Source organism: Solea solea, chromosome 16 (genome assembly GCF_958295425.1).
Source record: "Solea solea chromosome 16, fSolSol10.1, whole genome shotgun sequence".
Classification (NCBI taxonomy): Eukaryota; Metazoa; Chordata; class Actinopteri; order Pleuronectiformes; family Soleidae; genus Solea; species Solea solea.
The window spans coordinates 10,569,028-10,857,385 of record NC_081149.1 but is presented as its reverse complement, the minus strand read 5'-3'; the positions used below and the strand labels follow the sequence as shown (position 1 = coordinate 10,857,385).

The 288,358-nt window shown below is 41.1% G+C and overlaps 11 protein-coding genes and 1 long non-coding RNA gene across 28 annotated transcripts in view; 3 read left to right on the top strand and 9 right to left on the bottom strand.

The window, feature by feature from the left end:
- Positions 1-10,995, bottom strand: part of si:ch211-198m17.1 (mucin-2) — a 16,461-nt gene extending 5,466 nt beyond the window's left edge. For both annotated transcript variants that reach the window (XM_058654379.1, XM_058654380.1), the window contains exons 1-2: positions 10,816-10,995; positions 1-1,497 (exon numbers count right to left, since the gene is read on the bottom strand). The exon at positions 1-1,497 is cut by the window's left edge and continues 198 nt beyond it. In XM_058654379.1, the coding sequence (XP_058510362.1) occupies positions 1-1,497; positions 10,816-10,864 (1,546 nt within the window). In that variant the 5' untranslated portion in view covers positions 10,865-10,995. The remainder of the gene's footprint in view (positions 1,498-10,815) is intronic.
- An 8,034-nt stretch (positions 10,996-19,029) lies between these two features.
- Positions 19,030-30,825, bottom strand: znf281a (zinc finger protein 281a). 2 transcript variants are annotated; one of them, XM_058654146.1, is made up of 7 exons: positions 30,688-30,825; positions 27,921-28,368; positions 25,162-25,263; positions 24,620-24,746; positions 23,580-23,663; positions 23,348-23,466; positions 19,030-22,972 (listed from the first exon to the last, which is right to left on the bottom strand). In XM_058654146.1, the coding sequence occupies exons 2-7, from the start codon at positions 28,317-28,319 to the stop codon at positions 21,404-21,406; spliced, it is 2,400 nt and encodes a 799-aa protein (XP_058510129.1). In that variant the 5' UTR covers positions 28,320-28,368; positions 30,688-30,825; the 3' UTR covers positions 19,030-21,403. The 2 variants fall into 2 exon arrangements, with proteins under 2 accessions (XP_058510129.1, XP_058510130.1); XM_058654147.1 differs by lacking the exon at positions 30,688-30,825 and adding an exon at positions 30,419-30,624.
- Positions 30,826-35,576: 4,751 nt separating this feature from the next.
- kcnj19a (potassium inwardly rectifying channel subfamily J member 19a) lies at positions 35,577-49,958 on the top strand. The gene is made up of 3 exons (XM_058652564.1): positions 35,577-36,591; positions 46,190-46,409; positions 49,152-49,958. Exons 1-3 carry the CDS (start codon positions 35,926-35,928, stop codon positions 49,808-49,810), a joined length of 1,545 nt encoding a protein of 514 aa, XP_058508547.1. The 5' UTR covers positions 35,577-35,925; the 3' UTR covers positions 49,811-49,958.
- A 33,169-nt stretch (positions 49,959-83,127) lies between these two features.
- On the bottom strand, positions 83,128-131,021 carry LOC131475210 (uncharacterized). Its single transcript, XR_009242495.1, has 4 exons — positions 130,886-131,021; positions 129,523-129,649; positions 127,963-128,050; positions 83,128-83,484 (listed from the first exon to the last, which is right to left on the bottom strand). It is a non-coding gene; the product is annotated as an uncharacterized LOC131475210 (long non-coding RNA).
- A 36-nt stretch (positions 131,022-131,057) lies between these two features.
- On the top strand, positions 131,058-138,382 carry tmem98 (transmembrane protein 98). Of its 2 annotated transcripts, none has more exons than XM_058653150.1 (7): positions 131,058-131,264; positions 133,546-133,787; positions 134,871-135,002; positions 135,097-135,130; positions 135,228-135,343; positions 135,478-135,537; positions 135,979-138,382. In XM_058653150.1, exons 2-7 carry the CDS (start codon positions 133,657-133,659, stop codon positions 136,178-136,180), a joined length of 675 nt encoding a protein of 224 aa, XP_058509133.1. In that variant the 5' UTR covers positions 131,058-131,264; positions 133,546-133,656; the 3' UTR covers positions 136,181-138,382. The 2 variants fall into 2 exon arrangements, with proteins under 2 accessions (XP_058509133.1, XP_058509134.1); XM_058653151.1 differs by lacking the exon at positions 131,058-131,264 and adding an exon at positions 132,915-133,296.
- On the bottom strand, positions 138,060-163,181 carry svilc (supervillin c). Of its 6 annotated transcripts, XM_058653143.1 has the most exons (36): positions 163,044-163,181; positions 160,533-160,733; positions 159,966-160,390; positions 159,009-159,164; positions 158,671-158,847; positions 156,922-156,956; positions 155,608-155,669; positions 154,069-154,214; positions 153,121-153,147; positions 152,797-153,025; positions 152,189-152,709; positions 151,277-151,358; positions 150,282-150,329; positions 150,101-150,163; positions 149,011-149,085; positions 148,829-148,901; positions 148,641-148,724; positions 148,517-148,549; positions 148,246-148,429; positions 147,310-147,467; positions 146,903-147,010; positions 146,662-146,798; positions 145,739-145,886; positions 145,033-145,178; positions 144,776-144,951; positions 144,074-144,218; positions 143,187-143,502; positions 142,908-143,059; positions 142,222-142,324; positions 141,917-142,121; positions 141,242-141,375; positions 140,981-141,136; positions 139,807-139,950; positions 139,602-139,714; positions 138,832-138,987; positions 138,060-138,604 (listed from the first exon to the last, which is right to left on the bottom strand). In XM_058653143.1, exons 3-36 carry the CDS (start codon positions 160,232-160,234, stop codon positions 138,560-138,562), a joined length of 4,806 nt encoding a protein of 1,601 aa, XP_058509126.1. In that variant the 5' UTR covers positions 160,235-160,390; positions 160,533-160,733; positions 163,044-163,181; the 3' UTR covers positions 138,060-138,559. The 6 variants fall into 6 exon arrangements, with proteins under 6 accessions (XP_058509126.1, XP_058509125.1, XP_058509128.1 ...); XM_058653142.1 differs by lacking the exon at positions 160,533-160,733 and having other exon boundaries at positions 163,044-163,174; XM_058653145.1 differs by lacking the exons at positions 150,101-150,163; positions 160,533-160,733 and having other exon boundaries at positions 163,044-163,174.
- Positions 163,182-163,580: 399 nt separating this feature from the next.
- Positions 163,581-168,417, bottom strand: cdk21 (cyclin-dependent kinase 21). The gene is made up of 8 exons (XM_058653149.1): positions 168,292-168,417; positions 167,943-168,175; positions 167,080-167,212; positions 166,797-166,964; positions 166,539-166,648; positions 166,389-166,439; positions 165,302-165,434; positions 163,581-164,385 (listed from the first exon to the last, which is right to left on the bottom strand). The coding sequence occupies exons 1-8, from the start codon at positions 168,352-168,354 to the stop codon at positions 164,308-164,310; spliced, it is 969 nt and encodes a 322-aa protein (XP_058509132.1). The 5' UTR covers positions 168,355-168,417; the 3' UTR covers positions 163,581-164,307.
- A 689-nt stretch (positions 168,418-169,106) lies between these two features.
- On the bottom strand, positions 169,107-175,831 carry retsat.2 (retinol saturase, tandem duplicate 2). The gene is made up of 11 exons (XM_058653530.1): positions 175,586-175,831; positions 173,203-173,385; positions 172,809-173,050; positions 172,193-172,394; positions 171,502-171,699; positions 171,291-171,410; positions 170,999-171,137; positions 170,726-170,835; positions 170,446-170,615; positions 169,652-169,811; positions 169,107-169,553 (listed from the first exon to the last, which is right to left on the bottom strand). The coding sequence occupies exons 1-11, from the start codon at positions 175,743-175,745 to the stop codon at positions 169,405-169,407; spliced, it is 1,833 nt and encodes a 610-aa protein (XP_058509513.1). The 5' UTR covers positions 175,746-175,831; the 3' UTR covers positions 169,107-169,404.
- Positions 175,832-176,323: 492 nt separating this feature from the next.
- nmt1a (N-myristoyltransferase 1a) lies at positions 176,324-184,605 on the bottom strand. Its single transcript, XM_058654413.1, has 12 exons — positions 184,427-184,605; positions 181,231-181,336; positions 180,945-181,089; positions 180,738-180,856; positions 180,439-180,530; positions 180,147-180,263; positions 179,869-180,039; positions 179,676-179,784; positions 179,429-179,599; positions 179,166-179,330; positions 178,754-178,891; positions 176,324-177,946 (listed from the first exon to the last, which is right to left on the bottom strand). The coding sequence occupies exons 1-12, from the start codon at positions 184,603-184,605 to the stop codon at positions 177,926-177,928; spliced, it is 1,533 nt and encodes a 510-aa protein (XP_058510396.1). The 3' UTR covers positions 176,324-177,925.
- Positions 184,606-185,807: 1,202 nt separating this feature from the next.
- Positions 185,808-209,759, bottom strand: plcd3a (phospholipase C, delta 3a). Its single transcript, XM_058654317.1, has 17 exons — positions 209,643-209,759; positions 207,217-207,307; positions 206,516-206,946; positions 197,505-197,672; positions 193,680-193,908; positions 192,475-192,604; positions 191,696-191,921; positions 190,053-190,254; positions 189,780-189,924; positions 189,333-189,485; positions 189,080-189,232; positions 188,545-188,695; positions 188,277-188,393; positions 187,887-188,065; positions 187,549-187,684; positions 187,118-187,267; positions 185,808-187,030 (listed from the first exon to the last, which is right to left on the bottom strand). The coding sequence occupies exons 3-17, from the start codon at positions 206,604-206,606 to the stop codon at positions 186,888-186,890; spliced, it is 2,373 nt and encodes a 790-aa protein (XP_058510300.1). The 5' UTR covers positions 206,607-206,946; positions 207,217-207,307; positions 209,643-209,759; the 3' UTR covers positions 185,808-186,887.
- A 725-nt stretch (positions 209,760-210,484) lies between these two features.
- Positions 210,485-212,393, top strand: LOC131474811 (protein HEXIM1-like). Its single transcript, XM_058652494.1, has one exon. The coding sequence runs from the start codon at positions 210,842-210,844 to the stop codon at positions 211,919-211,921; it is 1,080 nt and encodes a 359-aa protein (XP_058508477.1). The 5' UTR covers positions 210,485-210,841; the 3' UTR covers positions 211,922-212,393.
- Positions 212,394-213,133: 740 nt separating this feature from the next.
- On the bottom strand, positions 213,134-286,142 carry arhgap23a (Rho GTPase activating protein 23a). 9 transcript variants are annotated; one of them, XM_058654733.1, is made up of 24 exons: positions 285,643-286,142; positions 239,429-239,632; positions 236,518-236,542; positions 236,086-236,178; positions 234,439-234,517; positions 233,453-233,513; positions 230,263-231,895; positions 226,073-226,228; positions 224,414-224,525; positions 224,273-224,312; positions 223,433-223,570; positions 223,031-223,339; positions 222,872-222,933; positions 222,635-222,744; positions 222,112-222,230; positions 221,875-222,027; positions 221,685-221,763; positions 221,511-221,584; positions 221,338-221,427; positions 221,104-221,229; positions 220,953-220,994; positions 219,713-219,806; positions 217,272-217,303; positions 213,134-217,155 (listed from the first exon to the last, which is right to left on the bottom strand). In XM_058654733.1, exons 1-24 carry the CDS (start codon positions 285,649-285,651, stop codon positions 215,701-215,703), a joined length of 5,295 nt encoding a protein of 1,764 aa, XP_058510716.1. In that variant the 5' UTR covers positions 285,652-286,142; the 3' UTR covers positions 213,134-215,700. The 9 variants fall into 9 exon arrangements, with proteins under 9 accessions (XP_058510716.1, XP_058510713.1, XP_058510708.1 ...); XM_058654730.1 differs by lacking the exon at positions 285,643-286,142 and adding an exon at positions 271,286-271,552; XM_058654725.1 differs by lacking the exon at positions 285,643-286,142 and adding an exon at positions 247,794-248,528.
- Positions 286,143-288,358: the final 2,216 nt, after the last annotated feature.

The window sequence follows — 288,358 nt, the reverse complement described above, 5'->3', positions numbered from 1 at the left end:
AGGTCTGAGTTGAGTTTGTCGAGCTTCCTGGTGTAACTGTGCTTTGTTGTGTCGTGCTGTTGCTGGTTTGTGTGGTTGCTTGTGTTGGACCTGCTGTGATGTTTGGTTGTGTCGAGGGAATAATTGGGGTTGTCATGGCTGTGTTGTTTGTGTCAGTAATTGGTGTAGTCATAGTTACATTGTTGCTTGTGTTAGTAATTGGTGTAGTCATAGTTACATTGTTGCTTGTGTGAGTAATTGGTGTAGTCATGGTTGTGTCATTGCTTGTGTGAGTAATTGGTGTAGTCATAGTTGTGTCATTGCTTGTGTGAGTAATTGGTGTAGTCATGGTTGTGTCGTTGCTTGTTGGAGTAATTGGTGTAGTCATTGTTGTGTCGTTGTTAGTGTGAGTAATTGGTGTAGTCATGGTTGTGTCGTTGCTTGTTGGAGTAATTGGTGTAGTCATAGTTGTGTCATTGCTTGTGTGAGTAATTGGTGTAGTCATGGTTGTGTCGTTGCTTGTTGGAGTAATTGGTGTAGTCATTGTTGTGTCGTTGTTAGTGTGAGTAATTGGTGTAGTCATAGTTGTGTCATTGCTTGTGTGAGTAATTGGTGTAGTCATTGTTGTGTCATTGTAAGTGTGAGTAATTGGTGTAGTCATAGTTGTGTCATTGCTTGTGTGAGTAATTTGTGTAGTCATTGTTGTGTTGTTGGTAGTGTGAGTAATTGGTGTAGTCATAGTTGTGTCGTTGCTTGTGTCAGTAATTGGTGTAGTCATAGTTACGTTGTTGCTTGTGTGAGTAATTGGTGGAGTCATGGTTGTGTCATTGCTTGTGTCAGTAATTGGTGTAGTCATAGTTACGTTGTTGCTTGTGTGAGTAATTGGTGGAGTCATGGTTGTGTCATTGCTTGTGTGGGTAATTGGTGTAGTCATAGTTGTGTCGTTGCTTGTGTCAGTAATTGGTGTAGTCATAGTTACGTTGTTGCTTGTGTGAGTAATTGGTGGAGTCATGGTTGTGTCATTGCTTGTGTGAGTAATTGGTGTAGTCATAGTTGTGTCATTGCTTGTGTGAGTAATTGGTGTAGTCATTGTTGTGTCGTTGGTAGTGTGAGTAATTGGTGTAGTCATAGTTGTGTCATTGCTTGTGTGAGTAATTGGTGTAGTCATTGGTGTGTCGTTGCTTGTGTGGGTGATAGGTGCACTCGTAGTTGTGCCATTACCTGTTGTGGTAATCGTAGTGGTGTTGTTGCTGGTGTGTGTGCCTTGTGAACTTGTAGTTGCAGTGTGATTGTTGCTCTGTGTGTGATCTGCAGCTGGTGTGATAGTCGCAGTGGGGTTGGTGGAGCCTGTATCTGTGCTTGTATTGGACAGTGATGTAACACTGTATGTAGTTGATGGAGAAGTGTATGGTGGTGGTGTTGACTGGTTGTCGCTTGAATTTGAGCTTGGTGTACTGGCCACAAAAGTGGTTCCAGGTGTGGTAGATGTCTCATTGGTGGTGATATCCTCTGTCATTCCTTCGGTGAAAGAAAAGAACAAAAATGATGAGCTCATCACTGTTCACATCAAACATTAAACAAATTAAACATAAAGACGCAAATGGACATAAATCCTTTAATTTAAGTAAATTATTTTACTCATGAAAGTTGAGATATTTGAACTCCAGTGAAAGATTCACTGGTCAACAAATAGCATTGAGACTAGGACATAAATGGCAGGAAAAAAACTATCAGCTAAAGCACTAAAGGATGCTAAAAGACTTGAGTGAAGGGCAAACGGAAGGTGATTATTCTTTAGCTAAATCTTTTACATACAGTTATTTCTATTTGATTCATTGCATAGAAATATTGATTAAAGCAGTTATAGATTAATGTCCACTACACATCTTTTCACTGTAATTAGCAAGGCTACAGAGGTATGAATGTTAAACATTCTCGGGGATAAAATTGTGACAATTTTGTGACAATTTTGGATCGATAACATTTTAATAAAATAAAAAGTAAACTGACATTCTATTTGGTATTGCATCAGGACAGTACTAAGTTAAAGGAGTAAAAGCGCTAATGGTTCAGTTAATTCTTTCAAGACACATTTATGGCTTTATCGCACAGGGTAAGTTTTTGTCTAAGATAAACACTGTGCCTTAAGTGCATAAAAAGTTGACTCAAGCTGTGACTCAGCAGATAAGAGTCAGCGTAAGTGACTGCTGTTTACAAGATGTGTCGTCTCAAGTGCGTCCAACTTAATTCGATCATCTTAAAGGAAAGGGTTGTGTCCTATTTGTTCAGTGTGCTGCCTTGACGCCTGCTCCTTCTCTCTGCTTTGTGATTATAGATGAACAGATAAAACCAGAGGGCAGCTGCATAACAGTGGGAGGTCTTTAATAATGGACCAGCTTGTTTACCTCATATGTATGCATTGATTAGAAAGTCCCTTTCTCTGCAGCCACAGAGAGAGAGAACATATACTGCTTCGAGCCAAATAGATTGACGCCTTACACAAACCTTTCTCCCAGTAAATCATCTCAAGTGGACAAGGAAATGGAGAGAAATCCACGACTAATATCAGATCCTGAACATGATTCAATTACTGACTGTGTGACCATAAGACCTTAGTCACTTTGTGATCAGAACTCATTTTAGAGGAAGAAATAGACTCCACACCCTGTGACAACTGACTTTATAGGTACACACCTTGCACTATGACAATAGAATCACACACTTAAGCAACCAATGATTATAAATGAGGAAGTGACAAAACATGGGGAAAAAAATATACAGGCTCAGATAACATTCTCAATGATCGTAAATGAGTTAGACATGTGAGACAGCAAAGCATGAGATCATTGCTGTAAATTACATGTATCATTTTGCAACTGGCTCATCTAGTTTATGTCTGAAGGGCAATGGACTAATCTTACTGAATAACTATTCTAAGTTATATTATAAGTATTATTTGCAATGACTTGTGTGTTCCCATACATTACTATTGAAGGTAAGGTATTTTTGTCTCTGCATAATTACCATTTTACGAAACTCTGACAGGCATACATGTGTTGGGGGGGTTTACCTAAGATGGCCACATCTAAACATCTAAGCAGTTTCACATTCCTATTGCTTCACCGAAACTGGGTAGCATTTCATTTGTTGTGAAAGCTAAGCTTTTGGTGTCGGCTGGTGAAATAAACATTCTTAACAAAGCCTGTGTTTTAAATACACGGAACATACTAGCAACCCATTGGCAATAGAAAGTAAAAGAGTAAAAGAGTAAAAGCGTGAAATTAGTGACACTGAACATCATTCATCTTCACATAAGTGTGTGAGCTGAAAGTGCAGTGTACCATACTATCTCTGTGTCTTGACAAACCAAACACTCAAACTAATTAAGTATAAAATAAGTTGATAAATAAATAGAATTGATGCAGACACTAAATGCAGAACTATTGCCACTAAATGTGATATGTTACTAGTCACTGTCAATCATGCTGACATTTAAAGCTAATTAGCAAATGTTAGCATGCTAATTAACCTAGTTAGTCAACACTGAATATCGTAGTTGCTACATGTTAGCATTGTAATTGTGAGCATGTACATACAGTATGTTTCCATGAGCATTTCATATACTGGCTCTAAACTATACTTTATGTAGGAAAATGTAGATAACACCAAGTGATTCATTCTGAATTCTGAATATTAATTTCTGTTAATTTAAAATGAAACATCTCTGTCCAAAGCTAGTGTAAGTAAAAACAACCTTGCTTACTTTCCTAATAGGCTACGATTTATAAGATATCTCCTTTAAAATGAAAAATAATAACTGGGAATTGACACCTATGGGTGTTAAATTGGTTTATAAGTGGAAAGACCTGATGGGCAATTTCGTCAAAGTTTTTACTGTTTGAATATTGGAAAACATAGAGATAATAAATTGATGACAATGATAGATATACAAACTATGTTACCTATTTTGGCTCAGATATAATCAACTGGTGGACAACAAATATGACTTTTGGGGTGTGATACAATTTCTATAGTTTCTAATATTGTTGTAATTTTACATGCAAACTATTCGATTAGCATTACAGCTTTCATTACAATTATTATCTATTACAGTGTCCTTGTTGCCTTCACAACCAGTGATTATGGTCTAATACAGCTGACAGAATGACGCTATGAAGCCGAGACTTTGAAAATGTAATTTTGTACAAAGCCTGCTGATATGCTGAGGCATTTCCGATACCTACTAGCAATAAATGACTCAGATATGAAATTATGATCTCTGAGGACTGACTCAATTTATGGACACGTGGAGAAGTGATAGACAGCAACTGTAAGAGAAAACAATCTCCGTGTATGTGGCATATTGTAAACACACTGTGGTTTGCCTTTTGCTTCCACATTTAAAGTTCAGTACTGCTTCTCTATTTCTGCACACGGAATTACACAGAAATGTCAGCGACAAATGAAGCACTCAGAATCGACGGTTTCATTCAGTATATATATAATGCATGGGATAAAAAAAGTTACAACAATAGCTGCAACAACATGTGTTTAAACTCCACCACAGCATTTCTTAAAATACACACCAGCAACGTTTGGTTTTCCAATTTGACAGAACTGACAGCTTATTCTTGGTCCTCTGTGATTGTGACATTATTACTGTGAGACTCGTCAAGTCTATATAAAACCCATATCAAACAACATAACCAGACAGAGAGTTACTGTAATACAGTTAGCACTGTGTAATATCTAAAGGAACACACAGTGTTGCACATCTAACAGGGAGCCTTGTCTCTAAGGATTTAACTCACAGCCAGATAATCCCCTGTAGACACAAAAGAGATGATTGGGTCAGCCTGGGTGACAAGTGGGTCTAAGGTCAGCCCGTGAAACACACTCAGGAGGATCTAGATAAGAAGGTCCGGCTTTGCCTGCTGGGGGCGACTCCTCTGGTCCAAGTCAAGTAAGAACACCTGCTACTTGGTTTGACAAACTACTGCCATAATGAACCCACTTAAAAGCTACCATGCCTCACTACTTCTGCCTTCCCTATTCTCTTTTGACATAAAAATCAAATGAGTACATTGTGGGAGTGTTCTGTTGCCATGGAGATGTCTGCTTCCAGCTGTCAAAGCTTTGCCTCACTTCAGATCACTAACTTCAACAGAAACTCACAGAGACAAAGCTGGAATATTGGTCGATGACTGTGTTTCATCTTAGTGCCGCACTTGAGTGGATTTCTGTTCAAGCAACACAATAGCACTGCTGTAAAGCTCCTGTACATGGAATGACTCTCTGATACAATGAGTTCCTCAACACAAAACATTCTATTATTATTATAATTAGCAGTAATATGATTGTCATCATTAAAATTTGGCGTGTATAAATGACATTGTAGTGAACATGTCAGAAACAATTCAGGACAGTCCTGTCTAAAACTATAACTTTATGCAACTGTTATAATCTGCTCCTGGTCTCTCATTTCTGTCTCTAACTCACCTCCTTCTTTCCCTTCCTCTCCCCCATTTTTCCTTTCAATGGAAAAATGGTTGAAATTTTTCCTTTCAACCAGTCAAGACAGATGCTGCACATCTTTGAGTCTGGTTCTGAGATTTCGTCGAGTTAAAAGTTTTTTGCTAACTGTGGGAACTGTTGGGTTTCTGTTCTCTCTATAATATTGCAAAGATTTCTGTGTACTTCTATGTACAGTGCCTTGAGATAATATATGTTGTGATTTGGTGCGATACAAATAAAATGTTATTGAATTGAACTCTGTCCAAGGGGCAATAACTCCCAAAAAGAATTACTGTCTCCTCCTTTCTCAGTGCTATTACAATTTTCCACTTTATGAGCACATTCCTGTAATATTTCATGATCACACACACACACACACAGCAAACATTAACTGGCCTCTATTTCCTTGTTTGAATTTCTGCATCGCAAATTTTATATCGTTCAAACTAATCTGTCTTTGGTAACCAAAACATGGCCTATGCTGTTTTTCTTTGTTATTTATTTATTTTGTTTTATTCATTCAAATGGCAACTGGTCGTGACGTCACCCAAAAGATTATGAACTCCCGTTTTCCTGTTTCCAATGACAAGTTCAGAGCTACAACCAGTCACTGGATTTTAGTAAATAAATAAATAAATAAATGAATAAATAAATACATAGTGTGAGAGGGACAAACACTGACAGGTTGTGACCCAGCAGTCAGGAAGAGCTTGAGGCACATGGCAGGATCTCATTAGGAGACAGAGGAGTCATGTGGAGGACTGACCCTATAGTAAAGTGTGTGTTTGCGTGTGTGTGTGTGTGTCAGAAAACATGCAGTATTGCACTGAAACGAAATGATCAAAGAAAAGAATGTTGGTGGCACGCTGGACTGCAGCTGTCGGTTAATTACTGGTCACACTTTCGTGTCTCCTGGACGGTTAATGAGAGTGAACATTTCTAACATGCTGTTTTTATGGGCTCCTGGTAGTTAAAGGTGCCCATCCCTGCATTACAAACCTCATGGTACACACACAAACACACATAGATAAAGACAGGTCAGTTTCAAAACCAGACCTGAACATATTAAAGGGACACAGCTCGAGGAAACCTCACAGGCCAGAGAAGCAGTGTCTCATGCGATCAGACGAGCCGGTAGCGTTACTACATTACATTATATTATATGTTTTTTATTCATAATCATCCAATCGCTCAAAAAGTTCTCACTCTGCTGAAGCAGTATTGTAAAACTGTGACCATTGTCATGAATATTTCTGTATTATTTCAGCTATCAGCAATATCCATGATTGTACTAGATCTTTATTCTTCATTGGCAATGTTGCATACAACTGAGCAGAAATAATTAGTTTTAGCTTCTGCCTGGTGATACATACTAAAGAGCATTCATGACTAATGATTAATAAAGGTGATTCAGCAAAGTTAATCACTCAACTCTTTGTCCAGTTTGGACTTTGCTATCTTTATTGTGCACAATCACATAAATTTCATCTTGGTCAGGACTATGATTTTTACTGCTGCTGACAGAGACAGACTCTTAGGACACTGCTCATAACCACAACTCAAGGAGACGAGTACTATAACACAAGGATACACAGGGTAGCAGTCGTTCATCTTTCATAAGATGGTCTCCAGTGGCTTAGGACTGCCAAACATGTTGTTTTACTACTATGCTTTTAATTTAAGGCACCTGGCCCATTGGTCTCTCCCTCCCGAAAGAGCCCCCCCGTGGTACTGCATGGAACAAGCTGTGATGGCCCCTCTATCACCTGTGCAAGTCTTGTATACAAACTTAAGTAAAAAAGCAAAAACACATCCAATAATCTCTCATCTTAAATTAATTCGGACTAAGGTTAATTCTAATTTACAGATTGGTAAATTTCCCATTTATTGGAAGGTATGGTGGAAGAATGGTGTGATCACATTGGGGGATCTGTATTGTGATGGTTCCCTAAAGTCTTTTTGGGATCTGGTGCGGAAGTTCAGTATTCCTACATCTCACTTTTACTCGCCATATGTTTGTTAAAGTAGTCTCAAGGGATGGAAGAGTACATCTTATCCAATTCAAAATTATACATCGTTTTTATTTATCGACATCAAACTGTTGGCAATGCAAATCTGAGGAAGGTGTTTTATGGTCATGTGATAAACATGACCATAAAACAATACTGGATCAATATCTATGATAATCTGTGTGATATTACAGATGCCATTCAGCCCTAGATTATTTATTTTGGGTGATCGTTCAGTTCTGACAGGACAGGATACACATATCAAAAGTTATATCCAAACCAGTATTATTGATTGGTAGACAAATACTTGTCAGGAGATAGAAGACGGACGCAGTCCCTTCCCTTCAAGAGTGGGCTGTGGAGATGGCTTGAGTTGCAGCATTTAAAAAAATGTCATATAAACAACTGGGTAGACTGGACCTATATGAAGCAAAGTGGGGCAAATACTTAACATTTTTAAAGGGCTCCTGAAAGGGGTCATATGGTGGAGAGATGCAAGTTTTCAGTTATTGTGGACAGATACAAAACAGTACTGCATACCTTGGTTTGTATTTTCTTGTTATCCTGGATTTTTTTCTATTATTATTGCTGCTATTGTTGTTGTTATTATTATTTACTACTATTATTGTCACTACCTCTATTTATTTATTTATTAATCATATATATTTATTATTATTATTATTATTATTATTTTTAATTTTTTTTAGATTATTATTTGATTTTTTGGGGGTGAATTTTCTCTTTAATGGAGCCCTTACTTTATTTATTTGTTGTATTGACTTGGTTTGTAGTCATATTTTGTGTCTAATCTTGTTATAGTTATTTTATGTTTTGTATACACTGCAGTGAATGTAGCGTTAATAGATGTACAGGAAGGAGCACAGTGGTTGTGTTGATAACCAGGAAGGAATTAGCATGGTGGTGGCTTGGTGGGGGTGGGGGGGTTGTTACTGTATTATTGTATTGCTGAAATAATGAAAATAAAAAAATGTTAATCACAAGATGGTCTCCAGTCTACTGGCCGTCCTCCACAGGAGAAGACACACAGAAATGACTTCTCTGTACCCGAGCAAACAGAGCTATTATACAGTAACTCGGATGTAACAGATGGCTCCCTGGAGCAAGACCTCACTCACAGGCCTTCTGCACATATCATATCCAATTAAAGCTCCGCCAGCATATGCTTTCCAATTACAGAGCGAGATTTACTCCCCTTTAGCAGGCCTAATCCAAATAGATGAAGCGACGGACCAGGGGAAGAGAACCGGGGAAGAGAACAGCAACAAGGGTGAATGGAGACCATGTAAAAACGTTAAATGCCAGCAGATGGGGGGGGGGGGGTGTCACATGAGGAATAATGTTATGTATCACCTACCAACATTACAGGGAAACATAAAGAGGAGGAACTCATTAGCACAAACAACACTGATATTCCAGTGAAATTAACTATTCATGAGTTTATTCCTCTGATAACAGAATAATCGCTAAAAATAAATGGGTGTATTAGGTGCAGTCCTACATGAGTCACCTGAGTCCTTTCTAAGGCTTCATCCGTGTCTCAAGGACTCAGCAGATCCCACATTCTCTGGTCATGACCTAATGATGACTAGCCAGCAAAACATGACACGTGTGGAGCAGATATGACAACTGTTTACGGTGTCAGGGGAAGCAGTAGCAGAAGGGAAGCAAATCTGTTAAAAGTATTCTGCTTCTTTCTCTTTTGAAGATTATCCGTGGGAGGCACAAGAAAATGTGGCGCCAGACTCATGGGAGGAGGCTCTGGACCCTCAGGAGGTCTTTTTTACCTGCACCTCTTTACAGCCACTTTAGACACACTCAGTCATACCCCAAACTGGAGCCTTCCTCCCTGTTTCCCCCCTCTAACTGTGTCTTTATATAAGTGGGACACATGACAGGAGGGGGAATGTGCAGACAGCCTGCAGGCTTCCACTGAGGATCCAGCACATGACAGTGACTAACTCTCAGCATTCATATGGAAACATATAAAAAACAGAGATGTGCTTCAGAACGGTCCAAAAGAAAACGAAGGGTGACCAATGGATTTAACTGTGGCTAAGTACAGTGGAGAGTTCATCAGACAGCCTCACCACACTCTCAATGGGGTCTGCTCATGCAAACAGGGTCAACTCTGTGTGTGGAGTGTGTTGCACATGAGGGAGCAGGCTATTGTGTGACCGGTGCCACTGTCCAGGCCCACAGAGAACTTTGAGTCACACTGTCAGAGCAGTGAGTCAGGCTTAGAGACGCTCCCATTAATCAGTAAAATCCTGACATGGGTCTTATGATTTATAAACAAATGGACATTTTTGGATGTCTACAAAACGTAACATGATAAATATCAAGTGTAAATATAAGTGATTGGTTGGTTAGTTCGACTCTGATAATCTATACACATTATTTATGTTAATATGCCTGCTCGTTTCCTGATAAAGGTTGGTAGATACACTGAGGCTCTTCTTAAAATGGCACGATTCCACTTTTTGTGTTTGATAATCATAAAACAGTCCTGACTGATATCATTATCAGTCTCCTGCTGTCTTTTACCTCTTTTAGCTGTTAATAAAACATTAATGTCCAAGCTGTTGCTTAGCAAAGCATTTAAGTGATATTCGGAATCTAAGGACTGTAACAGGACTTTACTTTTTCTTTTTCCAATATGTAATTTTGTGATTTGGACAAGTATAGGACAGATACTGAGCATCGGATCAGCTCATCCCTATTATTAACGTGTCTTATTTATTTTTGCATTTATTTATTCGGCTTTGCCTTGAGTTGCTTAAAGTCATTGTTCACGCTCTGAATCTAAGTAAACCTATCTTGATTGATTTCCATGTGTTAGATAACAGTTAAATAAATAAAATAAAAACATTTATTGGAATATTATTTGCAAGAAACAATACTGTGAAAGAAAAATGTGTCCCTGACCCTGAAATGTCTTTTATTTTACCATTTGTTTAATTTGATATAAGTTACAGAGAGCAAGTGATGATGTTGTGAACATTTTTGCGAATTTAAATATTATATGAATTTTATATAATAATATTATATAATAATATTAATAACAATAATGTAACTGAGTCCACTTTTACTTTCAACGGTTCCTATTCCAACTAAACGTGTTATTTCAGAGCAGTGATAATTTAGTAAGGGGGAAAAAAGGAGCTGATGAAGTGGAATTTTAATTGAATCAGTGCTGACTCCAGTTAAAAAGTGCGTGTTATCTCGACACAAACACACAGATAAGAACAGTTTGAGTAAACACTGGACTAACAACAAAGTAAACTTCACTCACCTTTGGCGACAGATGTCAGGAGAAGGAGAAGGAGAAGAGACAGAAACATGTCTGAAGACTGAGCAGCAGCAGCAGCAGCAGTAGTGATGAACTCCTGTAACAAAGTAACGGTGGATATAACGGTGTCTTGAGCGCGTGCCTCCTACAGGCTGCTACAGGTGGATCAGACTGGGATCTGCCTACAGCCACTGACAGTATTAAAAGCTTTACTCTCTCCTCTGATTGGACGAGCTCTCCTGTCAGTCATCAGTGCTTCCCGGTCCTGCCTCCGCCCAGACTGTGCTCTGACCGTAAACCTGTCATCAGCAGCACAGAAAAGAAGAAAGAAAGCTACCGTACAATAAAAGGCTATGTTTAGCAGAGTGTTTGCCTTAAATTCAAAGCGTGTGCAAATGAATGCCTTGCACAAGGACTTTGGGCAGGAGGAGCTCAAACATGCTGGGCGTTGTGCCAAGGACAGTTTATGCCTCATGGCTTAACACAAACAGAGAAGCCATTTTCTAAAAAGAATGAGGTAAATTACCTCCTGAATTTTTGAACATTAGAAAAAGAAATAAATGATACATGTTCCCAAGTTATGTGAAAGTTGGTGCAACTTTCTCCATCAGCGTTTAACCTTAGGGGGTGCTACGGAGCCATTTTGCACCACTTTTCCACATTTTCTTTATTGTATCAAATTTTTTAGCCAGTTCTAATTTGCGTGACAATTTCGTCAAAATGTTTGAGGCCTTAAAAATGCGATCATTGCGGAAGAAAAAAGTAATAAATAGTAGAAGAACAACAGGTCCTCGCTGGCCTTAAATAGGAAAATATAAATAGAATAACATGTTCCCGTTATCGTACGTTTTAGCTTTAGGGGCTCAAAAATGCAATCATTTGAAGAATTTGAAGAATCCTAAAAGAACAATAGCTCCTCACACCACTGTGAGTGCTAGCTTGGGCCCTATATCTTTTTTTCCAAACTCATAATATTTATTGTAGCGTTATCGACTAAAATGTTGAAAATCCTCTCACTAGGTCACATTATGCTTCAACCCTAATGTTTTATTGGAGGATATAACAATACTTTTTACATTTTATAAAATTTTAAATATGTTTCTTTGCCTGTCTGTCATTAAAAAAAAAAGTATAATTGTATATAAAAGAGCATATAAGAATATACAAGAAAAACACAAATACAGTGAAAGGAACATTATTATAGAGCATTTTGGTGTTTTCCCAATAAATAGTTCCTTGCTCCATCCCACCTGATCTCGTGGTAACACACGGTAGTGTGGTTTTGGATGTTAGCAGCACTTACCAAATATAGATCTTTGCCCAGTGAAAGGGTTAAAAAGAGAATCCTGAAAATGTATTTCAAATTGGTTTTTAACTCTTTTTAGTTGCTGCTGGCAAAATAATACTATAAAACCCTGGCGTATAACTAGTAACAAAGCCACAAACATAACCACAATGAAAACCTAAAATGGCTCCACCTCAGTTACAGTCAGTTGCCAGCTTTAGAGATGCTAATGTGAAGGTCTAGGTCACATTTTTCACATTCTGTAATTCCACAAACGAGGTTTTCAATGTCGCTAGCACAAGTGTCTCTGGAACAGTAAATATCAGCACAAAAGTGTAATATCACAGTGACAATGCTAACATGCTGATGCTAAGCAAGTAAAAGTCATTTCTGTTTTACCACAGGAATATTTGTCCCTGGTTTTTAATAATCCATTTTGAATATTTCCAGTAAACTGTCAGCCAGTGATGCAGAGATGTTCTTTAGCAGATGTTGGATTAAAATATCTGCCGTTTTAAACACTAGCGTTAGCTTAAAAAGTTTCCCCTTAATGACAACTGACAGAAAGTTAAGGAGCAGGTTTATAGTTAAGTGGAAGTTGTAATTAGACGCACGTTACCAGGGTCACCTTAGTAAAGGGGCTATTTAATTACTAACCCTGTCTACTATCTTGGTGTCCTCTACACACCTCAAAGTGTATAAAACCAAAGAAAGTGGCCAGTATTAGCTGTAAGAATTGTTTCTCTGTGATAGATAGATAATGTCCAGACAAAATATATAGCGTTATCCAACCTATCAGGTTATGTAATACGTAGAGTGCTGCATTCACGGTCAGTCTTGGAGAGACAGTCAAGTCGTATCTTCTGTGGTATGAAGTGGTATGACTTTCCTTGTCAGTTTTCTGTAATTATTGACCAAAATGAGAACAAGAGTTCTTAGGCATTCAGAGAATAATCAGGCCTCCTCAGTCATTCCTCTCTCCTTGTGTTATTGTTTTTGTGGATTATAGGCTCAATCCTTACAGGCTAAACTGGCTCAGCTGGGATACAAGCAGACGGGATCCTCATACGTTTCATTTTATTACATTTTCGGGGGTTATGTGAGATATGAAGGTAACAAACACAACGTATACTTGTTATTTGTGTCACATGAGTAAAGTACTTAAATGCTGGATTCACTCGTGTTTTGATGGTTAATAATTGAGTGCTCTGTTCTTGACACTCACTTTAATGAAGGCTTACTTTCCAAAATATCATTGTTGTAGTGGCGAAAGTACACTCAATTAATTAATTCCAGACTCGTAGGTACTGTTGTAATTCATCAATCACGACGGCGAGGGAGAGTTGTGTGAAGGGTTTGCACAATTATTTCCACTTGCCGTACATCCAAGTTACATTTCCATCTATATGTATCTGTATAAGCTACTCGAGGATCAGCGTCACATAGAAATATTTCCTTGATGTTCAGGTTGTGAATGACGATCTATAGATTCCAACAGTAAGACAACGTAACCTAAAGTCATGCAAAAATTCAGCTTCTAAACGGACACATCCATCCAACTGCTAGATCATTTTCAGTACATAGCTTCCGATTCCTTTATCTATCATAGCTGTCAAAGATATCAAAGTGTCAATGGTAGCTTTCATCTAAAGATAAAACTGTTAATAAATTACATTGTAACAAGTGTCAAATCTTGCATCAGCCACCCGGCCTAACTCTGAACTAAACTAACTTAACTCTGGCTCCTACAGTTGTTGTTTTTTAAAAATAAGTGAAAGACAAGGTACCAATCTGTGTAGAATATGGTTTCATTCAATTCAGTAAAAACTACCATGATTTGAACTATTTTACTTCTTACAAATCACTTTTGCTGTTAGTTTTTTAAGTAAAACACTGGTTTTGATGCAGGTTAAGATTATATTTCAGCTCAAAAATGTACTGTTAATATTTTTATTGCGAATCATCAATACTGACAAAGAGCTCATGGTCTATGATTATTAAGTCCAATTATTGATCTGTTCTCATATCCAGATAATAACTCCAGACTCATTTGTCCCGTACGACGACACACAGAACAGTAAAAGGTAAAAACCATGGCGTGGCCACACTGTAACGACAGATGTTATAGTAAATATCATTCACTAATCTGGCCGAGCTGAAACGCAAGCACACGAATCCATGCTGACTTTTAATAATTCAAACGGTGTGGTCAACAATCCTGGCATAACGACTTCATGATGTGACAGAAAAATAGACTGTATCAATAAAACTAAGCTACTATTCCCCAGGTAGTATCTTTTCTTTGAACCAGGGTTGCATGTATGCTCCGTCACTGTTACAGAACTGTTTTTAACATTTGTTCAATTGTAGATTAGGCAGCGGGCAGCAGGCGCCCATAAACAAATGAGACGGGCAGTAAAGATGTAAATCAAATGGGGCCCAAACCTCTGTGGCATTATGAATCTTCAGTGGTCATACAGTATCTTCTGAAGCTATAAATGACTCATGGTACTTTTCCAACTGAAAGAATTTGGTCAGCGTGCACAGTGTTTACAACTTCCACTTCAGACTGGCACCTTTTAAATTGCAATCATTTCGGGAACTGATTTAATAAAGTCATTAAACATGTTGAAACGCAAAGTTACAGCAATTCATTTGGACATATTGTTCTCCTGGAGCCTCCACGTATGATTGCATTATTGTTTGCCTAAGGAGTGAACTTTATCTGAGCACATGTTCTCTTTCTCACAGCAACCTTTTAACTTTTTAATACATGTACAGTATATATATATATATATATATATATATATATATATATATATATATATATGTTACAGGTAAATTTGCTCTCTATCGTTCTAAAGGTTGCGGCTGAACAGATACAATACATCAGTTATGCAGACTGTTTAAGCGGCGGTGGATTAACACGTACACGTAAGATGACCTCACTCTTATCTAATGCAAATACTCAAAAGATATTGCAACATTATGTGTTGCTCTCCAGCGTAGCAATCACGTGGATTCATTCCAGTGACTCTTTCTCTTGTTGATACAGTGTGTCTTATTTCAGGAGTGGGTTCTGGGAAAAGGGTTTGTTGATAAAACAGGAACACTTTTTGGATGACTTTCTATTCTCAGCGGTTCCTTTATTATAAAGAAGAAGAAAAAAACCCATTAAAGTCCGTTTTGAATTGTTTCTGTATGAGTTGACAATGTCTTTGTTCTCTGTTGTAATAAGAGTTGACGTTGAATGTTCAATTACAAGCTCAAATTCTGTATTTATTTCCTCTTTAGCTGTGACCCATTTTACAGCATCATTAAATGTCTCTCGTCTCTTTTATTGCCCTTGGTCTCCATTCACTATCTCTCTGTGTACACAACCTCTTCCCAGCTTTGAACATTATAACATGATGCACGTCACTCTCACACTGGCTGTCAACAACACAGGTGGGACGTGATGAAGCACAAATACTCAGTTACTTAAGTAGTTTAGACTTAAGTAGTTTACTTGAGTTTTTCGTCCTGACAGTGTATAACTTTTACTCCCGACATTTCAACACAAGAATCTGTACTTTAGACTACTTTTATTCACGTTATTTTAGTTGTAATGCTGTTGTAGTGAGGTGAATTATCAATCATTTTCATTTTGGTCTCTACTCGTTTTAAAAACACACGGACAAGAAGGCGTCACGAGCAGCAAAGATGTTTCTCACTGCAGTGAATAACAAAGAAAAGGTGTCCTATTTTTTTTTTTAAATTCTGGCAAGTTATCAAAAGAGGTATCATTTTTACTTTTGTAATTTTATACTCATGCACATTTTGAGAGTGTGTGCTTTCTTACTTTGACTTCAGTTAGGAGTTTGAATCAGTGCTGTACGTCCACTTAAAGCTGCATTAAATAACTAACAGCTGATGGTTTCTGTTATTATTTTGCCTCCGTTTGGTCTTTGTGAACAGAAATGATCTAACATTATTCATGTGCTGCGTCCTGCATGTGTTTGTCCTGTCAAACCTGACCCTGAATGACCAGGTTTTCTGAGCAGTAGAATCACTTCTGAAAGATTTTGAGGGTGCTTCGTTGTGTTTGTCTGTTTTACTGTTGTCTCACTTTACTAGCGCGCCGTTTCTCCTGCCTCTGTCTGCGCTGTTGCCAGTCAGATGCTGATAGACTTAATCGGAAAGAAGAAGAATTAGGAATGTGTCATTTTACACACACAGCAATTAGTGATAGTGAATTTGCATTTACTCACTTACTCATCTTCTAACACTTCATCCTCCACATGAGGGTCACAGGGGGCGCTGGTGCCAATCCCAGCTGACATAGGGTGAAAGGCAGGGTGCACCCTGGACAGGTGACCAGTCCATCACAGGGTTACATGGAGACAAACAACCATTCACTCTCACACTCCCCAAAACTGCATGTTTTTGGACAGTGGGCTTGGCTTCCCCAGCATTGTGTGAACTCATTTCACAATGGGGTCAAACTTTTATATTTAAAAGAAATGTACGTTGTTCTTTTACTCAAGTATCCCTTTAAGGTACTTTATACAAGACTTAAGTCAAGAATGTGGCTACTTTTGCCGCCCAAACGACCAACTAACATCCTTTGTGGCGAGTTGAGGCAAATCTACCTGTTTGACATTCATTTCGGGGAAAATGACGCCCTCTTTTACTGGCTGTGTCTGAATAACAATTGTGGGTTACTTCATTAAATCATGTCACATTCCTTCCTGCTCACACCCTGACTATTCATCAACTTTCATGGTCAGTATTCATGTGACATCCAACAATGAGCACAAAGGTCTTATCAATACAAAAAAAAAAAGAAATAGAAACTTTGTTACCGTCACCGTCACAACGCAGTTATTTATTATCAGGGAGAGATGGGAGTGGTGCTGGATTACGCAGGTTTTGGGGTGTGGACAATGTGAAGTACATGAAGTGCGTTACGGTTTGCAGTTCTTCATCTACGTCACCAAACTCACACCCGGAATGCGTGCTGTAATTTGTGGTGATGGGGAACATGGACAGCTTCTCTTTTGTGATTAGAGGAAGTAGTTTATTTCCCCTGGCAGATATTGGAGAGGAAATGAATACATCATATCACAGACATTAGAGAAGAAATCAAAGGTTAAATTAAAGTGGATGTGCAGCGGCTTAGGTCGGGGAATGGGGATATTTTGTACTTTATATGTATGCATACACATACATATACACACACATATATATATATACATACACATATATATATACATATACACATATATATACATATATACACATACATATACATATATACATATTTACACATACATACATATACATATATATATATATATATATATAACAATGTATAATGATGTGTGGCTGTTAAACATAAACATAATGTTGAAGCCATTTTAATTATGATGATAAATGGATGACATCATTTCTTATATTGAATCAGATTAACTTAATCCCAGAAGCACATGTTTTTTATATGCGCATGTGTGTGTGTGTGTGTGTGTGTTAACTTGCATTTGTTACCTCTTTAGGACCTTTTCTGTCATAAGCACTGGACTTGTCAGGACCAGTAGTCCTCATGTCTCCATGAGGGTGAACCACTTCTGAGGATCTGGTTAATTCTAAGGCTAAGATTTTAATTATGGTTAATAGGTAACTGTTCAGATCTGTGTGTTTCCTCACTGGCCGTTCACCTTGACTGAAAACAAACAATTTGTGATTTAGAAATCTGACTAAAGCAAAGGACAAATTAAAATCACTTGGTGCCAAACATTAGGAGAGTTTCACATCTCTAAGAAAGTGTTGAGAAAAGAAAGTTGTGTTAATGATATATAAAGTATTTACAGTGGTCCTGGAATACTCCCTGCTGCTGGGGTGTGAGCCGAGAACAGTTAATGACGGTTGAAATGAAATGATGACGCGTGACACCGAGTAAATACAGAACGATTAATGCATGCCAACCCTTGTATTACGCGTTGCTTACGTCGTTTTCATTTTCCGCTGAAGAAAGGACGGGTAAGAATCTGCTTTTAAAGGCCGAGGATCAGCTTGTTTCTGAAGCAGCAGCACTCGGATCAGTTCCGTGTGTTATATAACATATACACAGCAGGGTGTGAACCATCCAGTCCATTCATGCCTTAAAAAGAAAGAACAATTGTTAAAAAGCTGTTTTACTTACTATGTTTATATACACGTGTGTAAGCTTCTTCTTATTTGCTTTCAGATATAAATGTGATACGTAATATCGACTGTGTTGTTTATCTGTGGTTTATTATTATTCTTTATTGCTGTGTTGTGTAAGTGTCTGAAATAAAGTGAAATCCAGGGTGAGATATTAGTGTAATATATATATATATATATATATATATATATATATATACACATTTGTAAAATTATTTTATATCAGTATAAAAATGTTAAATTATATGCAATAATCCAGCACATTGCAGTTTTCTCATGCTAACATCCATCATGAAAGTTGTGTCACATTGTACAATAACTCAGTCTATCGCATTTTAATATTTTCTATTTTTACCCTTTTTATTTTATTTTGTATTTAATTTCCATTCAGTATACTACTCTTATTGCATATCTTATTTAAATGCTGATCCTATTCCTGTTTTGTATCACTTGTACTTCTGACTCTTTTGTTGCTGTAACACATGAATTTCCTCTTTGTGGGATTAATTAAATTCTAACTTCATTTTATGTGAAAAAAATGGATACATTGTAAAGACAAAGTATTGTATATCACTGCAGGCAACAAGGAGGACAACATCACCACCTAGGGGTGAAAGTAAACACAGCACACAGTATGCAAAGGAGAGGAGCTGTAAAGCCAATTACAATATCACCATCAAACCCACTGATGACTGATTTCATATATTAAGGTATTTCAGCAGACAGGCAGCAGACCACCACTAACCACATAAAGATTTGTCAACATTTTTTTTATTGTTTCTCCCTAACCAGTTTTAAATTCATTGGACAAATACAGTCTCGTGACAATTGTCACAAGAACCTGAAACATAAGAATGGAAGATATCATCGGCTACAAAATTTGGCTGTGATAAAAAAAAGGGGGGTGGGAATAAAAGACAGTAAAATAAAAATGTATACAGGGGTCAGAATTAAGTAAAATAAAGACGTAGTGTTTTGTACAATTTTTTTGTAAACAAAAGCATAATGAAACATAAATGGCCAATACCATGTGGAGAGAGGAGGTCCAACTGAAGAGACTGAACACTGGTTGGCATGAGACATTCACAGAAAACCCTTGAGCAATGTCGTCTGAATGGGTCACATAAATGCCATGTTCACAAAAATAGACTCTCAGAAATGTGACTTTCTTTTACACATACAACAGCATCTCTGCTGCAGACACCAAGCCTTCGTTCCTCTGTCCCTGGTTTAACTGTGATATGAGGTATATGTGAGGCAAATTCTCATCGAAGCCTCGACGGTTCGACATAGCAACGCACTATTTTTTATGATATTACAGCATCGCATTCACTCTGCCACGTTCAGTGATTGCTTAAAACAACAGGCCATTGGGGTGTAAAGGGATCTAAAGGGTCATTCAGCAGAGTGATATCGGCACTCGAGGCCAGTCGCAGCGATGGAAGACAGCGCAATTATTGCTGTCGTTTACGAAACAACGTACAGCATTAAATACATTTTTTTTTTTTTTTTATCAGCAAGACGTTACATCTAACAATTACTAGACAGTATCTTGCATCTGTTCTTCTCAGATATAGGCACCCAATTTCTAATGGGACACGAATGCACGGTATAGCCAGCACATGTTGAAAAGACTAAATGCATAAGAAATTTTTTGGCCAACCATATTTTCTTGCTCATAATGTATGGCTGCCATGGTAACAGCTGAAGAAGTCACTAACACATTTTTTTTTTTATCATCAAATTCAATAAAAAAAGGCAAAGCCGCTAAGTTGGGTAACATGTCAAAAAACTAAAACTAGGGGTTTGAATTACATTTACATTATCCCAATTAAATGTCATATTTTAAAATTCCCCATCCCTTCCCCCATCCCTCCCTCGCAAATCCCTCCCAAAAGGTTAGGAGAAAGAGAAAATGTAATGAAAAATCCCACTTTTCACATAAGGCCCCCCCTCCCCTCCCCCCCACATATCTGCATAAACAGAGTCTCAGTCAAAAAGCCAGTCCATTCCTGACATTTGAGCTTCCTTAATCCAACAGGGCAATGTACTCGATGTACAAAATGGCTCAAAGTGCTAATTGGATTCTTTCTTCTTTTTTTTTTTGAAGAAATAAGAGAACTGAGGAAGAAGAGGAGGGCGGGGCAAAAAGGGGAAGGCCATTTTATCGCTGTCCAACAGCAACCTCTATTGACCAAAGAAAAGCCCTAACATCTGACTTTTGTTCTCCAAAAATATACCAAGGACAACATTTACCCCCCGGAACCAGCCCTCGTTCTCCCTGTACTTCAAACTGGCAGTTCCCCAGACTGATTAAATCTGTTATCTTACATTAATATATATATATATTCTTATAAATATAGATATATAGATATATATATGGCCCTTATTGAAGAAAACTTGAGTTTCACATTGACATGAAAGTACCATAATCTCTATATAGCCAAGTAGAAAGTGTTTCAGTGTTCACGTGAGCTGGCAGCAGTCTGTTTATGTCACACTCATTCAACGGGTAACAAAACAGAAGAAACAAAAAAAAAAAATCCTCTACGAAGTCACAAGCTTGTGAACACCGTGCTCACTGCACCTCGTAGGCTTATCCTTTCTCACTTTTTTCCTGAGTAATACTTTAACCTTGTAACAGACAATAACTTCCATGTTTGTTTTTGCTAGTTCAATTCTGGGCTATTCCCTGCCATTATTCCCATTATTATTATCATTATTATTATTTTTTTTTTTACAGGTGTTCAGTTGATTGCTCAAACACTTCAGCTCATTTGAAAAGAAATACGACCGGCGCTACTCTACGCTTTACTTTAAAGAAGTACTTTCAGTTCATGATTCATGACTAGACCTAATGACACTAATATGACGAGAATAAACAGTCAATACATATTTAACTTAAAAATAACATACTTTAAAAAAATGCATTTGCAAGATGCCTTGCAGGCTTATTGTGGGGGAGAGGAGAGGGCACAGAAACGGATCATCGGCATTATTAAAATAAAGATGTCACTTAGAAAAATAATAATAATAACAACAATAATAATAAAATAGGAGCACTAAAATTTTAAAACAAGAACATCAACTTTAACGACAGTGTGTTCTCTCCCTCTCAGGCGCTCATCTGTAGCTTTGGCTTGTTGGAGTTTTGGAACCTGTGCTAACTGGCTCATTGACATCGGATAACAAACTAGTAAACCCTGAGAATTCAGACACAGACGTACGTATCCTGTGATCCCCCTCCACGCTAGAGTCAGTGCCATAAGACAAGCTGCGGCCATCTGACTTGAACTGGGAGCCAAAGGCCTGGGCAAAGTTTTCTATCTGGTAGGAAGGCTTGGACGAGTCCAGAGGGGCCAGATCCTGAGAGGGGGCCAAAGGGAAGACGACTGTGCCATTTTTGACCGGTGCTTGGTCCTTCTGGCTGCTCAGGTCAGATGGGCTGATCTGGTAAGAGGAAGGGGGAGTGGAGGAGTGCTGCTTCTCCATCTGCTCAGTGAGCTCCTGAGAAGGGGTGAGCTGCTGGTGTGTGGCGGGCTCCAGGCTGCTCAGGTGGAAGCTGTGCTGTGGTGAGGTGCCCGTTAGCATTGCAAAGTGAGATTTTGGCACAGATGAGGGCAACGAAGGCGAGGCCACTGACTGGCCGAACCCACACTCAAGTGGGGACGTAGTGTAGATGTTTTTGTCAGCGTAGAGAGGGTTCCCTGGGTGGGAACTGGTGAACGGTCCTGGGGCAGGAGACGCAGGGCCCAGGGGGAAGCTGGTGGTGTGACTTGTGCGCTCCAAAGCCTGCAGCAGGAAGCGGGAGTACTCATGCATCATCACAGTTTTGTCTCCAGACGGGCTGGAGGGGTCTGTGCCGTGGCCAATGTCAGGACCATTGGCAGGGTTCAGATCCACATGGTGGTCACTGATGTCAAAGTGAATATCGTGGTGAGAGCCATCAGGTTTGTGGGTGTAGTGGTCAAGGAGGCTCTGCAACACCTCATCAGGAATCCCTGACTTGTCGAGACACAGAGGAGCGTCACTGTCCATCACACTGGAAATGACACCTTGTACGACAGACGGCTGGGACGACAAGTGAGCAACACTGACGTCATACTCACCGCCGACTCCTCCAGCTATCACAGGCCCCGATGGGTTTGCATTGTTTGCTGCATGAAGGTAGCGTCTCTTCTTCAGAAACTGCATGGCGTCATCGTAGTTGCTGCTGGTGCCAACTTTGACTCCGTTACTCTGCATGAGGCCAAGTCCGTCCATGCCCACACTCTGCTCCATCGGTACCGATTTGGCCTGGTTTTTGCGATTGGCCTTCTTGAATGCCATTTTTGGAGCCCGGCCCTGATGGCTCTGCTGCATGCTGGGTCCTGGCTCAGTAGTGGAAGACACAGTTTGGTTCTCCATGGAGTAATCATGGATGCTGTAACCTCCTGATGCAGAACCATGAATGTGAGGTACCCTCTCCCCTTCTGCGTCCCCCTTCTTCTTTTTGCGCTCTCCTCCCTCTCCACAATTTTTGGACTTGCCCCTCTTTCTGCCAGTACCACCAACATTTCCCTGAGTGATTCCATAGCTGCCATGCCCCATGTCAACACAACCCAGATCCATCATCCCGGGAACCAGCCCCTTCCTTATGGCTTCTCCACAGGTTCGCTTGTGCTTGAGCAGTCGGTCTGTCCTAGAAAAATACTGAAGGGAAGAAACAACAAATATTTAACAGGAAATCATATTTTCAATATGATCAAAAAACTGTTCTCTTTGAAATAAAAATGTTTTGTTTTTTTTGCAGAAATAAAACAAGGGCCTTGTTTTATAGAGGCCATTTTTGATGCAATCTTTCTGTATCCATGACAAATTCAGGTGTCTGTTCGTAACAACATCCTTTCTAGGAAACCTGACACATCAAGAGGATTTGGGAGCAGACTAGTCCTATTTATTGCAATCAGCAGCCTCACCATTAGATGTCACCAACACTGGATAATTTAAGCCTTTAACTTTACTTAGTTTCGTTGTTTACTGTATAATATCCCCTTAAATGCCCATCCAAAAAGGAGGTTCACTCACCTGTTGGCAGGTCTCACACCTGTACGGCTTCTCTCCGCTGTGCGTCCTCTTGTGCCTCTCCATGTGGTACTTCTGAATGAACCGCATGTTACACTGGTCACAGCTAAATGGCTTCTCTCCTGTCACACACACAAGAACAGCACAGCTTCCCGTCAGTCATTTTCCAGCTTAGAGCAAATGTACAAATGACTTGCAGGTTTGGGGATACAAACGTTTGTCATGAATCACTTACCACTGTGAATTTTCTCATGTCGCTGGAGAAGATACTTCTGAATGAAACTCATGTTGCACTGACTGCACCTGAAGGGTCTTTCACCTAAAATAGGACCACAGAGGTTTATACAAACACAATGGTGACTTGCTTTAAAAAGTCATTCAGAGAAAATAGAGTAAGTGCAGAAAAAAACAACTGCAAATCATACTGCAATTCAATGTAATAATTACTACTTTTAATTATCATCATTATTATTTTGTTTCTCACAGATGTTAAACCACTGCTGTGGAATATCTTTGAGCCATATTTTAACTGCGTATAAACACACACTTCATCAAAAGCAGGCTGTTGCCACGCTTATGCAATGGATTGCATTGTATTTCAGAGGTGTTAATAACACTACTTTCATCTTGGTTAAATCTTTCATTTTTACAGATGCCTTCAGGAACAACCCAGGCTGAACATCATAGTCTGAATTTAGAGACATTGTTTTTCACTGAATTTAACAAAAATAGAACTTTTGTGATACATTATTTAGTTTTTAAGTCCACGTAACACTAGAATGAGGCAAGTGCATCGACTAACCTGCATATAATTTTCATTTTATTTAACAATCAACATTTCTACTTCACCTTTAAGAAGTTATTCAACTCTCTTGCCAATTAAACAGCAACCACACACTCCCCTGCTATAGTTTTAGCACAGGATAGGAGGAGGAGTAGATTGTTTGTGCGTCTAGTTCAAGAGTCTTGCCAACTTTTTGAACATTTGCTTAGAGCTCAGAACGACAATGCAGAAAAACAAACACACCATGCTTGTTTAACATCACGCTGACCCCAGTTTTCATCACATTTAATTAATTTGGCTGCAAGTGCTTTTCTCTTGTGTGTCTCATTATTTTACGTTGTTGTCTTACTGGGTTTACACACAACTACTGACTACCCTTAACCCATGGTGTTGGCAGTATTAGTACTTAGTATTTACTATTTACACTGCAAATATCAAAATAAATGACAAACCAAACATGAGAAAAAGTGGAAATAAGCAGCAAACCCCACCTGTGTGAATGAGGACATGTCTGCGTAGGTGGTAGGAACTTCTGAACGATGCAGCGCAGTGCTCACAGATGTGAGGTTTGGTTCCCGGCGACAGGCTGCCTCCATCTGCATCCAGCATCATTGATTGCTGTGGTAGAACACAGGAAATAGATAGGGATAGGTCTCAATAACTGTAGTCTTTTTTTGTTGTGTAATGAAACACTTAAGTGGTTTTCTTGTCAAACATGACATAATAAACATTATTTTACATACTGTATAAAACAAGGTAATAACTGTACACCAATTGATATTCATGTTGTTTTAAAATCCTGTAAATGTGAAGACATTTTTCATAAGACAAAGGGACATTTATACTGAAATAGAAATAAATGTATATGCATTCAGTAGATATAAAGAAATGTGTTTTGCTGTGACAACAAAAGAATAATTCATGAGTTTATTTTCAAAGCCAACTGTAACTACTGATGCAGATATGTGGAGGGGAAGAATTATATAGTCTAACTGCATTCACGGATATCAATATATATTTATATGTGACAAACCTTTGCCTCGCTTCTTTTCTTTCTTGGTTTACCCTCCTGTCCTTCGCCATTTGACCTTCGACCTTTTCTCCCAGAGGGCTCCTTTCCTAACTGAGTCGGCAGCTGTTTGGATGACAAAGAGAAACGGAGAGAGAAAGCAGGGCGTGAGAGCCGGCCATGACAAGGAAATCACTCGACTGAAGGTTAAGGCCCTTCAGTCTAGATCAGCAAGTCCATGTTTACTGCTCATGTAAACAAACAAATAAGAAATCCATTCATAGACAACATCCAGTGATTATAAATTGGACGTTTGTTGTGTAAAGATGTGGCGAACGAGGCGGAATAACAATGCATGTAATGTATGGCTGTTCTATATGTAAACAGCCTGTAATTCACAGAGAGCCTGTCAAGAAATACACAAACGGTTCCACTGCTCATAACGAAAGAATTAAAACAATTATTCTTCACAAACACTTTGAGTGGGGCACTACACAAAGGAGTTGATCCCCCTTTTCTTCCTTCAGTTTATCCTCATGCTCTGCCATTTTTGCCTCAGCTCACACCCGGCAACTAATTTCCATCTGCAGACAGACGGGAGTAAATGTGGATGCACCTGCTGTTCCTAAAGTCAGCCCCATTTTTAGGTAAAAAAAAAAAATCAAGCAAGAAATAACCAGTGGTATGAATGGTTTGATCTGATAGATGAAAACAGCAACACAATCACAAGTAATATAATTTTTTACACTTTTACTCACAGCAAAGTGTAAAAGATTTAGACCAGAACAAATCAATACTGACACTGTCGGGCTTAGATGGGCAACATGGCTCTTCTAAGTAAAGCAAATGATTCTAAAACTATTCAATTCATAATCTTAACAGTAAATGTGTGAGAAAATATGCACACCATTAATTAATTCCAGCTTTTCTGTTTTATATGCATGTAATCTAAACTACAGATCTCTAATCTTAGTCTGACGCAATACAATTTAAGACTTCATGAAACAGCGAGGGACATTTTGCTGTGGTCTAGTTTGAGACAAAACAAACGTATACGGAAAACACTAAGCACATAAACTACGACAAAATAGTTGGTGATTGCAGTTCCTGTTGTACGACTATCTATTTATGTTGTCTTTTTCTATTCCCCATCTAGTTTTACTGATTTTAGCATTTATTTGTTTTATATTTGTATTTACATTTTAATGTGTCCTTTTGCATGTGTAAATATCTTTTTGTATGCTTTTGTGTGATCCTGCCCAGGCTTATTATTATGGCATGTGTTAGTTAATGTCTATTGTCCTATCTAAATAAAATAAATATACAATGAACATCTTTTGGTTTTAGATTGTTGGTTGGACAGACTTTTTCAATATTTGCTGATATTGTATTGACCACTATTTATTATTATAATGGGGTTAATTAATAGTGATAAGAATTGAAAAAAAATGTAAGGGTGTGTGACTGAACATTTGAAATATGTGCTTTCTAAAAGCTTGTTGTGTAGTATTAGAATATTCTAAAAGTGTAATTAAGAGGACATTTTTAAAACATGGCACATACTAATATTACCATATTAGTATCTACAGCTCTGATGACCTGTGATGACTGGCTATTGTTAGGAGAGTGTGGACGTGTGTATTTCTGTTAGAATGAGCACAAAAGACATTTGAAATGAATTGCAAATGTGAGCTTAAACAAGACAGCTGTGTCCTTGCCAAGACGTTTTTCATTCATGCTAAGGCTGGATGACATCACCCCTCTTCTCGGAGAGAGAAACAGAAGGAGGGAGGGCAGACAGGAAGAGGGGGGGTGATGTTTTCTTTTCTTTTTTCATTTCAAGCCGTCAGTAAAAAAACATGTAAACAAATAGTTTCTCACAAACTCCAAAATATTGTATATATAACACAAGTTAGATTTGGGACTAACGAACCTAAAATAATGTCAGATTACCTCTTCATAGATTGGAAAAGATGCATGTGATTGAATATTCATGATGTTTGATCCCTGACTGACAAGAATGATGACACACAAAAGCACAAGGCAGCAAAAGATTGCATTTGTGTGGTTTTTTTTAACTTTCAGAGTTGCTATAAGCACTGTAACTATGAAAAACTAAAATTGCTTTTTAATTTAAGGTTTTATTGTGTTTTCTTTTCATTATCCCTCAGGCGACGGAGAAATAGAAAGAATTAAAAAAAACACTAAAGGGACTAAAAGGGTGCATCTAATCATCATTTTCATAGTCAATTAATTTTCTTGATTAATAGACTCCCATCAGAAAACACAATTGATAATTGCGTTATTTGCGATGACTAAAACCATAATTTTTACTTGCAATAAAGTCCATCATTCCCACTATCAATTAATCTGCCGTCTTAAATCAAGGAAAATATCTAATTTTCCTAATTCAGGCAAATAAAACTTTACTTTAATGATAAAGTAAAGTTTTATTATTATTTTTATTTTTTGCAGTTTCCCGTTTTGATGGTGAATGTATTATCTTCTAGTTAAGGGCACTGTGATTGGTATTTTTCTCTATTCCTTGATTTCATGTAAACCAAGCCATTAATTATCTGGATGATAATAAGCATGAATGATGTGGCAGCCAAGTCTACAACCCAAATATTCAATATTCCATATGGTAAAACAAAAGGCTGCATATTCTTACATTGTTGGGCATGAAAATCATGAAAATGTTGAGCATTTTTGATTATTATAATACATTTAATCAATTACCAACTGCAAATTAATCATCCTGATTGCACATCAGTGGTACTTACATTGCCCATGTTGAGGTCATGCACCTGCAGGTTCTGGTTGTTGCTGACATCCAGCAGCTCTGTGCTCTTCCCCAGGCCTCCAGGGTAGAGGGGCAGACGATAATCATGCTCTGACAGCTTCTCCTGCTTGATACCCATAGAGTGAACATAGTCACCCAACCCTGCACAGGCATGGCCGCCACCCTGGGTGCCTGTGCTGCAGTCAGGTGAGTCACGCTCCTTCTTCAGGATCATTTCATGTGGTGGAAGGTCCTGCATGACGGAGTGGGCAGCCAGCCGGGTGAAGCTGGTCACCGGCGGGAGGTGGCTGAACATAATCATGCCCGAGCCAAAATTGGAGTCCATACCCCCATTGGAGCGTAGGAATTCATTGCCTATTTTGTCTTGAATGATGTTCATGGTGAAAGATGGCAGGCAGGAAAACTATGAGGTGGTAATAAGTGTCATCCTGTGAAGAAAATAGATAACAGTTTATTGTATGGCTTTTTAACGGAAGCCTGAGTAAGTGATAACAAACACCGGAAAACGATAAGAGCCAGTTAAGCTTGGCATTCTGGAATCAGGGCCACAGCCTCTGATCTCACAACTGTGTGCTTAGACGGATTAACATCGATGGTTTGTGGGTCAGTTAAGAGCTAAAGTCTGGCACAACATCAAGATGAAACAACTGTACACATTTCTCCATTTGCTTTCAGTGTGTATACCGAGTATCTTACTGGGCAAAAAGGTCATGGCGACTGCTGAGCTAGACACAACATAAAACGAGGATTGAAGTTGTGTGTTAATCTGTTTGATGGGCCTGTCAATGGCCCAGTCATCCTATTTGCATGGGCTTATCTGCCAATGAGAGGGTGCACGCACACTAAAAAACACACACAGGGCATTAGAAAGACTGGTGATGAAACTGTGTGACCGCTAAGTGCATGACTACAATAGTGCCAAGTGATGTAACTAGAGAAGAGAGGATTATGTATTATGATACATTATTATATTAGCTCTAACAATAAGTTCACCTTGGCCAATATCCATGATCTAGATAATTACAAATGGGAAAAATGTGTTAAAAGACTCGCTGCTGTCATGCTGTCGAGTTCACTAATTACAGTCTGAGTGATTAAATCTGCCACAAGGGGAGCCAGTATAATTTGAGTCAATCAAGTGACAATTCATAACTTTAGCGTGGTCACAAAAAATATATGTATCTTTGGTAATGTTAAAATATTGTGAATAATTTTTGGGTTATGCAAGTTATGTGTAACATGAGAAATATTGATTAATTAGTTTTCTCTGCTTTCACAAACATGAAATTGAAACAAATGTCTAAATAGAATAATTGTTTTATGCACATTTATAAAAACCTTCCAGATACAAATAAAGAGGCAGCATATGGACAGGAAGTCCTGTTTGTTAATGTTTAAATATCCTTTTGAAAAAAGTACACTATTTAAAAGTGAGTGTAACATTTAGGAGGTACTGTACACACAACCGCCTTAGAATGAGCCTTTTACGTGGGCTTTAAGCAGGGGCAATCTTAATGGGGGACATTTTGTGCCAAAATATTTCTACAGCAGCATAAACAAACAACCTAAGCAGAGGATGAATTTCTTTTTTTTAAAGCAGAAGACTGTGTAAACAACAAAGAACAAATTAAGTTTTGTGGAACGTAAACTCCACTGTAGTTCACTGAAGCTCCAGGGAAAGAGAGGTTAGCAAAGGTTGCACTCTTACATTAGGTGTCACTCATTCGTACACACTGAATCTTGAAAACATATTTCGTATTGCAGTATTATAATAATTCACATTATTTTGGTCAGAATAATCTTAACAGGAAATGATCATAGAGTCCCATGCTTAGATATAACATTATCTATAACATTACAATTAACATTCTAGTTAAATGTGGGTGATTTTCAATTATTTCAAATCACTGCATCCTCCAGCTAATGTCTGCCAAATGCCTTCAGCTCTGGTGTGCTAGCACCAACGACCCAGTCAGCAAACACAAAGCAAACTTAAAATAAATCACAAAACAAAGACTAGTGTTACTTTATCTTTCTCACACGTGTTTCAGTTGACGAATATTGTGTTATTTAAACCCTGCGCTATCAGACCTTTGTGAATAAAGTACCAATCTTATTCGCAAATTATGCAATTAGCCACCAAAGCTAACCATCTGGCTAACCACTCTTGAGGGGCCCTTCTTCTTTGTGATGCAGGATCAGGCAATAATTAATATGGCCATGAAATAACAGCCACACATCCGCGCTGATGGGCACAAAAACAAGAAAAGTCCTGAACAGAAAGCTGCCTTAAGCCGGACAAAGTCTGCGCCTTCGCAAGCATGTGAACAAAGTTAGTTTCCCATTTACCTGAGATTAAAGATTAGGGATTTAGACACAGATAACGCCACACAGTAGACAAGACAAACTAAAAACGCGAGCGAAAGAATAAAAGCACGAACGCTGGTTTGAACAACAAAAGAGACACGACCATCTTACTTCGCCTGTGCTCGTTTAAAGCTCCGTTTACTGGCGTCGTTTCCCCGGACAGTTACCGACTGTAAGTGATGGAACGACCACACGGACGTGACCCATAACAAACGGCCCGGACAACTCCAGCGAACAATGATGCTCGTCCGACTAGCCGACACAAGCTAACTTAGGAGCTAACTAGCGCTGCGCTTTGTTGTCTGTCCCGCACCAGGAGTGTGAGCGGCCACCGCGGCCGACCCCGTAACCAAACTTTGGTTTATTTTAGCGTCTCTTACCGGAGTAGGAGCATGGCCTGGTGTTTTTGGCTCGCGTAGTTCGCCCTCAGCGGTCCGTTTTTCAACATCTAGAGCCAAAACATTGTTTTCCCGCAGCTGCTGGGCTCTTCCATCTTGCCTCGGCGCAGAGGATTCTGGGTCTCGCAGCAGGCGGACCCGTCCTGAACAGAGACGCGTTAATAAATAATCAAACACGATGATCAGTGTGTAGAACAAAAGAAGTACAAGAAAAGCAAATGTATTAAAAAAAAAAAAAATCATACTTTATTATATTTTGTTTAGCATATTTCCTTCAAAGTAAATGTAAAAAAATAAAAAAAAAAAAAAAAAAAAAAAATGGGCTTACACCACACAAACACAGTTGTTTTACATTTCATAATCCAAAAATGTGTGAATTTTCCTGAGGCAAAACACACTGCCTCTGTTATTCCTAATAGATTAAGAAATTTCAGTATAATTGAAAAATGGCTCATAATAAGATAAGATAAATTTGCAGTGTTACAGCAGCATGTAATCACAACAATGTAGAAAAGTAGAACTAAGATAAGGATAACGTTTATCTTATGAATGGCCACATACAATACTAGACACTACTAGATACAATACGCCAGGAAGCCAAATATTTGTTTGTTTGTCAAGTTTATTTAATTCATTGAAGAAGTTAAATATATAAAACAAATCTTTCTAACGCAAATAACAAAACCATGAATGAAAGGGGGCAAGAAAGAAGAGAAATCTTTCACAGTATGTCAGTGCACAATACACAAAGTATACATTTTTATACAAAAAATAGAAACAATACATAGAAATATAACCAAAGTTACATGATTTTCTTTCAAAATGTGAATCTGAATGACCTTTTTTTAAATATTGTAATTGATTGTAATTCATTTGTTCCTAATCTCCCTTCACTACTACATTCCATCCAACTGGTTTTGATTCTTGTTTTTTAAAAGACCTCTGTTCTCTTCAGACCGTTAACACTTTCTCTTTCTCAAACATACCATGAAGTGGGATTAAAAACAAAAATCTCATCGGTATATTTCATTACTACATTTTTTTAATCTGACAAATCAAGGGCAGTAGATGACTTTCCACTGACTTGCTTTTGTTTCTTAAATATTATGAATGAGTAGACATAACATTCAAATCCTTTAGAATACCAGCAGGAGATTCAGACCAAGCATTTGGATGATTATGACAGATGTATCTGGAAGGGAAGCTCTTAGATTTGCCATATGAATGAATATGTATACATCTAAGAGCACATCAGAGTCAGGCTTCGTGCCTCCAGTCCTAATTGCCTTTGCAAATGAGCCAATTAATTCAGAGAACAGAACATTATTAAAATGCAGGCTGTAGAGAAATGCAAAAAAAAAGAAGGATCAGGGAGTGCATTTGTGATGTGCTCGCTTCTTTTATATATGACGATGATGATGATGATGAGAACCCACACAGATGACAGTGATTTCTTTGAAAAGGCTCTCGTCTTGTTTAAATATACATGACGGCGTGATGATGGCTGATGATGAACTGAATATACTTGGATAATAATTATTGCAAATAAGGAGTTAAGTTCAAGTCAAGTAAAAAAACAACATCACAACCTAATTGAAAACAAGAAACTAGATATTAATCATGTCACAGATTTGCTGAAATGAAATTACAAAACTATAGCTGATTAGTTTACTTGCCTAAAGCGTAATGTAAAGACTGTGAAGAAGAAAAAACCCCAGCTAGAATGAGCTGTACATGTTTGTTGTTAAAAAAAAGTAGGTGGAAAAAGAGAAGATATTTATATATAATGGTGTGGAAGTATCCAGCAACTTACACATAGTTAAATAAAGTCAAAATGGTAAATAGTTGGTATTTATATTGGGCTTTTCTAGTCTTGATGACCACTCAAAGCTGCTTTACACTACAGTTTTGCCATTCACTCACACTTTCATGATACGGCAGCACATTCCTATCCCTCCTCTTTCACAAGGTGGTGTGGTAATAAAGTGTCTTGCCCAAGGACACATCGGCATGGAGAGTAGCAGAGCCCAAAATCAAACCCACAACCTCTGAGTTGAAAGACGACTCGCTCTACCACTGAGCTCCCATCGCCCCAAGATGAGAATTCTGTGGAGCCTTTTAGAGATTTCTGTGTGGTAAAACCCTCTCAAGTTTGAGGAAATTCAAACAAACACATCCATAAACTAACAAAGAGAGGACATCCTGGACGTGTGATGTTATTTCTGCATCGCCCTCAGTTTAAGTTGAGAGTCAGAAATGCGTCTAAATGGCTTAACGTTCCATCAGTCCCCACTGAGTGTTTGGGACATAAAGGTCACAGACACGGTGACTTCTGCAGTGTAAGTTATGTCACCTGACACCGGCTCCACTCTGACCGGAGTCATGTGATATCAATGTGGAGGAGATGTAAGAGTGAGCATGTGTGTACCTGCACCAAGATCATGGCTATATATATTTTCACGTCTGTGGCACTATGTGTATCACATGACTGAGATGATTAAACTGCTCATCAATAATTCAGTCTGTGCAGTGGGTCTTTGTTCCTCCCCTCTCCCCTCCTTCCCTGAATCAATTCCAACCTCACACACCAGAAAATTGGATATAAGTCGAGAGTCTTTCCTCATCTAATAATGGAACCCAAGAAAACTGTGAGCGCTGCAGAGCCAAGGCTCAGTGATTGTGTTGTGATGATTTTGGATGCCTCTCTGTGGGAAAGCCTGATGCTTACACATAACAGATGGCGCTCCTTCCCGGCAGCTCTGTAATCCTGGGTTGTCAGGAGAATCACAGCGGTGTACAGTAGGAGTTCCCTCTGTCGAGACAGACGTCCCATGTCTGCAGCTTCAGCAACCTGAGCAGTGGTGTGACATGTTGTGGAGACAAAACAAAATTTGGTTAGATATTGCCTTTTGGCTATAACGAGAGTAAATGAAAAATGGCCCCAAATAAAATTAAAAAGAACAAAAAAAGAGACATAAATAATCAATAGAGAGAGGACATATCGATGTTCTAATAATGTTGATGCTCATAATGTCATATTTATATATTTATAAGATTGTGTGAAGGTGTGTGTGCATGCATAGTTTGTGTATTTTTGCGCTGTTCTGTTGTATTAGTTGGTGAAATGACAAAGAAATGCAAAAATAACAACAGGCACAAAGAGGACACAGACGTAAATGCCACAAAGAAGACACAAAGACGAGCAAAACAGATGCTGTTGTTTGTGTGATGTAGTTTGTTAGAACCTACAACCAGAATATACAGTTTGACATGATCATTTTGTTCATTATTTTGCAGGTTCTTTTGTTTGTTTCTTCCTGGTTTATTTAATTAGCTTTAATAAGCTTTATTACCACAGTGCACGTAAGACTGCTACATTAGTTTTATCCAATAAACTGACAACTGAATGCAGATTATTGTCAGTGAAGTTGCTCACTTGAGAGGTGTTTACAAAAAAGACACTAAACCATTCAAGAGGAACACAAGGTCAAGCCATGTGATGTTTACTGTTAATAAGAATGGATGACTGGGTTCAACACCAGCTTTGTTCAAGTCTCTGACTACCTACCCATGCATAATGTTGTTGCTAATTTACAAGAGAATAAATGTGCTTCATGAATAAACTTAACAACTTGACTTAATTAAACCTTCTCAAAAACACCAAGTAAAAGTGTAAACCTATAGGGCCCACATTTGAATAACAAAGATCCTAAATCTGTTTATTACATAGTTTATTCATGAGGCGCTTTAAATACCTTGACAGAGTATATTAGGGGCATATCATCAATAAATAATGTGATGAACTGATTCTGGATCTCCTCTGGGGTGCAGGCCTATTTCCTATCAGACGCTCTCCTACAAAATTAAAAGACTCAACCAATAAACACTTGAGATGAGGGTCAGCTGTAAAATGAGACCAGTCACGGGGCAAGGGGTCATTTGTTTGTGGCTGAAACTACATTAGCTAATAATAGCAGTACTTATATATCATAGATATATATATATATCTATGATATATAAGTACTGCTATTGTTATATATAATGTAGTTTCATCTGTCCGATTAAATTGAGGGAAAAAGCAATCCAAGGGCAAACCGTCCATTTTATGATCGTCCTATGGGAGAGAACTGGTGCAGGAAATCCTCCACTGTAAGAGCCATTCAGTGTGTAAATCAATAAGACAGCTTCATGGGGAAAAGGAGACGCAAAGGTTTGAACGACTGACTGAACATGGACAAAGCCTCACAACAGCTAGTAGTAAATGTAACCTATATAAAGCAATGAGTCCAGGAAACAATATCATTTGTAATTCTGATGAGTATGTACATACTACTGTGTGATTTCCTGTTATTGTTCATTTACTGGACGTGATTATGTCAATTGAAAAGGCTTACAATTTAGCACAGATTTGAGCAGAGGCACAAAGAGTCTGGTAATTCATCTGCAAATCAATTAGCCTGTGTCTCCCCATCATGTTGCCCCTAAACTGGAGTCTTTATTAGATCAAATGTGCACATGGCTCGTTCAACCAGTAGATGGCACAATCTCACTTAACAGCACAAAGACCCTCAAACCTCATCACTTACAGGATCTTTGTTAATCACATAGGAGAGCCAGTGACAGTCTGAAGGCAATGTTAATCCCTATGAAAAATTAATGATTGTATTCATCAAGAAATTAATGAATTAATATATCAGTTAACTGACTGACTAAACTCTAGACTAAGAGTTTCTCACATCATCCGTCCCTCTCCTCTCTCTCCACTCAAGCGCAGGTTTAACTCTCCCCTCCTCTCTCTCTCACTCTGCCCCCTTTCCTCCCTCTCCTCACTACTCTCCCTCCTCTTACAAACACTCACACACTTACCCCCTTCATCTGTAACAGGCCACCAGACGCTGCGAGTAGAAGAGAGCGGCGCGTATTTGGCTCCACTTCCGAGCATCATCGAGAGCAGAGCGCACGGCCACAGCTACTTTCCAATGTCATGTAAGACAAACTGGAAGAACAGTGGATCTTTTTTGAATTAAAGGGATAATAACTGTGGCTCACAAGCAAATAACAGCGCCTGTTTTTGATTTTATCCCTTCGATTTTGTGCGCGCTAAGGTGGCCATGGCGCATTTTACGCACTGCAGATAACCAGCGTTTTGGAGCAAAAACAAACGAGAGAAAATATGGACTGAAAAGCCAGTAAGTTTGCATTTACTTCAGGAGAGCTCAAATGGCGGCACTTCGGAGAAAATTTGGCGAGGACTACCAGGTAGTCAACACAAACAGGGCGAGCACTTTCTCTGCTCCGGTCAAGAAGAAACGCCAGCGCTTTGTGGACAAGAACGGTCGCTGCAACGTGCAACACGGGAACCTCGGCGGAGAGACGAGCAGGTACTTGTCTGACCTCTTCACCACTTTGGTGGACTTGAAGTGGCGATGGAACCTGCTCATCTTCATCCTGACCTACACCATCGCCTGGCTCGTCATGGCATCGATGTGGTGGGTCATCGCCTACATCAGGGGAGACTTAAACCACGGCCACGACTCGTCCTACACCCCCTGCGTGGCCAATGTTTACAACTTCCCCTCAGCTTTTCTGTTCTTCATCGAGACTGAGGCCACCATCGGCTACGGCTACCGGTACATCACAGAGAAGTGCCCCGAGGGCATCATCCTCTTCCTGTTCCAGTCGCTGCTCGGCTCCATCGTGGACGCTTTTCTCATCGGCTGCATGTTCATCAAAATGTCTCAACCTAAGAAACGCGCAGAGACGCTCATGTTCAGTCAGGACGCGGTGATTTCTCAGCGAGACGGGAAACTGTGCCTCATGTTCCGCGTGGGGAACCTGAGAAACAGCCACATGGTGTCCGCGCAGATCAGGTGCAAACTCATCAAGGTAAAATCACTGTTGTTATAATAATAACACTCTGAAAACTGACTTTAAAGTCAGCTGCCTTTAAATCACTGCAGAAAGGAATACAAATAAGAGTGAAAAACGTCCAATAACACATTTAAACAGAGCTGCTGCACTGGTTGGAAAACTTTAATTGTAGCTTGAGTAAAGTAAAAGTCAAGCTTTTAATTATTGTACACGGTGACTGACCTCTTGACTGACAGTTTGCATCTCCTTAAAATTATTTTTAACTTCCCACTCATCTCAGCCCACGTGGAAAAGGTAACTGGAAAGCACTTTTTTTATTAAATCAATCATCTTTTTTTAAATGAAAGTGTAACTGTAAGCAGCTCCCACTCTATATGCTTTGTGAAACAGAACAGGCTTAAGGCAGTATTACCATAATCCTCCAGCTGCAGGATGGTGAGGCTAGTGGTGGTGGTGGTGAAGTGGCAGCCAGGTGCATCCCAAACCTCTGAGATAACAGAACAAAGGCAGAGGGTTGGTTCTTTGTGGGGAGCGCTGCAGCGGGGATAGCTGACACTCACGTGTCCCAGTTCAGCTCTCTCCTCTTCAGAAGATGACACCTGGACAGACGTCTGTGTGTATCTGAGAGTGGATGTGACAGGGTGAGATGAAAAGTTAGGCTCAGTGAATCCGTGAGTGGCAGCTTCACACACAAGATCACTGAAGTTAGTGAAACAGCACCCATGGATGAGAGAAAGGGTATTGAAGACAAACTTGATGTAGTTGTATTTGTAGTTGTATTTTATGACAGAAAAAGGTTTCTGAAGGCAGTGCCTTTTTAGGGCTTAATACATACAAACCACAACACACTTCTTTCTTAGCATAAAATGTCCATTTCTATTGATAGTTCCCACCTCCAAGAGCACCCGTGGTTTAAGGAACATCAGCAGAGCTCCTTCCAACTTTCACTTCTTTATTTAATTTGTCTTTACCAGGATATAAAATGTGCAAAAACATGTTTTAACGTGGGTGCATCGGGACTGGCTCAAATAATACCCACTGGATATAATGGTGTGGGTTCCTCACTGACTGTGCCACACTGGTTTACCCACTGAACAAGAACCTCAGCAGATTTGTGGGCGAATATAGTCAATGAAGCTCACTCTCTAAAAAACAAGCAGCAAAACAAGCAGAAAATCACCACAAATAGTAGCAAGATTGACTGGCTCCCCCTTTAATGATCATAATAGAGATCCTTTCAGCCACATCCGTGTTTAATGTGCAAAATGGGTCATAAATAAGACAAACAGCGTTGGTGAGGTGCTTGGAGCTTGTTTATGTCTGTGTTTTCCTGCACGCAGCCATATCGAGCACAGCGTTGGTCAGCTTAATGATGCATGCAGTCAGAGAGGCAGGCAGAGGAGGACCGAGCTGTTCCACAGTTGTAGCCCAATAGGCATAAAATCACACACACGCGGATTTTCCAAAGTCTCTCCTCCTCTCACTCTCTGTTACACACCTATGGCACTGTGACATTGCAGTGGATGACCAAACCAGAACAAGATGCTTTTAAAAAGGAGATAAGATAAGTGACGTCACAAAATAATACATTCTTTTTTTAACTGCGTCCTTTTGGACGCCAAGAAGTGCAATCATTATAAAGTCTAAGACCTCTGTGTAAGCCCTCCTCTCAGTGGACTACAATAAGCACAGCATCCACTGTGTGCTGCTTAGTATTTATATATTTATTTAGTTTTGCTTCAGGGTTTCTGGTCTAACCTTATTCTTTCACTTCAAAGCCTCTCTCACCGTAGCAGAATATTTGCGGCAGCATTGCCAGAACACAGGACACACAAACAACTCTGTCGGGGGAAAACAACAGTGACTCACTTTTGAATACATGCACCGTCTTAGTTAAACTTACACCTTAATATAGTGTATTTAATGAGCCCTAAAAAAAAGTTGCAATATCTTTTGACTTTCCGTGCAGTTCCTGTGTAGAAATGTTGGTGGTGCTGTTGAACTGTATGCTCTCACAAGTCATGCCTCGTGTGAAACAATCAGACATGACTGGAATCATTTCATCTCGCACTGATGCAGCGAGCGAGTGAGTGCGAGTGAGAGAGAGAGAGTTGTAGGAAAAGATTTCTGTGATGACGTTGTCAACAAACTATCACAGTCTGTACACACTGTGTTTGAGTGAAGACTGGTTTAGTCAGTAATCTGAGATCTGTGCCTAAATGTACTTAACTCTAATACCTCAATTAAACAGTTATCAACTGCAGTGTTGCTCCTGTTCACACATAAACTACAGTCTGTAGCCACTGAAGCAGGCACGTCATTTACAATACACTTTCTCTGTTTCCACTAAATTGGCTAAAGTAGTTCATTTAGTGAGAGAACTGCTTCCATGTGACACTTTTCTCATTCAAAAGAGGTTGAAGTAAAAAACACCTTGTAATTGGTTGTTAAGAAACATCTCCATAAAGGTATTTCAGCATTTGAATCATGCTGAGTGACACCAGAATGTTTCTCAATCACGACATCTTCTTCTAATCCAGTGTTTGTAAGTGTGAAAGTGTTTAGGGACGCTTGACTCACTCCACCTGCAAAGGCTGAAAAATGTAACCCGGATAACATTTTCTGATTTTTAAACCTAGGCACGGCTTTAGAATGAGTTAATTTGCACCCACATCAATTTTGATCTTAACCCATCCTTTTTACACACACAGTAGTGAACACACACAAGCAGTGGGCAACACTTTTCTGCACCTGGGGAGCAATTTGAGCAACCTGTCCTGGGATTTGAACTGGCCACCCTCTGGCTACAAACCCAATTCCTTTCCTCTCGGCCATGGGCCCAAACTCAGTGAGAGCGGGTGGGTGTCAGAGTTACAGTTCTGTAACTCTGTATAATGGAAATGTCAAAATCCAATAGTTTTCTTTGTTTTTGTTGTTTCTGCTGGTGAATTACAGAAACTAAGTAGAAAGCATGATGTAATATTGTGTTTCAAATCATGTGAGATCATGTGCTGACGGGTAGAGACAAGACAAGACGGTCTTGAAAGACTCCCAGGCGTGTCTCAAGAACAGGCTGGAGACAGTATGTCATTCAGCATAAGCTCATCATTAGATAATGTTCCAACTGGGACAAATAAATAAAACACTGATGTTTTCCTGTGGGCCTGACTGTGCCGAGTCCATCTGTAGTTACAAGGGGCTTTGAGACAGTTGGGTCCGTTTTTCTGTTCGCTGTTTACAGAGGACACGCAGTGGGAGACTGTTTGGGGATGAAGCATTCACAAGAGTTGGTGTTGGGTCTTTTTCAGCTACATCCTCACGTGGGCTCTATCAGACATTTTCTGCGTATTTGACCACGGAGTAGGCAGACGTTATTGTTTGGAGCCACGTTGGCAGACACATCAGTGCATCTCTGAAAGCTCCACAAATCAAATGGCTATGTTGTAATTGCAATAGAAGTACTGACACAAAAAGGTTGTGGACGTAGAGGTCATACTGGTCACTTCAGTCTGAACTATTCTTGTGGCAGGGGACGATGCAGACACGAAACTGCTCTTAGTCCAGTGTGGTGTGCGATAAATTTGCTATAAACAAACAAACCCACTGACACTTTGGTTCGTCTTGGGCCTCGGGGGCATCTGCACATGCCCAGATACAGAATTCTAGTCTTCTGTCTGTCTCTGGTGATGCCAAAGAAGTGTTTGTGCTTGTGTTTGTTACACCCACACAAGTGACTCCAGTTCTAAGTCAGAAACAAAGATAAACTGAAGTGACGGCTGCCGGATGACGGAGGAAAAAAGGTGGGAGGGACGGACCAGTGGGAGCTGTCATGCAGAGACCCACCATAAGTAGTTAAAACGCAGCGTCCATGACAGCCTGGCTGAGCATCCTGGTGGAACATCTTAGCAGGAAATATGAAGAAATGTATTAAAAGGGACGGGAAGTGGTGACAGAGCTGGAGGGAAGCTCATCACAAAGATATAAAAACTATTTTAGTTTTTTAATTACGGGAAGCTTCCTACTGTAGATATACTGTATACAAGGAGAAACCCCCCAACGCTGTTTATATCTCTGTGAATGACTGAACGATAGGCTGAAAAGTAGTAGCTAGATCTAGAATTGATTTTTTTGAATTTTGAGAATAGAGATAGAATGACACCATTATGTTGTAAACGTCTGGAGAAAAGACCACCATCATCGATTGCCAAGCCTCATATAGCCAGAGAGACACATGATCCTTTCTTCTTTGTATCCCATTCTTGAATAATTCAGTCTACACAGGTGCATCGTTGGGGTTTTTTCTTAAAGAATTCAACACAGCTTGGTTTATTTTTCCTTCTGGTAAATTTAAAGGGAAAGCTTTGTTGTTTATACAGTGAGCTGCAATAGGAACATACAACACAACACAAAGAGAAAAAACATTTTCATCCATCCATCCATCCATCTTCTACTGGTTTATTCTCCTAGTGAGGGGTCACAGGGGTTGCTGGTGCCAATCCCAGTTGACACAGGGCGTAAGGTGGAGTGCATCCTGGTCAGATCACAGGACCACATAGAGACAAACAACCATTCACTTTTTCTTCAAAATAAATAAAACAATTAGGTAAACAATTGCTAAAATGCAGCATTATCATTCTTAGATGAGCCAGACATGTTGAGACTCAAGACAACAACAATAATAATAATGTATGTGCCGTGTTCCACTATTTTCCTTAGACCAAGTAGAACTCAGAGTCAACACAGTCACAACAAAACACATATTTTGACAAGAACATTATGACACATGTCACACATTGACAATTAAAACACTTTCCAAAGGGAAACAAACAAACAAACCCAGAGCAACAACATACTAGGGCTACTATTTAAATCCTGCTTTTCCTTTGCCAACCACTTCATTTTGTTTCATTTTATATTTTATTTACGCCTCCACACTGACCTAACAGTGTAATTTCACATGTCTCTTGATCATAACTCTAACAAACAAGCCAAACTCTGGCAGCTTTTCCACTACTGACACACCACTGAGAGCAAGGCAGCCCAGCACCCAAAGACATTATCCTCATATTATGACTCAGCAGGCCAGTCGATCCTTTATTACACAGAGTAAAGATTGAGAATTCAGACGCGATTGTTGTTTTGTTTACTTCACCTGGCCTTTAATAGTAAAATATTTTTGCCAACACTGTTAGTTGTATTCAAAAATGCATCGTCGAAAAAGTAATCTTTGACTTTGCAGAAAGGTCCATCAACCAAAATGTGTTATTCCCCCCCCCCCCACGCAACAATCTATTCGCCTTCACCTTTGTGAGTTTTGTGAGTGGAAACTATTAACTGGAATAGGTCACGCCAAATTGGTACGGGCCCTGACGGGTATAGAAGGTGTGCCATTAGTGCACGTACACTATGAAAACATTTTTAATGTGCTTTCTTTCACGTCCTTCTTTCACTGTTGTGTTAAAAGTGTTAAAAGTACCAAGACATGGCAACAAACACAGTGTCCACCCTGGGTCTTAAGTGTGTTTCTTTTGTGTGCCAGGCTTTTAATTTTGCACGTTCTCCCCACAAATCTGAAATGCTGTGCAGAGCAGATACATGTTACAGTGGAACTGTCACATTGGGGGAAGAGAAGAAAACATTTTGATCGTGGTCAGTCTGCAGCCTTGAGCTGTGAGGAGGAAACTCAGTCAACAAGGAACAGGAGAAAACTTTCACGTCAACTCATTTTATAACTGATAGAACGACAAAGCTGTTTTCATTTGGCTGTGTTCTTTTAATATAAAGAGTTAATTGTGTTTAAGCAATTTAAAAATCAAAGGTATCTTTATTATCCCCACGGGAACAACAGTGACAAAGAGGCCTTGACGCATAAAGGTTTTAGTTGACAAAAAATGCCACTGGCAGCTGGAATCAATGAGTTCCTCAGTCTCTTTTTTTTACTGCATCTGTGAGTCAAATGTGACCAAATCACTGTTTTACACTTGTTTGACAACATTTGCAGCATTAAAACGCAGGGGTGTGAATCGCAGGGTACTTCACGATATGTGATGCATGGTCCACGATACCAATAATAAACATAAAAAAACGATAAAAAACGATAAAAAAATGCAGGATTTCTCTATTTATTCACGTGACCAAGGTCTACCCCGCCTTTCACCCTATGTTAGCTGGGATTGGCTCCAGCCCTCAGCGACCCTCATGTGGAGAAAAAAGTGGTAGAAGATGGATGGATGTTTCTGAAAAAAACATTTATCTTACATTTCTGACAGTTTCTGCCAAGATTTTATTGTTTTGTGATAATGTTTTTGGACAAAAAAATTATTCAACTCAGCGCGGAACGTCTTCAACACACGTTGACGTTTGTCGCCAGTTCATTTTATTATCAGTTTGATTGAAACAATGCATCTCACTCACTGGAGGCTGGTTTGGGTGAAATGTTAGATTCTCCCAACCTTTCTAAACGCACAGTGAGGAGAAGGCGGACTCTGTCAAGCAGTGCGAAAGCTCCAAGACGCAGCCGACTTGTCAGTGGACAAACCTCCTTTCAAGCCACTGATTGATGACGGCCTGGCGGAGCATGGAGGGGGAGTGGAGTGGGAAGATCAGTTCACATTAGGTCTGTTCAAGTGAATTAGTCACCTGTCTTCATCCATGAGCATCATTCAAAGCGCAGAAACATGCCTTGTGCCTTTTTAATGATAACGAGGTGCTGACACTGTGACTGTGCTGGAGAGTTTTGTATTAGGTTGAGATAAATATCCCTCATCCAGTGATTCTGCAGTAACGTCTCACTACAGGAATCAGTGAGAATGAATAATGGATTTGTCAGTGCTCGGGGAGTAAAGTCTTTGTTTGTTTGCTGGCGCAGAATGTTAGATTTACAGGAAAGACAGTAGACGAGCTCAGTTATCTGTGGATCTTTGAGCGAGCAGAAGCGTAGGAGGGTGCCAACAGGGTCCATGTAAGGAGCTTTGCCTGCCAATGTTTGCATACAGTCATCCATCTTTTTAATCTTAAGTGACAAAGACAGAGAGAGAAAAGAGGAATTTCCCTAAGCAAGTATGACATAACCCACGTGGAAGAGCGATGCCGAACAGCATTCAGTGGCCCTGTAAGCAGGCGAGAAATAAACCATGCCCCCTCCCGTCACGAAAGTCGTTCACCAACACAAATCCGCAAAAACATCTCATTGGTATTCACAGGAGATGATAATAATAGCATGCGATGTTTTCTGGCAATGCAAAAAAGCCTGTTTACTTACACTTCATTCGCCGTGTGTGTGTTTGAGGGATCAACTAGCAAACAATGTCACCGAGAGGTCGGGATGAAATAGGCTCCGACTGTCAGCTGCTGAACAGGAGTGACCCGGACGAGAGATTAAAGTAAATCGACTGAAACCCAATTGATTTTGAATGAAAACAATTTTCTCTTGCAGTGCCTGGATTCTTTAATGGAACATCCAGTTGAGTTCCTCTGTAAATACTGCATGTTTTGCACTGATCATCACTGGGGAGGATATGATATGATAATCCTTTATTGCCATAAATACGCACATTATACGACGAGCAGAAGTTGGTGTTTAAGGCTCGTTAAGATTTTGAGATTGACCGGTGTACAAAGGCGTTTTTCAGTCTAACCCTATCAAACCGTGGAAACCCGAACCTCCGGCCGGATGATAATTATTCTAGTTTTATAAGTATTCATGGTTCAGGACATGGTTGGGGTCAGAGGTGATGTTCTTAGCCAGTCTCAACATGTTATTATGGTAGGATGACTCATAAAGTCTTTCAACTGGTTTACCTACAATCTTTGAGCTGATTTTCATTTGATGAAGCAGTTTTGATTTCACCGTAATGGGCAGACTTTTGTACTTATGTGGTATTAGAGTGCTGTAATACACTCATTATCACAGAGGTGTAAAACAAAACAACTTGTTTACTTGCCCCAAAAGACCTAAGGCGTCTTTTGGATGACGAGCGTTTGTTTGGAAAATAAAGGTTTTGATTATATTTCTTTTGCACACAGTGGCCATCCAGTGCATTTTGTTTTCTTGTTAAAGGATTCGGACTCGGACACAGAAGTTAGTTAGAACATAGTGAATGTGCCACGTGGAAACAGAAAGGCAAGAGAGAGGAGTTCAGAAAACAGACGACTGCAAGTGAAAACAGAAATAATTAACCACTGCAAGTTAAACTCACTGTGTCAAAGTCAAACATGATCCATTTGTCTATCATGTGTCTTTAACTTACCTTATTATTTTTGGACCAGAACAAACACCTAATATGACACTGACTCTGTGAGGAAAATGTTAAGGAATAATGTGTTTTTGTATTCTTTAGTTTACAAAAAGAACACAAGATCCAGAAATAGACGAATGGTTACAGCAGAGGAACAGCAGGAACTGCATGTGTAGGAGATCATTATGAGTGAGTGAGTGAGTGAGTGAGTGAGTGAGTGGCTGGTGGTTGACACATTCCAATTATTGACTGGGGCTAAAATGATGTAGTCAAAGATAAAAGGGAATAAAAGGGTAGAAGATGCTATTATAGATTATAAGAGAGAGTCAACATTGTTTTTCAAACATGCTAATTGAATAAAACACTATTTTGTTCCACTTGTGTAAGATGAAAAACACTGTGTACAAGGTGGAGTGTCACAAAGGAACCCAAAGGTGATCATTTGTAAAGATATTAATCTGATTACATTTAAATTACACACATGGCAATTTTGAACTATTTTATAGACTATTATTATTATTATTATTATTGTTGTTATTATAATAATAATATTTAAGGTGTTGAAAAAGCCACAAGCCGTTTTATCTGGAGGGCGAATGTATGTATGTAACAAAAACAGGCTGCTAAGAGTGGACAGACTGATTAGTCAGACTAAGACAGCAAAGGAGAAAATGCATGCAAGACCTTGTTGCTGTGCTCCAACATCATCTGGGCAATTAAATGCTTCCGCACCAGTTAACACTGTGTGGGCAAGTCCTGTCCAAACACGGCTGTCTCATGCATCTATTAAATGAAAACAGATTTGGTTTTTTTTATTCTTCTCTCTTCTCCACTTAGGACGGGAACTTAAGTCAAATCTAACTTCACCGCAAAGAGTCAAAAAAGTAAAGGTTGCGTCACTACTAATAATCTAGAGGTGTCATATGTAGAAAATTATTTTACACTACATTGCTGACATTCACAAATTTAATGTAATTTAGATTTGGTTTCAGCAGGATTATGTAGTTGTACTGGGGATTTTTTACGGCAGAAATGAGAAAATCTACCAAACCAAAACAGTAAAATTGTGGCCCTGCTTTCAAAATGTATTATTACATTCTGTAGAATCGAGGAGAGCTGCAGAGCTGAAAACAGTATGAGCAACACCTTTTACCTAAATTTTTCATGTTGTCACGTGACATTATCATTAAAATCTCATAGTTTAAGTGACTGTAATATATATATTTTAATAGAGAGTTTATAACTGGAGACAAGGACAAACAACATGTATTTAATCCTTATTTCTTTCTGACTTTCTCCTGTTTTCATGTCACCTCCTCCACTGTTCCTTCCATCTCTGTTCTCACCTTTCTCTCCGGTTGTCGTTTGTCTTTTAGTCTCGTCAGACACCCGAGGGCGAGTTCCTGCCTCTGGACCAGTGCGAGTTGGATGTGGGTTTTGGGACCGGCGCTGACCAGCTCTTTCTCGTGTCCCCTCTCACCATCTGCCATGAAATCAACCCCAAGAGCCCATTTTTTGACCTTTCCCAGCGCTCTCTTATGAACGACGAACAGTTTGAGATCGTGGTTATCCTTGAGGGCATCGTGGAGACGACTGGTGAGGGCAACTTTCTCTCAACACTCCTCCTTTCAGCTCTTTGTATCTCGTCCACTTCCATCCCAGTGTTGCTGCCTCTTTCTTCCCACTCCCAATCTAAATGTAAATTCCTACATATCAACCCGTATAAAGTTCCTTTTCTAACAGATACTAGTAATCTAGAGAGTGAGATCTAATTTCCCCTCCTTCTCAGTTCAGTATATGCGGAAAACACAGGGAAAAAAGTGAGGACGAGAAAAACACGTTAGAGTGACGCCCTGATTGAATTATGAGGGATATTTTATTACTGGAGAAACAGTTTATGCCCACTCGATGCATAATCAAAGCCTGTGGTCACGGATGCGTGTGTCACTTTGATAGATGAGTTGGTGTTGTTGTAAAAGTTACACTCACATTTTTCAAACTGCAGAGCAGAGGTAATTCTGAGCCTGTGACGTACAGCCACCACTGTAAACTACAGGCAGCCATGCGGGAGCGTTCACAGTGACAACAAAGCCCTCTCAGTTGCATATTTAACAAAATAATTTTCCAATACAAAGAAATCCCTCTTTTCTTTTCAAAATCCACCCCCACCCCCCCCATAACAGTCACTTTGCCATCGCTGCAGACGAAACCACGGAGCTGAATAGGCTTAGAGCAGAGGGTAGGGATCAGCGGGGACGCGCAGAGGCAGGCAGGCAACGTGGTCTGTGCTCTGTTGATAATGCCATTAAATCAGGGTACAGCCAGGAGTTTAGAGTCGCAGCGCTGTGGCACTCAGAGCTGAGGGCTGGAGGAGGGAAGCTGTGGCAGTGTCACCTTCAATTGGCCACGATGTGCCGTCATAGTCGCGCTAACACACATCCCATTAACTGCTGACACAGCTGTTCAGCTCTTTCCCATTATGCCTCAACCAGATTGGAAAGATTACCACTCAGCATACATTCAATAAATCTGTCTTAGTTGTAAACATTTTAGGTCAGCTGATGCCCCCGAGTAGGTTTCTAGCAGCAAAGAATGGACCAATGGGGTTTGTTTAATTCTTAACGACTCAATATCACAGACTTGACTAAACAATAGGATGTCCTGACGTCTATCTTATTCATCATCTTCTACCGCTTTATCCTCCACATGAGGGTTGCAGGGGGCACTCGTGCCAGTCCTAGCTGACATAGGGCAAAAGGTGAAAAAAGGTGGGCTACACTCTGGACAAGTCATCAGTCCATCACAGGACCACATAGGGACAAACAACAATCCACTCACACAATTTGCCTTATCCCCAAATCTGTATGTTTTTGGACTTGGACTTGGACTTAGACCCACGCACGCACACACACAGGGAGAGAACATGCAAACTCCCTGCAGAAAGGTCCTTGTTCCAACCAGGTCGCAAACCCAGGTGTTCTTGCTGCAAAGGCAAGAGTGCTGACCACTACATCAGAGGAGAAAGTCAACAATGAATCTCAATCCCCAGGAAACATCAGCACACTACACTTTCACTCATATGCAGATGACACACACGTCTATGTGCTCTAATTAAGATTGTTCTTCAGTAATTATGGTCAGATTACTCTGAGAGTAAAGGCAGAAAAAGCCAGTGATTTTTTTTTTATTCCATAAAGTCACCTTCTCTGCCAAGTGCTTGCATAGCTGGGCTGCTGAGGGTTTTAAATCTTTATCCAAGATCCACCAAACATTAAGCAGCTCCATAAATGCCCACATGATGAAATGAAACTGGCTTGCACGTCAACTGGTATTACTGCTGTCTTGCATGTATTACAGTCAGCAGAACTCCTGGTAACTAGTATAAGAGAATACAACTGGAACATTAATGCTGAACTCATCCTCATGATTAAAGCCTCTGGGTTCATTAAGAAATATAATGACCTTTGTTTGGACATTGGACCGTTGAAGGTTCTCCGTGGATGAAGATGAGTCGTGAGGCTGGAATAGCATCAGGCTATGACATAACACTGCACATATCATCCCCCAGAGAAAGCAGACTCCTACATTAAAGACAACATGCGGTGTTTAGTGTGTGGTGTTTAACAGAAAAGCTCAGGCTGAGGCGAAGCCACTGGATCAGAAGGAAATACGGACTAAGTGCTTATCGATTGCAAAGGAGCGAGTATTTAAATGTCAAGAAAATATTGTTTACTGGAGCTGAGGTCAAATGGGGGGGGGGGGGGGAGTGAATTTATGAAGCAAAATGTAATTATACTGTATACAGTGCCTTTGCTTGGGCCACAACTAATGATTATTTCATTATTAATTAATAAAAATGTCAGACAATAAAAAGATCAGTGTTTCCCAAACTTTAAAATGTCAAGTTCCTCCAATGTACTGTTTTATCCACACACAAAAGATATTCAGTTTATTTCCATAGAGGAGCATCATTTAGGAAGAATAAAATACACTCAGGGTATATATCATGAACATAGCCTGTAACTATAGAAATCCATGTGGAAGACTAGACTAGACAATGTCAATATAGACACACGCAGATCACATCTGATCACTAGCAACATAAATATAATGTGAACAGTTGGTCAGGAAGATCAGATTCAGCATATCAGAATCAGATTCTGATAAGCTCACAAATCCGATTTGGGCTCTAGTCTAAAGCCAAAGTGGCACAGAGCAGAAAGAGAGAGATAACTGGAGGAAAACTTACCATTTGGCATATATTTTTTCTAGACATAATTTAAGAAGAAATTCAGAATCATGAAAAGTACTAACTCGTCACTTGTCGTTCTTTTATAGGTATGACTTGTCAGGCACGGACATCATATACAGAGGATGAGGTTTTATGGGGCCATCGCTTCCTGCCAGTGATGTCCCTTGAGGAGGGATTTTTCAGGGTAGACTACTCTCAGTTCCACAGCACCTTTGAGGTACCAACACCACCATACAGCGTCAAGGAACATGAGGAAAAGAATTCTCTGCCCTCGCCAATGTCTACCCCCATTCCTGCAATCACTGAAAGCCACAGCGCCCGGCGTGGCCGGGTGTTTTCTGTAGATTGCATTAACAGTTCAGACGAAAGGGCAGGGATCGGAGGGCGACTGCCCAGCAAGCTGCAGAGGATGAGTTCTTCTGGGAAGGAGGACCTGCAGAGGAAGGTGCTTCTGCTCAGTTCTCAGCACTCTGAGAAGGCCTGCAGCACAGGAGACTTGCCCCTGAAGCTGCAGCGTCTCAGCTCCTCCTCACCGGTGCCCGAGGCGGAAAATCGGCTGCAACTCAAGTCCCTCAAGGTGGGCTTTGAACCCATGACCCAGTCTACCGGAGACCTGTACCAGCACAGCCTTCAACCCACACTGTCCCCCGCTCCAGTCCTCGCACACAGACCCCAGCCCTCCAGTGGAGGGAGGCCGGAGGACAACCTGCCAGCGAAGCTGCGGAAGATGAATGCTGACCGCTGAAACCCAAGCTGACACAGCAGACTTTCAATGACCTCAGACACAAAGAGATACGCATGGAACCAGTTTCAGAGATTTACTTTGAGTGCCACTGATGAGAAAAAAACAAATGGTTTACTGACAATTTATTGATTTGCTTTTTTCTTGAGACACTACCTTTACTGAAATTACTGTGATTTTTGTGTTCCATAGCAGAGGCATTCATGCAGACGTTGTCACACAACAACAAGAAAACACAAACTTCATGCTTAATGCAAACTTGATCATTCTGCCAGAGTTGTGCATGTATACACTAAATTAGTTGTTTAATGTATGCACCACTACAATAAATAGTTTATCTTAGTTTTATTTAAATATAAATTATATTACGATGAAAATAAATTATGTTTGATCAGTCCCTCTTCTTTGTGTTTTTATTGATGTTATAGCAAATAATCAATACTTGGTTTATGAACTCATTAAAATGGTTTGTGCAACAGCTTGTCCAGATGTCAATAAGAAGCACAAAGCAGTTTTATTAAGCAACGGTTAACGCCATCATTTTTACCGTATTGCCAAATGAAGCCTAATGAAGGAACAATTCCAAAAGTCATCAGTTTATAAGAGACAGGATAATGAGCTACACTGCCATTGACAGAGAGAATATGAAGGGCATTTATTGGAGAATGGAAGCTGATTAGAGTCAAACCATTGTTCCAGACAGAAGAGTAATCACTGAGGTATAAAGACTCAGTGATCACATAATACAATAGGTTTTCTTTTAAATGCATGTCTGAGAACATGACCACAATATTTGTTCAGTAGACAGAGAGGATGTCTGTCTACTGACTGGATAACAATGTTGTCTTGGACATTTTCTGGAAAGATATCTTGTAGATTTACATGTCAGACAGAGACTGAGAGAACTGTGTCACTGACCAAACACTAGTTCTTTGATAGATGTCAGAATCCTAGACATTTATGTTCTAGGATCAATTATCATATTAAAATATCGATATTTTTGTCATAGATAGATAGATAGATACTTTATTCATCTCACAGAGAAATTCACAGAATATGTGTAGTTAAAGTAATTACAGTATTAGGATCTAGTCTAAATGATACCCAGTTGGTAGGAACTACTTCTTCTGCCTGTTATATTATATATATATAAACTATGACTGTATAAACCCAGCTGCAGTGCTCAGCTCAGTCTATAGTTGGTAACATTAACAAACTATTTATAATCAAGGAGCAAGAAATAGTAGTCTTGAAATACTCATATAATAAATAATAAAGTATCAGATCAGTATCGTCGATACCAGCCTGAATTTCACTGGGTATCGGAAAGGAAATCAGTGATAAAGCACCTCACCATTAAACATATTTCACCACCAGCAGCTTTAATTTAGTTTGTGTATAAAGTAATATATGTCAACGTAAAATAAATGTCAAAGAAAACCAGGAAACACAGGGCTAAATTCAATCCAGCCACAGGAACAGCACAAAGTAAAAAGCACACATAACCCTTCCTCTGCAACACATGGGTCAGTGTGTGTATCTTAATTCAGCACTACAGCAGCACAAAGACGACTAAATCAATGGAAGCAGGAGGTTTTCCCCGCTTCAGCTGCACACTCGCAGAGACCTTCCCCCGTTACATTTCTGCAGCATCGACCACCCACTCAGTTTACACACTCATGTTCACTCTCTTCTCTTCTTCTAATTTAGCCTCACACTGAGGGCCATGTGTGTTACACTTACTCACCAGTCACTACAGACATGTCCTCAGTGTCATTCTGTGCCAGTGAAAAGAGGAAATGTGCTCAGTGCAACACATGGACAGAACTCAAGCAAAAACAAATTCATGAGAGAATTTACCTGAAGGTAATCGTTGCAGTTCTCAGTCATCAATAACAATGAAGTGGTGAGGTTCATTTTCTGATTTCATCTCTCTCCCGCTCATGCTCTCTTCCTCAGTTGGCGTCACGTTATTTCTCCACCGTCGACGACACACTGTGCCATAGTTAAAAGCGCTGGATCAAAGAACAGTCAGATTGACGTGAACTGTCAGTTTAAGGTCTGAAAATGTCTTCAACCATAGGCTTGAACCACCTTCTCACTGACTCTAGGGAAAGCAGGTTATCTTAGAAGACACATACATATTTACACCAAAGTTAAGAGAAAAATAAACTTTCCCTCTGGTTCAACTGACTGCAGATACAAATGGATGTTTTCTCTGGGTCCACAACATCAGCGGGCAAGTCAAGTCACAAGCATAGCAGAACCACAGCACAGCATCCATCTCGCCACTCACTGTTTGTTTCTTATGTGACGTAAAGGTCAATAGGAAATATACATCTTATAGAGAGATACAGCACCATCCATGGAGGCAGAGTCAGACATAGAAATCGGCCAATAAATCGATTTTCTCCTCCGCATGTATACTCAGACTCCGCAAGTTGTCCGACTGTCTGTCATAGTCGGACTACGGCCTTAGCTGGATTAAACTGTGCATGTAAACGTGACACCTTTTGTAGTAATGCCATATTTCTCAGTCTGGGAACACAGTCAGTTCCCAGTTTTGGCTTCGTGCAAAATGTGACAGTCTGATAGGGACAAGTAACGTGATGTTAAAAGACAGATACGCAATACGTAACAAAAAATAGGAGCTACCCATTTGTGTGTGTGTGTGTGTGTGAGAGACAGAGAGAGAGAAAAAGAGAGAGTGAGGGTGGGTGGGGCGTGGGGCACATTGTTTTGGTGAAAGAAGCTCAATGCTGTAGCTTTAAATTACCTGGAATAAGAAAACGTGTTGAAAGGGTTCAATTATGACCCATTTGACTGTGTCCTCCATCAAATCAGACTGTGTTAATAACAGCATACAAATGGGGTTGAAAAGGTCTTAATGAAACAAATAAAATCTTTGTCAAAAACAAACTCCCATTCATTCCCGTCAGATAGATTTAGGGATATTTTATGAATAGAAGTTAATTTATAGCCCACAGTTACTCAGATGGTCTTTTCTCTGTGCTATGATGCATTAACTGTGAGTGGGACTAATAGGCCACTTAAGGTGTCTTAAAAGAACAAGTGTCTGATTGAAACACCTTATTGAGATACTGCACACACACACACACGCCACAAATGTATACTTATCCCCAATGCTGAAAGGCATAGAGGTTTGTATGTTGCCGTGGTGATTGTGGTGGAAAGAAGTGGCTTGCGTTTGATTGACAGCTGCTTTATTGTGTGTAAGCGTGTGCGTGTGTGCGCGCATATATGCGTTTGGGACCATCATTGTATTACTCCATTCTCTCTCCTTCCCACTCTCATTTAGCAAATTCAAAAACAGCATTTAAAAATGTGTGTGTGTGTGTGTGTGTGTGTACTGTAGGTAGTGGTGTGCATTGATCTAATCTGCAGATATGGACCGTTTCATCTGCAACACTGTTTCTTACCCATGGAGAGAGTAACCCTGTGGGAAATGAGAAAAGAAAGACAGCAAATAACATCAGAAGCACTCATCCTCATGCTCATGCTCTGTCTAGCATTTTAATTTCAACTTGTCTGCTTTACAATGGAGGTAACCACGACTGACATGCTATGAAAATAATGAATGGCTGGCTGCATTGATTTTTCCGTGCATACATTACCATAATACTCGCCCATGGCCGTTTGTGGGGAACGTGTAAATATTGGCTCTTTACAGCTAGTGTCTGGGTGTGGACTGAAGTGCTGGAATGAATAGTTCATCTTGTGGGAACAAGCGAAGTCCGCTCCTCCTTAAAGGAACGCCTCTCTCTTTGCTTGGCCTAACCCCAACCAGGCTAAAGATCGAAAGGACAGATCGATACTTGTCTCACTGCTGCCACCAGAGCCCTGACTGGCAACGCAGTCTGATGCTCAGAGGTCTGCATAATCACTCATCTCTGTGGGGACAGCTCCTTCTTCAGCTCAGAGAGGTTTGGTCCATACCAAGTGCAATGACCCCATGTCCCCTCACACGAAATCAATGGCTGTGATCTCCATTCATCACAGCGGCACACACAACAGACACTCAGTCACACAGAAATGTACAATTACCTCCAAAAAACATTCATGAAGCATGAGAAGGACTTGAATAATGTCCACCTTCTGGAGCGTACATGTTTTTTTAGAGGTACAGGCCTTTTGTTGTGGAGTCATTACTGTGAGGGAATTCAGCATCTGTCAGTTTATCTACCTACAAGGCATCACAGCTTTGAAAATTGAATTATTTGGACTCATTTGTTTTCAGCTTCTTCTTGTTTCAGCCAACATCTTCTTGCGCAACCTCAGGCACCGTCTGTATAATCTTTATATAAATGGGGAGCAGAGCTATAGGCAACATAGCAGAAATGAATATCGTGCCATCAATAAGTATTTTCCAGTATTCAGGTGGATCCAGCTGCAGCAGATAATGTCCAACAGAAATATAAGTGGCCGTCTTCTGTTCAGCTTATCACTCGTCCTCTAGTTCCCTTTGGTCCACACAAACTACAAACCTTGTTTGTAGTTTTCTTTCCTCTCAGTGTCTGAATGGACTTTACATGTCAATGACCAACTGCACTCCCCTCCTTGGGATTTTGACCACATCTGGAGTAAGATGTGGTCAAACCCAAAAAACTGTTTTTGGACCTGTCCATGACAAGAGAAGAAGCTGGAAAACATTTTCTGCTACTGGGATTTTTACATTTAAATCCTTCTTTTGAATGAATGGACATGACATCAACGGCCTTCCACAAAACCACACCCAAGGGACTAATGCTTGGTATGTCTGTTTGTCAATCCTTGCGCTGCCATGTCATTAGATTACGCTGAAGGTTACCTCCTCTCTCCTAAATGAAAACCTGTGTTCAACCGTTAAACATGAGTAATGTTGTCCTCCATGCTCCATTTATCTATTGAATTCTTTCTTTCCTCTCTTTGAGGTGACATTCTGCTCTTGGGTGGCTGCATTGTCCTGACTACATGCCCGATAAGCACTTTTTTTCCTCACTGGACATATCATTTGTCTTAAGCCTGTCCGACACTGGAGGATAGCTGGCCAGATTTCGGTCCTGATCTGGCTCTTCCGACAGTCGTGGGTGTCTTCAGATTTTAGGCTGGTTTGAACTGATTATCTGAGGGGTTAAAAAAAATGGACACAGTCTTCCCAATTTCAAATTGGGGCGTGAGCAGAACCCCGCAATAACCAGTGACAGCGAGTTGACCGTAACTTCTTCAAGCCAAGCGGATTTCATCTTCTCAGCCACGACTTCATCCACAGTGTTTCAAACAGCAGCTATTAACTCACAATGCCGACAGTCCGCCTCCATGTCTGTTTATATTCAGAAGTCACGTTAAATCACACAATTTCTGTGAGATCCCAAATCGATTTTGAAGTTTGTGGTCCTGCGTCTTGACCGGATCGTCTAAGCTGTGCTTTCTCAGGATTGAAACGTTGAAAATCTATGACAAAGTTTGTTGCGTCTGTGGTCTTCCACAAGTCAGTCACGTTTCACCTCTTCTGTGAAAGTTGTGCAGCTGTGCAGTTTAACGAAATATGATCATACAAATACAAAGGTACACACAATGTGGCCTCAGTGGCTTTGAGTGCAACGGGAGCGAACGCCCACTCTTCCCTTGAGTCCCACAATTCCTCACTTCGCAGAGTTCCGCCAAAAGCAAGTTAACTTTTTCTCTGAAACACTGTCCATCTTTAGATCCTGAAGAGTCTTTTACATTTTAATCACACTCCTTCATGGGACTTTTAATCATAATTCTCCTGCAGAAGTGTGACAGTGATGTGGTCAGTGAGTGAAAGGCAAGAGAATAAAGAGACCCCATCATTACACGCATCCGTTCTGTCATTCCATTAGAAGGCACCAAATGACCCTATCACCCTGTCTTCCCCACAGAGACATAATTGGTTTTCAGGGGAAAATTTCTTAGGACCTAAATTGCATTTGCTCTGTCTCCACCCAGCGCTGGCCAGCTCAGCCCACCCCTGCAGCGAACACTCAGCGAGGTCTCCGCAGGAAATAATAATTCCTGTTGTCACACACTAATGGTCATTGCAGCATAACCACATCGCTGTACGGCGAATAATGCCATTAATTCTGTGGTGATGGGTGCAGTCGACGTATATATGAGGCCAATTTCTTGGGATGTTTGTAGTATGAGGTACTGAAATTATTAACAAAAACACTGGCCAGCCCATCCATCATTCGGATCGTCTAATTGCTTCTTGTCCTCTGGTAACACTTGGACACATAGGTGTGGTTAATCACTTTAATTAAAATAACAGAAAGATTTATTCACATAATGAGGATGGTGAATTTGAGCATGGCTACATTAAACTGGGCCTGAGGCAAAATGAACAACACATTGATAGATTAGTTGTGAATTATTTATTGATAGCATATCATTTTATGTTGGCATATATAGTGATTTTGTTTCATTTCTTTACTGGGAACTTAATTGGAAAGACATTGTACATATAACTAGGTAAGAATGTCCATTTTTGTCACCACATTTAAGCAGAAGCCTGTAAATCTGAGAGTCTCTGGCCTCAGGAGAGCTGCATCAGGTGTGCTTTCATCTGCTGTTGGTCACATTCAAAGGTCTGGACGGGTGATTTGTTCACTGAGATTTGATTTAAGTAAGTGAACTGGTACACCACCTGCCCAAATGACAGACAGACACATATGGAGGCAAGCTGTTTGAATACAATGGAGCAGAGGGAGTTTGAGCTCCTGACTTCAGGCTGTTGATACACAGTTCCTGCTTGGTGGACACAGTGATGTCTGCACAGGGACAATCACAGTCTGGATTTCCATATGGCGTCTCAGCAGTATGAAGAATATGGTTCAGCTGGTTATGTACATAGACTGTAGAGTTTTCCAGTTGGAGAACGAACAATGAAGAACAATGAAGAACAATGAAGCCATGATTTAAGAGGATGTTTACAGTCATCACCTGCAACCAGGCACCTACTGGACGGTACCAGCTATCAGTTACCCTGGTGAGATGTTCCAACACAATTTACTAAACTGACATGGTGCTGCAGTGAAGAAGACCTCAAACTAGTGACGGTGACCGTTAACTCCAGAGGAAAATGTTTACTGACATTATAAATCATGTGAAAAGTAGCTCATTCTCCCATTCAGGTGGAGTCGCCCCCTACTGGCCAGCTAACTGTCATGATTTTATGTGATGTTGCTATTTTATACAAATTGTATTGTCAGTAGTCAGAAGTTTCCTCTGACTTCCTATATCAAATTTCCCTGTGTATAAAATCGAATAAAGAGTGAAATACTGCCATCATTCAGAAGTTGGTCCAAATCCAAAACCAAATAAAAGACATAATTAAAACCTAAAATGAGCAACTGTCAGACAAGTTCATTGTAATTATCTTCACAGGTGAAAATAATTTTGTACACTCCATCAAAACATCTCAGTATTTCTGTGTGTTTGCTTGGGGGAAACAGCAGTCGTGACTTATAAAGGCACGTCAGGCAAACATAATGACACCTGCTGAACCTGGAGAGAATATAAATACAATATTTCCACTGGTGACTTCAGAATAGGTATCCTAATAACAAGTGCTCCCAAGGTGTATGATACAATTAGGTAAAAACTGCAATTAAGCCAAAAAATGGTCAACAAGGTGTTTAAAGCAAGATAACGACCAAATCTATATAAGTCAACTGATGATAAAGAGGGTCACTTTGCTCCTGTTCAACAAACCCGTTCGGGCTGTTCGTGAATTGATAATCATCCTAATAGAACCTCTTTCCCATGGTTTTGATATGTAAAATGTAGTCTGCCCGCCTGGTTGACCCACTAATCTCTGGGCGCACGACGTGCTCCTAATCTGCATCACATAGTGTCTGTTCTAAAAGCAGCCAAAAACAGCAGCCCCCCGCCTCACCACAGGAGAACGCACACTGTGTCTGAACATCTGGCTTTCTGTCAGCCTGCCAACTTACTTGCTTGTTAAAGGATCCCCAGAAACGTTCAGACATCACACAGGCGGATCAACTAAATCACACCCGTGGACCACAGGTTCTCCACCTGATGTTTGGATTTGCAGGGTGAAACTGCAGGGAGCAGATGTGCTGTTCCATGGTCAACACAGCTGTGACATCCATATGTATAAGATTCACTACATTGGGACTACAAAGATTCAAGGAGCATGGATGCGTTCAGATACCTAGTTCCATTTTGGATAGGGGGTTGTGCACATACAGCATCTAAAAAGACTTGCACAGACGCCTGGAGGAAGCTGGAGGTGTTTTTATCCGAGGTGCTTGTGAAGTTTGAGTGTCTGCCTTGTCTGACGTTATTAAACTTTCAGTTTATCCTTCACCAGGAAGTTCAAAGCTTATTTCAGGTTGGACACATACCAGTTTGACCTACAGTACTGTGTAGATATGTGGTTTTAGCAATGGCATAATGAACATATATTATAGTTATTTCGCAATCACTTTATTGGAACACTGCCAGGAAATATGGGAAAAATGTAGCTAGTTTTAAAATACTAATTTTTTCAGAAAAAAACCAAAAACTTCTATAGTCAAGGGCCAACACTTAAACAATAGCACAATAGCAGAATCCTGGCTCTCTTAAAACTGGAGTGGAACCCTAATTGGTTTTGTTTTGTTCTGCTATTTCATGTCCAAAAATATCCGCTGTGAAAAAGGTATTTTCAAGACATGAGCATTACATACACACGTATGAGTTAAACTCAATGAAAGCTTGCCAACTTTCAGTCACATCATTTCAGTCCAAGTGACTAAGATTACAAAATTTGACAAACATAAACTGGTGGCACCCTAAGACTTTTGCGCAGTACTGTACGTCTGTGGCCCGAGAATGAAACGATGTCCAAAGCATGTGCATCGCAACCGCACAGACGTCATTGATCTGACGAGTGTCTCCACTGAAAATAGTGTATATCAAAATGCTGCCTGCCCTGAAAGATACAGTATAGACTACAAATGAATGGAAGGAAGAAACACAAAATAAAAACAACTGCTAGAAAAGAAACAGCCTCTGTTTAATCTGTATGTACTAAGTTATCAAAGTCAACATACAGCGTCAGGTAACTCGGCGACACAATGTGTGATGTCAATTATCTTCATCATCCATACACAATCTGTGTTGTGATACAGTAGAGAGACATGAAGAACGCCACACATACAGTGCATTAGTATTTGTTCTCTCTACGTGAGCAGCTTTTTTTATGTTTGCCTCTTAACTCTGCTTTCATCTGAGCAGCATGTTTGACACAGGTTGGGGGTGTAGCACAGCACAGATCCCTGGAGGGGGATTTGCCCTCTTGTTTCTCTCATTATGTATGAGATGTCGAGATTGTATAAAATTCAACAGTGCAAAACGGGGTCTGATGGTAATGAGATTTTTTGTACAGACAGTTTATGAGTTATGGCGACCCAACCTGTGTGTATTTTATAACATTATTCGCCAATATTAACTTTATAACCAGCATTAAAGATGCATTATGCAGGATATCTTTGGCATTCTTGATCAATACTTTCATAATAACCTTTCAGTATGATGCAAATGTAATCATCTGAGAGAAGAACTGCAGTTCTGCACTCTCTCCTAGTTTCCAGTGCTGGGAAAATCTACCCTTAACAGAAAGAAGTCACTCCAATAGTAGCTGCTCTACTGAACTCCTTTTGCATAAAGGTCCCTTAACCCCTAATCCCTAATCAGGCTGCCTGGACTTATTAAGATTTTACGTCACAAACGTGTGACATGCTGGTGAATCTAGTCTGTGATTAAGTCCTAAGGGCTACCGTAATGACAAGTATATGTCAGCTGACATGGAGCAAAAGGCAGGATCACACCATGGACAGATCACCAGTCTAATTTTCGAGATATCACAAACGGTCTAGGAGTTACGGTATTGAGAAGTATGCATGCCAAATCCTGTTGGCGACAACAGGATTGGTAACAAAAGGGTTAAGCTGAAAAATTGCGATTCTAACAACAACACTGACTACCTACTGTATGCTGCAAAGGAAAATTCAAAAAATCAGTATCAAACTGAGTCCAACAATAAACGCAATAGAAGCTGACAATATAAGTGTTTCCAAGATGGAGAGGTAGCCTTGGGTCCTCTGTCGGTGAGTAAAACAAGTGTGTCTGATGAGACGAGCTCAGGGCAGACAGCATCGATCCCAAAATGTTTTTTTTACCAACCTGCAGATGAAAATCTTTACTCAGTTATCAGTTTTTCTGGTGATTCTGCTTTAAAAGAACAATCTTTGCAGAGTTTGATGAAAACAACAGCACTCTTGTTCCGGAATGAATCTAGAAGAATGTGGAAGAAGGCAGTAACTACCCACAAACCATGTCAGCACACTAAAAATTAAGAAGCTAGTTAGCTTAGCTTAGTTAAGTTTGGCTTAGACAACCTTTATTAGCAGTTGCTTATTTTTTTATTTTTTATTTTTTATTTTATTATTTTATTTTTTTTTATTTATTTTTTTTATTTTATTTATTTATTTTGGTCATGACATTTAAATCACTCATCACATAACATTGCAGTTCACACAATATACATAACCGAAAGGGAAAGCGGGAGAAGCAAAGCTTAACTAGTCCCGCCCCCATTATCATCATACATTTCATTTCCTTTTTTAATTTTTTTTTTGCTTTTTTTTTGCTTTTTTTATATGACATTTTGACAAAATTGTTCATACGTTGAGTAAAACATTATGAAAACACCTTCACAACTGGGGTGTTTTTGAATACATGGGTGCTAACTATCGCACGACACAACTCCAGCTCTTAAGGCCCATTTATACTCTACACAAAAGGAGCCTTTCATCAATATTGTGTGTTAATTTCGTCCGTCATTGTGCACCAAGCAGGGAAGCAATACCACCGGAAATTGTGAGGGCAGCATAGAGTCAATAGTCCAATCAGTCAGGAAAACGACCAAGAAGCAACCCCCTGGTCGCTAAGTTTGTTGATACCTGCAACTTGGTACTCGGCACTGCCCTCTAGAGGATGCATTGTGTAAACGCAAAAGATGTACAGGGGTATAAAGGGTAGTGATAACGTTTGGGACAGCGGGGTAAAATGGGGTAGAATGGAGTATAAACGGGTCTTTAGAATAAGCAGAGAAGCCGCATTCTTCAGACATCTTTAATGACTGTGACCAAACAATAATACACCTGGATCCGCTAGGGACAGAAAATGTGAAAGTTGCCAATTTCAACACCTGTTCTCTTTACTCTGTGTGGCACAGAAAGCAACACAGATTAAAACAAAAGCTGTGCTTAAGGACAAACAACGTTTGAAGACGAAGATGCCAAGGTTCGCTTTGATGTCCACGCTTTATTGTCTTCTAAGCTGAATGACAAAACAAAAGCTGTTAGTGGACAGAGCACTTCCTGATTAAATCCTCACACCGCCCCCAGCAAAACAAGCAAACACAGCGAAAGGCAAGTCACTTTAATCTTTCCTAAGCTATTTTTTCTTCCTCTTTGTTCCACATAGATTCCTTCCCATTTAAAGGGGAAAAAAACAAGTAAACCCTTTAGAAGCAGGATGGCGGAGTTCGACCTCCTGAACACAGACATGCAGGACTCTGATTATTCTGGGGTGTCACACAGACGAGAAAACATTTGCTGTCTGGTCGACGGGCAGATGGCTCTCCAGGTGATTTGTTTTTTCCCTGCCAGACATGGCCGATGTTCACCAGTGGAGAAATAAACACACATTTACACAAATACAAGCTCACACAGACACACACACACACACACACACTTTCCAAAACATAATGAGCCCCTGGGAGAATATAGATACTGTGCTGATATAGTGTGTAACACGAGCCGCAGTTTCTCAAAAGTGATGATTATAGACACAGGATGGAGTAGAGTTTCTGTGCTTGTGTCCAAAAAGATGATTTTCTCTCCCTCCCAAGTAAACTGAGTGTTCCTGTCAAAATAATAGAAGCAGCACAAAAAGTGACGTGACAGAAAATGTGGTGAGATTGAGAGTGAGAATGTAGAGGTTCTGTAATGGTCTGCCTGGGGATATTGTGTTGATACTGATGACTGAATTTATCTCAAGGTGCTTTTTCAACATGTACTCTGAGACGAGTGTCAGAACAGGCTGTTTGTTAAAATGTGGGAATTGAATCAAGACTGAATCTCTCCCCCTTTTTTTTTGTTCTGACACTAGCAGCGTTTGACTAGGCGTTGTGCAAATGGAGCTTCTATAAAAAGCTTGAGAGCAGTCAGAGAATGGAATTACGTTCTCTTTTTTTAATGTTAATCATTACTTCTGATGAGTTGACAGACTCTAATTCGTTATAAATCATTTAATAATGAGTAAATATGGAAAGTGTCAGCTTATGTTTGTGGAGCTTAATTGTTGCTGGTGCTCTCGAGTTATATAGAGATAACTATAAGTTGGAATGCAAACCCATGGGGCCAAAAGGAAAACAGGACATTTGAATGTATCAGTCATGATCTGGCAGGTTGACAGGGGCTCATACAAACCAGTAATGATGATATAGATTGTAAAGAATATGAAGTCAAATTAGAGGCTGAACCAACACATCTGTCACGTTATAATAAATAGTACATTTTGGAATTCCCTAGATACAAACATGTTTATTTACAGAAATCTCATTATCATCATCGCTTTATTTATTTATCATAACATGATTTTATGATATGTTATTGTAAAAATGAAATTGCCACTGCCACTCACTCATATCGCTAACGTCTCACATCATTCAGCCAAACCCAGTGTCAAAAAGACTCCATTTAACCATTCCAGTGTACAATTCATTGACAGTGAGCAAACTTTAGTTTCTAGATTGTTGTTCAGTTGATAAAAAGAATGATATGATAACATACAATAAAACACCAACCTCCAGGGAAAAGCAGCAACTGAGCATAATGTTATTTACTTCATTTATAAGTCTTACTTTAGTCCATCATGTGATAATTTAATAAAACATTTCAAAAAGGGCCAGATTTGAGTTATTTATACCACTGGTTGGTTTTGTTTCCAGCATTTTTATGTAGGTTACTTACACATACACACATTATATAATGTTGATGTTTTAGTTTATCAACATATGCATCAACCTGTAATTAAAGCTTCTTTAAATTGGGGTGAGCAGAATCAGGTGTAAAGAAACATCACTGGTATACTGATACCAAATGTTGCTAGTTTTCTTTTTGATTGTTTTTTTTGGCTCTGAGCAGGTAACATTTATTATTTTCTTCAGATTTCTTTTTAATAAAAAACAGCTGTCAGCTTCTTCTCCTATTTGATTAAATGTGATGGAACCAAAACACACCAATAAGATCATAAAGATGTTGTATCAGACCAGAACACATTACCAAACCACAGTTTTATATTGTGCTGAAAAAACATGTATAAATCCTTTATATTGCATGAATTAGGGACCTTTTGCACTACCGCCATTTGGACAGGTCATGAGGGGAAAATCACATGTGCAAATAATCAAATGAATGACGTCTGACTTCCATGTTGCTGACTTCCATGTTACCACTAAGGGTATATCATTAATTCAAGTGATCCACATTTTTACACTTAACATTTAGTTTTAAACCTAATGCTCAAGTTTAGTGACTTCAGCTCAAAATAACATGGAGATCATTTTGCAGACATGACCAACAGCGACAGAAAACAGATATGACACAGACACACTCTGTTCTGCTCTGTTTGCTCCCACTGGGTCTGGTGAGTGTGCACTGGAGGATACCATTAAGTGAATGGAGAGCACGTTTCTAGTGGTCCGAGGGTCTCGACATGAGACCAGAGTCGATGCACTTTCTATTCCATCTCAGAAAGCGAGCTCTGTGAATACCTCAGCCTCATCAGTGAAGCCCACTTTTCATTCCCTCTACACGGGTAAATGTGTGCTACTAGAGAGGAAAAATATGCATCGGCTCAACTTGTCTCCATCAGCTAGATTTGCAGCATCAGAACAAGGGCAGCTTTAATCAGATTTACTGAGACCCAAACTCTGTCTCAGATAATAAGCTCTGCCTGTCTTTGTGCTCCTCTCTCTAGTGTAGATGCCTGATTAAAGCACACTATTCATTTATTGCTTAATATTAAAGCATTTAATTTGGCAGGATCCTTCCTCTGGGATTATGAAGCAAATGCAGCGTTTGAGGCGCTGACAGTGTGTCTCACTGCAAAGCACAAACAGGCTCCAAACGATGCTGACAGGTCTGCGTGTAGAGATGCAAAACCGCAGGTCTCCGGCATTTAGCTCTGTCAAACACAGTTGGTACACTGCGTAAACACAACTTCCCCTGGTGCTAACTGCATCGCCAATCATTTGTTTATCACTTCAGAAGTGGAAGCTGCTTGGGCACAGCAGTGTTTAGACTAATTAAGTTGACACACTATCATGAGTTTTATATTTCTCTGTGTTCTCTCTCTCGTCTCTTGTTTGTGGTTGAGTTTTGTGCAGCGCTCTGCTCACTGAAGAACAACCGGATGTAGCAAATATATGTGACGCGATGAAAAATAGTTTATCATGTTTCTCTCAGTGCGTATGCACTAACTTCAACTCTTTAAGTGATGCAATGTTCATGGCCCAAGCATTCGTTAAAGTTGGACAAATACAAATGAGGGCAGATAAGACACAGAGAGAGACCTCTTACAATTTGAACCACATAAAGAGACATTCATGGTCATTAGTGGGGGTGGGTCAAAATATCAATTTGGTGATATATCGTCTTCCTTCCTTGTGCAATATGATAAACGATACACCAGGGCAATTATCGATATTTTAATTAATGGTGGTCTGAAGTAAACAGTCCCTGTCTGTTTCACTCGCTGGGCATCGCTATTTCATGTCTCCTCAGGGTGGCGCTGCTCAAATGAATAAGGAAAACAGAAGTTAAGAGATGCCCCATCCATGTTCAATACATAGATTTTATTAACTTTGTTCTCTATGTTGTGAATAAATAGAGAAATCACGCACTTTTAACTTTTCACGGACATAGATCATGTATTGTGTATCATGTTGTACCGTGAGGTACCCTGAGATTCCTACACATAATGTTAAAAGTCAGACTTTAGTCCGACTAAAATCTAGCTCGGCTACGTCGGACTAATATACCTGGATAATGTGATTCATAGTCTGATTACTGCCTGTATTAACTTAGTCGGACTAGAGTTGGACTTCGTGTTGTCCTCTCTGTCCTCCTTTGCCCCCGAAGTATAAGGGGACTACGGTGCTCTCCCGGATTATGCCGCTGAGTCTTTCTTCCGACAACACAGCAACCACAAGGGTCATGCTAGATGTAATTTGTATCACGACTAACATGTACAGCAGGGACGAAACATACAGAACCACAGCGCGATCCATCTCCTCGTTCTCCGTTTGGTTTGCTGTGACATAAAGGTCAACAGGAAACTGATTCACTAGCTTATAGAGAGATACAGCGCCACCTACGGAGGCGGAGGCGGAGTCAGACGTACATAGCCAATACATCTATTTTCTCCTCCACATGTATACTCAGACTACGGCCTTAGTTTGAATAACTGTGCACGTAAACATACTGACTGATAGGGGGATGGCAAAGATGTAAGAGCTGCTATTTATCAAACACAGCTTATTACTTCAAGCTTATGTGAAATACAAAGTATACAATATGTCGTAATAGTTTGCTGCTTTTTCATAGAGAAGTTCAATAGAAGGAGAGAGGAAAAAGACTGGTCGCTAATGAAAGCCATGTACTGAATACACCTCGGTGTCCCTGTCGCACATTTATGTTGAACCGTACATTACCACACCTTTAACAAGCACACCAATCCTAGTGCATATCCAAACACCGGACAAAATGGAGGATCAACCACCTCCAGTCTGCACAACATGAAGCAGGAAGAGAAGGATGAAGAGAAGGGACATGTAATCACAGCCTTTGACAGTGAGTAGAGAAAATGATACCGAGGATGTTTTTAAAAACCAAAAACAGACACTTGAAAGCAGTGGAAGACATGCAGCTTTTAGGAGATCAAAGGAGTTGACCCTGAAATGTGCACACACCTCAAAGTGGAGGACCACTTTTCTGCAAAACAATCTCACTATACTCTACTCGATCAAAGGTTCAGTTTACACTGCTTTCCTGGCAGGGGTTGTTGTTTTTCACACACACCTTTGGGAGCAACAGTGACATATGGCTAATAGGACCATATAGATGAAATACAGCGTTTTATTGAAGCTTATTACACAATCAAATCAGGCATTTCATTTTGTCCAGAGGCAATACATCTGTCAGCAAGAAAAAACAGGAAAAAGTGCCTCTGATACTAAATATTGCATGGACAAATAAAAACACTCATTGCCAAATGAAACATGTGGGCTGTGTTTTTTTGTTTCATAACAATTTTGTTTTATTATTACTTTTTCAGGCTGCAGAACTATAGCTGGTGAACATAGTGCATAATTTAGCATCATAAGAGCCGAGTTATTCCAACAAGAGATGGCGAAGACCAAAAAGTCAAAAGAGAAGAGACTCTCAAATGTCTAATAATCATTGTTGTGTTTCCTGTTGAGAGGAACACGGGCAAACATTTTTACACAACTGTAATGGCATTGTTTGACTAGTTTATCCTCCACATGAAGGTCGCTGGTGCCAATCACAGCTGACATAGGGCAAAAGGCTGGTACACCCTGGACAGGTCATCCGTCCAACACAGGGACACATGGAGACAAACAACCATCCATTCTCACACTCATACCGACGGTCAATTTAGAGTGTCCAATTTGCCTAATACCCAAATCCCTATGTTTTTGGACTGTGGGAGGAAACTGGAGAACCTGGAGAAGACCCACACATGTAAACTCCATGCAGAAAGACCCTTGTTATGACGGTATGGCTTGTGGACTGGGACAACGCAGCGGTTGATGAGTTTAACTGACACGTCAACACAAAAACAGTAAAATACACTGTAGAATTTTGTGAAATTTAACTCTTTTATTGTAAGTATAATACTACAAGAGTTGAATTTAAGACAGTTCTAGAGAGTGTTTGGTCTTAATCGAAACTGATGTTAAGTTGTATATTACAAATATACAGTAATAAGAAAAGGACATGCTGAGTATGAAATTATCTGAATATATATTTAGGGGTGGGACAAAATGTCGATTCGGTGAAATATTGTCGTCCTTTCTCGTGCGATACAATAATCGATATGCCAGGACAAATATCGATATTTTAATGAACAAATTAAGACTCTAAAGGACCAATAATGGTGTTGAAAGCTCCGTTAAGAGATGCTCCATCCACGTTCAATACATAGACTTTATGCACTTTGTTCTCTATGTTGTGAATAAATAGAGAAATCCTGTACTTTCAACTTTTCACAGATGTTTTGTTTATCGTGACGCATCGCCATGTAATTGTCTTGCAATATATTCATTATCACAGAATTGCTATATTGTGATATTACTGGTATTGTGGATCATGTATATAGTATAGTGAGGTACCCTGTGATTCCTACCCCTAGTATATTTTTTTGTAAAATGTACAAAGACACACATAAAACAGCGGATAAACTTTGAAAAGTATCAAAAGAGAGCGCCACCAATGAACTCGCACAAGAGACTCTTGTTTCGTGATTCGTTTGGCATTCATCTTTCACTGGTAATAATTTATACACGCCTGAGCACACGACAAAGTCACTCACACCTCTGCTGTCAGTGTCGCTCTCAGAAAGACACCGAGAGAAAGGCAGAGATGGAGAGACCCTCAGGCAGAGAGCAGGGAAATAGCTGTAATTTAATGAAAAGCTTGTCATATTCACACACGTTCTTCCTCCCTCCCTCCCTCCCTCGGCAAAAAGTTTTCAGTGTCACCGACGGTTGTCATTACAGAGAGAGCCAGAGTGGAAGCGGAGGAGACGACGAGTAAGAAACGGATCCCGACAGTGAGCTGTGTTTGTACATCATGCGGTCTGCGACTGTAGCATTCTCTATTAATACCAAAAAAAAACATGCTCACAGAACGATGTCACAATGATATCGACATTCACCAACAACGCGTCAAGTTTATTTCATCAGGATGAGTTTCTACTCAAGTTAAAATACCACAGTTCATTAGATTCACAGTCAGTGAAACATGTCAAACCATGCAGTTTGTCTTACGTTCCTCTCTCTCTGACACCAGCGGAGAAGACGGACAATCTCTGAGGTGAGTGTTTGGTTTATTATTAGGTTTAACCTCCAAATATAGTAGAAATTGTTGGACAGTGCTATCACCTCTTCACACACACACACACTCTGCTTTTAAAAACACCAAGCTCGTTTCACCAAACCTAAATCGAGTGCATGCTGATAGATGTAAGCCTGTATTTAGGTCAGTGGGAGGCAGGTCTGATCTGGGTCTGGGTTTATCAATGTGTGTGTGTACCTGGCATTCCTCATGTTGTGGGGACCTGTTGACACAGTCACATTATGGGGACGTGTCTTCCAACTTGTCAAGTTCCCAAAACTTAACATTTTAAGGTGAAGACGTGTTTTAAAGTTAGGCTTAGTTAAGGATAGTGTCAGGGTTAGGATTAGGCCAGTAGTAATTATGGTTAAGGCTAGAGTAAGTCTCCAGGAAATGAATGTAAGTCAATGCAATGTCCTCTGAAGTCATGGGAACCAGTGTGCGTGTGTGTGTGTGTGTGTGTGTGTGTGTGAAACTTGAGTCGTTTCACATTTCCTGTCCCAGAACAACTGTGAAGCATCACATTCACACACACACAGTGTTTCGTGGACCACCCATCACTCCAGGGCTCTTTCCCGAATAATTTTTCAAAAATGTATTTCTTCACAATTTCTTGGCACCTGTTTACATAATGACGCCTATGCAAAGGTGCATGTGATGAATTAGTGATGGATGGTGATGTTTTAAAGGCAAAGCTGTGCTTAACGGGGGCATCGACGCCAGGTTTCGACTTCAGGCTGTTCAGGGAAAACACACAGAATGGATCATCGCACAAATGTATGCCTCATTATCACGAAGCCTTGAAAAGCTGTTGAAAATATGTGTGCATATTTCTGTCTGTGTCTGTTTCATGTGGCCAATGGTTTTCTCACTCTATTTAGAGGAGAAGAGGCAGTAACATGTACTTATACTGTGATGGTGAGTTATTAAATGCTAAATAAAGAACTTTATTCAATGGTCTGACAGTTTTTGTTTGTTTGTTCCAGCTTTGATTACACTAAAGTGGTTTTAACCATGTGTTTCAGTCGGTATTTCAGTATTTGTGTACTTTGCTAGGAAGTAGGACAAGAAGTCAAAAATAACTGTTTGAATGTAAGACTACGGGGAAAAGCCTACTTCTCACTTGATTTAAAAGGCTAGTAAACACTTTCCTGGGGGTTAATGATATCAATCATTTGTTTCGGGTCTTCTTTAAATATAACATGGTTTCATTTTTGTTCCCATTTATAAGGAAAATAGAATGTGAGTGGTCACGAGTGTGACCAACAGTGGTCAGCAACAGCTGCTTGAAAAATGAGAGTTTGTTATGCAACATGAAGACTTCATCCATTCTTATATTATATACCCTTGTTGTAGATTATTAAAAAAAAGGAAAGCAGGAAAAGAAAAGTGTCACAATCATATATTATTAACACACACACACACACACACACACTCCTCACTTGCGCCTGCTTTTTTGTTATTGCCTGAAAAAGCAAGAAGCGACCAAAGCAGCTAAATAACCTGGGACATAAATAACTCCCACACATCTGCCAAAGTCAGTCACTTCCTGTCTGTGAGAGACAGCCGCTAATGGACAGAGTTAATGTAGCCAGTGATCCTTGATGTGTCTGTGTAGGAGTCACTGATGCCCCCGTCCTCTGCTTAGTGTCTACTTCGCTCTTCCTGTCAGACTCTTGAGCCTCCTCACAACCCTGAAACACGGCGTCCTCGCCTGCCATTGGCTGAAACAGAGCGACACAGTCTGACCTTACAGCTAAGAATAACAGAAAGGCCACGCACCCTTATAAACTCTGGAACTCTGGAAACAATGTTGACTGATCTGAGGGTGAGAAAACAGACAGCAACACTGCAAAAGACCAGTGTGCGTGTGAGTACCACTGATTATAAACTGCAGAGCTCCATCTGCTTTTGAAACTTCTTAAATATCTGATTCTATGCAGCAAAACTATCAGGGGAAAAAATTATTATTGTTATTGTCCCTTCAGGCAGAAAAAATGTGTGTTCAAGATTCAAGGGGCAGCTTTAATAAGAAAAGTCTCATTTGAATATCTGGCTTCTAATGATAATAATAACACTTGTTAGTGTGATGGTGAAAAATGTTAAACTGCAGCAAAACCTTTTATTTCCTTAAGTTTGTTTTTTGTTTTTTTCAAACCTGTTATTTCCATCCATCTTCTACCGCTTTATCCTCCACATGCGGGGGATGTTGGTGCCAAGCTGAAAGGCGGGGTACACAAGTATGAAATTCATGTATCTGTACTTTATTTTTATGTCTAGCAACTTTTACTCCACTACATTTCCACTCACTATCTTTGTTACTCAATAAAATCAATCGAAGAAGAGTTGGTAATGGTCTGTATTTATACAGAGCTTTTCTAGTCTTGATGAGCTGCTTTACACTACAGTTTTGCCATTCACCCATTCACACGCTGCAACATGGGGTTAAGTGTCTTCGCTCAAGGACGCATATAGACATATAGCAGAGCCAGGACCTTCAACCTTCCCACAACCTTCAAGTTGAAGGACAACTCGCCCTACCACTGAGCTACCATGAGCTACCATGAGCTACCATTTTTTTTTAATACTTTTACTTCTAAAACTTAAGTACATTTTATATCAGAAAATGACTTTTGATAATTAAGTACAGTAAATGTCATATACTTTAAGAATTTGACTTAAATAATATTATAAAAAGTGACTTCAACTTCTACCAAAGTCATTTTCTGGTGACATACTTTTATGTACAGTACATACCCTTTTAGGTACTTTATAATAAGACTGCACATATCCACATGCACTCACACCTATGGTCAATTTAGAGTGTCCAATTTGCCTTATCCCCAAACCTGCATGTTTTTGGACTATAGGAAGAAACCTGAGAACCCACAGAAAGCCCACGCACACACGGTGAGAACATGAACATCTAATTAAATTTCTTTCTGTACATATCACCAAGTCTTTTCAGGCTACAAATATGAAATCATGAATAAAGAAGGAGGCGGGGACATGAAGGGCCAGCAGGAGGGTCAATAGACCAAAAGAAAACAAAAAAAACAAACAGCTTTGTCTTTCTGAAGGACACTTACAAACTACAATTCGACATTTAATTAGGATGCCTTGCTGCGTAGTAAAGATATGATATCAACATTCTGGCTCGTGCTTTGAAGAATAATGTGGTTATGTGACTCCACAGGACTGTGTTTGTATAACAGGGAATCCTGCACACAAGATTGAAAATGTCTCCACAAACGCAACTGTTAAAGGTGAGAAATCATCCCCATAACATCGAGATCTCAGATGTGACAATTTCGGATGTAAACATATTACATTTACCATATTAAATATGACATATAATATACTATAAAACTTTGACCCTGACAAAAAGAACGATTCCTATTGTTTTGACTTTGGGACATCACTGTATAAACACATGGAAATGAAGACTCGTTTTGCTGCATTTAGAAAAATGATTTTGTTTTTCATGGTTCTCCAGTGCACACCTATCACTGAGATTAGTGGCGAGGAGGAGGCATCATTTCACCACACATCATTACTGGGTGACACAAAACTGCTTGTTGAGAATAACCACAGTGTCAAAACGCCACATTATGGAAAACAGCCCTTTTTTCTCTCAGATGAGAAGATTATGCATCGTCATGTCCGAGCAGTAAATATGTAGCTGGAGTCTGCAACGGGTGGAAAGAGTGGGCAACCGTTTCCTGCTGTCTGAGGCAATATGAAATCTACTCTCTATTCTCTAATGAATTAGCTTGAGCAGTTTGTATATCATGAAGGACCAGTGGTGAATATGATGATGAGGCATACACATTCTCTCTGCCTCCGTGTGCCCACTAGAGTCTGTATGACATCAATTTCTCTGCGGTGATCCATGCAGAACATGGAAAGGGTCATGGAGCCGTATAATCCAGGTCAGAGGTGTCAAACTGGCGGCCCATCACTTAATATCATGTTAGAATCACCTCCTCTTCTTTCAAACACAGCATGTGTGGCTCAGGTGCAGCTGCCAGCGAGGTGACAGAATATAGACAGAAAAATGCTTGTTAGATTTTTTTCATTACATTAATAATGAGACACTCGGTTGCACTTATCGCATTATTAAATGTATTATCTTCAACATTAAATCATGTATATGGGCTTGTTAAGTGTTATATTTACAGGCGTCAACATTATTTACTTCATTTTAGACTTCATTTGTCTGTTTTTGATGATTTTGCATCACATATGTTTTTATTGTGAAGTATACGTCATATCAAAACACTTTTACTTTGAAGTTCTGTGAAATATCATGATGAATATTAGAGCTGAAACAATTACTCGATTAATCGATTATTAATCTATTACTAAATGAATCGTCAACTATTTTGATAATCGAGTAATCGGTTTGAAGCTTTTTTCATTATTAAAACAAGATTTCTGACTGTTTAAGCTTCTTCAATGTGAAGTTTCTTTTTCTGTTTTCATTGCTCCACAAAACAAATCATTAAAACTGAATCATTTTGCTTTGTGGACAAAGCAAGACATTTGAGAACCTCATTATTTCCAGGTTTGGCAAACACTGATCAACATTTTTTAACGTTTTCTGACATTTTATGGACCAAGCGATTACTGAGTTGAGTTTGACAGCCCTGGTCTATGCCGATGGTGGATGGAAACCTTCAAATGAACACTCTTGGACATCATGGAATTTGTGGTGGCGATGTGAAGGTAAGAGGTAAATTGTGCATAAACTGTATGTTTCACAGAAAGACGTGAGACAAGGATGATAAAAGCTGCAGTGCAGAGTCATTTGACCCTGAAGTGAATGCTGCTTCTAGTGTCAAACCCCCTCTGCTGAAGCTAACAACGCCCAATGCCTGATAATGAAAAATGCAGAGAAATGGGCTGAGAGCTGAGTGAGGGAGAGTGGACAAGGACTAATTAGGTTTAACCAGAGAGGCAGTAGGTGTGCTGAGTTTTAATCACGAAACATATCATTTCCATACTTTACACCAAACTGTGAATATTTGCACCTGGATCAAAAACATTACTACATTACTAGATACATATATATACTGTTTACACCTGAAAAAAATTGTTTAGGAGTTTATTTACACTTCAAACACGTTGCCATCAGTTAACCCCAGGATTAAACACTTTGGGTTTTTTTTACCTGTAGAGTTAGGGTGTTGTTGAGTGGTTGACCTTCAGATGCTGTGGAGGATTTGTGTGATTACAATCTGATTATTCACGGTGGATATTAAAGCCCGGTGAAGACACAGTAGATTGAGCTTCGTCTGAAGCTGCAGGTGGAGAAAAGCCTGGTGGGCTCATTATAATCACACGGTGGGAAAGTCTGTGCACCTTAACCTCTCTGACAACTGCTATCATAGCACCCTCTGCTTCTCTGGACGTCACACCCCCACAGAGCCATCAGCTGTCAACACTCCTGAAAGTGATGCCTCTCCCCCCCGCCACCCCAAAGATCTGGCTAATAACACAACTACTGTGAGAAGCATGAGATATTTCCCCTCACAGAGCGCTGACCACAGCCTTTTACTCTGTCCTGCAACCGAGACGATAAGCTGGTTTTACTAATCGCACACACACACACACACATGCAGGGAAAAATGATTTCACCAGATGTCTTTTCAACGTTGTGTTTGCAAGGCGGAGTATTTAGCTTATTAAAAAAAAAAGAAAAGAAAAAGAAAACTGCAGTCAGATTTCAATCCAACTGAAAAACAGGCTTGATGAATAAAACATCACATGTTTTTTAAAACTGTTAACTGCCAATTTTGTCTCATTGTCAGGTGAATTTATGACAGGTCTTTTTTTCAGTCTTTTACACACACACACACACACACACATTTTCATTCACTCAAATACATTTTAATGTTGGCAGGTGGTGACGCATTTGTATTGTTCAATATGTTAATGAGAATAATGACAGTTTGTTTACCACAGTGAGCCGCTATTCTCATCCTGCGATCAAGTCAAATTGTGAAATATGTGAAAGCCAATTATTGCATTTTACACTCGTGGCAGACATTTATTTTTTTAGTGGAGCAGTGATACAAATGAGTTCAGTTTAGTGAGAATATCAAAGCCTTTTTGTGCTTGTTTTCCAGGGATGGCCGATTTGGTAAAAAAAAACCCAAACATTAGCATAATCACATTCTGGAAATCAGTCATTATTTATAATCAATGACAGCTCATTAAAGATAGATTTTTGCTTGAGAATGACTGTTGTAGAAACCAGTTAGTTATCGTTTCCAGCTTCTTTATGGGCAGAAAAAAATTGTCGAACTGAGACTTTTCACAAATCTGAGGTAAAAGAGTTTGTACGAAGAATAAAGAGTATATATATAGTACATATATATATATATCTGTATCTATATATGTACACATATATATGTATATACAGATATATATTTTCTTCTATTAGATTGTTATTGAAGAAAATTATGTATATTTACATAATACTATTATTGAACTTTCCCACCCTGCCTCTTCCCAGATTCACAGATGCATATGCAATCATGAGATTCTACTACTTTGGTAGAAAAAGTCAATTCACATTAGTTCTAATGCCCTATTTTGATCTGTAGGGTTTCCCTAGTGACCTAAAAGGATCTGCTGTATTTTCAGGAGTCAGATAAAGACAACTGGAGTTGTTTCACTTCTCATCCAAGAGGCTTCTTCACTTCTCGTTGTCGTTATGTTAAACAGTGCAGGTCGTCCACCTCCTGACCCAGTTTCAGTACGTTTCCATGCACACTTAAGTCCAGAAATCAACTTTTTGAATGTGTTCACCTCTGCTCCACTTGTGAGAGAACCTTAAGTAATGAGTTACTGCATTAGTTTGTCGACACTATATGGACAAGTATTGAATTCAGGTGTTTTAATCTCTTATCTCCAGTGAAGGAAAACTTTAACACTTTAAACACTTTTGGAAAATGCTATGCTTCCAACAGTTTGAGGAAGGCCCTTTTCTATACCGACATGACTGTGCCACATTGCACAAAGCAAGGACGTGGTTTGATGAGTTTGGTGTGGAAGAACAGAGCCCTGACCTCAACCCCCATCCAGCACCTTTGGGATGAACTGGAACAGAGATTGTGAGCTAGACCTTCTCGTCAGTGCCTGACCTCATCAATGCTCTACAGAATGAATGGACACAAATTCACATAGAAACACTTCAAAATATTGAGTAAAGTCTTCAAGGTGGAAGCTGCTATAGCTGCAAAAGCAAAACCAACCAATCCATATTACAGTACTGTTACTATAGTTCCTGTTGGTGTAATGGTCAGACGTCCAAATACTTTTGTCCATAATCTATTTGACAGAAGCTTTTTCTATTATTTTAAAAGGGAAGTCGCTATATTCTTCCACAAATTTGACTGTAAATTCTGTCGCCAAGTGCAGCAGTTCTCCAAACCTGGCTGACCATTCTCAAAGCACAAAACTACTTTGTAGGTGTGACTCTAGTGAGAAACAGTCCGCCTTTCCAATTCACAGCTGCCAGTGATGTGAAGAAAAGTAAATGGGAAGAAAAGTGGAGCATCAGCACGGTGAACCGAGAGTGCCAGTCTGTGAGTATAAAGATATGTAGTGTACGCGTGTGCGTGTGTGCATATGCACCCTATGGGAACAGTTGTCCACACGTCTCCACGTTGGACGACATGATGGATCGTTGTTATTGTTGCACTTAACATTCCTCCCGGACAGCGGCCCATGCAGCACTCAGTGAGGCGTCGGGACTTGACACATTTGTTAAGTATCAAACACATTTTGAAGGAGGTGACAGTGAAGAAGATGAGCTATGGTGATGGTGCTGTCACAGGAGCATTAGTTTCAGGACCTCAGCACTGAAGTGAGGCTGTTTGCCACATTTGGCCCACATGAAATGCACTTAAAACTGAAACTAAAGGTCAATGTAGCACATTTTAGCCCTTCAGCAACGCCCCAGGTGACTGCTGGTCATGATATTACAAGCATGCCAAGTTGCCCAGAGGTGTCCACTGGTGTCCATTGTTCCCTGAGGCTTAATGGGTGTAAAAGAGTTTCCACAGAGAAATGGCATTGTTAAAATTCACAGCCAGTCCTTTGGCCATCTGAACACAGCCCGTGATGCAGAGCTCTGATGATGATGGTGCTTAGTTGTGCAGCATATTAAGTGTGACCGAGGTCTTTAAATGCCAATCTCTAACAAAGTGTTAACTACACAAAACTCATCTGCACTGTGTTTTTTGTCACACTCTGTAACTGGAGAAATACTGTAGGAAGAGAAGTGCAAGTACACAGGGTTCATAAAAAGCTGTTAAGTGGCTTCATTGTGCTAAAGTCATTTATATAATATACAAAATAAGACAGTTATAATACACATAAAATGTCAGTGCTGAGTGAAAATGTATGCATAGTATTCTTTTATGTATCTGCTTCTTTGCTTATTCGTTTACAGAACTTCAACTAGTAAGTAGTATGATCTGGAAACTTGCATAATTGTAGATTTGTCAATCTTTACTACAACTTTAATATTGTTCAAGTAAACTAAAATGACCAGATTTCAACACATGAGAAGTACAGGTTAAAATGCTGGAGGTTATGTTTCTAAATTTTATGGAGAAAGAAGGCAAACGGTATATTTACTCTCAAGAACTCTTCCCTACATGCGCCACTATATTTAAGGTCTCTAAACACCATGGCAGCAAAGCCACAGATAAGGAAACATAGAAGATTCTGTGACATCCGGGCCCGTCCCAACATGGCTCTGTGCTGTGCCTTCTGAACGTAAGCCAGGAGCTGCAGGAAAGGATGTGGGGCACGTAATCAATTTCCTTAGGTGCCTCACCAGGACCAGCTGCTCCCCTGGACCAAACAAAATCTAATCCCGCCATGACTCTTCAATTAACTACCACTCTTTTTTAAAAAAAAGAGTAAATTACTCCTGTGTGACTTGCAGTCTATTTTTTCGAAAATAGATTAGCTGCGGAAATGACTTCTTGTCAATAAGAGAAATATATTTATTTTGGTCTTTCTTTTGTTGCCAGTGGATGAGCTTCTTGTCAATCACAGACAGAATGTGGAAGTCGACTGCCTTTCTGAGGTTTCAGATTTAACGTCATTACTTATTAATAATAGATTGTCTTATGTCAACCAGGTAAAAAAAACAACAACAACAACCATGGTAAAGTTAAAAAGCCACAGAAAAACACAGTTTACCCTTAAATTAACAAAATTAATGAAAAGACCAACTTGCATGTCTGTCAGAAGCAAGTGCAGGCTGTTCTCCTAAGAGTGACAGCAGAGATGAAAAAAGAAGCTGAGTGAGTGACAGGAGGAGAGAAGGTGTAAATTAAAACTCGTCTATCGTGTATAGGCCCCACAAGCTCCTCTGGGTTCTGCTGTAGCTATAGATGACTGCACTCGACCCCCGACCCTCTTCAGAGACTCAAATGTGACTGAGGACCATGGGATAATGGGAGTGTGAAAATGGATGTAACAATATCATGTAACAGGCTGCAGAGGGCGGGAATTGTAGTAGCATTTATAACATGTGTATGGTGGGCACAAATGATCATTGCAGCATACAGTATAACTGATATAACCTACATTGTATAGATTATATGAAATAGGTTGTTTGAAATACTTACCTAAGTAAAGTGAAACGTATTGAAGTAAAAACACACAATTACAGATTATTTCTCTTGTTTGGAGAACAAGAGAGTACTTGTTTGGTTCGTAAAATGTCCGAAAATCTCGTACGGTGTTTACCAGTTTTAATGGTAAAGCAAAGTAGGAATTTGCAGAAATGTATTGATTATTAAAATAATTCAAACGGATCTCATTTTTTATATTATCAATACAATAATCTTATGTGTGCATGTACAGTAATGTAATCAAGTGTTTAATGATTCCAAAGTCAAAACAAACTCATCAATAACTTACCTACACCCTTTATTTTCAGTATCATTTTCTAAGCAATGACAATGATTGAGAGGTCTTTGTGGAAATTCACCAAATGTTCAAATCTTTGTGTTCAGGCTACAGTGTAATCGATTTTTAATCATAACCCTGCTCGATGTAAGTTTCAGTGGTGGTTGATTGTCTTTGAAACAGGGGAAGCTCATTTCAGGCCCAGTTATTTATACATCAATTCTAACATAGATTCTGCAAACGAAAAAGGAAACGCTTTAATTATGCTAAACTGAAATGCTATAATAGTGTTTTTATTTACAGCGTATATGTACAAATGAAAATGATCTATATCACAGAACGAATGGCACAACGGCCAGCTGTTTGCCTACAGACGTCTCTCACAGAATCCACACAGGACTGAGGCAGAAAAGGCTCCGCTTCTGCAACGCTGTCAATCAAAAACTGGTTCCGCCTTTCAGACAGTTCCTCCAATCATCATGTAGAAGCCCAGCATCCGTGCCCACCCACCGCTCCATTGAATCCCAGCTGAGCTTCCGAAAGTGAAAAAAAAACTATTCTGTGCCATCCCATAGAGAACAGTTGAAGCTGAGCTTCGAGTGGTTTAATGCGGAGGCTGCTGCGGGAATACGAACATAAACAGCTGATTCTGAACAAACTGGTGACACATTCTAATCGCGTTCTAGCGCACGTGTAATATTCAACAGAGAACATATTTGACCACATTTTAGAGGAAGCTGAGCTACACTCGCTGTCTTAGAGCCGGGTGACACTCGGATGTTCATGCTCGTCCACGCTGCTGTCAGGAACAATGGGGCGGATTTTTGTGTGGACCTCTGAGGTTTATTGTGAATTAGTAATCCTCTTCTTGACCTTACACACCACCCACTGTTTGAACAGCCCCACCTCACTGCCTGTGGTAAATGTTGGCATTAGCATTTTGGCATTTCCACAATTTGTGCTTTTTTTTCCCACGCTTCATTCGTGTTGTGCTTCAGCTCACGTGTATAGCCAGGTTCTGCACTACTATAGCATTTTAGTCACAGTTTCATTCCAAAAATTATAATAATACTAATAATGATCAGAGGAGAAAGCATGCAGGCAGAGAGACCTGGTACTGAACAGGAGGAGAGGAGCAACCTATGACATTATCCTCAACATGCTGCCCACCCTTTTCAGGGGGTCAAAAAGCTCACTTTTCACTGATCTCATTATAGACAGTGGCATTTCATTAACCAGGATCTATCATAAAGCACCATTATCTCCCCATCTGATGGAGTCTGCTCTTCACAGCCTCCCAGGCCTGCTATAAATGATAGCTAATCTAATCCTCGAGCTCTGTGACTCCCAAGTGAGGAGAGGAGAGGGAGGAAAAAAAGTGGGCATGGAAGACGAGTTGAAAGCAAGAACTGTGGGAGAAAAAAAAAGTGGAAAAAAATGCAAAACAGTGGAGAGAAAGGAGGGTTTAACTTATTCCTTTCCATCTGTTTTAATTGCCGTATCATGATCAAACTTGAGATAAATCTCCAAACATGAAATTCAATATTTCTGCGTCCTGTCTCAACAGATCAACTCTGCTAATCTGCTGCTTTTGTTGTAATTATATTACACATGCAATCTGATTTATAAACGTGAGACTATCTGGTACATTAGCGACCTAAATGACTAAGATGTACTCAATACCATCAGACCAAGTGACATCCTGTGCTTCCTAAGCAGCCGTCTCTAGGGAGTGCTTCATCACAGCAGTGTAGGTGTTTGACCTCTGAGCCTGTGTGTGTGTGGGGGGGGGGGGGGAGGGGCAAGCATGTGAAGAGTCAGGCTACCAGCAATATTTAACTCAATTACAGTGAACTGTGCTCTGCCATTATGTTATCTGCTTTAATTAACAGTTGAAAATTGACCCAGCCCTCCCAGCTTCATAAGTCCTCTGTGCATTGATATCACAGATGTATGAGCTCTCTGCCAGGAAGTCAGATACATTATTTTGGGGGGTAATTTGTGTGAAATCCTGCCAAAAACAGCAGTCTATTGTGGTGTATCAGAGACAGACTGAAGTGGTTCTCAGCTGACTGACGGAACAGTCCATGAAAGTCTTTGAAGTGCAAAGCACCAGAGCTCTGTTATGTTCAATTACGCTCCAGTGTTTCTGTTGATATGGATGCTGCCGAGTGTTACCAACTCAATATTGACTAAATTGGAGGAGAAGAAAGGCTCGAAGGCTGCACAGTCAATAATGGATTAATCGGGAGTTCCTATAGAGAACGATAAAACACAGCAAGCTCAAACAGCAGCCTTAGAGGAATCAATTTCTTGATATACTGGACCAGTATTGTCTATTGTTTAAAGCTGGATCTATATCAACCAAGATATGACCTCATTTACTATTTAAGACCATTACTAGCTATAGCCATAGATCAGCAAGGCTGTAATGCTCTTTTATCAACTCCATCCTGTTTTTTTAGTCTATTGTATCAAGTCTAGGTTTAAGCCGCTCTCAGTGAAATACTTGAAGATGTGTTAAATAGCTCTATTCAGGGAGAAAAAAAGCTCCATGAGTCATTGCTCTTAATTTTCACCATACTTTCTGAACTAAGCAAACAATTGCAAAGGATGCCAACACATGCATGCCCAGTTTAAACTGAGTGGTCATGTAATATACATTTTCATATGCACCTAAGATTTCTCAGACACGGAGCTGAAATACTTATCTGGACATGGATCGTTGTTTATCTGACAATCTTATTTCCAAATAAGGGTTAGGGTTAGATATAAATCCAAAGTTTGAATGTCCCACAAAACGTGAAGTAATAGGAAGAATGCAACAAAGAGACACAGAACAAAAGGATACATTGCACATCTATTTTCACAGACAAGCGCAAAGGACTGTGACAATTGCACTCTGTCCAACTTACATCCACAAATAAAAAAAAATTAATACAAAAATCATTCATAATTTGTACCATTTTTTTTTTTTTTTTATATACCAATTTTCATCCTAAATTCATCCAATACAGTCAACACAATCTGCGGTCCAAATAAAAATCTGATGGGAACACAAGAGAAAAGTAGAATAAAAAATCCATTCATCATCTGTGCAACACAAATTTCTACTAAATTAAATGGGAAATTACACAAGATACAAAAGATAGTTATGTCTGGAAGTAAAGTGGTGGACGAAGCATTCCTGTCTATCCCTGTTAGTGTCAGTGGAGGACAAACAATCTTGTCTGAGCACCTTTGTCATTATTTCTTGTTTACTTTTTCGATTTTTGTTCAAAATGCCATGTCGTAGGAGCTTATCAAGACTTTAAATGCAACTAACGGACTCTAATAAAACATGGGTAGGAGTAAGTGTTTTTGTGTTTACGGGTGTAAATAGGAGTAGAAGGTGGAGAGGAAAGAGCACTTTGTACATCTCTCTGCTTAATAGAAAAGATAATGAGGCCATAATAGGATTTTCCATGTCGTACGTGGATATCCATAACCTTGCTAATCCCAGGGCCCAATAAGACTAAACACAGTTAACCATCAAAGTTTCACGATCTCCCTCCACCCACTCGCCACCACCCGCACCTTTTCTTGTTTAATAGGAGACCTGGATATTAATCCCTCACGGATATTAGCTTCATCTAGAGTATCACGAAGGGAACACAATGTGATTAACAGAGCGGAGGTGGCTCACATGAATAAGCCCCGTTGAATCCCCCGTCACTACTCTTTCTAATCTTCTTGTTCCTATAATGACATCTTTTCATACCATTTCCAGGCAACATGATCACTCCAATATCATGTTAATGTCATGATCAGAACTGGGGTTAAACTGGTGCTTTTCTTTTTATATCAGAGAAGAACATTTTTGTAGGAAATTGGTCTTAGCTGACAATGAACGATCACTACAGCTTACTAAGCTTATTGTACAGCTCGCCTTTGGTTTTCCATCCCTGTCTGTTTTTAGTTAAGGAAACCAGACAGTAAGTGAATTAAAAAATAAAACTAAACAATTTTCTTTGGACAGCAGGCTCATTAATCTCTGCTTGGAGATATTTGTGAGATCATTTAAATCTGTTGTAAAATCTTTCTCTCTCTCAGTCCCAAAGCAATGAGGCTGTGTACACTATATTCTACTTATTGGCAACAAATCCAATGTTGAGCTGGATCCCACTAATAAGCATTGCCATGGTAGTCAAAGTATCATACAGGTCGCATTTCTTTTAAAGGGGAACTCAGGCAATTTTACACATCAAAGTCTGTTTGCAGGTCTTTTAAGAAAAGTAGTGGATATGGGATGGATGGATGGATAGGAAGGAAGGAGGGAAAGTCAGAGCTCTGATCACAGATCTCAATTCTGAACACAAAATCAAAACCCCAAAAAATGATCCACGCTATCAAAGAATAGCATATAGAATATAGAATTCTGAATGACTAAAGCTACTTTTCTGATCCCAGGACACAGATACAGAGACCATTGAAGCCACACATTTGATCCAAAGGTGAACATAAAGTCAGGTAAATGTTGCTGATAATATGATGATATTTGATCTATGGTGTTAAAGTTTAACCAGCAACTACTAAATCAAAATGTATTGCTAGCTTACTGGTAAACCAGATATGCTAAATATAAGCTAGCTACAGCAAATGTGATGCTGTTTCGACTGCATTCTTTTCACTTTAAAGGGGGAACTGTAAGAAATATTCCAGTCAACATTCATGTTTTGGTTGTTCAGTGAAATAATTGGTTGTTCGATGAAAGACTTAAGCATTCATAAAGTTCTACTTTTAAATAAATCTGCTTATGAAAAAAAAATGGTTCCATGGAAAGTTTCCAATTTGGAATATTTCCAATGGAAAGTTTCTGGAAAGTTTCCGTGAATTTTCCACCCCTTTGCAGCCCTAATTAGAAACTATGAATGAAGATTAATCCCCGACAGTCCACTAAAACCCCCTGACCACCCCAGATGAAGGATATGTCATGGTCACTCAAAGCAGCGACCTCGGTTTTTGCCAAAACCAGGTCCCACTTGAAATTAATGAAACAAAATTATTGTCATTTCGAGGTCAGATGGAGTTGATTGATCCATAACCTTGATCAAAGCTGCTGCGACTGAGCGCACCGTCACAAAAAGGGACCAACCTGACATTAATGACAATTAAGCTACACATCTACTGTTTTCTGCAAATTTAACACTAAAACATACTTACATCTTTGTAATGTTTTACATTCACGAGTCGTCACTGTCAGTATGTGTGATAATGTAAAAAACAAACAAACCTGATATTCCATTCTCATCAGTAAATCAGCCTGAGTTCCTGCACTTGTGTTAGATCTGTTCCAGTCTCTTTGATAGTGTTTCCCTTGTCTTACATTCAACGAGCCTTCGCCACAGCACTCTACTTGTCCCTGACTGGCAATTATACAGGCACTTGATGCTTCCCCCGCCTTCAGCGTAAGCAGAGAGAAGACAGCAGGCGTGATGTGGTGATTAGGTCTTCTCCTTCAACCTGCGGTTACAGAAGGAGACAGGATTGTTGTGTGTGTGTAACCTCATCACTGCTTTATTAGCTTCTGCAGCTGACGAGAGCTTAGACAGAGTTGAAGCTAATGATGGGGGGGGGATTCTCTGCACTGGGATCATGATTAGTTGACGGTCTAGGTGGTGTTGTTATTTATCCAGGAGATGATGAATAAAACATTCAACCAATGATAATGAGAGATGGGACTTAACTTTTAATAGAAACACGCGAAGAGAAACGCAGAAACGCAGTGAAGGAGGAGTTTGTGTACATAAAACAGTACACAAACTGTACTTAACTGTATTGCGATTTTAATCAAAATTGCGATTAATTGTTCAGCCCCACTGCAGGATCAGATGATTATATTAGACAGTGAAGCAAAATAAAAAAATTTTTAGAAGTTTTTCAAATTCTGGGGCTGTAAAAGTTTGTTTCCAAGCCTCTAACAATTATAAAAAACAAAACAAACAAAAAATAAACAGTGTTGCTGACAGTCAAGAAGATGTTGCTTAATCTTAATGTGTCACAAGAGAAAAAAAAATGGTGACAGACACAGTACTGTGGCACATTAATGAGCTGCCTTAGGGCAATAATAGATTTATAAGATATTTTTGTCAGTTATTCAATCCTAGTTTCTACAATAAAAAAAAAACCCAATACAAGTGGAACCCTTTGTTACAGTATAGAGTATGTGACTTCATACTGAGATAATACTGTATCTACAAAAGTTATTTTGGGGGTCAAGGGCTGAGATGTATGGAAACCCTGGTCTAGAGAAAACATAATAGAAAAACCTTGTAGCAAGTTACACCATCAGGTTGTGTTCTGCTACTGCAACATAACAAAGCACAACATCGACCGTGATAGCAGATTATACTTCACCTCCAGCAATAACAAACACTCCCTTCGAGTGAACAAGGCTGCCCACTCTGCCCCTGTCTATTTACTGGCATGTCAGCGTACAGTAGCAGTGATTCATGCAGAATGATTCACAGCGAGCCGTGTAATTTATCACCGGATATGATGGGCAGAACAGAAGAGGCCCCGCTGATGAATGGACGTGAGGGGAAACACGGCGCAATGAAGATAAGAGATATGAAAAGAAAAAAGAAGCCACTCACTGTCCTTGACCCTGAGGAAATACAAACGTCCAGCGCTAACTCACCTTGTTGTTTTGGTGGGAAATGTGAGCCACAGGCTGCTTCTACACCATATACTACTCTTAAAAGTGCACAGTTGTGATTTATCATGCTTTGCCAGTCTACTAATTTGACCTCATTAAGTAAGTCCATTCTGTTCAGTGCCATATGGAGCTTTGGCAAAACACTGGAGAGGAACAGAGAGGAGAACATCCCTGAGGACAGAACAGCACAACTCGCTGGGCAATGAGCCTTGAGAGCAATGTTTTCCAACTGCGTCACAGAGTCTCGCCAGTGTTTTTAAAAGAAGCTCTGATAGACTTAGAGACATTAAATGGTAAAAAGAAAAGGGAGGACGTGTCCCCACATACTGTATCAGTTGTCTTTCTTTCTTTGATCTATTGGGCTTTAGCAATAATGTTATCGTATCTGACACAAAGAAGAAGTCACAGAAGTCACGGAACTATAAGCTATAAGTATAAACTTGATCACATCACACCAATGTTGGCCTCACTCCACTGGCTACCCGTTTGTTTTGGGATTGGTTTTAAAATTCTCTTATTTGCTATGGAATGCCCTGCCTGGCACATTATATCCGCTCAGACTGTTGAGCATTTTAAATCATCTTTAAAATCCTACTATTACCCCATGGCGTTTAACACAGGTTGAGCTTGACTCCTATTGTTTTTGTTTGTTTGTTTGTTTTGCTTTTGTGCGTTGTTACTATGTTACTACTATTTTTTTGTTTTATGCTTTCCTTTTTTTACCAATTTTATTTTTTTATTGACATCATTCCGTTATTGGTCAACCTCGGTTGTTTTTTTTAAATGTTCTCTATAAATAAATTTGAGTTGAGAGCATAAAAAAGTATTCATTTTCTCATAAACCTGGATTATCCTTCATGTATACAATGGTATTGGTTTTGATCACATCAACACTGAATCACCGGTGAAAGACCAGCATCTCAAACACACAGGGAGCAGCAGTCATTCAGAGATATAGTTAATGTGGAGCAGACATGAAAAGTGATGCCGAGATTGAAATTGAAATTGAAATAAGTGCGAGTGGCACCGGAGAAGAACAGGAGCGTGGAAAAGTGGGTGCGAATGAAAGACATGGATGTTGTCAGGAGGTGAGAATGAACAGGGGCCAGACAAAGGACATCACAAGGCGACCGGATCCCCAGACTGAAGGGACGGATGTGTGAACAGACATTGGACAGATGATTAATAAATATCACTGTGGGGCTTTAGTTTTTGCAATGACATGTTATCTAAAGATGACAATTAAAAAGGCCCATGATATCGTTTGAGAGGGAGAAATGGTTTGCACTGTCCAGAGGTGGAGAGAGAGGATATCTATGGTGACCTGGAAGTGCAAATAATGTGAGAATTAGAATAATAATTAGAATAATTAGAGAATAAAGTTGTAATATCATGAGAATAAAGTTGTAATATTACAAGAATAAAGTCATAATATTACAAGAATAAAGTAGTACTGTTATGACTAATTACTTTTTTTCTGGTAATATTATGACTTTTTTAATATTACAACTTTAATCTCATAATTTTACGACTTTATTCTTGTAATATTATGACTTTATTCTTGAAAAACTTTCAATTTTCTCAATAGTTTGGCCCCAATAACCAATAACAACGCATTTCATAAAGCTTGAGCCAAATTCACATTTTCACAAATTTACAAAAGCCATAGTCTTTAAGGAAAGGGAACGTCCCAAGCCACAATTCTGACAGAAAGGGATTGTACCAAGACACAGTTCTGATGGAGCTGAAGAATTGATTGCTCACTTGTTTTGGGATTGTTTTGCGTAAAAGTGCCTCATGTTTTGTAATAATAGTTCTCACTTCCAGGCCATATCTGAATCACTCTGCTAAATTCAATAGTAGATGGATAGTGGTCAAATTGCAGGGTAGCATGTGGGCGAGGTTCTCAGTTTGGTGTGGATTTAACATGTTCTCTTTGAATGTGCAATTTTTCTGAGACCTTAAACTTCCTCCCACAGTCCATACACATACAGGCTAGAGTTGGTTTCATTTGAGAGTCTAACTTGAATGTGAGAGTGAAATTATTATATGTTTCTGTATTACCACATTCCTACCAGTTAAAAAAAAACGGTTTAATCCCATATTTAACATCTTTTTGACCAGTGGAAATGTATTTAACTGGCATTTAATACAGATTTGTATGTGTTTAGGCTCCAATCAGCATCGATGAACATGTTAATTAAATTTTTGACAGTGATGCAAATTGCATGTCATAGCGATCCATATTTCTTGCAATCCTTATTTTTTACAACTTGGGTTGGTGCTCAATATTCCTTAATTTCATCATTCAAATCATGTAAAATTCTCTGCCAATCCGTCTTGAACAGCAGCAGCAGTCATTACAACACAATCATGTAGTGCTTCACTAATTAATTCAAAGAAATCTGATCGTAGACACATCATTTCCAAAAGACACAACAGGTTTCCAGGCCGTTTGTGTGGAGGAAGAGGAAATATAGAGCATTGGCTTTAACATAGGGTATCTGTAGTCATCTACTAGATATTATAATGATAATCACATTATGAGCTACACTGAAAATATTACATTAAAAAACAAACACAGCACTGGTCCATTTTGATTACAGCTTAGAGAACAAATTAAATGAGGTTATTAGAGCTTGAACCGAATAGAAACAACACTCAATTTTCTAAATCCTCCTTAACACACACACACACACCCGCACACAGTAATGATATACAAGGTGGTGATGACAAGGTAGATCCCCATGCGAGTTACAGTACAAGGGAAAAGAGGCAATAGGGGTCATGAGGGGGGCAACACGTAAACACACACACACATACACAGAAACACTGGTAAATAAATCACACAAATATGTAATGGGAAACACAGCAAGTAAACAGAATGCACAGTGTCAGCATAAACACAAACAAATGTGAGACGCTAATTCTGCACAACCCATAATTTCATAAAGAAAGGTTAAAGTGGCTCCACATGGAACATACATTAAGTAAGGTGGTAATCAGGAGGCATGTATGGGAACAGACCATTACCCAGTGGTTATTTACATTTTGACTGAGCAGGCTATTAAAGTGCCTCCGTAAACAGAGACACTCATGCATTAATAAACAACAACGACACAAGTGATGGAAATTCACATGCTTAACGTTGCTATGTTTTCTTAAAAGATCCACTTCTACTGGATCTTTTCCTTTAATGAAGACAGGGAAAAAACAGAAATGAGTTCTTCAGAGAGAAGGAGTGATTGTTCATATTTACAATCTGCAAGCGCGTGCTCAGCAGTGCACATGCGGGCCTGCTTTCATGCACAGTTCACCGGTTAACACGGGCAAAAGGAGTGACTAATTGAATGGCTGTGTTGTGTCCTGTAACAGATCTTAATCAGACAAGAGCTTCGGCACACGGACAGTCCATACATCTCTAGGCCTGACATCTGATCACTGGAAGAACAATTAGAAAGCGATGCACTCGGCTGTGTGCCACTTTAGATGATAAAAAAAAAACACTGATGGTAATTCATAGCACCTTTCCCCCCCGTCCCTCTCTTAGCTTTTAAGATTCCTTGTTTCCTGCTCATTTGCATCCTCAATGTACCAATCAGGGTAGGAGCGAATTGGCAAATCACACAAAGTGTCGTGCTAAGTGCCAATGCTTGAGTGTATGTGTGTTTATACGTGTGTGTATATCCACGTGTGCATACAGGGAGTTTTGATAATTGAATGGGTGGATGCAAGCCAGTGTTCAGAATAAATATACAGCAGTAACCATAGCGATACCACTATGAATAAAAAACACAGAGTGGCTTTTATTTAAACCAGACTCGCAGTATATAAGACAGGCCTTTATATCAGTTTTTATCAGTTTTAAAAGCACATCTTATCAAGTGTTTGTACTAATTCTCCCTATTTTTTCCTGATCTGCTGCTGTTACAGTTTCCGCAACCTTACACCAGCTTACATCAGCACAACACAGTCATGTATGTACTGCTCTCAGCTTCTCTGCAACACACTCATACTTCGCTGCCGAGCTGAGCTCAACTGTCAGAGGAAAATCAGCACCTCCTGCAGATATGAAACAAGGCGGAGTAAAAGTAAATGCAATTGAATTGCAGTCAGAGAGCAAATGACCTTTCTAAAAAAACTAATTGGATAAATAATTATCTTGTAAATTGCTGGTGATGCTGTAAGTGCAGTTTGACAACATGAATTTAAGCCAGTGGGCATTTTCATGATCAGGTATCATTATTTGATAATGTACTGTACATATTCCAAGTATTATTTCTAGTATTTACAGCGTAGAAGTGTTTTAATATTCATTTGTTGGCATAATAGCAGGTCCATGGTTTTTTTTGCAGTAGAATCCAATTCTGAAACTTTTCATGGGACATTTTCAGCCATATCCGAACCATTTGCCGCTGCCAACGTTGCTGTTTTTCTTCCATTTTGTCTCCATCAGTGGAAACGCTTCCTGTGTGCTCTGATGGAATGTCGAGCTGCTCGACTCAGAAAGGATAATTTGAAGTTTCTACATCTTCACCTTTGCTGCTATAGCAAAAACTGGAGGGTAATATAAATACATATGTATAAAAGTGTTTCTAGGAACTATGGCAAGACTAACCAAGGCAAAAACATGTTACACTGCTGAAGTTCAAAATGTGCATCAGAATGGAGAAGAAAGATAATTTAAAGGCGACATAGAATGCTTGTATCACACATATATGTTAGTTATGGAGGTCTACTTACATATATTAACTTGTTTTCATGGTTAAAATCCTCCTAATCGCTGCAAACGAGCCGATCAAAATATCTCCTCACTGATGCTCTCGTCAGCAGCGCTGTTTCAGACCAAAACCACACCCCCAGAACGTGGACTGTGTTGTGATTGGCCAGCCAACGAGAGCTTTCCTACTGTCCTGTGATTGGCCAGGTACCTGGAAGTGACGTAATAGATAGGCCAGCTTTCAGATACACAGCTCCCCCTCTGGCACGGTGGATGCTCTGCATCTCAGCAGCTACAACGAGAGTAGTTCTTCTTCTTCTGCGGTTGAATGTACGCAACCGGATGTGCCCGGACTAGTGCCCGCACTGGGAGGCGCTACGGTGGTGAGAGGAGTGGTGAGGATTTCTGATGATAACATCAAACTACGGAAGTGCCGATCCGCTTCACAGAGCCCAGGAAAACAATACAACACTATTTTCTCAGCAGTGGCTGAACTGTTGTTCTGAAACTTTAGGGTTTCATAAACGAGGTAATGACTCAGATACACACACACAAACGCAGCGTTAATTGGAGCTTCCGGTCTATGTGGCCTTTAAGTGACTTTGAACGTGACATGGTGGGATTGGCCTGGGATTTCCACGCATAACAATCTCTTATGTTTCCAGAAAATGGTTGGAAAGAGAAAATATCCAGTGAGCAGCAAGTCTTTCTAGGAGAACATGCCTTGTTGAATCCCAGTCAAAAGAGCAGAACCTCAGTGGAGTTAAAGTATAAAGAATGACGCTGGAAGAATACAATTATCTTAATAATACTATTTAGTGTTCAATACCTCAGCGAATGAGTTATTGTGTGAGAAATGCAGCAGCATGCACAGAATTCTTCTCATTTCTCTCAGGAAGGAGTGCATTTGCCTGATGTTGATGGATTTCATTCAATCTTGAACTCCCTGCTGCTGATCCGGAGGAGGCCCAGCAGCTGGAAAACCATTACTCTGCTTTTATCACCAAACTCTTCACTCACTCCAGTCTCAGTCTGCTCTGAAAACAAGCCTCCGCTATCTTTCCATCTCCGGCTAGATTTAAAATTGCCTGGGCTATCTATCTTAGACTTGGGTGCAAATAGTATACACTGTGCGACTTCAGTGAGAGAGGAAAATGGTGCTCACTTGCCCATTGGAAAATTAAAAAAAAAAAATCCCTGACAATAACAAAATGCCCTCTGCATTTGAGAGAGAGGGGATGAGCTGATGAGAGGACGGGAAACATCGCTACAGCTCTGTCTGAGGCCTTTTGATTGTGACCATCAAAACACATCCTTTGTCCTGCTGAATCTCCATGTGAAATGTGAGATGTATTTGTTAAGGCATTGGTGTCCGTGGTGATGGAAGGCTCCATATGTTCCACATTTGTTTACCCAGTGATTACTGGCCTCTTCACCTTGTGTGTCTACACACCAGCTCCCCGCCCCCTTCTTCTTCATCTCCATCGTCACGGGAACAGCAGCCACAGGGGAGAACCGGTCCACAGGATATTAGGAGTGTGACAAGATAAGACCCAGCGTTCATCTGATACTGTTCCCTGGCAACCACTGAGAACAGTGGAGAATGCCAAAAAAACTGCGTAGGAAAAGGTACGTGGTGATATGAGTGTAATGGCCACACGGACACATCAGCTTTGCTCCATTAAATTCACTCACAGATTGAATACAGCAAGACAAACCAGACGCTTCTTTTTCCATAACTCAAATGTGAGAAACACTATCTAGTCGCCTGCAGAGTAGATTGTCTGGCTGGCAAGTCAATATTTCACTATCGTTCTTTGAAACACTGCCAGGAAGATGTGTGACAGTGCAACTATCTCAGATTGTGCTTTACACATTAGCTGTAGTGTTTATGAAGAGTCCCCACAAAAACTCATTAAACCTTCCACTCAACACTTACAAGAAATCCTTCAAGTCTAAGCACACACAAGTTCCTCATGATGCATCATAAACAGGACGGTGTTTAAAGAGCGCTCCGTGTGTGTGCGCGCGCTGGGTTATTCACTCGACATCGTTCTGCTGTGATGAAGCCTATACTCATTCAAGCATCTGTGCAAAAAAAAAAGCAATTTGAGTGTGGACTGTTCACCAGTGGAAAAGTGGGACAATGTTCTCTTTATGATTTGGCTGCTCGTATGAACTCCTGTGTTTGTTCACCGTTGGCCAGAATACATCCTCTCATCAAAAAGCCTTTTCAAAGCCATGCAGTGAACACGCCGCCACTAACAGTTACACACACACACACACACAAAGCCTGGGGAGGTGAAATGTGAGCAACAAAGGCAGCAGTTAAATATGTCGAAATCTCACTTTATATCAGTGAATACAAAATATAATACATCAGGGCATTTGGCAATGTTGTCTTTTAACCCAGGGGTGTCGAAGTGAAATGACCTGGAGGCCAATGAGTGTCTAGTCTGGTCAAGACTGGGCCAGACTAGAAAAAGAAAAAAAGGTGTACCATTATCATTTATTCCATGATATCACAATGAAGACATTTCACAGAAGTGAAAGTGCTTGTTGTGGTATGGCATGATTAAAATGTCGCAATAAAATCCTATTTATGATGTAAAATGAATCTATTCATATCAAAAGTAGAGAAATAAATCTAAAACTAAGTAGACAACACTGTGGACAACTGCTTCTGTACGTAATGTTATGTTGAATGTAATGCATCTAATAATGCGAAAATCACAACTGAATGTTTTATTATTACTATTCTAAAAATGATGCTAACAAACATATTTAGTATTATATTGTGTCTATATACTTCTCAGACACACACGCTGTGCTTAAAGGAAGAGGAGGTCGTGGGCTCATGTTTTCACATTTAAGAGGTGGGCCGTGTGTAATCGATTGGGTGGCCGCATGTGGCCCGCGGGCCGCCTGTTTGGCACCTCTGTTTTAACCCCACAACGACATTAAACCAACAAATATCTCACACTGTGTTTAAATTAACTGCATTTCTGTTGGTTTAAAGTGTTTAAAGTGTTTGGGATTAGACACAGAATTCAAAACTTTATTTGAGTGTTGATTTTCATAGAGGTTGTTTTGATGCGTCCACTAGGGGGCAGTTTAGAGTCAGCTGTTGGCGACAAGAGGAACTTGTGGTAATGTACCTATTCAGGTGTGTCTCCTCAAAAAGTTCCATCATGGTTAAGATGTTTTTCTGTCGTCTCATGTCTTCTGAACTATTGGATAAACTACTCCAACATGATTTAGAAATCCTGACTTCTACCTTAACAGCGGGGATAAATGAGCCTTAGGTGGTCTAAGGCTCTTGAAAGAAAATGTGATTCTTTGCGAAAGCATCCACACCTCCCTCCCTCCCTCCCTCCCTCCCTCAACACCTCTCCACCATCTTATCTGTTTACAACCTTCAGAAAGAATACTTTTTCAGGAGAGACACTCTTGAGACATGCACCACCATCATAAGAATTATATAAATAAACTCCACCACTGATATCAAGAAAAGATAAGTGGAGGGTGAAGACGAAGCTTAACCAAAAGCAATCAAAGCAGACTGGGGGTGAGCGTTAGAACGACTCATAAATAAGATGAAAACATGTGGAGTATGTTCTCGAGAAGCAGCTTCTGATGGGATCTGGGAACTCCTCCATCAAGAGCATTTCATTTGCATAAAACTGGAAAGGGTTTCAAACTAATCTCAAAGAGTTTACTCGTCAGTTCTCAGTTGGTGATGATTTAGTGCTGTGGATACTCTGGAAGTTGTCACTCAGCTGAGGTGACTTCAAAAGAACTCGGTAAATTAAAAAAAAAAAAAAAAAAAAAGAAGCTACTGCTTTAAAGGAGACACAGAAGAAACTGCTGTTCAGCATCAAAAACACTCAGCACAGGTTTGAAGTTCAAAAACAGCGGCTTATTAACTCCTCACTATACTTGACATGTGTAATTGCACTGAAGGCTGCAAATAAAGTTTAGTTTCAAAAAAGAGAAGAGAATGGAAAAAGAAGGAGGAAGAGATTTCTCCTGTTGATGGAGTAAGGACGCGAGAGAGTTACAGCCTCATCTACGAGCTCAGGTCGATAAAGTCAAGCGCTCTTTAAGTCTGACGCAGTAGTTTATAGCTTTGTAAATCATAAGCAGCATTGACTACGCTGTGGTAATAAGAACAAATAAAACATGTGTTGTTGATGGTTTACATGTGTTGGGTAAGTACCAATCAGGTCGCCATATTGGCAGCAAGTTCAGTGTCCAACGTTAATGACGTCTGCTGGGCTGAACAATTAATCGAAATGTTATAGAAATCGCAATAAGGCCTTCTGCCATTTTCAAATCACAGGAGGTGCAAAATGTGCACAGATTTACATATAACAGACTGCAGTGATAACCATTCAAGAGAATAGAGACAGGTTCAGGCACTTACAGGCACTGGCTTCACTTTCAGGACCCAGTGATTACGTCCATTATTTATAAACAGTCCATGAGTGGAATGTAGGTTTGAGGTCATCAAAAACCTTTCACCCTCTGATCCCCCCCTCCATCGTGCAGCTGAGCCATCAATCAGCGATCCATCACAGCTCCAGTGCTCGTGATCCACCGCAGTACAACTGAGGAGGTCAGATCTCATCTCCACGGCTTCGCTGACATCATTACACACAACGCACTCTCACAAATCGTAGATTGATTGATTTACTGCCTCGCCGTCGGAGGAGCCGAACCTCTGAGTACATTTTCACACTGTGTTTTGTTAAAACAGAGTCTGTTCACCCGATGTTCAGTCATGTGGAACTTTTTTTGGCCACTAAAAGGAACGTGGAAGCCAATGTGAATGACACTTTTCTCAGCCATGCAGGCCAAGGCTCTCTGTTTACTCTGTGTTATGGCTGCTGCAGCTCCCTCTACTACACAGACTAGAATTGCTGCAGCTTCTATTGCCCAGGTAAGCAATCAGCCAACCTACACCTGACGCCTGCCAGCTTTGCAGCATAAAGACGCCTGGGGGAATTTCAGTTACGCTTTGGCTTTAGATGATGGCAACTGCGCTCTGTCCGTCTTTTAAAACCTGTGTAGTGTTGATTCACTTACTTTCTTATTTTTCAACAATATCTTTATGGTTTCTTTTGGTTTTATTCAACCCTAGGGCTGAATAAAAGGACAATGTACACAAATATATCAAAATAGATACCAGATGAGCCCATCCCATGAACTTAGACAAGGGCAAGTGTGAGTGAATGGGTGTGAATGGCAAAACTGTAGTGTAAAGCAACTTTGAGTGGTCATCAAGACTAGAAAAGCTCTATATAAATACAGACCATTTACCATATTGTGTTGTCCTGCATTGTTGTAACAGATCCAGGCTCCTTAACTCAAGGCTAGAGTCTATACAAGATCTCTTCTTCTGGGAAGTCCTGGTCAAGATAGCAGCACAGAGACAAAACAATTGCAGATCTAAAACTCACAACAGAATATGAAAGCTAAAAGGAAGTACTTAAAGGTGAGAGTGACATAGTAAAAGTAAAGTGCAGAGGTAGAATGTTCATTATAGGAACGTTGATCCAGGACCTTTTATCCCTGCATGTTTTGTTAACCTTACTTTACCTTTTCCAAAAAAAGACACCTGGTTTTTATGCTGCTTCCCTTCCCATTCACTAACACTTTGTCTTTGTATTAAGGGGATGTGAGTGACAAGCGACCAAAAGCAGATCATCAGCATGTGAAAAAAAAAAAATCTGTGCCAGGTGTCGTTTTTAATTATGACATGAAAACAACAAGCCGTCGGGCTGAAAGGCAGCGATATAAATTGCTCTGACGGGCAATTTTTCAGTGTCAGTGGACATGCAGAGAAAGTGAGCATCTGTTCACATACATGCCTTTCTCTAAATGAGTCTATTTCTGGATGTATGTTTTTACATGTGCAGGTTGGCGAAAGTAGGACACCACAATGATTACGATGCATACGCTACGATTAATATTAGTGGGAAAATCACGCAGCCACTTATTCTCAGTTGGAACCTGGATGATAAGCAACTTTTTTTTCCTCGTGTGACCTTTTAACAGTAATTTTAAAATGTTTTTGACAATTGATCATCACAGCGGGGGATCCTCTTAGTGAAAAGACAGAGGTGCACTTAAGAAAAAAGGACAGGCATGACTGAAAATAGATCATAAACACACTCCAACTAAACAGGAACACTGACCTTTAGCATTCCTCTGAGACAGCAGAGCCTCATCGCTGGGTACCAATGAGGTTCATGTGCCAAACAATCTGACAGAGCCTCAATTTTAGACATTTAGATTTTAGAGCAATTAGACGAGTCACTGCCAGGTTCTGCCGTCTTCCCAATTCTAACCGCTTTCACATGCAATTTCAGCTTGCAACTAACACCAGCTATCATCCTTAATGTCATCATCACAACAAAACAAATGTATGTGGAAAAGGTCAGGGAGCAACTCATTCAGATTCTGTCAGCCAAACATGCCGTCACAAAATATCACAAAAAGGCCACACAATTCAGGGACAACAGAAACTGTCAAACAACTGATGGTAATAAGATCATTTCAAGACGGATTCATCGCTGATGAATTAAATTAGTTAACATAAGAAATATTAGTAAGTTAGAAAATACAGAATATAGAAAATACACTTCTACTTCATGTCACAGTTTACCACAATAGTTACATAATCTGCAGTGAGTCGTTCCACTGACATGGATGTGTAAGATTAGGACATGCTATCTCAAGGATGTAGGCAGGACAGGAGATATGGACAGAAGTATTCAGACACCTGACCATTACTCCGATAGGGACTATAATGACGTATTCAAATACATATACACTAGTTTAATATGGAGTTGGTTCCACTTTTGCAGCTATAGCAGCTTCCACACTTCTTGGAAGACTTTCCTCAAGATGTTGAAGTGTTTCTATGGTGCATTTGTGTCCATTCATTCTGTAGAGCATTTATGAGGTCAGGTACTGATCAGGTCTAGCTCACAATCTATGTTCTAGTTCACCCCATAGGTTTGCTCACACCAGCTTGAGAGCAAATAAACAAATGATTAAATGTATAAATAATTACATTTTTCATAAAAAGTTAAGTGAAAATAAATTGTCAGCTCTTAAATTAGTGAAGAAATACAGAAGGCAATAATAATAATAATACTCTATGTGTAACAATATTACATAGTATCTGTGTTATGCTTTTAAAACAACAAAACACTATGTGGGAAACACGGGGAAAGAGATAAATCCATGTTTTGGACGTGATTGATGACTATGATGAAGGCGACTGCCAGCCCAGTTTCCGTTTCTCATACTGCTGTTCAGCGGGGCGTCTGGCTCACTGCTGGGCACTGTCACTATAGCACCACCACATAAAAGATCTGTGTCACTCCACATCACGTATTAGACCTCCTTCCCCGTATAAAGCCTCTCTCTGCCCGTCATGGACTGTTTTTTTCTTTCTACCTCTCCTTCCATTCCTTTGGTGTTTTAACATCCAGGTGGTTTTACTGTAATGTCTTCAAGCAAAGCTGCAGGGTTAAAAAGGTACCAACTGTTTTTACATAAAATTAGCAAAAGTGGTGAAATCAAGACCACTAATGGACATGCTCATTTACATGATATTCATATTTTTCAAAATTACCATGGTTAAGGTATGGTTAGAGATGGTTAAATAAACAGTTTGTGCACAATATTATCGCATCAACACACCTGCCGATATGACTACAATAGTAGGCTAAAAAGGCCCCTACCTACTTGACATCGATGCTGGCGCCCTCTTTTTAACGTTTATTTATTTTACTCAATGAATTTTGTTGTATCTACATTTGTATCAGCTCTAGCACCCCCGATACATCGGCATATCAGATTTCGGCAAAAACTCCAATATTGTGCATCCCTAAAATAAACAGCCAAATTACGTCAATACATGTGCAAATTAGTGTGCTAATTTTTTAACGTTAATTCCTACGATTAAAACAGAGGTGGTGTAGAGTCTTATGGGAAGGTACATTTTATAATGATTTTTGGTCATAAACTAAAGTATATGTAGCTGTTGTATTTTTTCTTTATGAATATTTGTTTTTAAGAATACAGAATACGTCAAGACAATCAGAGTAAGGTTTTTTTAGGAACATACATCCAGAATAATGTTTCATATCAATATTTATATTTGAATGCATTTTGTATTTTGTACATGTTTGTATCAAAGTTTGACTAAACTTAAATTGTAATTAAAGTGTTACATTTTAAATTAATTTAAACATTGTCAACTTTGTCAAAACCACTGACTTGTACATCAGCACAAGATGAAATTAGTGGGCAACATAATAAACATTCAAAAGGATGATAAGCTGCAGTGTGTAAATACAGGGAGAGTACACTGTATACACCAGCGGTTATATATTGCATGTTTTCATATGACCCCTGACCTTAACATTAATAAATGACAGCCAGTACATTTAGCATATCCACAGGCATCTGTCAGCTCCCATCAGCTGCTGGTCATCTGTGATTCAGCGGCTGGATGTGGATGCAGTGGGGGGTGAAGAACAGAGGGAGACGGAGGAAGACGAGCTGGATGATGGGTACGTGCTGGGGTTGACCCTCAGTCAGTGCCACTCATCCAGACACCTGTCTGCCCGTCTGGGCATCCCACTGGCTCTGAGGTTGCACAGCACGTCATGGTGGCAGTTATGAGATCACAAAGAGTCACAGGTTAATAAAGGCCCAGATTTAGCAGGAGAGGCCCTGTCCTGACCCTGCTCTGCTGTCATCTATGGGAGAATCTGTCTATTTCGTACTTGCTTTATAATGCCAGAAAACATTTTTCTGTGGCGTTAATTGTCTCAATCTCTAGGTTTGGGTCATCTTAAATAGCATATGATGTCAATTTTGTAAATAATGTTCCCAGTTAGAGGATAATAGATACATAAAGTATGGAACAGTGTGACAGACAGCTGGCATTGTCAAAAACAGGTTTTTAAGGGTGACATCATGAACGGTTCATGATCGCAGCTATTAACCAATTCCACTATTTATAGTCTTTAAAAATGCAGTGGTTATATCGCCATAAAGCTCAGTTTCTGGTCACACACTCAGTATTTTTCTATGAACAGTAGCAACAGTGAGGAAAATTCCATAAATGACAAGTGAATAAAAGGTGAAACCAACAGACTGGTGCAACAGATTCAAGAACAGTGACAAACAACTATGAACCACACTCCAGCACATGAGGGGGGGGGGGGTCACAGAAAAAAACAGCTGAGGTCGTTGGTATAGGATGAGTTTGGACACTCAAAGAATGACCAAGACAGATGAAGACATTCATGCACTCTGTAAGATTATCAAACAAAATAATGTCACTGCTAAAACTCAACTTTACTGCAACATCTTGATATCACCATCCAGCTGCACATGATCAAGAGAACACTACACTAAGTTAGGGCTGCTCGATTATGGGGAAAAATAATAATCACGATTATTTGAGTCAAAGTCAGTCAGTCAGTCATCATCTACCGCTTTATCCTCTGCCAGAGGGTCGCGGGGGGTGCTGTGCCAATCTCAGCTACATCGGGCGATAGGCGGGGTACACCCTGGACAGTTCGCCAGTCCATCGCAGGGAGAGAGTGCAAGGCGAGAGTGCTAACCACTACACCACCGTGTGGCCCTTATTTGAGTCAAAGTGAGAGTGAAAATTTAAATTAACCTTTCGAATTGAACTTAAAATAACTATAATTTATTGTATATTATAGCCTTACACAACCAAAGATTCCACTGAATGCCTATGTTGTATTTTTGCCGGATGACAAGCAGTACTGGAAGTCAAAAGCTATTAAAAGCTTTATTTTCAGAATAAAAGCCCCAGTTTTGTAATAATCGTTTTGTTTTGATTATTTTGATTTTGTAGTCGTTTGGGGCCCATAATCGTCAAGTCAAGTCAACTTTAATTCCAGAGCACATTTAAAAAACAACCAAAAATAGAGGTAAAACAGTGAAATCTACATAGAAGTGTCCTAGATGACTATTCTTATCCTGAAGTGAAGGCCAAGGAGAAGAGGTGGGTCCTTAAAAGCGATAATCCTAACACAAGTTTCGATTAATTGGACAGCCCTTCACTAAGTAATTACTGGCAATGTGCTTAATGAAACATGAAGCTGGTATGGTCAATAATAAAAGATAAATGTCAACGTAGTTAAAGTCAAGTGTTGGCTTTTCTTCAGCGACAGAGCAGGAAATAGGAGCTCGTATTCCACTACAGGGACAGTGTAATAAAACCTTTATTTAAAGAAGTGATTTTGTCTGGTGTGTAAAAACAATGAGGCACTAAAAATTGTAAAATCGTTGCAATCTAGGTTTTTCCCCGAGACAGTAATCGTACGGACACAATCTGTAATCGTTGCATCCCTATAGTTATAACTTCAGGCTGTGTGATTAAAACCTTTATCCTCTCTTCCGTCTGTTTGACAGGGTTCGACTCTGACATCTGTGGTTCTGTTAGTCACACCAGAGTCTGCCGTTTGATTGACGGCAAAATGGTGGAAATGCAAGCTACGACTCAGAGAATAAACTGCACGTTTACGGCCCTCCGAGAAAAAGCAGACATACACAGCAGTAAATGCTTGTGTCCTCATTAAAGATACATTTATGTTTCCCAAAAAAAGCATTTTCTTGTTTCGATAAATCTCATTTCTGTGATTTACTCATGAAGGTGTTGAAGGTGTTAAATCATTTTGAAGTGAAAGCGACACGACTGCCTTTATCTTTATCCTTCTCTCCTTCGTGTTTCGTCTGCCAATCAGTGAGTCTTGTTAGTTTCCTGCCTGTCAGTCACATAAGCCTCAGAAACACACTGCAGGTTTGACGTGTACATGGTTGACAGATCCATTCTTTTACTTTAAAACGGTGGGTGTGGGAGACGCAAAAAGCAACCTTTTCATTTAATAATTTCAAAAATCAAAGCAGCTCTCAAAATGCAAGTGTGTCTTGTAAAATTAGGAAATAATTAAGATTACTCAGATCACCAATCAAATTAAGGCTCATTTTTTTCCTCACACCTCAGGGGTAAATTTACAAACCGCAGTTTTTAATTATTCTAAATGTCAATACAAGCAAACAGGCGGACCAATAAATATGCTTATACGTACAGTAGATGTGGTGAAGAAGTACATTTTAAAATCGGTATGCAGCAGTGAGAGCATGAACATGAAGTGTGTATTTAAGGATCCTGTGAATATGGTGCAACACACGGTAAACAGATTCATACTAAAAAGCAGAAAGCCTGCGGGATCATCTCTGAGCTCACAGTCGAGGAGGAAAAAGCAAACCCTTATAAGAACCTCACTGAAACGCAGTGAGAAGAGCTTAATGTCATCATAGCGGCGCTCATCAGCAATGTTCAGCTGCAGCGGGTTCCACTTCCACTTCCTCATCTGAGCCACGAGATATTTTCTCTTTGTGCAAGATGTAGGAAAATAATAAATAATAATAATAGATTCTTTTTACTAAATGTTTTCAATGCTCAAAGCTCTCGTCACATTATTTTTAGCTTAAAAATGATTCTATTTACAATTCACGATCATCCGTTCACACACTTTAGTCGTCAAGGAGCAATCTGGGGTTTTGGGTCTAGCCAGAGAACACTTAGCACAGAGAACCACGTACTTGGACTGGAGGAGCCAGGGCTGCATTCAGTGACCTTCTGAGTAGTGAACAGCACGTTCTACCTCTCGAGTCACAGCCACCCACTCTGTCCATCGTGGAAAAGCTGAAAGACAAAGTTAGAAACCAACTCGTGAACAATGAGAGACGTTAGCCACTTAAGAGCCATTTCAAGTCTATAGAAGCCAAAGCAAAGCAAAACTGGTGGAACTATACGTTTTCAAACCCATTGAAAGCAAATTATAAAGAAAGTGTGACAGTTTGCACTACAGTAAAGTGCAGTCTTGGTACAAGGGTGACCAGGTGTCCCTGAACCAAACTAACTTGCCTCCCTCTTGTCGTCAGTTTGAGTCAGTCGCGAATGGGACATATTTTTTAAAAGACTTTTGAGGAGCAAAGAAAAGAAGATGCTACAACAACAACAACATTAGGGAAACTACCTGGAACTGGGTCAAGACAGCTGAAGGTTTCTGAAAGTTTCTCATTGTGTCATGTGGTCGTACAGAAGCTGCAGTCATAATTACAAAGATTTATTTCGTTATTTATCTCTTATACATTGTTTTACTTGAAAATGATGAAAAGAGTAAGTATGTGTTTTTTGTTCTTTGAAAAATTGCCTTCAGCTGATATTTTAAAATCCATAGGTTTTACAAAGCACCAGTACCAGCACCTGTGTTTGTTTATTTTTTAAGGTAAATAGACAATCTATCAACATTTTACACGACTTCTCACTGACCAATGCATGTGAAACTCTGTTAATGTTAGGTGCACCAGTGCGACCAAAGAAAACATTAACTTTAAACAAAACACTTGAACCATAGAAATGTTAACTGGAAAGATGAATGTGGTACAATTATAACGAGAATAGTGTTAAATGAAGAGTTTCTATTAATCTCACCAGACAGTCTGAGAGGAAAGAGGACTCTTCTCCTGCCACATGAGTAAAAGTCATTCTCAGTGGCTGTGGTCTCAATAATCTGCCCTCTCCTTCCTGCTGGTTTAATTATTGCAACCCACAGGATTATCTTTGTGGTTGTAGAGAAAAAAAATTAAAACTCTCAGCACGGAGTTCAACCTGGATGAAACCCTAACAGAGAACGTCCGGAAGAATCAGTCTGTGAAGAGTCCGTGTTATGAACATTTCCCATCACTTTGCACCTTATGACTCCACCATCTTAAAAGCATATTATTTCATTTCTATAATTACAAAATACCTATCTTTTCTCCCAAGTCATTTTGTATTCCATGTATTCCAAGTGCAACACTGACCCACTGACTCCTCCTCCTCCCTTACTCACTTTCTCTCAGGGTGCTAATGAAGAGCATGATGAGACACCTCCAGTGGCGTGCACAGACATCTGGAAGGCCAGGGGCAACAATGAAAAGGGCATCGACTGTGTTTACCTATAAAGGGACATCCTTTACAGCACAACATCACTTCCTATCACCGAGATGGGCATTTTCTATACAGCACTGAATACAATTTCCTCTAAGGACACCGTTTGGGACACTGTCATGTGGGGGCAGTAGGCAAGTTCCTAACAGCTCCCTCCTTGATTGGAAGGGCACCCATAGGACATCTTATAGTGCATTGCATCACTTTTCTACTCTAGAAAGGCACTCCTTTAGAAACAATGCCACTGTACAGTAGCTGGTACTTTAGGGGCAGTCCACATGGAAATGGGTGTAGGTGAAAATGCATATTTATAAAAAAAAAATTATCGGATAGGCGTTTAGGGAGACCTGACACGGTCATTTTTGAAAACGGCTCCCAAAGTGAGAAAATGTTGGCCTTGCGTTTCTGTGAAGAGAGCGAATACACTACTCATTCACTGTCTTCGGGAGAGAGTGTTACCGACTACTGTCTATGAAAAGTAACTAAAGTGAGCCTGAAAAGACACTAGACATCACTAGAACACGTCCTGTCCTCAGCGACTTCACACATGGTTTATATAAGAGGGTCGCTCGACTTGTCACTAATCCATCCATCCATCCATCCATCTTCTACCGCCTTGTGCTCCACATGAGGGTCGTGGCTGACATAGGGTTTTGGCGGGGTTCCATGTGGAAGAAGATATTTCCTGAAACGATTCTGTCTTTACGGGATTTTTGTTTCAAAGCGGCACGTTTTGCTCCATTTCTGTGTGGATGTGGCCTTAGTCTTGGGACTTGGGACTCAAGAGGGCACTTTTTCGTTCATTAGTGCACTGGAAGGGTCCCCCCCCACCCCTGCACACCACTGGATATTTTCTCACTACAGCTGGTGACTGAACAGCAGGTCACTGATTTTATCTACCTGTGTCACTAACACAACACATCTTCTACCCTATTATTTATAGGCTTTTATTGTGAAATATCTGCAGCTGATGTGTTCACACTGAAGAATCCCGAGTACAGGAAGAGGAAGATTTAAAGTGTTTAGAAGTGTATTATCCATGGTGATTTTCAAATAGGCAAATCCTGTGTAAAACTCTTAGTGCTGTTACTTTTGAAAAAAAATCAATGCTACACTGGTGTATATGGTAAATACAATGTGAGGGCACAGTACAGCAACATCTGTTCAGCTTAGCACATGTGTTTAAACAAGGGAGAAACAACATGACACAAAACAAAAATCCATCTACCAGCATCGAATCCAACAGAGAGATCACAGAAGAGAGAAGAGAGAGAAAACCTTTTAGTCACTGCCACAGTCAGACTATTATTATGAGTCCCAAATTAGAGGGTTTTACAGCATCTCTCTTAAATCTGTGGTAGAATCCTTACTGCTTTGGTGACAAATCATAAAAAGCCGTTCAATTAATATCTGGTATAAAAAAATGTAAAAGGGAGAACAATATTCAAAATGAATGCCACTCTAATACTTTAGGGTAGAATCAGTAGAAGTCATGTCATACTTTTTTTAAAGATTAATCAATTATGGAAATTATCATTAGTTGCAGCCCTAATTGTGCATACAATCCGTTTGAGCACACGCACTTAAACAGATACGCACAAAAATCAAGAAAATTTAATTCATGCAATACAGCAACAAAACAACAAAGTGGCGGCTAAGCTTTTAAGTCTCGTCTTTATTTGTTAATATCAACTCTATGCTGAGAACCTGAAATTAATTAATTCCTTCATTCTCTCTCTCTCGCTATTGTTTCATCTTTTTTTTTTCTGAGCATAAGATCAGACTTGGCGTTGCTTTCAAGTTTCCATTTCAATGAGGAAACATTATTGTTATTCAGTGTAGCAGTCAACACTTTATTTTTGTCTTTTGAAAAAAAGCTCAGAGTAAAATATGTTTCCTGTGAAGCACAAGATTAGTGATTAAAAGAAAAGAAAAAAAGCTTTCATCTATTTGTTTTGAATTCTGAAAGCTGATCAATGAGTCACCAGGAAATCAAACCCTAAAAAAAAAGAGGGTCTGCTCAGAGGGATTGAAACCTTTCCCAGCATGCACTAGGACAATATAACCAACACAATGCACGATCAAAGATATAAAGTAAATCTAATATAATCATCCATGAATAATTATCTAATAATTTAAGTATTTATCTTAGTGTAAATTATTTATGAACTTTGTTTATTTAATTCAACAAGTATGAGAGACAAGACGTTTGTTTTAGGAAAATAACGTGTTTTTTGTGAGTTGGATGAAAATGTAATGATTTCTTTTGTGGAAATGGAAGGTATGTGGTGTACATAAGATTTTAACTTATATTTAAAATTTAAATTTAAATCACAGAAAATGAAATAATAATAACACAGTGAGACTCTAATGATACCAAGAATTGTACCTAGTATGAAATATGGTAAATGGTCTGTGCTTATATAGCACTTTTCTAGTCTTGATGACCACTCAAAGAACTACACTACATTCACTCACTCACACTTTCATACAGCACATTTTCTATCACTCATCTTTCATACTAATTCATACACACATGGGTATGTAGACTAGCTGAGCCTGGAATCTTACTCATAACCTTTGAGTTGAAAGACACCTCGCTCTGCCACTGATCCACCGCCGCCCCATATTCAATGTAAAGTATAAAAACTAGTCTGATATTGGAGTACAGAGCAAGATAAATGCAACACATGGTGTATTCCACTATACGGTGACAAAAGATGAATATGAATAAGGATAAGTCCTTTTCAGTGTAAAACACAGTGATGTGTGAAATGAAAAAGGTCACATTCCATAACTTTCTGACACTCACGTCATGTAGTGACAGGCCTGATATGCAAACGTGTGAGGGGAACAGCCAAATGAAACACGATGAATGAAGGGTTTGTCTGAGAATTTGCAAAGTACAAACATCGAGGAGACGCAGAGGCAGATGAAGCACATGTGGACATAGACTGGATTGGCGGTGTCAAAGTCGACTACATTCGGCCCACCACTTAATATCATGGCCCGCGACCTCCTCCTCCTTTAAACACAGGCACAGCCTCCAGTGAGGTGATAGAATATAATAATAAATATATTAGACATTCAGATTTAACTATCACATTATTGTCTGTTTTTGATGTTAATGGATTTATTTTGCATCATGAATATGTTTTTATTGTGAAGTATACATCATTCCACATCAAAACAAGTTCTGTTAATTGTGATATGGCAGAATAGTGTGTATTCTAAGCTTATATCACCCATCCACAACTGAACAAATGTTTTTTTCACCACTTTTTTTCTCTAGACCCTCTTGACCAGACTCATTGCCCCACAGGTCATTTGAATTTGACACCCCTTGACTTGATGTTTAGCCTAATAGTCTTATCAAATAAGCTGGAACCAACAAAGTTATGATACTATTTGACAAAAATAAATCCTACTGACAGCTGTTTTCCCTTTAAAGAGCGGGTCAGTTACCTGTCTTGGCACACAAGCACCCAAACGCACTTCATTACTACAGAATATGCATTGAATTTATAAACTAATTAGACAGCAGACTCCATGGGGTCACCCAACTGTACAAAACTAGCGAGCAATAGTTGATTATAGCACAGAGCTGTATAGAGTTTCTGGAGGCAGTGAACCCAAGAAGACAAATCCATAGCACTGCGTCGGAAGCAGGGCAACAGGAAGACATGAAACGTCAAGAGATCCAGGACGAACTAACCCGACCCCATCACAGACAGTTTTGGACCACAGGCTGCCACGTCTGGCCCCATGTATCCTGACAACAGCCTGCGTGGAGATTAACCACGCACAGCATGATGGAACTAGGAAAGGTCAGCAACTATGATTAGTTTCTCACACTTCGTCAACGCACCTGCCACTGATGAGCCTGGACACATATGGTATTAGCGCTGCACGCAGGAGAATACAGTCAGCGGGTTTAATGTTTTTGTTCTCATTTTCAAACAAACAGAGGAAGTTTGCAGGAAATATTCTTTGCAAAAAGATTAGCAAATGGATGTTAAGGGGCTTCCAGAAGTACATCTGTATGTTTTTATTTCTACAATGCTTTTGTAAGTCATGTGTTCTATATCTGTCTTTTAACAAGTGTTACACATCCAGACTGCATCCTGCACACTTGAGCTGAACGAGTGGAACGGTAGGGTACGTATTTTTTTGCATTTCCATTAGAAAAGTACCAAAATAACCGCCCCCAACCGTTTCATTCTTCAGTACCTTTCCTTTGCGGTACCGATGTAAAATGGTGCGGTCCATGAGGACCGAGACCAGCTCCACCCACAAAAGTCAACTGATTGGGGGACAGAAAAACATAACTCCCTTACGGCTGATGTTTCTTCAATGCCTACAGTCTATACTCAAACGAAGCTTGACGTCTTGTTGAGACAAACAGCCATAAACCCAGCAGTCCTTCATTGTTGCCTGTCTCGCTGTTCCTTATCGTCACACTAAGCACAGCCCACGTCCCACCTACCAAGTAAAGGTACTGTTCTCAGTTGAAACGCAAGCCTGACCCAGGGTTTAACCTTACCGTTGCATGGTGCAGGAACAGCAGCATTTGTGAATGGCTCATGGTCAAAAAGTTATTTAGGGAGTGCTAGATTAGCTTTGCTTTTTCATGTATTTTCAAAACTGGAAGATCATGTTCATTTAATCATGAGAAGACAAAATCTATTGTGCATTCAGGTTTATTTTCAGCCTAAAAACTTCAAAAGGTGTTTTCAGCCAGGATTCAACTCTATGTGGCCATCTGTGTAGCTGCAGTGCTTCAGCCTTGACATCACTTGTGACATAAAGTCAGATAAAGTTTCTCTTTGAAGTATCTCAAGACAGTGCAATTAGCTCTGCAGTTTTTCTCCCTTTGAAAGCACCGTGCTTTCTGAAGTTCCTCTTTACATCTTTGTCTCATAGAGCTCTCCTTAGTGAGTCGGCCAGCAAGAAAAGCCAGACATCGCTAGTTGATCGGGAGCCAATGCAGCCTGCAGCTACCGAGCTCCACCAGCTGGTCAGGGTAGCCTCACCATGAACCAGGAAAACAGATAGCAGGATGTAAAGACCAGAGTGGGCACCACTCGCACGCTTCTGCAGACTCACTGTGTCCAAAGGGCCAGCAAGAAACACTCTGTGCTGCATAATCTGCCTCAGGTGGCACAAGGAGGACGCCACAGGAATCAAGCTTAAAATATAACGGGGGGAAAAAAGGAGCCAGTCTTGGTGCTGCGGGATGTAGTTTGTGTGTGTAGAGAACATGTTGTTTATTTGTCAAGTCCCAGGGGATCCTAAATGTGTTACATCCCATGTGAGGCAACGCGAGACAGCCGGGCATCTGCCACAGAAACTTGCTTCCTCCGTTTTCCTCCATTTCTCCACAGAACAAAGCCAAGGTTGATCTCTGAGAGGCATTCAGACCCGTCACACTGTGACACCCTCCAAGAGGAGCTGAACACTGACAAGAGTTTCTTATTGTCATGCAAATAATTACAAAGAATATAGGAATATGATTTATATTATTACATCATTAATAGCTTTCATCGTCATCCGATCCGTCAATGACAAGATAAAGCGTTCAAACCCCCCGAGATAAGACACAGGCCGAGTATGTTGGCTGAGCAACTCTGCAGCAGAACAATGAGAAGCTGCAAATTGAAATGATTTATTGGAATCAGTGAAGGAGGAAGCATTCAATCACTTCAGTAAAGTAAAAAAAAGAAACACAACGGAAAATGCATTTGACAAAGTCTTCATAGTGGACGTTTAAGCACACAACTTAAAAACCAGGCATGTTACTGTCGTGTTGTTGCAGTGTTTATTTTCTAACCAGGCATGTTGATGCCGTGTCGGTGCTGTTTTATTTTCTAAACATGCAGGCATGTTCACCCCGTGTTTAAATTACTTTGTTTTAATAAAAACAACAACGAAAAACGTCCGTGTAGTGTCTTTCTATGTAAATATCTCATGTTACAACCATACGCGGCATTACAGGTGGGCCCACTTTTGTCCGTGGCCCACTCTGATGCATCCGTGATCGCGACGCATTATTCAGTGCTAGTCACTCGCACTCACTCGCCATTCATAAAGTTGATGCATTCATTAACAAACTCCTTTGATAAGAGATTGAATCCTGGCGCCGCTACTGGTTACAACATGAAAACCTGCGGCTTATATTCAAGTGCGGCCTATATATGTACAAAATGTATTTTCTTTTAAAATTTAGCTGGTGCGGCTTGTAGTCAGGTGCGCTCAATAGGCCGAAATTTACGGTAAACATATTTAAAACATATGGTATGCATAATGACAAAAATTAGGTATGGTTGAAAGAGATAAAAACATTTGTGTGGGTACACACAGCAGTGAAGCATAATGCTGAGCGGACTCCAAATCAAGTTACTGCTGTAAAAACAAGAACTGTAAACAGCTGCTTGTTTGTGCTCACAGCTAACTTGCGGTTCTCTGATTGGGACGAGCGCTTTCTCTGAAACATCTGCAAACATAACTGGAGTCATCTGTGTCACAGTTGGGTGAGTAGAATCCTCTGTCCACGTCCCCGCCGGCATAAGGAATCAGGACAGCAAATAGCAGAAGTGGCTGTTTAGAGGGTTTCAACTCATTGTTCACCACACAGCAAAGCTGTGCAGCAGTGCACATGTCCAAGTGTTGCTGGTCCCAGTGTGAACTGCCTGATAATCACTAAACAGTGTCCCAATTTAAATGTCGTGACATTTTTGGCAGAGCTTTGTGCAGCAAACATCTGAATGTCCTATCATCTAAGGATTTATAGGGAGCAGAGATCTGAGACTTGGAGCCACACTTTAAACTACAGTGAGCAAAAACTGTGTGTCTGTCTGTGTGTGTGCGTGTGTGTTAAACTTTGATGCGCAAAAAAAAAGGATTGGGCCAGCAATGTACTGATAACCTTTGGTAACGCTGCAGCCTGATTCGTTCATCTGCCCAACCCGAATAAACGGTTTATGTGAAACAGAAAAGGCTAAAACTACTAAAACTGGAACTCCTGCAAAGTGCAAACACTGTGACATTTCTGAAGTAGACGTTTTCACTTCTTAAGATTATATAAATCTCAATCAAATAAATCTAAGTCAGTTTCATAAAGTAACTTTTGTGCATCTTGATCAGGGATGGGACAATACCACTTTCTTGTGTCCGATACTGATATCCCAAACTCGATATTACCCGATACAGTCATTTAAAAAATAATAATACACTGGAAACCCTCCATGACCCGGTACCATATGATCTGTCTACTTTACTACTCCACACGATGGACCCTTGGGAGACCCTTGGGTATCCTATGAGTCTCTGGGCTCGGCTTGAACGAAACAAAACACTGACAGTGTTGGAGTCCCGTTGGAATCAAAATCCTTCTCTCTTGGATTGGACTATAGAGAGCCAAACACAACAACCACAACACTTCTTCTGACAAACAGTAAGTGGCACAGGTGCAGTCGTTTAAAAACCTTTCCAAGCCTCACAGCTCTGCCTCAAAGAGTACAGTGGTGGAAATAACGCACACACATTCATGCCATAGGTAGTAAATTCCCGTCAAACAGACAGAGCCCCTCTCTGCTTCACTGGACTCAATGCACCTGAGTCTCTGGCCTCTCACCCTTGACGCACCAGTGGAGAGATGGCTCTTCCAGGAAAAAGCTGCAGCTAAATCAGATCGCTCGTCCCTCTGCAAGGAAGGCAGGTCTGATCAAACCTCTTATCTCTAACACAGCCCACCTACAGTCAATGGCACATACAATAGAGAGGCCGCGTTCGCTAAAACTCAAAGCTGAAAAACACACTGCTCTCCAGCAGGCTTCCTCTCAACCAGCAACGACCGACAAGCTGCTGCTGCAGAATCTCACTGAGAGACATCACCGATGATCTGAGGAGATCAAAGGGACAGGAGAGGGACACAAACTATTCAGAATCGGACAAACAATTTCTGCCGCGACATGTAAAATGACTGCTAATGTGTATCTTCAGGTGTGTGTCACAACCACTTAGTTCCCGCCAAAAAAATGCATTAAGTTGGAGAGCTGAGGCATTCGTGTTGAGCAGAATGTGGAGCAGAGGTGTGGATCAGCCTGAGGAAGGCTGAGAGGCCTGCACACATTTCTCTTCCTGTTTATGTGGCATCTCATTACTCTGGCGAGCATGAGTCACCATGAATGGCTTGAATCACTGTGGGAACAAACACTACATTATGTATTTGTCTATCGAGTGTCTGTGTCTGTGAGTGTGTGTATGTGGCTGTATTTTGTGACGATAAATTGCCATTATATGAAAAGTGGAAGGCTGCTGGTGTGTGTTGATTTTTTTTCAGAGCTGAATCATAGAAGAGGAATAAACTGGAAAAGTCATTATGGAAAAAGAAAAACATTTTGTAAACATCAATATGTGTATTTGCTTCTTCAGTCCAGTCATCCCTGGCACCTGCAGAGAATACATAATAAACAAAAACAAACAGTGTGTCATGGTCTAACTCGTCTTATTGCCCAAACTGTGTTTAACCCAATCACTCAGCAGAGAGCTGATGTTCCTCACATGGTTTAAAGGGACAGATCTCATGAGGTACTGACACACTATACAGTTCTAGCATGACTGGACGATTTGGTATCAGGCAGGTTGTTTTCTATATATATAGATAGATAGATAGATATATCTATCCATATAAATATATAGATATATCTATATATATCCTCAACGTGGGCAGGGTCAACCCAGCACGACTGCACGAAGCTGCCGTGGCGTTGTTTTATACTACACACGTAAACTAGTGAGGAGCAAAGCAGTTGTTTTCGGTGTACTGAATCATTAGAATCCCTTAATTAAAAAGATTAGTTCAGTACTTCCTGCATGACCGGAGCACAGACTCCGTCTGACATGGTCACTGAACTGAAAAACAGCTGAACTGGTTGTGATTCGCCTCACGATCGCTGACTTTCAGCAGTGCTGTAGCTAAATACACCAGACTCCTCTGTTAAATAATGAGATTTTAGAAATTTCCTTGCTAAATGTTGGAGATTAACACATGTTTTCAGGATTTTCCGGACACTCTCTGCCCAGTCAGTGGCCGGCAGTCTGTTGACGTCCCATTTTAATATCTGCTCAACTCACTTGGAACCTCGCCAGAGCAGGTACTAAAAAAAGCACCAGGTACCAGGTACTACTGGAAAAGCAAACAACAAAACGAGTAGAGTGCTAGAACTGAATAATGGAAAAGCGCCATTAGTCAACTTTGCTGTGGAGGCCCCACTGTGCCAGGAATTAGCCAGAGACACGGACACATGCTGTCCCTGAAAACATGGCTGGCAAAAAAAAAAATCTTTAGCCACTTAACAAATGGCTCATCTAAAATCTATGCCTGCATATGTGTACAATATATCTGACAAATACATTAGCTGCTGTTTCTCAACTGGAAACTGAGGAAAGTTTGTGTTGATTTTTAAACCTCTCACTACCCCCATGGAGAAAAACAGAGAAAATCCATAGAGAATATCTGTGATTTTACATCACAGCGCCTCCATCAGTTCAAATGCTTTGTTTAGTGACTTAGATGTTTGAAATCCTTAAGAATAACAAACTTAACAAACAAAGCAACAGAAGACCAGCAGCTCCTTTGTCCCTGTGAGCTAAAAATATTTAAGCTTGAAAGAAATTAGATTTTCAGCATGATAGGTTTGTTTTTGCTTTTGTTATTTGCTTATTTTCCCCAGAAATTCTACTCTGCAACTTTTGTTTAAATTTAAATTTAAAACATGTGTAAGATGTTTTTGTTAGAAATTGCGACTGGCAACACAAACCTTAGAAACCTGAAGGTTTTCTCCATCAAGACTGTGAGATACATTTCAAATCTCCAGAGAAAAAAATGCAAGAGCTGTATGAATTGTTTGACGCCCGGAGCTCTGGAGCTCCTAACCACAAACATTTCATAAACTATTTAATGTTTTTTTATATTCAGAATCAACAGACAAATTAATTGAAAAATCTTAAATATTCAGTATATATATTATTTAATATTATAACAACGTCTGCATTAGGGCAAAAATAATCCCTGAATGATTTCATGAGGGTAAAATTGATGTGGACCATAAGCTGTGGTTTTTCACAGTCACCTGTGAAACTGGGAGTTTTTGGACCAATTTGTTAGACAACACTCTACACCAACACCTGGTGGGAGAATATTATTTGGAAGTGTTTTTCTCTCTTTCCAGTCAAGTCCCAAAGATTGGCATCAATGCCATGGTGCACTGACGCTGTTCTTGCCCGAAGCTTTATTAGGATCCTTATGTTGTTTTGGGGGTTTTGCTTCTTTGAATTGTCACCTGGCGATATAACGATACAGTTCTGAAAAGAGTTTTTTTGCCTTTTGCTGTTGAAACTGTAAATCCCAGCACTCCGGGAGAGTTGAATACCATCATTTTCAACATTTGCTTACTCATAAAAAGAAAGTTAGGAAATGAAATGGCAGCAGCACACTGTAAATAAAATGTTGACGTTTGTCTCTGCATAAGACATGTTTCTTCATGTGTGTTGGTAAACTTCCTGAATTGAATTGTTTATTTTAACAAAATGTAACTGTAAATGATTTGCTAAATGTATTGGATGTGAACTGATTGTTCTGGGTGAGATGGAAAAAAAAATACTTTTTTTTATATTATTTGATATCGATATATAACCACATCAATATTTCTCTCAAGCTTAAAGTTTACACTATTACTCTGAAGTGAAATGTAAAGATGGGAAAAGGTTATTATGGTTTAAATATTGTGTATTTTTTTACAAGTTCACATGAATTTAGACAAATAAAACGGAAATGAACTAAGATTCAAGTTTTATGGAAAACAAAATAAATTTGATCAGTTCTAAATAAAGATAAATATCAGAAACTCCCTTCATGCTGTATATTTTTCTTTGTAGAGCTCAAAATATGTTAAATAGCATAACAAACACACATGTGACTTGACCAATCGCAGCTCTTCTTCAATTATCTCTCTGCAGCAGGGGAAGAACTGTCTGAGAGAAATATTCACAGCCAGGGAGTTGGTAATGAGGGTCAATTACTTTTATCATCCACTTCAATCGTACTTATTACTCCCTGTCTTTGGCAATAAAGTCGGCGATTGTGTGTGTGTGATATCAGCGTTTTCATCGTAGACAGAGAAGACACTATGGTTTGCTGTTGTGGTGCAGACATCACGTTACCTTTAAAGGGAGAGCCACAGGCACATATGACTCACTACGTCTTCTTCTTCTGTCACTCGAGGTTTCGTTAGGATTTTTTGTCATCATTTTCTCTTTTGCCTAGCTCTGACTAATGGCTGGTCATGAAAACATTACCACACGTGCCTCCCCGCGCTTGTCTTGCTCTGGGGCCCGTCAACCTAACATGACGTGGTTGCAGCTAGTCCAGCCACATGACTGGTTCACAGCACAGTTTCTCTCATTGGCTGATCTGGTTGTCTGTGAAAAAGGTGGATGAAATGAGTTCTGTCGAAGTAAGATCGAGTGAATCTTGTTTTTATATCAAGGTTAAATATATCAAGGTTAAAAACAAAAGTTATATATATATATATCGTGATCGTATAATCGCCCAGCCCTGTTCTCACAGTTGACAAGTGTAGATTTGTTGTGAAGATCTGGTAACTGACATGAGAACATGCAGACGACATCAGATGGGTAAAGTTGTCTGTAGGTAAATGTCCAGATCGTTGCCGTCCTTCAGGAGAAAAAGCTGCAGTCATGTTTTGTTCCCTCGTCTTCCTCTTTCCATCACAAACACTTCCTTTCGGTGTCTGTCGCAAAACTCGCATCGTAAACATCCTCATTTCGGCTGAGATTAAAATGAATTCTACTAGATTTCATTTCCCCAAAGACTCTTTTCCACTTAAACGAGCAGCAGCCACATTCCCATATCAGCACACAGACTTGCTGAATACATATGGCTACTAACTAATTCAATGCACTGTAAACGGGAGCTCACAGTAACAGGCATGAAACCTAACATTCAACTTCCACTCACTTCCAAGGTCACAAGATACAAGATACTTAATCCAATGTAATCTGTTGTTCCCAGGGGGAATGTATAAATTCATTCTTATTTGGAAACAGCCCCAGTCGAGGCCCCACATGAGGAAAACAGACACGGACGTGAGCTCGAGTGAGGAAAAAACATCATGTAACATCATGTGTTCTTTTTTAAAATGTTAGAACATACAGGAACATAAACATTATTTCAGCCATCAACGTGACAAACAGAGAAGAGAAAAATTAGGACGCACGTGGCTTTTTTGGTTCCAAAAAAGTTTGCATATGAGGATGCTCCAGTGTTAGATTAGTTGTCTGTTGTCTGAAAACTGCACAGCCAAATATTAAAAACAGGCAGCTTGACATTATTTGTTTTGCAACAGCAAAAGTTTCTTTCATTTCAAATTATGTTGGAGGGAGAGTAATAAGCTAGACAGGGTTTTTTTTCTCTGTAATAACAAAGAAAATCTCACTTTAATAAAAGCTCAGTGAGTTTTTCCTTCTGCTCAGGAGTTTACAAAACGTCCAGTGACCAAAGGAGTTGACCCTGCACAGAAGACATGGGTGTATTATAATAATAATAATAATAATAATAATAATAATAACAGTTGTCCAGTTTTTAATTAAAGTGCATTTTACTGATTTGCAGAACTGTTTTGCAGAGCTCACTGTGTCTGAGTCTGGATGTTGGGTAATGCAGAGTTGTTCTTTTAGTTGTGAAGGAAACAGCGAGCACTCTGGGGGACGAGGGAGGGTGAGTATTTTTAATTATCACGGCTGAGCGCGCAGCACAAACTATAGCACTACACAGTCACCATGAAGGATGCAACACACTCCATATTACATGGACCATCTCTGCTCCCCCTATGGGTATACGGTATCCCGCTGCTGTCACAAAGCGCTTCACACATCTGGAACAAACTAATTCTCGAGTGTAAAATCTGATATTTCAAAACACAATTGTTCTCTACCTGTTTTGTAGGATATTGGTGTCAGCTTTATATCTACTTTTACTACATCAGATTTCAGAATTCAAATTGTTCCCAGAGCTGAAATGATTGGCCGATTAATCAAGTACCCTCTAAAAATAAAAGTTGATCTGTGAATATCAATAAGGGTTGGGCGTTCTCTGCAAAAGTCACCATTCGAAAGTCGTATCTAATTAGTCAAATAATCTGTGAAAAATCAGTTCCTGAGCCAGCGGTTACTTTTAGTAGGAAAGGCTGAGGTAACTAGAGCTGAAACAATTACTCTATTAATCGATTACTAAATTAATCATCAACTATTTTAATAATTGATTAATCGGTTTGATGCTTTTTTCATTATTAAAACAAGATTGCTGATTGTTTCAGCTTCTTAAATGTGAATATTTTCTTTGCTACTTTGCTCCATATTACAAAGAAATCTTATAAATATGAATCATTTTGGTTTGTGGACAAAACAAGATATTTGAGAAAATCATCATTTCCAGGTTTGACGAACACCGACGTTTTTTTTTACGTTTTCTGACATTTTATGGACCAAACGATTACTCGATTAATCGTGAAATTAATAGACAGATTAATCGATTATGGAAATAATCGTTAGATGCGGCTCTAGAGGTAACGCATAAGCGGAGCTCTCACCTCAAATTATCTTAAAACTAAATTCTGTGACAAAACTAAATTCTACTGCAATTGTGTCTCAATACATTACGTAGACGCCTCATGATCACATATATACAGTCTGAGTCCCGCCTCTGAGATCCACCTCTGTCTTACGTCTTGCAGATGGACCCTTCTCGTCTGATCTGATGCTGAACACAATAAAGTGGTTAAAAATAAAACAACTAATTGATTATCTGATAGTCATGACCCATTCCTACTATCAATATCTAGATAAATGACAGATCATTTATCAAGACAATTGCTTTATTGCAAAAAGGAAATTAACAAAACAAAACCGTTAAAAAAAAAGGTGGGATTTGCACATCTACAGAGGGACATTCAGGACAATTCAATCTCCTAAATTGATTTAACATTTTATTACATCACCGTGATTGTTTTTATAATGGGAAGTTCAGCATCACAAAGACAACACACGATGTTGACGCTCACGATCAACATGTTTTGTCCCTGAGCTAAATGTCTAAATGCAGGAGAGAAAACAGGAAGTTCACCTGTTAGCACAAATAGACTGGGCTCTTTGTCGTTGGCAACCTGATTAGAAATTCACAGCACGGCGGCGCCATTAGAGTTCAGAACACTTAACTCTGGTGGGTATATACGTATATAAAAGCCTTAGAGACAGTCCCCCTCTTTTACATCTACACTCCCACTCTCTTTATGTTTCAAAAAGGTTCTGTTTTTTATTATCTTTCAGAATGACAAGTGTTTGCTGCACAATTAATGTGACACCACAGGCAGGTTTAATTCTGGTAATTTAAGCGTTCTAGCCCAGGGAGCCCTGTCGTATGGTAATTAAGCTGTGGATTCAACGCCAGCCAAAAGCAGTGACAGAGTGAATGGAGTAAACGCGACATCCCAGGAAACATTACCTGTACCTCTGGTGGCATCTTCATAGACAATATTAAAGGGTTTCCCCTATGGAGCCGTGAGCCAGCATCATTAAAGAGGTGTTAAAATTGAACATGAAAATAACATGCCGCTGCTGTGAATGAATTAGTGAGGTGTATAATGCACTTTTTTTGTTTTTTTTAGTTCACACCATGTGTCTAAAAGTGAACAGAAATCTGGAATGATGGTCAATCATTATATAACCCTCTCTGATGCTCCATCTGTTCACCTCAGCTACCACTCTGTATGAAGAGATGAAATTACTCATGCATGCACCATAAAAGTAGCCCGAGTCACTTCCTATCTGTAAAGAGACAAAAAGGACACAAAACGACCAGAGTGAAGTGGAGGAAGAGTGTGAGGATGAGGAGCTACGAGGCTAAATTTCAATTTTCCGCCTCCCTTCTCTTCTCCTTTGATCAGCTCTTCTTCCCTCAATACTTGGTCACGCTTCAGTTCAAGCATCAGTGCTCACGTCTCCAGAACAGATGTGATTTATCAGGGCACTTCTTTACGGCAGCCACCCACCTCTGCCCATCACTTCTGTGTGAAGCACATGCAGGTTTGATATTTCACAACATCCGCAATTAATCTCAAATCACATCCAGAAACAACTACACAATGATCTGCACAGAAATGTATACAAATTAATGTTGGACACAAATTGCTATTCAAATATTTAATGTTATTATTCATCTTATATTTAAAAATTTGAACTCCAGCACATGAGACTGAGTAAAAGTGATGCAAAGTTCAAGACGTTTTGCGCAACGACCGATTACAAGATGCATTCACAGACCCTGGTCATTTTTATCACTTCTGCAGGATTTACAGCATGATTTACATGATATTATTTGTAATATCATTTTATTTTGTTTGTTTATTTTTGATAATAAATGCACCAAACATTTGTTATGCGTCTTTTTAATAAATTGTGAATAGTCACAGTAACTGAGTGACTTATCAAATAATCAAATACTAATGCCCATCCATAAAACAGATGTGAACATGTTCTATTATCAAGCTAAAGTGTTAATCTGACTAACTCAGAATGAGAGAACTGGAGGCAGATTACCAAAGATGCCACTGGTTTTGAACTACAGTAGTCATTAACCTAAAAGTCTTCAAATGTTTGATTGTTTTTGTTGTCTCTTGTCTTTTATGTCTACAACTTGGCGCTTTTATCTGTGCTTGCTTCCCCGTCTTGGCCAAGTATTCTTTTAAAAATAAAAAATAAAAATGTCAAATATATTCCCATGTGCATGAGCTAAACAACAAATTAATAAAAAAAAAGAAAAAAAACTTTAAAAACAGCTCAATTGCAGCACCAGTGGAAACAACTCGGCAAGTGAAGAATCTCTGTTTTTGTTTAATATCAGTATTCAAAACAGAGTGGTGTTCACATTATTTCAAACTTTGGGATTATCTAATCTTTCTGATGGTGATCTGTCAAAAGACAGATATGATGGTAAAGCATGTCTCAAGCCTGCAAAACCCCTGCAGGAAAATAAATTGATGCACACAGGAAACGTAAAGTTAGATTATAGTCAAGACTGGAATTATTCTCAAATGTCATTATCCCGATCTAGTCCCACGTGGGACGCCACTGCCTCAGATCCTGGCCTCTCCACAAACAACAGAATCAGTGATAATACATATGCACCATATTTTCCCTCGAGGATGCCTGTGTTGTCTTTTGAGGGTATGATATGCACGTTCCTATTTACAGAAAATAGAAGTCATTACTGTCTTGAAGTTGAACTGAACCCAGAGGTGCTGTTTTATTCAACTGAGTCATGAGGATGAACACAGTGTTATGCTGATGTTAACCACAGGCGACTTCTCACACATAACGCATGCAGGAATATTCATCACCTGAGCATGTGTGGTACACTACAGTATATCAGCGGAGCAAAAAATAAATATCTACACATCGACTGTGCTGTAACTCCACGTTAAAAATGATGACCAGTCCTACATCCACGCACAATTGGAGAACAAAGCGTGGGCTTTGCTGGACTTTGCTGGTCTTTGCTGACAAAGCCTGAGTGGAACGATGTGTCTGAACTGTTCCCCGCTCTAGCGTGGGAGTGGGTGAGGAGCAGGGGTGATGCAAGCTCCAGCAGAGACAAATTCTAATTTCCCTGCTTCAAAAAGCCGACAAGCTCTGTAGTGTTTTCGTTTTTTGTTTTTTTCCTTTTTGTCCTGGCAGCCGAGGCTTTCCCTCTACTCTGCTGGTGAATACAACCTGACCCAGAGTCCAGTGTGGGAGAGCGGCGAGCACAGACACTGCAGGAATCGCCTTCTGTTCAGTCTCTGCTTTTCTGTGGAAGTGAGAGTGTTGAGGGCATCAGTGTGTGCCAGTACAACCCAAGTGGGTGTAGGGTTTCAGTGTGATACTACAAGTGCAATTACAGTAACAGGATGATTAGGTTTGACGAAAGAATTTCCTTTCCAGTCTCCATTGCTCTGTCCTTTCATCATCTGTTGGCATTACGTCTTTATCCCCGGCAGCTAATATAGGCTCTCGTGTCATTCACCCTTCTCCTCCTCACTTGTCATCATGACAAGCGCTCCAATCCTGCTGACCCATTGTTCCCCATTAGGCATTGACTGAACCTGCCACCAATCAGCACTAATTGAAGAACACAGCTATAATTAACCAGCCTTAATTGACACATCTTAATAGCCCTGTTTATCAAGGCTGGTATTTTCCACAGCATGTGATTGACTCACCATTTGATGGAAGACCTCAGTGCTCCACACAAGCAGACACACACACACACACACACACATATGTGTAGACACACACACACACACACACACACACACACACACACACACACACACACACACTCGCCCAGAGAGCAATTCATTGATTTAGGTAAACGTCCTATAGTCCCTCCATGATGTATCGTCATGATTTCACGCAGCAGAGTCATGAAGGACACAAGGAATTAATACTGAGACGTCATCCCACAGACTTTACATAAGATCAGATAGATCTGATGTGTACAGAGTCCCAAAAAAATGAAACAAATAAATAAATTTGGCAGATGGCAGGTTTTGTAGATGGTGTATAGAAAAGTTAATTTCAAATCTGACTTGATTTGAAAGGTGTGAGAGACCACAGGCACGACAAACTTGGTAACTGTTTTCAATGGTTTTATCCTGAGAAAGCAGAGACTAGAGTGAAGACTCAGGACCACATACTTGGCGTTTCAAACGAATTCAGGGTGGAGAGTCCAGGGATTCAGGATCTTAGAGAAATTTGCGTGATTTAACGCAACTTCAGAAATGGAGACAGACTGTCTCCATTCAATTGTGATACGTCTTGCAGGACACATGAATCTAGCAATAATACTGTTGCCATTAATCCACAAGTTTGGGCTCATTCTCTACCATCCACCAGGCTTGGGAGACGGTCTTCATTCATCCTCATTGCAGTGTGGCCAACTCGGTCAACTCACTCTCACTGGTTATTGTGGGGTTCTGCTCATGCCCCAATCACTGCTCAGCTGTAAACATGTTTAATACTTGTGTGCCTGTTAATCCCTTACACTACGGGAGTCAGGCCAGATAAGACAGATCGGAAGACACCCACAATTGTTTGAAGGGCCATATCGGGACCATAATCTGGCCAATTATCCTCTAGTTCTAGTGTGGGGCAAGTTTCTTCCATTCTCTTTTACACCCACCTCTCCTTCACCTCCACCAAGTGGGGTGAAAAGGTGTAGTGGCAACTCACACCATCATTCTCCAATTGTTTTTTCTTAGTTTCTTTCACAAACACTTTTGAAAATATGCAGGCTTCTACACATCCAAGCTCCCAACAAGATATTCACCTCAATGAAATTAAGATAAATGAAATATAATATCATGTTTTTCATGGTTTGTGGTTGGCATGCATGTGATTACTGTCGAGTTTCCCTATTTTAACTTGATCCTGTGGTTATTTTCATGTTTAAAAAAACATTTAAATAAAATCAGTGGCATTTGAGGCAAGATACATTATTAATAATATCCCATTCAATCCCATTATAGCTGATTTATGACTCAACTCTGTGGGAGATAATTGAACAACCACTGCCTCTAAATAAAATGTGTGTATTTTACATCTGTTAGGATGACGGATTTGCGGCGCTGCAGAACAAGGGCGTCACAGCCGCACGAAGTCAACCAGCAATAAGCACAGAGGAAAGGATCACAGCGAGCAATCAATAACAACCACAGACGGATATGTATGTGCATAAGAATGTGCAGAACATTAGCTTCTTGTCTAACCTTGTGGGGCAGTGTGTGCATGTGTTTGTGTGTGTGGTACAGAGTGACAGTGTGACTCACTGGGCCCTGGGTGGCCCTGTCAGGACTCCTCTCTTGCTGCTAAATGTTCCCGGTTCTGTAAACATAGACAAATGTGCCCTACAGGAGAACCTGCCGCTCTGTGGCTCCCCCATGCCTCAACCTAATGAATTTTTAAAGACAGCATCTATCAAACCACAGGCCAGATCAATAGGCCACAAAGTGGATTTCATCAGCGCTGTGGAGCGAGGTTGCGTACACACATCATCACTTCCACCTGGGTATCTTGTCAAGCAGCTCAATAAGACCGAGCTTCGTGTTTGGTCTCGGTTGAAAGCAGGGCAGTCGACCAAAAACAGAGTGATATAATGAAAGCGGCTCCAGCAATAGAATCAGATGATCAGGGAGAATCGCAACACCTCCTCTCTACCCGGGACTCACTGAATCATGGTTGATTAGCGAGTCTGACGACTCACAGCGTCACCACATGAGTCATGGTCAATCACTGATTTCAATCTTTTAACCAAACACTAAGGTAATTGTGGATACAGATTCTTGTCAGGAACACAGCTGAGGAGATATGACACGCCAAAACTTGATTTTTCCAAGAAGGCCACATGGACAACAGAACAACAGATAACAATAGAACACACACATACAAACTCAAAATCAGTGTTTGGAATCACTTTGATAAGCTTATTCAATGTCACAACATTTATTTAACTCTACAGATGTATCAATTCAATTTTCAACAAGATCTTGTATTGGTGATGAGAGTTGGACCACTCTGGATCACACTAGACCAGACCAACTGAATCAACCCCAAACCTGAAACACTGCTTGTACACAGGCTTGTACAGTGAGCACTGAGCAAAAATATTAGAGATAGATTTTTTTCCTTTCCTTTTTTTTGGCCAGTTTGTGTATTTGTCTTTGTGTGACCATTGATTGGAGGGAGGAGACAGCAGGGGACAGAGAAGTAAAGTGTCCTTGCAACAAAAGGCTCCAGGCCAGTTTGGTTACCCGGTGCCAACTAAGCCACCGGGACAGACACAGACACATTTTCAGCACTTTCTTTTCAGACTTGACAGATGGTGGCTGCAACTATAGCTTCACAACATTCACAGAGGAAGAGAGAAAAAGGGGGCGATCTTTCCATTGATGACAGAGCCACATAAACTTATTTTCTTGGTATATAAATACAGTTTTTAAACAAATAAAAATATAATATACTGTATATATAATATATTTATTGACTTATGACATCCTTTAGCATCCTAAAATGTCAACAGACTCTCTTAACTACCTTAAACACTGAGCATGAGGTAATCCTGTGTAACCTGAGTATCTGAATTTTTCCCTTTTCCACAGTTAATGTCTTTTTAGCCCCCGTGCCTTCAAAAATCAAAACAAAACAAAACACAAAGTTTGCCACAGATTTGTCCGACCGCCTAGTGTGAAACTGAAAGCATCTACAAGCACCTTCATGCTTGAAAATCTGCAGAAAAATACTTGAAACAGGATGTGACGGAATATTTACACACATATTTACTCCCGGTCTATTTGCATGGGATTAGTATTACTTGGGGTAATTTTTCTGGACCTTTTTACCCCGCCTGTAAATATAATCCTGTCCAAACAGGGCTTAAGTTATTATCTATAGTCTTATCCACTTCATTCCTATGGCCCATGATACATTTGAGCAAATTATGGCCACGAATTCCATCGCTGCACCCTGTCGCTGGTAACTGGGCGCTAATCATCGAGAGCGACTGTAAAATATAACATCTAGGAACATCACATGTAAAAACCTGAAAAGGGAAAGCTCGATCATTCAATTCCTTGTTCAGCACAGTCCATTCTGCAGTGTAAAAGGAACACTTAAAGTGTTGATATAGGCTAACACCAATTCTGATTAGAAAACGATACAATCGGGATTTGTGTTAAATTTAACTCAGTTAGTGTTAACACAACACTACTATTAGACTGCTTCACTGTGTATAAATATCCCTTTAAATGGAACAGTGTCAGTATTTCCCACAGAGTAATAAAAGTGAAGATTTAAATTGCTGTAAGTTGAGCTTCAGCTCTGAAAGTTTCACCCGTAATAATTTCTCCAGTAGCGCCTCCAGGAGAAGGGTGGATAATGACAAGGCACCATATGAAAATGTCAAAAATAATGTAAGAGGGTCACTTGGAGCGATAAACTGACAGAGAATCAGAACCTTAATCTGCAGCTCATAGTTAAGCGGCCTGTCCACAGCTCTATCATTTACCTGACTGCTTTCACACAGTAATTTCCAGCCACAGCGGGCAGCTGTTTTCACAAAAAAAGCACCGCTAGTGACCGTTATTTATTTAGAAGTGCTCGTTATGTTTTTTTTCAGGACAACAAATGAATGCGACTCATCAGTGACCGTTTTTAACGTTCAGTTTGACAACTGTATATTTCAGCTTGTTCATTGTAGACAGTGAGAAGAGCAGACACAGATGACGCACGGTAATCATTACAATTATTCACGCTCCGTAGAATATGCAACAATCTTTAAAGCATCGCAGCAAATTAAACGCATGTATGCAATTTAATTGTAAAAACCAGTGAATGAGGCTTGTACCAAGCAGTTGGTACAATTACAGTGCAGTGCCATTTCTGTTTATGTTTTAGATCAGGGGTTCACAAACTTTTTATACCACCTGAGAAAATATTGAGCTATGGAAGTAAAAACCATTATCCCCAACGTTAAAATACAGTGGTGTAAATAGGTCGAGGAAAGTCAGCAACAGACTTTCGAGAAATTTGCTTTCTCATCATCCTCCTGTGAGGATGTGTAGATTAAGATGGAGCAAGAGATAAGGTGACTCTAATTCTTATTATTTACTTATTTATTCATTTTCATTATTTGTGTCATTTTCTACGCATTCAAAATCCCCCAGTTCCACTCCAAACACATACTCTGGTATATACAGTATTTCGAATTTTCCCTGCAAGTACCACCAGAGGAAGCTTGCGTATCCCTGGTGGTACACGTAGCACAGTTTGAGAACCATGGTTTTAGACTTAAAGGCTACAAAAAGAGAACAGACAATGGCCAAGAGAAAGGTTATTACACTGTTACTACAGAGTCACTGGACAGGCCTGGGATGATGTGACCCTGAGGCTGACCTGATCAATCAATCAATCAATCAATCAATCAATCAATCAATCAATCAATCAAAATTGATGTGTGTTCAATAATAAAAAATAATAAAAAGAAGAGTGCAGAAGATGATGGGTAAATCTCATCATAATAAAATAACACTGCAGAATATATAGTCATCACACAGTCACTACAATAAACTAACTACTAACCTGAATATCTATATAATGATCCATCAATAGTGGCTGCTACCATCAAATGTATGAATAATAGACAAATACTTGCACACATGCTGAAAGCCGAACTGGCCTCCACCATCCTGTAATCTTCAGCAAAAGGAACAAAAGAAAAATGTTTGTTGTTTTTTCCCTCTGTTTGCTTGCCAAGCAAGAGGATTTCAGCAGCACCAAGGAGATGAGGACAAGGAAAATAAAGAAACACGGCCTTTTGGCTGAATGCCTTGGGAATTCTTTGATTCTCAAGGACGTTTTCTATGTCCTATACTCATCCGAGTCTCCACCCTTTATCTGAGCCCACCCCACCCAGTCCCATTGTATCGCGCTCAGTCACAGAGGGCTTCCCACAATTTTAGCTCAGCTGCTTATAAATTAGGAAGCCATGTAAGCCTTGGGAGCGGCAGGGATTGTTGATCCCTGGGGTAAAACTGAGAGGATTCAGAAAAACTCTCTCTCTTGTTTTGATTTTTTAAAAACTTTATTTTAGAGTTCAAGCTGCTCTTCGCTGAAAATTGCCTGAGTAAAATGTTTTGAAGGCTTCAGACCCTTACAAACAGTACAGGTCTGATAAAACAAGGTCCTGAAAGTAGAATAGATCATACTGGGCACTTGTGGAAAGTGGAAAGTTCCATACAGGGTTTCATAAATCTTTTCAGACACATCCAATTATGAAATACAATGAATATGGTTTAGTCCTTCATAGTTAGCATCATGAGCACCAAGGTTCTTAAAGATATCGTCAAACAAAAGAATCCCGTTTGCTGTGCTGTTGTTCCATATAGCAAAGCCAACAATAAACAGACTAATGAATATATTTTTCATTAGGGAAATGTTCAACCAAGGCCATTAGATACAATGTGCATGTATTTACACTTTCCAATTTGTCCTCCACTTCCACATAAAGCTTTACAATGAAATGTCTTGTCAGGCAATACCTGGACCGGCTGATTACAACAGATGTCTCCATCCTCTTGTTCCCTCCTCGAACACTGCCTCTGCTCCTCTAATTTTTTTGGTCACCTCATGCCAAAACATTCTTGGATACACGGTGTACCCAGACGGAATTTGTTCTGCTCAAGTCTTTCACGGCTACATATTTGATCAAAAAAAAAAATCACATGCCAAAAACTTGATTTTCAAAAGTTAGGTCCATTTGTATATAGACTCAGCAAAATATTCTTTACCTATTTTCAAAAATTATCTTCTTTTTTTTTCAGACACCATTTTACAAGAGGCAAAGCCTTCTGAAAACCAGAGTTCTCAAATTAGAGGGAATATTTAAAGGAATATTTAAACGATTTGCATGTGGCCTTGTATTGCTACAATAGTAGTAGTATTTTTTATTTTTTTTTAAATTGTGCTCCCCTCCCTCAGTTTTCCACTGAGTTGTAAAAAATCAGTTTTTCTCTTTCCAATTTTCAAACCTCAATAACGTTGCTAACCCAGCGAGCACCGGCCGTGGGTGGCGGTGAGCACTGGTCCCCAGCCACGGGTGGCGAGTTTTTTGTTTTGTATTTTTATATTTATTATATATTTAATTCCTCACGGGGATCTGTGTGTTTACAAAACTAGTGCTGTCTGCTTCGGGCAGCGAGCACAGTGCATTCTGGGAGTTGTTGTCGTTCATCTACATGAGCCAAAATTAAATTTTTCTGCCTTTTTCGACCAAGAAGGCACTTGCTTCAAATATTATTTCACATTTCCATCAACCTCAATGTGACAGTGGTCACTTATTGTGCAACAACAAAATATCACTTAAATCTGCATTATAGATGTTTATAGTTTAGGTTTTTCCAGATGCAGCAGGCAGCCATTTAGAGAATGAAAAAATATATTTGAAAAACTACCCTTCAGCGCCAGACAGCAGAAAGAACAAATGTGGTGGTCATAAGTAAGACTTTAGCAGCTTAAAAGTTAGACTGGAGTTAGTAGAGACTAAAAACAGAGACTAAAGAGTGAAATTTAGCCTTAGAGTGAACATAAACAACATTAGATACATGCTAATGTTGCTAAAATTAGTAGTGTGATATCAATCATGTTACACCATATTGGTTTATTGAAACCCAAAGAGGCAATATGTGAATGAGAAGATGGAGCTGGGGAGAAAATGTGAGGTAGATCAATATCAGACTATAGGAATGACCTAAAGCACATACTGCTTTATCGTATACAGTATATTTTAGTCTAAATCGGACCACAGTTTATAAAATGGACATCATGCTGTATTGAAAAGAACCTGCAAATAGCAATTGAGACGATAAAGTCTTCAGGAAAATTTTAATCAGGGTAGTTTTCTTATCGGATTATATACAAATAGATTTCTTTTTGAAACCAACATAGAATACAGGTTACAGACACTTTCACTTAGGCTTCCATTGCCAGACCTGGGGAATAACGTATGTCTTGTTATTTCTATACAGTTTCTGGTCAACAGTACATGATACACGGTCCATGATACCAATAATATCATTATACAACACTTCTGTGATAATCAATATGTTGCAAGACAATCATATAGCGATACCTCACAATATCTGTCTAACTGATTTCTCTATTTATTCAAAACAAAATGCATAAAGTCTATGTATTGAATGTGGATGGAGCATCTCTTAATTAATTGAAATGTTGATATTTGCCCTGATGTATCGATTATCGTATTGCATGAGGAAGGACCACGATACATCACCAAATATTTTGACCCACCCATGTTTCTACTGCCCCCAAGTGGGCAAAAAAACTTCTACTGCAGGAATAAGTCAGTTTAGTGCAAAAACTACTAACTGTGCAACAAAAAGATGCACTAGTGTAAAGGAAAGGAAACAAAATTCTGCAACATATGTCCAAAATTACATGAAGGTCATGACCATTACTACAGGTTAGGCCAAGAATCATTTAAATGTTGAAGCTGTTATAATCACTTACCTTTTTGTGTTATCCTAACTTGTAAATGCTATTTTTATGACCAAATTCAGCAATGACTCAGTCCTGTACACCACACACAACACCATCACTTGAATCATAGGGCGCTGGATAATTAAGAAATCAATTAATAAAAACAAAACCATCTCTGATGTAGTTTCTAACCACACGTGTTTATTCAAGCTCAAAGCAGATGAACAAAATCGATACGTCAAACCTCAAGGTTTAACAGTGCCCATGTAAGACAGGTGATGCTGAACAAATCAGTCCCATGTTACAACGCAAAAAATATTTTAAACTTGTTCTTACCTTTTCCTTGAACCAATTATTTTTATCTAGTTGTCCAATTTTCTGCTGCTGATGCATGTTGTTGTGGTTCACCTCCAGCTTCACAGTGCTGATAAACACAGAGAAAACAAACACCTTTTTTCTTTATTCTGGGAAGCTTTACCACCCCCATACCACATAAGATGACCACAGAGAGAGCAATATGGGAGCTTCAACAACACTTCTGCCAGCAGACAGGTCAGTAATATTTTTCAGTATACAGTTGAATGACTTTGCAAGTATTTCTCTTTCAAGCGAGCATATTCTCATTTTCCTGTCTCGACTGAAGGCAGCAGAAGATGATGGAGAGAATGAAACCAACCAAAGTATGAGAATAGGTTGAAAATGTTGCTTTCATATTGAAGTATTCACGACAGCATCAAATTTAATCATCAAAATAATAAGACATAACACAGCAAGAAATTGCTAAAGTTGATTGATTTTCCGCTTAAATAACCACACCTGCCAGGAAGGCTGAGGGAAATATGTTTGTGTAGCCTGCCACCCTGTCAGCAACAAGCATCAAACACAAAGAGTGTTGTCAAGAAGTGACAGTGAAGAATGTCTCCCACTGTCTCTGATTAAGGCACAACAAGCAATAGATCAATCATCAGAGAGCTGCTCCAGATCCACAGCTTCCGCAAAGGCCACCCACAGCCCATCTGTTACAGGAAGACCCTCTTTCCTATGTACACAAAATGAATGCCCTTCTTCCCCGTGGCCTGCACAGAGCATGCAGATGTCACGAAACACCACAGGGGCCATAAACCAAACCACTTCCACCCTGAACATCAATCAGCCAAAAACAGACAGTCTGAAACACCACAGATGAGCATCTATTCCCATCTCTGTTGAGTGTTTAAGGCTAACTTCAGATAAGCAGAACTACGGATGAGTATCAGTATCAGTCCGATACAGGTCAAAGTCACTGGATCAAATATCGAAAAGATAAAAATGTAGTCCGGTACAATACAAAAAATCTCTATATCTCATTACTGTAAACATGTAAATAAACACCAGCAAAAGCATTGTAGCTGAGTCATGTTTGGGGCTGTTTATTTTCTTCTTCTTGGGAGAACAAAATTTGTCACAGGCCACGCGATTGGTGTAGTAGTTAAAACTACACCAATCACCACAAACACCACAAAAGGTGAAATTCTGAGACCACACAGTATTGAAGTGGGTAACAGGTCAGAAATGATCGCATTGAACTTTGCCATGTTTTTGCTGCACGTGGAAGACGTCAACATTCAGCACAAAGACACATGGATTCTGATACAACTGTTCTCACTGGCCACATACTGGATACATATCTGATCTAGGACCACAATTTAACATGACACAAATCTGATTTGAAAATCCGAATTAATTATTGCATTTCCCTGACAAAATAAACGGCGTTATACAAAATATCTGGGTCATGTCAGCCCGGTAATCTGAATGAACTAGCTTAGTCTTTCTCCTTCATCGAGGATATTTCCATCCTTTGACAAGCACACTTGAGTGAGGAGACTTGTAAGGAAACCATGCATCATGTCCTACCTCCTGTCGACTGCAGGCCTCAGCAGCTGGTAGACAGGTTCACCAGAACCTAACAACAGATGGAGATTTCTCTTATGATCCAATCCATTGGATGCGATTAAGGATGCAAGACAAACCTGCCAAAACACTAATGACAGAGTGATGGCTGCTTAATATACGTCCTCACAGTGGAGCAACATCAAACAGTCAGGTGGAAACTTTGGAAAATGTGTTGCCCATTTGGAGAGAAAAAAACCAAAACACTGTTTCTTCCTCATGTCCAAATAAAGTGTTGCCAAGAATGCTGTAGCTTACACATTACTGCCACCCAGTGGTAAAACTAAATTAAACCAATCCAACTAAGGCTGCAACGAAAATATCCTGTGAGTCAATCTGCAGTTTCATTTACTACAGTGGCCTGCCCATTAGTACAAAATGTGAAACGATTTTTACAAATTCCAGAACATATTAACAAATGTTGAGGCAAATTGACCGTTTCACTTCCATGTCACCACAATTTAAATAAACAAAATGTTAGAAAACAGCCAAAAACAAAGCAGACATCTACAAGAGCATTGTCAGAATCAAAAAATATTCAGTTAAATGACACGTAAGGTAAAGAAATGCACATTTGTACCATTAGGAAGTTATAACTAGTGTTTTTAATACTAGCATGATTATATTCATTTGCATATTTTCTATTAGTTTTGTTTTTATTTTCTTGTATGTATATGGCCAATGTGTTTTTCACTCGTTCTAGTTGTTTTGTTGGATTTTCAGCTATTTGTTTGTTATTTGGTATCCCTTTGTGTTAAGTTTCATATTTGTTGTGTTTTATTTTTATCCGTGTATCATCATTTAGTATGTCTGGTCATTTTTGTCATCCTAGTCTTTTTGTATGATTTTCATGTAGTTAGTATTTTCGTCTTTGCTGGTTATGTGTTTGTTTGGTCTTTTCTATCCTGTGTAAAGGTATAATTTCCTTTCCTGGTCATTTTATTTGACTTACTTTATTTGACTTACTCATACTCTCCAGTGGTTTTCTATCTGTTTATATCTGTGTTATTCCTAATCTCTTTCTAGTTGTTTCTTTTTTGTTCTTTTAATCTGTCTTTTATCTGCTGATAAGTACGATAGTTTTGTTGGTCTATATTTCTATATAGAAAAACCTCTGTGACTTTAAAACAAGATGAGTATAAAACACAAAATGTTCCAAGAACGTTAGCCCATGTTCTCCTAAGGTTAGCTAAAACCAAACCAAAAAACGAACGTTTCGAGAACGTTCCCTCAGGGCTAAACTTCGCTTTAAGGTTTGAATTCATTTATTGGTAAATTAGTAAATGAACCATTGGCTTTAAACGTGTGTTTACATGAAATAACCTACCTACGTTAATGACCACATCCTGGGTTATTTTACGCCACCACGTGTTCTTAACACTGAACGTTAGCTTAAGTGGCAGCGCGGGCGCGCTTTGCGCCCATTAATTCTCCAGTGGTAGAGAGGAGGAGAAGCGCGTGCCCGTGCGCAGACATAGCAAGCAGCGGCGAGGCGCGCGGCCGAGTGTCTGCTGGGAAAGTTTGTTGATAATGAGTTTTTTTTTTTTTTTCACAGACAGCTAATGGACTGCTTCTGTGCGCGTTCACGGCGCGTTCTCCAGGTTTTGGAGATGTCGGCGCCGTCTCCGCGCTCCGCGTTTCCGAGGCAGAGGAAACTTCTTTGGCTCCTGAGAGGAATTCAGACAAAAAAGAACAAAAATGTCCAGGTAAGTCACCTAAAACACATTCACAGTGCTCTAGGTTTGACATGTGAACGTTTAAAGTGTGAATTGCATGTATGTAGAGTCCGTGTTTTCAGGTTTTCAAGTTATTTTCTGAAGAGGGAAGCGTTAACTGTTATTAGTGAGCATTTCTCTCTGTGTGTGTTCTTATTCATATTTCATCACCGGAAGAAGACACTCTTTCATTTGTCTGATTAACACACAACACAGAGTTTTCTTCACGTGTCTTTACAACGACCACTGTTTAACTTTTCAGTCTGTATCAATTATTTTAATTATTTTACACACATTTGCTCCTCAGCAGACACACTTTTGTATAAAATATGTTGTTATTACTTTACTCCAGTGTTGGTCCAGTGGTTCTGTCATTTATCATCTCGCTCTTTTCATTTAGTTTGACCGTGTTTTTATTTTGTAATAACGCTTCAAGTCTCAAAACTGCAACACAAGTCTACCTTCATGTGCAAATAAAGTGACTTGGTTTTTTTTATCACTTGTTCCACTTTTATATTTTTACACCTAGAGCTAATAAACATTTGTAGTTATAGTTATATTTAATTATATTTCCTTTTACCTTCTCTACAGTATTTATTTCATTTATTTGATCTGGTTGCTGAGCTGCTGTAAGTTGCTCTCACACATATAAAGTTTATTTTATACATATATATAGATATAGATATATCTATATATATATAATGTATTGTCTGTATAGTATGTCTCCAATCCTATCCAACTTTTTTTATAAAGCACTGTTAACAACCACACTTGGACCAAAGTGCTGCACAGAATAATAAATCAACACAGAATAAATAAAAAGCTCACACAAGACAATATAAGACACATAAAAACCAACAAAAATAAGTTAAAATGTCTAATTAACAATGGTTGTGTACAGCAGCTAATGATTATTTTTGCATATTATTAATCGAGAAAATTTTCACATTTAGGAGGCTAAAAATTCAGTAAGATTGTTTTAATTATAAAAACAGAACAATCATTTATCAAAAATAGTTGACGACTACTTTAGTATTTCTATCTTTAGCCAATAGAAAACAGGAGTTTGACATTTTACATAAAAAATGTTGCAGGGTAAGGAAAAGGTCATTGTATTTCTTTGATTGTGAGTATCATACGGTTTTTCAATAAAAACATTTGGAAAAAAAAAAAAGTTGCAGGGTGTTAAGAGTTAGAGGCAACTTGTGTTTAGTTTTTCCTTAAATTTTGATATATTTTTTTTCATAATCATGAGCTCACACTTACAGACACACACTAAAGGATGTTTGGATGAACAGTGAGTGGCCTTGTGGACTTTCTCTGCACCCTAATATCACATTGTTTACTTTTATGTGTTTCCTATTAGCCGTGAGGTTTTTACAGCTTTGAGGAAACCAACAGCCCGTGAAAAGACGCCGAGTTACAAAAGCTCCCAGGCATGAGAGAGAGAGCGAGAGAGAAACAGGAGAAATCCCTGTATGATACGAGGCGAGTGTAACACACATTAATCTGATTACAGAATTACAGCATTCCACGGCTGAATCTCACATAATCGCCCGGGCAAAAATACAGGTTTGCAGTGATGTACAGCTCCTCTGTGTGTAATTTGTGCCTTTAATGGCACAGAGATATTCCTCCCCTGCTTTGAAAATGTCACGTCTAATTACAAATCAATTATACTCCGTTCCAAGAGCTGTCACAGTATCCGATAACAGCTTTCCTTTACACACAAGCAGTCAGATGGGGCAGGGCAGGTTAATGAGTGACTAGAGTGAGCAGGGAGCTTGTATTCTTGACACTCACACACACAAGAGAGGCAGATTTATCCAAAAGTGGCTCAGCCATGGACTAAACAGCAGGTGTAAGAGGTCAGAGTTCACACAGGGTTTTTGTTCTTGAGATTTGCTCGTGGCAGAGGTCGAGATTGTGTGTTTAAACGCAGTTATAACACAAAGTTATATGTATGTTGTTGAGCGAGGTTATCTGAGTGTAGGAAAGAGTGTGTCTCTAGAGCAGACCGAGGGTAAGTGCACTTTAGAGTTTTATGTCCTCCGATAAAGATTACGTGTGTAGTGTAGGTGTGTCGTTCTGTATTTAAAGACGGACCAAACACTGCTCATAGCATTTCTCCTCCACGCAGACCCTAAAAAATGCAAATTTGGGAAATTTCTCCCAAAGTGATGTCTTCAAGTGCGGCGATATCTTCACTCCTCTCCAGTTCGATGTCACCCAATCAGACTGAAACCACCCGTTTTTACTCTCTCCTCTGCAGATGAGGACCCGTCCATAATCGAGCTCGGACAATCATCCGCCCCTGATTGGTACTCTTCTCCCTTTTCGAGGAGTTTCGCCGCCTGCAGCCGATGTGAGAGCTGTGGTCGCCATGGAGACAGTGGTGATCGTAGCCATTGGGGTGTTGGCCACCATTTTCCTGGCCTCCTTCGTCGCCCTGGTGGTGGTGTGTAGACACCGCTACTGCCACCCTCATCATCTGCTGTACCACTTTGACTCAAGGTCAGTAAGTCAAGACAAAGACTGGAAATTTGAGTCGGAGAGAGGAGTTTTCATTTATTGACCTCATCAAAGTTATTGAGCTGCTGCTAATAATCAATAGTAGGACTGGAACAGTTACTCAATGAATCAATTATTAATCAGTTACTAAATTAATCGTCAACTATTTTGATAATCGATTAATAGAGTGTTTTTTTTAATGTTTTTTTGATTTTTCAGCTGAATTTTCTGGTTTATTTGCTCAATTTAACAAAGAAATCATTAAAACACAATCATTTTAGTTTGTGGACAAAACAAGACATTTGAGAATGTCGTCATTTCCAGGTTTGAGAAACACTGATCAACATTTTCTGGCATTTTATGGACCAAGCAATTACTCGAAGAATCGACAGATTAATCGATGATGAAAATAATAATAATAGCTAGTTGTAGGCCTTGTAACCAGGCAGTAATCAATGAAGTTCATTTTCTCTGTTTCGAAAGGAAACATTAAAGATAAGGTCATGGCAGTAAACAAAAACAATGAAGTCATGTAGGTTTCTCTTATTGTCACATGAGTTTATCCATTCAGTATCAGGCATTTTTGAATCTCTGTAAACAGATGAAGTTTTTACCAAATTATATAACATTATAGGGTGAAACTTAACTTAAAAATCGTATTATTAGTCTGTTAGGGGTGAGTCAAATATCGTTTTGGGTAATTTATCGTCTTCCTTCCTCATGCAATACAATAATCAGTACGTGGGGACAAATATTGATATTTAAATGAACAAATTAAGGTGCTCTAAAGTACAGTCCTTGCCAGTTTCACTCACTGGATAATGGCAGAGAAAGCTACGTTAAGAGATGCTCCATGGACTTTATTAACTTTGTGCCACACTGTCTGTTTTCTTCAGATTGACAGACAGCGTGATGTATCATTATAAGCAATATATTGATTATGACATTATTGGCAGCGTGGACCATGTATGGTATCGCGAGGTAACCTGGAATTCCCAGTCTGTGTATAATAAGTAAACGTGTTACATACAGTCGGACACAGGAGTTAATTTTCCTTCCTCTGCTCTGACTCGTGGTGTGTCACAGACCCACTGTGGATCTGATCGGAGCCATGGAGACTCAGAGTGAACCGTCGGAGCTGGAGCTGGAAGACGTCGTCATCACAAACCCGCACATCGAAGCCATCCTGGAGAACGAGGACTGGATAGAAGACGCCTCGTACGTCTTGGCACCAGTTGATGTTACTTCTATCTGTGAGACTATTGTATGTCATACATTGTAATTGTTTGATTCTCTTATGTTTCTCCAACAGTGGTCTGGTCTCTCACTGCATCTCCATCCTAAAGGTACAGTTCAGGCATTTCCAACTTACAAGTATATTATTTTGTCATCGTGATGGATTAACTTCATTGCAGGACCGAAACACTGTTTGTCCACATGCAGATTTGCCACACTTTGACGGAGAAGCTAGTTGCCATGACGATGGGCTCTGGGGCGAAGGTTAAAGCGCCGGCCAGCCTCAGTGACATTATCACTGTGGCAAAACGCATCAGCCCGAGGTGATGCTCACACTTTAACACATGTCTCTGTCACGGTGTCAACGACATGAGCTAACCTGCTTCCTCCTCCTCCTCCTCCTCCTCCTCCTCCTCCTCCTCCTCCTCCCTCACACCTCCACTGTCCTGTCACACAGGGTGGATGATGTGGTCAGATCCATGTACCCTCCTCTGGACCCGATCCTCCTTGATGCCAGGTAATCACATCTGTTCCTCCACCATTAGAGAGGATTAATAGCGAAGACTCGCTGCTGCATTTATTGATCTGGAATCAGGAGGAAGCTGGAAATGATTAATCCTTAATCTCTAAAAGATAAACAAACTACGTAATACAGGGTTGTTAAATTCCTCTGCTAGGAAAACAATGAGGTTTGTCAATCGCTCATATATTTAAAGCTGCAGTATGTGTCTTTTAGTCGTTTTTGTTGTCGATGTGAGGGACTGACTGAGGGAGCGTTTGTTTGTATACAGCAGCAGAGCAGGGGCAGGCGGGGACAAGCACTACTGAAACCTATCATGGGCGCCTCTATCTACGAGTGTGTGTGGAGCTTAATTAGGATACAGGACATTTGTTTATATTTAAAATCTACAGCACTACCCGTTCTATGCCTTAAATCAAACCCGTCCCTTCTCTCCAGGGCCAACGCTCTGCTCCTCTCAGTCAGCCACCTGGTGCTGGTCACCCGCAACGCCTGTCACATGACGGGCAGCATGGACTGGATCGACCAGTCGCTCCTTGCCGCCGAGGACCACATGGTGGTTTTGCGTGAGGCGGCGCTGGCCTCTGAACCGGAACGAGGCATACCTGGAGCTGAGGCACAGAGAGAGCAGGCCATTTAGAGCTGACACTGACAGCAGCAGACAGACGGCCATGAGAACGGGTCTGTTTTGTCCTTGAGCTGCTTTCCCTTTCTACATTTCTGCACTCTGTTTATAGACAACAGGCAAATATTTGTCCAAAGCAATAGTGAAGTCTGATGAGTAAACAGACTTGGTGGTGGATTCAAGGACTCCATTCTCCATTTGAACACAACTTTAGTTTTTTTTAACCATATGAGGGCTACAGATGACCTCTTATTCACTAAAGAGTAAGTTCATTACCAACAGGCAAATGTGACACATCACAAACAGAGTTTTCCTTTGTCTGTAGCGGAACAACAGATGTTTTTTTGGGTGGGAGTTGTTCTGCTAAAGATGTAAGCTGCCTGCAAGTGAAAAGGGCCTTTGGAAATTTCTTCTTGAGTGCACCATCACCCAGCAGTGAGCCTAAATCCAATCTCTCCTGCACTGCTCAGTCACATGGAGGCTTAGTCAGCTAATCCATTCTGGGGAAAATAACACCCAGTTAGCCAGGGAGCTCCAACTCAGTGGACCAGTGAAAGGCTAACCTGACATGTCTGCGTGGCATGTGGATGCTCACAAATGTCCCTCTGATACATTTATAGCATATTATCTGTGTTTTTGTGTGTTTTTTTTCTCCCCACATTCCAGATGATTAATGTGCTTGTGTGTCATCACTGTATTGAATTATGATTAATGACAATCTGGTATCTCCTCCTGTTGAAAGTTATTATACGAGCAGTATGAGTTAGCCGAGCACTGTGGTCCAGAGTAGAAGACATGAGCATCTACCGAACATGTAGACTCATGTCAGATGATACATCAATATCAGTCTGAGTCTTCTTCTAATCTTTTCTTGCAAACTGCACACTGAGAGATGTAATCACAGTTATTTTATACAAAGCCTGTGTGTGCTGATACATTTACCACCTACAGCCATTTCAAAGACATAATTCTCCAACTGTGTGACTAAGAAATAAGCATCAGACAATACAGAGACTAAGTATCGTATCAGCTCATCCCTTAATTTTGCTGTGACAACATAGTCTGCCATTAAAATGGAACTGGTTTCTCACCAAGAAAGAATTCTAGTAACATTAATGTTTCAGTTATATAATCAAAACAAATTACTCGGTAGAGTTATGTCCTTTTTTTAAATATTTATGCAAGATATTAAGTCAAAAAAAAAAGCAGGCGTCCTAATAACGTAGCTTAATCAGTGGATTATTTTACCAGTTAATTGATTTGTTGAAAATTCAGTGTCCCCCAAAGCCTTAAAAAACAACGATGACCTCAAATGTCTTGTTTTGTTTACAGACATTATCAGTTTACTGAAACAAATCAAACCAATTCATCAATGAATTTAGTAGTTGATAAACACATTTTCTGTCATTTAAACCGTGGTATGAAATGTAATGTGGTTTTATCTACATGTGACCTACAAGCGCATCATTTGTTAGCACAGGTGATGTTTTTCCGTCATTAACTTTGTACCGACACAGTTTGTCGTGTGTGTGTTTTTTTCCATGTTACAAGCGTGTTTTGAACAGCGTGTTGATTCAGGTGAAGCAGAATGAGCGTGTTGTTTTGGACCAGAGGGATGTTATTGGAGCATGTCTTCCTGTTCCCTCATGCATAACTATTAGTGAATCCCTGTGGAGCCTTAATAAGGCATTTACCCACAGCCACTGTGAACACATGGGCTCAGGGTTACGCCACACATGGCACAAACCTTTGTAAACTAATGGCCGGCAGACAAATGAACACATGAGCGCATCGTGTGACCCACAACTGTCTAAAAATGCAAATATTGTGTGGTCACAGTGTGACAATCCTTACGTGAGGAAGAAAAAACGGCACTTAATAGTAAATCAGAACCTGAAAGTGGTAAGCCTTTTATTTTTAGTTTTCTCTTGTTTACTTTGTTTATTATTAGCACTGATATTTTTATAAGCACTCCCCTGTTTTCTCATCCTTATTCCACAGTTTGTTACTGATGACCTTTGACTCCCACGCACTGTTTTTGTCTTTTTCTTCGCTCACTGATTTTGTACAGACACAATGAAGTTTCATAGGAAAATGTGTTTTTTTGCTTTAGCTCTGGACAAAAGCTACAGAGAAATCCATGTCTGATAAAAAGTCCACACATCATACTAATCTGACATAAATAAAAGTGGATTTTTTTTTTCCTTCTTGTTTTCATTATGTTGTGATTAGTCCTTTTGTGCAACAACACGGTGATAAAAACCCTTTTGTCTCCTTCTCCTCTGGAAGAGTAAGTGTCGGCCGCCGCAGCAGCAGCAGCAGCGTTGTCCTCATCAGTCTGCCTCCACATGCAAAGCAACCCTTTGCTTTTCCTCGGATCAATTAGCTTCCAGCTCAGAATGGAGGCGTGTCTTCATCTCTCTTCATTTCCAAAACAGTCTGAAACATAATTGTGGTGATTTATTGACGGAGGAAAAAATAATCAAATCACAAAATAGAATATAAATGCTTGGTTGAGATAAAACTTTGTCATGCAAATGACTATAAACATTTAAAGTTGTCATGATTTCATTTGTAAAAAAAAAAAAACCTGGTGAACACTGCAACCTGCTGGTGGAATTACAGTACTGCACAATGCTGCTGATGCTGATGCTGTGTCAGTTTACCTGGAAGTCCTGGTCAGACAGATAGATGTCCAGCTGCTGTGGGTCCACTCCTTCAGGTAAAGGGTTCTGCAGCAGCTCCTCCAGAGGGTACTGGGTCCTCATGAGCTGGGCCAGGGCGTCCTGCACCAAGGTCAGCTTTCCTCTGTCTGTGTCGCCCTGATAATCATCGGAAACACCCAATAACATGTCAGTACAGATAATCGGTCGACTGAGTGAATTTACAAGACAGAAATGAATAAATATTAGATAAGCATTGCAGAATAAGTCACTACTTAATTGGGTAAGATGCATCATTTCTTCTCAATTTGTAACCACAGCATGTGACTCATTCATTTAAAAACAAATTATGGGTGTTTTGGAAGGCAAAATGAAAGCAATGTTTTTGTTTTTAATGTATTCCAAACACCAGAAAAATAAGAATAACTGATTACAAACAGAAAGTTGGATTTAGATCCTAATCTAAATCAAATCCACAAACTGTCACTGTGTTTAATGTGAATGAATGTGGACTAATTCTTTTCTTACAACTAAACATAATAATAATAATAATTCATAAAGGACTTGACATGGAAATAGAAGGTGATAAGCAGCGAGGATAAAACAACATTAGAATAATAAAACTGTTAAAAGTTAAAAGAAGATCTTTATTTTCTTTTAGGGGTAAATATAAAGTTAAAGGTAATAAGGGCTAAAAATTAATGATGGGTTAAAGTTTGAAGGTTTTATACACACTTACATACAGCAGCTGATTGTGTGTTTGGTTGTTGTACCTGTGTGTGAGGTCCCAGGTTTCTCTCCCAGTGAGGGAAGACGTTGGTGAAGGTGAGCGGTTCAGAACCCTCAAAGATGAGATAAGCCTGAGGTGGACGTCTCGGGTTCATCTCTGAGACGCAGAGCACAACAGCGGTTCTGTAAATTCATCCGAGCACTGGCAAACACACTGTTACTGTATTTCTTCCGTCTCCTGCCTCATACCTTTGCAGTACTGCAGCGCCGTCTGCATGGCACACTTCCTCTCACTGTTCCAGCGGCTCCAGGCCAACGCTGAGCTCTGAGTCTGCTCAGGCTGACCCCGCTGCCACAGGTAGACCTCCAGACGGTTGTCAAGTAAGAACAAGGCTGGTGGACGGACAAGAGAAACACAGAAGACCTTTAAATTGATTTAAATGTTCTTTTTGACAATGGGGTAAAACTAATTTTACTTGGCCAGAATTCTTAAAACTAGCTTGTAAATCTGTAGCCACTTCCTGACTGTAATGCTCCATAAAATGAAGAAAAACAGGCCAAAAACTAGACAAAACTGGACAGAATTTAAGAAAGTTGTCATTACATTCTGTCATGTAAGACATATTTACTTAAAATGAATCTTCCTTTACTTGATTAAGCTGACTTTAAGAATATATATGTTAGAATTTCACCTATTTAACACATCCTTAATACCTTGTAGTGCCAAACTTGCTTGCCAAGATAATTTTTTCCTTTTGTTGCTTATTTTTTAAAAGCAACATTTTCCAGAAACAAGGCTTATTTGACTTAATTTACAAATACAGTTGTTTTTTTTTGTATTTTATTTTTATATCTTTTATTTAAATGCAGTTTTTGGTACGTTTGTATTCGTGAAATCAGGGTGTGACAATACATTGGACAACAACATAAACGACAAATAACACAGAAAGCCAATAAATACAAACACAACAGACAGATGGAAACTAGACCCAATGCAGACAAGGAACAAAGCACAAAGCAGTAATAATTAGGCTTTAATTTATCAGCTGATTAAAGCGACTGCAGCTCACGGAAAACAACTTCTTTCTGCATTTTTAATTCACTTAGAGAACAGAGAACATAGAAAGATAAAGCAGACATTAAATCATCAGAGACCTGAATTAGTTTATCATGTTAAGTTTGACTTTAATGTCTCCGTGAGATGTTGGGCTTTTTGGAAGTAAATGTATACATTTCTTACTTATATTTTATAATGTTATGGTCGCTTAAACCTTCAAGCTCAATGTTATTTACAGCAAATTAAAACGTGTACTGTGTGTATTTACATCGTGTAACAACAGATCTGAGTATATGGAGCTGTTAGAGAATAAGAAACAAGTTTTTGTGTGTGTGTGTGTTACATATCGAACATGTTTGCTCTCACCTGGCTGTGGGACAGAGTACAGACTCTCCTGGACAAACGGCATTGCCGTCACAAGCCCCGGCAGCCGACATGGACTCTGCAGCTCTTCCCCCTGAAATCTCCCAGAGGCGGCGCTCAGATGGAAGAGACGAGGAGTGAAGTTATACTTCCCTGGATCTGACAGGAGACACACACACACACACACAGACAAAATGTCCTGAGGTGAGATGAAAGGAAGGAAGGAAGGAAGAAAGAAAGAAAGAAAGAAAGAAAGGTTCCTACCTTGCAGCATGCAGTCATAGGCCTTCCTGTCCATCTGTCCCAGTGCTGTCCAGAAGTCTGGCGGCTCTGAACCCTCCTCTATCGCCTCCACTTTCACAGGACAGCTTTTACTGAGTCCCAGCTCCGGTGGACACCTGATGCACACAGAGACACACCTCAAACATAGAAAACCTTTAAAAGTTAATCAAGTATATGTGATTTACAGTCTTGTATAAAGTACCGTAAATGGATATTTGAATAAAAGTATAAGTATCTTACCAGAAAATGACTTTGGTAGAAGTTGAAGTCATTTTTTTCTAATATTACCTAAGTAAACGTCTTAAAGTATATGACATTTACTGTACTTTAGTACCAAAAGCAATTTAAGTAAACGTAAAAGTATTCAAAATGTAAGGAGTTAGGATTGAGCCATGGTGGATAAGTGGTAGGATGACTTGTCTTTCAACTGGAAGGTTGTGGGTTCAATTTCTGATTCTGCTAGTCTATATGTGTCTTTGAGCTAGACACTCAATCCATGTCTTCTTCTTCTGATTTTAATTGGTAGTAACAAGTAACAAAGATAGTTACAGGAAATGTGTTGGAGTAAAAGTAAAAGTTGTTAGAAATACAAATAACAAAGTAAAGTACAGATACATGATTTTTGTACTTCGTTACATGACAACACTGGTGACTCACAGTTGCGAGATGCGCTCCACTGCCCTCTTGCTGACCTCTCTGGTGCTTGCCTGGGCTTTACAACCAGTCCAGAGGTACAGCACCCCCTGCTGGCTGTTCAGCAGTACAACAGAGCCCCTGGAGCGCAGGCCTGCACAGCAGCAGTCCACCTCTAACAGCGATCCTTCCTCTGGCAGCTCCCCTCGCACACAGAACAGACGCCACGCTGCCACAATTAATGCAGAACATGTTCAAATAAAAAAAACATTAAAAAGTAAAACAAGCAGAGAGCGAGGAAAAAATAAAAAAAGGTGAGATGACTGTACCTGCATTAGTGGAGTCTTCCTCGCGTTTGCCCCTATGAATGACCAGGCCTCCCTGGAAAAGCTGCAGGAAACAAGGAGGCTCCTTCCCCTGAGGTACAAGCACCTGCAACCACACAACAAACAAATGACAATCCTCAGGGGAAAAGTGGTATTTTTATAAAGGTAAAAAAACAAGATTTTTAAGGCCACAAAATATGCAACCAGGTTCTTAGTGGCAGAGCAATCACATACACAGGACAATCGTCTTGTCAAGCCTAAATCATGATGGTTGCAAAAACACTTTTGCCAAATTCTTTACAAAGATTTCCAAACATTAAATATGGCAAGATAGTTTGTTGAGTGTGTGAATTTATTTCAACAGTGTTTTTTTTTCTATTATATGTACATATCAGATACTTAGATTTCATTGCATATAACAGATGTCTATTTCCTTTCTATTGCATTTCCTACTGTCGTTATTGTGTGTTCTTTTATTACTTTAACTATTTATGTATTTTAACTATTTATCTGCTTCTTTTTACTTTTAACTCGGCATTTGTGTGGACAGCAAAGAAATATTTTAATTGCACAGAGAAATCTGTTTTCTTACTGCACATGTGACAGTTAACTCTTTGAACTCTTTGAACTCTTTGAATCATGAATCTATTTGAGTAAAATGATCACAAGAGTGAGCGATAGTTTTTTACCTGCGACTCTTCCAGGTTGTTCATACCAATCGACAGGAAAGCAGCGGTGTCACGTCCACTGGCGCTGGAATGACGACCGCGCCACAGGAAGAAGGCGGTGTTTTCTTTTTGCGTTGGACCTGAGCTACATTCATCTGAACCGTTCATCTCGTCTGAAACACAAAACAGAGAAAAAAGTCTTCACCAGTTTCATACGAGGCCACTGATTGGATTTGACATCACAAGAAACCAAAAACAGGGCGTTTGAAGCCTGAGAATGTTGTTCTGAATGACACAGACCGGCAGCACTGACGCTGTACGTCCAGCGGACGACGTAGGCGTCTCCCTCGTGAAGTTGTCCCGTGCTCGCCACGGGAATTTCACTGTCGTCAAACTCCTGCACGTGCCAGGTGTCCACCGCTACCGTTCCCAGCTCCATCCGAGGTCCACCCTCCAGCGTGAGGACGGCGTACCCTCTGTGGACGTCGATCCCGCCCAGCACATTATGGACCAGGCCGTCTCCTTTCAGCGACTGACCCGACACCAGGGCCTTAGCGTCACAGGGAGAGAGCAGGTCTGACGCTGGGGAGACGGACTGAGCTGGAGCTGGGACAGACTGTGGAGACAGACAGAGAGAGAGAGAGAGAGAGAGAGACGGAGGGGGAGACATTGTCATCATCCATTCATTATAAGAGAGTGAGGTGTTTTCCTCCATTTCTTCTGTATTAAATGTCCAGTGTAACATTTAGGTGGGTTACTACCGAAAAGAATGTCTGTATAAGTGTATGACTGCTTAAACTATCTTACACCGCTATGTTTCTACAGCAGCCTGAACAAATAAACCAGCCAGAGTGTGCATTTTATATTTGTAACAGAAGCTTACAATGTTAACAAGGAAGAACAACATCATTGCTGGTACACTAAGGCCACTGTAGATCCCTGACATGCTTGGGAAAGAGAGGGATGAGTGTAGAAGTTCTATGTTTGTTACAATCTGCAGTTGCACCATTAACTGTCACTAATTCTTATACACTGGACCTTTAAGTAGTATTATTTTAAACTCTAAAAAGATGTCTTTGTCCTACAGAAGAGATGCTGATCATGGTAGATTCTGATAATGAAAAAGAAAAAAAGATTTCTGTCTCTCTATATGACAATATCAACATATGATTTATTTTGAGATGAACCTGTGTATCGTTGTCCACTGAAGCAGCTCCCGTCCTGCCTGTGCGTCTGTCCGTCCAGTCTTTGAACTTCTCTCTGAACAGAGCCGTCTCATTGTCCTCTGTGAGGACACTGAACAGCGCCCAGCTGGGACGACCCTCGCCTCTCCTGAGGACAGACGCAGAAAGGTCAGCGTCCACACTAGTTTTACAGGAGACCCAATGCAAATATGATAATGTCGAGTAAATCTACAGTGGAAATGGTTACAACATGTTTCATTAGAGACTGAATCCACCATCATATCAACCTGCCTTAGTTTAGGTGAAGAGGAATTTATCTCTTGTTCCTACACACACTGTTTATGGAGTATGAATCTAGGGCTGTTAACACTATATTGGTGCATACCATATCATATGTTTGGGTGTTTACATGTTTACATGTACAAAATGTATAGTATAACTACAGAAAACATGAGTTGTTGTGAAATACCGTGTGTATTGGCCACAAAAGTCAAACCATTTGCTATTTTTTTAAGTTTATATTCACTTGATCAAAGTAAAACCAGCTGCAGAAAATATTCAAATGTAACAGTGTGTTCAGCAGTTGATTTCAGATGCATATGGAGGATACTTTCAGTTCACTCTCCGTCTCTGGTATATGTTGTTTTTTTTGTGAAGCACAGGCTAAAAGCTTGACTCGTATCTTTGCCTGCAGCATGGACTCACAGCTGTATGCCGGGGTTACACTGTGTGGGATCCAGTGGGTTGACTCGACAGTTGCTGTAGTCGTAAGCGCCGGCCCACACCTGGTGAGTCAGCTGGAGAGCGACGTTTCTGCTGCTGCAGGGAACATCCTGTCCGTGCCACAGGTACACCTCACTGCCGAAATCAAACACCAGGGCCTGCACACACACACACACACAGGCAGTTTAATACGATCCTACATTTTGTGAAACACTACGGATCAGACGGGAAACTCAGACCTCCGTGGAGCCCAGCAGGGAGACGGTGGGGATGGAGGCCCAGGCTTGTTCATGAGGCACCAGCCTGTTCTCCACCAGCCTGTACACACAGTTGGACTCTGCCATACCGCGCTCATACAGCTCATCCTCCTCTGGTGCACCAGCTCCTGGAAACAGAAAACCATGATTCACAGTTTCATGACTTTTTCTGGTGATGCAGACATTAACCCTTAGAACACCGAGTATTTAGGCTGCTGTTTTCCATTACTTTGGTAAAATGTATATATACAGAGGCTATAAGAACGAACGTGCAATATAGAGTGTCTTAAAACCTTTTTTTCCGCACAACCTATAGGCAATCTGATGAAATTTTATATTATATATTATTATATATATGAAACTTTATGAGCAAAAGGTATTACATTTTTTTTTTAATTGGAAATAATTTCTGAAATTTGAAAATATGTCAAAGTTCAAAGTTTGTTTGGCTCATTTTTACAAACAAAAATAAAAAAAATTAAATTAATGAAAAAAAAGAAAAACTGTTTGTTATAATAATTATTATTTAAATATGCAATATAAAATGAATCATAACTTTGACTCAACAACACGTAAGAAGACGAAAAAAAAACAGATCTATGTGTAGTTTTTGCCTTCTCTTTTGTTGGTTTAATAGATGGACAAGCACTATTATTCTTTTTTTTGAATGATATGTAAAGACACTGACCTCTGTACTGTGTCCTTCCTCCCAGGAGGTTCCAGAATTCTGCAGCCGCACTGCCGTCAGAGTTCAGACCCTCCTCCAGATGAACGACCTGCGAGGCGTGACAGCCGAGATCGTTGTGGCTCTGGATGAACGACGCCAGCTCCAAACCCTGCAAAACAATAGATTGTAAGATTCTTATGCTAATGTTCTCATACACTATGAGACTGGATGGTAACATACTAGTTAAAACTATGATGTTACACCTGATGATGATTCATAATTAAATTCTACATTATATAGCAATATACATATACGATATCTCATGTTCAATCCTGTTTATACTGCAAATATCAAGCTCATACTGTATATATTCCAGTAACTTAATGTCAATTATGTTCTCTTTTTTATTATTATTATTTATTACCTTTATCTTCGCTGCTGTGACACTGTAAAGGTCCCCATTGCGGGACTAATAAATAATAAATAATAAAAATAATCTTGTCTTATTTGTCACCCTGTAATTGTTTTAAATGTATGTGTGAATCCAAGAATGAAATATCCCTTATGTCGGCTGTATTTGTGAGCAATAATTGCATTTTACTATGTATAAAACATACTGTATATAGAAACATACAGTAGAAATACAGTTTTCCTTTTTACAGTATTTAACTGCAAACATTGCTAAAAATGTGCAGTTTTTTTATGCTTTTTAGGGGCTTCCAAACTCATATTTTATCACTGTATACATTACATTGTGTTTTGTACAGTACAACCACAATATAATGAGACTTTAATTTATAAAGACATAATACATCGCAAACATTTCAAGCCTCCAAAAATGACTCTTAAAAATGTCTATAAAATATCTATTTGCACATCTTATCCCTCTATAGCTTGAAATTGAATGCAAAACCATCACATTAACGTCCTTGTCTCGCTGGTACCTTGGCTTTCTCTTGCTCGCTGGCAAACTCTCCGCTCCACATCACGCAGTGCTCTGGAGTGACCAACAGGAAGCAGTCTCCACTGTTCAGTGAGCGCACCGAGGGCTCCACCAGACGAGCCTGCACATGCCACCGTCCTGTCACCAAAGGCAGCTTTTAACGTTAAATGCCTGAACACACAGAGATCATACACACACACACACACACACACACACACACGAGAAATCACATCTTTCCTGACCTTTGATATGAATGAGCATCAGGCTGCTGAAGGGAGGGTGAGACATCTGAGCTGCATCTGAGGAGAGGAGGCAGTTTTCTGATGTGGCTGCAGAGGAGTTCTTACACTCTGTAGGAAGGAACACAAACACGGGTTGAGTGAACTTGAGTGATAGTAGTAGGTTTACAACACAGTAATAATGCATTCAACAATACAAAAGTAATAATTCTGCAGAAAATGTGCAGAATTTCTAAAAAAAAAAGTAACAAAAGAGTGAAGTAAAAATTAGATGGATGGATGGAAAACCTGAGGGTTCTCCAGGGCTGATAGTTAAAAGCCAATCAGAAAGATAAGAAGGACTTCTTAAGTCTTACTAAGGGCTTTAAAGTTCAATAGAAGGATTTTAAAATGCAAAAATGTCCCCTCACTCTTCTCAGCTTGTGCTCTCTCCTCAGCAGCTCTGTCTGCCATGAAGTCCTGCCTGATGTCGTTTCTGGCAGCGAGCGCCCTCAGAGGATTTCTGGAACCCTGAGTACGACGGGACGGACGCACCGACCTCCTGTGTTCTGCTACTGCTGACGTCAGTCTGCACGCGCACACACACACACACACACACGTTGGACATTCATGACTTGAGGGGACATTGCATTGACTTACATTCATTTCCTGGAGACTTAACCACAATTACTACTGGCCTAATCCTAACCCTGAACCTAACCTTACCCTAACCCTAACTCTAACCCTAACCTCAACCTAACATTAAAACATATCTCCACCTAAAAATGTAGTCATTTACGTTGTGGGAATGTGACTGTGTAAACAGTTATAGGTCCCCACAACATTAGTAATACCTGCACACACCCACACACACACATTTTCACACGCATGGACTTGGTTATTATAAATAAAAGTTAATGATTATTATTGGCAATACATTAAACACAATTTTGTTGTTTTAAAATGTATTAAATTATTAAAATTTTAGTTGACAAACAAATGTAAAGGTAAAATATTTGTCACAAAAGAGAAAAAAGAGAAGAGAAAAAAAGAAGGTGATTATATAATATATAAACAGATACTTTGAAATGGCAAGAATATATAAAAATAAATACTGAAAAAACCCAAACCACATGTTTTTGTCAACTCCACAATCAAACCTCTATAAAATGAACTGTTCTTGTTAAACTTTTTATGGATAATATGTCCTATATTTTATCTGATATTATCAACATTCATATCATCATCATGTCCTACTGTGATTTACATATAAAACAATAAAAGATAATATTTTTTTATTTTTGGGCCTGCTTAATAATTAACCTAATAATAATTCAGAGTTTAACTGAGTTTAAAAAAAGTCTCACATGGGTGTGTTGGTCTGGCAGAAGACACCCAGGTCCTGCTCGCTCTCTGTAGCTGCACCGTCCCCACAGGGCGGGAAGGCACAGGCTGATGGAGGCGGCTGATCGCTATAGAAACCGCCGTTAAACGTCGTGCTGGATTCACACGCAGGCGTCTCGTCCTTCACGTCCTGCACCTGCGATGGAGCTGGCAGCAGATGAACACGGACACATGATGAGACTTAATAATGAGTATTTTTAAATTCATGGACCACAATCTGTTTGTGTTGTTTACCTTCAAATTCCATCACAGACTGCACTGACATCTCTGGTAAACAACAACAAAACAAACCATTTATAGAAAGAACAAACAACGTTGGGGCTTTAAGTGTGAGTTACTACAATAATGCAGGTTGTACCTTGGTGTGAACATGTCTGAGCTTCAACTGAGTGCTTCTCGTTAGGAGACGTCACATTCGCGTCCAGTTCTGGAGATCTGAGACCTGACAGGTGGTAAACACAGTAAAGGCTGGAATCAGAGACACAAACCCGGTGAGATTGCAATTTAAATTGATGCAGAGAGTAAAGCAAAACATTTAAAAGTCACCTCTCTCCATCACATGTCCAGTTTCCTCCTCTCCTCTTTCCTGCTGTGCGTTCACCTCCTCAGCTTTGTCCACCTGAAACAGATCATCCTCAACGCCTTTAACATTCATCAGCCAACAAAAAAGGTGACTTTTAAGATGCAGGTGAGCTTTTCAGTAGATTAAAGCACTAAAAATGTCTTACCTTTTGTCTCCACTGAGGCTGAGTCGGGTTCTTGGTGGGGGAGGAGACTTCTTGTGCCTCGAAAGACAAATTTGTCTGAAGATGAGGTAAAAAAAGAACAGAAAGCAGGTGGGTTCCACAGACACGTAAAGCAGTTAAGCATTAACCATATGAAGAAATAGGATGCACAAATAATTTAATAGGAACATTTAGGAACAATTAATAAGAACACGAAGGGTCACACATGCTATTTAACTACAATTGCTTATGTTTACATAACATAAACATGGAATTTAAAATAATTTAAAAGTAGACAAAAACTAAACCTTGAACTTTTGTCAACCCCAAATTTAGGATTCAAATAGTGAAATTGTTTGTGATGTCACATTCACCCTTTCCTTTAATCAGTTAATCCTCTAAACCAAGTGAATATTTGTGCCACATTTGAAAGGATTCTCTTCAGAGGTTCTTGCGATATTCCACTCACAAAAAAGGGACTCACGGACCCCAAACCTGAACATAATTCCTCATTTACACCTCAAAATTGGACAATATGTACATAATGTACTATAAAATGTACAGATTTTAGCACATAAGTTTAAAATGATATTACTAGCTCCCATGTGCAGTATGTACTGCTTTTTGTGTTGAAAGACATTTAAAATGACAAAACCATTTCATGTTTTTAGTTAATAGAGAATATAAACTTTTTTTTTTCCATCAGAGCAACAGAAACCTGTGAGAAATCTGCATCTACTTCATAATTCCTGATAATTGTTACAAAACACCTAGTCTGCCTCTTTTCATACAGGCGTGTGACATGTTTTGTGATTCCAAAAAGGGAAATAACAGGGGAAGAAAATGTGTTTTGTATCCACAAATGCTGGGAGAATGGTAACAAGTCAGAGCTCAGATGAAACACAATGAAAAACAACACAGCAGCTTGTGAAATGAGAGCTGCTGATGTCTCAGATTTGACTCGTTAGCGCGAGTGAAACTTCACACATCTGCCGCAGAAATCACATCCACCTGAATCTGTGCGACGACAAAAAAACCTTTTCACTGCAAAACGAAGCAGTAAAATGTTCCATGCACAGGCTCACACAGTTACCTGATTGAAACACATGATATACTGGGGTGTCGAGCTAGAAAAGACTGAGGCAAAGACGGGTTCCTGGGAGAGAAGGGGGAATTAGGAAAGAGAAGCTAAAGCTTAAAAAAATAAAAAATAAAAAATAAAATCAGTGTTTTGATGGTTGAGATTAAGGCAAATCAGTTATTTAAAGACTCACCCAACACTGAGGGTTGATTCCGTCACAATAAAGGTTTTCAGTGTCTTCCTACAAAAGGCACAGATACAAAGAACAACAACACAAAACAAATTAATAAGCATAAAATTACAACAGACACTTAATGTTGGTCTGAATTTAAATAAAAAATTCATGCACCGGAGAATTTGGCAGTGAATGATGAGGACATGTGAATGAAGGATGAGGAAAGAATTGGCCCTGAGTGAGAAACATTTGTGACCTTTGACCCATGTTGACTGATACATTATGTTCTTACATATTTTATTTTGTCTGTTTAATTTGTAAAGGGTTTTCCTTTAATTAAAAAACATTAATGTAGGATTTGTGTCCCCTTGTCCTTTTTGCATGTCACAAGAAAGAACCCCAACCTTGCTAAAAAAGTAACTACGTAACTTTTACTCAAAGTACATTTAAAACAAGGTACTTTTTTTTTACTTTAACAAGAGTACATTTTCAGATCAGTACTTTTACTTGTACTAATTGTAAATTTAACAAAAATAGTGGTAGTTTTACTTGAGTAGAACACACATATGATAAGGTCATGAAAGGGTCAGCGTTGAACCACCAACACAATCAGGGATGTTTACATTCCACATTCAAACTCGTCTCAGTCCATAAACACTAATGACCTGCGTATATTCCCCCCCCCCCCCACAGTAACTCAAAACTGATCTAAACATTTAGCACATACCAAAAGCGGAGTGCTGTTGCTAAGAGACGCTCTATCTGGTTTCAAGTGACGGCATGACAAATACTCAAAACTGACCACAGGCACAGCAAAACCTGATCACCTCCAACTGTGACACTGACTTTTATTTGCAGACTCTTTGCTGACATTACAGACAAAAACTGTAACACGAGTTTATGAATTTTTAGTTCTCTCTACAATCTAGTTTGCTCTACAATCGTGTAGAGCAACTAAAACTGACGCGGTACAGACAGCACAGGTTCTGATGGAGTCCGTTGGTGTTTCTCACCTTCCCACTGCTGCTGTTGGTCATCTCCTGCAGTTCAGAAGAGACCTGCACGTGTCCCATGGCTGTGGTTTCCTCATCGATTCTTCAATTACATTGTAGTAGATGAAACATAAACAAAAGAACACAGAGCAAACATTTATTTTTGTTGTACTGATATATGCAATATTTTGAAATTACACTACATTCATAAAAGCACGTTGATAGTTCATAATGTATTAGATTACATTACATCCACTTAAGGGTAAGAGAGAATGCAGCATTTTCCTAAGAAACAAAGCATAGATTAATGCGAAATGAAACCCCATTCAATCATCCTTGATGAGTCGAGAAGTGTATGGTGGTGTTTTATTCTGCAGAGACACTGCCCTCTGCTGGTTTTTACTGTTTTGTTTGTTTTGCTCCAGCCAATAACAACAATGGAGACAGGTATCAGAAGCTGACATGGCACTGCAGAAATTCTAGTTTAGTGAGAATAAACACCAAAGTAACAAAAGTGAAATAACCATTATTCTGTTTATTATTTTCTTTAGCCATTTGTTTTAATTTTCTACACAAAATTCCTCAGCTCCACTCCAATCACAAACCCTGGTTTATACAGTAGAACAGTATTTCCTCCAAGTAGCACCAGAGAAAGCTTGCATACCTCTGGTGGAACATGTACCACAGTTTGAGAACCATGGGTATAGACGTTGTACGTGGCTTACATACTTAAAAAACTAATGTTATAACTGTTTTGACAAACAAACCCTGGACATCTGTAGTACTAACTTTGAATCATATGAACCACATTTGGGTCTGAGGTCATGTGACAGACCGAGTGTGGCCCTGATGTCAGTTTATTATCTGAAACTATAGTGGTAGTGAGCAGCAGCACACACTCTGCATACTGTACCTTTAAACTCTGTTACTTACAGGACTTTCCTCTTCACGTCTGAACTGCAGTCCACAGAGGAGACCAACTGCTCCCGTGCTTTTCTCTCCTCCTGAAGAGCATCCTGCTCTGACGAGGCTCTTACTGGCGTACAGGCGATGGTTTCCCTCCTGTTTCGAGTTCTCTGCCTCCAGGGAGGAGCTGCCAGCGAGGCCCCCCCCTCCACACCTCTCTCTCGACGCCTCTCCGTTGCCTCCATCCTCCCGTGTATCACTGCTTCTTCCCCACAACCTCCGCCGTTCTTCTCATGGCTGTGCGGCACATCAGCGTGACCGCCCTCCGTCCCGCTCCATGACGAGCGCTCAGTGCGACTCTTCTTCAGGATTCCTCTTAAGCCAGGTTCAGAGTTGTGACCCTGAGAGCCAGGACCGGACTCCGTGTCAGGCCTGGGCTGAGAAAGACGAACCTCACTGGGTTTTAGGTTGACAGACGAGGCCTGCTGTCTGTCGGACAGATGAGAGGACAAAGGGAAGGCAGGAAGCTGTACAGGTCCTTTCTGAAGCTGATGAAGAGTGAGAGAGATAAAGAAAGTCGGTATCTACTAGATTATATGAAATAAAAAGACATTAGCTTGGTTCCTCTGACATACCAGGTTGACCTCCTCCACAGTAATGGGCTGCGTGCGATACCGGGCCCCCTTCTGTCTTCGCCTCTCTGGTGGCCCGTCGGTGTGACTGGTCCCTTTCTTCCCCGGCACAGACAGATTATTAAAGAGGGCCAGTTTCTCGCTCATGCTCAGCCTGCAGCTTTCATCGACTTCGTCCACCGACTCCACCTGCTCACACTGGGACTCCACTGGAAGAGCTGGTTTAGGGGCGCTGCAGAGAAATATCACATTACATAATATATTAAACAGGGTTTACTCCTGAGAGGACAATGTTAATCTCAATCTGAAAAGAACGTTTTATTTCACCTGAAGTGGGAACAACATGACCTGCAGCTGATGCATTGGACAGGATAAGGAAATAAGAAGTTATGAACAATGAACTTGAATGTGATTACTGAACATTTTAACATAAACATTTTTGACACTTTGGAGGCGCACTGGAACACTAGTCAGTGTCAACTACAAATTTATCTCTATCAGTGACATTTGGTCAAAAAAAATCCAAAGCAAAACTGACACTAAATCCTGTTTTGTTTCTCCTTTTAATATTTAAATCTTCACTGGGAAAGAGTGAAGATAAGATAAGATAAAAGGTGCTTTGTGAATCTCTTCATCTTCTGAACTTATTCTGTGACACTTTTGGCTGTATCCTAATCCTGAAATGACATAATTAATGGAACGTTTGTTTGACAGCATGTAATTATAGAATAATGAAAGAAAATTTTACTTTATAAATAAATAAATGTCAGTCCCAAATGCATTAGAACCATGAAATAATCCAACCACCTTCCATTTAAACCAATAATATGCTTCTATAGACATGTGTTAATGTCTGAGCCATTCATTGATAGTGCATTTAACAGTATCAATAATATTTTTGCAATAAAGATAAATCTTACAGGAACCTTGAGTGAGATTTAACCCCCAACAAAACCTGAAGCCTTGCTTAAACTATCCCAATTTCCCAAATTAGTTCATTTTACTGCAGTCAAGCAAATATTCACTTTTCTGTGAGTGTCAGATTAACTATTCTAGACATTTTACATACGGCTTTGTACACACTGGATATTCTGAATTGCATATTGTTGTAGTTATTGTAGTAATTCATTTATTACCCATCCTAACATGAAAGATCCATTTAATCTTAAGTGCTTTACTGATAATAAAAGCCATTTCTAAAAACTGTATTGATGGTCAAAGTGATCAAGTCTGACCGTTGGAACGACGTGTGTGATGATTTTTCCAACTGCCCACCTGATAGCCACCATTTCCTCACAGGTGATTGGCTGAGTGAGGAAGCGGTGGTCGTTGCCTCGCCGCCCCCTGCGCTCGTGACAGACGCCGCCTGACCGAGGCTTCAGGAAGGCCGAGGCCTCGGGGGCTGCAGACTTCTCCAGCTCCTGCAGAAGAGCAGAAAAGGAGAAAACGTTAAAATAAACACAAGCATTTGGCACAGGTGACCCCAACACTCGGGTCGAACTGTGGCCTACATCTCCACTCTGAATAAGTCATAAGAGCGAGCACTAAAATGGCAGTGAAAACTCTCTCTCCTGATGTCTCCTGTTCTATTTGTATGGACAGAGGGAGGGGAGGAGAGGGGAGGGGGGGGGTCAGATAGCTGGTGAATAAAGCTGCTAGCTCTAAGGTGGAGAGTCTTGGTCTACATGGATTGAATGCCAGCCCAACAGGTCACAGTGTAACCAGAGCAGCGCCGGCTTCAGTTACCTCCCTCCCTGCTTCCCTGCCTCCACAGAGCAGCAGGCTAATTATAACACAGCTGCTGCGGTTGTTACTGGCAATACAGCGTCCACACAAATGTTCACCTGATGCATCGTGACTGAAAGTGTGCAGGAGGTGAAACGTAGGAATGACGACTGCAACGAGGAGAGTGTCCAATCTTCAGGTTGTTGGTTGTTAAAGAAACGCAGACACATATGCACAATAAATTTAATTAGCGCACACTTTGTTTTAAGCGTCAAAACAAACGGTGATACTAAAGAAACAACACCTGTTTGACGGCCAGTCGTCATGAACAGGTTGTGTTCTGCGTGTTCAGCACTGTGTGAGTGTCAGTGATGCAGGAACACTTTACAGCACAGTACGGTGACAATCAGGCGATCTTTTTGTAAGTAATATTAATGGTTTCTATAGGAAGTAATCAACAAGTAATAGCTCAGTAATGCCATGGGAAAAGTGTGTGGAACATCAGAGAGGGTCAATTTCAACGGTAAAATCTGGCAATTACAAATTTTGATTCCAAAACTTTTTCACATGATGGAAAAAAACATTACAAAATAAGACTGTATTATAGTCAATATATTAGCATACTATTAACATATTGTTACTTAACTGTAATGTCAAATTATACCACTTAGTGGATCACATAAAACTCAATGATGACCCAGTATTGGTCAATACCACCATTTTTATTCTTATAATCTCATATATATAATCCTCTACAGTGTTTACACTGTAAATAAGACCCTCATACAGTATTATTCTCACTGTCTACACTGTATATAGTATTTTTCTCTTTTGTAATATAACATACAATCTTAATAATCAATATTTTTCTATACATATTTATAGATGTCAAAATGAATGCTGTAACACTGTACATCTACCCATTGTGTAACTAATACATGATTCTCTTATTTCTCCAAAACATATTAGTCATTTTTGGCAGCAGGTGTTAGGACAGACGTCACTCAACAGAGAAAAAGAAGCAGGTCACATCATCACAAACGGCAACAACCCTGAGTCTTGTTGCAGTGCAGACTAACATAGACGTACTTTAAACAAAGACATCTTGGCTGCGACACTCATTTTGGCTCTGTCATCTGTTTTCACGTCCACTGCGAGAGGAGAAAGACATAAATCATCAGGACACAAGGGTTAAAATAAATACAAGGGCACAGTTTTAGCCTTTTACCTCAGGGAGTAACAACACTTTTATATCGAATCAATTGAAATATATGACAAATATGTCTAATTATGAAAAATGAATATACATAATATTTGTCAAAGCCAAGCAAATCATTTTAGATGAATTGTTGTCTTGACCTATACACATCTTATTCTACAGACTGAAGAGACCGTGTTTGTTTCTGAGATCTGAATCAGATCTGAATCAGATCTGCACACATCACAGTTAAAATTCAAATGGCAGATCACACACTAACACACCTTCTCTTTATTCACTGTGTTAATGGTTGAACACTTAAAGACTCATCATAACAAGGCTGTGGGAGGTTCCTCTGCCGACCTGATCTCTTGCTCCATCTTAATCTAATTTCTGATAGTGTCTTGTCTCAAACCATCTTCACTTTATGCAAATATTTTTTATTCTACTTTCAACTTAGAACTTAGTTGCCTTGTTTTGTGGTTTGTTGACAGCTGTCCTATGTGCCCATGGAGACAAATAACACTTTTAAATGGAATTAGATTGAATATTGTCCCAACATGAGAGGCTGTGGACAATCGCACAACCTGGAATACAGAGAAACTACCACTGTCTCTGCCCTGGAGGCGCTGAACGTGCATGTTTAAAGACAAACATGCTTCAATCACACAGGCACGCCCATAAAGTATGAATTAATATTGTATTTGTGGAATTAATGCAGTGTAAAATGGAAAGATCTCCTGGTATGTGGCTGTAAATAAGAAGACAAAGAAGCTATAAAAGCCAGATTGACGGAGCCAAAGTGTTTTTTTACGTGGCCGCGGTTGTCAGTCCTGCTTGTAATCTTTTTATGGTGAGGGTAAGAGGGCAGCTGAATCTCACGTGGGTTTTGTGGAGACATAAATGTGTCATCACTGCAATTAAACATTGTGAACCTAAATATACAACCTGATTTATTCACAGGCTCTTAAACGAGTTTATAGAAGCAACTGTGCAAGTTGGACGCAACACTCCAAATATTTTTATGGAGCGTGCACCGACACGTGAAAACATGATTAAAATGATTCACTGTCAACCTCTAAACTTCAAATTTGTAACGTTTCTCTTTGCCGTCACATTATTTTCCTATGTGTAACAAAGCAAAGCAGAAAAATCTGTTGGTCCCTGAACACAACACCATCCACGCCAGGTGAGAAGAGCTTTACCTTTACAGTTCTCCTCCTCCTGTGCATCCACCAGCCTAGAAGAGATGGAAAAAAAAAAGAGGTAAAAGATGAGGTCACCTGGTGAAATATGAACACGGAGCTGATGTGGACTTTAATATTCAGCTCCGGTGAGTCCCCTTTTTTCCCCCCCAGATTCTGCTTTGAGCTCACAGTGCGTGTCTTTGTGCTTCAGCTCCATCTAACAATCACGACACTGTGGCACATTTGCATTCTAGGTAAAGCAACATGGTGGGAACGCGGGGACACACGACAAACACATGCAAACCACGTCAACCACAGGCGGTTCATGTAAAAAGGTTCAGTGTGAACCTAAACAAACTCTCCTGGAAGTGAAAGACTGGAGATCATGAAATAAGTTGGGATGCTAACCAGGAAATCATGAAGATCAATATGTCTTTTTTTCAAAGGAGACGAGGCCAAGACAGTTCACCATAACTAACTTGTATAATGGATGTTTTTGAATGATAGATAATGCATGTTTTAATGTAATCAGATGTCGATCTATGTTATTACTGTTCTGCATACTTGAGTAATGAATAGTTCTGTCATTTGAATTTTATATTTTGTTCTTAGTATGACATCCGTCCAGGGAGTACAAATGAAAAATGCTGGCACATGGCAATGTCACTCAGTGTGCACTGTCCCTGTTTAAGTAAATTAAAAACATGATATAAAATTATCACAAAATTAACAAAAGCAAATCAAAAGAATAAATCTAAAATTGTCAAAGGACAACACTAAGTCCAGCTCAAGAACAAAAATTACCCTTATCAGTTGCTCCCTCACTCAAGGACAAAAAAAATCATTGACCTTTAAGTGACCTTTCTGAAGGTCATGAAGGTTTTGTAGATGCAAATGCACCATTGTTGCTGTGTCCTTAGGCTTAAATGGACCAAACGTTCGTTCCAGCTACAGGAGAAACCTCCCAGCAACAGTTCTCCAAAGCCAGCCTTTGTTCTGCGTTGGTCAGTTTCCTGTTTTGGCCGATGTGCTTGATTACTATTATTCTGTTGGAGTCTGTGTTGTTCTGGTCGTGTGTTCCCTGGCTGCTCATACTCAGCGCTGGGTGGAAGTCGGCCGACGATGCTTACCCTGAGGCATGCGGGAGTGCACGTTATGTCACATCCTTTAGTCCAGTGGTTCCCAAACTGTTTGTACCACGTACCATTGAGCTCTCAACATAACACCATTATCACCAACCTTAAAATACCGTGGTGTAAATGGGTCGAGCAAAATCTGCTACAGACTTTTCACAGGATTTAGGCAGATTTATTCCCAATAAGATCTCTCATCATCCTCGTCTTCCTCATATATACTTCACACACTGGTATAGTGAGATTAGATTAAGATCTTATTTGTTTCATTGTCCACACACTGCGAAAAATTCCTCAGCTCCACTCCGATACAGTAGAACTGTATTTCTGATTGTCCTCCAAGTACCACCAGAGGATTCTCGCGTACCACTGGTGGTACACGTACCACAGTTTGTGAACCATGGCCTTAGATTGTCACAGAAAATCCAACCTGACTGCAATTCCGTTACGATCGTTTCATTCACTGGAATAAAAAATCTATTGTTGCATTAATTATCTTGCATATATCCTCTTTAATGGAGGCCAGGAAACCAGATTGTAATAATGTAAGCAGACATGCACGTTAAAGATCACTGCAAACACCACATGTCTCATCTGCAGAGCGTGTACCAAACCCACAGCAAACAGCCCCTACCCGCTGCTCGCCTCCATCTCATTGGCTGTGATTGGCTGCGTCCTGAAGCGGTCGCTGTTCTTGCGACCACCCTCAGGCCCACCAGGCAGGTAACGGCGGGTGCGTCGTCGGCCGCCCTCAGAGCCTGGGTTCACAGCCAGGTCCAGAGAGGACGTGGCTCGCCCAGGATCAGGGCAGCTAGTGTCCACACACACACACACACACGGAGAGAGAGAGAGAGAGAGAGAGCAGAAGGAGGAAAAAGGAAGCGGATGTTGAGGCGAAGATGAATATCATCACAGAGGTACAGAGTCTGATGTCTGTGACAGTCACACACACACACATGCAGGTGACCCTACACTTTCTCAGGCGGTTCTCCGCTCCCCGTCTGCTGCAGGAGGGCACTTCTCAACTGGCCTACCGAAACCCGAGTGTGGAGCTGTGTGACATCGGGTCCACCAGGGAGGAGGTGCCCCTCCCCGCTCAGCATGCTGGCAGAGCCCTGGGAACCCTGCCTGGAGGGGGCAGGAGTGAGGGGAAGGAGGTGAGGGTGCAGGAGTGGGGACCGTGAGTTCAGGAATACTCTCCATCAACTAATTGCTGAGGAGTTTCTGCTTCTCCAAAGATTAACGTTTTAATGTTTCTGGAGTAGAAAGGGTGTCCATGCTCACCCAGGGGCACAAGTAAGGAGAGAACTCACTCCCTCATGCAAGGGGAGAAACAGGCTGGATTTACAACTCCCTGCTGAGACCCACTGATCTAGACCTCTCAGTTTTAATTAGCAACAAAGGCTGCAGAGCAACTGGTAAAGTCAAGGATCTGGTGCCAGTGACAGGCCCATGACTACGCTTTAAAAAGTAACAATACTGCCGGGGTGACACAAAGAGCTGGGATTTGCTTGGAAATCTTTACAAAAATGAAAAGAAATAAAGAAATACTTGTCTAAAATTAGAAGAGCTCACATAAATGATCACATAGTTGTGTTTAACACACCTTTGTATACATTTTGCACTAATGTTATCATTTAATCCTCATTTAATATATTGTTCTCTCAACATATAATGAGTAGACATCAACACGTTGCGTTTTGGTGTCATAACATCCACAGTTTGTCAGGGTACTTCTTTTCACTGCAATATCACACACTAACAAGTGTCATAAAGGAAATATCACTTGGTTATTGATCAGAGAAATCCTGTGTGGCTTCACCTGACTTTTATAACAGCACCTGGAAGTGTTCAGCGTTGTTTTCTTTTACAAATTTACACTAGAATAATAAGCTAAATAGGTCAACATTCACTCCAGACATGACGTACCTTTCTAAGTAGTTGCATTCCGCAGGAGCCTCCAATCCATTCGTAACCCCTCGTGTCCTGCCGTTAACTCTGAGGCCGTCTGAGTTCATAGTCCCACTGTGAGCTTGCACTCTCGGGTCCTGCGCCTCCTTCCCGTCCCTCTTCACCCATTTTGAAGGCAGTTCATCCATATTTCCATATCGCTCCGCCAGTTCTCGCCTCCTCTCGGCCTTATAGCGAGCAATCCGCTCTGATCTGGACTCGAGGACTGGGCTCTCCATGGCATCCATGTTCCTTAAAAGGAGTCGGTAATGGGAAGCAGATGAGTTGTTCGGTCTTGACAGTAAAATTCAGTTTCCATCAGATCCAAACACCTCTGTCTTTTCTGTTCTCATTTGGTCAACCAACCGGAGGCTGCAAACCAATCAGTGAGAGGGAGGTTATTCCTGTGAGATGAAAAAAACAAACAAACACAAAATAAGTAATTCATGTCCATTTGTCACCATCACAGAACATCATCCATCTGCCCTTCAGGAGTAAACACGACAAAACAACACAGATGAGCTGATGCTCTCATTATATATTAACCTTTTTGTTGCTAAAAGTGCGTCTTCATTTAAGACTCTCTTCTCTCATGCTTGAGACCATGTAAGATGACCTGTGCCAGCCTGCAGTGCCACGCAGGAATCTCCCCTTGCACTGAAACTCAACACCTCAGCAGCTCAGCTCCTCTCTGGATCCAGGCCTTCAGTGCTACATTGGCAGCTTTGCTCCTCATTTCCACAAACCCTGGAAGTAATTCATCAAATGAGCAACACAGCCTGTTATGACGCTTGCGTTGTCAACAAAGTGTCCAGTTATGGTTTTGAATGAATTTAAATACACGTATTCTGACATTTCTGGGTCTAGCACATGTTCCTGGTAGTGAGGCAGGAAAAAAAAGTCCTAGTTGGTTACATGGTTGCCAGGAGGTGAATAAACAACACTAACAAAGCCAGAGGCTGTAACCCAAGATATAAATAGCACTGATAGAGCCCAAATTGCATGTAAAGACAGCTGCTGACCATCGGCTCGGCTGGCAAACGGCTCATGTGCATGTGTGTGCTCCCAAATATGTGCAAACTTAAAATGTATGTTTGCATATGTGTGCGTTCCCCCAGAGAGTGCATGTCAGCATTCCTGACGCAGGAAACACAATGGAGGCAGAACAAAGAGACGTGAGCCATTGACTTAGCACACCACATAGATCTGCTGCAGGAGGCAACGGCGCTGCTGGACGGAGAGTTTGTGAAGTAAAAGCTGCAGCTTCTAGTTTTATTTTGACAGATTTGGCAGCTACTACAGAGGGAGTGTAGGTGTGCCATGTGTGGGTTTGAGCCAGTATGATGTTTGTATTAGTCAAATAGTAAAATCACTGGAAAATTATTCTAAAAAAGCCTAATAGCTAGAAGCTGAATGCAAAACCTTTGTGGTTTAAAAAATATAAAACTACAGTTGAGACAACAGAGGGGACGTACTGTGGGGTCTTTGTGGGGATTCCACAGTTACCACAGGTGTGCCGTACTCTTATTGTGAAGGATTCATTGCTTGGGTAAAAAAAGAAGTTGTGTTTTTTATATATATATATTTTGAGAGTGACATTTGCATTTCTGACTGAAAACACTTCATAAATAAGAATATAAAGCAACAGTATCAGCAGATACTCAAGGCTGTGATATCAGAGAAGCATCCCTGCATATCAATAGGTACAAGGTGCTGAACAATACAATACACAGCATCACAGTGACATTCTTCAACTATCTGTGTTCAGGCTGAAGGCCACGTTCTCAGACGTTGTCGGCAGGAATGTGAAAACCTCCATTCCTCATGCCACAGAGATGAAAGAGTAAGATGTTCATCTGCTCTATAGATGTGTCAGCACTTCATAACGTGTACATGTGCTTCAAACAAAAACAACCATCCAGTTTGCCTCCCTGCTCAGGCCCACAGAGAGCACAGGCTCAAGCATCCCACAATCCCACATCCTGCCGAACAGGCAATAAGTGAAAGTCGACAGCAGCCACACAAGAGCAATTGTCATGTGATGAACTGGAGGATTTTCGATTAGAGGGGAGAAACCATCAAGGCTAAACAAGGATCATGTGCTTCTAATCCAAAGACACTAGTTGGCACTGGCTCTGAAATAAAGGCTGTGGATGAGTGAGCAGGACTGGAGCTCAGAGATCAACAAATATTCAAAGAAGGCACAAAAAATGCTATTAAGCGATAAAAAATGAATCGATTAAAAATGCATTTAAATCCTGTGCCCGAGATGTCCTAACACAACAAAATACCACAATTTAAACCTGATTTTCTTTACAGTTTGGCTTCACTCAAAAGTGCCAACATGTTGGATGTGACGCACTTCAACACAAGGGCCCTGGAGTCTAGAAGCAGCATAGGAAACCAGATTAAAAGGCTGGCTAAGAATAAGCCTCCAACCAATTACACCTGTCCTGACTCACTGTAACTGTGACTCGGGACAACTACATTAGAGATATGTGGTTGGAGGACACTGAGATAAAGAGCAGCTTTCAGCTCATTAAGGCACCATAACCCACGCATCAGCAGCACATCAACAGGTGATGCATCACGTATCAATACAGTAGGAAGATTCATAGAATATTTCATGGCACAGAACCGATTTAAAGCTGGGAAAGTATTTCATTGTCAGTCGATTTAATATATGACAGTTAGTTATAATGAACAAAAAACTATTTAGATTACTACAAGAGAACAAAACAATCCAGGGTTCTTTACGTTTCATCCATGCGTAATTCGTGCGTAAAACTCGGCCTGAGAAACGAAGACTGAACTGTTTCTGCTTTTAGATACTTGAGACAACACTAAAATCAAATCTATTTTTTTTTAAGATTAACAAAGTACACACTCAACAGGTCTTATAGAATGCACCGCCCGAGCTTCAGCGGCTCGAACAGAACGAGTACCGAGGCGCGACGCATTCAGGGACCGATGCGTCCGGACTAACTTAACCAAACAGATGAAATTACGTCATTTGAGTCAATAAAATAATTCAAAAAAAGTCACGCGAATACTTACGTGCATGAGAAGTGGACGTGAGCGGTGCCGCTGCTCGTCCTCAGCCCGGCGGTCCCTCAACCACTGGACTATGGACAGTCGCTCCAAATGTAGTCACAGTGACAGGCCCTGGACAGCGGAGGGCTCTCCGTATTAAGGGGCGAGAGTATAAATAGATGGACAAACGTGGACGCCCCTTCCCCTGTGTGTGAAAAAAGCAGCAGCAGCAGCAGCAGCAGAAGAGAGACGCAGCTCCTGTAGAGCTGTGTTCACTCTGTGAGTTTACATGAGAAGAAGATAAGAAGCTTCTGAAACGAGGCCAAGTCTCATCTGTGGTATCACCACATTAACCAGGGCACAGGCTCAGGCCTTGTAGTTAATGTGGTTCATGATCTGTTTCCATACATTTTCATATTTAATGTGGATTATATTTGACCTGGGGTGATACAATCATTTAAGAGACATAGTTAACTCATTGTTTGGCATATGGTTCAAACATATTATCAGCCAAATAGCTAAATATATTTTATTATTCAACTTGTTTTTATTATTATTAATATTTATGTTATTGCCTTAGGACTATCAGTTTTTTGGGGGGGAATTTGGTTGAACTTACCCTTTATTTCTTTGTGGTTTTCAATTTATCCTCCACATAACGGTGTAGGAAATATCTCCACACTGCCCCCATCTGTTCAAACTGTGCAGTTACAAAGGGCAGGCTGATAGCAGCATACAGTACAGACTTCTGGTGTTGTACTGAAATGCAGGCACTGATCTGTGAGGCAATTGTTTATAGAAATGTTTCTCAAATGAACAGTGCAACTTGAGTGGTAAAAAAAACAAACTCAAAAAATGTAACATAAACACAGGTGTGACCTATTCCAGTTATTGCACCATAATTTTCTTCAGAAAAACAAACAAAAACATAAAATTAAATAAAAGAAGGCAATTTCCTCCCGTGTTTACAAGTCAAAGCTTTGGTGAAACAAGATTAACTAACTCAACGTTCAAATCCTCATAATAGTGTTTTTAAACAGAATTTTTCGAGGTAACGTTCAACAAAAAAAAAGAAGCAGCATTAACTGTGAAATGGCTTGTGGAATTTAAATTATAAAGAATTGTTTTGCCAGTTCGATAAAAAATTAAAGTGTTAATACAAATGGTCGATCATGGGAGTGTTACACAAAAATCAGAAGACCCTCATGATGTTTTTCGAACAGTCCAAAAACTCTGAACAACGATGGATGTTATGGCATGAGACTGGTGAGTGTGGCGAAGGTTTTCTTCAGTGCCGTGTGAAGAAAGGATGAGCCAGAGCTTCAGCAGCTGAGATGCGGCTGCTGGGACTGAATGTCAAACATTTCTGCAGGTGAGGAAACATTATATGAGTTATGTTAAATCACTTTGTTTGGTGAATTTCTACAGACACCCAGAGGGTGTGTCTGAGGGCGCTTTCACACCAGAGCTGTTTGGTCCACTTTAAACGGACCAGATTTTGTTTCCTTGTTTCCTCATCGTTTGGTTTGAAAACTCATTAGAATTCTGGTGCAGACCAAACAAGCGGACTCTCCTCGCCCTCCTGAAAACGTGGGTCTCGGACTGTCCAGGGAACCAAAGAGAGAAAGTGAGGGTAGCATGCAGCCTCGCCTGCTGCTTGTACTGGGAAACTTCTTGTGAAAACCAATAAGGTTTGAACACCAAAGTAAAAACAAGACCAGCTCCATTTTTTTGTTTTTGCGGTGAACATGCCGGTTGAAGGGGAGGGATTTTCGTCCCTGGGCAATTGATGAGCCGGGTTTTCTTCTTCCTCATGCATTTTTTTTGTCTTCCTTTTTTATTCCAGCTGTTTTAACTGTGTGACGTTGTCAACGCAGTTTGGTCTGGTAACAAAAGTGCAGTGTGAAAGTGATGGGTGTGAGTTCTGGTGTGAAAGCGCCCTTACTGACTTTCTGCTGTCTTTACCTCTACCGCCTTCATGAGGTGCACATTCAAATATTTTGACAGCTGTTGCATGACCTAACATGACGTTTTGTGCTATTTATGTCTCCCTCAGGATGAAGCGTTCTAATATACTGATTCTCTGACTTTTGCCAACACTTAATCATTTCATAGTCCACAATGCTACAGTGTACAGTAATCATTCTTTACTCGGCCATAGCTGCTCTTTGCTTTTCATGCTAATTTACAACATGCTGACACCCTTTCTCTCTGTGTGTGTGTGTCTAACCCCAGGTGTGGAACAAAAAAAAAAAGCATGGCAACATTTCAAATCTGCTCACAGCCAGCAGGTCGTTCTCCTCTGGGCCCAGGATGTGCAGCGGCATGTTGCGGGAAACCTTTGGTCCCCAGCTGAATGAGTATGAGAACGGGCTGTCGGTCGGCCAGTCCTCAGCACCAGGAAAACCAATAAACCTGGGGGAAAAATGGTTTAACCAACAAAGACCAGGACATAAAAGCTACTCTGACATTATCCATTTATTTAATAACAAATAAAAGGTGAAAACAAATGTCTCGCAGCAGATGGACACCCTTTAATTGCATTACAGATCCATAGTTGCTGAATAATTTGAAATGAACAAAGGCTAAAAGACTAAAGCACTCATATTTATGGCTGAATTTAAAAGAATAGTTTGGGTTCTTTTTTTTTCCAGCATCTTATATGTGCATCCCTCTCATTGAAAACACGGTTGCCATAGTAACACCAGATAAAACAGATTTAACCCACTCAACAAAAGGTTGTCCTAGGAAAAATCAATGCCAGCTTTAAGTTTTTTTTCTATCTTCAAATGATATTCATTGCTTAATCACACCAAAGTCCATGGAGAAAATCTGCTTGCAGGGAAATGGGAGTTGCTGGTTTGTGCCACTCAGTGAATTCTGAAAGAAGGTTTTCAAATATAAAAGTTACGTAATAACACATTTGAACCTAGTGATGGAGGCAGCAGTGGATCATCAACTCCTGCCTGCATTGATGTAAAATCACTGAATTTCTCTATGGACTTTGGTGTGGGGAGTGTGAAGTTTATAAAGTGACACAGACTTGAGTTTCCCTTTGGAAAAGGCTGCTTAACAGGTAATCTAAAGCTTAGGGTGTGATTTTTATTAGGTGAGCATTTTGCTAATGAACTAAAATCAGTACTCCCTTGCACCCTTGCTGGCGGCCATGCCTGCCAGTCTAATGTGGCAGAGAGCAGTCAGCTGTTAAAGATCTTGACAATGTGTCCGTACCTCATATAACCACATTCCAAAATTGGAACTCTCACTTTACACACACACACACACACACACACACACACACACACACACAGATCAGCAGCATAGATAATAATGCTTACTATGTGTGAAGAAAGGAAGGAAAATACTCACTCAAATATTTTTTGCAGCTGCTGCACCTCTGTAAAAGCCTGAAACAGCGGTCTGTTGGAAACAACAAAATGCTACATGACGTCGTCGCCTTCATTTGTTTCCAACTACCCAGACTCTCCTATAGCCACTGACACACTCGGCTGTCCTTACCTCAAGAGGAAGAGCTCAGCAAAGATGCAGCCAGCACTCCACATGTCCACAGAGGACATGTAGACAGACCTCAGCAGCACCTCGGGAGCTCTGTACCAGAGTGTCACCACCTGAGAGCAAAGAGATTAAAACACAAAAACAGGGATTAAAAGGAGTGACAAGAACATTTTTCACCACAGGCAGACGCACAGAGAATGACTGCAATGAGACTAAAAAGCATGATGAGCAGTTTACATTCAGCACGACTGCTTCACTTACCTCTGGAGTGAGAGCAATATTGAAGGTGTAGATGCGTGCCATTCCAAAGTCAGCAATTTTAACTTCTCCTCGGCTGCTGATCAGGACATTTTCTGGTTTCAGGTCACGGTGCAGCACCATGTTAGTGTGTAAGAAGTCCAAACCCTGCAGCAGCTGCAGCATCACATTCTGTACAATACCGACACAAAGCAACACAGAGCAGGACCTTGGGTTTCTTGTATTTCTGGGGACACAATCACAAAAAGTCATATACACGTGGCAGCTCGCCTACGACAGGTCACACCTTAATACAGTCAGAACTCATTCCAGCAGCAGGAACCTTGGAGAGGTAGGTGGACAGGTCCTGGTCGATGTATTCTAACACCAGTGTCAGGTCCAGGCTGTGGCCCACTGGTTCAACCGATGCATCCAAAAGCCTGAATAAAAAAAAAAAACAATACATCTCATAGCAGAACAAATAAAAAACAATAATGTAGCAAGATTCAAAATGGTGTCATGTGTTCGTAAACAGGCTGAATCGAAACCTTTCATGTTGTGGCAAAACAAAGAGTAAATAAACCCAATTTTGATTTTTATCAAACACATTTAAATATAATTAATAAAAAAACAGAGCTACAAGCACAAATGTCAAATAGGAGTGAAAGCATTGGTCAACACAAATGTTACAGAAGGTGTACTTTCTGATGCCAGTCGGTAGCGCAATGACTGGTTTTGCAGATTATCATCATGGACCGACTGGTTCTACAGAGAACATGAAAAAGAACGGAGGCTGAGCAGAAGTCTGCTGCATGGCTAGTGGGAACACAAGATTTAAAAAATGTGTTTACTGCACCACTTGCTCTTTGTAAAGCAAAGAGGGATCGCAGAAGTTACAGAGGAAACTAAACTGGTCCACTTTTACCACATCATCATTATTCATATTTAGTGGGGCTCCAGATAATGATTATTTTCACAATTCACAAAAATGTTATGTTATGTTTTGTCCACAATGAAAATACTCACATTTAAGAAGCTGAAAAAGCAGAAAACATGTTTACATTCTTTAAAATGAAAACACTCAAACAACCGATTAATCTTGTATAATCTTAGTAATCAAGTAATTGTTTTAGGCCTAATATTCAGTTATAGCGTGGACATGAAACTTACTTGATAATGTTGGGATGGTTGAAGGATTTCATCTTACGCAGCAGCGACACCTCCCGGATGATGAAGGCGGGGATGCCATTGTCTGAAGCGCTTGCGTGGAAATTGAATTTCTTCACCGCTAGGAGGCGCTGCTCCTCCCCCACCTCTCTGGCTTTGTACACTTTAGCGTAGGAGCCTTCGCCTACTTCTGACAGCAGCTCGAAGCACAACGGTTTAATGCAGGCGTCCATTTTCTTCCAAAATGAGGGTCAATTAACCACAATTGTCCACAAACATGTCCATTTTAGAATGACAATACTTAAAAATGCCGTTTTTAGATATATATAATAATATATAAACCTGCAGTCACCTGGTTTGAGGTTAATACGGTGTTCAGGTTAGCTAGCAGGTAATTATCACCTGTTAAAGTCATGAGCTACAGGTAATTACTGTAAATATGTTAATTAAATAATGTTAATGTGTTGAATTTTAGCTTGTGTCGCCTTCACTTACCTCTACGTTAGTCTACAGACGGATGTCGACACTGACCTGCCGCCAGTTTGACAGCAATATCGGAGAAAATCACACCCCTTTTGTCTGCGAACTAATCAGAAAGCTAAAAAATTGACATTTTTTCCACTGTGTCCACTCCTCTTTCACGTGTTCACCTGCTGCTTGTCGTTAATGTCAGAGTGTGTGAACACATGATGATGCGTTCAGGTACAAAATGAGGGGCGTCCTGTTTGGAGTCCAGTGAACAAAAACAAAATAAACAAACAAAATAAATAAACAGTTAAGGGTTAAGAGGAGATTAAATGGGTCTTTACCATAGACAACATGCAGGATTTAATTTACATTAATATAAATTAGTGTTGCGGCCACTAATACTACTTGTTATTATTTTTTCTGATTTGACTCATAAAATAAGAATAATAATATTGGTTGGTGTTTAACCATAGACAATCCATATATATTTAATTTACTAAAGAAAGAGAATGCACTTTTGTTTAGAAAAATTTGATTAGATTATCAAAATAGTTAGGCAGTAATTCAACAGTAAATTCGTAAAAACAGACCTTGATGGATGTGATCCATCATCAACCAATAAAACAAGAAAAGACAGTAAAGTTACCTGTTGAGAAAGTGATAATATTGTAGTAATAAATATGCATTGTACACCAGAAATAACGTGGCATCGCATTTATTGTTTTGAGTATTTTTCTTTTAAACTTGTTACAAATTGCAAACCAAACAATAACTGATAAAATGAAATAAAAAAGGTTGTCTGAAAGCTCATTTACCTTAACACCCAAATCATAACTTAACCGTGCAAATAATAAGAAATGAGTGTATTTATGCATATTTCATAACACAGTATAAGTCAAAGTGGTTAATTACACTTTCCTTTAGTACTCTCTGTACCAGGGCATTTCAATGTTTACTGCTTAAAGTTGGTTAGTAAGCTATGAATGTTGACAAGTAGCTACTCATTTTTACATTTGTCGCTCTGGAATTTTCTTTTCTTTGCCAGACTGATGGCGTCCAGATGGAGGTTGCGGTTGAGAATAGCTGAGCCACAGGTGAGGGCTCCAGCGAGACCACCAGCAAAACCACAGAGAAACACATCCTGGCCTGTAAGGCAAAGACATGACACGTGCCGAAGCTGCAATCATACACGACACAATCCTGTCAGGGGTTGGTATCAGAGTGCAAACTGTGGATGGACTGACCTGTCAGGTAGAGGTTCTTCAGTGGAGTCTGAGGTCTCACTGTAGCGCTGAGTTCAGGGCTGAAGCGGGCGATGCCATGATCCGCTCCGTAGATTTCACCTTTGGGGGCTCCAATGTAGTGTGTGTTTGTGATGGGGGTTCCGCAATCAACATATTCAATCTACAAAAACACACATGAGCATTGTGTATTTGAGTCACAACTAAACTAAAACTAAAAGGATGTCAACTCATTTTGTAATTTTATAATCAGATGATTATAGTCAGATATTTTCGCCTGCTTAAAAAGTGAATATTTTTCGTGTTTCTTTGCTTCATCATTAAGACTAAATCTTTAAGACAATCAATTTGGTGTGTGTACAAAACAAGACATTTGAAAACATCATTATTTTGAGGCCCCTGCGATGGACTGTCCAGGGTGTACCCCGCCTATCGCCAGTATTTGCCAAAAAAAATCATAATTATACACAATTTGTTAATAGCATTACTAATATTTAATAATACTAACTGTTACATATGTTGCATACTAGACACAACCTAAAATGGCTTTTTAATCCTATATAATAAATTAACTAATTAATAAAAAGCACTGGCAGCCTGTTCCTGCAGCGCAGTTTTCTATGGAGAAGTAGTTTTACAAGCTCAAAGAAAATAAATGAAATAATTCAATTAAAATATCATAAAGTATGTAAAGAGGATACATATAGCCTACATGTATGTTCAAGCAGAGAAGGAGAATAAAAAAACATGATATAATGTCTAATTGTGATTATTTTGTCATGACCCTGAATCTTTACCTTGTCTCTGGTTATTTTAGGGAACACGCCCATAACCACCTCCAGGACAGAGTTTATGAAAATCTGTTTCAACTCCTTGTAGTCGGCCCCTCTGTTTGTCACTTTGTCGTCCTTCCACTCCTCAAACCATTTGTAGCTGGCAAAGCTGACCAGGCTCAAGGTGGACTTACCTAATGTGAAGGGAAACAATGACCAAACAACACAATGTAGCTTTTTTAAACTGAGAATCTGTATTCTGGTTTATCCAGAGCTTAGCTTGCTGCATGTCATGTTCTTATACCTGGTGATCTTTCCTCCCAGGTTGGATCTTTAGCTGATGGAGAGGCAACAAACAGCAGGGGTACGTTTTTAGCAGACTCTTCCCTATTTCCATTTAGGTAATTCTCCACCCTGTAAATGGAAACATAACAGTGGCTGAATTCTCACACAATTTAATCTAAAAGTGCAACAAAAAAACCTATATTTTCCTGTTATTAGCAAATCATTGCACCGTACCCATTGATGTAACTAAAAATAATGAGAGGCAACAGATGCAAGATTCAACACAACGTACAGTTCATCAAAGTTGTTCTCAGTAAAGATCCAGTAGTTGTCTGCTTTCAGGCCAAGCTCCTCCTTAGTTCCATTCAGACCCAAAAACACACTCAGGCCACCTTCACCATTCTTCATCATACCCAGCTGCTTCTGGATGGCTGCAAGACACAACAAATAATACACCTCAGCAAAAAGCTTCGAAACATTGACATTTCATAAAGAATTAATTTATAAAAGAAAGAGACACAGACACACAAACACAGACACACAGAGACACACAGAGACACACAGAGTAGTGATTTCTTCCTTACCTGGCATGGCCTGGAGCTCTTTCGGCAGCAGCTTCTGGTAGGTGTTGAATATTCCAGCATTGGAGATGACCATAGGGGCATGGATGTGGATTTCCTCCTGACCTTTCATGACACTCACACCTAAAACCATAAGAGCAAGCAAACACAGAGTGAATCTCCCTTCAGCATGTTACGAATGTGTATCAGCAGGGAAAACAAGTATAACGCATACCGCAGGCTTCCTTGGCAGCATTGAACAAGATTCTGTTCACCGGAGCTCGAACCAGCACGGCACCACCAGCCTTCTCGATGATTGGGATCATGTGGTAGGCAATTTCACTGGCTCCTCCTTTAGGGTACCAGGCACCGTTCAGGTAATGAGTGACCAGCAGGCTGTGCATAGAGAAACTGGCTTCTTTGGGCATGTTACCTACAGATCAGAGAGGGGGGAAAACAACTGTGAGCAGCAAAGTCAAAGGCCCCGTTTACACCTGGCCTTAAAATGTGTTTTTCTGTGATTGGATTGCAATCGGACTGCGCAGATCTGGCAAAACCACTTCAGGAGGTGGTCCAGACCAGAAGTTTAAATGTCTCCAATCAACCCACAACGACTGAGCGGAGCGGAGGTACTTGGTGGCTCCGAGCACAGCTAACGTGTCAGTGGCAACAAAACTTTTGTCATGTTTCCGCTTATTAAGAACTTCTTCCCATGCTTGAAAAAGCAAAGAGGAATCCATACAATAATGGAACTTACTACGAATACTGTTGTTTTTGTTGCTATAGCAGCACACAGAAGAGGGAGGTGACGTAAGGGAGGATAACAGGATCAGAGACGCATGTCAATACCAGGTGTAATTACCTGTCATGAAGCGCAATCCGATCGCTATTTGATCACAGAAAACACAAAGAGAAAACTGGCCTACCGTAGGTGCCAAAGATGTAGGAGAAAACAGCCCGGAGGTCTTTATTCTCCGTCAGTTCATTGACCACTTCTGTCAGGCTGCGTGGTGCCATTTTAAAGAAGAAAGAGAGATGTTTGACCAGGCCAGTGTAGACCAGCAGCTTAGCTATGGGGACGGGACATTGCTTCAACAAAGCAAGGAACCAAATGCCCCGGCCAGCTTTCTGGAGATAAAGCACACGGATGAAGACGGGTGAACACTGCTGCTCTGCGTTTTGAACCAAAAACTGGAAAAATAGCAGTTACACAGAGATGATTGAAATGAAAAGCTATACTTAAATGTTTCCACACTATTAAAGAAACTGGCATTCCTTATCTTTGTGTCATCATCGTCTGGAACTGATGCAACCAAGTCTGGATACAATTATGTAATACTGTTGATTTACCAACCCTTGAACCTTTGAGAGGGATCAGTGACAACAACAGACATCTAGATAATGAGGCCTTTATGTGCTAAAGTGCAGTGGTGCAGTGTTATATTAAGTATCATAAAGGTCACATATCCAAATCTTTGTATTTGACTAACCTCTGATTAACAGTTGTGTTATTTTTATTTTAAAGGTGCAACATTCTCCTACCTTAACCAGCCTCATATACTCATCAATGGCCTTCTCCTCTCCAGGGAAACACTTCTTCAGCTCGTCTGGGAAGCGGTTCCTGCCGCTGTAGATGGGGTAGCAGCGGCGGTTTTCTGGAGGTCCCAGAACGACTTGGTCAAAGGGGTTTTCCAGAGGCTCCCACTGCAGCTGTCCATTGGTCAACTGGTCCAGCATGCAGCGGAACGGCTTGTGTTCCAGCAGGTCACCGATGTAGTGGATTCCTGAAGAAGAGAAAGGAGGGGAACTTTTTATGTGATTATAAACCAAGAAATCAAATTGTTACTTTATCTAAGACATACAGTATTTCCAAAGTCCTGTATTCCAGAACAGCATCTTCTATATTTGCTGAAACGAGACAAGAAGTGCTTCTCACCAACATCAAACTCAAAACCCTTCTCAGTGAATGTGTGACAACATCCCCCGGCCCGATCGTGCTGCTCCAGAATCAGAACTTTCTTTCCAACTTTGGCCAGCAGCACCCCGAGCCCGAGCCCGCCGATCCCACTGCCGATGATGATGGCATCCAGGTTGTCTGGGACTTTACTGGCCACAAATCCTGATGAAAAAAGGCGACAAATGTTCAAACCAGAGCTCAGCTTTGGCACAAAATGGCACATCGGTTTTTCTTTCCTTTGAGGAATCATACTATATAATAATGACATAAATGTCTTTTATCTGACATTGAAAGACAGGATTTATTGCCATCTTCTCTGTCTTAATCAAAATGAGGATTTAGAGAGTTTTTTCACCACAAATTTGATTAAAATAGACAAATAAATACTTTATTAATCCCAAAAGGATCACAATAGAGACACAATAGGAAAGGCATAACAACACCAAAGAAACACCAGTTCTGGACATGAGATAAAACAGCGATAGGATTTGTTTTTATAGTGCAATAAAAACAGGAAAAAAATAAAAGGAAATGGGTGAAGTGTTACAAAATATCTGGGTGACATTTCAGCGATAGTGCAATAGTCTTTTTTGAGATCCAGTAATGTAACTTTTGAATTATACCACTACAGGAATTTGGCCTAAAGGTCAACAAACACATTTAACACATAAAGTAAGAATTACCTCAATGTAAGGGAGCTGCAGCTAATCTCTCTGTGATTTATAATGAGAAACAACAACAACAACTGTGGTGGGCTGTAACTGATATTTTTGGCAATGTACTTTTTTTTTTGTCCCTAGAGTCAGGCATCATAACACATCTTAGTTCTCTCACATGGCAGCAGCGGAATGCATTTATTCATTCAATCATGAAGACAAGGTTAGGACGACCTGCTGAAGTTCAAACAGAGCATCAGAAGGTTTGTTGGTATTTGGTGAGTATTTCAAAAATGGCTGATGTTCTGGGAAAATATCCAATGAGTGGCCGTTAGCCTGGGCAAAAATGCCCTGAAAATGCCGGAGGTCAGAGGAGAATGACCAGACTGGATCAAAATGATAGACAGACAACATTAACTCAAATAACAGCTCTGAACACAACAGAAGCAGGTGTTATTAAGTGGTTTAAATTATTCTTAAATCGATTACTAAATTAGCTATTTACATAACCAGTTTAAGTGTTTAATTAAATTAGTTAATAATTAAAAACAGGTTTTTCACCATCTTAAATGTTAATATTTTCTGTTTTCTTTGCTCCATGTAACAAAGAAATCATTAAAACAGAATCACCTTTGGTTTGTGGAGAAAACAAGACATTTGAGGACATTTTTTATAGACTAAGCGATGACCTGATTAATCAATAAAATAATCGACATTAATTGATGATGAAAACAATCATTAGTTGCAGCCTGAGTCCTGTGTATCTATAAATACTTTGACTGTATTGGCCCAAATTCTTCATTAGGATTATTGTCTACATCCCCTGACTCACTTAACAAAGAAACTCCTCATCTTGAAAGAATTATACTAGAATTATAATTTTAACTTTAGCTTGATTTTTTCTTTTCATTAAATGTGTATTGTAACAATTGTAACAAATTGTTTGTCAAATTGTTTGCCAAATAATGTAACAAAGTACAAATACATTGTTACTGTACTTAAGTACAAAACTCACACATCTGTACTTTGTTATTTATACTTCTAGCAACTTTTACTCCACTTCATTTCCTCTAACTATCTTTGTTACTCATTACTACCCAATACAATAATAATAATAATAATAATAAGAGTTTCTAATGGTCTGTATTTATATAGAGCTTATCTAGTCTTCATGAGCTGCTTTACACTACAGGTTAAGTGTCTTGCTCAAGGACACATACAGACTAGCAGAGCCAGAAATTGAACTGAAAACTTTCCAGTTGAAAGACAATTTGCCTTACCACTGTACTGCCATGGCTCAATCCTAACTCCTCGTTTTTTTAAATACTTTTACTTGTAAAATTTAAGTACATTTCATATGAGAAAATTACTTTTGATACTTAAGTACAGTAAATGTCATATACTTTAAGACTTTTACATAAGTAACATTATAAAAAAGTAACTTCAACTTCTACCAAAGTCATTTTCTGGTGACATACTTGTACTTTTACTCAAGTATCACTTTTATGTACTTTATACAAGACAGACTGTAGTCGTAGGTGTGTGCGTGTGTGTGTGTAACAGTGTGAAATGTACAAAATCCTGCAGCCATATTCGTTGACATTTCCCCTAGACAATTATGCAATAGGCACACGTGTGAAATGAGGAGTGGAGTGGGTTTAACTTAAATAGGAACAAGTTCGTGCAGCTGAAAAAGTCGAACTCACCTTGTTTGAGCACTTTGTTTTTCTCTTTCTTGTCGAGGACCATCTTCTTCAGCGGTTCACGCGTGTCCTTTTCAAATGGGTTCGGTCCAGAGCCGCTAAGGACATACTTTAATATAAATATGACCACGACGACAAAGACGAGCGCGACGCTGAGCCACATTGTGTCGCAGCGAGGACAACGACAGCGGGAGTGCGGGGACAGATGTGTCAAACACTAACTAAACACGACAGACGACTGTCGTCTCTTCCGCATCAAGGCCCGCCTACGTCACCAGCAGCTCGTCGCGTCAGCCAATCAGAGGCAGCACTGAGACGCGGTTGGACTAATCAACGCATCACATGCACCTACTGTGATTTACACTTAAAAATAATGTAATTGAAAAAAATATGTATATATATAATAACAATAATACTAATACATGTAATTTACAAGAGCCTTGAAGAACTCTCAAGGACACTTTACAGAAGAATAGAGCAAAAAAAACTGGATTTAAAATATATTACCAGATATCGGCAAACACACTGGATTTGCGGATATGACTAATGACTATAACACCAGGCTAATGTTTATTTAGTTTGTCTCATGAAAACAAATATTCAAGTTAAAATTTTCAACCAACAGTATTTGACTTATGGGAATAATCCCAGAACCACTACTCTTGTGTGGCCTGATTTAAAGGTTACATTTCGTCCGACTTGATCGCCTCCCTCCAGCAAGAACACACAAAAACCTCACAGTTGACTTCTAAATTTTATTTTTTTCCTTTTTCTCCTTTGCTCAAAAAAAGAAAAATCACCTGCATGTTCACATTTGTTTCCTGCAATGCCACGAGACCCATTATTTATTCATTTATTTATGTATTCATTCATTTTCACATATGTTCGCAGAATAGAACCAACAACTCGCACAGGAAACACTTTGTTGTCATCATCAGCATCATCGCCACAGGCCCAGCTACAACACCCACCAAGAAAAGTCAAATTAGAACCGATGGAAACAGCGTAATCAGCTTATAACCCGCAAGACTCAAATTTCAAATGTCTGCTCATAAAACCGCGTGCTTGTCGTCACTTTCTGAATGTGTCCTAATAAATAGTATAAGATCCTTTTATTAAATGAGACAAAGACATGTTTGATTAAGCCTTTATCAAGCAAAAAATCTGACACAGTGCTTAAAATGTACATATAAACCTGTCCCCCGGGAGTTTGACACTTTCCTTTTGGGTATGTCTATCTATATTATTATTTGATTATTATTTATTTTTTTTAGACTTCCAAAAAAAAAATCACTGTCAAGTATTTTCAGTTTCCTATTTTGACCCAAGCCCTTGAAACATTGAGAATAGGCATCAAAATTGAAATGACTCCGGGTTAACATTGTAACTGGGACAAAGCTAAATCCGATTCCTGCTCATAACACATGTTGATTAAACACTATCAAAAATGTCTTTCCACCTCTCTGTAGCAGTCAAAGCTCAACCAAAAACGATTCAGATTATTCTCCTTGGTTTGTTGGTTTGTTATTATTAGTCAGTTTCTTTCTCCTGCATCTTCTTAGTTAGTGCAGTAAGTTCATGAAAGTTAATACAGATGAGAAAACCTCTGGATGACACGCACCAGTTCTGGGACACACGTCTTCAAGCAGAGTGGGACATCTTTAGAATGACTGATGGAACAGTTAGATGAGAAATAATAACTAATAAAAAAGGACATGAGAGAAATCTTAGCAGAAGCCCTTATCCGGTGTCACATTTGGTATTTATTACCTCATCTTTTTGAGCCTTTCCCACCTTAAAATATTTTCTGATCATTTGCTTTAATCTCTAAAACCTGAAGAATGGCAGATGTGTTTTAGTTGCAGAAAAAAGAAAAGCACATAACATTTAGAATAAAATAAAAACCACAGGTTCTCATCTGTATATGTTGGGGCATAATCCGCAATTTTGTTCCGACAATTATTTACAATTATTGAACAGTTTGAAAGAATGCCCAATGTGAGTGTTGGCACAGAGTAATCTGTGCGACTGTTCTCCTGTGTGTATGTGTTTGGTACAGTCAAGACAGCTTTCAGATGCGACACAGTTGTTTTGCGATGGCAACTACAATGGCTTAAGGTCCATGTGACTGAGGCAGGAGAAAGAGCTGGGGACTCTTCTCATCTCCACGCCTGGCAGCGGTAGTGCAGGTTTCAAAGTTCAAAAGGTCAAAAAGTAAAAATGGGCGGTGGGTCTTTCCTTTCCTGGAGCAGGAAGTCATCAGTCCATCCGTCAGGTGGTCAGTGCGATGGTGGTGTGGTCTCCTGGTGTGTTGGTGACACTCATTTATGACGTAGAGGGAGGTCACTGCAGCACCAACCCAACCTGAGAAGAAAGAAGCACGAGCTGTGAGGAAAGTAGTTTCAACAGAAAACAACACACCCGAGATTATTTATCAAACTTGACAATATATGGCAATAAAAAGATGGATTAACCAACAAATGAGCCTCATTGACTCTAAAAGGTCATACTTTTCCCCATCCTCCTGACACAGACCCTATATTTTTTCTTTTCCAATAGGAATAGTACCAAAATAACTGGCCCCAAACGTTCCATTTTTCAGTACCCTTCCCTTGGGGTACCAGAGGATTGGTAGACCCACGACAGTCAACTGACAGAAGAGCATCACTCCCTTGCGACCGTTGTTTCTTCAACACCTGCAGTCTGTTCTCATACAAATCTTGACAGCCACAAACCAAGCAGAAAAAAAACTGAGCAGCTGGATGTCCTCCACTGTCTGTTGTGGTCAATGTCGTTGTTCGCTGTTGGCGTACCGGTCACACTCCTCATCTCCCTGACGCAACATGCTATCATTCTTTCCTTCTCTCTGCTTTTACTCCATCTAGCAACTAGCAACTGGCTCATGTCAGGGTTTAATCCACATAGAGAATTGCAAGGCGACTGCCTACTGTTCTCAACGTTATTTCAGTTCATGCCGTCAAAGGAAAAACAAACAACAAACTCTGTTGATTTAACATTTGTAATTTCAACCGCAGCTATAATGCAGTGTTACTAGGGCGTAGAGTTGGCACATCTACACCTGCTCAACCAGGAGAGGAAGATGGTGAAGGAGAAGAGCCACAAATCACTGACAGTAATAGATGGAATTGCCCTCATAAAAAGAACATTTACCTTTTCTGACCCCATACTGGGACACTTCCAATTGTACAGATAATACTGGAGGTTCCCGTCACCAATGCCGAACTTTAGCTTCTCCAAGAAAGTCTTGTTTTCCATTAGATCCAGTGCATTGAAGACATCAAACCCTTTCTGGATAAGAAAAAGTGAGAAGAAAGATGCAATCAATTCAGTTAACTTTAAAGCGCACACACACACACACACACACAATTCAGTTTAGCCTTCAGAGCTTTCTGAGCCCATATTCCAACATGACCTAACTCATGTTTCAGGGAACCTGGGTTACTTCCTTAGTACTTAAGGTTTTCTTTGTACATTGTTTTCACCTTACTAAGTCATGAGGAGCGGAAAGGTTTAATCAGCAGCTTTAACAGAACAAGCGTGCATGGGCTGAAGAGAAACGCACCGATTTGGCCAAGATGAGGGCGTCAGACATCAGGTCGAGCAGTGGGGTGGTGGTGTGCACGTTGTAGAAGGAGTACGCTGCCTTTAGACTGCGGTGCACCGGGTGATTCATGATGGTAGAGGGCAATGTGTAAAAACTCACAATATCTGTCAGTTTGCCATTGTTCTGTCAAGAGAGCACACACTTTATGAAACCTACTGCTGTGGACAACATGATAGAAGGAAAGAATGTGTCATAAAAGTTGTTGGGTTTTTTTTTTTTACCTCCACCACATAAGTGTCAATAATGTTCTCCTGGGGCAGAAGCCAGTGTTCCACCTCTTCCTGGCTCATTACAGGAACCAGGCTGAACAGGTTCAGGTACTCGCGGAGGAGGCGATGCACAAGAGGCACATCCTTCTTGGTCATTGGCCGCAGGCCCGATGTCTTCGGAGCCTGAGGGAGAAGGCATAGATGTGGATTAAGACTTGTTGGAGGAGGACAGATTTAGTCTATCTGCATTTTCACCAACCTCAGGGAGGCGGTACAACTTCATGGTGCGCTGCATAGTCATGTTCCTGCTCAGGTGAGAGAACTTCACCTCGATTAGTTTGCGTGGGTTCAGAGAACGATGCCAGTACCTATGCAAAGAAATTATATTGAATAAGCTTTAACCAATAACGCAACAAGATGAAACGCAAAGTGCACAACTCTGTTAGACCTACCTGCATGTGCCTACAGGTTTGGGCAGTACCACTCCAGCAGTGTACACCGCCTGAAAGATGCCCTGCAGGTTGACCCGTCTGGTGATCTCTCTGATCAGAACCGGAGCGACTCGCTTGGAGCGAAGCTTCTTGTGGACACAGAGGAAATTGATCTCGACCATTTTCTTTTCTCTATGAAGAAAACAAAAAAACCCACACAAAATCATGAGTAAATCAACAAACTCTCACCACCACAATATTTTGCTGTTACATTTCTTTGGACACTGTTATTGGCTTACGCGTCATAGATGCGGATATTAGCAGGAATGGCACTGATAAAGCCCACCAGCTTCTGGTTGGAGTTAACCCTCACGCCACAGTGCCACTGGGACAGCCAGCCAGGGGGCCGCAAGGCCCTGAAAGAGACATAAATCAGTCCAATGCAACAGATCAACCCACAGAGTGCTTCATAAAAAAAAAATGCCACAAAGCACAATATTAACTCTTCAATATTCCACACATTGAACAATTCAATTCAGCATCCTTCTCAGGTGTAAAAATCAAAAATATCAGAGATGTGACATGAATTACCAGAGCAGGAAGTCAGGCGAGTAGTCAAATCTGAACATGTTGTCATCATCTTCCACATAGTTCTCGTTGAGAAGAGTGTACAGTTCTTTGAGCTGGTTTAGGAGGAGAAAAAGGTAAATGAATAAAGAGCATATCTGCCAATTCCAGATTCATAAAATATACATACTGAAACTGCCTTATCAACCTCAGGGGTCATTCTACAGACTAGTTTTTAAACAAAAAAAAGGAACTAGAATTGTTCAAAATAAATGCCATATGTGCATTTCTGATACAAGTGTTTTTTATATACACTTCCTTACCACAGCAGGATCTCCCAGGTCAAGGGTGTCCCAGCTGAAGCCCTGTGGAAGGCTGTAGGGCTCCTCTCGGATTTGGTCTTTATCCGGCTCAATGCATCCGTGTGACGTCACCGTCTCCCCTGAAGGAAAACAAGAAAATGTCAGAAACATACCAGTCCAACACCCACTTAGTTGTATAAGAGCTTTGAGATATGACTAATGACATACCTAGCTTGGGCACAGGTTGTGTATCCCAAAACTGGTAACTCCTCCGACTTGCCTCTTCCATGGTTTTGGCAGGGCCTTGGCCGACGGAGAACAGTTCAATAGCCTTTTGGATCTCCTGTAGCTTATCAGCTGGCAATGAATTCACCTGTTTGCAAAGTAAAGAAGAGTTAATTCAACCCTGTAGTAGCACTGAAACAAATGTTCCTCAAACTTCAGTAAATCCCATCTTTACAGATGTAATTTGGATGAGCAGATCATTTAACACAAAAATCAAAAACATATATACCTTGGCAAGGGTGTCCTGAGCTGCTTCTGTGGCACCAGATTTCTTCTTCTTTTTCTGCCTCTTCTTCTTCTTCTTGGCACCAGTGTCGTCAGCCAGACCCCTTTCACTGAAAAAGGACAGAAATAGAAGGCATCTGTGTTCATCTGCCATCCCAGAGAAAAGCCACAGCCTCTACAATAGGTTTTTTTAATACACTTACAGAGCAATAGCAAGGGTGATTAAAGCTGCTTTATAAAACACTTCTCCAAGTATAACATTTTTTAAAAACATACCTTGTTCCTAAAGTGGATTTTAATTAAAGCAGTTCTAAAACACTTCAGTAAAACACAGGAAACACATGTATAGTTTGACACAATCATTTAAGATTCCATTATTTTATAATATTTTATTTGACACTCTCAGTGTTCACAGCTTCCCAGAGTTCAGCTTTTGTCTGTCTGACCAACAAACAAAGCACAAAACAAAAGACCTGCAAAACACACCACCACATAAGTCAAATAAAGATGACAAATCAGACGGCAGTTGATACATTTTCTGTTCATTAACTTCTTTTAGCTTTAAATAAATTTATCGTGTATTACTATTTAAGTGCAAGATTTTAGTGTAAACTAAAATATTAACTGTTCTAATTATTTCAAACACCATTTCATTTCAGGAGAGAAAGAAAGTCTTGGTTTGTTGTAGTTGAGCTCACAGTAGCTACTATTGAAAAAAGAAATCAATACATTTTTCCAGTGACAGTTAAACACAGTTTGTTTACCTAGGTTATGATTAAAAAAAACAAAAACTATAACGACATAGAAAAGGTATGATATTAATGTGTAGGACAGACATAATCAATAAAATATGGACATTAGTCGTCATCGGGACATTAGAGTGCAGTCTAGCAAGCGTAACCCCCTCCCCGAACCCTCCATGTCATAACCCTCTTTCCTGATCAGTTTAAACCTAAGGAGCCACACATCCCCACCACCTATCCAATCTTCTTGCCCGTGAATACTTACAGAGGATAATCCCATTAGTGCCCAAGAGAGGCAGAGAACTATAAGTGCAACACCAGCACAGATGGTGAATCACATGACCCGTGGAAGAAGGTTGTGTGGCTTCTACACGGTGTGGACATGTGTATGTACAGGGGGTCAGTGACAGACTGGGACAATGGACAACAAAGCGTTCAATAGTTTTTGTTTCTACGGGCTTCCATTTCAGCAGAGTAGACCAGTTAACAGGTCGAACACTTCTTTGTTTCTGTGTGTGAAAGAGGGGAATATGTTGTCGTTTACAAAAAACAGTGAAGCTCAGATAAAATGGGGTTAAGACTTTTACCTTTAAGCGGTGGTCGGTTCATTTTTGTGTGCGTTTTCTAAAGAAACACTAAATTAGTTCACTTCTTTAGGTGCCTGGAACTTTAAGATGAGTACAACAGTCTTAACATGACTCTCATAACCAGATCTGTTTTTAAGCATTAAAAACTATGTTGTGTTTAAACACAGATGAAATTAAGTAAATGAATGGACATTCAAGAGGAATGAGCCATGTTTGAAAAATCTATCTGGTTTTAATATTAACTTCAATAATGCAGCCACCCTATCAATATGTGCATCTCCCTTACAGGATAGTCAAGTGGCTGCTATAGATGATGAGTATCAATAGAATTGTAAATCGGGGAAATAATTATTAATGTCAGACACTTGCCAACATACAGTCCTGGTGATTTATTTTGAAGTGCCAAAATAATATAATATTAATTCAAAAGGGACATTTATTTGAAGCTTTCCAGTCACTCCAGTGGCTCATAATTTCTAACAATCTATATTTGTTTGTATCATTATTTAATCAGTTTCCTCTGTAAACGTAAGCTGACGGATTCAAACCTAATGAAGGTTTCCTTTTCTTTTTTCTTAACTTTCATCCCATGAGAAGGCCCTGATATAATTTTGAAATGGTTTTGAGGCCTGTATCAGCTCTGCAGGCTGAAGATATTAGTTTTTCCATCTATTCTGTTTTATCAGTGTCATGTCTCAGTCGTCCCACAAACCATACTGCTCCCTCAATGCTTAAAGGCTTAAAGTAAATGCATATTGAGATCTTGGTCCTGCCATTTTTTTAAAAGTTGCATCCAGTCTAGATGGCGTGAAACTCAGGTCATAGGCCGCCCAGTGGCTCCTTGGTTCCAAACTCATTTTAAACCAGGTTATGAGGGAAATATCCAACCAAGGGGTTAATATTTCTCCCAGTTGCGGTTTCAGTTCAAGCTCCAATAATAGCAGAGGGACATTAACATTGACATTCAATTGAAATGAAGACTTCCCGTTTCATAACATGGTGATAAGCACAGAGAATTCTCCCATCGTCCCATGTCTGGGCACAAGCCAGAAAGGCTTGCAATGCAGTATTTAAGCAACACTTTCGCTCCTCATTTGATCCCACAAAATCCGCAGGACACGCCTTAATATTAGCAAACTTCAACTCATTGGTAAACATTGACAAAAGCCTGTACCGGGCAAGGTAGTTTTCAGTTCTCAGTGAGAGCCACTCGGAGCCGTGGTGATTATAATCACGTCACATTTCTGAGATTAAACTGTAAAATAACACGCTTTCCAGACACCCCACTTTGAAAGACAGACATCCCAACTGTAATACATGTGTAACAACACGCGGACGAGGCTTGTTTCACTTTTACATGGCTCGTGTTTGCCCCGAAATCAAAGCACAGACAATAGCGTTTTGACAGCTATGATAGCACAGAAGCTAAATCCTAGCCTAGCTCGTGTCAATCGCGATTGCCATGTCTTGCCCCAGCAACGGCGTGCGAGGGATATCAACAAAAACGTCGACATGATCAAAAAGATTGGACTTTTTAACACCAAGCTCTTAAAGTGCCAGTAAATGTTAAATGTCATAAGGTCTTTCCAACCCCCATCATACGCCTTGCTATCGGTGCTAAAGCACGGCGCAAGTAAACCACACCCACACTGGCAATAAAACTCACTCCCAGCCAATCACAACACAGAACAGATGAGTGACTGTGGCTCCCGGCCAATAGGGCAAACTCAAGTGGGCGGGACACCTCGGTACCGTCGTTAGCTGTCCATCCCCGTATGCATTGCGTGACTTTACTTTACAGCCGCTTTGCTGGACTAAACTACCACAGGTTGACTTTTACATCGCCGCAGCACGAAGCGTGTCATCTTACCCGTCGTCAGACTGGTGCTCTTCATTCTCACAGTCGCTGCAATGTCCGTGGTCCTCTACATCTGGACTCTCCGGCATCGGTGCTGTCTCATTCTCATCCGCCATCTTCATCCAGGAAGTGATGAAGCCACCGCGTGTTGTCGACGCCTTTAAACCCGCCTCGGTGTTATTGGCTCTCATCTGTCCGCCTCTTTCTCTCTCAGACGCTCTCCGTGTATTTACAGTTCAAACATGTTCACAGCGCTGCAGGGACGATTTAAGTTCAAACTTCAGTCCTTAATTTAACGACCCCAGTACTCAACAGTGTAGAATTCACTTGATTTTTTTTTTTTTTGTTAAGGAAGTTTAAAGGTAGATAAAAGTCTTTCATAGGTATTAAAGCGCACAAAGGTCACATGTGCAAGAGCCATGTGATGTGCATTTGAAAGGCCTACAAGCATTTGGACAGTTTGATTGGAAGCGTGAGGGCTGGACATGCATCATGTTGTTCAGTGTGTAATTGAAATGGAATATGATACAATGAGTATGCTTTTAAAAGTGTATAATCAATTTAAAAAAGAACAATACAATTGGCCTTAGTCTCAGAATAAGCCTTTTTTGGAACCATGCTTCCATCTCCTCTCATTTTCTACAGCAGCAATTTTCAGTCTAACCATCAGAAGTGACTTATTCTCATACACTGGACTGGTTCTCAAACTGTGGTACGTGTAACACCAGTGGCACACGGCCTTCCTCTGGTGGTACTTAGAGGCTACTGTATAGAACAGGGTGACGTGATCGTAATGGACCATTAATACTGGTGTAATATTTACACGGAGTGAAGTATCATGTCTTAAGGGTAACTTTTAAGTAATGGTTTATTAATTCAGCATTTTATACATAACAGCACATACTACCATACGTTACACATGCATATATGCATGGCTAATTTTGTGGGGACACTGCATTGACCTTTATTTGTTTAGACAACAAAAAATTACCTGATCTTAATCAGAGCCTCAGAAATGAGGTTGGGCATCATTGGGACGAGGCTTTCGTCAATGTTTATACCACAAAGGGTCCTAAAGAGACACAAATTGTTGTACAGCATTCTTCGTGAGGACACAAAATCATAAACAAAGACATAATTAATTCCCTAGCCCCTTCTTAACCACAACTAAATACCCAACCCTAACTTCAAAAGGCCATGACCAGCCAAAATGTCCTTACAAGGTCAAAATGTTCTCACAAAGATAGGTTTGAATAAAAATGTGTCCTCACAGCCTACTACAGACTACTTACCATCACCAACTATCAACTACAGAAACACATGCACGCACACTCACATCTACAGTTAATCTCTGTTTAAAGTGTACGTATAAACAAAAAAAGGTCTCACACAGTGATGTGTAATTAGTCCTTTTATGAAAACAGTACTTTCTCTTGTACACAGTATAAAAACTGCCTCTCACATGACGTAAGCTCTTTAAGCACCATTTGTTACAAAGTAGTATTATTATTGAAACACGTCTGACCATATATTATATATACTGTCATTACAGTAATTAATGTGCAGCACCTTTTAATTACCAAGGCATTTTACGTATTGGATTGCTGCACTGAGATTAGAGTTCTAATTTACTAGATTAGAAAATAATTGCAAAAATTGACATAATAACAAAAACAGAAACAATACAAAGAGAAGAAGTCAAACCCAATTTGACTGAAGCACTTGTGAAATACTGCTGAAGCAAATACAATGAGTGGACATTTTAAGAGCATAAGTAAACATAAGCACATCTGCACGTTAATACTGTTTGTTTTTCAAGTTCCTTTGTAAGATGTGGAAATATTCTGTCATTTGTCTGAAAAAATAAAAGTCTTCCTCCTGAGAGAAAGCAAAAGTAAGACTAACTATAGGACATTGAGTATGCTCAACTTTCATGGACTATAGTATACACTCAAATCATGGACATATCATTAAATCAGTTATCTCAAACAATAGTTTATAAAACAATAATTGTCGTTTCTGTTAAACACAGTTAGTAGTCCTTAGATTTCTTTAAGTTAGTACTACTTTTTTTGGAACTATGCTTTAATAAGTTATTAAGTATAAACATGTTAAAGTGTTTGTCAGGTCAAAAAATACAGATGACTGAAGATGGAAAAACCTCTTTCAGTCTGTCCAACGTATACTGTTCGGTTTAACCTCCTACATAGAGTCAAAAACATTTATGCCATTCTTGTAAGAGTCTCATATTCATGAACCATCAGTGCTGTGTTTCTTGAGCACTGACATGACCAGATACACCCACTGTGTAAAATGGAATAATTATCCAGTTTGAGGCAGTTCATGCTTCTTCAGCTCAGATAAACAACCTTTTCTTTCTGCATTGGGAATTGGACCACTTGAGGTATGGACTGAGAAATGGAGCATTAATCTCTCGCTCCTAATAATCAGAACGCTTTTGTTCGGATGCACGTCACACTTTGCCTTTGGCAATGGCCACTCGCTCTGACACAGTTTTGACGGGAACTCCTCTGCGTTTCACTTTGATGTGGACAAAGAGTGTGGCAGGCGACAGGCTGGAGCCGTCCGCCTTGAACAAGTGAACATGTCGATAACCTGAGAAGAAAGAGATTACAGTGCACACGTTACACAAAAGCAGTGATGGTTGTGTAAAACATGGATCTAACGGAATTCCATGAGCACCTGTGCGGAGACTTGTGAAAGGTAAGGTGTACTGTCCCACAAAGTCATTTTTTGCCGTGTGGTCGTGATCCTCCACCACAAACCGCACCAGGGCAAGTTCAGGGACTTGCAGCTGAAAGCTCAGTGTGCAGTCCCACCTTGGGTTGAAACCTGTAGAGGGCACACAAGAGCTGTAAATAGATGGACTCGTACTATACCTTCCACGCAAACACAGAAACAGGAAAGCTCTGACAATAATATGTCAATAATAAATGTGTACTGCGCAGCCTGAGGTATAAAGAAGCTTAAGGATGTTATGCATTGCCTCCTGCCTCCACATGCTAACAAAAACAATGAATACCTTTACACAGCATTTAATTTTAAGTATGCATGAAGGATAAAAGGTAAGAAATACAAAACAAAACATCCAAACAACTAAATCTCAGAATTACCATTGTTGTCGATGCGTTGCGTTTTGTTTCTTGCATTATCGATAGCCGCCCCATGAATTTCCACCCACACTTGTGGATCCACAATGGAACTCGCCTTTTCTGTGTTGATTTTTGGCAGCTGCTGTGCGGATATTATCTGACAAGCAACATCAACTCAGTCAGTTTGTGCTTTGTATTTGCAAAGGGCTTCACTCTTTCAAAAATGCATTGTATGACATCAATAAACCTAAAACTCTTGTTCTGTCACCCATGATTTATCACATACAAGTAACAATAAATGAATATAAATCCATTAAAATGCTGTTTGTCACTGTGACACTGAATAGGTTACCACTGACTCGTATAATCAGTTGGGTGGGGATGTGACCGGGGCCTCCTCCTGTGTTCTCTGGGTTAAAGTTGGATGTGGGGGTGCACATGAAGCTGGGTTTGAGGATGTATCCACAACGACCGTTGGGTAGGAAGCGACCCTGGTTCAGGTCCATCTGCTCCCCTGCTGTCTGGAAGTTCAGAGCCACTGCACAGCAACAAGAGGAGGGCGGAGTCAGTAACACGGCTACTTTGAATCCCAGCCAATGAATGAGTGACATTAATGCGTTTTGATTTGGCAGTAATTTATAGAAATATAAGCCAGTATAGCATTTCTTAGGCCCATTCTGACTGCATAATGTTTGTCAAATGAATTGATTTCATTAACTGCCATCATGCTTCTACAGTGGCGCACTAACCCATCTGGCATCCACCGTTCCACATTTCCTGGGGATCATAGTTGGATGATTGGAGGCGCTGGCCGGAGGGATAGATCCGGCTCAGCTGCCTGCTGTTGTGTCGAACAAAAAACTTTCCTTCAAATGAAAACAGAAAGAAAAACACATGCCATGATCCACTGAAGGCTGATCATATTTTCTGTAGAATCAGCTGCAGCAAAGCAATAACATGGAATCTTTTTAACTTTCTTTCTGTAATGTCAGGATGCAATTATTGCTACTTTCACACCATAGTCTTTGATGAGCCTGAGGGCATCACTTTCAGAGAAGGAGGACATTTCATCTGGCGCCTTTTCCGCTGTATTTTCAAACCCACAGAAGGGAACACTCCTGCAATACACCACCAGCTCTGAAAGCTCGGGGCTCAGTTTAGAACAGACCTGCGAGGGACAAATGAAAACATAGAAGAAAATTGGTTGATAAGCAACAAAACATAAAAAAGTTTGTATAGGTTCTTTAGAATAAGCCTTTTATTTATATTTAAGGCACATAACACACAAGGGCCGTGTTTTGTGGAGGTCTTCATTATCTATAAATCAGCTCAAATGAAAAAAGCCGAAACACAGGTAATATATCTTGAAGTTTACTGCACTAATGAAGCTCTGCTCATATAAACCCGATGCACGGAGGAAACAGGAGAGAGATGTGAAAGAGTGTTTACCAAAGTTCTCTGTCAATACTCCATACAGTACACGGTCTCACCATTAGATGTCACTAATTGTCACACGCTGGACTTTAAAAGATGTGTTTTTGCTTAAACTGACCCTTGCAGGATCCCTCTTGGGTGTGTTCTTATTGCCCATCGCTAGTTCGTCTTCGGAGCTTGAGGAGAAGCTGGCACTGCTGCCTGTCTTGTCCAACTGGCCCAGGTGAGGAATCTGCTTCTTCCCCTTTACCAGAATACGGCACTTCAGCTCCTGCAGCCAAGGATGTTGGGACAAATTACTCCATTAGAAAACCAGATAACCAGAGGTCTTGGAAAATGGACTCATCTGTATGTGTGTGTGTGCTTTGTACCTCAGGAGAAGGCAGCTCTTTCAGGGGGCTGTCACTGAGGGGCTTTGTGAGCAGTTTGCTGCCGAGGATGGTGCGGAGGTGTTTAGCCATCACAGCCTGCTGCTCCACGGAACAGTGGTTCTCTAAGGATAGAATTAGAGGGTATGGGGACGCCTGCAGGGAGACACACAGACACAAACTGTTATGCTGAGACATAAAAATGCAATTAGATCACACAATAGCAAGGCAGGACCAAACCGTATAATATATACTGTAGCATGTCAAAATCAAAATACCACAGAGTTGCCCAGGAACCAAGAATGTAACCATTAAATGTGAGGTAGGCGGTGAAATCAAAAAGTCAGGAATCTGCACTGAATTTGCTGGAATTTATTCGAGGTGAGGAGCAGCAGCATGCACACTGTCACAGCTGAGGATGAAGATAAAGATAAATCAAGATTCTCTTACTTTGAAGGCATACTGGGCGATGGTTTCAATGACCTCCTTAAAGGGCACTTTGGAGGTGAGGGTGTGGCCGTGGTAGATTACAGGTTCACCTTTGTCTCCATCCCAGCAGTCCAGCTCCACACAGCGACAGCCCTGATTCAAAGCCCTGACAGGGACATACACACATTTATATTGCACCACTGGGCAATCATTGTGAGAAGGCTTCTCGGCAGAATGAGACGACATGAATGCTGTTGGTGATTGATGGTGACGGAGCGGTCGGTGTCAAAATACCTGATGTACGGCTCCGTGCTGCTGGTGCTGGTGACTTGATCCTTGGTTAGGTAAGTATTGTGCGAGGAGGAGATGAAGTAGTGGGCCAGGGGGCGGCTCATGTCCTGATAGACTCTGGTATGGTCAGGGTTAAACACATCGTTCTCCGATGACAGCATGTACATGGTGAAACCATTCTGGGTCATGAACTGGTTCTTCTGAGCTGCAATAGATGGTTTTGCTTCAGGTGACTTGTCTTTGAGCAGGTTTACCAGCAAAATGCTTCAGCAACCAGCTCTCGTCCCCGTTTGTTTGGGTTCAAGAGGCAGCCGCACACACTCTCTACACTTAAGCTTCACTCTTTCCAATCCAGTTAATCACATTTTATTAATACCGCATTTTTAAAAGCAATGCAATTGGCCAAAGTGCTGTACAGCAACATCCACAAAAAAACAAAACTACACAAATAGAATAAGCAACAAAAATGCACCATCTATTTGATTAAGCTTGTGCTGTAGTTATGTCTCTAGGGCCTTGAGATAATCTACCATGTGTTTTGCCACAACTCAAATAAAATATAGGACGATGAAATATAGAATAGATGGAAGAGTTTGTGCTAAATCTCTCTCGTAACTTCAAGGTCTAACAGAAAGTTGTGAAATGTCTTGAATGTCTTGCACCTAAAAATGTAGGTTTTGTTGAATATTTATTACCTAAATCTAAGGACGGTTTAAAAAGAATACTTTCTAAAAGTGTATAATTGCTTTAAAATAAAAATAGTTTGGTTTTTCGTGGACTTGGAGTAAGCCTAGGCAAGGGCCTTGCTATATTGAGGCAGCCACCTTGTGCTGCCATGTTTCTACAGCAGTGTGAACAGATAAAAAAAAAAAACAGCATGTAAAAAGTGTTTAAAAATTGCATAAATTAAAAAGGAACGACATCCTGTCCGGTATGTGAAGGCCACAGTTCCCTGATGCACTAGGAAAAAAGTAGGGGTACGTGGAGGAGACCATTAGTTGCAATCTATAGTCTCACCACTAGATGTCACTCATTCTTAAGACACTCCTGATCCCATTGTCTGGAGCCAGTCTCAGCTGACACAGGGTGAAAGGCGGGGTGCACCTTTTGACACGTCACCAGTCCATTGCAAACACACAGTGACAAACAACCATTCACTCTCACATTCACACCTATGGTCATGTTTTTGGACTGTGGGACAAAGTGACAGAACTATAGAGAGTACCTGAGAGAATGCGAAGCGCCAATGCTCGCCACTAACCGCCGTGTGGCCCATTCTTACACACTGAACCTTTAATATAAGTTAAAACATTTTTTCTCTCTCAGTAATCATATTATTTTATCCTTAAAATTTAAAAGCTTTTTTGGTTCACTTAAGACATTAAGTGTGTTTTTTCTTACTTCAGCTATGGCAGTTATTATTTTGTTCTTTTAATTTAACCACTGTCACTGCTGGAAAGATTAAGTAAATCACTTTTTTGGCAGCAGCGGATGCCGCCTTGATGTTATGAAAAGTAAAAACCTTCATTGTGAAAGCCTAAATCACTATTTTGTCCATTAAGAGCCCGTGGGAGAAGAGGTAATGACAGTATTTATTTTAGGAAAATATTGTTTTAAATCTCTTAATGAATGCTCTCAAGACCTACCCCAGTCATTGAGCTCATAGGTGAGGATGAGACTCTGAGCATGATTCAACGAAGCGTCCTCACTCTGGTCTCCCAGGAAGTCACGCAGTTCAGCAGTGGAGAGCACGCAACCGTTACTTGAATAGTGTCTGAACACGGCATCTAACTCGGGCCGTCGCAGGAGCTCCCTGCAGAACTCCTCAATCTCTATATGATCCAGACGGCCATCACCGGACCGGTCACACCTCTGGGACGTAGGGAAGAGGGAGGCGTTAAAAAAGACAAACAGTCAAACACGCAGAGAGAAAGACAAACACAGTGCCTTTTTATTTTGGGAGTGCTTACAATTCCTTGTGGGAGAAGCTTCTCCATAATAATTCAATCCATCTGTGCACACTCGCATTAAGAAATATGGTTCTCTGAAGAGGGTAACTATTGGAAACTGCATCAGGAAGGAGCATGAAAACTAACGACTCAGCTGTAATAGAGAGCTGAGGGACATAGCAGGCTGTAATCCCCAACAATAAAGAAATAACTGGCTCATGATTTGTTGCGGGGAAGATAACAGAGGGGAATCGGATGTGGAGGAGGTGGTGGTTGGCCTGCTGCTGGTTTGGTAATCTAACACAGACTCAGTACTCAAGAGTCAGCGTGATACAACCCTAACTGGCAGAAACATCACCATCTCTGCATCCCTGTGCCTTCAGAATTCAACTCATATGAATTGTACAGTATTGACTCTATTGATTTTGTATAGGCACAAAAAACAAAAAAAAAAAAAAAAAACACATGACGCTGACCTTGAATAGACAGCGGGCGTAATGCTCACTCAGGTCAATGTTGATCATCTGCAGCAGCCGCTTGACTTCGTCGTAGCTCATCTTGCCGTCTTGGTTCTGATCTGCTCGCCTCAGGTAGCCTCGGATCCAAGTGTAGAGAGTTAAGGAATACATCCTGTTCATTTTAGGTATCCCAGTATGACATGACAACAACAGTTGAGCCAGCATTCACGATACCAAGACCCTGAAACAGCTAAATGTAACTCAGCAATCTTTCTTTTTATCATTCATATCTGTGCTTTTAGCTTTTATAAATGTCTGTTTATAGTTATTCGGAAGTACTACAGTACCAGGATTTGATAAGGATGAATACTAAGTAAATACTAGGAATACTCCAGTTTTGATCATCAAAAACTGTCAATTGTAAGACAACAATGTTACAGATCAAAGCTCACAGTAACGCACTCTTTCCACAATAGGATTTCAGCCATTGAACGTTCCAGCTGACGCATCAAAATGCGAATAAAAGTCACAATCTACTATATGTCAATGCCGATGTGTGATAACCAAATTGCCATTGAGTGTTTTGTTATTGCTGCGTCACAGAACAGACTCTGTGTGGGTTGCTTGAAAAAGGTAAAGGTGCATTTACAGATTAAATGGAAAGTAAGTGTTTTTTGCAAGTAGTATGCAATGACAATATGTCCCTTGGGACAGAAACATCCGCCAATTTAATATTATGTGATGTAAATGTAAAAAAAAGACTAAATAGCAACAAGAGGCTCGTTTCATCTGCAATTGTGCAAAAGAGAAAAAGACACAGAGTATGATAAACCTCTAGGCTACTGAAAGTTAACAGTCTGGAACTTTATAAACAAGATAACAAGACAACATTGAGATGATAACATCCCTGATGATATACTTGTGTATATGTTCACAAAACTAAAGTGTGTCAAGGGGAAATGAGAGAGAGAGAAATAAGGACAGGAGATAATCTTAATGTTATACACTGCCTGATACTTATATTAACCCCTGGTCATGAGGGATTGTAATTAACAGTAATAGTCTTACTATATTTAGACAGAGCTGTTCTATCTAGTCATTACTTCTCACCTTAGCTATGCTGTGGACATGAAGTAGCACATGTGACAGCAGTCAGTCAGCACAGCAGTGCTGCCTCAGCTGGACTATATTTATTGTAGCTTATTGGAAATTGGGTAGGATATTGGTCTAGTTTTTCCTTCTGAGTCATGTTGGCCACTCGCTCCTTTAAAGTACGGAGCCCCCGCACCCAGCGCTGGGCTTCATCCTCGCAGGTGCACAGCAGGTCCAGGCTCTTCCTGGGTCCTCTGAAGACCACTGTGAAGCACCGGGTCTCAGGCACTGACGCAGACACACGCCTCAGGTTCTCCGACTGGCAGCCTTCACGGACACACTCCACCTCTGTCACTGCAACTGCCAGAAGGGAAAGAAAGGAAGACGAGTTTAGGCTAATAATGTTTAAGTAAACACAGGCCTGGCAGGACAACAACACAGAGCACGACAGCTAAAGGTCAAGTGTGGAGTGTTTTTAGGGAATCATTAATCCCACCATGCAGAGTGACATAGCAATGTGACAGTTTAACTACACGTATACAAAGACGTCAGCATTTTATTTATTTATCCTTTATTAAGCCAGGAAGGTCTCATTAAGATACAAGAGCTCTTATTCCATGATAATCTTAACCTGCAGTATAATGACTCTTAGGTACTTATGTGGAATTTATTTGCATTTAATTTATATTTTTCTAAAACATCCTTAAAATGTATTCAGGTAATTGTTCTTTCAATTAATCTCAGAATTATTCACACTTAAGCACCTTTAGTCATTTATGCTAGGCATGCACATTATTGGACTTTTTGCGATATCCGATATATAGGGAGTGCTTTGGCCAATACCGATATATATGTGTTTTTCCCTGTGCCAAACAAGTCTTCTGTTGTGAAATTAATATAATATTTTGCCCACTCACGCAGATACATTTTCTTAATTGAGCAAAATAAATAAATGTAAGAAAAAAAAAATTGTTGAAGAGGGCACCAGCATAAGAGTCAAGGAGGTAGCGGCCTATTTAGGCTAACGTGGTAGTCAATAGTCATATCAGCATCTCCTTTACAGCACATAAACTGATAAAAGGAGTGAAAGCTGGACATCCTTACATTATTCTCTCAAAGTGGTGACTGAATGAGTCCTATATGGAGCATCACCTTTTATGATATTTCAAATAAAACAAGGCTAAAGAGTCCAAAGACATTCTAGTGGCTATATGAGGCAATAGGATGTAGTAAATGCTAATATTAGCAAGCACACAATGTGGCAATGCTAACGTGTAGATTTGATAAATCACAGAGTTCCATCCGTGGGATGCTTTGGCTTTATCAAAGCTACTTTACTTGACAAGCACAACAAATCATACAGCTCTCTGTCTTGTGATTTTATCTGTGGAAAGCATTTTATGATCACTGCAGCAGCTGTTGACACAGAGCTGGTTCAGCTCTAGTGTCTTGTTCCTACAGGAGACATTATTTTCCTATTTCAATGCCAAAAATAAATAAATAAATAAATAAAACATTTAATGATAGAAATGTTGAGTAACCTATTTATTTTGGGTATTTCTGCTGGTATGTGTATATTAGCTTTGTGTGTTAGCATGCTATCATTTGCTTATTATAAGTAAACAACTCTGAGGCTGGCGATTAAGTAAAATAAAAACTGGAAACTCCTGAAATGATTTCTCAAGCAGAAATGTCAAATATTTGCTGGATACAAATACAGGCAAATATTTCTTCGGGTTTGTTAGGTGAAGCTAAAAAAGTAAAAATATAAAGAATATATTGAATATCCACCAGGTAGACTCCTCAAAAACAACCCAAAACAACCTTGGTTTGAATATCCCTTAATGTCAGTAAACATTTTCCCGAGGAGTTAATGGTCTCAATTGCTAGTTTCAGCTCTTTCTCAATAGAAGATGGTGTTACTTTTGTAAATGATGTCCCCATTTAGAGGAAAGAGCACATCATGTGTGAGTGCAGAATCTAGAGGTTTCAAAATGGGAGTTCAGATTGTTACGTGTTACGTCATGACCGGTTGCCATTTGATTCGTACTTAGAATTTACTCTTTACTCTTTACTTGAACTGTATATCATATTCCTATTACAAGACAAAAGTATCAGAAGATTTACAGGCCAAAAGCAAACAAGCAGACAAGGCTTCACTCAGTTGTGCAATAAAGTGCTGACAATAGACTCATTCTCTTGCTGGAGGTCGCAAAAGCCTCTGTTATCCACCTCTTCAAAAATGACTCCACATTCCTCCTCTATGGTCATCCCAGAGACGTGACAAAAGTGACATGTGTGTGTGTGTTACATGCAGAGAAGAAAATCAAAATAGTGCTAAATGATGCAAAGTGAGATCACACACAGATCTCACTGGATGTGGAGAAAAGCCTGGAGCTTGGAAAAGAGGAGCTCAGCCAAGACTCCATTCAGAACTCACACAAAGAGACACAGATCAGCTCAGCAGCTTGTCCACTGAGGCATTATCAGTGTTTGTAGATGTACTCACACTGCCCTCAAATCACTTGTCGTCATCACTGTGAAAAATGTAACACACTGCAACTGCGACTACTGTGTGTCTATTTCTGGCATGGATGCAGAGTTCTTCACCACCCACTGACCCATAAACCTGCCGTGCCCACCCAGCCACTGTTTTGTGGCCACTGGAGGTTAGCATTAAAGTGCATTTCAACATCAGGAGAGAGAGCACAAACAGAGAGGAGGCAGGAGAGCTATAAAGGTTAGCCAACAAAGAAGAAAACAACAGAGGCTGGAAAGGAACGATATCATCCATGTCACCTGACACATCCCCACCTTAAGCCCTATAGCAATACATCTTCAACACCACAGAATATTTGGCTCCAAATATGAAAAAAAAACATATATTCAACATTAATAAATGCCCTTGCACAAGGGTAGATGGCAATAACCTGTGACTACTCCCTCCTATTTACATACCTTTGCTGTGTCAACAGAGGAAATATGAGGCAGTAAAAAGCCTCTACTGAGATTGAAGCAGCTTATTTGTTCCTTTAAACCTATTTCCAGGATTTATACTCTTTTTAACATGAACAATCACCCCATCATATATAACGTCTCTGTTTTATTATACCTGTAATATGATCTAATTTTAAGCAGATGAGAAATAAGTAGATTTATAGCTGCAAATTAATAATTAAACATAATGGGTGGGTCCTGATCTCAAGTGTATCAAATTAAGTTTCTGTTTCCTAAAAAATACTTTTATTTCATCCACTTCTTTTTTTTCTGCTATGCATTTCCAATTTTCCTTCCCTCTTGAAAAGAATTAACAGGTGGATGAAACTTCAGATTTCACTTTCTGTTTCTGCACGTTGCTGAAAATAGACTCATTATACTGAGCTGATGCCAACTTAAATCCTTTTCGTACAGGAGATGTTGCCCAACACATTATATCTACATCTACTAAGTATTGGAATTTGTTTTGGTACAAAAAAACTGTTGAAAAATGATTCTGCTCCTCACTCACATGGAAACAAGGCAGAGTGGAGAGAAGTGCACGAGTTAGAGCCAGGATAAAACAGCTCAACAATAACTGGACTGAATGTTTGCACATTCCAGTCTGCATTGGTCTGTTGTTGGTCTGTAGATAGGTATCTTGCTAACCAAAACCCTTTCTACTGATCTGATAGTTGGTTCAGTTCACTTTGTATTGCCAGATTCAAAGTCCAAATAATTAAAACAACAGACAGAAATACAAAAAAGTGAGATATGAAAGAATATAAAAGACAATCAAATGTATGACTGGTAACGTATAGCATTAAACCTGGGGTTTGCTGGCAGCAAAACAAACAACAACATTCAGTGAATGATTGAGTCGACAGATAAGTCTGTGCCTCAGGTTTCGCAGTAAAGCTTACGTGTCTTCTGTTTTCATTATGGAAACATAATAACAAACACATTTATGTCACACTTACATGTCTGCTGGGCTTTTGCTTTGCGGGAGCTCTTGGTGGACTCACACCACACGGTGAGTCCGTCCTCCAGAAGCCGCAGGTTTCGACTCTTCTGCCACCGCGCTGAGCGGATTTTCACCATGCTGGAGCCCTGCATCATCATGTGTACGTCCTCATTTTCCAGGAGCCCTGGAGGAAAACAAGCAGGATGTAATACAATGTAATAAGAAAAACAATCATGTGATTCAGTTTTACTGCGTCACAGGAGTTTCCCTGGTGCGACTTTGTTTTATTGTATACTGACAAGCAAAACTTGCTTTGCATGAGTCATACGAGGTTCAACACAAATCTATAACTACACATGTTTACCAACTATCAATGCTGTGACAATGTTGGAAGTTTGGATCATAAAATAAACATTGTAGGATTCCTTTGAAAATCAGGAGTGAAGGATTCTAAAGATCACACATTTCCTAAAACATCCAAGTAAGAATATGATAGTGGAACAGCATCATCATAATTTTCCTTGTTTTTCTATCTTTCTGTGTGCTGTGAGTCAGGTCTGATTTATTTAAATACCACATCACCAAATATCATTATTGCTGTTTTCTCTCCCTAATCTCAGGAGTGGGTGTTACTTCTTTGAAAAAAATGACTAACTCTTATTCAACAGTAACGTTGCCCTGAAAAACAATCCTTAATGACTGTATCCGTCAATCTTACCTCATGTGTGTAGTCAACACTTCTCTGCTTATACCCAAAACCTGGGGTTTTGTTTTATATACAATCCTCAGAGAAAATGATTTCGTCGACAGGGATTGTCTTGAAAAGTGACTACGTTTTAATGTCTAGAAAATGAATTACAACGCAGTGTAATTTAGAAATGATAATTTGGAAGTTAATCTCTCCCATGGGACAACAGCAGGCCAACAGACAGCAGGAACTGGGGCCGTTATAGCAATTACACACTGTCTGTATGCCTGCGTTGCTCGTTCTACTTCTCCCCAGATGTTACCATGGATGGAAATATATTCAAGAATGACTTTGACACACACAGTTGCTTAGAAAAATGTTGAGCGATGGAATGGAGGCATGCAGCTTCATGTGTTGTGAACACTGAAAGGGTCAGGGCTTGTTGCAGGTGAAAATAAAGGATGAAAGCACAAGAACAAGGTTCATTCCCAACAGACATGGGGAATGAACAATACAGTCTATTAAGGCTGAGTTGTGCAGATTCACTGTAACATAGAGACAAGAACAAGGTACTATAATGTACTGTAGGATCTGTTCTTTGTCTTGTAAAATGATCGAAAAACTAAATGTATTTTCGTAAAAGAAACATCCAGTACAGCCATTATCCATGAGGCCACGATGCATCCTGCACAGGGTCAACATACAGAGACAAACAAATATGTTTAATTTAGTAGGAGGTGTAAGAAAACAATGGTCCAGAAGGACGTAAAGCTATCCTGGGGGACGCCCCAATCGTGGTGAGAGACGAAAACGTGGAGGTACCAAACGGGGTTGAACGGTGGCGCAAACCGATCGACCTCCGCCACCCCAAAAAAAGTGGTACTTTTGGTTGCTGTTAGCCAGGCAAGCAAGCATTAAAAAAAAGCACTGCCAAACTTACACCAATGATGAGTCAGGACAAAGAAAGTTCGAGTCATGGAAGTTAGAAACTGAGGAGATGAAAATGCTACGATGGTCGCTACAGGGCTAACGCTACTGGACAAGGTTAGAAATGTCTTGGCGTCAAAAGAATCGCAGGGAAGGCTCAAGGTCATGTGGCGCGAAAGGTGGACATGAAGAGGAGACGTGACAGAGCAAGAAGGCGTAAGGAACCAAACCAGAGCCATTTCCACATGAAATGTGGAAATGTCAAATGTCATTTGGTCATCAGGTAAACTGATTGAAGTCTTAAAGTTCTGTATCCCAATTCTTTTTTTAATATTCTTGCACTCTAAATACAGTATGTTTTTATTGGAGAACACCAAGAGTCCAAATGGATTTTTTTTACCTCCCTGTATTTTATTGATCCAAACCATTTATGGAATAATGTTAAAGTGATTGGCAGATGAATCACTTGCTGCTCTATTCTAAAGCTGTTGTTATTCTTGGACAAAAGACAGTTTACACATCTGTTTCTGTGGCTCCAATTCCAAAGGTTCATGGTGCAATCCAATACTGTGTGGACATTGTGCATGTTAAAACTACGTATGTCACAACAGCAAACCTGTGTGAGAAAGATACAACTTTTCTTGTTAATGTAAGATTCATTGTGGTGTCTATGGCCTTTTACAGAAGCATTTTAAATTATCACTTAAGCAAACAATTCTTTTCTTATCATATAGTCACAATTTCCTAAAGGCTAGTGTGTCTTCAAATTACTTATTTTTGTCTGGCCAACATTACAAAATACAAAGAGGTAGAAAACATTTATATGAAAAGTTGTTATTGCTATGTTAAAATTCAGTTCTTTTAATGAACATTATATTATTTGTTTTGTTTCCTACACTAACTTATGCACCTAGATCTTTATTTTGTTTTGGATTTTAGGCATTTTTGGCCAGTTTTTAATGTGATAGGATAAGACTTTTTAGTGGAGATGAAGACATTAACTGATGATCACCAGCCTAATTCCATAGGGGAGAGATTGTTTGCATAATTTCAAAATAACAGGTTTGAAAAATACTGATAAGTATTTGGGCTCTAAATTGGCTTGCAAAATGCACACAATTGAGTATTTAAAGAATCCACGTTACAGTAAACTGGTTTGAAGCTCACGACAAAATAATGCAATTACAGCTTGCTAATAAAGGACATTCAGCTACATTTAATTGCTTGATTTGAAAGGGATGAATTGGGCCTCTCCTGGAGACGTTTGAAGGGAACGGTCTGAACTTTTTGTGAAATTACTCTTCCACTGCTCACCTCTAAAGACTTGTGCAGGCACCGTTGGAATACTTTCATCCTCTTTTCCCCTCAATCACAGTTAGTTTAACATACAGTCGGTGCCAAATGGCTGACATAGTTACTCAGAGGGCCCCATCGCAACTGCACAATAGAAACTGCTTTCAACTTCATCCCCCTCTCAACTAGAAACAAACTGGGTTCAGCAGGGAGACTTTCTCCCCATCAGGGTCGTACACAAAAGAACCCCTCAACCCCCCACCCCCCCACACCACCACCGGCCCTCCATCCATAACAACTGTGTTTTTCCAAGCTGTTACCACATACAGGCCATTCCCACAAGCTGAGCACAAGGACCTGATTAATGGCAGGTCATTGGCCACGCTAAGCTGCCCAAACTGCCTTAACCGCCTGTGACTCAACCCACTTCTCCACCCCTGATGACATTCTTGCTCTACTACCTACCTGCATCGTTTTAATTCCTAACTGGGGCAGAACAATTGAGTATAAGTCTGCATGTGCGGGCAACAGTAGGGCATTAAAGCAGAAGCACATTTTGATACATTGCATGCTCCCGAGCCTCTTCATAACGGTGTAAATGAGGGGGGGTGTCTATAATTCTTTGGGGTGGAGATATGCACTATGTTTTCTTTTCATCACGTCCTGGAGGAAATCTGGTTGACATCCACTGCATCACATGGTCAGAGCCCTGCATGCCAGTGAGCTAGCAACCACACACTAATGTATTCTAAAGCAATTGTTTCAACACAGCACAGAGGGGGGAACATCTTAACCTTAGAGAGGAAAGACAGCTCAAGCAAGAGTGTGCAGCTACAGTATGTGCTGATAGGCTGTGTGTGTGTGTGTGGCATAGACAAATTCTTATGCCGGTGTAAACAAGCTGCTATATGTAAGCCATGTTCACCATCTCAATGCAACTGAATTCATTTGGGGTTAAATTGGACAGGTAGAATTTTATAAAAAACAAATTGAGGGACACCCAAATGCTACAGTCTGGATTAGGGGTGGGACAATACCCCCTTTTTTTGTCTGATACCAATACCATTTTAAAACACTTGAGTATCTACTGATACCGATATTATTCCGATCAGTCATTTTAGACCATTTATGAACTATGAAGCTAAATATTTGCGGTGAGTCATTTCAAAGACATAATTCTTTAACTGTGTAACAAATATTTGTCTCCCAAACATGACTATATATAAGATTTTTGGATTGTATCATATTCTACATTTTTATCTGTCTGATATCCGGTCCAGTGATTTTGACCTTTATGGAACCGATACTGACCGATACCGATTCCGTCCCTAGTCTGGATGGGACGTGATTTCACATGAACCACATTACGATGCAAGAAATCCCAAAAGTTACTATGGCTCTTCATGTGTGGGAACGATGAATGATTGTGTAATATTTTATACAAAACCCCTGAAACAAATCTAAGACCCAGGTAGCTACTGGAATTGGGCTACATGTCGAGCAACTGGTCTCAAGGCAGCATAGGTTAGGTTTGTATTTCTTCTGCAACTTTGAGCATGGCTAAAATTTCAGTGATCGACAAAAATAAATACATTCTGCTTGTATGAATTGCTTATTTTCTCTGGGTATATTGACACATTCAAGCAGCGGGGGAGTTTTCAAGCTGAAAGGAAGATCCGAAAAGAAAATAACCAAATCAGCTGGTCACTAAGAGATTGTGTGTGCGTGAGTTCTCTTCACGCAGGGCCACATACCAGCTCCTCTTGGAGCAGGGTTCACATTTCCCTCAGCCAAACAACTGTCATGAGAGCCGGCAAGCAAGGTTATACACTTGCATAAAGATAGACCAGTTAAAGTGTTGCTGATGTAGGTGACAGACCAATTAAAGTTTCTCAGTTCTGTCCCACAGCTGTCCACAGCAGACAGGTCATATGGCAAGTAGGGCAGCCCAGGCTGGATCAAGTCTGGATCAAAAACGATGACATTCCACTCTCTAAAAAAACACACTTTGGAGTTGGAACTCTTAGTGGTGTGTCATATCTTTCTTTTCAGTTAAAAAACATCATGCAGCTCTTAGTTCTTTTTCTTTCAAATTGAAATATGATGATACATCATTCATATAGTCATTAAGAAGCAAGATTAACAACTTAGAGAGAGGTAATTACAACAAGGATTTATATCACAACCTTATCTGGAATGTGAAATAATAGTAACTATGGAAGTGAATTTTGACATTTGACATTTGGATTTTCACCAAATTCTATAAGTGACTCTGTTTTAGAAATGACATCTGACTTGATATTTGGTTGCAGGGATTCTTCTTCTTCCTCCTAAAAAATCGAGGAAATACATGTGCAGCAGGAAACCAGACTGTATGAGCTGTGTGGTAAGACGTTTGTGAGTCTTCGGGTTAGTAGCACTTTCCTATCATAGAGCATTGATTATAATCATAGACTGCATGCTCTTTTTGTTGTTAATTCATTTAGTTGCTGAAATGAGTCTAATATTGGTATCAAATATTCATTATTCCTTCAAGCCTGTCTCAAAATCACAAGTATACAAATGTCGATTTAGTAATGTAGTGATTACCTGTTTCACAGCAGCCATCTTGACAATGTCTTAGCAGGAAAAGCACAGGTGCTGTGGATCACATTAACGCTGGCACTGTTCACTTCATGTAAATGAAGGAGAGTGTGACAGTGAGTCAACATGCACCCTGAAATCGAGGAAGCTAAATGGAACTCAGCCATCTTTCATTTGATAATTTACGCCTGTGCTTTTCCCACTGTAACCGGTCGAAATGGCCGTCCTTAAAAAAGCCCATTGGACAACAAAACAAATCAGCCTCCGATTGTCAAACTGAAAAATAACCATAACGCACGGTAATGACGCGAAATGATCCAACTTATTTTTTAAAAACACAAAAAAGTAGAAGCATATACTCCATTACATTTGATAATTGTTTTTCGTTAAATTACAGGGAAAGTCATCAGAACATTATGATTTAATCTGGGGGGTTTTGTTTGTTATTTTGGCCCATTGTGGTAATGTCTAAATTAAAAACTGGATCTGGTTTTATGTAAACATCGACTTTCTTGTAAAGCTGTGTGGGAGGTACATGTGCATGCAATAAAAACTCAAGAGTTAGCAAAACAGTCGATTGCAAATCCCTTAAATCTGTCGGTGTAATCTATGAACATGTCCAAACTCCAAAAAAACTCAAGGGTAACCTGACCTGACAGACCTCACAGGCCACAATTTTCTCTGGGGGGAAAAAATACACTACATGCGACATGTTTGAACAAACAATAGTTTGTTCAAGACAATAGTCCTGTGACACCACATGACACAAGACCTTTGAACTCACATGATTTGACTCTCTAAGGCAGAACTATGTGCTGTTTTCATTTGATGTGAGGATTAAAAGGCTGCAGTACATGTATGTTGAAGGCCACTTCACTGATTTGTGACGACATGGCTTTCGGGGTCAGGGGTAGTGACCTCACTTGCTTCATTATGCAGTATCCAAAATAGCGATGACAGCTGTGCATTACAGGCACAAAGATACAGTTTCGTAATTTAGAGCACCAGTAAATATGAATAAGCGTACGCATAGTGTAAGAGTTTCAACATAGTCTGCGTCAATGCCGAGAACTGGATCTCTGCACTCACACTGCTGTGAGTCCAGCTCTCATGGATTTAATCTGGGGAGCAGGATTTTTGTTTGATCAAAGCCAAAATAAACAACAATATTCTGTTTCAGTAGGGAAAATCGGCAACACATTATGACAGTTACTTTTAATTCCATAAAGTGATTATGTTGTAGGTTTAAAAAGAAATTATGGATATGCTGCAGTGGAATTTAAGACCACTAAATCCATTAATGGGGAATACTATTGTTGGTGTTGCCGATGAGGAAGATTGATGACAAACTGCATTGTCAATATTTCTGTATGTACGCTGCGACTCCTTGAAACTTTCTGACATTTTTAAATGGCCGTATAGATTATTCTTTCTCATTTTCCCACAGTATAAATGGGTGCAGTTTTGGGTTTAGCATGCAGCTAGTTGTTAGCATGTGGGGTGCTATGCAGAATCTTTCTGCTATTTTTAAATGCCCGCAGAGATGTTCTTTGTCATTTTCTCGACTGATTGGACCATTGACTCTATACTGCCCCCCACAGTTTCTCTTTTTTGTGTAGAGTATAAATGGGTGTAGTTTTGGGTTTAGCATTCAGCTAGTTGTTATCTTTCGGCCATTCATTTACTTAAAAATATGAAATTCTAAAATTTGACAAAGCATAAAATATGTCTGGTGTTAGCATGCACAGAACGCCCAGGCTGGCTTGAGTCCGACTCTGGTCCAACTGAAGGTGCATTAGCAGCTCAACTCCCAGTCAAAATATCTGGGTGTGTTAGTCCGACTATGAGAAATTCGATATAGTACAATTCCAGTCAGACTTACATGTTTATATGTAAGTATTTTAAATGTTTTACTGATTTATGCGTACGTACTTGACCTTGAAAAGCCTCGGACATTCAGAGCAATTGTCTTGAAAAAAAGCAAGGACCCCACACCTTGTGATCTCTTGTGACCATCTATGTGTAAACGATCTACTGTAACTTTAAGTCTTAATCTGCTTCCATTCCACTTGGTTTTGCTATTTTCAAGTTTAACATTTTAACTCCTTTCTTGCACGGTGACCTTTTCTCCCAGTTAACCAGTCATGAGATAACCTTCTGACCCTGAATTTGAGTTGCTTTGGAGCAGGAGCTATAGAGGGAGATTTTACAGATGGTTGGTGCAGAGCAATGTGACAAATGTCAAGCTTCCCCTCGTAACATGAGACTTGTGTTTTTCTTCATTGTCAGATTATGAGGTCATGATTTAATTGTTTACATTAAATGTTTGTTGAATCTATATAACAATGTACCCCGTTAAGTGATAGTTGGAGACTATTTGTTTCAGCTTTAACTCTCCTTTGACAACACACCAGTCTTCTGGCTCCGCCTCTTTCTACATGGCCTAAGGTTGTTTTGTTTTGTTTTGATTGAGAAATATCATGTTCTCAGTAATAGACAGTTGATATTTGTATAAACATGCCATCAGTTGTGTTACTTCTGGTAATGTTCCTCTTATAACAAGTCATTTTTGCATCGCTGATTTAAAAAAAAAAGATTATTTAATCACATTATCGTCATTTCACTTAAAAATCCCAGCTCTGATTATAAAATGCATTTACTCTTTGGTTTATTTTGTAAAAAAAAATTACTGCCTGGAATGACATATAACACTTGTGTTAAGTAGGTCAAATGGCATGCATGGCATCAACAGCAGCCCATATTTTCAGACATCCAGGGGTCTATTCAGTAGATCCTGACAGGTGCTGTGTTGCTGCTCAGCAGGTGTCTATTTCGGGTGAGTTGTGACCATTGCTTGAGTGGGCTTGTGTGAAGGGGCGGGCACTCAATCAGTGCTGGACTGAGAGAGAGTGGGCAGCAATGGGGTGGTAATGGTGGACTGTGGCGCCTGAATCACACCAGTGGGTCAGGGAGCAATTCAGCTCTTCATAAACACATGATCACCCCATGTACTCCCACATACACACGTACAGTCCACTTCAGATTGGTGTGTCAATGTGTGAGCTGTCATTTTCTGGAAATTACCAACCGACCCTATCATTAAACGACAGCTGCCGTGAACTCCTTCACACGCATTATGAGATTAAAAAATACAGAGTAACTATGGAAAATGGGAAAAGTTAGAATCATGTGTTTTGAAAGGCTGCTACTTTAATAAGTGATGTATAGAAAAGGAAAAGTCAACGTGTAGAAAATCAACTATTTCACTGATATTGTATATGTTCTGGAATCGTCCCAACTTGCCAAATGTGTATGTAAATATCAAAGCAGCAGTGTAATAAACAGGATAAATAGGTGCGAGTAATATTCCCAGAGGACTCTCATGTGTTCATATGACAACAAAACCATGAGGAAAACACACGTATTCTCAATCGCCAGTAATACATCTACACGCACAAACAGCGTGGTGTTTCTATCTGAGGCTTCCGATTGTTAACTTTGTTGACGAGCGGACAAGAGTTTGCAGGATTCCTTACCGAGCCTCCTGATGGGGTCCGCCGTCTTCTCAGCCGCTTTCTTCTTCTGCTCCCTGGGACTGGTGGATGGTGATTTGCCGCTGCCCAACATGATTGTAACTTGTGGAAACTCCAGCAGAAAACTGCGGGATGCGAACTTAGTGCTCGAGGCTTGCCGCGGCGACTCGTGGAAAAGCTCGCAGCCTGTGGGTGCAGGTGTCCGCACACCAACGCGGATTTGTGCACATCGAGAGAGAGAGAGAGAGAGAGAGAGAGGGAGAGGGGGAGAGATAGGGTCCAGCAGCGCTCCGAACTGTTATCCTTTCTTTTCTTTTTTTACACGTGAAAAAAGTCCCCACCAGACTCTGCTCTCCGTGCCTGTACGTAATTGGACTCCAAAGCAGGCGCGCACTTGACGCGCCCTCATCTCCTCCTCCTCCTGCTCCAGCAAACTGAATCACATGAATCACATGAACCAAGGATGGTCAAGTACTCCTGCATTCACACGTTCAATATCAGCAGCCACTTCTAGAAAACAAACTGATTGGACTCATATTTATACACTTCAAATGTGCTGAATTTGGTGGTGCTACAAGAAATAGAAGTACATAGCCATTTTATTCTACAGGGTAATATCCAACAAAAGTTGATTCCCACCATATGAGGGAAAAACTGAGTGGAGGTGAAAAGGAACGAGTGATCAGGTTACTTTCTGCACTTACATGGGTCTGTTGACTGCACATTGACGTCCATTGCTGGAAGGCCATGGGGTGCCAGATCTGTCTGTCATAGGACCAGGTTACCTCTATTCATCTAATTGAGGTGAAAAACACTTGTTGGTCACTGAGCCTATGACTGTTTCGAAAAAAAATGAAAAAAGAAAAGAAAGTGACCTATTTGGATAACAGTACCTCTTTAGTACAATAACAGTACATTTTAATTACTAAGTAAGTACTGGTCACAAAGCAAGAGGTAGAAAAACGCCTGCACTTTACAGGAGAAACCCCCCCCCCAAACCCTATTGATTTCCAATGAATGAGGGACCAGCGACCCCTGATGGTCGTTTGAAGTAACTGCCACAGACTTAACAACAATAACAATCAGTTCGGTAATATCAAATCCACCCTCTGCACCCAGATGTACGGATCTAAATGGTGCTTTGCTGAGTGGAAGATAAACTTTTGTCTAAAATCATTTTGTGGCTACATGGAGAGGTGGCCACACTGCCAGAGATCACTGGTTGGAAACTTAATTAAGTCCTAGTAATGGAGTTATAACAGAAAGGAGAGTAGGACCGGGTGGTCTGGAGCTGGGCCTGTCATGGAGGGAATAAAATGTGATCATCCCTGATCCAGAGGTATCCACATGACATGTGGGATTGTGAGCACACACACTCAAACAAACAGGTTTGGTTGGGTGGGTGGAGTGTGCTTAAAGCAATACATTACTTTCACCCAAGTCATTTATTGTTGCTGGTCATTCTGGTGCTGGCCTCACTGTATCACATACTGATGTGGACCTGCTGTCTTTATGAAAATCGAAAAAGCACAGCCCTCCTGTGCTGGGATGGATAACAGCCAATGCTTTGAATTCACACTTCAAGGCCACATGTAGGCCTAAAACAATAACGGTCATCTTTTCTCAATAGCAGCAACAACCATGTTAGACAGGGTGGGAGATTAAGTCATGCCTGTTAATCCTGCACAAGCTGTGTGATCTATGCAGGAACAGCTTTGCCTCTGTAGCTGCACTGTGCTTTAATTCAAGAAGATGCAAACACTTGGTGTCATTTCTCAATCTCTGTAGTCATTAGGTATCATATTAACTGGAACATATAAGCGCTTCCTCAGAGGACTCACAGCTTAGCTTGCCTATTTGCCAGACCTGAAGCTCTGTCTGCTTCTATTAGTAGAAACAGTGGACCTGTGTTGTTTAAAGTCACTGGATTCCTGGTCTTTACGAGCAAATGTAAGGAGACCAGACCAGTCGCCCACCATAAGAGGTCATACACTGAACAAGCCATGTCTACCACCATGCACAGAGCTGGGTGAAATTGTGGGGGAAGTAAGCACACAATTAAAGATGAAGTCAGTGTATTGACTTCCTCTTTTCCTTTTCTTTCCAAACAGTTCTTCTGTGTATGATAATGTGTGCAGTACAAGATAATAATGGTAATAATAATACTATTAAATAAATAACTTTGTGTCATATATATTTTAAAACCATATTTCTATCAGCACTTTTTTTCACAAACTGGTTATTAAAAATGTGAGGAAAAACCTTTGACAAGATTGTTAATCTTGTGTGTAAACAAAAGTAGATTTGAGAAACCAGCAATAAACTGACTAAAAGCTTCAGAACTGCCTTGTAAGATCAAGGGGACTGTCTACTTCCTGAAACTGGAATAGTTCCTTGAGGGTTTCACATTCTGAGCTAATACAAATAACGCCTGTTTCTAAACCAAGAGCATTTCTTTAAAAAAAAAATGTGACCCACATTGTTATAACAAAGAAGTCGTAATACAAGCGCTAACATTAATCGTAATTTTGGAATCGAAATGTCTCTAGATAAGCGCTCATCGCCAGCAATTACGCTGATCCAGTAAAGCACACGGGCCTAGTTAGCATTTAGCTCACGTTGGTAATACATGTAGTTGTTGGTTTTGGTTACGTATTGACTTTGTTGTATTCGCAGCTATATCTTCACGTGCATAACGGGTACATTACAGTGGAAACGTGTCGACTTTTCTTTGTTTATTAACTTTATCAGATTCTACCGTGGCGTACACTTGTTAGCATTATCCTAGCTTTATAGTCTATGTGTGACATTTTGGTGGCCCCAAGACAATAGTTTTCATTGTGTTCAAAATTATTATTTTTTCTTTTCGTTATTGTGCGTGTGGCTTTACACTTTATGATATGTTGCAGTGTTCCGTAAAGCAGCTGTATCACAGAAGCGCTCATACGCTAACTGACGTTAACGTGCGGCTAACGTTAGCTATTTAGCTTATCATTAGCCGTTGACACGACAGTGAAGAACTAACACTGCACACGGAGTACACGAGTGGAATAAATAGTCGGAAATTATCTAAACCACTCCATCCACTGGCAGCAGGCTGGTTGAGCGAGTGTGAGAACGCCTGACCCACCCTTTCTACAACGAGGGTTTCGGAGATGTGCACTCGGCGGCGGCTTCACTGTAAATGTCGTTTGTTTACGCTGAATCCAGAGTTCTCCCAGCCACTGCCCCCACAGCGTATCACTCCGCACAACACACGGGATCTTTATATCGAAACGTTTAATCACCAAACTTGCACAAAAACCACGCATTTCTGCGGCACATCGGATAAAATCAATTACGTTCAGAAAGAAAGCTGTATTCGACGATTTTCCTAAGAGATTATACAAAGCGGACTAGATTCCGCAAGAGGTTTTGCTCATTTCGGTCAAAAATAAAGGAGGGATTTCCGTGTAGCGACCATTCAGCGTTATATTGTGTGGGTACATAAGTAAAGGGACCATTTACGATCATTATCAAAAAATACATTAATATACGTTGGACTTAAAAAAACTGAATTCGAAAGAACTTTGATCGACTTGTATTTGGTGACTTTTACATGAGCCTCCTTTATTTGTAAATGGTAGCTCCCATAGAAACGCTCGGGACTGCTTTCTTGGTGTGGGTGACGTACTTCTGATTGACAACTGCACTCTCCAATAAGAAAAAAGTTTAAGCTTAGCAACAGCAAATTTGCCCTTTTGTCCAATGAACGAAGAGAGGGGCGGGCTCTATCCGGCTCAAGATTCTGTCTTTTGATTTGACGAAACGCCTGTCATTCATGGCAGCGTTGTGGACTTTGTAGTTTGCTTTGGTGCTCACCGCCAGCATTTGAACAACACCAAAACAGCATATCCCACAAGGCAGCGGGTGTTACTACTAGCAGCATGCGCACGGCGCATAGGCGGAGCTACTATATAAACACGAGCTCGGTCTTCTTCAGTAGCACACTGGACACTGATGTGAGGGCGGAACGTAGTCTGCGAGTTAACGGCTCTTTTGACAGCAGCGAAACAGTTAATGGTAGTTAGCGACAGTTGCTCTGACAAACCTCTTGGAGGAGTAACAAGTGTGTACTGTTCGGAAGTTTACCCTTCCTTTACGAAAGTTAGTTTTTCAACCGTCACCATTTAAACTATCTTTAGTGACTCCGACTTATTCTGGAATAAGTATATTTTTTGTGCACATTGACTTTAACGTCATTTGAATAACTTTGAAGCTCAAAATTCGAAATCATTAGCACAGTCCGAACAATGCGTTAAATACGAGGCATCAGAGTGGATCAGCAAGATGACAGAACCAGTGGACGAGACCCGTCACCTGAAAACTTCAGACTGCCCATCAGGTGGGAGCAGCGGGGAAGCTCTGGAGCATCTCCCAGTCAGCAACCGTGCTGGACCCGTGAACGGCGACAGGGGGCGACATAGAGAGCACAAGCGGCAGCAGCAGCAGCAGCAGCGGCGGGCGGAGAGCTGCGAGGATGTCAACACTGACAAGTTATGGCAAATGAAAGGCGGTCACAGGGAGGTGTGCCCTGCCGTAACAGCCGGAAACGAGCTCACAGCCCAGGATCACCAGAAATCGAGTGTTCACGACAATCTCACCTCACAAGGTAAAGGCGGCGAAGACACACCACCGCAGGAGGACACTTTGAGCCAGGGGCACGTCGACTCCGACACTGGCTTGGACGCGCGCCTGGGTAAGAAGAGGCATCGGCGCAGGACCAACAGGAAGAGGCGCAACTGGAAGCCGTACTACAAACTTTCCTGGGAGGAAAGGAAAGTCCTGGAGGAGAAAGAGACAGCCAGGGCTTCCCGGCTGAGAGAGGAGATGTTTGCCAAAGGGCTCCCGGTGGCTCCCTACAACACCACACAGTTCCTGATGGATGAGCACGACCGAGAGGAGCCCGACCTTAACACCGAGACCGGGATCAGACGGACCTCGGGTGTCGGTGTTCGCATGGAGGACACCGGCAGCGAGGAGGAACTCTTCGATAACGAGGAGGAGGATGATGATGATGGCAGCGGCGGAGGGAGCGACGGCATCGGGAGGCCCGGGAACGCAGGTGGGGAGTTTCTCCAGAGAGACTTTTCCGAGACCTACGAGATGTACCATGTGGAGAGTCTGCAGAATATGACCAAGCAGGAGCTGGTGCAGGAGTACCTGGAGCTGGAGAAGTGCATGTCCCGCCTGGAGGAGGAGAACAACCGGCTAAGGCGCGCCGTGGAGCCCGGGGGCGTGACCGTGGAGAGCTCCCTTGTCCGGCTCCGAGAGCTGGAGAGGGAACTGGAGAGACTGAGGGCCCAAAACACGGAGCTCCTTCTGCAGAACCAGCCGAACAAGGACAGGGCCCAGGTCGCTACCAACTAAAAGGACACTAGTCAAACAGGGACAGCCCTTTTTTGAAAGAGGTAATAACTTTGGACTGCTGCATTTTTTTAGTTGTCATCAGTTTTCTGTAATCACTTTGTCATTTGGACAATTTAGTGTTTGCATTACAATGCAATACTTTGTTTTCTATTTGGACTGCAAGGGTGTCCTGTAATTTTTTTTCAAGAAAAAAAAATGTAAATACTTCAATAACAAGATTCTTTTTTTTTATAAAGAGATTGTATTTGACAACACGAAAATATTTTGTTGATTTCCCTGGTCGACTAAGTAGTGAATCCATTTACATCTACTGTTTCATTTTTAAATGAAGAAAAAACGTTGTATGTTGTCCACCTTCAAAAACAAACTGAATTACAAATGACAGCTAATTGGGCCACCTTGCAAAGAAGGAGTGAACATTTTAACAGTTGTGTGTTGTTGACATAAGTTCAAATAAAATGTTGACATTCTGCTCATATTTGTCATGTGTTGTGAAGTCTGGTCGCTTCTAGCTGCTCTAGCTCTTTTCATTGTGACATGTTGAAAAACATGCTGTGAATAAATTTTGTGTCATAGTAAAAACGCTTAAATAAATTCACATGTAACATTTAAGTGGGATTGATTAAAACCATAAAAAATAATTTCAAAGTGTTTTTAAAAGTTTTGGGGTGTCTCATCATCATCATACAAATCATCTCCCGTGAGGAAAAACGCCAGACTGAAGGCATTAAAGGGCTCTGAACTGGAAGAGCACAGACTGAAGCCAGTGGTATATGGGGGATGGGACGTGAAGGGAGATGCTCTTTATGAAGGTTAACTCACTCTTGAGTTAAATCTGTTGAGGATTGTAAGGAATGAGAAATCAGACGCGGGTTTATTTACAAAGAACAAAAGATGTGTTAGTCATTTCAAAGGTTAAAGGGTATTCTGCTTCAAATGACAATTATCCAAGCTCAATATTCAGTCATAAAGATTGGTTTAAGTCACTCATAAATTCAGAGAGTGAATGACAAGAGTGCAGATGTGTCAAATACCTAAGTGAGTTCAAAGGTAGAGCCTTTATAGTTTATAGATGAAGTTTCCTTTATTTGAGTCAGGCCCAGAGGGCCTGGATTGACCATATTCATATGCAGCCTCTAGAGGTCGCCATTACTCCCTGTAAGAGCCTCTTCTCAAATCCCACAATTTCAAACAAACACACACAGGCAGACGTGAAGAATTTCTTTTAAACATAGTTCTGTTTATTTACTGTACATCATATAACCTTGCTTTAAAGCACAGCCATGAGGGGAAATGGTTTTTCAGGTGGACAACCTTTAAGTCCAGTCAATTTTCATATTAGTTTATACTCAAAAAGCAATTCCAAATGTACACAATACAATATGTTACATATTAAGGTTGTATGTACAAAAGAAGGATATTTTCTTTAAAATACAAGAAGAAGACATTTTTAGGTTTATCACATTTCAGACAACACACGCCACAGCCGCTGACGAGGTGGGCTGTTGGTTCACCTTTTTCGGAAATTGGGATGTTGTCTGGCGTGACCCGATGCAGACTTAGGGTCGGGGCTTGTTACGTGTACCATATTCACACACCGTGGATCAATAGGCAAAGCGACACAGTCTCAGTTTGTTGAGAAGAAGCAGCTGAGAGGATACTATGCATATTCTCACCGAGCAGCATCAGTAATAGCTGTTAATGCCTGTGTTAAAGACAAAGAGAGTGCATAGACAGGAGTGCATGTCCTTGGCTTGAAGTGTGCTTTTTTTATTTTTTTATTTTACTCTCAGACCACTTGTATTTGATGTACACATCTTTGGGACAGTGCCTTAGTTCTACCATCGACCACAGGAGAGGAGAAAGGAGACCCAGAAACGGACAAAAGGAAAACGGAAAGATAAGACGCGAGCGTGGCACTGCTGAACGAAAAGACTTTCCAGAAATCAGGCACTTGTAGAAAAAATCTTGAGGTAAGACAAGAGCGTAACTCATCATTCATTATTATCGTTATTATTATTTTTTCACTTGACTTTGTCTCCTGGTCGTGGTTTTGGAAGCTGCACTTCCTGGTTGTGTTATTTTCTGATGGCTAACTGACATTTGCAAGCAGATGTTCTGTGTTTCATCTCCTCAAATGAAACATTTCCACAGTCGGGTAACATTTACTGATTTACTGGGGCCGCAGTGTAACCTTAAGGTAATAAGTGTTCAGACAGATGAGCCATTGCAGGGGCTGTGGGGAAAATGCAGCCGTTTGTATGCACAAGGCCATATTTTAACAGTCTATTAAACACCGCCAGGCTTCGTCTCCGTCTATTCTAACAAAAAGTGATGTACTTTGTCTCAGTGAGTGTGTGAGCAGACGTGTGAAGGCAGCACTCAAGACGTGAGCAACAAACAAATCACGAGGTCAGCGACCCCAGTGTGGCTCTGAGCTGCCGGCTCAAACCGTCCAATAGCATGGAACAAACACCCGATCACGTTTCTTTCTATCTTGCTACATGTTGATGCAACACTGCTGAATATATAGTCACCAGATAATGGAAATTTAGAAGACTTTATCTCGCGAGATAAGAGTCTCCTGCACAGTGGTGAGAATCGAAGAGAAAAGGCCATCTACGAGGAAATATGAAACAGGCTTAGTCGTGTTTTAACTCGTCTCCTTTGAACAGGTACACCCAAATGGTGAAATCACAATAAACATACCTTTTTTTTACTTTAATATAAAATATATATATAATATATAGAGAGCATATAAAACAAAACAAAACAAAAAATATATTAAAAGGAAAAATTTCAAGTAACATCTTGAAAGAAATGACTGTGCACACGTACGCACTTTTTTGTAAACCATAAAAAAGAATTAAAAAAAAAAGTGAAAACAAAATTTGATAACATAATATTAATATTTACAGGGTTAACTTAACAAGGCTTTGTACAAATGTTACAAAATTGTTCAACACAAACACCTGCACGCTCAGACATGGTCACGAATATTGTTTGCGCTAAAAACACATAAAACATTATTAACAAGTAGAGAGAGACGAGTGTGTTTTGTCTTTGTTATCTAACGTAATCTATTGTTCAGAGATTGACAGTGTCTGTGGTCTGAGGAGCAATAACATTAGGAAGACTGATATAAAAATTGAACGAGGAATCTCCCTCTTGAAATAGTTTTAATTTTACAATTATTATTATTTTTTCTTTTTCAAATTGTAACAGTCTGACTCATTTGGCTCACTCGTGTTTGTTTGGAGGAACGTTTGGAATTCCACTTTTTAAAAAAAAGCACCATTCTCTCAAGATCCAGAGGAAGGCTGAATTTCAGAAAACCCTTCTCTGCTCACTTGAAGGGATTTAACCCTGTGATTTATTGATGTCGTTGCTGAGCCAGACTGGAGAGGGGGAGAGAGGGAGAGAGAGAAAGAGAGAGAGAGACGACAACAGGAAGGATGCTCAGTTATTACTCAGTAGATCATTTCTTGGCTGTAACATTGAGTGTGATGAGGTCTGTTTGTGTCTCTGTCTTGTATTATTTCTATAAAAGCACACGTATAGGAAAGAAAAACGGAAAAAGAAAAGCTTTGGCAACAATGGAATGCCCCTCGCCATGCAAACGGAGCTTATCAAAAAGAGAAAGGTGGGCTGCTCACTGGTACGCTGAGTTGCTCCTGGCAACTAACCACAACTCTCTGTTTACACTGCTGCTGGTTTAATGACCTGCAGGGAGTCAGCAGCTCTGCTGGAACAAGAGGCCTGGGGTCAGCTGACAGGAATCACAGATACTGGTGGAATCTCGATGTGGGTACCTGGCGCGCGGCCGGTCCATGTTCGAGAGCGTCCGCGTCCCGGGGCAGCCCTTGTGTTTTCACCTGGTTCTGACTGATAGGAGACAAGGGGAAATCTCTGACAATCATTGGGGCTTTCTTGTCGGACGTCTCGGTCGGGGAGGCCACCACGGTGTGTCTGCGCCAGGCCCGCCTCTTCCTTCGCGTCTCAGGCGACAGAGGTTTCCGCAGCCCCACGCTGCGCAGGTCGTCGGCCGAGCCGAGTAGACGAGCGCGGACCTGCTCGGCCAGAGATCTGCCTCCTGGACCGGTCGGAGTGAAGGAAGAGGCCTCGCTGGGTGGCAAGGAAGGATTGAGCCGAGCCAGGCGGAGGCTCTCCTGACTGCTGCCTGAGGAAGGGTTGGTTCTGGAAGTGTCTCGCCTCACTCTGGGTGTGTCTTCTGAGCCGGAGCACGGCCCGTCACGGTGCGCTGTGGTCTCAGACAGCTCCAGCAGGTCCAGAGAGCGAGCCTTGGCCTTTTCTGACTTAAGCTTCTTCCTCGCCAGAGTGTCACACTGGATCAGTTTGTGGGAGTTAAAGGAAGGCCGCGAGTGCAGTCTGTGAGTGGTGGAGGAGGAGGAGAAGGAGGAGGACGAGGGCGTGGTGGAGCGCGCTCCTCCTTCATTCCTCTCCGCAGAGTCTGGAGTGTGTGTGAGGGGCGTGGGCGGGGCGAGCAGGTTTGTGGGTGAGAGGACCGGGGGTTTGTAGTGTGTGTAGAGGAAGCTGCGTTGAGCCGCCACCGCCGCCGGTGGCTGTGTGCTCGTGGGTGTGGTCGGGTTTTTACTGGGTCTCTCCTGAGTGACGGAGCGCGAAGCAAAGCCGCTCTCATTGTCCGTCTCGCTCACCAGCTCGCTGTGTTCGTCGTCCGCGTCGTCCCCCCTCCCCTCTGAGCCCAGGCTGCGCCCTAACGTGGAGAGGGTGGAGTAACCAGAGACAATAGAGCGTGCATCCTCTGGTGCCCGCCACGGTGGCCCCTTTACTGCCACCCGTGCCTCTTCCTCCTGCAGCATGATCGCTGTCTGTCTCTCTCCCACCTCCTCTTCCTCTTTAGAGCACGGCCCACTGGGAATAACTGTAGCCACCTCCTGTTCTTCCTCCTCTTTCTCGCCACTTTCTACCACTTCCTCGTCTTCTTCTTCTTCTTCCTCTTCCTCTTCGTCGTCATCCTCCTCTCCCTCCGCACGAGGAGCAGTGTCCCCCACGGGCGACTCCTCCTCCTCCTCTTCCTCCTCGGCCCCTAGATGCCCGACTTTGATCGGCTCGTGCTCAGAGTCGTCGTCGGTGCTGCTGCCCACGCGGCGGCCGTTATGGCGCTTTCTGCGCTTGCGTCCCGTCACGGCGGACATGATGGACAGAGCTAGGAAGTCCTTCGCTGTGAGGTCCTTCTTTGACCCCCATGACCCCTGAAAGAGGGAGAATGAACTGTTATTGTGACATAATCTCATGATTTACAGTGTTGTTGTCGAGGGATTATTTGAGATGCGCTGAACGCCAGAGTGAATCGACAAGGGGACGTTACCTTTGATTTGGCTGAGTCACTGTTGGTTGAGTCTGTGGAACATGACACAAGAGGGTCAAATACAAAGAATTCACAAAATGTCCAAACAGTCACGGTGAAGGACACAGAGGCAGATAGTGTAAAAACAAAAAAATCACTTTTTTGAAAAGGGCAAATTCACTATAAACACCTGCAGTGACATCACTGATTCAGGTGCGACTAGAGTCACAACACACCTGGGTGTTTCTGTTGTGAAATACAAAGTGCAACAGTTAATAAAAAGACAATTTACTCTATTAAATTTGACTTTTTCTTTTCTTTCTTCCTCTGTGTCCTCAACCACTGACGGACAAAGACACTGGTGTGAGGATGTGAAAGAGAAACAATGATTTGGTGAAGCAGGTATTTGTGATTTTTTTTGGGGGGGGTGGGGGGTCTGCATTAGGAAACCAGGGCACACACTGACACTGATGATATCACTGCAAGCACCGATGACATCGACCAGTGAAAGAGGAAGCGTTGGAAGGCGTGAAAAGCAAGAAATAATCAACAGCGTGAAAGAGAAGGGCAGTGCCCTCACAAACACAGACGTACACACACACACACACACGCGGGACAAAAGCTTCACGATCACAATCTGGTGAGAAACCAAGAGACGTGGGAGAGGGTTGATGTTTCACAGGGGGATGTGGTGGGAGTCGTTTCTCATGTGCCGGCTACATTAATAGTAAATCAAGGCAGTTTATTACAGATGCTGGGTTATTCCTTTTTCCCTTTGTATCACATACACTGTTGCATTAAACTCCAGAAAAAGCCTTTAGTTTTTCTGAAACACAGCTGAGCATCGGTGCCTAACTAGCGATGGGAATATTGTATACTGTGTCTACACATGAAGGAAAAACAGCTTTTCAGAGAATAATCTCTATGCAAATCTACCACCAATCAGATTTGGGTACATTAGAAAATCAGCAATTGGGGATTTTTGTTAAACCAAATACTATATGTATATAATAATATGTATGTAATACGAGTATTTTCTACTTTTTTAGTTTATATCAGAGACTTTGAACACTGTGAACTTCTGCAGACATTTTTTAGGCCAGAGAGTTAAGTCTCAAACTTAAACTTAAACTACTGTCTACCTGTTTTTTTAAATAACAGTATTTTACTTTATTTAGTCGAGATCATTTAATGCATGCAGTCTCAAACTTGCAGCACGCGGGGCACATGCGTTAACTATACATTGTTCCATATCATACGTCAACAAACACTTTTATTTTGAAAGTCCACGATATACTGTATATCATCACAGATATTGACACTGCAATATCATGACGGAATATTGTTATATCATTTTAAGCTCACGTTGCCTGACCTCTACTTAAGTTAAGTTTGATGTCACTGGGATACTAGAGCTTTTAAGCGAGACATGAGGGTGGGACCTGAAGAATGGGCGGGGCCCAACTATTACAGCGTGATGACTGACGGTTACGACAGTAACGACAGGCCACCAGTGAGGGATTTGGCTCTCAGTGACAGAACACAGTTTGCACTCAAGCTTTAACAAGCGGCATCCAGTCATCTGTTAATTCATTAGTCAGACTGGGGGAGAGACACCACAGTGACATGTCCACACAGACACTGAGAGGGAGACACAGGAGGAGGGACCACGGACACACAAACCATCACCACCCCTAACATTCCCTCTGAAGCTTATTCACACTATCACATACTTACTCTTTTACTTATTTCATTTTCACAATATGATGCTCTGACTTGGTTTCACACACACACACACGCACACACGCACACACACACACATAATGCCAGGGGAGTTTCCGTCCTACCGCAGTGGCTGCTCCACAGGCTCAGCTAAGAAAAGAAGGAAATGCACAAACGTACAGAGAAAGTGAAAGATGAGCAACGAGGAGGTGGGGGAAAAAAAAGAGGTCAGCAGAAAAGAGATAGAAGTACGGGCATGCTATCGAAACACACACACACACACATACACACACACGGCTAGGGCTTCATTTTTTTACACCGCGCTCCAGTTCTGCTGGAAAGTGGGGAATTCTGCTTTCAAAGTGGGACAACAAGGAATTCCAATCAAGTGTGGAATGCTCTCGCCTGACTTTCATGCCAACGCTGTCAACACTCAGGAGGCGGTCTTGTTCACAACATGTTATTAAGAAAAAAGAGCTCAATTTCAAGTAATAACTCGTGTCTAGTCACAGAACCTGATTATTGACCAAAAAAGTCACTCATCTCTCACTGACATTAGATAAAAGTGTCTTTTTAAAAAGAAAAAGGAAAAAAGAAGAGCAAAGAAGAACAAACTTGGTCTCACTTCACTGGAGCACACTGATTGTACTAATGACGCACTTTAAAGGGGATTTCTTATTTCCAGGAAACTGAAAGCAACATGTATTTAAGGTGGTTGTGGATTTCAGCGGTGCCCTCACCTGAGGCCTCCCCGAGCAGAGCGGTCCTGCCGATGTTGGACAGCAGGTGGTCGATGTTGGGGGCAGGCTGTACATCTTCTGTGTCCACCGGTGTCTGGAAGCAACGGACGCAATTTAACAAAAGACATTCGATAAACCAAGAAAACACAAAACGATTCCGCAGAACAGAAAACTCGAGAGAGAACTGAATTAATTATCACCAATTAATGTCCAACAGCTCTAGAGTTATTGCTATTAAATATATAATACAACAGTTTTCATCTATATCTATGCTCTCAGTCATAAAGGAAAAACTTTAAGGTCAAATTCAAACCATGACAAAATGTCACCTCTGTAAAAGTGGTTCATCAGCCATTAAGTATAATCACTGCACTGTGTGTGTGTGTGTGTGTGTGTGAGAGGGTTAGATCTTAAGTGTCCAATGCATCTTTCCTTGTAATTAGTACAATGACAGTCATGACTGCGCCGACGATAATTACTCAGCACGTTAGTATTTATATAAACGGCAATAAAACACATATTTTATTCATCTTGGTTGCAGCCATTGTGACTCACTTGTCACGGCTGTGAGTCTTTTTTTAATTTTTTTATATCATTTTACCAATTTCCTGGGAGTTATCGTCGTTAAAAGCAAGGCTGCATTACCCATAAAAATAAAAATGACTGTAAATGAAGAAGAACTGGCTTATATCAAGACTGAGCAGCTGAGTCATTTTGTTACAATTATATTTCTGTAGTTTTAGCTTCTATTTAAATGTCTTCTTTTCTTTCAGTTTCTGCATTTTGTCCCGCTATAGCCCATAATATCCATATTCTCACCATTTCACACCTTCTTTAACATATTCTCAGTTAAACTCAGGTCTATCATTTTACATATATACTATGTTACTTTTATTTAGAGCTGAAACAATGACTCTATTAATTGATTACTAAAGTAATCGTCGACTATTTCGATAATTGATTAATCGGTTTGAAGCTTTTTTCGTTAATGAAACAAGATTTCTGATTGTTTTAGCTTCTTAAATATGAATATTTTCTGGTTTCTTTGCTCCAAAGAACAAAGAAACAATTAAAAACTGATTCATTTTGGTTTGGGGACAAAACAAGACATCATTTCCAGGTTTGACAAACACTGATCAACGTGTTTTAACGTTTACGACAGTTTGTTGTAGTTCTACTTAAAGAAATAAACCCTTAGGTTATGTGTGGTGTAAAACAACAATATTAAATACAAATTTACCTTTTCATCCTTGTCTAGCTCATCAGTGAAAAACCAGATGTACTACAAACGTGACAGAGAGGAAAAAGTTCAGCATGAAAATAATAATGAGTCTTTTTGTAACTTTAAGCATGAGTGTGTGTGTGTGTGTGTCTCTCTCTCTCGCGCTCACATGTTGGATGAGTGTCTCTACTATCTTGTAGCGGTCAGGCATGTGTGTGACCATGTCTTTCATGTTGTCCTCTGACGTCCGGACCAGAGTTGGACCAAACACCAACGCCAGGTTACGAGGCTCCATCTGCACGAGTGAAGACACGAGACATTCACATATCACACAGTGTCACACAGAGATCCAGTGTAACACTTTTTATTTACATTTACAGGGCTTTTTTCCTTTAAAACGCACCTTGTTTTTATCCGAGCTGTCTGCTACAGTCTTCAGGTGACCAACCAGGAACTTCAGTGTGTGGTAATAATGATCAGGCAGGTCTCGGATCTACGTGTGAAAGAGAAACATGAGGGATGACAATACTGACGCACTAATATTTAATCACACGGGTAAGAGAAACAAACGCGTACCAATTTATTCATGGTCTTTAACCGCTCCGACGCACTTTCCATCCGATTGGCATCAATGAAGTCGTTGTACTTGTCTGTAAAGGCATTAAAAAGGTCAATATACTTCATAAGTCAGGTAAGACTTGAATGAAAGAGGCAGCATGTGGCCTCACGACGTCACGTGTGTGCACTCACCGTTGGTAAAAAGCGGCTCAGGAAGTTTCCTGAAGAAGGATTTCAGTAAACTGCTGACGACGTTGAGGTCCTGCCACTTCTGATGACCAGAAAAACACAGAGAAGAGTCAGGGGATTGGAGTGTTTAAAAACAAATCGTTCCTTAGTCTGCATGTCGTGTGAGAGTCAATGTGCAGTTGTCCTCGCTCACCTCCTCCGCAGGGTTGATGTCCACTCCCTTGTTCAGCTGCTCCTGAAGCATCGACACCATGGCGTTATTCCCGGGAACCCTGTAGATCCCGGTGTATTCCAGACCCATCTCCTCCACCAGACCACAGCAGATCTCCACGATCAACGGGATGAACTGAGCACACAGAAATCATAAATGTCAGAATTTAACCTTCGGTAAAATACCGACATTAAGCCTTCGTTCATTAGTGTGACTGACCTTGTTCTTTACACCAGGCTGACAATCCTCCAGCCTCACACCAAAAGCTTTGGGCCCGGCCTTCTTTGACTTCTTCATGATGTTGATTCCCCACGGAGACTTGGGCGGGCTGCTCTCCTCTGAGAACAGAACCAACAAGGACAAATGTTCAACTAAAGTCCAAAGAGATGACTCTTAATATTCTACCTACAGCTGTTAAATGATATTTGAGCTAGTGTGGAACAAATGTGAAATAGATCATTTCTTGGGTCTCTTTCTCCTGTTTTATTCATTTATTTTTTTATTTGTAACTTACTCTTGGGGACTCTTGGGGACCCACTTGAATGTGGAGTTTAATTACTTCAGAGTTTATTTGATTAGTGCTTTTATTAACACAAGTGTGCGTTTTCCTTAACACGATCTGAAGTGTCAGATTAAGAGAGAACGGTCAGAAGATTTAATCTAACAGATCCTCTTTTTCCTTTTTTGAGACAAAAATTTAAAGATTCAGCACATAATTCCAGTGTCTGCCCCTGACACTGACCTTTGCCCTCTGGTTTAGGGGAGCGTGGCGCTGCAGCGGCGTTGGCGTGCAGGAAGGGAGGCTTCATGCGGGACAGCCTGGGAGAGGAGTCGGGCTTGCTTCCTGTTGGACTGCAGGGGGAGACAGAGAGTCGTTTTTTTCTTTTAATCCGAGGTGTCAGCCATAACAACATCTATTATGTGGTAAAGAGTTGCTTTATTGCACTTTAGTGGAATGATTCATGACCAGGTGACTCACCTTTGTTTCCTGTAATCATTCAGTTTCTTATTGATGAGGGCCTGTCTGGAGAAGCCAAGTTCCTGCAGCAGTCAAACAAATGAACATTGTGATTCTGAGAGTTTCTCTTTTCTGATTGAAAAACAAAGTTACATGTCCGGTACGGGTGTGACCTCTGACCTCGCTGTCTGTCTTGCTGTTCTCCCTGATGACCTCTATCCAGTCCAGCATGTCCTCCCGGTCCTCCGCCTGCAGCAGGTACTCACAGAAGTCCTGGGTGGTGAGTCGCAGGGCGTGCTTCCGTTTGGTCTCGCTATAGGCGATGTCCACAAGGCAGCCGCGGATGCTGATTGGCTGCTCGTCCTCTGCCGAGCCACCGACGGTGGCCCCGCGAAGCACCGCCTCCCTCTTGTCCTTGTAGAGGAACAGCGAATGGGAGCGAAGCACCGAAAAGACTCGCTTCCAAGGACGCATGCCGCTGCCCACCTTCTGTGAAGCAAACATGAAAGGATTAATGCGAGAATGTTCACTTTTCATTCACTCCAGGTCTCACTCTCTCACTGTCTGACTCATTCTGCTTACTTTGCCCTTCTCTGTGAGGATCTGTTTGAAGTGCAGCCATCCCTCTCTGCGTACGTCGCTGTAAACGATGGTTCCCAGCTCGGAGGTGGAATGGCGTTTGGATCGAACCTCCTCTGCCGTCCCAAGGTTTTCCAGTGACTGAAACACAGCACAAGAAAACGTTAAAAAAAACAAAAAAACCTGACTCATAATGACAGTCTGTCACATTTACAACTATTTGTCGTTGTGAGTGCTGGGACAGGAATCTGACTTGGTTGGGTAGGGGAGGGTAACGGGTGACAGGATATGAGATATAAAATTTCTCCTTTCACAAATAAAAAGTCAAATTAAACGCACTTTTACTGCTGCCGCGTGATTCAGACTCCAAGGGTCTTGATTCTAAACGCTTGCTGTGTTTTTACAACATTAGTGACATTACTGAGCCAATTTATTCTCGCATATTTTAGGCAGCAGCTGGTGAACGATGTAAAATGAGAGTAAAAAAACTCCTCATCTTGTAACTGCAACCGACACTGAAACACTCTGGCAGCATTTACATGGATCGCTTGTTTTAGGTGTTTTTTTTTTTATATAGGTGTGTACATTGCTGTCCTTAAATGAGTGTCCCTTGTCCTCCAGGTGTAGGTGGACTACTGCCCCCTGACCTGTCCTCCTGTGTTCTATGCAAAGGTGCACAGGGACATGTTATTTGTTGAAGTTCCCCCTTAACTCTTCAGATACTTAAGTAAAAAAAAAAGCTCAGTAACCCTGGGAAATCCATGCCATGGAAAAGGGACACACACAAAGTAGTGAAAAAGAACATGTTTGTGTTAAAATGACGACCAAAGGTGAAGAACTCACCCCGTCTGTGAAGAAGCTCTTCACTCTCTTTGGTAACCTCCTGTGGAGAGAACAACACCCGTGTCAAAATGAAGGCCCCGCACTGTGCACTTAAAGGTATTTAACTGTTGTCAGAGTTGTCTCTTTGCATAAAGCACTCACGAGAAGACGCGTCCTTCCTCCCTGAACGTGTTGAGTCCTTCGTCGCACGACTTGGAACGCTCGGTGGTGATGGCTAGAACATAGGAGGAACGGCGACTCGATTTAATACTGCCTGCTCGGTGAGAGGATGAATGAACGGAGATGGAGAGAGAAAAAAAAATAAAAGACAAAGAGACAGACAGAGAGAAAGACAGAGTGTTGATGTAATGCCAATCACCACAGTGGATGGTGTTGGATTAGGAGATGGGGAATATTGAGTGAGGAAGCAGGAGGAGGTGGTGGACGTTGGGGGGGGGGGGTGGAGTTGTGAGAGGTCAGTGATGTAGTGAGGGTGGACGCTGGAGGTGTGAGCTCAGGGGTGGGTTAGATTATTTTTCTCACCACTGGCATGCAGATATAATCTCTGTGACTGAGTGACATGCAGATCATGCAAGTCGGAGAGTTAAAGTCATTTAACACTCACTGACTTTTCATGCACAGCTGGATACAAAAGAACCAAACACGTTTTTTTTTTAACACGCTTATCAAACATGCGACCAACATGCAAATCTTCTATAGCAGTGCATAAAGTCTGAAAGAGAAGTAGGCTGAAATGACAAAGGGAGACTTGAAAGACATTAGCTGCGTCCTAATCTGTGGGCTGGATCCTCCTGAGACAGTCTTAACCCAGAGAGAACTTCACTAATTCTTCCACTGGCACACAAAGAATTCTGGGGTATGGCAAACGCTTTCAAAGGAGCCGACCAATCCACTTGAAATGGAAACCGTCTGCATCGCTGCAGTGACTGCGACGCATCCGGACGACAGACGCACACTCTGGAGGATCCAGCCCGAGATTTGGGACACCGTTATTAATTAAGTGCCTTTATTTCATGGCGGACATTTTTGAAAGGTTGCAGTCGTTTCGAGAAGCACAAGTGAATGACGGCTGAGTTCCATTTAGGTACTGACACAAACTAAACACAGTACTGTAATGTAACAAAGTACAAATACTTCATTACAGTACTTGAGTACAACACTTTGTTATTTGTATTTCTAGCAACTTTTACTCCTCTAACTATCTGTTACTCGTTTCTACCAAATAAAATCCGAAGAAGAAGCGTTGGTAACGGTCTATATTTATATTGAGCTTTTCTAGTCTTTACACTACAGTTTCGCCATTTACTCGCTTCAACATGGGGTTAAGTGTCTCGCTCAAGGACACATTATAGACTAGCAGAGCGAGGAATTGAACCCACAACCTGTCCTATCACTGCGCTACCATGGCTCAATCCTAACTCCTCACATTTTAGATCAGAAAAAACTTTACTTCCTTTACTTTCACTTTTACTCAAGTATCCCTTTCAGGTACTTTATACAAGACCAAACTACTAAAGGGGAAACGTTTTCAATGGTTTTCAGTTACACTTGTGCTTTTCCTGCTAAAACATGTCAAAATGTCAACACTGAAAAAGGCTCTTGCATTGTTTTGACAAAGTTCAGCATCTTAAGGCCAAAATAATCTCAGCCCACAGACCAGCATCATGTTAGCTCTACGTGATTCTCTACGCGCTCCTAATCTATGGTACATTCATGGCAGATATACATGAAAAGAAATCTGATATTTTCTGGCTGCATGCAGTGGGGAGTAAGGGAACCAGGGAAGGAGGGGGCACTCACTGCAGTCGTGTGAGAAGAGCCTAGTGAGGGGAAAGGTGAAGGTGGGGGAGGCGGGGCTTGTGACAACGGCGGGCGCTGAACTCATGCCGCTGGACACCACAGAGGACGCCGGCACATGGCGGGCGCGCAAATCAGCGCCGGGGCTGGTGGGCTCATCTGTGGGAGGATGGAGGGAAGCAGGTAGTAGAGGGAAGAAGGAGAGGAACAATGAAGAGGAGGAGGAGGAGAAAAGAAAGGAGGATTGAGTTAGGTGTTAGAGAAAAAGGGGTCAGAGGAGAAGAGGAGGGAAAGGAAATTGGCACGGGGTCAGATTAGGACAAGGTAAGGCGAGGAGAGTAGTTGTTGTTTTTTTATAAGGGAGTGGAACCACAGGGTTACCATCGGAGATACTGAACAATGCATTTCACAACATCCACTTCTTTAACCTCATATTTAAATTCCATCAAAATTAACACAAGCAACAGCCACATCCTTAGCGGAGGCAATTGTAGATTCCAGTGGCGCGAGACACAAAAGAAAAAAACCACAGACATCAACATCTCTGGTTGTTTGTGAATCCTAAAAGAATGAAACTAGAACCTTTATAGCTGTCATTCATCAAAGAAGGAGTGTAATTGCAAACTGACTATAGTTTTACTAAGAATAAAATCACACAGGCAAAATAAGCAGAGAGTTTAGTCATATAATATATTACCTGTGTGTCTCATCGCCATAGGAAGAACTATTGCGGTCTTTGACAAGGATTTACTGGTTCCAGGTTTCATTTCTTTATAAAAACTACAGATAATACATGTGTTGTAAACGGATACTGTCACAAAACAACAAGAAGAAGAAGAAGAAAATGGAGCACTGATGGTAATTCAGTGCAGGGAAATGTGTGTGTTTTTAAATGCAGAATCATTATTCAAGAAGACAAAGACATAATGCAGGGTCTTGTTTTTTTTATCAGTCGCACGAGTCTGTAACAGTTTTACTTGATGTAAAAAAAAGGATGTGAAAGCACAACGCTTGCACACATCCGCACACTGACACAGAGACACTGTCTGAGCAGAACACAGATTTTCCACTGTCTGTCAGGGCTGAGATGCTGTGAGGTTTAGACCGTGTGGAAACAACAGAGGGCAGCAGCGCCTCATTCTGAGTCTGAGATCCACCCACACAGTCCACCACATGGTCTTTTTTCTTTTTTGCAAATCCTTTCTGTGTGTTTTCAGTTTTAATCTCACTGCCGTTTGCTCGCTCCTCAGCTCTCCATCCCTGCATCTGTTACAATACATGAACACTGCTGCTCACGTTCCTCTGCTTTCTGTCTGCACTTCCCTTCAGGCGTTCATTCATACGGCTCTATCCGTCCCTCCTGTGCACACTTGTGTCCAACATAAGGCAGAAAACATTCCCTATCTGGGACGAGGAATCTGCCTGTTTACAGCGCGGCCCAGAAATAGTCAGACTGTGGGTTTAACAAAGGCCGTCATTAACAGGAAGCCAGAGAGTGAGCTCAGAGCCACGAGGCACAGATAGACCAGCAGAGGGGAGCAACATACTACACCATACTGTTACTCCCAGTGCCATCCGAGTCCATCCCAGTCTACATGTGAAGCTCACCATTCAGAGATGACGTGAGAAAATGGAAGGAAATGGCTTCGGACCGACATCATGAATGAAAGAGACTCAATTGTTTTTAGTGTGTGAATACATTATATCTCATATCGCCTTTTGTCTTGCATATAAAATCCTTCTAATCCTTATTATACAATAAACAAACACGACTGCGATAACATAAATATTTAATGTTGTTTACTAGGTAATTCATTTGTGCTCTTTCCTTCAATTTATGATTATGAATATAAAGCGTATTAGCTATATAATGGAGCAGCTGGATGTGGTCAGTGTTTTACAATGACTTGATAAATCATCTGGATAATTGCTGATAATTGTAAAGCCTCAGCTAATTCATTCATGAATCATTAGCTTCAGTTTTATGAAGAAAACTACAAAAATCCGACCAGGCACGAGCTGGCAGTCCTACGGTTGCATTCTGGTTGGTACCACAACGCTTAGATATGCAGACTTTGCTGAACAGAGGCAAGAAAGGGGGGGGGGGGGTGACAAAGTATGAGGCTGAGAGCCAGAACACCACTGGGAAAGAAAAAGCCTCTGCCTGTAAGACACACCACAGGGGACAAAAAAAAGTCCATTCGAAGCAGGACAGAAGCCAGAACACTGGGTCTTGGTCATGGTCTGTCATATTCAGGGTCCAGCAAGTTAAGACAGACTCACACCCACAGAGTCACGCAAACCCCTTCATCTCTGAGAGCAGCACAATAGCGGCATTGTAGGGAGAGGCCGAGTGTATGGGCCCCTACTGTTCCCCACAAGGACCACCACAAAAACCTCCTGGCAATTTACAGCTCACATTCATGTCGAAAGTCTCTTCGTGGGCACAAAGTGAATTACTGCATCTGACGACAGGCCGCTTCCTGTTTCACTCACTCCGTATGTGCTACCAAAATAGAAAAACAATAAATAATCCGTGAAAGTCAGGACACTTTCAAACATCTCCGTATGGGACGTCACAGAAACATGTTTGACTGCTGACTCGACACGCCGTGTTGTTTGCTGTGCTCGTAGTAGGAACGGCAGCCTATTAAATCGCAACGGCCTCAGATCATATCAGCATCTCTGTCAGAGAGATACAGCGTTCCAGAAAGAAAGAAAGCAGAGAAACGCTTGTTTCTTTTTTGTCTATGGGGAGAAACTAGTCTAGTTTCAGTTTATGGCCATTATACGTGTCCCGGCCTGCAGCTCCAACTGCATGGCTTCATTTAATTCAGGTGAAGGGATGAGGCAGGAATGCGTTCTGACAGACAGACTGATTTGGTTTGCTGATACACTGGATTTTCTCTCTTTAAAAAGGAGACTTTCTTAGGCCGAGCGTGGCTTGGCTCAAATATCGACGGTCATTCCAAGTTGGGTCAAAAGCTGCCCACTCAGCTTATTTCAGTCTATTCAGCTTCATCTGCAGAAGCAGTGGTTGTTTTCCTCCCGCCTGTAACGGGGTGACACAGTCGTGGCTTCACTAACTCTGTCTGCCTTTATTTTGAGCATTGTCCACGTCAAGTGGTACAAGCCGAGGTGACGCCTGAGGAGCCCCTTTGCCTTTAAGTCTTCTCAGAAGTGGGAACAAGCTGGGACATGACCACAGCTCCCGCCCACTGACACCAACATATGTAGGCCATAACTGTACATGTTAACCTCACAACAGAAGACAACAGAACTGCATCGTGTGAGCCCACAGGCGACGACAGAAGCTCACGTCTAATTATTTTAATACATGTTTTGTGAAAAACTTTGGAATGCTATGTGAATTTTTCATCTGATTGGTCAAAAGAATGGTTAAAATCTGTGTTTTACAGGGAAATTGGACATTATACAATAATAAAGAACTCCATTCGTGTGTACAGCCTGTCAGGCAAGTATGATAATGCAAATAAATGTAAATGAATACAGACAGACACCAGACTCATAATGCCCTGTACACCCAAACACACACACACATGCGTGCTTCATTCATAGTAATGCGTTCCTGAGCCTCTAAACCTAATCTTACCCATAACAATTTAGTGCCTAACCCTAACCTTTACCCCCCAACTCTCACCCATTCCTAACCCTAACCCTAAAAGCAGGTCTTAATCCCCAAAAATGTCCTCACTCCGTAGGGTTTACACGATTTTTGGTCCTCACGGAATCACAAATACAAGAACACACACGCACTCACACTTTCAGGAAGCCAGACTCCACCTGACTCAGCACAGTGAGGTGACCTTAAAGAGCAGGGGCAGGGAGCGGGATTAGTTCATTGATGATTCAATCAAAACTACTGATCAAAACTACCGTCTGTACGACTGAGGGAAACACCAGAGTTTCCCAACAACACAGACAATCAGTGAGAGAATGGAAACTCCATGTGAAAAAAAGTCAAAGATAAGAAGGACATTACAAAAACACACACATTTCCCCCAAAATATGTCTGAGTAACAGCTCTGTATTTCCTCCAAAGTTAAAAAATATTAGATTACATTTTATAATGGCGACAAACTCGCCAAACTTAAGGTCATCCGGAGTTTGCACGAGGAGAATTACGTGAAGAGAGGAGACTCAGGATGAGGTGCATCTGTCGGGAGACTTACCAATGAAGGGGATGGAGGCCAGAGAGTCATCCTCTATTTGGAGCGGGGCGAGGTTACCGTTTGGTTTGCGCGGGGCTACATCTCCTGTGGAACCAGGAGCGGAGGCTGAGTCCTGGGGATCAGAGGAAAACAAAGAGGGTTCTAGCCCATCCATGGGCAGCACATAGTGAGGGTGACGCATCCCGTGAGCGTTCCTTCGCCCGGTGGGAGGTTTCTGCCTCAGCACCACTTCCTGCGTGACCTCTGCCTGCACCTCCACCGACTCCCGTTCCCTCTCGTGGTTTGTGGGCCTGTACACTCTGTCCTGGGATTCGGGAGTCGCTGAGGCAAGTGGAGATGACGTAGACGCGGTGATGGCTGGCGTTGTGCCCTCTGGAGGGCTGGTTTTAGGAGTTGGGTTCCAGTTCAAGTGAGGGCCAGAGTATGAAGGGTCCCTGAAAGAGTGTGCTTGCTGCAAGATGCGTCCCGTCTTGCGGTAAAAAGAGGGGCTGTAGCTGCGGTAGCCCACAGGCTGGTCGTCCATGCTCTGCCCAGAGGGAAGCCGTCTGGTCTGGGGGGCAGCCTGCTGGGCCTGGGGCTGTGAGTGGGTCGGAGTGTGGGACTGTGGCAGGTGTTTAGAATGCGACGGTGTGTGCCGGGGCGTCACTGAAGCTTGTGTTACACTGTGATGGCCCCCCGGTCTTGGGTAGGCATCAGTCCTGGGGGGTGGCTGTGGAGGCTGTTGCCACGAAGGCCGCTCAAACCGAGACGGGACCAGTTCAGCGGCTGCTCGGTCCAGCATCTCTAACGAGCGGCCATGGCGATCGTACTGGGCCAGAAGGTTTTCAGAACGAGTTCGGGTATAATTAGACGACGAGTGTCCCCGCCCTGGGCCCACATCCCAGTCTCCATATGACCAGCAGGGCTCTCCATGTGGTCCTGGTCCTGACTGCTGCAATAACAGCAGAGTATCCTGGGAGGCGCTGTGAGGCCAGCCACCCGTCCGCTGCTGCTGCTGCTGCTGCCTCCTGTCACTGAGTCGGTCCTGAGAGTAGCTGCGGTGTCGTGTCTGCATGCAGCGTCCTGAGTGTTCAGGCTGCTGGCTGTAGTACCAGTCTGAGAGGGCCTGCTGGCAGCGGTTGTCGCGGCTGTGGCTGAGCTGGGGCGGGGGAGGACTGGTCCAGGCTGAGCTGGACTTTCGTGGGGGAGCCTGAGGGGGACTGACAGCGTGGTGGTTGGGATAGTGGACTTGAAGCGGGCTGGACAAGGGGCCGCCTGACGACGAGGAGGAAGAGTAGGAGCGTCCCCTGGTCTGGCCCTGAGGTTGCTTGCTGGTCATACCATACTGGATCTCCTCTGTGCGGTGGGCTGGACTGCTGTGACCTACACCTCCTGGCTCTCCTGCACGCCCCTCCTGCCAGCTGGCGGGGCTGCCCACAGCGGAGTGGTTGTCCAGGGGTGAAGAGGGGCTGGAAGAGCCTGGCCAGCGACTCCAGTTATCCAGCTGGTTCTGGCCCATGCCTGCAGATAGAGGGCCTCCAGACGGGGGCGTAGACTTGGTGCGTGGGTAGCAGAGGGGAGGTGGTGGTGGGAGGTTCTCAGCTCCCCCTGAGAAGGGTTCGTTGCCTGTCAGGTAGGCATCGTGGGAGTACGCCTTAAAAAAGGAAAAACACAGAGGGAACATGAAATGACAGAAAGAAAGGCTGAAGAACAGTATAAAGTGCATTTATGTGTAGCAGAAATGTGCGTTTGATGTAAACAAGCTTGACAACAACACGAACCATATCTACAACTCCATATACTGTACATAATCATACATTATACAACTTCAAATGCACACAGTTATTTCCCGAGGCTTCAGCTCTCAACACAAGCACAAGCTAACTAGCAGGAAAAATGCACAAACTGCCCGAAGCAAAAACCACAACACTCGCTGCACAGCCACCGTTTGAAAACACATATGTCCTCACTGTTGCAGGATATATACAGTTTATATAGAGGTTAATCCAATGCAAAGAGCTCACTTTTACGTGTAAATCAGTCAATCAGCCGCACATTTACAGCATCACTTATGTAACACCAGGCGAGCAAAAACAAACTTGGAAACAAACCTATTTGTGCTTTCCTTTCCCCGACTGAAAAGTTCCACTACACAGATAGTTTGAAAACTTGTCAAGGTTTACCTAAATCAGCTGGGCCGCTCACCACAGTCCAGAAGCTGTCCTCAGCCTGTGCGTGAAGCTCGTGTTCATCAAAAACAGACAGAGACAAGGACAAGACAGGAGACTTTTCCCCCTCACCAACCCTGACAGGACACTCCTGCTGCTGCTAAAGCCTGCTGTCCTTCAGATTTTAATCCTTCTTCTCAGAAAAATTAAATCCTTCTTTCATGAGGTTTTTTTTTTTAGTTTTTTTTTTTTTATCTGTGTTGAACCTCTTGTTTTTCCCCTCTGTCGGATCCTTACAAAATCCCTCACTCCTCCCTCTCATTCTCAGCCTTTACTCCACCCTGTGTGAGTGTGGAAGGAGGCGCAGCTCTGGTGATGTCATGTCAGGAATGCAGCAGATACAGACGTAGCAGAGAGGGGAGGAGGAGGAGGACAGGGGAGTGGGTTTATCATGCTAAGCCACTGCTGTGTATGTAAATAGGGAACCCGGTTCTGTGCTCTTTTTGGCAGGAGCTGATGATGTTTCTGCATGCATGATGCCGTCTGGTGATCTAGTTTTGTGTGTTGCTCCAGGTTAGTGGGAGGGGAGGAGCGACGATGCATGTCTGATCATGTGAGCGAGCATGGAGCAACTTGTGGAGCGTGAAAAATGTGTTGCGCGGTACATGGGTGTGTGTGAACGAGCGAGCGAGCGATTCTCTGTTTGTCTTCTTCCTTTGAGCGTAAGCTTTAACAGTCAGATACCAGCGGCTCGCAATGAATAAGTGCTGCAACGTAAACACAGAGCAGAGACACTCTGAGTCACTGCGCAGCCATCCAATCAAAATCTCCACATTCTTTGACAGTGACTGAGTTGAACCGCGCTTCAACTCTGACAACAAGCGCCCCGCAGACAACGCCGCCACCACAGCGGCCCTGAAGTAAATCAAGACGACGATACCCGCTGAGCTTGCACATCTGCTTCGTGCGAGTGTGTTTGCATGTAGGTTGTTTTTTTGTTTGTTTTTTTGAGAATAAGGTGCATGAAAAATCAACATACTCACACTTACCAACTGAAGCACGTCTTCATCTTTGGGCATTATGGACAGCTCCAGCACACTCTCACTGAAGGGAGGAGGAGAGGAATTAAGCAAAGGAGAGACAGAGGAGGAAAATGCACCGTTCCACTGAAAAATGATACATTCACATGCTGACAAACTCCTCACCTCGTGGTTGGTGACAAATGTTTCATCATAACATTCTGAATGAATCTGCTGACTCATTTATTTAAGTGTTAAAGGGATGTGCAGCAGGTGCAGCTGGTCTGCATTCAATATAGTTTTTAAATAGGTACAATACAGTTAACATAGTTCCAATTACAAAAAATGCAACTGATGTGCTTGCACATAGAGTTTATAGCTTTTGCTAGTTTGCAACTCTTGAACAGTATAATAACACATGACCAAGCACGTTATAACTACACTAAAACAGAACTACATTCTAAAATGTAAATGCATATACATAACAACTACAAGCTAAACTACATTACACACAATAACAATTGTCAAATGATATGATACAGTATATAAAATACAATAAAGTACTGATAATATAAAACTGTTTTTCTTTAAGCCAGCACTGCTGTAAACACCTTTATTTCTGATAATAATTTGATTCTGGTTGGCAATGCGTTCCAGAGTAGACAGCCCTTAATGGAGAATGCAGATTGTCCAAATGTGGTCTTACAATATGGTAATGTAATCAAGCATGTAGATATTAATGTAAAAAAACAGTTTCTGTTGTAAGTGTGAAAAACAGTGTGAAATATTATAACATCAGTCACAAAAATATCTGGTGTGTGTGTGTGTGTGTGTGTGTGTGTGTGTGTGTGTGTGTACATTGCTTGAGGCTACTCCTTTTTCTTTTTCTTTCTTTTTCTTTAAAGCAGCTGAAACTAACACTAGGTGTATGTCAACTCAAAAGCAAACAGATTGGTTGAGTAAATCAACACACTGGCGGCTCTGAGCGCTGACAGGCAGGACGGTCTTACCTGTTCTGAATGAGGGCAATCACCTGCGAGTACGTCTTCCCTAAAACACTCTCACCGTTCACTTTCACCAGACGATCCCCTGCAGAACACAGACATGTCACGACGATGGTTTGAAAAGTGTGGCCAGAGAGAGACACTAAGTGGACATACTCTCAGTAACTTTTAAACTTGTTGGGACATTTAACACATTTTGGGACCATGAAACTTAACAGATACTGATGTAAAAAGAATCTTAACAACTGAGCTGTTTTGATCCCAGGCTTTATAACTTTATGTGGATTTATGAGAACGTTTTAGTCTTATTTAATCAAATCTTGGTACGAAGCACTCACACTTAAAAATAAGTAGATGAAGAGGAGCAGAAATATTGTCAGAACTGCCCTTAATGACCTCCATGACCTGTAGAAGGTCAGGTCATTGAAGAAGACTGTCGTGGCTGATCTGATCCTTGTGGCTTTAATCTGCCTCACTACAGAATAAACTGATTCAAAATGTCATTTTTACCTGTTGCCATGAACTTACTGTGATTACAATTGGGACATACAGTATATTGTGTTATTTTTTGGTTGTATTGTACTCCACCTTAAGCTATTTAAGAAAAAAAAAAAATAAAAAAAAAATATATATATATAAACGGGCATTACAGTTGACGAAGGAATAAAGATGACATGAGCAATTTAGGGAAAATGCATTATTGTGATTTTTCTCAAAGATGTTATGTGACAAAATCTTTTTAGGTTCCACTTCATTTAAATATTCACTGTAATAGAACTTAAACTGACTTAAACTTAAACAACAAAGTTAGTTAACAACATATGAACAACTCTAGGAACGGTTTCCCACTAATATGTATTAAGATGTTTAGATGTGCTTCCTCTAACATTAAAATGACCAAACAATGAAATAAAAACATCTTTAAAGTCAGAAAGGTCATTCTACAGTAAACCTACGGTGAGTTTGTGTATCCATGGTGACCTAATGTAAGCTGAAACACACACAAAGTGCTCCAAGTGTGTGTTTGCATATATAAGTTTGCATTTTAACACGCTCACTACTGGTTTTGGTTTGTCTGAGCAGGCAGGAGTGGATTGTATTCAGCAGCACATTCATGCAGGGCTGCAACTAACCATTATTTTCACCATCGATTCATGAGTCTGATTATTTCCTCCATTAACCGAGTAATGGTTTGGTCCAGAAAACGTCAGAAAATGCTGGATCAGTGTTTCTCAAACTGGGAAATTATGTCAAATGTCTTGTTTTGTTCACTAAACTTATTTTAATCCTTTAAAAATCACTCAAACTGATTAATCGATGACCAAAACAGTGGATGATTAATTTTACTTTATTATATGGCTGATATTCTGGTATTTTTAGGAGATGCAAAAATAAATACATTTTTTTGATGTTGTTCTTTCCGTCATATTCATACAAACTGTTAAACTTTGTTCTTGTATAACCAAATAAAAATCCACATCATATGAAAGCAGCTCAGTTCTCACCTCCAGTAAAGTCACATTAGTCATATTAGTTCTTCTGTATTTTAAATCATTACACTGACGAACACATCACATGACCGGAGCGCTCGCCAAACACATTTCCAAGTCAAATCAGTGACGTTCACGCTCCCACACCACGTGCTCCCTTTACCTGTGCACAGGCCCGCCTGGTGGGCCGGACCCTTTTCCCTCACGTTCTTCACAAATATGGTGTCCATCGGCTCCAGTCGACCTTTCTGGTACCCTGAAGACAAAAAGACGAATGAAGGAGAAAAGATCAGGGAATTAATTTAGCAAAACTATAAAAACATACACAAAGATTTGTGCACATGAGCTCATAGTTACTAAAATATGTGATATTTATCGTCTATGTTCTTGTATGTAATGCACGTGCACGTGGATTTCACAATTTAAGATGCAGTGCGGCACAATGTCCTGTAGGGGGCATAAAGAGGCCACATAGCAGAAGTGAAAGTGGGGATGCCTGCTCATTACGTCATCGTCGTCCCTCTGTGCAAGGCTTTAATCCACTGTTTAATGAAATAATAAGAGAAGGAGAGAGAGAGACACAGACAACACTCACCCTTTCCATTACCGTTCTCCTCATCCTGCCAAAGACACAAACAGACAGAATAAATGCTTTTAATTCCAGCCGAGTCCATTCAAATCAACCTTAAACACAACTTCACTTAATGAACACAACTGGGAGTCTGTAGTCTGGATTTGAAACAGGAGGAAACACGACAGACTCTGAACAGAAGTGGAAAAGTTGTAGCAAATCGACACCCAGATGTGTGGAAGGTTTATGGAGATTTGAAGGCAGACAAAATGCACAGAAAACTGTCAATAAAATATCATGTTTTTAAAAAATCAAGAGCAAGAACTTCTCAATTAGGTGGAGCATTTCACAGTCAGACAACAACTGCACGAACAGGCAAGAATTCAAATAATGCTGATTCAGGGTTTACATCTTGCTCATACTGTAGTGCTGTCCTCAGGGTTTTTACATGTTTGTTTGTTTTTTGCAGCTTTCAAACAGCTGAATGTAACAAGCATAAGTCATAAAATTAATATGATATGTCATCATCATTCCCCAAACTACCGGGCAACATTGTCTGCAATCAACAAGAAATATTCGGTTTGGATGAGAAAGTGTAAAGTTTATTTACGCTCACTTCCACGTTGTATGTTTGTGCTTCCCGTTGATAATTCTAAACATAACAACATCGAACATAAAAGCTTTAGCACAATGGATGGATGGACCAAGACTGTGATATCGCAGAAACACAGTAAAACATTTAATTACGCGTAAATATTTAGGAAATTCGATTTAAGACTTTCATGACTTTCTTTTGTGGAAACTTAAAGTTTCCAGCTTTAAAATGTTTTACTTTTAACACAATAAGATTTAAAATCTAAATTATTTTGACATGTAGAGCAGAAATGGACCCGGGTCTGACTTTTTGACATGAATAAAGTCACCAGCTTTATTTCTCGGGTCACTTTAAGGGCTGGTGTTTAGAGTGACAAAGCCTGAATTAACATCAGACCACAGCAGGAGAATTCCAGTTTCCTCAAAAAACAAGTTTCCCTATAATGTCAGCGTTCTTTGACAGCTGGAGCCAAATGTTCTCATACAGGCAGGTTTGTTTTTATGAGCGTTTTACTGTAATGTTGGAGAGCGACTTTCAGGTGATCATGATGTCATGATGCAAACACACACACACACAGGTATCTGCAGAGAGAAAATGGTAGATGTGGAGTTTCAGTGTGTATGATCACTACCCACTCACACTAAAACACACACACACACACACACACACACACAAGGGTGTACTAAGCTGAGTGGACATTTTGGGGTTAGGGGCACGATGGGCTGACGGCCGCCAGGCTTTGTGCTGCGCTGAGTGAGCTCATTCCAGCCTCCGTAGACAATGGCGGGGGGTTTAGAGGCAGAGAAAGGCGAGTGGCTGACCCCAGAATAGAGCTCCGAGCTGGGGGGACACTCGCCGAGTGACCAACGTCCAGGACAAAGCAGGAGAAATAGTGTACGACACCTGAGCCAACACCTGCACACTGATGGAGCTGGTGGGCATTTACATGTACAAACCTACAAACCTTTTCCATATTTCTGCAAACACAAGACATTGTAACATCTACATTTAGATTGAGTAGATATTTAAGAGGTAAGCACGAGAGCAGAGACAAACACAAATAATGTGTTGTAGCTACAGTATGTGGCCAACGACATGCATGATATTCATTTAGGAATAATAAAGGATAAGCTGCACAGACAATGGAGAATTACAATCTTTTAAAAAAAAACAATAGAAATTCTTTATACTTTTAGAATCACTGTGTGCGCAAATGTTATTTTCTGAGCAGTTCTCGACATAACGATGGTCATATACTTGCTCCCTGCTCCTTTCTGATCATGGAATGTGCAAAACAAACAACAACAACTGCATTTACTATTTGTTTTTGGTTCCTCGATGCATGAATGAATGAAAAAATCGATATATGACAATGACTGGAATTCATTTGTGACTAATTGAAGACAAATATTGATTTTTTTTAAATGGCATGACTCACATTTACAGGAACTTTTTAATACGAGATGGTCATTTTGCTCATCAGGTGTCTCGCCAAAGGGTTTATGGATTAATATTCCCAGTCCCTAAACTGTCTGTCTGTAAGGTCATCCTCAAATGTATTAAAATATTGAGGTAAAATCAAGCCTCAGTGTATCAAAGCTGTAGAGAACAAGGATAGGTGATGTGAATGAATGTGAGACATGACGGTGGAATCTGATCACACAGTCGAGGGGTTTGAATGTTTTGTTTCACATTAAAAACAATTTGGGCAATGCCCCCCGTCGGCCTCTGATAATTGGACACTATGAGGGTAATTTGGATAAGAACGGGCAGCTCTGTGTCTCCGCTTGTCCAAAAAACATCATGTGATGCTCGGCGAGGAGGAGACGAGGACAGAACCGGGGCCAAAGGCCAGCAGTGGGCCTATTGTCCTGGACCCAGCCTGGTACGGCCTGAGTGCCAGTGAGTGGTACCAGGCTAAGACAACAGATCTCATTCAATCTGTGTTCCTGTGTGCAGCTGCTGGATGGTGGGGTGGTGGAATAATAATAGAGGCCTTGTTTTAGCTGGCTCACCCCATTCCTGCCTCCAGATCCCTCAATTTCACATCTGGAGCTGTTTGCCCCCACACCTCAAAGAGCTCAATAATCACACACTCTCTCTGAGGCTTGTTCCATGACACCAGAAACAATCTCCAAATCCACCAGGGACTAAAACGGCTTGTGAGTAATTAAGGAGAAATTTGTTTTTCAGTCTGTCTGCTGGGCATGGAAGTGTTTTGAATGTTCTTCATGGGCTTCACAAATGTATTTCTTCTAAAAAAAAAAACCTTCACTAACTCTTAACATGAAAAGACAGACTTTTCTTAACACGTGTACATCATTTAAACACAGGTCTCACCTTGAGGTTGGTGTGCAGGGCAGACTCTGGAGGGTAAACGATGAAGTGGCGTAGCGTGAAACCGAAACCCTGGGAGTTCTTATGGAGAACCAGCGTCCGGGGACCTTTCCAGCCCAAGCTGACCCCCTCCCTTCCCGGCCGGGTCGCCATCGGCGGCCGAGGGTTGTCACCACCTGAGGAGACACCATCCCTCCGGCCCCTCGCCTACGAAAACAGAGAGAAAAGAGAGATTCAGTGAGATTGAGATGGATTTTATAGACATTTTTGTTGTTTGATTAGATGAAAAATGTTGAATAAAATAAAAACCAGACCACAGAGGTCAACAGAAACAAGTACAAGATGCAGAGACGGACAAAAAGTCACACATTTTGTATACATTTATGATCTAATGACTTTTCAAAAAGTGATAAACTGTATTTTCCATTGATTAGCACCAATACTTAAGTTTCCAGACCTAACACACGTATGATTACCACTATACTACTATATTCCAATGCAAGGATGAGAACATGAAGATATGAATTAGGGCTGCATGAAATTAATCAAAACTTGTGTTTCAATAACGATTATGGCCCCAAACGATGAGAAAAATAAATTAAGAACGAGGGCCAACTTTATTCTGAAAATAATGCTTTTACTGTTGGCAAAAATACAACACAGGCATTTTAGTGGAAACACGGGTTAAACACACAGCGTGAATAAAGATATATATGTAATAACTTATGGTTATTTTATGGCCCTGCGATGGACTGGCGAACTGCTCCCCCCCGTGACCCTCTGGTGGAGGATAAAGCGGTAGATGAAGGATGGATTATTTTAAGGTAAATTCAAAAGGTTCATTCAAAATTTCATGTTTAAAATGTGCAATAATTTCCATTTGTTTCAAGTACAAGTCTTACTTTAACCCAAATAATCATGATTATAATTTTTTCCATAATTGAGGAGCCCTACTTTGAATAGTTTCTAACATGATGTCTATGTCTTGCATTTTTTCTTCTTTAAAACAATTAAATTGTAGCCTTTGTTAATTACACTGTTTCAAAAGGCAAATGAATTGATCAGTGACAGCCTCCTTCATCTGTTGTGTACATGACAAGCTTTTTCCACTGAGTCCTGAATGCAGCTCAGGACCAGGTTAGTCCTTCATGTCACCCACATTTAAAACAACAGTCCACAAACACACTTGTGGGGGAGTCCACTATCAGGAAGGGCCGTGTCTAGACAGGGGCCGCAAAGGCAGTAGAGAATGTGGGGATTCACTGGTTCCTGCTCGCGCTGACCTCATTCTTATCAGGTAGGGAATCCAAACTCAGAGCTCAGAGAATAAAAGGCTGATTTCCACCCGCTCTCTAAATATCTCATTCCTGCTGCTGAGTAAATAAGCCCGGGCCAGCTCAGCTGACAGGAACACGCGAGAACTGTCACCTTCCTGCTGCCCCACCAGTCCACATCTGTCAGTCAAACACAATCACCTGACCAAACAGGCATGAGCAGCGAGGAGGAGGAGGAGGAGGAGGAGGAGGAGGAGGAGGAGGAATCTTCACGTCACCTCAGAGGTCAGGTCTGTTGTGGTTCAGTTTGTCATGTGCTGCATGTTCACAATCAAACTTCTCTTCATAAAAACTGAACCCTGTGACCTCCTCACTTAAAGTAGCAGTTCAGAAAAATGGCAAAAGGCAGCATTAGAATAATCTATCAACCAAGTCTATCAATCAATAAGCCTTTAACACACAATCACTGCAGGGTCACAGACACTCATTTATGAACACAAACACTGAAAACGTGACTAAATGACTTGCATTTTCATCTTTAACACAACTGTCAAAGTAGTAAAACCAGAAACTGTTGAAAACAAAAGTGTTTCATTAACGTTTAGCCGACACAATTAGTCGATAAATTGGTCAGACTCCATTTCACTAATGCAGTAAATATTCAAGTTTCAGTCCATTTTCAATACAACCATTTTATCTTCTCAACTGTGAATATTTTACACGGCTAAATATGAACAATATTTATGCGTTTATATCTTTGATATTTAACAATTACTCTCTTAAATGTGAATATTTGCTAGTTCTTAAATCAGTGATACTGCTGTGAGAAAGATGTTTTCCAGTCCCAAGCTGAGATTTATAGACATATGACGTGTATGTCCGACACATAACAAAGATCCAAATTATACGTTTACGTTGCACTCTCGAGGAAAAGTCGTCATTCTTATCGGCTCTCACATCTTTTAGACACTAAAACACATCAACTCTGAAATCACCGAAGCTATAAATCCACAAAAGAAGCATCTTCACAGTCCATGCAGACATGAGCGTGCATGTCACTATGACACCGGCGTGTTTCCCTTCATGTAATTCAGACATAATAAACAAGTTTTTGCTGCAGGTCATGGTAATACATACACAAATTAGGTACACACAGGTTTAAACAGGAGTCTCTTAATGATACAGATTTAACATTTAACTCAATAAAATGACCAACACACCAATCTTCAAACATACTCCATGTTTCACTTCCTGCTACACTAGGGGTCTGCAACCTGCGGCTCTGGAGCCACATGTGGCGATAAATGAAAGTGTTTTAATACGTTGAGCGTCTAAGTAAAATGCAATATAACTGCACGTGTGTGAAAATACGGCGAGCCTTCTTCATGTACACATTACTTCATTCATGAAGAAGTAGCACATTTAGAGTTCCTGTCCATCCCATAACACCTATACCAGGCAGGTTTTCTGAAGCATAAAACTACATAAAATCCATGAGCTTTTCATTTCATTCATTCGCCACAAACAATGGAAGGATTTGGTCTATATAATTCTGTGTTTTATTTTTCTTATCCACTTTATAATAGGGACGGGAATCGGTATCAGTATCGGTACTGGTCAAAATCCCTGTATCGGATATCAGACAGATAAAATGTAGAATCTGATACAATCATAAACTCCTGTACAGTATATTGCATGCTTCATTTTGCACACACTTTGTTTATTTCTACTTTTCAGGAGAACAATATTTGTGACATAGTTGGAGAATTATGTCTTTGAAATGACTCAAAAAATGTGTCACTAACAGCTTCAAATGGTCTAAAATGACTGTATCGGGATAATATCTGTATCGGTAGATACTCATGTTTTCGATATCGGTATCGGACACAAAAAAGTGGTATCAGGACATCCCTACTTTAAAGAGGTTGAGTCTAAACAGCAATGAGAAATCAACTGTAAATGCTATAGTATATCTGTATAAAAACCTTTATACATGTTATTATCTTATAATAGGTTTTGCGGCTCCAGATTAAATTTTCTTTTCATCCTAAATGTTGCAGACCCCTGTTCCACACACACACACACACACGGCCTGGCAGGCCTGCATGTACGTGGCCACACAACAAGAGGAAGTGGCGGACTGGAGGCAGGAAGTGGGGTAACACTGCAGAGTGGGATAACCAGGCGCTCGTATAAATATAGCCGCTTACTTCTACTCCTCTTTCTGCTTCCTACGTGTGATGGAAATCCACACGTTCTGACATTTACCGCACATTTTCCTTCCTCCTCGACGTCCATGCTCCAAGTTTGGACATATTATCATTGATGCATCCTTCTGCATATTCTGAGTTTGCATGTGCACGCCACATTTGCGACAGCACGGAGAGCGTTGCGATCCATAAATCCACACGACACTCTAGTAGTAGTGTGTCAGTCTAAACAATGTAAAGTAAACCCTGCTATTTTTCTTTATAGGTATGCAATGACAGCCATTATGTGGCATGAAAGCAGCAACAAAAAAAGAAAAAAAAGGAGGGTGAGGAAGGCGGAGGAGTGTTTTGGGGGTGTTAAATTAAAACAATAACGAAAAAGAAAAGGCCAAGAGAGTTCGGCGACAAAGAGGAAATGAAAGAGGGTGAGCGGAGGAAGACACAGGGTGAATTCCTCACAGGGAGCGGTTTGGCTCGGACAAGTCGAGACACAGACACTGGCAGAGGAGGGAGCAAGGAGAGAGTGAATGAGAGGAGAAGGGATGAGGAGGACGAAGAGGAGGAGGAGGAGTATCGGGCCTCAGCAAGAGACAGGCTCCAGCACGCCGGTTTCGACCACATGGCCCCTCCCAGCGCTGGGAATACCAAACCCTGTGATTACCCAAAACACACAGGGGCTGATTGGGTCTCTGAGCCAGCACCGTTTCCCACTCAGCCACTCTGGCCTGTGTGGGACGAGTGTTCCTGCTCGGGCCAGTCTGCCCAGTCCTGCAGTCGACGTGAAGCCAGAAAAACACCTCTGCTGCGTGTTTGTCATCTCCACACAACTGATTTGTCAGCGACCACTTACGGTTTCACCCTGACAGCGAAAGAAAAGCCGATCCAAACTTGCTGACAAGCTCCAGCCTCTTGAGGCAGTTGGACGTCCAGTCAAACCAAAAAAGCCACTAGGAAAATTTTCCTGTGGTTTTCAGTCTAAACTTGACTTCCTGTAAAGGCTTGGAGACACAGACACGGGGAAACCTTGCTCTTGTTTAGCAGAGAGAAGAAGACATTTGGCATTTCCTGCGCTCCTTTAAGGCGCTTTTATTCTACATAAAAATGGGGACGAGTTTGTCTGTGTCGAAGCTAATTGTGATAATAAACGTGGAATGTTCTTCTGAAAGAGCCCTGGGGGATCCCATCACCACCTGAGGATGTCATTAAACACATGCAAAAAGGCCACACTGGAAACCACTGAATATGCAGAGGCAGCCTGTGATGCCACTCGACAGTTTCTTTCTTTGAATGGCTGTTTGGAGGGTGTAGCAGAGTGCTTTGACAACACACACACATCGGCAGCTGCTTCCCTGCGGTTTTCTTTTCTCCTTTTGATCTTAATTAAGCATCATGTCATTGAGATGCATGAATGAGGAGATAATAAAACAGTGGCTACAGCAGAGAGTGTGAATCTTTGGCATCTCCAGCTGAAATCCTGCAGGTTTTGCTAAAATATGTTGATATTATATCATAATCACTGGTGACAGCGTACGTGTTAGCGCGCACACACACACACACACACACACTCTAAACTCTTCACTCCATCCAGAGGTAAAGCACATACGCTGGAATGCAGAGCCTGCCCGGGGAGCCCAGCTCTGCTAAAACCCCCAGCGGGGCAGAACAATAATGCTCTTTTAAACAGCTGAGAGCTGCAACCTGTTTGAAAAGTGGAGCTTTACGGCCGTTACAAACAAACGCTGACAAGCCTTTAATCCTGACGGCCGTAGCTGTCCAGACCCTGAGCTGACGACAGGAGAGGGACGGTGACAAGTCCTAATAAATCCTCTAGACCAGGGCTGTCCAAACTTTGATAGATTAACAGTAAAAGTTGCAAATGCACTGTTTTGTAATTATTTTATTTTCATTGTCAAAATTATCATTTTATAAATGGTAATGTAACCACGCAGGAGTGAACAGAATAAAAAAATCGGTCTTTCTTCTGCAGTCAGATAACAAAATATGAGATGAACGCATGAACCCAGGACTCTGGTTTTGGACCAAGGACGATTGTCTGTCCCAGTCCGTCTCTGGCCATAAATAATCCGTTATAAAACCGAAGCTGCGGGCCATACAAAATCTGACCTGAGGACCGCGATTGGCCCGCGGTCCTGACTTTGGACATGCCTGCTCCAGACTCACCGGCCATACAGGTGGAACGCTGCACCCCTGCTGCAGGTCTGAATGCATCCTGTGTGAGCTGGTCCATGATGTGTGTCTGCATATCCAGCTGTTCCCTCAACACAATGAAAAAAAACATACACTCTTCTCGCTTTTGAAAACCGAGGATTCAAAAACAGAGACGTGACGCGGTGCTGCTTCAAACCCTGTACGTCCCTCTGTACTTTACATTTATTCACCATGAATGTAGCTCTGTGTGCGTGTATTTGCATGCATCTCTGTCAATATCAGTACGATGTGTGTGTGTGTGTGTGTGTGTGTGTGTACAAAAACCAGTCCAACACCATTGTCAGATCAACTAGGACATCAGGTAGTGGTGATGCAACCAAACAGGGTTTTCTACTTGGAACAGCAAAACATATTGTACTCGTCTTTGTTTCACTGAAACCTGCTTCACTGCCAACAACGCCAGTTAGAATATTTTATACATGTGAGGATCCTTTCAGCTACTTTGATTTAAGTCCTGGTTTGAGGCAGAAGAAGAAGAAGAAGAAGAAGAAGGAGGAGGAGGAGGAGGAGGAGGAGGAGGAGGAGGAGGGGCTGAAGTTTTAGAATAACTTTTACAGGATGATTGGTAGCTCAGTGGGCAGAGGCATGTAGTGCATGACGTGGGTTCAGTCTGGTTGGGGACTTTTTAATCCTCAAAAGTGCCACAGAAATGCTCAGCAAATGATGGCTTGTGTGTTGACAATGGCAGTTGTGACCAAAATGTTTCCCCTGTTTTTCCATTTTTTTCTTCATCTTCTGACATGAATTAAAGTGATCCTGGCATCTGAGGGACTTCTTTGATAGGCTTGTGAAGCCGCAGGTAATGCAACACTGGAAACATGGTTTGCATTAGGTTTTAGAATAAGCCTTTTCATATAGATTTTAGTGGGGCATAGAATTAGATGTCACTAAGTGTTACACAATGGATGTTTTAAATAAATAAATACACAAAAGCCACAGGAAATAAATCACAAAAGCCATGATGTAACGTAGGAAGAAAGCATAACGCACAGCTGTGACCACGTGGTCGTGAGCAAGTTCAGAAACGGGGCAACTTGACATCATCGTCAGGGGACGGTGACAACTGTGTTTCCTCCTGACTTCTAATGAGTTTGTCCCCAGAAATAAACACACTACACAGTACTACACAGTGTGTGTGTGTGTGTTTGTCCCAGCTGTGTGCATACAGTCATCCCCCCCCCCCCCACACATTCCTGATTGTGGCATTTTTTTTAACTGTGTCAGTGGGTTTTGGGGGGCGCTGGACGCAACCAGGAAAAAAGTGGAAGTAATATTCCACATAAACGCTCACAGTGAAAATGAGATCATGATGGGAAGCGGTGCCCTGAATTCTGAGGACATTTCAGGTGGGGGTGGGGGGGGAATAACAATCGCACTCACTGAAGCAGCCTCCCCCTCCTTCATCTGTCTTTAGCTACTAATTAGAAACACCTCCAAGGAAGGAAAGGGTCCACACACACACACACACACACACACACAGAGGAATATAGATAAATGTTGTAACAAATGACCCATTTAAGGGCAATTTCATGTCTTCAGTGTGTGGCTCGACGACTCTTTGGATAATTGATAACTGTGTGAGAAACTTAATGACTGGTTTCACCGTTTACTGTATGACGTTAAAAAACTTTTGTTTTTTGATAATTGGTAACTTAGTTTGGGTGGATTTAAAAAAACAAAAAAAAACAGTTCTCTAAAATGTTGACAGTAAACAAGTCAGACATTAGAGGACACCAATATTTTGAGATTCTTGGCTCGACTGACTGAAAAAATGACTGATAAACAAATCAAAAAAGTGACAATTATCTGCACGCCACCTTCAATGCGTCACTCAGAGTTGTCAGAAGACAGTGTGAGCTACGTGTGAATTAATTCTAAATTATTTGTAAAGGCGACTGTTTGCCTTGTGTTGATAACTGACATGACCGCTGACTGTTGACACACCGCTCAACCAGATGACATTAGAACACGACGCGTCACGTGTGTCTACACTCAACAGAGCGAGACAAGAGTCTGAAATTAGAGCACTTACAGTAATAACCTGAGTGACCTCAAAAGTGTTTTTGCTGGAATCTAAAAAAGTGTTGAGCGCCAAACAGAAACAGCCTGGAGGCGACACAACTGCCGGCACGGAAACACTGAGAGGTTTAAGGAACTGTCAACATCTGGGCGGTTAACTCTTCAAACAATGGGTACAGTTACACGGTCACTTTGTTGACATGCATGACTGACAAATCCAGAGCACGGCGGTTTGTGTGCGGGACCTTTTCCTGCTGAAGTCGCTCGCATTTCACTGACAAACCGAGATGAGAGCGCTACATTTGATACCGCGTAAGTGCGTCAATCAATCGTAGACTTGTCATCAGAGAGTGAAGCATGGTTTTCACGACTGTATCTGAAAAACTGAAACTCCTGTTAACTGTTATTCGGGATTTGGACGCTGAATATTTGGGGGAATATTTCCTCATTTTCTGACATTATGCCATTTTATCTAGAAGTAACTCAACTCAATCAACTGGTTTCTTTAACTTCCACTCAAGAGGAATTTTACCAATCTTTAAATGTTCAGTCATATTGCTCAGCCTTAAGCTCACACCTAAAAAATCAAAGACTCCATATCCAACCACAACATGAAGATGGATGTCCTCTCCTTACCATGGGCTGAAGAGCGCTCTTGCTCTGCCCAGTGGGCAGCACGGTGGGAGGTGGGGCCGGCAGTGGCACAGGGCCGGGGCTGCCGCGCAGGACTGCCACCCAGATGCAGCGAGGTTCCGGGGAGCTGCAGTCCACACCCACCGGGTTCTGGAAGCTCCAGTCGGACCCGGTCGGCGCAGGACACGGGAGCATGGCAGCGGGCATCGGGGCACGGCGTTTGCTCAGATCCGCATCCCTCGGCGCCCACATGGGCTGCTCACGCACTCAGGTAAACCACGACGCGGTCTTACGAGTACAGGAGATACAATCGCGCAAACGTGGAGGTTCTAGTGAAGCTTGCAATTCTCCCTCTGGGATCCTCTGGTCATTGACCCAGCACCGCCCGCCTCATGGCTCCAGTCCACCGAGCCTCTGGAAAGTTTAATCCCACAAGTTCCACATCAGAGCTCGACACTCCTGACCTCCCGAGAATCAGTTCTCCATGAGTCTAAACACACTCTCTCGGAGGAGGCGGCTCAGTCCAGAGGAAGCAGAAGGCAGGATCCTGGGCAGCAGATGGAGGAGTGTGTGTGGCACTGGGATCAGAGGTAGGTCTGGTTTCACTACAGACACACACACAGAAAACAACTGACAGCAGCCCTCCTGGTGGTGGTGGTGGTGTCCGGTGATGTTCTACATAAAAAGCCACTCTGTCCAGCCCCAAAACTGTCCCAGAGGGCTGGAGCCTCTGTCTCTCCTCCCTCCCTCTGCTCTCTCTCTCTCTCTCTCTCTCTCTCTCTCTCTTCACTTCCACCCTCCCTCTGTATCTTCAGAGCCAAACAAATCCTCTCATCTCACTCTCATCTCTATCCCGTACTCTGACCCTCTTTATCCCGGCGAGCATCAGACGTGTCATCCCTCATGCTGTGTCTCCCTTTTCTCCTTTGTTTTCAGTTCTTTCTGTTGCTTGGTCCAAACAATCTCTCCATCCAAGAGTCACCAGTAAACAAACAGCTGTGTACGGTAGAAGACTTCAATGATAAAGTCTTCTAAAAAGGAGAATATCTATATATTATAGGCTGCTCCCGCTGATAAATCCACTGTAGACCTCTACACAGGAGGCCTGTAGGCTGCATGTGTGTGTGTGTGTGTGTGTGTGTGTGTGTAAATGACACAAACACAGATTCCGGCACTAAACTCCACAAAAGCCGGCCCTGCCTCTGGTGTCCCCACCTCCAGTCAGACGGGGGAGGCAAACAACACACACACACACACACACACACAAAAAGAGAAAGAGGCCAATTTCCAGCACAAAAGAGAAAAGAAAACATTTGCCTGGCTGCTATGTTGGCTGTTTCCCTCCCTTTCTTTTCTGCTTGAGAGCAGGGGGAAATATACAGGAGGGAAGATGATAATGAAAGGACAACATGGGAAAAAAGCAGGAGGAAGAGAAACAGGCATTCTCAAAATAAAACATCTGCTACTGGATGTCAACATGACCCGTTTTCGTCAAAGCTGTACTCCCTCTCACTGTCTCTCACACACACACACACACACACACACACCTAAAGACCACACCACTAAATCAGGTGACCTGCCTCTTTGTCCGGTCGCCTGCACAGCAGAGTTCTCACCAAACAGCCAGGCGCCCGGGATCCGCAGGAGAGCGGCAGACAGGTGACCATGTTGTTGCAGACGAGCGACTTCACCGCTGAAATGCCTCACATCCGTTACCAGTGAGGTTAGACAGGTTTCACCTGCCACACGGCGGGGCAAGTACCAACATGACTGGAGAGGACCAACATCCCCACAGAGACTGTACCCTCTGGATATGCTGCGCTTTGTCTGCCACAACACACGCACACACACTGCAGGCTCGTGACAGCTGTGATATAAAGCGTGATTTATGATGTGAGCGTCTAATTTATTGGTTTGTTCTTCCAGTTTATTTAAAATCATATCAGCACATTTTACAGGGTTTGTTGGCAGGAATTGAATGTTAATGTACGATTAACGCAGAGGTCAGCGCAAAGGGTCAAATAAGCCAGGAGACGTATTCTCATCCTTTCATGTATGTAGAGGAGGAAAGGGTTCGTTCCAGTCGTCACTTTGAGATGTTACTGATTCTGTTTCATCTTTTTTTATTAAAAAAACAAATTCAAAATAGAAAATGAAACCTTCCAACATTAGATTTCCTCCTGAGCTGTGGTTTTTGGAGGATTTGCACGTCACTGAGAAGATTATTCTGAAGCTGCGGACACAAATAAATCCTGGTATTATTTCTACGGTGAAAAATAAAAACAAACTTAGCAAAAAATGGAACTGTAAAACTGAAAAAGTAAGCATGTGAGGAGCATAGATGAGCATGAGGGAAAAAATTTGCTTTTTCTTGAAGGTTTATGAACCACTTTCATTTTTTTCTGGGTTGTTGTCATGGTAATCAACACTGGATTTAAAAAAAACAACTTAATACCATAGGTTTTGCAGTCCATACATCATATTTATTGTGACACTAAAGACAACTCTTCAAACTGTTTCAAAGAAAATGCTGGATCCTGCACTTACCATAAAGCAAATTAAGAGTAAACTTTGTGGTTTGCGCCAGTGTTTTTAAACGGCCATGTTCTCAGATTTGACATCACTATAAGGTTTCTGATTTCCAGAGCTCACAGCCAACAGTCAACAGCAGTTTATCTGCTTCTCGTCACACCAGAACATAAGGCTGTGCTGCAAAAACCTTTGAGCATATTGAACAGATTTAGTATTAGATTCACAGGTAATGAAATCGATAAAAAAGACATTTCCTATTTCAGAAAATCTGACTTTATATGAACTTTTCTGCAAAAAAAGAAAAAAAAGAGCACACTCTAGGTTCAGGTGGAGCTGGTCAGCACATGCACACACTTTGACTAATACACACACATACTGTTTCCCCTGTGCACGCACATACACAAAAGCACATGCCACATGTCCCACTGAGTCACATCTACACTATAAATACACTATGGCTATGTAATTAGGGTTGTTCATAAAATCAGAGGACTGTGTGTGGGGGGGTTTTCTCTTCTCTCTCTGTGGTTCAGAGCAGCAGAACCTCTGGGTTTTTCGACGCAGCAGCACCAGGCAGAACCGCCCTGCAGCGAGATGAGTGGAGTGCAACACCGGTGAGGACGCAGGAGGAGGAGGAGGAGGTCCACACGGACAAAAACACACCCATGATGTGACGCGGTGATGAAATCAAAGGTGGCCAGTGCTCAGAGCAGCAGCTGGATCATCCATCCATTCATTCATTCATCTTCTACCGCTTTATCCTCCACATGAGGGGGAAGCTTTGCCAATCTCAGCTGACATAGGGCGATAGGCGGGGTCACCCCCTGGACAGTTCGCCAGTCCATCGCAGGGACACGTAGAGACAAACAACCACCCACTCTCATACTCAGTCAACTTAGAGTGTCCAATTTACCCAATCCCCCCACACACGGGGAGAACATGCAAACGGCATGCAGAAAGAGCCTTGTTCCAACCGGGTCGTGCTAACCACTACACCACTGAGTGTGGACCGAGGATTTAATAGTTTTTATTTATATGAGTTAGTTTTATGTATGGAGTTTTTGTCAGGTGCAAGATCCCAAAAGGTCATAATAAGTATTGTGTGTCATAAACACCCAACAAAAGATGCCTTTTTTCACCCTTAGTGCGCACATGGCACAGATCTGTGATGCAGGTGCACCCTCGGTAAATTGCCGTGGTAATAATAATAATAATAATACTACACAACTCCTTATATTATAAAATAATAAAATACACCTCAGATGAACCCAAAAGGCTTATGTATGAAATAAATGAACAAAGACGTAAAAAGAAGTAAATTTCAGTTAGTTTTGTAAACACACAATTCATTTTGAGTTGGTTATCTTTCTTTTTTTTAACGATAATGTCAATTTTCATTTCGTTAACGATAATAACCTCAATAACTCTTCCTCCTTTCTCATGAACGACGGAGAAGAAGAGGAGGAAAGGTTGAGAAAACAAAAGAAATGGACAAAAAAGGCATTAAGTTACAGTTTACATGGAGGACAAACAGTCACACATGAGCAGCTGTGACAATAGCACACCTCCCACCAGTGACCCAGTGTTTGGCTGAGACGTGTCCCGGCAGGCAGACATGTCTCACATGCATGTGGGTCTCATGTACATCGTCACCGAACGCATACCTCTCTTATCAGACCTGGAACTGTCTCACTGCAGAGTAAACGCGCGCTGTTGCACCCTGGAGAAGGCGCAGGCATCATATTAGCAATATCATTTTTATTGTTATTATTATCATCATCATCCTCATCATCGTCATCTGACAGCACAAAGCTCTTGGAAGTCAGGAAACCCAAGGCGGACACGCGCTGCTAATCTCTGAGGAGCGACGCCTCGTTGCCTCCTGTCTCTGATAACAAACGTCAGTTGAAAGTGAAAGGGTGAGGGTGAGGGTGAGGCGATGCAGGAGAGGAGCAGCGCACGGATGCCTGCCTAACAGACAGATTCAACTGGTGATATGTTTTAATCCCCTTTACTCTCGTGACATGACCACAGGCCCGACAGATTATCGCACAGAAGCCTTAAGAAGCCAAAGTTGAATTCCTTTGTGCTGCTCTGACACATTAAAGCACAGGGCTGTGAGGAGGACTGGGCAGGAACTACACAGGAAGGAGAGGAGTGAAGAGTTTCAGACTGTTGAATGATATTTTCAGTGGTATGTCACAAACAAAACTGGCTGCAGACACAATCATGGGGTTGTTTTTTTCCTCCCTCTAAACCACAGGCTGCAACAATTTGCAAAAAGCTCTCACACAGGAGGAAATGCAGGGTTGATACTCTCAATTTAACTCCTTAAAAGTAACCAAACAGATGAGACTTCACTCTTGAGGTAAAATGTCCTCAGCTCACAGTGGGAATCCTGTCCCCTGCTGGCAAGAGAAGCACAACAACCGACACTGAATCCTGACTCAGACGTGTGGCACGGGAGTTCAAATATGTCGCATCAGCGGCCACACGTACCGGTGTCATCACACGCTGCTGCTAAAAACTGAAAAAGGGGACGCAAGATGAGCCATGTGCAACACGACGGAAACAAGACAGACTAGAAATGGCATCAAAAGCAGACTTTGCTAAGTTAGGGTAAATTAGTTAGAACGTATGTAGTTTACATCACTAAATTTAAAGGAAAATTTGCTTAAAACCTTGACGTAGAGACTGGATATCATTTTAGATTTGGTGCCGATATGAAAAATTCAACTTCATCGTTTCACTTTTTTTAGTTTAACTCTACAATGACTTTTGCAGACACACAGATCATTGATCACAAATTTTAACATCTGCATTTTATCCTCATGCTACTATTTAACCTTTATTTAACCAGGTGAAAGACTTAGTGAGATCGAGATTTCATTTGCAAACAACACATTAACGTAAAGCAGTGGATTGAAAGTGACAGTGAAAGAGCAGCGAGTTGTGAGTGCAGAAACTATTTTATGAAACTATTTATGAATCTATTTTAAGCTGATTTTAATGAATTTAGTGTTTTCAATAGATGAAGACCGCAATAACATGTGGAATTAGAAAGGTTTCCTTGGATTAAAAATCAATTAAAACAAACAGGCCTCAGAAAGTGATGATGCTTTGATTGAAGTATTAAAGTGAGAAATGTGCAGCGATGGACTCAGTCTCTCCGTCTAGACCAAACACTGCCCTGTAATCTGCACAAGTGGATTCTGCAAAAGCAGACGCTTGGACGTGAAAAAGGACGCTGTTGTTTTAAGCAGGTTAATTTTAACTTTAATCTCCGGCAAATCCCCCCCATGCCGCACAGAACCTATAGGCCTATTTGACTGCATTAAGAGTGCAGTGTAGTTAGCACACTGCAGCCACTAGAGGGCAGCCACGACACGACGTCTGACAGCAGATGGGTGGGGTAAATCACAGAGGGCACTGGGACACAGGCCACAGAGCTGAGGGTGGGGATTCACAGTCAGTGCAGCCACATACAGTTTTGAACGCAGTGGCTGGCAATCGGGGCGGCGTGTGAGCGAGCGCAAGATGTCGACCTGTAAGCTGTTTTCCCTTTGCTCCGACGTCTGCTCCGCTAATGGGAAAACATCAGAGCCGCAGTCTGGAGGACAGCGATCAGGAGATCACAGGGGTCACACCTGCTGTGAGCTTTGAGGTGGAAACAGCCTCGAGAAGTGCAGAGATGAGAGCAGGTGCAGGCTGCGAGGAGCCGGGTGGTCACTCACCTCCACCTCCACCTCCACCTCCCTCTCTACCTGACTGCAACAACAACAAAAACAATGCTCACTCGTGCAGACCAGACAATTAAAGCAGCCCACCTGACCATGTGTTCCTCCAAAGTAATGCATTATGCATGCATTCTTTACATGTGCCTACAAATGTGAATGTGTGTGTGTGTGTGTTGCATTGCAACCACATGAGGTCAGAACATGTGAGCTGTGTCAGCATGGAAACACTTAGCTGGACCCAAACTATTGGAAACATATTTGAAATATATTAGGTTCACCATTATGTCACCGCTTCACGCATCCAAGGGCCCAGAAAAAAAGAGGATATTATAAATGACAAGTAATTTAAAAAATTTGATATTATAAATGACAATTCATTAAAAAAAGAGGATTATAAATGACAATTCATTAAAAAAAGAGGATCTTATAAATGACAATTCATTAAACGTCTTGACGAATCCTCCGCAGCTATTACTTTTTTAAACATCAGTTTCTTTGACAATATTGTCTATTGACGCATTGTTTGGTCTTGGCAAAAGAAAAAGTCCCACAGACTTTTCGATAAACACAAAAGTGAAATCGTCACATATATTATTCATCATCATAATCCTACTATCGCTGCAGAAAATCTAAAAGCTGCAAGTGTTTTTGGCGTCTCGATTACATTCCTGTTTCAGCTTGATGTGAAGCTGCGGCTTCTTAATTGTCGACGCAAATTACAAAAACCATCAGCTTCGAACACAAACTGCTAGTTTGATGATAACAAATGACTTAAATTATTCACAGTTGAAGGTTTTAGACTTTCTAGAAAAGCAACAAAATCAGAGGCCACTTAATATCAAGTTATTCCTGTATGCTTTTGTTTAATTAAAAGATTCATTTTGCACCAAAGATACGTTTATATTGTGAACTATTTATCGCTCCATATCAAAACAAACGCTTTTATTTTCAAATTATGTGAAATATCATCATAAATATTGTGATTTTGATGTCCTGTTCTCAAAAATAAATACTTTTTTCCACTTCACTGACCCCATCCTGACCAAACTAGACACTCAGTGGCCCCCAAGGTCATTTTCATTTGAGACCCTTGTTACTAAAAGCACTTTGGTGGTGAGAAGCAATCTTATGACGTAGCATTAACTGCACGACAAGAATTCGCCAGTATTTTGGGAACTTTAAAGGGGATTTTCGTCCATAAATCCAAATATAACAAAGATGAGGTGAATATAAGAATATTTCCACATAACCACATGAAGAACATGCCACCAAGAGACACAACAGCACGTTTGGGATATTAAAAATGTTATTGGCTGACTGTGGGGTACTGAAGTGTCTACATTATCCATGCTACATCTGCCACAGGGGAACGTGGGATACATGAGTCAGCGCTGGCCTCTCCGCCACAGCCGAAGACAGAGAGACAGAGGTGAGAGAAGCAGAACAGATGTTAGAAAGCCAACACCAAGGGGGGTGGGGGGAATAAAAAATGAGGTGATTTAAAGTGGAGAGAGTTGGAGGAGGAGGAGGAGGGGAGCTATATATTCCAGCTATATCACACATATGCACATATTCACTTATACATATGCTCTAATTACCTCCCATACATACATCTGTGAGTGAGAATCTCCGTTTGGCTGAAGAGGCATCAGCAGATCACGGCAACACACATACGCTGCCATGCGTGACACTCACATTCAGAGCAGGAACCTTTATCCTCTCGTATGTTTGTGAATTATTAAATATGCTGTTCTACTTGCGTGACATGAATGTGTGTTGGCACTTGGAAGAGGATCTATATGTGCAGTATGAGCCTGTTTGGCGACGTTTCAGAGTTGAAAGACACTTAAAGGCAATATGTAGGGCTGCAACTAACCATTATTTTCATAATCAACTAATCTGTTGACTCTTTTCTCGATTAATCGAGTACTTGTTTGGTCCACGAAATGTGAGAAAATGTGTCCACAAACCAACATAATTCAGTTTTAATTATTTCTTTCTTACATGGAGCTAAGAAACCCAAAAATATTGACATTTAAATCGAATAACCGTTGCAGTTCTAATCTTATCATATGTCAGACTGAATGCGTTTCAGAGAGAGAGAGAGAGAGAGAGAGAGAACCACAGCTAGACCCAGTTTCCCGGCACTAAGTGGAGAGACGTGCTCCAGTTTAACCTCATTAGCAGGGAGTGTCTCCTCCGTTTCTCAGTTGATTTGCCTTCCTCATGTTCAGCTCATGTAAAAAATAAAGACTAAAATGACAAAATATCTGCCAAAAATATAAAAAAAATACCATGCTACAATCAAATATGAACTATGACATATTAATGTTAACGTTCATGAGAATAACCACATGACATACCATCAAATTATTAACAAATCTGTATTCTAATACAAGAATGAGAACTTCTATAGGTGTTTATGAATTTCCATTTCCAAAAAACCCCCGCAGTTTGATATGATGCTTATAACATCATCTAAATTGTGACCTTTGACCTTAAATATTTGCTAATATGCAATGTACTTCATATACATTTTGATTTTGATTTGAAAGAGATTCAGCTGTATCGGCCACAGACATTAATATTAATAATAAAGCCCTTTCTTTTTCTCAAAAACAACCACGTGTCTTGCTTCCGTGAGTTTTAAAGCGAAGATATTTCCTCTTATTTGAAAAAAAACAAAGTTCCGCTGTCAGACAGAAGACGATATATTGGACGGATATCCAGACAGATCCCAACAAAACCAGCGCATAACTAATACTGGAGATTTGAGGTTAACACTAATGTCACGACCATAAAAGAAGAAGAAGCCACAATTATTAATATAGGAAATAAAAAAAAAAAGCAAGGTGACGTCAAATCATACACGTACATCAAAGATCGTACATCTGCTGAAGCTGAAGTCTAGAATAATAACAGCTCCAACTCTTTTATTACGACGTGAAGTGAGAAGTTTCTACCGAACGCAGCTTTTCTTCTCGCAGCTCGTAAAGCCTTCGTCTCCAAACCCGTCGTCATCCTCACCACCGTCGCCGTCACTCGTTACCAATCACTGTCACGCTGACAGTTGCCATGAGAACCAACAAGGCTCCTCTGTTCAGAGCCTGAGAAAAACTCCTGCAGCGAGACGAGTTTGACGGCGCGAGCATTTACGCTCATTACAGCTGCAAAATTGGTTTTCACAGGTGAATTCTTCTGAGTGCGAAAGTTCAACAAAAACTCCCTCGAACTGTAAACCAGACGACGCATTCAAGATTATTCAAGCGCTGATGAAGCGCAGCAGTGGATATGAACAGAGATCATGTTTATATTCTCATGTCTTGCTTGTTTCCGGGCAGCTGTTGGTTACATCTGAATAAAAGGACCTGAAACACCAAAGTCACACAAGATAACACAAGTGAACAGCAGTGGATCAACAACTCAGAGAGCAGGTAAACTTACGTAAAAAAAAATGCCGTCAAATGACAAGAAAAGCTGCAAATATTTTCATAATCTTAAAATATGGCAGACTTACATAGGCATGAATTTTACCAGGTAAGTTTCAGTGTGTAAGAATTAGTGACACCCAATGGTGAGACTGCAGCCCTCGCTTTCCCAAACACATCAGGGAACTGATGTAGGAAGCCTCTGCCTTGAAAACTCACTCTGGCAGACATGATGGAGGCCCTTATGTGAAATTACATATAAATATTTTCATTATAAAGAGATTATTAGTGCAGTATACAGTGTTCAATTTCTGCCAATAAACCCTTGTAAAAGTTTAAAAGGAAGTTATTCGTTTTAACTTCTTTCCCTCCCTGGCAACCATGTCAATACTAGAGTGAGTGTCCAGTAGGGGAGGGGGGAAAAAGATCAATACAGTGTAATATGGCAATATTCCACGAGGCAATATGATATTGCTTTTGAGACGCCAAGCATCGATATTTCTGAGTACATCATTTTTTTAACTGATGTTACAATAAACAGGGATGGCACGATACCACTTTTTTGTGTCCGATTGCACAAATTTGAGTATCTAATGATATCGTTATCAGTCAGACACAGCCATTTTAGACCTTTTCAAATATGAAGCTGTTAACAACACTAGTTCAAAAACTAAATTCTCCAGCTGTGTGACAAAGAAAAAATAAGAAGCCCACGACATGACTCAGCTAAAATCCTCTTAATTGTAAATACGTAGGACTTTTGGATTGTAACGGATTTTACATCTGATTCCAGTGACCAATATCGGACTGATACCAATACTGAGTATCGTATCAGCTCATCAATATAAATAAACCTTAAACTTCTTGTGGATTAGCATTGAAAAAAAATCAATGGATGTTTCAGTCTCCCACCCCGTGGTGTCCAGGTCCCAGGCTGGTTCATGGACATGTCAGTGCAGTTAATACCTCAATAATTCATACAACACTTGGAGAGAAAACGTCAGCCTCCCTTATAAATACACAACTTTCCTCTCTGTGCCACCACGAGGCCGTGCAGCCTCGGTGGCTGCGTTTCGTCAGGTAAACGTCCAGCTGCACTTTCTCTTCAATGAGATACATGTGTGTCCTCGATGTGTTTATACCATATATACACGCGGGGGCCGATGACGACACCTGGCAAAGAGCTAACCCGACTCTCCTTGCACTGTACCCCCACCACCGCCACCGCCTCCACCCCTCTCCCCCTCCTCTGCACTGACCACAACCGCTGAGAGCAATCAGGGCGTCGTGTCTGAGCTCCGCTGCCATAAGAGCGTGCTGTGCTCCCCCCCTCCCCCCTTCTTCCTACTTTTTATGCATCTTGCTCTTTTCTTCTCTTTCTCTCCTGGTTGTTTTCAGAAGCAGGCCTCAGCAGCAGAAAACCACAGGGCTCCATTTGGCCTCCAAACACTCTCCACCCAACCCCCCCTTTGTCTGCGTCTCAGTGAAGGACGGCCTTACTCTACTCGGGAACACCCCCCCCCCCCCTCTTTTTTTCAGCTGCTTCCCTCCCCCCTCCACGAGCCCAGATGTGTATATTTAGCTCATCCCTGCCTCTGTGTAATTACACGATGAAAATTATAAGTTTGCGATGCGAAGATGACGTTGTCGCTCTCCTTGGCAGAAGCCGTACGCAAGCTTGCATCTCTGCCTCGAGTCCTGACACCAGGCAGAGGGCCAAGCATTCGGGGCGTGTCGCAGTCGATGCTGAGCCAGGGAGAAGAAGAAGAAAATAAGGCGGAGTGAGCAGGAAGGCAGAAAGGAGCTCATGTTGGCACGTTAATGACCGATTGTCAGTCGATTCATTGCCGTTAAGAAATGAACCAATTAAGAATTTATTAAGTGACCGAAAACATCTGTTTCCTTTTGTCTGTGTGTGCTGTTTTTTGGACCTCACGGATACGACACACACGTCACAATTAGAAGAAGCCACTTGATCCGTACGGGAAACCCAGTTTGTTCTACGCTTGTGCAAAGTGTGGCTACTTCCTGTCCAGTACTTTCAGGGATAAAGGGTTTCTTCTTTTGTTTTACCGCAGGTGGCAACCACTACTCTCCTAAAACAATAGCAGTAACAAGAAGTAACAGCACTTCATTGGTATGTAGAACTAGTCTGGTTCATCTGGACATGTGGAAACACATCCGAAGCCAAGATAGAAGATGTGGCTTCTTAGCTACACCTTTGCCAGGACAAAGCACCACAACTCAGGCAGAGAACAGCGCGGATACATCCAGGATGCTAGAACTTTAACAAAGGAGAATAAGATATATGACACGATACATGATACATGGTCCACGATACCAATAATATCACAATACAAGGACTTTGTGATAATGTTGCAGGACAATCATATAGCGAAACATGATGATCTCTGTCTAAGTGAAGAAAACCAAACGTGTATCTATTCACAACACAGAGACCAAAGTGCATAAATTCTATGTATCAAATGTGGATGGAGCATCTCTTAACGTAGCTTTCTCCACCATTATCTCGCTGTAAACTCTGTTTACTTCTTTTAATTAAAGAAGTTAATTAAAACATCGATATTGGCCCTGGCACATCGATTAGCATATTCCATGAGGATGGACGACGATATATGACCAAATCAATATTTTGACCCAGCCCCGAACACTGAAGCTAAAAACAAACTTCCTCTGTGACAAACTCTCTCCTGTAGATGTAAACACTGATGACCAGGGGAAAGTTCAAGCCAACACAAATAATGTGCTGCTAATGTCCAAAGTTAAAAGAATGTAGAGAGGGAAAAAGTCAAAATTCATTGTCAACAGTTAACCAAAATGCAAGACATTTGCAGCCCTGAAGCCCCGAGTGTTTACTGGAGCAAGTGAGTTGCTGCGTGTTCCTCAAACAGCCCTGGAGTTTCCATTTGAGCTCATCTGGTTTTTACATTCCTGCCATGCACCACCACTCAAACCACGCTGAGGAAGTCCACCATCACTCCATTCCACTCAGCACAGTATCACACAGGCCCGCGAGTCTAAAAGCGGAGCCTCGGCTGCGAAGGAGCCATTTGGTGAAGTCTCAGAGCGGCAGCCAGGGAAAAGTTTAATTTCATTAGGAACACTCGTCTCTTTGGGTTTTACAGACCGATTCTAATCTTCTGGAAATCTGGTGTCTTTTATTTAACCACACTTTTTTCTGTATCTGCATTAAAAGAGAAAAATATCCCAAAAGATTGTGTTTGTGGCTATATGTGAAGCTATATAAATAAAATTGACTTAACTTGACTTGACTATCCATTCAACCTGTACATTTAAAGTATGAATTCAGTAGATGGTGTTGAGGAGGGTTACTGTAGTAAAGTATAGAATATGCAGCTTTTTCAAGCCTGAACTCACAGCTCAAATCCCAGCTGACGTCAGCCCTTCCTACATGTTCAAACTTTTGTCTCTGTACCATCCCTCCCACGTTTTAACCCTCATGACCCTCAGGCAGGTTCACACACTGACCTTTTAACCTTTAGACAGATGGTGCCACTGGACAAACGGGCAAGCACACAACATAATCAATTACTGCGTGAGCGTCAAAAGAAGAAAAAAAATCTAATCTCTCCTCCTGTAAAATCTTAATATTCCTAACGAAAATTTAACCTGAGAGCATGTGACACAAATGCCAAGAAAACTGAACATGAGCTCCTTTTCTCACACTGATGAACCAAAGATTAAACCCTAACTCTTTCTGGCCTTTGTCCTCCTCCTTCTCCTCCTCCTCCACCTCCTCCTGTCTTCGTCATTCCCAAGTGGCACAAAGATGGTTTACAGATACCGGGTGCGATGTTTTGAATACAGAAGGATCGGCCCACACTATCGTTATATCTGCTCCTTCCTGTTGACACACTACAGGCTGTAAAATCCAGGGCGTCTCTGGAGGACAGAAGATGCTACTGGTGTAAGACTGCACGCTTGTAGCTCAACAACGCTGTTCAGTTGGACAACTGTCCTACAAGCACTGGTGGTTGTGTCCTCCTCCACTAAACTAGGGGGCAGTATTCTCCTTTTCAGCTTATCACTAGTAGACAGTTTCCAGATTAGCATCAAACTATGGACGCACAACATTGGGACAATAATCGATACCAATATATACGTCTTTCCTTTTGCCCGAAATGCAGATGTCACTTAAGTCTCTTCTGTAGTGAAATAAACATAATATGTTTTATATTCACGTCGCAGCAGATGTAGATGCATCAGCTTATTCAGTCACACTGAGACATACCGTATACAAGCTTTGTATGAGAAAAGACTGCGGGCGTTGAAGAAACACCGCTCACCCAATCAGCTGACTGTCATGGGTGGAGCCGGTCTAGCTCCACCCACACTGTACCATTACTCTGGTACCCCAAAGTAAGGGTTCTGCAAAATGGAACAGTTGCCAGTTATTTTGGTACAATTCCTAATGGAAATGCACAAAGTAGTACAAACACTGCTAGAAACACAATCATTTGATATTTTCTAAGGTCATGTAAAAATACCTAATATAGAGTTCCTCTGACACCAGATCTCCTCTAGGAGACGAGATCCATATGCTGAGTTGATGCTAAGTCACTTGCCACTGTCACTTTATATTAGTTGCCATTTAATACCAGCAGCCCAGAGTCTGAAACTGCTCGTCCTGCAGAAATAAACTGTCCTTTGTGGTTCCATGACTTGTATCACCTCTGAAAAGAGAGACAGGTCAGAGTCGAACATGTGGCCTCGAGGGACGATGGGTCTCTTGTCTCTGGGTTTTTGGCCCAGTTGGATGACAGCATAGGTCTGTGACTGTTGACATGTGAGTCACACACACACGTACATATGGTCTCAGTCTGTTTTTAGATGAAAGACTGGCACTGGCACGGCTTAGAGCAAAGAGGAATGCTAACAGCAACATACTGTCCTGTTAGTTTTCATTGTGTAAACTGAGCGAGCAGAGAGTGGATACGCAAGAATCTCACAGTAACAAACCTTTTAAGGAACAAATTACAGAGGAATATGATATACGTGCTGTGCTGGGGATGAGACTTCTGCTCAGCGAAGCATTATTTCAGACAGCAAAGGCTGAATGAGAATTAAAACGCCTGTGGCTGCAGATTCAGGCGAGGCTTGAAAAAAAGAAAAAAAAAATGCAAGAGGTTGAAAACACGACGACCCTGAAAAGGAGATGACCAAAGAAGGCAACGAGGAGCGGATCAAAGCAAGACAGTCACCGCTCAGAGTTTTGGGGAAAACAGAAAAACAAGAAGAGCTGGAATTTGGATGAGGTTAAAGTTTGTGAAAAAGGACGAAAGAAAAACGACACCATCGACAACAAGGATGAAGACGTATGGAGGGGGGGGAGAAAAAGAGAGGAAGGAACTGAAAGAGATACAGTGATGAGTTTAAAAACATTCCTCCCAGAAAATCCACATAATAAACAGATCTGTTGTCTTTGAAGCTGCAAATGAACCCAAATTATGACGTAACACTGAGTGTAAGTGTCAAGGCTCAGTTGCAGGATTACAATAACGTTTACACGAGGGACTATTTTTGAATATAGGGAACTGCAAAGGGTGTTTAAAACAGCTCGGTCCACAGAAATGTGTATTCTTCATCACAGAGTTAAACATAGAACTCTTGCAGCGTTAGTGTAAACTGAAAGAAAACCTCCTCGTGACACACTGCCACGCCCTGTGCCCCAGTAATTAGGTTTAGATGCAACAAATCTGCGAGGACACATCATATGTGTCTTGTAGTAGAAGTCATTTGGAGTGGATTATCTCTTCTAATAACATAATCGGCACAATTAAAATGTCCACAGACAAATGTGTTTTTCAGGCCTTGCAATGTAATATTCACTTGGGATGTATAATCTTAAAAAAAACACGTGTGCGTTCTGCATGTAGAAGTGCTTAAACAGGAGCTTACAACGCTAATGATGGTAATGTGAACGACGATACAGAACAAAGGAGTAGACGGGTGTTTACGCTGTTCATGCTTGGGAAAGAGAGAGGTGAGTGTTTGCTGAACTCTGCCGTCTCACCATTAATTAAATGTCACTATTTCTTACACACTGGACCTTAAGCATGTGTTGTAAATGCAATGACAATGAGTCCTTCGTGCCCTGCACACCGAAACACCTCGCGGCGCCTCTGCTCTTCATAAAAGCCGCACTTCATGTTCATTAATTCAAAAGAATGTCGCACTGCCTTGAACATAACCCAGTCAGTGATCAAGCTTTCACCACAACATTACTGTAAATAATATCTCTGAGGATGGAGCTGGGTGATGAGGAGACAGAAAGTCATTGTGCGCGGCCAAGAAGTGATTACAGCACGTAAAATAGATAACAACTCGTTGGTTTCACCTTCGATCGGGAGCAAAGAGGGAGGGAAACGCCACTGGATAGATGTACTAAGACTTAATAATGGAGTGTTCAAAGTTAAAACGCAGACTTGGGACTGGAGACATTCTGTGTTTCAGGTGATTAAGACTGTTGGTAAACAAGTACGACAGAGGCGGTTTTGTGTGGCATCAGGAAAACCACAACGCTCGCTCTATCTCTTCCCAGCATCCTCAGCTCCTCGTTGGCTTCCTGATAATCTCTGTCCCATGATTTTGCTGGACGGTCAAAACAAGCCCCCCTTCTCCTCCTCCTCCTCCTCCTCCTCCTCCCTCTTCTCCAAAAGTGTTTACAAACAGTCAGAGACACAGGAGTGGTGGTTGTGTAGTGATGTGTTTTCCATGTTGTTGTCGGGGAGTGGAACACGAGGGCTGTGAGTCGTCAGCGCTGACCCCTGATGAATTCACTGCATCTGACCCTCGATTCACACTTCATCCACTCTCAGCCAAGAGCTTTGAGACACGTTCACTGACCGGCATCCATTTACAGTGTCAACAAGCCCAGAAATGAAACCTACAGAGTGTCATCACACGGATATTGCTGATGGACTTTTCAGGACTCCTCAACAGAAACCACATCATGATGTGTAGCTTCTACAAATGTATTACATTCCTTACATTTGGAATGTAATGTAACACCAATTAAACTGCCCTAAAATATCAAATAGTAACTAAACGTCCATGCATGAAGTGGAATATAATTGCTTTTGTCACAATTTGATAGTATAACAAACAATACTCGGGTGCCGATTTCATTTGTATTGCCATCCCGATTTATTGCAATTCTACAAGTATCGCAATTCCATGTCAAGAATTTGATGATTTTCTTTCTCCTTAAACCAATCGTTAATGATTTATTTCCTGAGACAAGTTATACATTTCCAAAATCAATGCTCATTTCATATCAGTCAGTCTGGCATTAATCTAAGTTTAATAGGACATTGGTACATACCATGTACAATAGAAAGTGATGCTTAGTGTTCACTGAGCTTCTGCAGAAAGAAAAGAAAATAAAATCTTTTTTTTTGTTTGTTTGTTATCAAATATCCACTGGAGACACTGAAATTCTGATAAAAATCTATGAAACAGATCTGGGCCATTGTTCAGTAACAATAAGGTTATAATTTTCTTCAATATCAATACAAAGGTTGATCAAAACAATGTTTATGCACTGTGCAAACAAACTTTGAGGAACAACACATTGAAGCAAATAAAAGTTTGCCTCAGATTTATGCAACGTTTAAAAACCTTAAAAAAAACTTTGGTTATGTGACATTTTAGCACAATAATTATCAACACTGACTTTCGTGGATTGTCCTAAACTCGTGTTCCCTACGTTTACTAGAGCGACGTGAAATCTGGCAGCTTCTCTTTCTGCTGTCTATGAAGGAGGAATTTGCATTCATGCTGCTCCTCCTCACTTTTCATTGCTTCATTGTGTTTTGTCTTGTCACACTGCCATCATTCTCCCTCCGTGAGTCATCAGGATTGTCTTTATTTTGCCATCTCCTCCTCCTCCTCCTCCTCCTCCTCCTCCTCCTTCACTGTCCCTCCAGCATTCCTGTGCAATCCCTGCTGTTTGCATGAAGCCTGCACAGCTGATTGGAGAGAGACGGAGCCATTCAACTATCTGCAAACACGCACTCGCTCTTATCGGCCAGCGCTCTTTGCAAGAAAATGTAAACATGAGGGGAGTGCCATGCAAAAACGAGCACAGGTCCAAATCCCGACGCGAGAAAGACAAAACAATTGCGCCCAAAAATGTGAATGGAGATGAGTGAAATGACGGCCCCTGCTTAACCTTCATGGCCCCGGCTGCACACAGACACAGGGGCTCCCCTCCTGCCTCTTTAGCCTCTTTACTGGGGTCCAAGTATGTGACGAGGGGGGCCCCTGACCTCTGAACCCTTAACTTGATTCAAACCCCCGGCTCGCTGCCTTAAGGCCGATCCCACCGATGGATATACAGAGCCAAGTCTGGATTTCAGAACAAGATATGACCTGTTCTCCATTCTTCCCATGTGCGGAGCGTCACATCAACACGGAGCCCCTCATGTACTGTATGACAGCCTCATATTTTCCTGTAGGAAAATAAACCCACACACGCTGTGAAAACATGTACACATCAGCAAAGCATCGCGGCAGGCTCCAACACAAAGAGGCACTGACACAGGCCAGACCATCAACAGGCTGAATCTAATTAGCTCTCATCTGTTTCTGAGAGAGGCTTTTGTTGCACAGCAAACTTCCAGCACCTGGGAGTCAGACGCCACATGAAAAACCACCCAGCAGGGATGTGAGAGGCTGAGCAGCTCTCTGGGTGAGCGGGGAAAAAAGATATTTATAAAGCAAGCAAAGCAGCTCAGGATAAAAGTCGTGTAGGACTTTTAAACTGCGTATTGTTGCAGCCAGTTTTAGATTCAATGGGTCAAAAATAGATCATTTTACTTTAAAACAGACAGAAAAGCAGAGTTGTGATTCAAATCCAATTCAAATAATTTACATGTAATGTTTCATGTCACGCAATGAGCCATGTGGCACACCGACTAAAGAGAGATCAATAAAGATCCATTAGCAAGGGAAACACGGCTGCTCTGCAGAGCCGCACTCAGTACGACAGCCACTCCCCTCTCGCCACAGTAAACAAGGTCAACGATGACTGATGTCCTTCGCCCACCGACCTACCCGCTGCGCCGTGTTTGCACACCATCAAGGACTTCCTCGTGTAAGCATGAGAAGAGGAGGCCAAATTAAATGTGCATTGTGCTCGGTCTTTAGCTCTGAGCCTCATCTGAATACTGTGAGCAAGTCTGTGTGTGTGTGTGTGTATGTACAACAATCAGTATGTTAACTTGCACAGTTTAATCGGACTAAGACCATAGTCTGACTAAGACACACAATTGGACAACTGGCAGAGTCTGAGTATACATGCGGAGGTGAAAATGGATTTATTGTCTGTGTATGTCTGAGGGTGGCGCTGTATCTCTCTACAAGCTAGTGTGTATTAAATCCTTGTTTCCTGTTGACCTTTACGTCACAGAAAAACAAACGGTGAACGGCGAGATGGATCGCGCTGTGGTTCTGTATGTTTCTCATCTGATGTGCATGTTAATCATGATACAAATTAGATGGCGCATGACTCTTGTGGTCGCCGTGTTGTGCAAAGACAGATGCCATCAAAGACCGGGGGAGGAAATTTTGATCCGCCTCCAGTCCGACTAAGCATATTCATGCAGGAGTAATCGGACTATGAATCACCTTATCATGGTATGTTAGTCCGACTAAGCTCAATTATAGTCAGACTAACGTGTTTACATGACATTAAGGAAACAGAAATATTGTCTTAGACCGAATAAAATTGGAGTTTTAACGTGCATGACTGTTTTTGTCAGGACCAGTAAAACTGGAGCACTACATAAAATACCTGTGCAAATACCTGTGTGTGTGTGTGTGTGTGTGTGTGTGTGTGTGTGTGTGTGTGTACGTGTGTAACATGCACCTGCGTCCAGATTATGACTTCCATGTGTGTAACTCTGACCCTTTACATGTGCTGTAGACAGGCAGGACACATTTTATGCACACCTGTGGGAGAGTGCTTAAAGTGTGTCAACACACACACACACACACACACACACACATTCTCTGGGTTAATGATTGTGTGTGTGTGTGTGGTGCAGCTGTCGTACCCAGGCCCAGAGCTGAGGAATGTAACAGAGGTGACAGTGTGGAGGTGAGAGGGCAGAGGTGTGAGGGTGTTAACGGACTGATGGGGCGCATCACACGTTTACTGTATCCACTGTGTAGCTCCGCCCACTGAACTGACACTGTCAAACACAGTCGGAGGTCCAGGCAACACATTTAAATTTAGAGGGTTTAGCACTTACAACCTGGGTACATTTGACTTTCCAGGGAAGTATCTCAGGAATAACCCCTAAAAGAGTGGACAAGTAACTTCAACAGACGTGTAGATTACAGAACTCTGACCTGGATGTTTGTCAAAGTACCTCCACACTCTCAGCCTTTGTCAACACACGCTGTGTGTATCACTGCCTGCTGACACAAAAATGTAATCTTTACGCAAATCAAAATGGTGCAAGATGTGTTCAACTCAAGCTCAAAAACAGCCATGTCTACATGCATGTGTTTGTCTCATTTTGCAGGTTACGTAAAGTACAAAAATATACCAAAGATGAGGGAGAAAGATATAACAAGAGTAGAACTGAACACAGTTAGTTCATTGTTTTTAAAGCTATTCTCAAAAGCAGATATCCTTTGTCTTTTTCCGATCTCAGTGATCAAATTTCTTTGGGTTATTTATTTACTCTTTTTTTTTTCGACAACTGGAATTGATCTGGACCGATACAGAACACACTGTGCAAAGATTAACGGAAAAGTCCAATGGCACAATCTTCCAGTGTTCTGTTATTGACTGAGGTACAGTGTGTGCATACATGGTGAGGCCTCATCTGCTAGTGATCACAGAAATGCAGCATCACACAGCTGCTCACAGTTAACGGTGCCTCGACGGTGGCTGGAGGTGTGCAGACATTTTTTTTTTTCTTTTTTGTTAGTGGTTTCCCTGTGATCAGCTGGATCAGCAGGCGTCCAGAGTGAAAGCCTGGAACTAAAAGTCAGCACTATGACGAGCATAAATGATGCTGGGGAGGCTGTTATCAGGCCTGCAGGTGGGCTCTTCAATAATTAGCACAGAAAAAAAAGTACTCTGTCACCAACAGTGTACCAGTCATGTCTGGAGACTGCGGCGAAACGCTGCGTTAGTCGATCCAGTCAGTACATGTGCCACAATGACCAAAAAGGGGCTTTAACATCGACCGGCTGAGCTCAAGCCCTCTCGTGTTTCTTATCATCAATTTTCTCTGACATCACGTGGCTCCATTACAGCATTAGACATCGGGTGCAGTGCTCATCCTGCCCCCACCGACCCCGGTCCTGGGCCACGCCCCGCCCTGCCTTCCACCGTCTCATTGATCTTGCCCTGCACAAACCCTGCACTGCTACATTAAACAACATTAATCCAGTCCCAGTGGAGCTCCGTGTAACCGCTCTAATCATACAGACACTTTCACTATTCAATCTTCCTGCTTGGATTCATGAACCAGCGCACAATTCTATATTTCCATGTGTAAGACTTTTATTTACTAAGCCATAAAATGACCCTGATGTGTCACCAGAGTATGAGGAAACATGTTAAACTGAAATACTGGCTTTACTGATAACAGTGGCGCAGTGAGTATATCCACAAAACACATTTTCTAGCTGGCTGCTAGCATCGGAGATACTAAAAGTGACCAGACCCAAAAAGCCTTGGTAACCTTCTCAAAAACGCCTTGACCAGAGGAGAAGAAAATCAAGGGTTTGCAGAGGAGGTCTTTTAAAATTAAGACTGCTGAAAGCGAAGAGGGAGTTAACGATTCACTGTTACAGATATGATGGTGTGGAAACTTTTCTCCCAGGCAGGGAAGCCGAACAATGCCGCTTTTCCATGATACAGTTCAAGCACGACACACTGATGCCAAACAGAGTAGAGTCGAGCCGGGTAGTGCTAGAACTGTATAGTGGAAAAGAGGCGGTACACTTGGTCAGCGGATATTTAACATGCATAACGTTTTTATGGTCTGTTACGGTAACACCTTCATTTTCAACCTCCACCTATAACTGATACGCTCAAATGAACCAAATAGGCTAAAAGTTCATAAAACCATGTTTGTGTTACTGAGTATGTGTTTGTGCATGAACATGAGTGGGAATGCATTAAACATTTTAAACTCAGCATTTCACTCATATTTACAGATCAGCGATCAGTCACATTACCCAGAAACAAGAGAATATTGGTTACTTCGTAGTTCAAAGCAGTCGCTGCAATAATGGGAAATTCCTCTCTGCTGGACATGTGACATGACGGAGACATGCAGGGTCAAAAGTCAGGTATGAAACAGGTCGGGGGGCTGAAATTAGACATGCTGAGATCAGCAGAGAGGCTTCTGTATAAGAGACAAACACAACAGTGAAATTACCCTCACTCAGAGAGAGGGCTTTTATGAGTTCTTGTTGATTAAAATGACAGTTTTGTGGGCAAAGCACGCAGCAGTCATCGCGTTCGCGACAACGTGTTTAGTGTTTCAGTGCGGCTTTTAAAATCGGGAAAGATTAAAGTGGATCTGCCGTGTTTGAAGAAGCATCTATCGCAGAATCAGAGGGGTTCAATTAAAGTGTGACCGCAGAGAAGGAACAGTTTTCCTCCGCTGGAGGGAATAAAGTTCACAGATGAGAAGAGATGTTTAGGAGAGACGAGGGGAAAACAAGACTGAGACACACACACAAGGTGTGTGCAGCTACTTTTCTTTGGACTTCCATTCATCTGGACAAGCATTATCTCTAACCTTAGCACAGTTCATATCTTAGCCTTAAACTTAACCAAGTCTGTCACATTAGCACCAGGTCATCATGTAGTAGTAGTAGTAGTGTTTATGCCAGAGAGGGTCACACACACACACACACACACACACACACGCCATGTTACCATATCCCTCCTTTGACAAGCAGACCACCGCCCTGACTGACTGTATCACAGTATCTTTACCTCATGACTCCACAGATACATCAGTGACTCAACACACATTCCTGTGTGTAATTAAATGTACAGTGAAGCAACGTAAATGCAAAAAAATGTCTTAGAACTTGACTTTTTTTCTCTTCTTTATGTGAAACATCCTCCAAATTCTTATGCTTCTGAGTGAAAGGCATGAATATAAATAGAAGTGAAACATTTCTCTCTCTCTCTCAAGTGGTTGTAAAGTCATGTGACGTCCAACTGTCTTTATATAAAGATACCAGTGTTTTAGGGCTATAAACAAACACATGACAGATTATAGTAGTTGTAATCATAATTTAGATTTGAGTAATGACTTTCATAGAACCTGAGGCTGCTTTTCAGGAAAGGACTAAACAAACTAGTAACAGACATTACGAGTAGGAATGTTTGCACTATAAAAGCCAGTGTGAAGTAAATAAAAACGATCCGCTTCATCCCTGTTCAGGACGTCCAGTGAGGACTGAGCAGCCAGAGTCCGCGTCCTGGTGCAGGGGCAGACACCAGGACAAAAGACTGTTCATTGTGACACCGTTTGCCGCCCACAGAAAACGAGCACAAAAAGCAGCAGAACAACACTGACCAAACACTTCAGTTTCTCAACACTTACACCGCCGTGTGTGTGTGTGGCTATGTACACTCGTGTTAATCCTCTTAGGAAATCACGCTCTCTGGCCCGCGCCACGACGCACGCACGCACGGCTCCAGTCCTCCACACACGCTCCAAACACAATAACGCACAGGTATGAGCGGCTAACGGTGCCGGCTACTTACGTGGTTCTCAGAGTAGGGAGGTATTCCAACAAGGCAAAAGGCAACTCCATTCATTGGACAGCGGAAACTGTTCGTCTGCAACAAGGAGACGCAGGGTTTCTGCTGCTGCTGCTGCTGCTGCTGCTGCACGAGCGGCAACAGACGCGGGCGAGTGAGCGACGCTGCGCTCAAACGCAAACTTTTATGGTCGACACTGCTCCGGCTTCCTTCCTCCAGAGAAAATCCCACTCTGCTGCTGTTGTGTGGGGCCGTTCAGTGAGTGCGCTGCCCCCTCCTCCTCCTCCTTCTCCTCCTCCTCTTCTCCTCCTTCTCCTCCTCCTCTTCTTCCGACAGACCGCATCAGTCGCACATAAGTAAATCCGTGTGCGTGTGTGCGTGCGTGCGTGCGCTGCCTGGAAACGGAGCAGCGTCAAAACACCGAGGTGGGGGCTGGCGGTTACCGGAAGTCGGGAGGCTCAGCCTTCAAAGTAAGTTCATGTAGAGGTCTGTGGATTTCTGGATGGATGACGCTGTGATATCATGATGTTATGTTCAGTCTTTTATAAAGTACCTCAAACAGATACTTGAGTAAAAGAATCTTACCATAAAAATGACTTTGGTAGAAGTAGGAGTATATGAATACAGACCATGATAACTCGGTATTAGTAACGCGTAACAAAGATAGTTAGAGGAAATGTAGATAGATAGATAGATAGATAGATATCCAAATATGTAAATTATTATTTTAGAACAGTTTAGAAGAAGAAGAAAAAAACTTGAAAGTTTATGCCAAAGCTTTTAAGGTGAACATCTCTACAGGAAATCGTTTTGTTTGCTTTGTGTTCAACTTGACACTTTGGGAGAGTTCAGTGGAGACACATTAAATAAAGGAGGGTGAATCACTGAGCTCCGCCCTGTAAACCCACGGCGTGCGAGCTCCCTCTGGCTGCGTGAACACAGTGGGAAAACAGTGGGGAGCTGAGCTGGGTGTGGGAGGCGATTCCACACTGATATAGTTTTTCTGTTAACACGTTTTCAAAGTTTTAAAAATATCTCACATCTTTGACATTCGGGTGCACAATATTCGTCTTTAAATGAATGAAATATCCTTTAAATATCGCTGAATTACTCTCGTAAGTGTCTCACCTTTGTGCAGAGACCGACCAGTGAATTAGCATTTGAACGTAAGCTGCATTCACATGTTAATTGAGGTTTGCTCAATGCAGTGTCACTTAAATGCTTTAAAGTAGTTCATTTGCACAAACACTGCTTTCAATCTGTCATTTTGAAATGCACCATCAAAAGAAAAGTGTCACAGTGTTTCAGGAAATGATCAAACACAACAACGCACAATACTTTTTTGTGTGCTTTTATGCTCTAAAATGTTCAAATTAAAATTAAATTTAAATTACCTGTGTCAATTAATCTTCTAATTTAAAATTTGGTTTAATTTTTGTGTTACTAGCAGTCAAAAAAAGTGTTTTAGCTTTCATCAATGAACAAAAAAACTGATTTTTAGTGATGATCCACACATGATTCAGGATTTGTTTCAAAGAACGCTGACACAGTGTAGAAACAATCACACAACCTGATCATGAATCAGTACCAGGAACAGGAGCCACACAAGGTCAAGTGTGTGATTCAAACTGATAAATACAACAGAAAAGGAAAAAAAGTGGCTGAACAAAGCCTGAAACCATAAATCACAGAGCGATGTCACAAATCCTCCCTGAGCAGATAGAGTAGACGACTTCTCAGAAAAGTGATGGCAGTCATATTTTTAGCTGCAGATGAATATAGTCCACATGAATCAATAGGTACACAATACAGTGAGGGGAAGCTTAGTCATCAGCCAGACAGGAACTTCACACTGCTGCTTCCAAGAAGTCACACTACATCATATACTGTATGAGCTCAAGGTGTCAAGATGTATATGGACCAAATATACAACAGTGAGAAACATGTGGGACTGGGAACTGAACTTTCATACTTCTGTGGTCCTTCTGCACAAGGGTCACGGGGATGCTGGTGCCATACACCCCTGTATCCCAGAGGCAAACAACCATCATTCCAAATCCTGATTCAGAGCCTAAGGTCTTAACATCATTAATGTCAGTGAGCCAATAAACATCCTGTACAGCATGCAACCGCGCTGTGTCGAGACACTGCAGGACGTTCTACTTTAGAACTGAAGCTCTTTTCCCCAAAGGAGAAGAGGAAGATGGGGCTTAAACGTGTGTGTGTGTGTGTGAGTGAGTCTGTGTTGTGTTTTGTGAAGCTGGCGCTCGTTCAGTGAATGATGAGAAGATCTGAAGTGACATTAAAAATGTAATCAAACACTTTAGAGAGTTATTCCTCGTCCGAATGCATCAGGGTCCAGTGTGGAACAAAACTATCAGCTGATGTCACTCCTATATTTAAAAGTTTTGTACTACAGCTTTAAAATGTATTTCATAAAATCGGTATTGAAAAAAGTAAGGGTATTAAAAAGCAGATATCAATATCAATACCGTATCAAAAACATTTTTAATCAATACTCAGCCCTGGAAAGATGGAAAATGGAAAAAGAAGCTAAAAAAAAACCTTGACTTTGGCTGCAGCGGTGGCTCAAAGCTGGGGGCCCATGTGGCTCCCATTACTCTGAGGGGAGCAAGTATCAGAGAGCCACTTCAAAAGCCAGTCTGCCTATGGGGAAACAGACTGGAGTCATCAGGGGGAAAAAAGCAGCTTACAGGAGCACATCCCAAGCCAAGATCTGTGGCTGAAACCTCGGCCTTCGTCTCAACATGTCTCCTCCGTCTGCTCACTCTCTCCTCACAACCTCCATCCTCTGATTCTCTCCTCCCGCCGCTTCAAAACACACACACACACACACACACACACACAAACCCGCTGCCAGAGGCTTACAGAGGACACGCTCAGTAAGTCCCAGTCTTGACCTTCAGTCGCCTCCAACTCAACTTACTATTTGAGATGGATAATTACCATATGGGTCCTAAATCCTCTCTCTCTCTCTCTCCCTCAGGTCATTCATATACCACAGTCAGAGAGGCTGGAAATCCACTGTGGAAGAGAGACTTTACAGGAGAATCCTGTGGGTCTTAAAGTGGGACAGATGGTCCAGGCAGACAGTGAGGGTCACAGTGCTGGTCTTTGGGGGTCATCAAAATGCATCGAGGACCATCACAGCTGGACGTCTCACGATCACAGGCTTACAGCAGATTTTAGACATTTCCTTCCTAAATGTTGGAGATTAAAACATGTTTTCAGGATTTTTAAGTCCTTTTAACTGACCTACAGCTCTGCATTGTTCGGTGTGATTCTCGTGTCGGACGTCGCGCTCGTGACTCGTCCTGTCATGACACATGCACTTATAAAAAGCACCAGGGACTATCCCTAACAATGAGTAGAGTCAAGCCGAGTCGTGCTAGAACTGTATAGTGGAAAAGCACCAACACATTCATGGGAGTATGTTATTGTGTGCGCTCCATGTGTTTTTTATTCCAGCAGACCTGGGGATAAATCAGTCTGTGCCCTGACATTTTCCTGTGGGAAGTGCGCTCCCCTCCTGTGCCGTGGTTTGCCCACATCTTACCCCTGATTGCGCGCAAACACACACTCGCTCCGTACGCATCAATCTGCCTGTCAGACGAGCAAAATGGGGCCTTCAATAATTGATGGCCTCTGGTTGGCTGAGATTGAGAGGTGTAGAGAGAAAGAGGGAGATTTGTGTGTTTCAGGGGTCAGGGGTCACGTCGGAGCAGGTGGGTGGGCATATATATTGTAAGGGAAGGAAATTGAATCCATATTCAGCCAAAAGAAGTGTCTGATTCCACTGCACTTGATGTAATTATATAAAATTTCTACTTTAAAATGTCTTTATTTGGCTTAGTAGTGCACTTTTATGAGCCAAAATGTTTCCAACATTCTTGGAATTCACAGAAATCCATTTTTCTCCTGTGAATCATCAGAGTCAGGAAGGAAATAGTCATTACTACTAGTCATTTTATTGTGTTTATTAGTCTCTATGTGTGGTCCTGTGATGACTGTCCATAGACCTCTCCAGGGTGTACCCCACCTTTCGCCCTATGTCAGCTGGGATTGGCACCAGCACCCTCATGTGGAGGACAAAGCGGAAGAAGACGGATGGATGGATAACAGATCACGACGTCTCATTGCCGTCTACTGCGATTCTCTCCCTTTAAATGTGAATAAGACAACAAGAGAACAATCCCCATGATCCCTCACTGTCTTTTCTTATTGTTTTGACTGACAGACTCCCCCAGGAACTACACACTCTGAACAAGTGAACATCTAAGGATTCTTCTTGTCTGGTGCTGACCTTATTCGCTGACACACAGCCTTGGGCACTGGGTGAATCCTTGAGATTGACTGATCTGGTTGGTGATGTGAGGCGACACGCCCTGATTTCTGTCCCTTGATGGACGACTGAGGACCAAACCTCCAAACAAGTATCGTCCCATTTACTCAATCAGGCCGCGCCCTGACTCACATCTCCCTGCCTTGGCCGAGCGAGATTCCAACCATGAAGTATAGACGGAGGGAATGATGGCGAGTGAGGATTCCAGGCCACTTCACAGAGCTAATACGCTAATATTAATTGTGATCACTCCATTTATTGCAACTCAACCCCTTCACATCTCCACTGCTCCACTCCGCTTCCCTCCAGTTATTGAGTCTGTCCTCTCAGTGAATGTCCGTCACCCTCCTGTGCGCACACACACACACACACACATACTTTTCAGTCTGACGAGTGTAGCTGCCAAATCCTTTCAACATCGTTGACTTTTAAGAGTCTGTAACAAGAGTCTGTCCCTCTCTCTCAGACAGGCCACGCGATCCCAGCTGCACTTAAAGCTGTATATTTATCAACGAATGTCTGTCACAGACAAACCGCTGTAAAATGAGTTCACACAACGCTGTGAGGACATTTTTGCGCTGCACACACAGAGCGACACATTTTTACACAACACCAGTAAAGTGTTTGGCTGAAAACACCAAGAAGTGTCTCGTGAAAAGTTTGCAAAAGTGGATTCTACTGCTAAAAATAAACCTGAGAGTTCAGTTAGACTTCACAATCACGGTCATGATGTTGGCTTCTCATGAGCACAATTGCCTTGACATTGAAGACATCTCTAAGCAACTATCTGCAAAACGTCCAACTTCCAAAATACAGCTGCTGCTGTTCACTGCATCGTGCGGCTCCAAGTTTCTAGGACAAGCAACACTATGTTAACATGGAACTATGCTGGATTTTTTATCAAGATCTAGATACAAGGGGGAGCTCCGTAGAGAAAGAGACGATAAAACTGACCAGATTTGCAAAGTTGACAACAACACACAGATTTCTGAATGTAATGTAATACACTTTATTTCTATAGACTTGGGCACATCAAGCAGAAGCTGGTTGGACAACCACAAAATCTCTGCGGTGCTTGCGAACAGTTAAAATTTCTGTCAAAGAGGCTGAGGCGAGGCCATTAAGGGCTTTAAAAACAAACATTAAAAGTTTAAAATCAATTCTAAAATGCACAGGTAGCCAGTGGAGAGAATAAAGTCTTATGTGTGGCAGAGGATCACAGATGTCTCTGCATGTGTGCATGTATCTGTTTGTGTGAATGTGTGAGAGACAAGCTGAAGTCTTCGGGTAATAATTACACACTGGAGCTTTAATGAAGGCGCCAAAAAGAAAAGACAACATGTGCAACTCCTGCTGAGCTGCAGTGTCTCCTGCTTTCAGCTGGTCTAATATGAAGAGGAACCCTCTCACTGCGTTCATCTCAAATGTAATAAAAAGCTGATGTTCACCGTTCACTGGGCCTGATAACACGAGACGCGTCTGGTGCGAGATGCAGACGTTAACGGGCAGCTGCAGAAACGCTCGTAGAAATATCTGCGGCTTAAGACGTATACGTCCAGCATGTACATATGAACACATACATGAGTGTAAACAGCTGATGGAGAAACTATGGTGATATTTATGTGCTTGTGTGAATGAGATGTTGATAGCGACGGAGTCTTTCTGTTCACTCGGGGTCATGGTCTGGCTGCCTGTTGACACAGAGGATCCTGTGGCACTCCTTTCAAAGGGGGTCGTGCGGGTAGCGCGGGGAGGGGGTGAGCGCCGACCCCTGGCCTGTGTGGATTCCAGCCAGGGCTGTAAATATCGGCTCTCTGCGCGACAGGAGGAGTCCTCTTTGTCTGGCGGGACAACTGGTACGAGAGGAGGGAACAGCTGACCGGTCAGACACAGACACGGGCTTTGTAAGTGTACTGTACCGACACACTGAAACCTGACTGTGAGGCTGCACTGCTGCACTACTGCACTGCAACCTCTGCTCAGGCCGGTCCTGTTCAAAACAAAGAATGTGAGCGTGTGTGTAAAAGTAGCTTGCACAACTGAACTCTCTGAAGTCATATTTCCTGTTCATTTATTCAGTTTTTTTACAGTGCAAAAAAGAAAAATTGGCTAGAAAACTTGAAACTTTCAGACTGTAATGTTCCTTAAAATGAGGAAAAAAATGGTCAAAAACTGGTCAAAATTGAAGAAAGTTGTATATGTTTATCACAAGAAAGTTTAGAATATTATCTTGTTAAAACATATTTGATATTTTTCTGAGATTTTTTTTCTTTTTAGGTTAAAAAAACAAAACAAGAACAACTTCCCCTGTAGTGAGGCTGATTTTACTTTCTTGAAACCAATGTTTGCAGTGTAGTCTGTGCCATGTTTACAGGTCAGGAGACTGGAGCACCTTTATCTTTATATTTTTTATTGAACATTGTCAAATTGATGCACTGGGTCACAAATAAAGTGACTTGACTTGATCCCATTTTGCAGAACGGTGGCAGGGAAGGTAAAAGTGGCCATAATGTTTTATACGAGGGTTATATTGTCACAGCAGACTAACCCTCATTTCACTCGGTCACTGTATCTCTTCTTCAAGCATAACGTCCAACCACGAAAACACAATTTTCTGTTCAGGAATGCAAGTAAATAACTATAATTTGACATCTTAATCAAGAAATAATAATGTGCTTTACTAATTTTTCTTCAATTCCTTCTATAATAGCATTAAAAATGTCATTTTTGGTTAAAGAGCTTCTATTAACCACTGTATTAACCATTACAGAAACATAAAAAAACATGTATTACCAATGCTATCAATTTAGGGCAGCTGTGGCTTTGGGTGGTGGTCTAATAAATTTGTTATCGTCCCGTTTATCTCATCCCAACACACAAGCTGCAGTTTTGTGTCTGATCCTGACACGGCAGCAGCGGATTAGAGCAGAGAGTTTGAGATAAAGCAACAAAGAAAAAAGGAAATAGCCCAAGTCTGAACAGGGAGAACGGTGGATGTTCTGGTGTCACTGTTGGCACAAAGTCCACCAGTCTGTCTCCAATCCATCTAAATCCTCACATGTGCAGACAACAACGAGTGAATCACCTGGGTATTCCACGCTGTTACTATAAATGTAACGTCCACCTTTTCCTTTTCATTTCCCTTAAACCTCGATTGAGAGACAGGGATGGAATAATAAACAGAGGCTCGTATTTCCAGTAGCAACACTGTGAGTTTCCTTCCTGCAGTCTGCTGTCACTTCATTGAGCCTAAATGTGCTCGCAGACTCTTTACCTTTCACAGTTCCACTTCCTGCTTCGAGCATCACTTCCTGCAGAAGGAGGCAGGGCGTTGGGTGGACAATGGAATTATGCGGCAAGAATGAGTTACAACCAAGAAGTCGGGAACCAGTTGCTGTGATATGAGTGAAACAAAATATTAACAACAGATTTCTCTGCTGGTCAGTGATGAGTCAGGTTTGTCCTGAAATGACTCTCTTATCATCGTTATGGTACAAGTGAAAAAGAACAATTGGAAAACGTGGATTTGTTTATTTTAACGTTTTTGGAAAGATGTCGGTAACAAGCATGACGAATGTCGTTAAATATAATGTCTTTGAATCCTCTGAGGTACTAATGAAATAAGCAAACCGAGAGTTTACTGGAAATGTTATAAACCATATATTGTGTTTTTAATTTCGACCTGACGTTCTGTTTGATAAACAGTAACTTTAGAAACCACCACAGACTCATCCTCCAGTGATAACAATAAAATAAAACGTTCTTGTGACTTAATTAAATGAGCCAGTGACAGATTTCCTTCAGCAGAAGCTCGGAGCCGCACCTCTCACAGTATATGCAGTCAATGAAATAATCCTGTATGTACGAGGAGATCATATCCTAATCCCTGGAGTGCTTCTGAGATAAGTTTGTCTAGACGTGGCTATAAGTGGAGGAGAGGAGGCTGCACGAGGAGGAAATATACACAATATACACAATAATAATGCATCTATGAGTCACAATCATAAAAACATTTCAATAATGCAAACTCTACATACAGTAGTTGTGCATTCACTCACTGAAAGAAATCAAAGATAAATGATGACAACTTCATCAGACTTATGTTTGAAAAAGTCCAGGGGAAAGAAAACCCTGATTTATTTTGGCTTTTTTTGCCAGATTTATAGAAAATGTGCAGATATTAAGGAAGAGAATATTGTATTCAATTTAATGGTCACCTTTTTTTTTGTTGCTATTTCTTTTTGTGATTATGTATATTGTTAGATGTAATCTTTGTATCCTGTTTGTGGTGTTTATGGGCTTAAATAAACAAATCAATCACTCAATCAAATGTAGGGCTGGGTGATATCATGTTATCATGATAAAAATAAACATTTGATAATTAAAATCAAATGAAAGTGTTTTGTTCTAAGAAAACCCTGGTTAAGTGGTTAATCAACAGAACAATGTGACACAAAAAGCTACATATTGAAGGAAATTATATCACTATATATATATATATATATATATATATATGTATATACATATCGTAATAAATTGCGTAACCCAATTTTTCCTGGACTTTGATCAACAAGTGACCGACCAGAGAAAAGAACAGAGAGGATTATAGAGTGTTAATATAAATGTGCACAGTCATCAGAGTCAACAGCAGAAACAAACTGTTCACGTTTGAGTTTAAACTACGACCATATGCTGCAAAGATTCCTCTAAACAGATTATCCTCATCCCATGTGCAAAATACACAGAGAGACAGTCAGTTACAAGTGGAGGCCACAAGGGGGCCCCATACTGCGCTGACAGGAAAAGGCGGGCTAAGGATGGAGGGAATGTGAAATAAAGTTGTGTCCTCACACACACACACACACACACACACACACACACACAGATCTATGGTAAGGTTTTCATTTTGTCCCCATCAGTGGGATTAAAACAGGATTCATGGTGATGATTGTAAAACAACACAAGTTTAAATGATGAAGGAACAGTTCTGCTGTGAATGTGTGAACTAGAGACTGAACGAGGACAACATGAGACTCTTTCTTTCTTTAAATTAAAGTATAGGGTGGGAGATCATTTTCTGGATCATTTTATCATTAACCGAAAAGTAACGAAAGTTACCGATGCTATGCAGTGCTCGTGAATCTGTGTTCGCTGTGCGTTCCTATGCTCTGGAGGCGTAGCTTCGAAGGGAATCTGAAGAAAGGGGCTCATTTTTTCCAGGATTTCTAACTCTACCTTTAACTCGAACTATATTTTAACACTTCACCAGACAGCACAATCCCATATTTTCAATATATAACCCAGGAAATGAATACATCCACCCATCTTCTACCGCTTTATCCTCCATATGAGGGTTGCTGGTGCCAATCCCAGCTGTCACATATATGGTCAATTAAGAGTGTCCAATTGACCTAATCCTAATCTGCATGTTTTTTGGAGAAAACCCCACACACTTTATTCCAACCGGGTCGTGAAGCCGGGTCTTGCTGACATATTAAATCTATAAAATAAGAAAATGTGCTGCATCTGAGTTCAGTTTTCGCTGTGATGAAAACCAGAGCGTTTCTTCAGTCGTCTGAAAATCAGGGCAGTAGGTCAGTGGCTGATGTGAGGCACAGAGTTGATTACTGATAAGCAGCTGCGGTGCTGCTCGTGCACATGAGCAGTAAAGAGGCGTCTCTGATGAACAAAGTAATAGAACAGCTGCTCATTCCAGACTGACAACCTTACACAAACACCTGGACACTGCCGGAAAGAGGTCAGACAACTCCGCGGAGCTCAGTGCACGCCAAGGCCGACCCATTTAGGTTAAATTAAGAATTAAATAAAGACACAGTGACTCGCAGCCTCCTGACTGGACGATCACCTCATACTTCTGATAAACATCATCCCTCCGCTTTGTTCCATTTATCTCAGCTCAGCTGCTCATCCTGTGTCATCAGCATGTAGATCCCTGACATGGGCTGTGCTGACAGGAAGGGCTTTAACCACACAGGTTAACCTTTGACCTCCCCCGCAGGAAGAAGAAGAAAAAAAAAAACACACCCCTCCCAGCCAGCCACTCTGCCATCTGCATTCATTCATTCATTCATTCATTCATTGCTTGCTCGGCCCCCACAAGTGCATCGAGCTTTGGGTCCAAACCGAGCACTTCGTCCTGAGACGAGCAGGAGCTGTTTACTTCCTGGACGTGGACGTCCTACTTTCTTTCACAGGACAATCTGACCATTGTTCGCCTGCAGGCGTTTACTTGATTATAGAACATGAACTCTGTACTGACATCGACAAACAACAACACCTGTGCAGAGAAACTACAAAGTGCATTAAATACGTTTCAGTAGAAATAGCAATATTGAATATGAATATGGAATATGATACAGAGGCTTTTTTGTAATTTTTGTTTTGAATGTTTCTTTGATTGAAACTTTGATTTAACTGTTTGAGAATAAAAGAAAGGATTAAAAAGTAGTGCATAATCTATGCAGATGATCTGATAAAGTTGTGGAAACGAAAAGGAGTCACACTTCAACGACACAGATAAGTGAGCGTTCAAACTTCTGCCCAAGATTGCACAAGGTTAAATCCTCTAAGTGTAAATGTACGAGATGAAGCCGTGACAAAAGTGACATTATTGAGATGAAAGTGATTCAGGAAGCCAGGAAGTAGTTCAGCGTCTGAGTCTGTGTGCATCGTCTACACAAATGTCTGTTTTTATGACAACATGAAAAATACTCCTCACTGTTGTTCAAACGGTCAGCAGCAGATCGTCTCCGCATGGGTGAGAAGATCGTCATATATATGGATGTATATGCTTAACTATGTGTGTGTGTGTGTTTCATTTCCATTGAGATGCAAATACACACACAGAGTTCATGCTCACAGAGTCTCTCTATTAGTGTCTGCTCCTCGGGACAATAGAGCGAGACATTCCTCAGAGTCCACAGATCAGAGGGCCGTGGGGGGGGGTTTGGAGGTCCATGGGTGGGGCATCAGATTAGACCACCTGTTCCACCATCAGGCTCTCATTCTTTCTCTTTATCCTTCTCTCTCTCACACACTCGCACACTTGTTGTTGTTCACATTCCCTCTCACTATATCATTTGTAACTTAATAACATTCTTTCTTCTCACACACACACACACACACACACTTTCAAACGCACACTTTCACTCTCATGAAATATCTCCCCCTCTGTGGCTGCTGCTGCTTCGCTCTGGGCTAAATTTGTCCACATTCCATTTCAGTCACATCTATGGGAAACAGACAAAACAATTTGCCAGATAACTCTGGCTGAGAGCCACACACGCACACGCACGCACACACGCACACACGCACACACACACACACACACCACATTACAGTTAGACATATGTCGCCTTGTCATCCAAATCAAGCCTCCGGGGAGAGTCATGTTCAGACAGCAGAGTAAACACAGCAGCGTCGTCACCTCAGTCAACATCAGTGAAGGAGGATTCCCTCCACTAGGTGTAGAGTTTAAGTGTTAATGCAAACGTGCACACGAGACAATCACATCAGTGCATTTATACATGTAGAAGAAGTCAAGACGACTTGTTGAAGTTCAAACCGATCTCACAACCATCTCTGAAGTGTTCAGATACTGTAATGTCAGACAAAGAGAAAATAACCAGTGAATGACAGTCTTGTTAAGGCCAGAGGTCAAAGGTCAGGCACTAGATTTGCTACACCGACAGAGAACATGTAATAAAGTTTGCAGATATCCTCCTTGAAGATATAAATCTTCCTCGTGGTGCTTGTGCTGTCACAGAAGAGAAAAGAAAACACTTGTTTCTCTCTAATGGATGTGGTCAAACAACTCCATTTCCAGCTCCACAGTTGACAGGACAGCACACAGACACCACAGCCCGACCCAGGTCTGCCTTAATGACTATTGATCGGGGAGAACTAATGACCCAGAATGATTTTCAAGCAGCTCTGACATTTAATTCATCCTCAGGCAAGTGCTGTGCACGAGGACTCTTGTAAAAGTCACTCTGCGTCTGAACTTTATGAAAGGAGTCACCTCCACCGCAGACGGACTCTGCTGCTGCCCTCGCTGCGTGACTCTCACGGACACTTTATATCACCAGTCTTTTCTGATTCCTCACCGAGCCACTGCCCTCCTTATCGCTGCGTATCTCTGTTTATGTTTTTTAACAACAACAACATCAGTGTGTGTTTATGCCGCCAAATGAGAGTAAGATCCTTCCAAAGACAGTGCATCTAGAGTCATCCATGAACTGCAGCATAACTGGGCCCATTTTACACATGCAGAGAGAGGCCTACAGCAGGAAACACAGGAGGAGATAAAGCTTCACGGCCACACCACGACATGACAATCATGCACACGGTCACGTGATCAACAGGAAGTACAATAATCATATTCAGCCGTTACATCACAGTCCGTTCACAGTGTGCCAGTGTCAGTGCCAGTGCTGTGTCAGCATCTCACATCACGGCACCGTCTTTATAAATAGTCTTCATTTCCTGTGAGCTATTTGTGCTTTTGTAGGCGACATGCTCGTTCTTCAGCTCAGGCGGTGAACTGATACTCAAGAGTTTGTCTCTCTCTCTTTCTCTGAGTGTGTGTGTGCGCGACACAGAGGTCGCGTGTGGCCTCATTCATGTGTTCACCAGCACTGAAGAAGATGAAGAAAAAGAAGAAGAAAAAAAAGGAAACTCTTTTTACTTCGCTTAAATATGTAAATGCTGTTTTTCAGTGAAGTTCAGCGACGCACACACACACATGCACACGCACACACATTGTCTGGGCAGCGATGACATCACCTCAGCTAAACTGGCGGGCTCACGTCACCCTGACACACAGACAGAACAGAAGAAGCTCCCTTCACGGTGCACATGTATAATTCACTGAAAGGAGGGGTTGGAGTAGTTGGGTGTGTCTCCCCGCCCTCCTCCTCCTCCTCCTCCTCCTCCTCCTCCTCACCCCACACTTCTGCTTCTCCTTCAAGATAAACCTGATGCTCGCACCACTTTAACCTCAGGAGGAGAGAGGACACAACGCTACAGAGGAGACGGAGGGAGGGAGGGACGGGTGGATGAGGTAATCAATGAGCGGGATGAGCACTGGCAGCATGACGAGGGCGACAGAGGCATGGGGAGGGAAGGGGGGGGGGGAGAGAGAGGAGAGGGCGTCTCTGAGTGCTAAACCATTCATCACACGCTTCAACTACGAGCAGCTGGCCGCCTGCAGCCTGCTCACAAACACACTGTGTAGCCTGACAGCAGCAGCCGGCCTCCGCTCTCCCAGAGTTCTCTCTGTCAAACAGGTTGTAAAACAAACCAAATATTTAAAAAAAGAAAAAAACAACACTCCTAAACACTGTCGCTTTCTGAGGATACTTTCAAGCATGAGAGAAAGAGAGAGGGGGGGGGGGGTCCATCAGGCAGCTGCTCTCACAGCTCTGCTGTCTGTGTAAACAAGTGGAGCTGCCGGTGACAAGTGCTGCAAAGGCCGGCGACACGAGGAGAACGCAGTGTTTTTAACGCAGCAGCAGCAGCAGCAGCAGCAGCAGCTTCACTCGTGTCAGTTGCTACAGGTCACAGTGAGAGGAGTGATGATGCTGTGGGAGCAGCCACACCCCTCACTTTAGGCTTTTTCTTTCATTCATGCTGATTTAAAAGCACTGTGATGTAAAGACAAGCCGCTGATGTTTTTGGGGGCCCCCCGCCTCCGGCACCTCGCTGGTAGCTGTTTTGATGGCAGCGCTTCTGCCCGGCCCTGCTTCTGCTTCCACCTCTAACCTCAGGGTGAGTCGTGGCTCGTCAGAGGTTGGGTGAGAGGGTGAAGCATGTTTAGTTTTTGCCTTGAGGGAGATGAGAAAGCTGAGGATAGATGTTATGAACGCACCATGAGCTGCTGCTGCTGCTGCTGCTGCTGCTGTGTGTGTGTGTTTTGTGTGAGTGAGGTGTAAATGTGTGGTCCCCTTCACATCCCTCTCCTCCTCTCCATCCTCACCTGGTCCATGATTTCAGCGAGCCTGCTCCCTCCTCCTGTTCCCAGTCATGGCACGAGATCTCTCCGGCTGTCTCCCTCCTTCCCTCGTCTTGTCCTTGTTCACTATAGTCCCAAGAAAAAGGCAGACCCAGTCTTGCTCTCCTCACACAGGCGAGGCAGCCTGGCAACCAACCACTGCTGCTGCTGCTGCTGCTGCTGCTGCTCCTGCTGCTGCACTGCTCCACAGAGGCATGGCTCTGTCTGTCCTTGTGTCTCTGACTGTGACAGCCTGGTACACTCCTCTCTTGTCTCTCTTCCTCGTCCTCTCTCCTTGTCCTGCTGCTCTGGGTGGAGGCTGGAAGCCTAACAGGGCGTGTGTGGAATCTTCACCTATCTCCCAGATAACCACACACACACACACACAGAGGGAAGAGACTCCCGCTCTCCGTTTTCGCTCTCAAGCTTCTTTTTTTTTACTCGTTCACAGTGTGTGTGTGCTGCTGGCCCCTTGCCTTCCCTCCCCTCCCTCTCTCCCTCTCTCCACTTCCCTCTTTTCTTTCCACCTCCCCTCCCCCTCCTGCTGCAGCCGTGGAGAGCAGGAGCGAGCAAATGAGAGAGAAGGAGTGGAGGAGAGAGGAGGGCGGTGGGGAGAGATTGGCTGGCGGTGAGACCATGTGACTCCCGGCAGAGGACTGTGGGACCCTCTACCAGCTGTCCAGCTCATGCTTGCCTGAAAACCTCTGTTGCCATTGACAACAGCTGCCGTGCAACACACCAACCACAGCTCTCTTGACATAAAGCCATTGGCTGATGTGATGCATGGACCACGCCCCTTCTGTTGTTGGGGGGAGCATGTTGGGACGTGTAGTCCAACCTCTGGTGATGTTTTTTTTTGTTTTTTTTGAGAGCAGACATCTCTGTGCCCCTGGGAGGAATGTTGTCCCCCAGCACCCGCCTCTCTCTGCAGAGACGTCCATGCATCAGTGTGTGTGTGTGTGTGTGTGTGTGACGTCCAAAGAGAAGGACAGCAGTGACACCAACACGCACATGAGAGAGGGAAGAGGAGAGACCTCGAAGCCCGGGCATTCTTGGTCAGCCAGGAAAAAGACATCCTCTGTCGTTTCCCTCTCGGCCTGCACTGAGGGAAACTCCCACCCCACAACAACAGGAACTCCACAGCTGAAGGCCATCATGGCCGAGCACAGAGGCGAACCCCCTTACCCTACTTCCATCCTCCCCCCTCCCCTCCGTCTCTCTTTCTGAATTCTTTCATTGCCTCCTTTTTCTTTATTTACCCTCCCCTCCCTCCCTCTCTCTCTCCCTTACACCTATTGTATTACGTCCCTCTGCCCCAAACTCCCTCTCTACTGGCAGTCGGAAGAAGCTTAGAGGAAGTTACAGGTGCCGCAGAGAGGGGATGTGGTTACAAATTGGCATCAAAGTGCATCAAAGGTCACACTGTGTGCAGCATCGATTTAAACCCCAACGCCAAACTGTAGTTTGTGTTCAGTGTGTTCCATGAGTTATGTGTGTGTGTGATGAAATGCGTCCATGCGTAGTTACACATTTCCCAAATTCAAATCCGATTTTAAACATTTTGAGTACTTTTTGCTCAGGTGTGTTTATATAATTGGTGAAAATGAAAAAAAAAAACCTTGGTTGTGCTGAAAAAATATCTCCTCTGTATATACTGTATGTTTAAACACAGTAATGGAAAAAAGCAGCTGAAATGCTCTGTGTTCTAAGGGTTATTTTTCATATCTTCTTAAAGGTGACAGTAGAAATCTTGAAGTTGCAGAGGATACATCGAGGCTATGCTGCCTGCAAAGAATCTCTTATCACAGCTTTAGATTTAGCCTTGCATTGTTTGATGTTTGCTAGGGGGGGAAACATATGTTTATATTCTCTTTGATTTATGTGTTTATTTTTTAGATCCAGCAACAACCTGAAACATCTGGCGGTGATGCCACTCTGTGTTCATTTTACCATCTATTCAAAATAGCCAAGCAAGTACCGGGGAAGAAAACACAAAATAGGCTGCAGCATTGCCAGTGAGGGATTTGTGAGAGTATTTTTCCCTTTTAAAGAAATCACAAACACTGTAAAACAATAAAAAAAAAGTTACAGCATCAACTGCCCAAAAATACCACAGCAGGGACAAACCAAGGCCTCTGCAGCTGAAAAACAAAGGAGCACCTGTTCAGACTTATTTTGATCCAGTGGACACATAACATAGCTGTGACATGCTAGGAGTGGTGTGGCAGGCGTGTGTGTGTGTGTGTGTGTGTGTGTGTGTGTGTGTGTGGCACAGGAATGTATCTCCAGGTTACAGCAGCAGCACAAGGTCACGACAACATGCAGCAAACAACAAAGCAAACCCTGTCCTATACTTTTCCTATTCATATTTTTCTTTTCTTATACAAAAGGCTACTCGCTGCCGCAGCGTCATTTGATCTGCTTACAACAAAAAGATGCAGTTTGAAAGTGAAATGACTGTGCGTGTGTGTGTGTGTGTGTGAACTTGTATTTAATATCTCTGTGAGGTCCAAAAAACAAACAAGTCTATCCTGCTTTTTCAGGGTTAAGACCTGGTTTCAGGGTTAGGTTTAGGCACTTAGTTGTGATGGTTAAGTAAGGGGCTAAGGAAGGCATTAACGCTGATTTTGTCCTCATGGAGACCTAGATCTGGTCCTGGTGAGGCAGAACATCATTTCTGAGGAACTGGTTAAGTTTAGGG

What these genes read in the sequence shown, in the direction of transcription:
- znf281a (XM_058654146.1), bottom strand. Translation starts at nt 28,319, where the DNA reads ATGAACATCATTCAAGACAAAATAGGCAATGAATTCCTACGCTCCAAT. An exon ending in ACATGAGAAAATTCACAGTG is followed by an intron (nt 23,467 to 23,579) that starts GTAAGTGATTCA and finishes TGTGTGTGACAG; the next exon opens with GAGAGAAGCCATTTAGCTGT. An exon ending in GGTGTGAGACCTGCCAACAG is followed by an intron (nt 22,973 to 23,347) that starts GTGAGTGAACCT and finishes TCTTCCCTTCAG; the next exon opens with TATTTTTCTAGGACAGACCG.
- kcnj19a (XM_058652564.1), top strand. Translation starts at nt 35,926, where the DNA reads ATGGCGGCACTTCGGAGAAAATTTGGCGAGGACTACCAGGTAGTCAAC. An exon ending in TCAGGTGCAAACTCATCAAG is followed by an intron (nt 36,592 to 46,189) that starts GTAAAATCACTG and finishes TTTGTCTTTTAG; the next exon opens with TCTCGTCAGACACCCGAGGG. An exon ending in GGGCATCGTGGAGACGACTG is followed by an intron (nt 46,410 to 49,151) that starts GTGAGGGCAACT and finishes GTTCTTTTATAG; the next exon opens with GTATGACTTGTCAGGCACGG.
- tmem98 (XM_058653150.1), top strand. Translation starts at nt 133,657, where the DNA reads ATGGAGACAGTGGTGATCGTAGCCATTGGGGTGTTGGCCACCATTTTC. An exon ending in GACTGGATAGAAGACGCCTC is followed by an intron (nt 135,003 to 135,096) that starts GTACGTCTTGGC and finishes TTTCTCCAACAG; the next exon opens with TGGTCTGGTCTCTCACTGCA. An exon ending in ACTGCATCTCCATCCTAAAG is followed by an intron (nt 135,131 to 135,227) that starts GTACAGTTCAGG and finishes GTCCACATGCAG; the next exon opens with ATTTGCCACACTTTGACGGA.
- svilc (XM_058653143.1), bottom strand. Translation starts at nt 160,234, where the DNA reads ATGGATGCCATGGAGAGCCCAGTCCTCGAGTCCAGATCAGAGCGGATT. An exon ending in GATGCTCATTCATATCAAAG is followed by an intron (nt 146,799 to 146,902) that starts GTCAGGAAAGAT and finishes CTTTGGTGACAG; the next exon opens with GACGGTGGCATGTGCAGGCT. An exon ending in GTACAGCGTCAGTGCTGCCG is followed by an intron (nt 143,060 to 143,186) that starts GTCTGTGTCATT and finishes TTTGTGTTTCAG; the next exon opens with ACGAGATGAACGGTTCAGAT.
- cdk21 (XM_058653149.1), bottom strand. Translation starts at nt 168,354, where the DNA reads ATGACTTTAACAGGTGATAATTACCTGCTAGCTAACCTGAACACCGTA. An exon ending in AACCATCCCAACATTATCAA is followed by an intron (nt 167,213 to 167,942) that starts GTAAGTTTCATG and finishes TTTTTTATTCAG; the next exon opens with GCTTTTGGATGCATCGGTTG. An exon ending in ATATTGCTCTCACTCCAGAG is followed by an intron (nt 166,649 to 166,796) that starts GTAAGTGAAGCA and finishes CTTTGCTCTCAG; the next exon opens with GTGGTGACACTCTGGTACAG.
- retsat.2 (XM_058653530.1), bottom strand. Translation starts at nt 175,745, where the DNA reads ATGTGGCTCAGCGTCGCGCTCGTCTTTGTCGTCGTGGTCATATTTATA. An exon ending in TGCTGCCAAGGAAGCCTGCG is followed by an intron (nt 171,411 to 171,501) that starts GTATGCGTTATA and finishes TTATGGTTTTAG; the next exon opens with GTGTGAGTGTCATGAAAGGT. An exon ending in CTGGGAGGAAAGATCACCAG is followed by an intron (nt 170,616 to 170,725) that starts GTATAAGAACAT and finishes CCTTCACATTAG; the next exon opens with GTAAGTCCACCTTGAGCCTG.
- nmt1a (XM_058654413.1), bottom strand. Translation starts at nt 184,605, where the DNA reads ATGAGAGCCAATAACACCGAGGCGGGTTTAAAGGCGTCGACAACACGC. An exon ending in CTCAGGACACCCTTGCCAAG is followed by an intron (nt 181,090 to 181,230) that starts GTATATATGTTT and finishes CTTTGCAAACAG; the next exon opens with GTGAATTCATTGCCAGCTGA. An exon ending in AAACCTGTAGGCACATGCAG is followed by an intron (nt 179,785 to 179,868) that starts GTAGGTCTAACA and finishes TTCTTTGCATAG; the next exon opens with GTACTGGCATCGTTCTCTGA.
- plcd3a (XM_058654317.1), bottom strand. Translation starts at nt 206,606, where the DNA reads ATGTTGGGCAGCGGCAAATCACCATCCACCAGTCCCAGGGAGCAGAAG. An exon ending in GCAACGCATCGACAACAATG is followed by an intron (nt 187,268 to 187,548) that starts GTAATTCTGAGA and finishes TGCCCTCTACAG; the next exon opens with GTTTCAACCCAAGGTGGGAC. An exon ending in TTTCACAAGTCTCCGCACAG is followed by an intron (nt 187,031 to 187,117) that starts GTGCTCATGGAA and finishes CTTTCTTCTCAG; the next exon opens with GTTATCGACATGTTCACTTG.
- LOC131474811 (XM_058652494.1), top strand. Translation starts at nt 210,842, where the DNA reads ATGACAGAACCAGTGGACGAGACCCGTCACCTGAAAACTTCAGACTGC.
- arhgap23a (XM_058654725.1), bottom strand. Translation starts at nt 248,042, where the DNA reads ATGTGGGCGCCGAGGGATGCGGATCTGAGCAAACGCCGTGCCCCGATG. An exon ending in AGAGCTTCTTCACAGACGGG is followed by an intron (nt 223,571 to 224,272) that starts GTGAGTTCTTCA and finishes GCTGTGTTTCAG; the next exon opens with TCACTGGAAAACCTTGGGAC. An exon ending in TAGAGACACTCATCCAACAT is followed by an intron (nt 220,995 to 221,103) that starts GTGAGCGCGAGA and finishes TCACGTTTGTAG; the next exon opens with TACATCTGGTTTTTCACTGA.